General features: G+C 40.9%; 1 protein-coding gene and 1 long non-coding RNA gene across 3 annotated transcripts; one reads left to right on the top strand and one right to left on the bottom strand.

Moving 5' to 3' along the window:
- The first annotated feature begins 77,601 nt into the window (after positions 1-77,601).
- On the top strand, positions 77,602-272,291 carry LOC132378439 (aryl hydrocarbon receptor-like). 2 transcript variants are annotated; one of them, XM_059945359.1, is made up of 11 exons: positions 77,602-77,788; positions 78,221-78,293; positions 110,259-110,440; positions 201,128-201,246; positions 238,105-238,194; positions 255,346-255,481; positions 257,555-257,682; positions 259,958-260,160; positions 265,453-265,559; positions 265,863-266,004; positions 267,066-272,291. In XM_059945359.1, the coding sequence occupies exons 2-11, from the start codon at positions 78,232-78,234 to the stop codon at positions 268,294-268,296; spliced, it is 2,400 nt and encodes a 799-aa protein (XP_059801342.1). In that variant the 5' UTR covers positions 77,602-77,788; positions 78,221-78,231; the 3' UTR covers positions 268,297-272,291. The 2 variants fall into 2 exon arrangements, with proteins under 2 accessions (XP_059801342.1, XP_059801343.1); XM_059945360.1 differs by lacking the exon at positions 110,259-110,440.
- Positions 116,581-152,726, bottom strand: LOC132378440 (uncharacterized). The gene is made up of 5 exons (XR_009507036.1): positions 152,519-152,726; positions 139,895-139,955; positions 119,475-119,555; positions 117,536-117,631; positions 116,581-116,922 (listed from the first exon to the last, which is right to left on the bottom strand). It is a non-coding gene; the product is annotated as an uncharacterized LOC132378440 (long non-coding RNA).
- Positions 272,292-275,822: the final 3,531 nt, after the last annotated feature.

Here is a 275,822-nt window from a genome sequence, read left to right as displayed (position 1 = left end):
GACATTTCCACCCTGAGAAGACTCTGACTTTCTACCATGTTAATTCCTTTCTACTTTTTACGTACTTCTCTCAGTTCGCCTCTCAGCCTCCAACACACCGGAATAAAAGCAAGCCAAGTAGTCCAATCTTTCCCTATAGTTAGTATTCTCCAACCAGCTAGCATTCTGCTGGACTTTTTCTTCACATTCTCCAAAGCCTCCATCTCCTTCCTGTAATGTTGCAAGCAGAACTGCACACAATACTCCAAATGTGGCCAACACAATATTTCATATAGCTGCAACATGACTCCTACACTTAAGGACTAAAAATTACATCAAAGAAGTTAAGTATGTCTTCTTTACTATCCTAGTCTACTCATTTTGCCCCTTTCAGGGAGCAACAGACTAAGAGTAAGTCAATTTTCCTGTCATTTAAAAAATATTTATACTTTTATTCAGCCTTTGAACCATACAGCCCACCAATCCCCCAATTTAATGCTAGCCAAATCCGATAACCAACTAACCTACCAACTGGTATGTCTTTGGACTGTGGGAGGAAATGAGAGCACTCGGAGAAAACCCACTGGAAGAAAATATGTACTTTTTACAGTCAGTGGCAGGAATTGAACCCGTGTCGCCTGTAATGTAAAGCGTTGTGCTAATCAGGTTTATTATCATCAGCATGTGTCATGAAATTTGTTAACCACTACACTACTATGCCGCCCGTGTAGACTTCCCTCTTGTATTTGACCACCAGAAGTGCAACAGCTCACACTTGTCTGGATTCATCTCGATCTGCAATTTCTCTGCCCACATTTCCAAATAGTCTATATCCTGCTGAATGGTTTGACGACCTTCCTCATTCTGTGCAACTGTGAATTTTTGTAATCAGCCCACCTACATTTTTGACCACACAAGGGAAGTCTAAGACAGCATAAGAGCAAAAGCACAATGTACCAAAAATTGCTGGGAAGCTGGAGGAGTAGGAAGCTTTTAAAACTCAACAGAACGCAACTGAAAAAAAGGAGATAAAAGGTGAAATATGAAAGTAAAGTAGTCAGTAATATAGAAGAGAGATACCAAAAGTTTTTCAGATACACACATAAATAATAAGAGAGGCACAAGTGGACAATGGGCCATTGGAGAGGTAGTAATGGGAAACAAAGAAACAGCAGATGAATAGAATAAGCATTTTGCATCATCCTTCATGGTCGAAATCACCAGCAGCATGCCAGAAATTCAAGAGCATCGGGAGTCCAGAATGAGTGTAGTCCCTATTACCAAGGAGAAAGTGCTTGGGAAGCTGGAAGGACTGAAAGTAGATAGATCACTTGGACCAGATAGACTACATCCAGGGTTCTGAAAGAGGGAGCTGAAAAGACTGAGGAGGAATTACTAGTGATCTTCCAAGAATCAGTAGATTTTGGAATGGTTACACGGCACTGGAAAATCAAAAATGTAACTCCAATCTTTAAGAAGGGAGGGGGATAAAAGCAGGAAATTATAGGCCTGTTAGTCTGACTTCAGTGGTTGACAAGACATTAACGTGATTATTGAGGATGAGGTTTTGGGGTACTTGGAAGCAAGCAATAAAAAAAGACCAAAAATCAGCATGGTTTCCTTAATGACAAATCTGTTGGAATTCTTTGAGGAAATAACAGGCTGGATAGACAAAGGAGAGTAGTGGATGTTATTTACTTAGATTTTTAAAAGGCTTTTGATAAAGTCTTGCACCTGAGGCCTCTAAACAACATAAAAGCCCATGGTAGCATGTATAGAAGATTGGCTGACTGGCAGAAGGCGAAGTGTAGGAATAAAGGAGACCTTTTCTGGTTGGCTGCCAGTCTCTAGTGCTGTTCCACAGGAGTTGCTGCTGGGCCCACTATTTTTCACATTATGACAGAATTGATGGTTTTGTGGCCAGGTTTGCTGATAATACAAAGATATATGGAGAGACTGTTAGTATTAAGAAAGCTTGGATGCTGCAAAAGGAATTGGACAGATTAGGAAAACGGACAAAGAAGTTGTAGATGGGAAATAGCGCAGGGAACTGTATGATCATGCATTTTGGTAGAAAGAACTTATTTTCTAACTGATGGGGAAAACTCAGAAATCAGAGATACAAAAGGACTTGGGAGCCCTGGTGCTGAATTCCCTAAAGGTTAACTTGTCAGTAATAAGGAAGGCAAACACAATGTTAGCATTAATTTTAAGAGGACTAGAATATAAAAGCAAAGATGTAATAAGAACATAAGAAATAGGAGCAGGAGTAGGCCATCCGGCCCATCAAGCCTGCTCTGCCATTCAATAACATCATGGCCGATCTGTCCATAAACTCAGCTCCATCTACCTGCCTTTTCCCCCATAACCCTTAATTCCCCTGCTATGTAAATATCTATCTAACTGTATCTTAAATATATTTAATAAAGAAGCCTCAGCTGCTTCCCTGGGCAGAGAATTCCACAGATTCACCTCTCTCTGGGAAAAACAGTTTCTCTTCATCTCCGTCCTAAATCTTCTCCCCTGGATCTTGAGGCAATGTCCCCTAGTTCTAGTCTCACCTACCAGTGGAAACTACTTTCCTACTTCTATCTTATCTATCCCTTTCAAAATTTTGTATGTTTGTATAAGATCCCCTCTCATTCTTCTGAATTCCAGAGAGTATAGTCCCAGACAACTCAATCTCCCCTCATAGGTTAACCCCTTCATCTCTGGAATCAACCTGGTGAACCTTCTCTGCACTGCCTCCAAAGCCAGTGTATCCTTCCTCAAATATGGAGACCAGAACTGCACACAGTAGTCTAGTTGTGGCCTCACCAGCACCCTGTATAGTTCCAGCAAGACATTCCTGCTCTTGAATTCAATCCCTCTAGCAATGAACGCCAACATTCCATTTGCCTTCTTAATAATCTGTTGTACCTGCAAGCCAACTTTTTGCAATTCATGAACAAGCACGCCCAAGTCCCTCTGCACAACAGCAAGCTGCAATCTTTCACCATTTAAATAATAATCTGTTCTTCTATTATTCCTTCCAACGTGGATGATCTCACATTTACCAACATTGTATTCCATCTGCCAGACCTTGGCCCACTCACTTAACCTATCTATTTCCCTCTGCAGACTCTCCACATCCTCTGTACAATTTGCTTTTCCACTCAGTTTAGTGTCATCAGCAAATTTTGCTACGCTACACTCAGTCCCCCTCCCAAATTATCAATATAAATGGTAAACAGCTGCGGGCCCAGCACCAACCCCTGCGGCATCGACTGCCAACTGAAGAAACACCCATTTATACCAACTCTCTGCCCTCTATCAGTTAACCAATCCACTATCCATGCCAATACACTTCCTCTGACTCCATGCATCTGTATCTGATTTATAAGTCTCTTGAGCAGCACCTTATCGAACGCCTTCTGGAAATCCAAGTATAGGACATTCACCTGTTCCCCTCTATCCACTGCACTCATTATGTCCTCAAAGAACTCCAGTAAGTTTGTCAAACAGGACCTGCCCTTTCTGAATCCATGCTGTGTCTGTCTAATGGAACCACTCCTTTCTAAATGTTTCGCTATTTCTTCCTTAATGACAGCTTCAAGCATTTTCCTGACTACAGATGTTAAGCTAACTAGCCTATAGTTGCCTGTCTTTTGCCGACATCCTTTTTTAAAAAGTGGCGTGACATTTGCTGTCTTCCAATCTGCCGGGACCTGCCCAGAGTCTAGAGAATTTTGGTAAATAATTACCAATGTGTCTACTATAGCCTCCACCAATTCCCTCAGTACCCTGGGATGCATCCCATCAGGACCAGGGGACTTATCCACCTTCAGGCCCTCTAGTTTGCTCATCACTATCTCCTTAGTGACAGTGATTTTATCGAGGTTCTAACCTCCTATTTCGTCCATAACATCATTCTTTGGCATATTGGATGTGTCCTCCACCGCCTTTATGAGGCAGTGGTCAGTGGCTATTTGCCATTCACCAGCAAGAATGCCGACTGTGCTTTTCTACACCCTTACTTCAGGAAGTCTGATCACCTGCCTATACTTCCACTCCCTGAGCATAAGCAAAGACTGAAGACTGCAGCACCAGTAGTGAGGACCAAGAAGATATGAGTAAGGGGAGCACAGGAGTGCTTACAGAACTGATTTGAATTGGTGGTCTGGACTGTCTTCAGGGATTCATCTTCGAATCTGGATGAATATGCTGCAGCTGTTACCGACTTCATTAAAACCTGTGTTGATGAGTGTGTGCCTACAAAGACTAAACCAAAAGCCGTGGATGAACCAGGAGGTCCGTCATCTGCTGAAGGGTAGATCTGTGGCATTCAAGGCTGGCAACCCAGGTCTTCACCAGAAAACCAGGTATGACCTGCAGAGGACTATTTCAAGGGTGAAGAGCCAATTTCAAATGAGGTTAGAGGCAACATTGGAATTCAACAACTCCGGCAGAGTTTGCAAGACATTATTTCCTACAAAGCGAAGCCCAATAGCATGAATGGCAGCAATGCTTCACTACCAGATGAACACAATGCCTTCTATGTCCACTTTGAAAGGGAGAATATAACTAAAGCTGCAAAGATCCCTGCTGCACTCGGTGACCCTGTGATCTCTGTCTCAGAGGCCGATGTTAGGCTGTCTTTAAAGAATGTGAACCCTCACAAGGCAGAAGGACCTGACGGAGTAGCTGGAAAGGTTCTGAAGACTTGTGCCAATCAACTGATGGGAGTATTCAAGGGCATTTTCAACCTCTCACCGCTACAGGCGGAAGTTTCCACTTGCTTCAAAAAGTCAACAATTATACCAGTGCCTAAGAAGAATAATGTGATCTGCCGTCATGACTATCGCCCAGTAGCACTCACATCAACAGTGATGAAATGCTTTGAGAGGTTGGTCATGACTAGACTGAACTCCTGCCTCAGCAAGGACCTGGGCCCACTGCAATTTGTCTATTGTCACAATAAGGCCAATGGCAGATGCACTCTCAATGGGTCTCCACATGGTCTTAGTCCAAATGGACAATGCAATCACCTATGTCAGGATGCTTTTCATCAACTATAGCTCAACATTTAACACCATCATACCCACAATCCTGATTGATAAGTTACAGAACCTGGGCCTCTATACTTTCCTCCGCAACTGGATCCCCAACTTCCTAACTGGAAGACCACAATCTGTGCGGATTGCTGATAATATCTCCTCCTTGCTGATGATCAACTCTGGCGCACCTCAGGGGTGTGTGCTTAGCCCACTGCTCTACTCTCTCTATACCCATGACCGTGTGGCTAGGCATAGCTCAAATACCACCTTTAAATTTGCTGATGAAACAACCATCGTAGGTAGAATCTCAAGTAGTGACATGAGGGCGTACAGGAGCGAGATATGCCAACTAATGAGATGGTGTCACAGCAACAACCTTGCACTCAATGTCAGTAAGATGAAAGAGCTGATTGTGGACTTAAGGAAGGGTGAGATGAAGGAAGACATGCCAAACCTCATAGAGGGATCAGAAGTTCAGAGAGTGAGCAGTTTCAAGTTTCTGGATGTCAAGGTCTCTGAGGACCTAAACTAGTCCCAACAAATCAATCCAGCTATAAAGAAGGCAAGACAGTAACTATACCTCATTATGAGTTTGAAGAAATTTGGTATGACAACAAAAGTACTCAAAAACGTCTATAGATGTACTGTGGAGAGCATTCTGACAGGCTGTATCAATGTCTGGTATGGGGGGTGGAGGCTACTGCACAGGACCGAAAGAAGCTGCAGAGGGCTGTAATTTTAGTCAACATCTTGTGAATTAGCCAAAAGAGTACTCAGGACACATTCAAGGAGCAGAGTCTCAGAAAGGTAGCATTCATTATTAAGGACCCCAGCACCCAGGGCATGCCCTTTTCTCACTGTTACCATCGGGTAGGGAAGTACAGAAGCCTAAAGGCACACACTCAGTGACTCAGGAACAGCTTCTTGCCCTCTGCCATCTGATTCCTAAATGGACATTGAATCCGTGAACACTACTTCACTTTTAAAATATATGTTATTCCTGTTTTTGCACAAATTTTAATATACGTATACTATAATTGATTGATTTATTATTAATTTTTTTCTTCTACATATTCCAAAGGATCTGTCTCCTTGGAAAGTAGGGGCAACTCTGGCCCTTGTGCGCAGCCTCTGTGTTGGTGCTCCACTCAAGTCTGTCATCCAGGTGCTCCCTAAATTTTGAGGTTGCAATAAGACAAGTTGATATTATTGAGTTATGAATCCCACTGCGACTTTGGAATTTCTACAAGGTTTGATACAGAAGTCAAAATACATTGACATTGATTAAGTGCTCCTCGACAGGTTTCTGCACCTTTCTCCACAGCTACCAAGTAAAATCGTATCAAATACCCAACCATAATATGTTGTGCAGTGCATGTGATTTTATTTTATATATGGTATACTAATTATCGCTTGACAAACTCTGGTCCTAAACAAAAATTATGCATGAGGATTATAACTACAGGCAGTCCCCAGGTTACATACAAGCTCCGTTCCTGAGTCCGTCTTTAAGTTGGATTTGTACATAAGTTGGAACAAGTACATCCGGTATTATTTAGTGTCAGTTAGTCAAACGTTTGTCTTAATATATAGTATATATTTTACCTTTCTATGCATATAAAACACTTAAGAAACGCATGTATTCCAATAATTAAACCACTGCGTCGCTTAGTAATAATTGTAGCTTTCATCGGGGCAGGGCCTTTCACATGCTCCATTATTCTCATTTTATCTGTTATCCTTTAAAATTGTTCATATCATTGACCGACTGTAGCCTAACGCTTTTCTAATGACCGATGGCGTTTCACCTCTTTCCAAACGCTTTATTATTTCCACTTTATTTTCAATCATGATCGCTTCCCGTTAATGGAACAGAAACACTGCGGGCAGCGGGTCCTGAGCTCCGCTGGCTCCCGAGGTCCGCTGGGTCCGAAGGACCACCGCTCTGAGACAGGCTAAATGGGACAAGTGGGGGCAGCGCTGGGTTTGTGTATTTGATCATCCACAATATTCTGCATGGGAATTTAAACTGGAGGTGGCAGTTTTTTTTTACGAGGTCAAGTTTCAAGCTCGACGTCAACCCAGCACGGGAGCAGTCTGTCACTGGATCAAACTCGGAAACCTCCGTTCTCCAGCCCGGTGCTGATCTCACTGCACCACCAGCCAACTGGAACGGAGGTGGGGGGGGGGGGGGCGGAGTCAGGGTGAATCTTACTAAGAAAAATTTAAGCCAAATACAAAGTTAAACACTCAACACAGCGTCAATGGCAACGTCTCAAAATGGCGGACGGCGTCGTGATCTGACTTAAAATGGCGGATGGCGTTCTCCTTCCTCGGTTCGTAAGTACAAGTTGTCCGTAAGTCGGACGTTCGTAACTCGGGGACTACCTGTACATTGAATAAAGGATTGAAAATGTGGCTTCTAAGCTGGGTTTCAGCTTATAAAACCATGAATATATGCCACAATATTTTCTCATTTGCAAAGTGAATAACTGTTAACTGGAAATTGCCCTTCTCCATTCTGGGTTTACTGAGAACTCTACATTGAGATTAGCTGGCCAGTCATCTGAAAGGCATCACAGTTTGCTCCTGCTCAGGGATCCCACTGAATTAGCAACCGACCCCAAATCAGTTTTAGAAGTCAGAGAGAAAGCATCATTGTGATCATTAAATCATGGAAGCACCTTTCAGAGAAAAGAGGCACAGGTTTGCAACAGCACATGTTTTTGAATTAAAATCTCAGAAAAAAGCAGAGCACACCAGCCTCTGGTGCTAAGATTGGGTGTAGTTCCATTCAGCCATCACATAACCAAAGATTTTGAGCCTTGCCTTTAAGGTCCACCATGAGATACACTAATTTGATAATGGGACTTCAAGGGGCTCACTACAGTTTCATTGCCTGTTGCCAAAGAAGATACACTGAAAGTGTTCACATTTGAGAATCCATGGATGATAGAGCATCATCTACAAGCTCCTACCCAGGCACTCAATTTCAATGACTGTATTGATGAAGAAAGGGGGTTATGTTTAAGAATCATTACTGGAGTGATTCAGAATTACCTCAAATACATCAAGACATCTCCCATTATTCTCCCACTAGGTAGGGCCCCCACCAAATTTTAGTCAGACTCTTCACTTTTTCTGGGACGTGTTCCCGCAGGTGATGAGAGAATTGTAGTATGCAAAGGTCAGTGTGATTGTTTATTAAACTTGCGCTGGGAGAAGAAAACCAACTCTACTAGTTAAAGATAGCACAGCTAGAGGACTACATAGACAAGAGGTTTGAAGAGGCCAATTTTTCCTCTTCCCTGAAACAGAATTTTATGCCATAGAATTTACTTTCAGTACTTAAAACAAAAACTATAGCAATATATGAGATGGTAAGGGAAAAAAGGATAGGGAGATAGGTAACTCGGACTATTGTTTAGAAGATACATTCAAAGGTAAAAGTACAAAATACATCTATGTATAAACATGAGGTTCATTTTCTTGCAGGCATTCACAGTAAATATAAGAAACACAACAGAATCAGTGAAAGATCACACCTAACAGGACAGGCAAACAATCAACGTGCAAAAGACAACAAAATGTACAAATATAAAAGGAAAGAAAAAAAATAATAACAATAATAAATAATTAAGCAATAAGCAATGAGACATGAGAGGAGGAGTCCTTGAAAGTGAATCCATGGTTTGAAGGAACAGTTCAGTGATGGGGTGAGTGGCGTTATCCTCTCTAGTTCAAGAGCTTGATGGTTATGGGGTAATAACTGTTCCTGGACCTGGTGCAATGTGTTCAGAGACTCTTGTACCTTCTTCCTGATGGCAGCAGTGAGAAGAGAGTATGGCCTGGATGGTGGTGGTCCTCAATGAGGGATGCTGCTTTTCCTGCGACAGCATTCCATGTAGATGTGCTCAATGGTGGGAAGAGCTTTACCTGTGATGGACTGGGTCATATCCACTAAAGTTTGTAGGCTTTTCCATTTAAGAGCATTGGTGTTTCCATACCAGGCTGTGTTGCAACTAGTTAATAAACTACACGACACATCTATAGAAGTTTGTCAAAGTTTTAGATGACATGTCAAATCTTCACAAACTTCTAAGAAAGTAGAGGTGCTGCCGTGCTTTCTTTGCAATGGCACTTACGTGCTAGACCCAGGACAGATCCTCTGAAATGGTAACACTGAGGAATTTAAAGATGCTGAACCTCTCCACCTCTGATCACCTGATCAAGACTGGCTCATGGACCTTCGGATTCCTCCTCCCAAAGCTAATAATTGTCTCCTTGGTCTTGCTGACATTGAATGAGAGGTTGTTGTTGTGGCACCACTCAGCCAGATTGTCATCCTTCCTCCTATGTACTGATTTGCCACCACCTTTGATTCGACCAATGACCGTGGTGTGGTCAGCAAATTTGAAGATGGCATTGGAGACGTGCTTAGCTTCACAGTCACAAGTACAAAACGAGTAGGGAAGGGGGTTAAGTACTTAGCCTTGTGGTGCACCTTGCTGATGGAGGTTGTGGAGGAGATGTTGTTGCCAAACCAAACTGAGAGGGATCTGCAAGTGAGGAAATCAAGGATCCATTTGCACAAGGAGCCATAGCCAATGAAGAGTATCCTGATGTATGCATCTTTACTGTCACAGTGTTCTAGCATTGAGTGAAGAGCTAGTGAAATGGCATCTGTTGTAACAGTGGGCAAATTGGATTGGATCCAGTTTGCTTCTCCAGCAGGAGTTGGTATGTTTCATCACTGAACCCTCAAAGCACTTCATCACAGTGAATGTAACTGTAAGTGCTTCTGGATGAAAGTCATTGAGGCACTTTTTCTTAGGCACCGGTATAAATGAAACCTGCTTGAAGCAGCTGGGTACCTCAGATGGCTGAAGTGAGATGTTATAGATATTGGTGAACCCTCCAGCCAGTAGATCATCACAGGTCTTTAGGACTTGGCCAGGTACCCCATCTGGGACAGATGTTTTCAATGGGCTCACCCTCCTGAAAGATTCTCTCATGTCGGCCTCAAAGACTTAAATCACAGGGTCATCAGGGGCTGTGGGATTTCATGAAAGTCCCTCAATGTTTTGATGGTCAAAGTGAACATAAAAGGCATTGAGCTCATCTGGGAGTGAAGCCTTGTTGTCACCTATGTCACTTGGTTTCACTTTGTAAGAGATGATAGCACTCAGGCCCTGCCACAGCTGTTGGGCATCCTTCAGTAATTCAGGATTGGTCTGGAATTGCCACTTTGGATGTGAGAAGGCCTTGCAGGGATCATACTTGGACCACTTATATTTTACCTGAATGCCACTGATCTGGCCCTCAGCAGATTGCAGATCTCATGGTTCATCCACAACTTCTGATTGGAGAAGACTCTGAAATGATTTTGTGGGAACAGCTATTCTTATAAAGTCCATGACAACCATGGTGTATTTGTTCCGATCCTCTGATGAGTCCAAAGACAGGGCCCAGCCCACCCAGCTGAAGCAATCCCATCGCTATTCCTTTGCCTCCTGTGACCATCTCTTTGTTATCCTCATCTCTGGAGACTTCCTCTTTACTAAAAGTCTTGTTCTTTACATTGCAATGTAAATCATTTGGAATACCTGTCCTGATGATGTAGTACAGTGGATTCCAGTTAATTGGACCATCAGTTAATAGGGCAGCTACTTAATTGGGCAAACCCTTAAAAAACAAAGACGAATTGAGAAAATATCCAGGATTCCCTTCACTTATTTGGGACACCCTGCCACTAAATTGGGAGAGGAGACTGTTGCCGAACAATTTCTAACTAGTGTTAGTTGCATGCACATTGGACACTACATCATGCTTAGAAAGAACAGTCTTTAAATAGCACCAGGCACATGTATTTGTGTTAAAAAACCAGCAATTTTTGTCACTGATACTTGGTGACAAATAAGCAGTAAGACAATTCAAAACAGTTTTGCTCACTGTGTTTTCAAAGATTCAAGCTTGGAGATGTCAGAAACGGCTGGGATTGAAAATTAAACAATTTCACTACTTCAACAAGTTAGGAATTAAAACAGAGTTTTATAGTCCTGTGGTATTATTGGTAGTGTTCTAATTTGTTCTGTATTTCATTTAAACACACAGTTTGTTCCTCAGTTAAACCATAGTTTATCCTTTTAATAGCTTTTTAACTATTTCCATGAAACTTTGACTAATTGGGTCAGTTGCTTAATTGGACCAAAATGTACTGGTCCTGATGTGGCCCAATTTACCAGAATCCACTGTAAATGTTTTTTACCAGTCTACGAAGTAAGTTAAATTGTAAAGATGCAAGGTTAGTTGAATATTCCAGATCCTTAAGGATTCAAAGAGATTTATTTAGGATTTTTTTTGTTTAAAGTTCTAATGTAGAACTCAAGATAATGTAGTCTGAACATGTTTGCACTCAATTAGCAAAAACAGAGGCATTATTTTTCTGTGCTACCCTACAGTTTTAGCAACATCTTCATTTCATAAGCTAAATATTTAGGCTAGGACAGGCAAAATAATCCAAGCAAATGAAGGAAATTCCATGATACAAAATCATGAAGCAGTCTGAAGCATCATTAGACTGGTTTAGACCCAGATGTGTGTGCTGAGACAGAAGCTTTGCAGTTCCCAAAGGGTCAAGGCTTAATTTAATGGGTCTTTTGACAATTTGCATGCACTAGTGACTGAAGAGTATTAACCTTTAAGGTGCCACCTCAGGGAAGCCAGACATCAGAAATACAGCATGGCTGTCATGGAGGAGAGGAAGGGAACAAGCAGAAATATTTACTCAAAGGGACATGGATGCTTGAGGAATTGGAGGCCAAGATGGAAGTCCTGAGTGCTGGTGGTGGAAGGGAGGGAAGTTGAGGGTTCAGGGCTCTTGCATGGGATGGTACAGTGTTACCAGGAACAATGTTTCACAATCTATGGGACAGTGTTGTGCAGGGAATTCCATGACCTTCCTGCTTATGTCAAGGTGTACTCTCGGCAACAGAAGTACTACTATTTTTTGTTGTGTTCTTCGTCACAGGTATATATATACACGTCTGTGTGTGTGTATATATATATTGTCACTGATATATGTGTGAGTGTGTGTGTCTATATATATATATATATGGACACACATAAAATTGAATAGTTAATTAGTTATTAGTTGTTTAATCTTTCAACAAAATAGTTGTAATTTCACAAAAAACTTAGTGATGGTCCCCTAGTCTTTCAGTATCAGACCTTTTTCCCCTGTGAGATCAGCCATTCTCCAACTGTGCCAATTCAAATCGAGCATTAATAATGTCTTATGGCTAATTTTGAATTTTATTGAAGTTTTTATTTTGAATGCTTTGGCATGATTCCAATAAAATAAGATTTCCCTAGCCCATACTGATATAGAGAGTAAATATTGAAAACTTAACTGTTGCAGAGAGAAATTGACTATAGATTATAGATTAATGCCACTGCAGATAGTTTAGGAAACCAATATGAACACCAATTGACCAAGTTATATTGGAATAAATTCAATAACTCCTACCATTCCTGAGAGAAGCTAAACCATTTTGGAGTTGCAACATTTCAGCTTCCTGGTTTGTACTTCACAGGTTTTAAATTGAAATTGGACTATTGAACATCATTCCCAATGTTTTTTTTAACAATCTCCAGTAGTCACTGATTAAATTGACCCATTTTAGATATATGATAAATTGCCAAGTTTAAGCAAAAAAACAATCCCCTTATGTCTGTTGGGAATAAGACAAACATCTGCAGGAATTGCTCCCCCACGTCCAAATTAGCCTTCATCATATTATAAGAAAAATCAAAATTGGACTTCTTTTATATTAGAGTGAAACATCACTCATGAAAGATCTGCCGAATGCAGAGATTGATAAAGTACACCAATGGAGTTTTACCCAAAATTAAGACAGAAACCTGCTTTTGACCAACGAAAACCTAAAATATGATTTTAAAATGAAGGTGGTGATTGGTCTGAAGGACAAGACAGGGAAGCTAATCAGAGTCCTTATAGTGGAAAACACATTTTTGTACGAAGGCAATTCTCCCTCGTTGCCAACGCTCCAGCTCACTTAGGCGAGGGCCAAATGAAAACAAAACTCTCTTTCACTATCTCTTCAGTTCATACTAAATGCTCCAAAAAGCATTTGTAATTACGAAAGAAAAATTCTGTCACGATTCTTCTAAGACCTTGAGGGATTTGTTTGAGATCTAGGAGAACCTTGGGAGAGAAACAAAAGAACAATGTGATTAGAGTTGTGTAGCCTACAACACCGAAGCAATTCCACAACAGCATGCCTGCTTCTTTTCAATGAACCACTTAGATAAACAGAACAGCATGTGACAAACACTTCATGCCCATCAATCACCATTAAAATAACCTCGAAATCTGGAGGATTTCTGAACAGAGTTACCAGTAGGAAGAGAAGTTGCTGTGGAGGTACCGAGGCACAAGTCGAAACAAAGCAAAATCAATGCATTCACCTGATAAAAGTGTAATGATCTTCAGACAAGCAGACCCAGGTGTGGAGTAAACTTAACAATGAGAAGCATAAGGAAACTGTATTCACATAACAATCATAATGATAAAAACAGTGAGAGCTTAATGATAAAAGCAGTCATTAAACAACTCTAATAAATGGCGTTCAGGTATGTCGAGACCTGCTGCTACCTGTCACCTTTTTCTGGTCTGAAGAGTTCAGATAGGAGTCCCCACCTCATGGCTAGCACCTGACGACTTAGGGTGATCAGGACACCTGTTAAGAAAGTCCATGATTAATTGAAGTCCATGAAGTCCTGAGAGGAAACCTAGTATCCTTCTGTCGCACCATAACCTTCACAGTCTACAAGGTATTGTATCTTGCCACAAACACAAGAGTCGAGTAGTTGCCTAACTCTGTCAAAAAAGAAAGAGGGGAAGGAGCCTTGAGAGCAGGGGCCAAGGGTCTTAGAAGTACAGGCTTGAAGTGAGAGACATGAAACGTGGGTGGATGCGCAAGATTCTGGGTAATTGTAGGTGATATGTCACTGGATTGATTTTTCGGTGAAACTTCAGAGGGCCAACTTGTGAGCCAATTTCCAGATCCCACCCCTTGAAAAGGTCCAGGCTGGATAGCTAAACCCACTGGCTCGGTCAGGATGTAGTACATGGTCATTTTCAATGGTTAGCCAGTTGCTGCTGTTTTTGAGAGTTGGGCATTAAAGTTGATCATGTCTGCTTGAATTTGTTAACCAATTTATCAGTGGCAAGGTCATCCACCTTGGACTCCCACTCTGGAAATGATATTTTGCATCACCAGCTTGCTTTGGGAAAGAAGAAAAAAGTTACAAACCTTTGAGAACTGGTCCACCATAACCATAATGACAATATTCCCTTAGGAAGGAGGAAGGCCAGTGATAAAATCCATTGAAATATGTAACCATGGACGAGTGGCAATATGTAGAGTCTGGAAAAGCCCCTGGGGCTGCGCTCTGTTTCTTTATTCCAGGCACATACTTTGGTCATGCCTGTCCTCCAGAACCACCTCTTTATAAGCTCTAAATATGTAAAACTCCCTGGCGACCAACCATGTTGGGGGCATGTCCCCAATTCTGTACCTTAGTGCAGCACATCAGGGATGAAGTTATGACCAAATGGCCCATAGCTTGGATCGACCTCATGTTGCTACTAGACCATGCACCATGGAATTGATCCCCCATCTAATGGGAGCCACCAGCCTTGAAATAGGGAGAATATTCTCTGGGACTTCATCTTTATCTGGTGTTTCAAACTGCCTAGAAAGAGTATCGGGTTTCTGATTTTTGGAACCAGGTCTGTATGTCATGATAAAATTGAACCTATTGAAGGACAATGACCAGTGTGCCTGCTGAGAGTTCACTCTCTTGGCATCCTAGATATAAGCTAGATTCTTAAGATCAATCCAAACCAAAAAGGGGTGTTTGGCTCCATCTGGCCAATGCGTCCATTCTTCAAGTGCCAAATTAATGCCAAGCTACTCCCTGTTGCTGATATCATTGCTCATCTCAATGGAAGAGGGATGTCTGGAGAAGAAGGCACAAAGGTGTAGCTTCTGGTCTGAGATGGTTCATTGAGATAGGACAGCTCCAACTCCGATATTTGAGGGGTCAACCTCCACTACAAAAGGTAGTCCTGATTCAGGAGAAAACAAGTACCAGTGCCGTGGTAAGTCTGTTCTTAAGATTGCAGAAATGGCCTCCACTTCTGGAGCCCAATAAAAATTCCCAGTAGATCTTTTTAGTGAGGTTAGTAGCTGGAACTGTGATTGTACTGAAATTATAAATGAAACACCAATAAAAATTGATGAACCCTAAAATACATTGGAGCTGTTTGTAGGTTGTGGCCAACTTCATACAGTGTGGATTGTCTCAGGGTCCATCTGTAAATTCCTACTGGAAATGACAAAACCCAGAAAAGAAACTTGGAGATGTGAAATTTGCTCTTTTCAAGTTTAACGAAAGTTAACTACCCGGCGCCCATTGCTGGCCTAAAGCATTCATAACAAAAAAAAGGAGGAATAATGTGAAGTGTGAACACCAGAAAGCCTAGTGGAATAGCATACTATATCCAAAAAGTTATATGGAAAGTTGTTTGTCACTTTGAAACTATTTAAAAAATAAATAATGTCTAGAAAGGAGTGTTTTGGAGAGCTGCAGGAAAGAGTGTGTCAATTTGGAAGATAACACATTCAAAGACTGAACAAAGGAAGAATTAGAACTGGAGCAGTAAATGCCAGAGGTTTATGCATTTCTTACTTCAGGGAAGTTAGCTTTGATAGGAAAAAGGTCACGTGCAGGGACAAGTAATGACTTACTTAGTGGGCTTTTACTTGCCTGCCAACAATGGCTAAGACAAGTAACAATAAGTAGAAAATATAGGCCCAATTAAGTGAAAAAGATGCATGAATCAGACAGTACACCATACCACAGGAATCAAAAAGCAATTCCTCATACTACAGTGAACAAACAACATATTAGGGAGAGAGTCATATGTTCCAAGATTCAGTTCTATTTTTATACTTGCCTCTCATCCTCATTAAGGTTGGTGAAATTCCCATGGGAATGCCTCCGGCCAAAGGCATCCCCATTGAGCATTCAGTTGGAAGTCTCACGCCAGTAGGTGGTGATCCTTTGAAGCCTACATCATGAAGATTGATTCGTAATGAATAAGATGTTTGTTTTATTTTGCCTTCACATGATATAACTCTTATTCTACAAAAATATTCCCAAAATGACCAAAACGTGTGCTATCAAGAGCAAATATGTACCATGGTGCTTACAACCCATTTAATTCAGCACGGCTTAGCTGCCCACTATGGAGAGAGCAGCTGAATTGTTTCAATACAGAAGTAAAAGCTGGTGTGATGGCCATCGCCTGGGACTTCTGTTGTGATGAGGCCAAGGTTGAATCAGCCTGATTTTATGGAATGAGGAAGCAAGCTTGAGGCTCCAGCTATTGGTGCTTCTTTCCTTTATTTTCTTATGTTTCTGGTGCAATTACCAAGGCATGCCTGAATGCTGCCTTAGTCTCGCTGCATGTCGACATGGACTGTTTATTTTGTTGCCAAGTTGTGAATGAAGTTGAACTCTACGCTCCCAGTGGACAATCCATTTGTGATTTCTCAATGAAACAAAAGTCATTGATGAAGCAGCTGAGGATGATTTGAAATTAGAACAAACCGATGCTGACAATTACAATGAAAACAGAAAATGCTGTCAACACCAACAGGTCAGACAGCATCCGTGGAAAGAGAAACGATGAAAGTTTCACATTGAAGACCCTTTGTCAGAACAGGGGAAGTGATAAACTTGGTGTAAAGTTACAGAGCAGGTGGGATAAGCTGTTGCTGGGTTAATGAAAGAAAATGAGAGTGAGAGAGGATGATGGCAGATAGCCAATGCTGAGGAAATGAGTCCTGATGAATATCTTATCAAAGATGGGTGCAGAAACAAAAAATAGCTAGAGAAAACAGCAAATGCTACAAATGGAAACACCTGGACTCAAAAACTTCCCTTTGACTTGAAATATGAATACTTCTCTTTCTGTGGATGCTGCCTAACATGCTGATATTTCAAGCACCTTTTGATTTTATTTCAGCTTTCCACATCTGCTGTTTTGTTTTTGATTTCCATTTTTGGTTGAAGATATTTTCCATTTCTTTCTCAAGTCACTGGGACCAGACAAAATGTAACCCAGGCTACAGTGGGAGGCAAGGGAGAATATTGCTGAGCCTCTGGCGATGATCTTTGCATCATCAATGGGGACAGGAGAGGTTCCAGAGGATATGAGCATTGCAGATGTTGTTCCCTTATTCAAGAATGGGAATAGAGATAGCCCAGGAAATTATAGACCAGTGAGTCTTACTTCAGTGGCTGGTAAGCTGATGGAGAAGATCCTGAGAGGCAAGATTTATGAACATTTGGAGAGGCATAATATGATTAGGAATAGTCAGCATGGCTTTGTCAAAGGCAGATCGTGCCTTACGAGACTGATAGAATTTTTTGAGGATGTGACTAAACACATTGATGAAGGTAGAGCAGTAGATGTAGTGTATATGGATTTCAGCAAGGCATTTGATAAGGTATCCCATGTGAGGCTTATTGAGAAAGTAAAGAGGCATGGGATCCAAGAAGACATTGCTTTGTGGATCCAGAACTGGCTTGCCGACAGAAGGCTAAGAGTGGCTATAGACGTGTCATATTCTGCATGGAGGTTGGTGACCAGTGGTGTGCCACAGGGACCCCTGGGACCCGCTACTCTTAGTGATTTTTATAAATGACCTGGATGAGGAAGTGGAGGGATGGGTTAGTAAATTTGCTGATGACACAAAGGTTGTGGGTGTTGTGGATAGCGTGGAGGGCTGTCAGAAGTTACAGTGGGACATTGATAGGTTGAAAATTTGGGCTGAGAAGTGGCAGTTGGAGTTCAACACAGATAAGTGTGAGGTGGTTTATTTTGGTAGGTCAAATATGATGGCAGAATATAGTATTAATGGTAAGACTCTTAGCAGTGTGGAGGATCAGAGGGATCTTGGGGTCCGAGTCCATAGGACACTCAAGGCTGCTGCGCAGGTTGACTCTGTGGTTAAGAAGGCATACGGTGTATTGGCCTTCATCAATCAAGGGATTGAGTTTAAGAGCTGAGAGATAATGTTAAAGCTCCATAGGACCCTGGTCAGACACCACTTGGAGTACTGTGCTCAGTTCTGGTTGCCTCACTACAGGAAGGATGTGGAAGCCACAGAAAGGGTGCAGAGAAGATTTACAAGGATGTTGCCTGAATTGGGGAGCATGCCTTATGAGAATAGGTTGAGTGAGCTCCGCCTTTTCTCCTTGGAGCAACAGAGGATGAGAGGTGACCTGATAGAGGTGTATAAGATGATGAGAGGCATTGATTGTGTGGATAGTCAGAGGCTTTTTCCCAGGGCTGAAATGACTAGCACGAGAGGGCACAGTTTTAAGGAGCTTGGAAGTAGCACAGAGGAGGTGCCAGGGTTAAGTTTTTTACACAGCGAGTGGTGAGTGCATGGAATGAGCTGTCGGCGACAGTGGTGGAGGTGGATATGATAGGGTCTTTTAAGGGACTCCTGGATAGGTACATGGAGCTCAGAAAAATAGAGGGCTATGGGTAACCCTAGGTAATTTCTAAGGTAAGGACATGTTCAGCACAGATTTGTGGGCCGAAGGGCCTGTATTGTGCTGTAGGTTTTCTATGTTTCTTTGTTAAGAACACAGATCATGAATTTCTGCTACTATTACCATGGGATTTCAGCCTTAATGGTTTCTTTCTTGTTTTTGATAAGGTGTTGACTAAACTTCTAGCGCCTCATCTCATTCTGTAGCCAATATCTCTAGTTCCAATTAATCTCACATGGATTCTCATCTCTCTATAACATTTTCATTCCGCAGCTTATTTATTCCTTTATTTGCATTTTCTATTTTTGACCATTCTTTAACCAGCCAACCAGATAGCTTCTTTGACAGCTTACTCCCAAGGCTCCCCTGACCTTATCCTATCAGAGATCTTCCTTTCTTCTGTATTCACCCCCCCCCCCCCATCATCCCTGCCATCAGTTTTTTTCTTTTTCTCAGTTCTAATTCATTCTCTTTGACCTGAATACTAGCTCTTCTACTTTCCACGGATGCTGCCAGAAGTGACAAGTCTTTCCAGCATTTACTACTTATATTTCATTACTGAAGAGAGTTGGGACTAGGACACAGCTTGCTATGATGGGATGACTGATGATCAACAACTGCTACCTTTATGAAAGGTACATTTCCAGCCACAGTAGTGACTTCCTCTCAGTGCTCATCAACTTCATTTCTATCAGGACACGTTGATACCACATTGGTTCATATACGACTTTGATGGTAAGTTGTTTGTTTTTTCAACTTCTGGAATTCTTGCTCTTTGGACCCTATCTGGATAAGGCTGGTGACAAGCTCTGAAGCCAACTAGTATTGGAGGTACCCAAACTGGGCAATGTTGGGCAAGTTATTGTGACTAAGTGCCACTTGATAACACTGTTCTGAACTTGTTACTGACATCTCCCATAACTTTGACGATTAACAGTAGGCATCAAGTACAGTAGGGGAAAAATATTACTAATACTGTAAATTCTGGTTGAGATATTAACTTAAAGTTCCTAACAAATTAATTCATTTGTAGAAGATAGCAGTCTCTGATAGTTCATTACAATTTTGCTGCTCAATAGAGACATGGTTGGTTCTGGAGCAAGCAAGTGACATGTTCCACTATTGTGAAGTGACCTTTTTAAATCGGCAATTAAAATGAGTTGGAACAAAACAGATATTTATCACACTGTGCCTGAAGAATCAGGACTGAAACTGATCTCAGTGCCTCGTGTATCTCCAGTCTCACCTGGCCTTGCTTTCCCAAGATTCACAAGAGGTAGAACACTCCTTATTAGTATGGTTGAGAGGCATTAGAAAAGCCGGGAGCAGGTGCATCTCCAGATTCCCTAGCACAAGGCATAATCACCTAAAGCAATAAACTCAAGCTAACAAAGAACATACTGTCTCAGGAACAACTAATTATTGACAAAATGTTGAGCCAATTCAACATTTGAAAATATTAAATTAATTGAAGGAGACAGATTTATAGACAGAGACAATACAGCATCATTCACAATTTTAAATGGACAAAGAATTCAGCCAATGGGTTGCTTTCATTGTTGCAACTCTGCGATCCACACTCAAGAATGTGCAAGCATCACTGAGGAGTGAACAACAGCCAGGATATCAGGGAGAATTACCCCATTCTTCAAAATAAAAACAAATTCTTAAAAGCTACAGAGGTGCCAAATGGAGGCTTCAATTTAACAGATCACCTGGAAACATTTTATTCTCAACAAACCTCCAAATTCACTCTTGGGTTTCTACAACATGCTCTAACAGACCTGACTCTGATGAAAAGGCTACAGGCTAAAATGGTCACCTGTGATGAAATATTGACTATACATTTATCATTTGATCACCAATGTGATATATAGGACATTCATGGTAAATGGTATGATGTTGAGGAATGCAGAAGAACAGAGTGATCTAGGAATAATGGTGCATATTTCCCTGAAGGTGGAATCTCATGTGGATAGGGTGGTGAAGAAAGCTTTTGGTATGCTGGCCTTTATAAATCAGAGCATTGAGTATAGGAGTTGGGATGTAATGTTAAAATTGTACAGGGCATTGGTAAGGCTGAATTTGGAGTATTGTGTACTGGTCACCGAATTAAAGGAAAGACATCAACAAAATAGAGAGAATACAGAGAAGATTTACTAGAATGTTACCTGGGTTTCAGCACCTAAGTTACAGGGAAAGGTTGAACAAGTTAGCTCTTTATTCTTTGGAATGTAGAAAGTTGAGGGGGGACGATAGAGGTATTTAAAATTATGAGGGGGATAGATCGAGTTGACGTGGATAGGCCTTTTCCATTGAGAGTAGGGGAGATTCAAACAAGAGGACATGAGTTAAGAGTTAGGGGACAAAAGTTTAAGGGTAACACGAGGGGAAATTTCTTTACTCCAAGAGTGGTAGCTGTGTGGAACGAGCTTCCAGTAGAAGTGGTAGAGGCAGGTTCGGTATTGTCATTTAAAGTAAAATTGGATAGGTATATGGACAGGAAAGGTATGGAGGGTTATGGGCTGAGTGCAGGTCAGTGGGATTAGGTGAGATTAAGCGTCGGCACGGACTAGAAGGGCCAAGATGGCCTGTTTCCGTGCTGTAATTGTTATATGGTTATAATGTCTCAAACAACATTTTTAAAGCAGGCCTGTTCCCTAATCTTACAATGACACTACTCACCCTGATACATTAGTTGCGGGAAATAAAATTATCTTAGGCTATGTGCTTAAATGCTCAAACAGCTAGTACAAGCTTGGCCTAGTGTTAAGTGGATTGAATAATTAATCCTTGCAGTTTGTTTTGCAAGTCATGGTTGTATTATCCACTCCCACTTCATTATTGAAAGTTTTCCCTGCTGCTACAAAGCCTTACATGCCAATTCATTCTCTACATATACAAATAGATATTCAATTCTGTTAGTGCATCTTTTTGAAAATCTCTCTTTTCCAAGCCATACATTTGTAAATGAGTAGAGTCAATGCTGGATAGTTATTGAATGATATTGGACAGAATTGCCAAGGTGCAAATTAGATAGTGAGCACTGAACTAATGAAGATAATATGGTGAAATTCAATTTCTATATGTGCAAGAAAATTTGACACCAGTAGAAGCAGAAAGAATAGGTGTATAATTGATACCTGAATCCGAATCAGGTTCAATCATATTTAATATCATTGGCATATTAGTGAGATATGTTGTTTTGCTGCAGCAGTACGTTGCAATACATAATGATAATAAAACTATAAATTCCAATAGAAATATATTAAATACCTATGGCTGTGACAGGATTTCAGCTGTACTCCTAAAAGGAAATATTGATGATTCCTATCAGAACTAGAAACAAAGAGTCGCCACTTAACGGCACAGTCTTAATTATTACTGTTCCTTTTGGGGATCTGATAAGATTAAATTTCACCCATACTCCGTGCTATTTTGGAAATACCTTCCTCGTCTGACAAGTTCCAAGTATAGCAAAATGACACTATAGTGTCAGAGTACATTTATTATAAAAGAATGTATAAATTATACAATCTTGAGATTTGTCTGCTCACAGGCAGCCACAAAGCAAGAAACCCGAAAGAACCCAATTAAACTAAAATAAAGGCCAACACCTGTTGTGGAGAGAAAGAAGAGAAAAAAAAACATAAATCATGCAAACAATAGAAGCGAGCAATAACATTCCGAACCAAAATGAGTCCTTAGATCTGAATTCGGAGCATGCTGTAGTAGGCCCAAAGCCTACTACAGCATCAGTTCATCATATTGGCGGGTATGATGCATAGCTGCTGGGGCAATCTTCATAGCCATGGAGAGGAGAGTGAACATCGTGGAAGAACAAGCAAAATTGGCTTTCACCACTGATCCCAACACCCTGTCTTTCCAATCTATCTCGCCAGTGTTTAAATTGGCCAAAAAGTGTTTTGTATCTCGCACCAGGACCCAGGCACCGCTGCAGCGAAAGGCTCTGGGTCCAGACCATATTGCCCAGCAACTCGCTCCAGACTCAGATTTCACTGCAGCCTGAAAGTTCTCTTTATTTCTTGAAATCAGCTCGGCACCCAGAACAATCTAACCTTGCACCCAGGCCAGCAGTATGGGCATTGAAACTCCTCTGCCTCAACTTCTCCTCTCCGAATGGCTCACTCCATCTGCACCTATTCTGCAATGTACCAGCACATGTCTTGAATTTACTTCACCTTCACTCACCTTTTCATTGTTTAAAGGGATAATTTATCACAATTTACTTCAGAAAAGGTGTTACTAGTAACATTTTAGTTGAGTCTGGAGCAAGTTGCTGGGCAGTGTGGTTTAGACCAGAGCCTTTCACTGCAGCAGTTCAAATTTTGATTTTCTGTCTCAACTTTGTGTTTATGGAAATGGGGAGAGGGTTTAATTGGAAACAGAGGGAATAGGAAAATGAAAATAAAGAGGAAAACAAAGGTGAAAATGTTACTTCAGAAAAAAAGTGAGGTATTACACTGGACAACAAAGATTTTGCTTCCTGAATAAATTTGGGTGTAGTTTATGGATTTTGGGTTGCTGATCATGAAGATCACCATGAAATTACCCTATCACACACTATTTTTTTTTAAAAAATTGCCTATATATGTTATTTCAATTCATAATTCAAAGTCAATTAAAATGTTGCTCATAATGGAAGCTGAAAAGTTCTCTATCTTGTCCAGGTATGGCTGGGCATGCTTAGGCAGGGCAGATGCTGCATGGCAGGACAGGTTTTAGAAAGGCTATAAATTTCTGTGAAGTATTTTTCTATTTGAGACAGCTGTTTGCCAGAATAACTGATGCCAAGATAAAGGAAGGTGTACTTGTTGGTCCACAAATTAAACAGGTCATCAACGACAGGCAATTCAAATAACTTCTAGTGGGACTGGAGAAAATCACATGGAAGGCATTCAAGGATGTTGTTGAAATTTTCCTTGGCAACTACGGAGCACCAAACCACATGCAGCTGGTTGACAACATGCTTCAAGCATAGGAAACCATGAAGTACAACATGTCACTAAAGATTCATTTTCTGCATTCCCATTTAGACTTCTTCCCTGCAAACCTTGGTGCTGTCAGTGGTGACCACGGTGAAGCGTTTCACCAAGACATTGTGGTCACGGAGACCTGGTATTAGGGCAAATGGAATCCATCAATGCTGGCTAATTATTGTTGGACACTCAAACGAGAAGCCTCAGACACTGAGTGCAAATGAAAGTCATCAACAAAATATTTTTAGCTTAGCAAAGCTTCAGCACCATTATGCTATTTAATGCAATTTATTCAATCAAACTTAACTTCTTGTTTCTCTAAGTTCCTACATGATACAAGTAGTCCGAAATTATATTTGTGCTCAAGCAGTCTACCATAAACAAAAGAATTCTGAGGAAGCAACACTTTTGAAAAAAATTTGTTCTCCAGTGTTATTGAAGCAGGAAGACAAAGTAGATGAATAGGCACATACTTGGTGGATGAACAAGTCATAACACAAAAGCAGAGTCTTTGATGACTCGTGTTCCATGGACTGCAAAAGTAGGATGGCCTGTTGTCACTGCATGGAAGTAGTCAAGTCAATGGATAACAAAAAAGTAATGAGGTTTCAGCAGTTTGCAGCTTGAGGCAGAGGAGAAGGAATCATGTGGACCAGGAGTTCCCAACCTGGGGTCCACAAACCCCTTCTTTAATGGTATTGGTGCATGGTATAAAAAAGGTTGCAAGTTCCTCATATGATAACCCTTTCATTCCCAGAATCATCCTTGTGAATCACCTCTGGACCCTCTCCGATGTAGACAGAAATTGAAGGTATACTGGTTATCATATGAAACCAATGTTATTAACATACTGGTATGGCTTCAGATAAATGTTAAAAGACTGGAATGAACTAAGTGGACAAAAACTAGACTTCATGTTGGAGGCTGAAGATGATGGTTTGAGTCTTCCAAACATTAACTGCGCTGAAGGTCTCAACCAAGATTTGAGTTACAGCAGAAACTGACTGACACCAATTTCTTCATACATTTTGTCATTCAGAATACTCCATGAAGCTGCTATGTTTATCCTTGTCATGCATTAAATTGAAGTGAATAGAAAATACAAACCTTCTCTTACCTCTCTCACCCTGTGATAGATATTCACTTCTATCTCATGTTTGCTAAGCTTGCTTTCTAAATAACAGCAGCCATTTGAAAGGTCACAAACAGTTATAAGTAAACTTTCAACTATATTGCTTTATTTAACTTCTGGTCATAATGGAAGTTGATCTTTAGTTCTTAAAATGTAAATGGATAGCACTCTTTATAGACCACATAACAGAGGAGCAGAATTAGGCCATTCGGCCCATTGAGTCTGTTCTGCCATTCAATCATGGTGGATCATTTTCTCCCTTCCTTAATCCAATTCCCTGTAACCTTTGATGCCATGTCCAATCAAGAACCTATCGATCTCTGCCTTAAATTCACCAAGTAACCTAGCCTTCACAGCTGCATGTGGTAACAAGTTCCACAAATTCACCACTCTCTGGCTAAAGAAATTTCATCATATCTTTGTTTTAAATGGATGCCACTCTATCTTGAGGCTGTGCCCTCGTGTCCTAGACTCCCCCAACTTGGGAAACATCCTTTCCACATCTACTCTGTCTAGGCTTTTCAACATTTGAAAGGTTTCGATGAGATCCTCTTTCATCCTTCTAAATTCCAGCAAGTACAGACTCAAAGCCATCAAAAGTTCCTCATATGATAACCCTTTCATTCCCAGAATCATCCTTGTGAATCACCTCTGGACCCTCTCCAATGCCAGCACATCTTTTCTTAGATGAGGAGCCCAAAATTGTTCACAATACTCAAGGTGAGGCATCACCAGTGCCTTATAAAGCCTCAGCATCACATCCTTGCTCTTGTATTCTAGACTTCTTGAAATGAATGCTAACATTGCATTTGCCTTCCTCACCACTGACTCTACCTGCAAGTTAATCTTGAGGATATTCTGCGCAAGGACTCCTAAGTCCCTTTGCATCTCAGTTTTTGGATTTTTCTCCCTTTTTAGAAAATAGTCTGCACCTTTATTTCTACTACCAAAATGCATGACCATGTATTTTCCAACATTTTATTTCATTGACCATTTTCTTGCCCATTCTCCTAATCTGTCTAAGTCCTTCTGTAGCCTACCTGTTTTCTCAACACAACCTGCCCTCCATCAATTTTCATATTGTCCGCAAACTTGCCAACAAAGTCATCTATTCCATCACCTAAATCATTGATATACAGCATAAAAAGAAGTGGTCCCAACACAGACCCCTGCAGAACACCACTAGTCACTGGCTGCCAACCAGAAAAGGATCCTTTTATTCTCACTCTCTGCCTCCTACCATCAGCCAATGCTCTAACTATGCCAGTACCTTTCATGTAATACCATGGGCTCTTAAGTTGGTCAGCAGCCTCATGTGTGGGACCTTGACAAAAGCCTTCTGAAAGTCCAAATATACAACATCCACTGCATCCCCTTTATCTATCCTATTTGTAATCTCCTCAAAGAATTCCAACAGGTTCATCAGACATGCTTTTTCCTTAATGAAACCATATTGACTTTGCCCTGTCTTGTCCTGTGGCACCAAGTACTCCATAACCTCATCCTTAACAATTGACCCACATCTTCCCAACCACTGAGGTCAGACTAACTGGTCTATAATTTACTTTCTGCTGCCTTCCTCCCTTCTTAAAGAGTGGAGAGACATTTGCAATTTTCCAGTCCTCTGGCTATGCCAGAGTCCAATGATTTTTTTGGAAGATCATTGCTAATGCCTCCACAATCTCCAACTCTACCTCTTTCAGAACCATAGGGTTCTGTTCATCTGGTCCTGGTGACCAATGTGCCCTTGTCTTTCAACTCACTTCTCTTCCTTCACACAGCACATCTGGCACACTGCTATTGTCTTCCACAGTGAAGACATCCAAAATAGTCATTTAGTTCATCTGCCATCTCCTTGTCCCCCGTTATTATTTCTCTGCCCACATTTTCTAGCAGTCTCAACTCTCAACTATCTTTTGTTCTTGAAAAAACTTTTACTATCCACTTTGGTAGTTTGCTATCATATTTAATCTTTTCCCTTCTAATTATTCTTTCAGTTGCTTTCTGTAGGTTTTTAAAAGCTTTCCAATCCTCTATCTTCCCACTAATTCTTGCTTTGTTGCATACCCTCTCTTTTGTTTTTACATTAGCTTTGACTTCAAAGCTACAGAACATCTTTGCAAATAGGTGCTGTATTTTGAAGAAGCTCTGTCTATGAAGAGTCACTGCACCTGCTTTATTGTTGCTTCAGAGTAGAATATAAGTCATTGGATTGTTACAAACAGACGAGTTGACTCTTAAGTTGCTTGGTTCAAAGTACCTTGCAGAACCAGGTGGATAATATCATTTAACATATCAAAAACAGATGAGTTTGTAGTTGGAAGAGTTTTATGTGCTCATAAGCTCACTTCACAGAATTAATAGTAGCTACCTAAGATTCATGGTTCTGAAAATGCCTTTAGACTATTTGTATTAAAAGGAGATCTGAGGAAGTATCACATGCTTGCGACGTCAATCAAGTGGGACAAAAGGGATATAAATATAGAGAGCAGTTCAGGCTTATTGGGAATGGGGTAAGGAACATCAAGAAAACCGGAAGAACTAGAATCCGTTCCTCCAGCTTTGATTTCAGTGATGGATGAAATATCTGTCTGCATCATTGGTATATCTTATTTTAGTTTATAGGAATGTATCTGTGTTTTGGAAATCCTTAACCCCTTTTGCCTGAGAAAAACTTTGTACTCTGTGCTTTGAAAATGTTATGTGTTTTGGAAATGGTTTGTAAATGGGAAATGTTTAATATTAGAGTGTTTTGGGGGGTTAGCACATATAGTAAATTACTTCAGCTGCCAGTTTTCAGATGGGTATTGGAACTATGGATTAAAGTGTACCTCTGAACAATGAGTTCCTCAGGACCGTGAAACAAGTTAATCGGAAAACACCACTGATATAAATTTGTTATTTGTGTGTATTTGGGTGTCTGTAGTACGGATGAGAAGAGGGAGGTGTGAAGGCGGTGTGTAGTTCAAAGGAAGAATTGTCTTGAACTTCCCTTTGATCTTTAGCATATAAAATGTCATGTAGTGTTGGATCAAGCAGACCTTTTGCTCCAAAAGGGTCTCGGTATGATACCTGTAGTATCTCCTTTCGTCCAATAAAGAGATTACTTCATGTCTCTGGTGTTTTTATTCGCATGACTACATTTGGGGGTTCACCTGGGATGCCTCTGTAACCCATTGTATTGTCAGTGGTTTCAGCAGTGTAAGAGAGTGAGTATTTTAAAAATTAGCTCTCACATTTGGACTTGTTCGGATCGGTGGCTACAGGATCATTAGGTATCACGAACACAGTGGAGAGCTGAACTGGTAGATACAGTGTGTGTATGTTTATGTAAGAGACTATAATTTGTGTGTTAATTTGGTGAGATGGAGCCACCAGTTGTGAAGGGTAGTTATTGAAGGTTCAGGATGCCAGTGGGGGCATGTATACTCATGGAGAGTATTTTAGCTTACACATTTGTGAGCATGTGTGTGTGTCTTGGTGTAACAGTTAGGCTCAAAGTAATACAGTCCGCTCCATGTGTTTAGATGCACATAAGTGGCAAATTCCGGAGTGCATACTCTGTGGTTTTAAGTGTGTACTGTTTCACTTTTATTCCTCATTTATATTTTGCATAGAGTGGGAATTAGTGTGGAGATATTTCAGGGAGAGGGTTGATCCATATAGACAGTATCTGTCAGGATGGCACTGATTGAGGTCAAGCAATGTCAGGTCAAGAACCCTGATGACCCAAGCGAGCCCTTGACCTTGAATACGACCACCCATACCCTTTCACCTCTGGGGAAAAGCAGAGGGTTCTGCAGAGCTGCCCTCACTTAAGGTCGCCTGCAGGAATGAAGGATCGTGACGCAGGCTTGAGAAAATGGTTGAAATTCACCAGATGCACCCCAAGGAAATACATGCGTTGGTAAAAGCAAAGTGCCCGAGGGATATGTGGGATAGTATGGCCCAGGGAGTGCAGGTTGGTACAGGGAACACCAGCAATGAATAAAGAGTTTGCTTTTTTAGAGGGGAAGTGAAGCAGCTACTGGGGGGCAGTAAGATTAACAGGGGAACAATAATAGCAGTGATTCAAAGAGCTGATGAGACAAACATGGACTGTGCAGAACATAAATATCAAGTGTATGAGGAGTATTCCAGGTTGGATAATCCAGGGAGGGATGTCTCAGTCTTCCTAAAAGTGCTGAAGGAAGGCCTGAGCTCAGCCCGCCAGGAAGTTCTAGATTTGGGGAGAGCAGTGGGATCAGTCTTCTCCGCTGTAGTTTCATGGGCCAGTGACATAGACCAGAGGAAGGCTAGAGAAGTTGGGAAGTTGCTGTAGTGCGTGTAGCTGCTGCGCCGTCACAGAGAACTTGCTTTGTGTACCAACAGCTGGGGGAACGTAGCAAGAAACAGCTGGAATGGAGGTGGGAGGGTAAAGGAGATGATTTGTTACTGCTGTGGCTTCTCTGGCCATAAATGGAAGCAGAAAAATAAGGAAAGGGTAATAATCACTCGCAAAAGCAGGCAGAGTCCACAGCATCGTCCTCTTTTTCTGATATGGCTGCTGACCTGATTATAGAGCCGGTAAGGTTGGACAAACTGCTGACAGGAGCCTCTATAGCCAGTGGTGGTGATCCACAGATGTACACAAGAGGCTTATTAGAGGGCCAGCAATGCAAAATGTTAGTGGACACAGGGTTGTCACTATCAATAATGGATCTACCCTTGCCCATGACTGGAGAGGCAATTTTTCCTCCCCCACTCCCCCAACCCCTCTCCTTCTCCCTCCTCCCCTCCCCCTGGCGGTTGGCAGTCCATTTTAAAGTGCATTACCACCACCAACGGTACTGGAGTGTGGTGTAGAGAGTTGGGAAGTAAAACCCCTACTAGTTCTTTATCAACTGGAACCTAAATTACCCCAAAAACCCCTATAGATTTTAGATATTAAAAGACAATATTGTGAATTAAACTAAAGTCACTTCCATAACTTAGTAAAGTTTTAAAATGAAAAATGTCAACCCCCAAAGCTAGTACTGCAGCCTGCATTTGCTTTCTTTCAGCCTTCTGCCCAACTGTTTCTTTCTCAATCTTTTTGTTATTATTAATAATATGTAAAAAATACAAATGATATATTAATAAAGGGATTACAAACATACAAATTCCCATTACACATGAAAAAATACATAAGAAATGGTTACAGTATAAATGAGTTTACCAAAACATGAACCATACAGTATATGTATGAACATGGTAAATCTAGATATTTCGTAATATATGATATAAAAAAAACAGAAAAAAGAAAAAAAAATGTTATGCAAAATTAACTAACCTACTAATCTAATAGCTAATAAAGAAGAAAAAAGAAGCAAAAAAAGAAGAAAAAAAAGAAAAACTAGAAAAAGAGAAAAAAAGGGCTGTTTATAATATCTCACAGGAATACATAATCATCAGTGTCGTCAACTCCGATCCTCTAAACATAAATAAGATTAAAGCTGGAAAATCAAATGAGCTTGGAACAGGGTCATATTACATCATATGAAAATATTGAATAAATGGTCTCCATATCTTTTCAAATTTAATATAAGTATCGAATACACCACTTCTAATTTTTTCTAAATTTAAACATAACATAGTTTGAGAGAACCAATTAAATACAGTGGGAGGATTAATTTCCTTCCAATTCAACAATATAGATCTTCTAGCCATCAGAGTTAGAAATGCAATCATTCGGCAGGCGGAAGAAGATAAATGCAGTGAGTCCATCATTGGTAAACCAAAAATTGCGGTAATAGGATGAGGTTGTAAATCAATATTCAATACCGCAGAGATAATATCAAAAATATCTTTCCAATATTTTTTCAAAAGCGGACATGACCAAAACATATGAGTTAAAGATGCGGTTTCAAATTGACATCTATCACAAATAGGATTTATATAAGAATAAAAATGAGCTAATTTATCCTTGGACATATGGGCCCTATGTACGACCTTAAATTGTATTAATGAATGTTTGGCACATATCGAAGATGTATTAGCTAATTGAAGAATTCTATCCCAATTCTCAATAGGAATAATAAGATTAAGCTCTCTTTCCCAATCATTTTTGGTCTTAGAAAGGGGCTCTGAACGTATCTTCATAATTATATTATAAAGTTTTGATATAAGCCCTTTTTGAAAAGGGTTTAATTCAAACAAACTCTCCAAAACATCTGAAGGCACAAAATTTGGAAATGTAGGAAGTACAGTACTTAAAAAATGCCTAATCTGTAAATATCTAAAAAAATGAAATCTAGGCAAATTATATTTATTAGATAATTGCTCAAAAGACATAAAACAATTGTCCAAAAATAAATCAGAAAATCTTAGTAATCCCTTAGTTTTCCAAGCCGAATAAGCTTGATCTATAATGGAAGGGTCGAAAAAGCAATTAGATACAATAGGACTATTTAAAACGAATTGAGTCAACCCAAAAAATTTCCGAAATTGAAACCATATACATAAAGTATGTTTAACTATCGGGTTGTCAATTCGTTTCAGCAATTTAGAAAGATCAAAAGGGAGAGAAGTCCCTAAAATAGAACCCAGAGCATAACCTGGTACCGATTTAATTTCTAAACTCACCCAATGAGGGCCAAAAGATCCACCCCAGTCTTTCAACCAACATAACAAATATCTAATATTATCTGCCCAATAACAAAATCTGAAATTAGGTAATGCTAACCCACCTTCCTTCTTTGTCTCCTGTGTATATATTTTTTACCTAACCTGGGATTTTTATTCTGCCATATATATGAGGAAATTTTTGAATCAACATTAGTAAAAAAAGATTTCAGAATAAAAATTGGTACCGCTTGAAAAATATATAAAAACTTAGGTAAAATAACCATCTTAATAGCATTAATCCTGCCAATTAGAGATAAAGATAATGGTGACCACTTAGTAAACAAGCCTTTAATCTGATCAATTAAGGGTAAAAAATTAAACCTAAATAAATCTTTATGGTTTTTTGTGATTTTAATCCCTAAATAAATAAGAGTCATTAACTAATTTAAAAGTTAAATTTCGATATATTGGGACCTGTCTATTCAAAGGAAACAATTCACTCTTATTAAGATTTAACTTATACCCAGAAAACTCACTAAATTGAGCCAACAATGATAGAACTGCTGGAATAGATTTCTCAGGATTAGAAATGAATAATAATAAATCATCTGCATACAAAGATAACTTATGAATATCTGTCCCATGATTAATACCCAAAATATCCTGGGATTCTCTGATGGCAATTGCCAAAGGTTCTAAAGCAATGTTAAGTAGTAATGGGCTAAGAGGACATCCATGTCTAGTGCCCCGAAATAAATGAAAAAAGGGAGATCTTTGATTATTAGTAAACACTGAGGCTACTGGAGTGTGATAAATCAGTTTAATGCAGGAAATGAATGTCTGACTAAGATTAAACTTCTCCAACACATTAAATAAGTAAGGCCATTCAACTCTATCAAACGCTTTCTCCGCATCTAATGAAATCACGCATTCTGAAGTGCAATGCGAAGAAGTATAAACAATATTCAGTAATCTCCTAACGTTGAAAAAAGAATAACGATTTTTAATAAAACTGGTTTGATCTTCTGAAATAATTTGGGGTAATACCTTCTCCAACCTGGATGCCAATAACTTGGAAAAAAATCTTGGAGTCTACATTGAATAAAGATATTGGTCAATAGGATGCACAGTCAGTAGGGTCTTTATCTTTCTTCAGTATTAAAGAAATGGAAGCTCTATAAAAAGATTGTGGCAAATTCCCCAATCTAATTGCTTCCTCAAAAACCCTACATAACCAAGGAGAAAGAGTAGCGGAAAAACATTTAAAAAATTCTACTGTATACCCATCTGGACCTGGTGCTTTCCCAGAATTCATTGAGGAAATAACCCCTTTGATTTCTGCGTCCGTAATAGGAGTATCTAATATTGAAAGATCATCGGATGATAATCTTGGGAAATTTAATTCCCAAGATGGTATTACGATCCTGAGGGAATTCAGATTGATACAGGGAGGTATAAAAGTCTTGAAATGACTTATTTATCTCATCATGGTTAATGGTTAATCTCATCATGGTTGATGGTTATCTCATCATAATCCCCATTCTGCTGACGAATCTTAGTGATTTGACGTTTAACCAAAGCATTCTTCAACTGACTAGCTAACAGTTTACCTGATTTATCACTATGTATATAAAAATCAGATCTGGTTTTCATTAATTGATTTTCAATCGGAGATGTAAGTAATAAACTATGTTCCATTTGAAGTTCAACCCTTTGTTTGTAAAGCTCCTTACTAGGAGTGATCGAATATTTCTTGTCAATCTCTTTAATTTTATGGACCAATAAAAGAGTTTCCTTCTTAATGCGTTTTCTCAAACCAATGGAGTAAGAGATAATCTGTCCACGTATATACGCTTTAAAAGTGTCCCAAAGTGTTCCGCAAGAAATATCATCCGTGGAATTAGTTGAAAAGAAGAAATCGATCTGTTCCTTCATAAATTTAATAAAGTCCAGATCTTGCAGTAAGGTAGAGTCAAATCGCCATTGTCTGGCATTAGAAACTGTATCCGTAAATTTAATAGAAAGTTTTAATGGAGCATGGTCAGAGATGGCTATAATATCATAATTACAACCGGTTACCGATGGAATAAAACAAGAGTCAATAAAAACATAATCAATTCTCGAATAAGAGTGATAAACATGTGAGAAAAAAGAAAACACTTTATCGTTAGGATGCCGAAATCTCCAAATATCAAAAACTCCATTATCAGTCAAAAAGGAGTTAATACAAGTGGCCGACTTATTGGGTGAAGTCTGAATAGATAAAGATTTATCCATCAAAGGATTTAAACAACAATTAAAGTCACCACTCATTATTAACTTATATTCATTTAGATTGGGTAAAGAAGTAAATAAGGACTTAAAAAATCTGGACAATCCACATTTGGAGCATAAACATTAACCAAAGCAATCTTTTTATTACAAAGTAAACCCATAATTAACAAAAATCTACCATTTGGATCCGAAAAGATATCGTGTTGAACAAATGCAATAGAGGAGTCAATAAAAATTGAAACTCCTTTTACTTTGGCATTCGAATTCGAATGATACTGTTGACCCCGCCAAGACCTAAAAAAGCGATATTTGTCCTCCTTCCTCACATGAGTTTCTTGTACAAAAATGATATGAGCATTAAGTCTTTGGAATACTTTGAAAATCTTCTTTCGTTTAATCGGATGGTTTAAACCATTAGTATTCCAAGACACAAAATTAATGGTCTGAGCCATAATTCTAAAATCAACCCTTTGGTATAAAAAGGGTTAACCAAATTATAAACTCATGCACCCTGAAGAGGAACAAAATTAAAGAGCGGACCCGGAAGTGACGACAACGCAGACATATTTGAAGTTCAAAAACAGCCCAAATGAAAAAGCTAAAACAAACTGGTGAAGGAAAAATAAAATTAGAAAACAAACTAACCCCCACCCCTACAAGAAAAAGATAAGAAAATGCCAACATATAGCGAGAAAAAGGAAAAAATGAGATTAACTCTACCCCCATGTCAGTGGAAGACCACTCCGTATATAAAGGATATATATAAAAAAACCACCCCAACTTTAAAAATTAAAGTCACTATACTTAAAACCATACTTCTAAATATAGTTAGTTGTAAAAAAATATATAGTCACTAAAAGCTTTTAAATCGGGCTATAGCCCAGACAAAACAAAAAATATTTAAGCTATGATAAGCGATGCATAGTAGGAAGAAGACAAGAGAGAAAAAAAATAACGCCATCTTAAACAAAACCAAAAATATTTTTCAAGAAATAATAAAATAATTCAAAATAATAATAAAAAAGAATTCACCTTCGAAGGGTTAAAAATACACCTTCGAAGGAACAAAAATAAAAGTCAAGAATGTAGTATAATGGTTAAAGTGTGTAAAACAGAGCAATTAATATGACGAAAACACACTTTAACTTAAATATAAAGTATAGGATAAACCTACACCAATAACCAGAGGCTAAATCTGGTTTAAGAAATCGAGAACCATCTTACACGATCAGAATCACTCAATTATTAGAGATTAGTGTCTGTAGCAGTAGGGAAGTTCTCCTCCAGATAACTTCTCGCTTCGGATGTTGAAAGGAAAACCTGGCGTGGAGCATTTGGCGGAGAAATTCTAAGCTTCACAGGGTATAAGAGCGCAGATTTTAGATTTTTCTCATAACATTCAGACATCAGTGGTTTAAAAAGAAGCCTTTTTTTTCATAACTTCAGGACTAAAATCTTCAACCAAACGGAAATAGTGATCTTGAAATTTAACCATTCCTGCCCGCCGAGCCACACGAATAAGTTGTTCTTTGTTGTGTACATAATGAAACCGGACAATTACAACCGAAGGTTTAGCTGTAGCACTCGATGATCAACGCTGAATTCTATGTGCGTGATCCAATAACGGAGGATTATTTAGGAAAATCAACGGAAACGCTTCTTTTAATAATTGAGCAAAATATTTTGAAGGGTCATCTTTTTCTATGCCGTCTGGGAGACCAAGTATACGTAGGGTCTGTCTTCTGGACCGATTCTCAAAGTTGACACTCTTGGCTTTAAGTGTTTCCACCAGTTTAGTGGTCGAAATTAAATCCTGTTGCAGTTTTTCAATAGTCAAATCTCGTTTCCGAGCGTGTTCTTGCAGAGATGCGATAAGAACTTGCTGCTGGTTAATTACTGAATCCGTCTTAACCATATAATCTTGAAAAGCCTTTATATCTTGTTTAAAAATTTGTTGTAGTTCATCAAATTTTTTTATCCAAAACCTCCATAAACAATTCATAAGTTAATTGAGTGTGTTGCGGATGAGCTTGCTTCTTTCCATTACCGTTCGGATTGTGCACAGGTTCTCGTCCTTTAGATCTAAGAGACATTTCTGTTTACATATCTTCAAAAACTCACAATAAACTCTTAACAATAAGTTCAAAAAAATAGCAAAAAACTTTTGGTGTAGGTAAAAATAAGTTGTATAAGGGTGATCAAAGGTTAAAAAAAATAAAGGTTATGCAGCGAACCTAAAACAGTACTCACTCCATGAGCGTCTCCCGCCGACTCCAACTGTTTCATAAAGATGACAACAACTATACTCCCCAGAGTTATGTTTTCCAACAAGATATAAGGATTAATTAAGCATAGTATACCCAATTCTAAGTCAAGTCAATATAATTCCTTCTCTTCTAGTCTTACCCACTTCCCCATCAACCCAACAGTTTTATGTATTCTGGAAAGGTTCTCCCCTTATGCCTATTATCCCACAAGTCCTTCCATAATCCCTTAATTCTTAGCCCCACCAATCCTTTAGCTTCTGATTTGCTCAGTGAAGTTTTAACAGCTTTTTTAGCCAATAATCAACCTGCTCATTTCCCTCAATACCTCTATGTGCAAGATCCCATAAGAAGAAGACAAGTAGACCAATACTTTGAATATGAAATAAAGTTTGAAAAGATTCCAGTAAATTAAACCTACTGGGAGAATGACCTGTTTTAAGACTGGTCAAAGCCGAAAAAGAATCTGAACAAATTATAACTTTGCAAGGACAGATTTCCTTCACCCACTGTAAGCCCAAAATACAGGCAACCAGTTCTGCATATATACTGATAAATAGTTGGTAAGAAGTTTTGTTATTGTTACCTGGAATTCAGGCACAAAAACAGCCACTCCAACATTCCCCATTAAATTATCTTTTGATCGATCAGTAAAAGCAGATAACATATCAGAGTAATTTTCCTTAACATACTGATGAACCAGTAGACTCTCAGGCATATCAGGATCTTTGGATTTCATTAAATCATGCAAACTAATATCAACTAAAGCCATTGGAAAAAACCATGGTGGGTGGGGTTACCGAAAAAGTTACAGTGGGACAAATTGCATCATCCAGCAAATCCATTTCCCTAGTGTGATGAGAACCCAGCCATCCATAAGTAAAGACAATTTTCTTGTGATGTTCCTAACAGTCTTCCAACACATTTTTAACAGGGTGTTCATTCCTCCATAACTGTAAGGGTAACCTCAACCAGTAAAGCTGAAACAGGAGATTACATTACTGCACCACAATACAGTCTTAAAGACTGTGCTTGCATCATATCCAAGCATTTTAAATTTGAAGATGAAGCTGATCCATAAATGACACAGCCATAATCAAGTACCAATCTAATTAAACAAATATATATATAGTCAACAGAGATTTTCATGTAGCACCCCAAGAATGCCCACATAGACACCTAAGGATATTTAATGCCCCTTTGCGCTTGTCAATTATCTTACTGATATGGTGTTTCCAGTCAGCTTATTATCCATCCCCATGCAAAGAAATCTTACCACTGACACTTCTTCAAGAGTTTGTCTATGTAATTTCAAATGAAGTGCAGATCTATCGATCCTCTTTGTAAAACATGTAACTTGTGTTTTCGCTAGTGAAAGCTTAAAACCCCATCTATTTGCCCACTGTTCAACCTTGTTAATTGCTAATTGCATCCTATATATAGTTAAATTGAAATTTTTTTCCTCTGTTCCCTAAAGCTCCATCATCTGCAAAAGAGGGAATTACCCACCCCGGTACCCATCTCAGAGAAAATATCATAATATTAAACAATAAAGGGCTGCAAATACTGCCTTGTGGAGTCACAGTCACTATCTCATAGAAACCCAAATATATCTTTCCTACCCATACTTGCATAGACCATCCAAATAAGACGCTCAGAAAAAAATTATATAGCATTCCTCCCACTCCTAATTTCCATAACTTAATCCCTCGATAACAGATCATATGTTTTTTCAATATCAAAAAATATTGCTATTGCAACTTCTTTATTTGCCCGTGCTTTCTTAATATCATGTTCTAAGCATAAAACTGAATGCAATGTCATTCTACACTTCCAAAATTGGCACTGATAAAATGCTATATCACCTCTTTTTCCCAAAGTATAATTCAACCGCTGTATTACCATACAGTCCATAAATTTACACAAACAGGACATTAATGATTTTGATCTATAACTAAAAGGATTCGATGGGGGTTTTCCAAGTTTTACAATATGCACTACTATTGCCATTTTCCATGAGGGAAGATGGCCTAAATTCCAAGTATTCAAAAATTTTAGTATTATCATATGTTGGTCATATGATTAAACCATATAACCATATAACAATCACAGCACAGAAACAGGCCATCTCGGCCCTTCTAGTCCGTGCCGAACTCTTAATCTCACCTAGTCCCACCTACCTGCACTCAGCCCATAACCCTCCACTCCTTTCCTGTCCATATACCTATCCAATTTTACCTTAAATGACACAACTGAACTGGCCTCTACTACTTCTACAGGAAGCTCATTCCACACAGCTATCACTCTCTGAGTAAAGAAATACCCCCTCGTGTTTCCCTTAAGCTTCTCCCTAACTCTCAAATCATGTCCTCTCGTTTGAATCTCCCCTACTCTCAATGGAAATCTCCCCTACTCTCAATGGTACAATAACGTAGAATAACAGTAATTATCCTTTCTGGGAGCTGTCTGACTGGTACTATTAATAGCTTTCACAACTTCACACAAAAAAACTGTACATCGCTAATACTATCAGTGCTACAGCTAGCTTCTAGCACATCAGAGCCTTAGAGCCTTGTCCCTACATCGTTTAGCCTCTTCACTTAAACTACCTTGATTACGGATTGCAGCAAATGACCGGACCAGTAATGCAACCTTTTCTGTTTCAGTAACAATCATATTATTTTCTATAATCAATATTGGAATGTTATTAGCGGAACGGGAACAAGTGGGCAGACGTCAGTGTGAGGAGGGGAGCAGAAGAACAAGAGCTGATGTCTCTCTGTGGGCCATGTTAGCTGCTTTGCAGATCACGCATGTTCGAGGTCCATGTTATTTCTCCTTTTCTGCTTGTTGCCCCCACAGGCAGAGCGGGAGGTCAAGTGTACCCAGTTACCGTGTAGTTACAGAGAACCCAAGAGATGAACACCAGACCCGGCCACAGCTGATGGAAGCAGACCCACGGCCAATACAAAGGCAGAGAATACCAAGAGAGCATGACAGAAAGCTGAGAATAGCATGTGAAAGTGTAATGGTGATGCTACCCTGGTTCCCGAAGGTACATGATTAGTTCTATAGCATAGAATAGAAAAGATAATGGGGAAAATAGATGGGGAGGGATTTAATTTGGAGCAGAGACATCAGGTTCCAGAACTTCACTAGTATAGCAGACTGAGAAAGAGAAGAAATTGCACACAGCATCTGAAAGCAGTTTCCCCCCACCCCCCACCAAGCCAGAATGGGGAATAAATACAATTGAGCTGGGCCCTTCCAGTGGTTGTGCAAGCAGCGATCGATTTGACAGTTCAGAAGGGAGTGCCTACAGGGAGAAGTCCTTGCAGTCATTGAAGTGGAAACCAAGCCCAACCCCTCCTGTGCGTTGTTGTGTGCCTGTACATTTACCTTGCTAGTGCCCCTGGAAAGAGAGGCTTTTAGTTATCAGAGGATGAAAGGGTGAAGATGGAGAATATGATCAAAATTGCAATCGGCCAGCAGCAAAGTTCGCACCATGCATACAAATGCAGATTGTTGTTCAAATTTCTAGAACAATCTCTCTGCTAGTGTACTGTGGGTAGCCAGTAGGAGTGATAGGGTAGATGTAGATGCACATAGAGTAAGTGGGGGAATTCCAAGGCAGGGCATTTTTCCTGCCTTATTTCAGTAGGTTCTCCATAAGCTTGGTCTTTTCTGGTACAAATTTAGATAGTTAGAACATTTGTTGGGGTTAGCACATAGAGCAAATAAGTTGATCAACTGACTTCAGTCACCAGTCTTCAGATTTGAATATGAATCGTGGATTAAATCTAAACTGCCATGAGCCAAGTTAATCAGAAGATGTCACAGTTAATTGGAAGATCAGAAAATGCTGATATAAATTCCTTATTTGTGTGCAATTTGGTGTCTGTAGTATGGGTGCAAAGAGAGAGGTGTGAATGTGGTGGATTGTACATATGGAATTGTCCTGAATTTTTCTTTGATCTTTAGCATATAAAATGTCACGGAGTGTTGGGTCAAGCAGTCCTTTTGCTCTGAAAGGGTCTCAGTGTGATACTGCTGTATTTCATTTTGTTGAATAAAGAGACTACTTCATATCTACCAGATAAAATGCTGGAGGAACTCAGTAGGTCAGGCAGCATCTATGGAAAAGAGTAAACAGTCAACTTTTCAGGCTGAGACCCATACAGTCCTGCTGAAGGCTCTTGGTCCAAAACGTCGACAGTACTCATTGTCATAGATGCTGCCCAACCTGCTGAGTTTCTCTAGCATTTTGTGTGTGTTGCTTGGATTTCCAACACCTGCAAAATTTCTCTTGTTCATATCTACCAGTACTTCCCTCCAGTGACTTTGTTCATTTAAGATAGAAATCCTCTGTGAGGTTTAAATATGTTTTAAGAGCGCAGTGCAGAATTAAACATGTATCACTGTAATTAAATGAACTATGGTTTAAGCTACTTTGATAGCTGGTAGTATCTTCTCCTTGGGGATGTATCACACAAATAGTGGGTATTGGCAGCTGAACTCACTATGGAGAATAAACATGGAAGTAAACTAATCTTTGAAGATTGGTAGTTACAGTATAATCTTCCTTTAGAAAGAGCACTTGTGGCTATTTATATTGATAGGGCTTAAAATCTTTGTTCGAGTTCAAAACTTAGCAGTCAGGAAACCCAATACCATCACAACAAGAGGTCCTTCTACAGTCATTGTTACAAGCATTTCCCCTCGAAGCAGTACAAGTACTTTCTTTTCTTCCCTTTCACTGTGCTTGGAGTTCCTTGATCTTCACCAATTCAGTCAACAGATAGAAAGAAAAATCAAATACGAAGGGTGATTGATAAGTTCATGGCCTAAATAGAAGGAGTAAATTTTAGAAAACCTAGCACCTTTATTTTTCAACATGGACCCCTCCTACATTTACACACACAGTCCAGCGGTTGTGGAGCATACGGATCTTGAATCTCCAGAAAGTGTCCACAGATGGGTGATTGATAAGTTTGTGGCCTAAGGTAGAAGGAGATGAGTTATACAGCTCTCGTTACAGGCAAATGCAGGTCAACTCTTTGAGTGATCATGCAGAAAGTTTGAAGTTAATAACTCATCTCCTTCTACCTTAGGCCTCAAACTTATCAATCAGCCCTAATGAGCTTATTAACTTCAAACTTTCTGCATAATCACTCAAAGTGTTGAACTGCACGTGCATGTAACGAGAGCTGTATGTATAACTCATCTCCTTCTACCTTAGGCCACAAACTTATCAATCACCCCTCATAACCTGCATTTAATTAGCAACTTTTAAATTCTATTATCTGAGCACACAAAATATAAAAACTTAGAATCTTGGTGCCTAAAGAAGAACTAAACAGCACTTAAAATTTCACCCTTCCTTATTTTTAACTCCATCTATCCCTGTAACATAACATCCAGTGATCTTCCCACTTCCCTGTTTCTGTGCATCATTTCATTTTAGCCAGTTGGTTTTCAGCTTGCATGGGGGGTATCTATTTATTGAGATATAGCACAGAACAGGCTTGTTTGGCCCTCAAGCCACATCTCCCAGCAATACTCTGATTTAATCCTAGCCGAATCACAGGATAATTTACAACAGCCAATTATCCTACCAACCGGAATGTCTTGGGATTGTGGGAGGAAACCAGAGCACCCAGAGGAAACCAACACAGTCACGGGAAGAACGTACAAATTCCTTACAGGCAGTGGCGGGGATTGAACCCAGGCTATCTGTATTGTAAAGCGTTGTGCTAACCATTATGCTACCGTGCGCCGTGCATATGTAAATGAGATGATGCAAGTCAGGATACAAACTGCAGGAACTCAGATCATAACATGTCCTACTGTTTTTTTAAAATAGCGAATCGGCACAATTACGAGTAAACACACTTCAATCTACAGAATTTGTCACAGTCACAGAGAATTAAGTTCATATGTCAATCAAAGGCTTTTAAATTTCCAATGAAGACACAGGTGTCCTGAAGAACACGTTGTATCCTGTAATCCACACATCACACCATTTTGGTAGTACTCCCAATAGGTTGAAAAAAAAGGAAACTATTAAGTATAAATTAAGTCCAAGTCCTTTAGGAATGACTCATATTCGTCAAAGACACTATAATTCTGGCAAGTGGGACCTGTTAAAGACACAATAGAACCGAGACATGTCTTTTTGTGCTGTATACCACAATGCTTGCAATTGATAAAAGATACTAATTAGAGCCAGCAGTGATGTCCTCCAGCATTCACTGTCAATACATTTAGTGTATTATCTACTAGCAGTCCTTCATTAATACCTGTTAGTATTTGTTGTCCTCCGCATATCACTCAACATCATAATCAGCAGAAGTGAAATTTACGAGATAGGCTGGATGTGGATATTCACAAACGAGAAAGTCTGCAGATGCTGGAAATCCAAGTACCACACACAACAGGCTGGAGGAAGTCAGCAGGCCAGGCAGTATCTGTGGAAAAGAGTAAACAGTTGCCGTATCGGTGGGTCTCAGCACAATACATTGACTATTTATTCTTTTCCATAGATGTTGCCTGTCCTGCTGAGTTCCTCCAGCATGTTGTGTGTGCTGGGTGTGGATATTGCCTTTTACAACTTGACTGGCTTTCTCTGTTAAAATAGGAGACATTTGTCATGCTCTCTTCAGCTCCTTCTGTACTTTTCTCACTCGGCTATTAAGTGCACCCAGCTAGCAAGGCATTATTTATTTGTCTACTTCATCCTGAACTAATAAAGTAGTTATTAGCCCTAAGGTATTGAATGAAAACGAACTGACACAAATTTTGTAAAAGAGCAAAGTTAATGCATTGCCATGCATTTCAGCATTTTCCCTTTGTTTACTGTACCTCTCTTTGTGCCACGGGTTATTACTGGCGGGGTCACCGTGTGCGTATTTATTTATATTGGCTTTCAACTCCAGAAGTAATCAATGCAAGGTCTGCTTCCTCTGCACTGGATGTTTCAATTCAATAAAATGATTCCCCTACACCATTTGCAAACAATCAGTCCATGCAACTTGCAGATCAGAAAGTACAGAAGTTAGTCAAGTCTTCATTGCTTTTCAAAGAGGGCCCCCCTTCCTGCGCTCTTTACAATTAATAATCGAAAATGTTAAACTCTTTCACTCTCTTGCTCTCCGTCTCTCTTTATACATATATAAATAACTTGGAAACACAATGAAGATGTTGACCTATCAGTTACAGCCATCATAGACAAAGTCTTTGCTGCACAAAAGGAATGCAGTTCCTGTATGGTGTCCTAGCTCTAGTCCAGTTCAATTTCTCCGCTGTCCCACTGCAGTCTCTGAGAATTAACTAGACATAGCTTTCACTCAGCGATATCCAGAGACCCAACTTGAACTTCCTGCCTCAGGTACACCAACCACAACCAATCAAGCAGGTGTCTTTCATCTTCCATGAATGCATCTGAATGAATGCTTGAAGGGAACCTCTCAACATGGCGAACCGGATGGAGGTAATAAAGAGCCAAAGCAACTCCCCTGCCCTGTGCACGGCCGACCAGAAAGCAATAAGCAGGTAGTGGCCATTGGGTTTGGCAAGTGCTTATCACAGAAACTGACAACCCAACACTGCTCTGCTGTGATCAGGGCTGCCCCTCAAATCCAGCCATTATGATTTTTAAATGTAACCATCAACTGCCAAATTTTGTCAGTCATAATGTTTTCTATTGTATTGTTTTTTATTTCAAGACACTTGTGCCAAATTGATTAAAGATGAGCATAAATGGGAATAATTGCTGCATCTGTATGCCTCAAGCAGTAACTCAGTCTGAGACATTTACAGTTCTGATAGGCATCATCATTCTGGTATGTCTCCTATCTGTATGTGTTTGTTCTTTCTATGGCCTCTAATAAGATTTGTTTACCAGTACCAGAGCAGTACAGAGCAGGAACAGGCACGTCAGCCCATGACGTCCACCCCAGTTATGATGTCAGCTGAAACTTATTCTATCCCAGTTCGTGTGTCTGTCTAAATGATTTTTAAACACTTTCTCCACCACTTCCCCTGGGAGCACATCCCAGCCAGTCCCATCATGGGTACAAGCCTCCCCACCATTAGAATCAGAATCAGGTTTAATATCTTTGTCATGTATCATGAAATTCGTGGTATTGTGACACGAGAGAATTGTGATACGTAAAAGTGCCATGTTACAATAAGAAATGTAAGTAGTGCAATAAGAGAGCAAAAATAGTGAGGTTAGTTTCTGGGTTGGTTCATTGTCCACTCAGAAATCTGTTGGTGAAGGGGAAGAAGCTATTCCTAAGTCATTGAGAGTGTGTCCACAAGTTCCTGTGGGTCTCCTCCTCTCTGATGGGGGTAATAAGATGACAGCATGTCCTAGCTAAGGGGGCTCCTTGATGATGGATGCCGACCTTTTGAGGCTGCCTTCTGAAGATGTCCTCTGTGCTGGGAAGGCTAGTGCCCGTGATGAAGTGGCTGAGCTTGCAACCCGCCGCAGCTCCGGTGCAGTGGCCCCTCTATGCCAGACATGATGCTACCAGTTAGAATAATCTCCACGGTGTATCTGTAGAAATTTGCTCAACATACAGGACCAAATCTCCTCAAGCTCCAAAGGAAATTTAGCCGCTGGCATGCCTTGTTTGTAATTGCATCAGTATTTGTTTCAAGGATATCTTTAACAAGTGATGCCTCAACAAGACAGCCCCTGTCATGAAGGGCTTTCACCATTCAGGGACGTGCTTCTCATTACTACCATCAGGGATGAGGTACAGGAGCCTGAAGATGCAGGCTCATCCTTTCAGAAAAAGCCTCTTGCCCTCCACCCTCAGATTTCTGAATGATCCATGAACACCACCTCACTATTTCACTCACTTTCTACACTATATATATTTAATGTAACTTAAAGTCATTTTCATGTATCGGACTGTACTGCTGCTGCAAAGCAACAAATTGTATAATGTATATCAGAGATAATAAACCTGATACTGATTCTGATTCATCTCAAGATCCCTCAGTGCAACAGTCCAAAGGGTCCTGCCATTTATTGTATGTTCTTGCCTTTGATCTTCCAAGGTCCAACACTTCAAACTTTAAATTCCATCTACCTTTTCTCTACCCACATTCACAACTCATCTACAGTATATCCTGCTGAAACCTTTGACAACCTTCCTCAATGTCCACAGCTCAGCCAATGTTTGTGTCATTTTTGATGTCGGGTGTAAAGGATGTGCTCAAATGTTTTAGTGCCATCTCTGCACAGTCTTGATGATAGCCAATTATGGATGTTAGACAGTGTAGACATAGGTAGACAGAGGTTAGTAATCCAAAGTGAGGGGCATTGTTTACTTAATCAGTCCCTCCTAAAAGTTTGGCCTTCCTGGGACAGATTTCTGTCCAAGGGCCAAGAGGAAGGTATGTCAAGGAGTATTCTGTGAATAATGCAGATATTCATTCAAATAAGAACCAGGCTTCAGTTCCTATTGTAAAGGTAAATAAGTTCAGGAAGCTTGCAATTAACATTCAATTCTTTGTAAATTGCAAGCAGTAAATTGAAGTTAAAAACTTGGGGTGCTCCACAGACTAAGAGATTGCAAATGCAATAGCCAATCATTAAAATAATAGGATTGTGTTAATTTGTTTACGTCAAATAAGATAACATGGATAAGTTATTTGCACCATTGTGACTTGAGTGCAAGATTGCAGACCAGACGGATGTTGTCACTTAGCGTTTCAAACATAATCACAGGTATAGGAAATCAATAGTTTTTGTATACTCAAGGATAGCCCTAACGGCATTCATTTCATGTGTCTGGCTTGCTGTTAAAAGGTTTTAGAATATTTGGTTTAATTAGTTTGTCCGAAAGGCATTTGGATCTCAGAGATGTCTTATTGACTACAATGTGCTTCCACTCAAAGGAACCACTTGTCAGCAAAAGTATTGAAGTAAACAATGTCATTGGAACTATTGAAAATGTATTGAATCAGCTGCTGTCACCTTTGATCTTCAGTGTATTCAAATGTGATGTACCGTTGGGTTTGTGAACCTTTACCAAGAGTGTCAGCAGAATGATGCCTGCTTGAAGTGCTGAATAAAGATTTCTGTATCGCCAACTTCAGTGTCTCTCCAGTGACTCGGTTCATGGACCATTCAGAAATAAAGTAATAGAAAATTACTGCACAAAAGCAGACTCTTTGGCCCATCTAGTCCATGCCAAACCACTTCAACTGCCTACTCCCATCGACCTGTACCGGGACCATAGCCCTCCAGACCCTTACCATCCATGTACTTAAACAATGAAATCCAGCTTGCATGCACCATTTGCACTGGTAGCTCATTCCACATTCTCACAACCCTTTGATTGAAGAATTTTCCCCTCATGTACCCCTTTAATGTTTCTCTTTTCACCCTTAACACGTGACCTGTGGTTGAGGACCCACCCAACCTCAATAGAAAAAGCCTGCTTGCATTTACCCCTCATAATTTTGTATACCTCTATCAAATTTCCCCTCAATCTTCTACAACCCGAGGGATAAAGTCCTAATCTATTCAATCTTTCCTTATAACTCAGGTCCTCCAGTCCTGGCTACATCCTTGTAAATTTTCTTTGCACTCTTTCAAACTTACATCTTTCTTATAGGTTGGTGACCAAACTGCACATAATACTGCAATTTAGGCCTCACCATGTCTTATACAACTTCAACATAACATTTCCTGTACTCATTACTTGATTTATGAAGGCCAATGAGCCAAATGTTTTTCTTAAGACTCCAGATACCAGTGATGACTCCTTAAATGAATTATGGACCTGTATTCCTAGATTCATTTGTTCTACTGGACTCCTCAGTGCCCTGCTTTTCACTGTATAAGACTTACCCTAGTTGCAACACCTCTCACTTCTCTGTATTAACTTCCATGTGCCATTGTTCAGCCTATTTTTCCAGCTGGCCTAGCCTCAAGTGAGGTGCTAGAAGCTCTGATAGTCTTCCTGACTGTCCACTACACCCCCAATCTTTGTGTTATCTGCAAATTTGCTGATCCTGGTAACCATATTACCATCCAATATCATTGATATAGATGACAAACAACAACGGACCCAGCACTGATCCCTGTGGCATTCCACTAGTCACAAGCCTCAAGTCAGAGAGGCAACCATCTACAAACACTCTCTGACTCTCCCACAAAGCCAATGCCCAATCCAATTTATTACCTCATTTGAATGCCGAGCAGCTGAACTTTGTTGACCAACCCCGAATGTGAGATCTTGTCAAGTGCCTTGTTGAAGTCCATGTAGACAACATCCAATGCCTTGTTTTCATCCACTTTCCTGGTAACCTCCTCAAAAAACTCGATAGGATTGATTAGACACAACCTATCATGCACGGAGCAATGCTGACTATTCCTAATCAGCCCATGTCTACCCAAGTACACGTTTAGCTGGTCCCCTAGAATACCATGCAATAACTTTCCCACTGCTGATGTCAGGCTCAGCAGTCCATCATTTCCTGGTTTATTTTTAGAACCTTTCTTTAACAGCAGGATGTCATTAGTTATCCACCATGTCCTCTGGCACCTCACTTGACGCTAAGGCTGATTTAAATATCTCTGATAGGGCCCCAGCATTCAGCACTTGCCTCCCACAGGGTCTGAGGGAACACCTTGCCAGGCCCTGGGGAAATATCCACCCTAATTTGTCTCAAGTCAGCAAACACCTCCTCCTCTGTAATCTGTATACGGTCCCTGAAGTCAAAGCCACTTTGCCTAACATCCATAGGCTCTGTATCCATCTTCTCAGTAAAAGCAGATACAAAAAAATTAATTTAAGATCACCCCCATCTCTTCTGACTCCCAACATGGATTACCATTCTAATCTTCCAGAAGACCAATTCTGTCCCTTGTAATCCTTTTTGCTCTTAACATATCTGTAGAATCTCTTAGGATTCTCCTTCACCTTGTCTGCTAGGGCAATCTCATGCCTTCATTTAGCCTTCCTGATTTCTTTCTTAAGTGCTCTCCTGATATTTATACACACCTTATTTGTTCCTACCTGCCTATACCTGCTATGCACCTCCTTTTTTTCCTTAACCAGGTCCTCAATATCTCTTGAAAACCTAGGTTATAGAACATAGAACATAGAATAGTACAGCACATTACAGGCCCTTCGGCCCACAATGTTGTGGCGACCCTCAAACCCTGCCTCCCATATAACCCCCCACCTTAAATTCTTCCATATACCTGTCTAGTAGTCTCTTAAACCACTAGTGTATCTACCTCCAACACTGACTCAGGCAGTGCATTCTACACAGCAACCACTCTCGGAGTGGAAAAACCTTCCTCTAATATCCTCCTTGAACTTCCTTCCCCTTACCTTAAAGCCATGTCCTCTTGTACCGAGCAGTGGTGCCCTGGGGAAGAGGTACTGGCTGTCCACTCTGTCTATTCCTTTTAATATCTTGTACACCTCTATCATGTCTCCTCTCATCCTCCTTCTCTCCAAAGAGTAAAGCCCTAGCTCCCTTAATCTCTGATCATAATCCATACTCTCTAAACCAGGCAGTATCCTGGTAAATCTCCTCTGTACCCTTTCCAATGTTTCCACATCCTTCCTATAGTGAGGCGACCAGAACTGGACACAGTACTCCAAGTGTGGCCTAACTAGAGTTTTATAGAGCTGCATCATTACATCGTGTCTCTTAAACTCTATCCCTCGACTTATGAAAGCTAACACCCCATAAGCTTTCTTAACTACCCTATCTACCTGTGAGGCAACTTTCAGGGATCTGTGGACATGTACTCCCAGATCCCTCTGCTCCTCCACACTACCAAGTATCCTGCTGTTTACTTTGTACTCTGCCTTGGAGTTTGTCCTTCCAAAGTGTACCACCTCACACTTCTCCGGATTGAACTCCATCTACCACTTCTCAGCCCACTTCTGCATCCTATTAATGTCTCTCTGCAAACTTCAACAATCCTCTACACTATATACAACACCACCAACCTTTGTGTCATCTGCAAACTTGCCAACCCACCCTTCCACTCCCACATCCAGGTCGTTAATAAAAATCACAAAAAGTAGAGGTCCCAGATCAGATCCTTGTGGGACACCATTAGTCACAACCCTTCAATCTGAATGTACTCCCTCCACTACAACCCTCTGCCTTCTGCAGGCAAGCCAATTCTGAATCCACCTGGCCAAACTTCCCTGTATCCCATGTCTTCTGACTTTCTGAATAAGCCTACCGTGTGGAATCTTGTCAAATGCCTTACTAAAATCCATGTAGATCACATCCATTGCACTACCTTCATCTATATCCCTGGTCACCTCCTCAAAGAACTCTATCAGGCTTGTTAGGCATGATCTGCGCTTCACAAAGCCATGCTGACTGTCCCTGATCAGACCATGATTCTCTAAATGCCCATAGATCTTATCTCTAAGAATCTTTTCCAACAGCTTTCCCACCACAGACGTAAGGCTCACTGGTCTGTAATTACCTGGACTATCCCTACTTCCTTTTTTGAACAAGGGGACAACATTCGCCTCCCTCCAACCCTCCAGTACCATTCCCGTGGACAATGAGGACATAAAGATCCTAGCCAGAAGTTCAGCAATCTCTTCCCTCGCCTCATGGAGCAGCCTGGGGAATATTCCGTCAGGCCCCGGAGTCTTATCCGTCCTAATGTATTTTAACAACTCCAACATCTCCTCTCCCTTAATATTAACATGCTCCAGAACATCAACCTCACTCATATTGTCCTCACCGTCATCAAGTTCCCTCTCAGTGGTGAATACCGAAGAGAAGTATTCATTGAGGACCTCGCTCACTTCCACAGCCTCCAGGCACATCTTCCCACTTTTATCTCTAATTGGTCCTACTTTCACTCCTGTCATCCTTTTGTTCTTCACATAATTGAAGAATGCCTCGGGGTTTTCCTTTACCCTACTCTCCAAGGCCTTCTCATGCCCCCTTCTTGCTCTTCTCAGCCCCTTCTTAAGCTCCTTTCTTGCTTCCTCAATATATTCCTCAATAGACCCATCTGATCCTTGCTTCCTAAACCTCATGTATGCTGCCTTCTTCCACCTGACTGGATTTTCCACTTCACTTGTCACCCATGGTTCCTTCACCCTACCATTCTTTATCTTCCTCACCGGAATATAATTTATCCCTAACATCCTGCAAGAGATCCTTAAACATCGACCACATGTCCATAGTACATTTCCCTGCAAAAACATCATCCCAATTCATACCTGCAGGTTCTAGCCTTATAGCCTCATAATTTGCCCTTCCCCAATTAAAAATTTTCCTGTCCTCTCTGATTCTATCCTTTTCCATGATAATGCTAAAGGCCAGGGAGCGGTGATCACTGTCCCCCAGATGCTCACCCACTGAGAGATCTGTGACCTGACCCAGTTCGTTACCTAATACTAGATCTAGTATGGCATTCCCCTAGTTGGCCTGCCAACATACTGTGACAGGAATCCATCCTGGACACACTTAACAAACTCTGCCGCATCTAAACCCTTGGAAGTAATCGAGTGCCAATCAATATTAGGGAAGTTAAAGTCACCCATGATAACAACCCTGTTATTTTTGCACCTTTCCAAAATCTGCCTCCCAATCTGCTCCTCGGTATCTCTGCTGCTACTAGGGGGCCTATAGAATACCCCCAGTAGAGTAACTGCACCTTTCCTGTTCCTGACTTCCACCCATACTGACTCAAAAGAGGATCCTGCTACATTACCCACCCTTTCTGCAGCTGTAATAGTATCCCTGACCAGTAATGCCACCCCTCCTCCCCTTCCCCCCCCCCATCCCTTTTAAAGCACTGAAATCCAGGAATGTCGAGAATCCATTCCTGTCCTGGTGCCAGCCAAGTCTCTGTAATGGCCACTACATCATAATTCCATGTATGTATCCAAGCTCTCAGTTCATCTCCTTTGTTCCTGATGCTTCTTGCATTGAAGTACACGCACTTTAGCCCTTCTACCTTACTACCTTTACACCCTTTATTCTGCTTCTCTTCCTCAAAGTCTCTCTATATGTTAGATCTGGCTTTACTCCATGCAGTTCTTTCACTGCTCTATCACTCCGGGTCCCATCCCCCTTTAAGTTCCCTAAACTTTTTACGTTTATCTTTTATTCTGACAGACACATACAAGCTTTGTACTCTCAGAATTTCACTTTGAAGGCCTCCCACTTACCAAGTACACCTTTGCCAGGAAACAGCCTGTCCCTATCCACACTTGCCAGATCTGATACCATCAAAGTTGGCCTCTCATCAAATTTCAGAATCTCAGTCTGAGGACTAGACCTTTTTTCCCCTCTGTATTTACTTTGAAACTAATAGCATTATGATCACTAGATACGATATGTCCTCTACTCTGTCTCAATCTCTAATAGCAGATCAAGTATCGCACACTCTTTTGATGCGACTGATTAAGGAAAGTTTCCTGAACATATTTGACAAACTTTATCTCACCTGGTCCTTTTATAGTTTGGGTGTCCCAGTTTAAGTTGGGAAAGTTAAAATCACCTATTATACCAACCTTAAGTTTCTTGCAACAGTCTGCAATCACTCTACAAATTTGTTCCTGTAAATCCCTCGGACTGTTGGATAGTCTCTAATATAGCCCCATTAATGTGGTTATTCCTTTATTACTCATCATTTCCTCCCATTATGCCTCACTAGAAGAGTTCTCCAGTCTGTCCTGACTGATAGTGCCATGACATTTTCCCTGACACCCTGCTTCCTTTAATCCCTCCCACCCTGTTGCATCTAAAACAATGGAACCACAGAATATTGAGCTGCTAAGTCTCACCAATAGCTACAAAATCATAATTCCATGTGTTGACCCATGCCCTGAGCTCATCTGGCTTTCCTACGATACTTCTTGCATTGAAATATATGCAGCTCAGGACATTATTCACATCATGCTCAACAATTTAATTCCTGACTTTATCTGATGTCTTAACAACATGTCTCCACAACCTCTCAACTACCTATTCTGGCACTTTGGTTCCCTTCCCCTACAACTCTAGTTTAAGCCCCACTGTGCGGCACTAGCAAACCTTCCCGCTATGATATCAGTCCCCCTCCAATTCAGGTGCAAACTGTCTCATCTGTACAGGTCCCAGCTTCCCTGGAAGTGCCCAATGATCCAGTAATCTGACGCCCTCCCTCCTACATCAGCTCCTTAGCCACATGTTAAACTGTATAATCTTCCTATTTTTGGTCTCACTAACATGTGACACAAGTAGCAATCCTGAGATCACAACCTTGGAGGTCCAGCTCTTTAAATTAGCACCTAATTTCCTGAACTCCCAATGCAGAACCTCGTCACACATCCTGTCCATGTCAATGGTACCTACATGAACCATGACTTCTGGCTGTTTATTCTCCCACTTAAGAATGCTGAGGACTCGAACCGAGATGTCCCGGACCCTGGCACCTGGGAAGCAACATACCATCTGGGAATCTTGTTCTTGTCCACAGAACCTCCTTTCTGTTCCGCTAACCAATAAATCCTCTATCACCTCAGCTCGCCTCTTTTTTTCCCTTTCCCCCTGAGTCACAGAACCAGACTCAGTTCCAGAGACCCGACCGCTGTCACTTTCCTCTGCTAGGTCATGCCCCCTTCCCCAACAATAAGCAGAGTGGTATACCCATTGGTGAGGGGGATGGCCACAGAGGTACTCTGTACAGGCTGTTTAACCCCTTTTCCGCTTCTTGACTGTCACCCAGTTTCCTGTGTCCTGCAACTTGGTGTAACTACCTCTCTATTAGTCCTGTCTATCACCCCCTCAGGCTTCCAAATGATCCGGATTCATCCAGTTCCAAATCCAACTCCTTAACATGGAGTGTTAGAACCTGCAGCTGGATCTACTTCCTGCAGGTGCAGTTGTCAGGGACTCTGGAGGTCTCTGACGATTAGGTCGGATGGCGGAGGGGAAGCAGCTACTCCTAAAAACATGGAGTGCAGGTCTTCATGCTTCTATATTTCCTTCCTGATGGTAGCAATGAGAAGAGAGCATGACCCAGATGGTGAGGGTATTTAATGATGGATGCTGCATTTGCACCACCACTTGAAGATGCCCTTGATGATGGCATGAATGATGGAGCTGCCTGAGTCTAGAACCCTCTGCAGCCTCATTCAATCCTGCACATTGGAGTGCCCATAGAAGATGGTAATGTAACCCATCAGAATGCTCTCCACAGCACATTTGTAGAAATTTGGAAGAATCTTTGATGGCACACCAAATCCCCTCAAACTCCTAATGAAGTAGAGCTGCTACATGCCTTCTCATGGCCCGGAGTGGGTTCTCCTGAATTCCCTTTCCTGAAGTCCACAATCAACTCCTTGGTGATGCCAACATTGAGCACAAAGTTGTTATTGTGACACCGCTCAACCAGCCAATCTGTCTCACTCCGTTATGCCTCCTCATCACATCGAGTGTGCTTTAGTAAGATGATTCTAATTCTTCTAAACTCCTGGTGGTTATGTACCCAATTTACTTACTCTCTCCTCCTAGCATAACGCCTCACCAAGCCAAGAGTCAACCTGTTGAACTTTGGCTGCTCTCTTTCATGAGTATATTCTTCCCCGATTGGAATTATACGCAATTTTAAATTCATATCAGTTGGCCTTCTACAATTGTCTTTTGAACTCAGATAAAGACTGAAATACTCTTAATCGCTTGCTGTATTTCACAGTAGCTTGCAAAGATTCATGAATGATACCCAGCTCCTTCCTAACACCGGCATCTTTTAATCTTCACCATTTAATAAAAGAACCTCTATTTGTCAAGTTTTTTTTGCTCATGCACGTGACACAGCAGCTTTTCATATTATATTCCATCTACCATGCTTTTCCCCCGTTCAAACTAATTTGCCAATAACTCCTTGAAGCCTCCCCATATCCTTGCCATAAGTGTCGCAGCTTTACATCAGTAGTAACGTTGAATAGATGGCACACAGTCCCTCTTCCATTAGCATAGATCGTGAACAGCAGAGATCCAGAAGTAATCCCTGTGGCATTGTATTTGGCACAGTCTCACAACTCAAACATGACCCGTTTATTCCTTTTCTATTTTCTGCCCAATAATCAATCCAAATCACACCAGTACTTTACCCTCAGTCTAACGTGCTGCAATTTTGTTTAATAACCTCTTATATTGCATCCTATTGAAGGCCTTCAGGAAGTCCATTTTGTTTTCCCTTGTCCATTCTGCTAGTTCCTGACTCAGAAAAAAACAAATTTATCAATCATGCATTTTTCTTCCATAAATCCATGTTGACCCTAATCAATCCTATCAACCCTTCTTCCTTTCCCAGGGTGAGGTTGCTGTTTCTTTAATATTTAATATTTCTTTAATATAATTTGGTATTTTCCATAGCACTGATGTCAGGCTAACAACTCTAATGCTTTTTTTTTATCATGAGGTCGTAGGGTGATGAAATGTGTGGAAACATGGGCACACCCATCATCAACATTAAATTGGGATTCACTTTATGAGGGTAATGTAATTACATGAAGTTTTTACTGTGCTTTATGCTTTGTGTTCAGTGTTTGGTTGGCAATAAAGGAATTGTTATGGTTTTGCCTAATCGTAAAATACCTCCGCTATTTTATTTACAAAAACCTACAGGATAACATCTAGCTTCCAGTCCGTGGGAACCAAACTAGAACCAACAGAATTTTGGGAATTGACATATAGTATATCAGCTAACTCCATAGCCACCTCTTTCAAAACCTGGGCATGTAGATTGTCCTGAGGATTTACTCCCTTCACTCCTCCCAATCTATTTTTTTTAACTGAAGTTAATTGTTTCCATTGGCAAGTCACCAGCAGGGTTAACCTTCGTTATCTGGGTAATGGTGTGGAACCACCCTTCTCAACTACCGCATTGTCTTGTTATAGATTGTGTTCTGAAAAGACTGTTGTCACTGTATCTCGCTGTAAGTTGTGGATCTGGTTTAGAAGATTAGTTAGATACTAGAACTGAGGCTGTGGAGAATGGTTATGTGCTCTAGTTGAGAGGAAGTGATCGCAATCTGCTTTGGGAGGAGGCCTCATTTATTCACTATATTGAGTAATTATTTAAATAATACACCCTGTGGCCACTTTATTAGGTACACCTGCTCGTTAATGCAAATATCTAATCAGTCTATCATGTGGCAGCGATTCAGTGCAGAAAAGCAAGCTGACATGGCCAAGATATTCAGTTATTGTTCAGACTAAACATCAGAATGGGGGAAGAAATACGAGTTAAACGACTTTAGCTGTGGTATGATTGTTGGTGCCAGATGGGGTAATTTGAATATCTGTGAAACTGCTGATCTCCTGGGATTTTCACACACACGAGTCTCTGGGGTTTACAGAGAATGGTAGGAAAAACAAAAGAAAAACATCCAGTGAGCAGCGGTATTGAGGGTGAAAATGCTTTGTTAATGAAAGAGGTAAGACTAGTTCAAGCTGACAGGAAGGTCACAGTTACAACAGTGATGTGCATTTCTGAATGCACTACACGTTGTACCTTGAGGTGGATGGGCTACAGCAGCGGATGACCACAATAGGCTGCACGCCTGTACCAAGTAAAGAGGACCCTGAGTGTATATGAGCTATCAAAATATTCAGTGTATTTGAGACAACTTGATTACATGAATGGGCAAAATTGAGGCAGAAACTTCTCAACATTCAAAGTGTGAGGTAATCAATCTTAGCAAATAAAGAAGTCAGATGCAAGTATAAAACAGATGGTGAGTAAACAGATGGACATCGGTTCAAAGTGCTCCAGGATACAAAATCAATCCAAATACTGAAAGAATGATTTCATTTGTAACTTGAATGCTAATTTTTTTCCAGACAGCTGTGGGAAATCCTGGGTAGACTACACATGAAGCACAGTCTACATTTAATTGGTAATTAGTTTATTATTGTCAGATGTTCTGAGATACAGTGAAAAAACATTGTTTTGCGTGCTTTCTGTACAGATAATTTCAAAACATCATTACATTGAGGGTATACAAGGGAATCTTGTAATTTATAAGAACAAGGGTGAAAAGGCCATCTGTGGCAATAGTAGGGGCATATCACTCCTTTCTGTTGCTGGAAAGGTCCTGGCTAAGGTGATGCTTCAGAGGCTCATCAGCAACATCACCGAGTCAATGCTGCATGAATCGCAGTGTGGGTTTAGGAAGAACAGGAGCACGATTGACATGATCTTCACAGCCCGGCAGCTTCAGGAAAAGTGCCGGGAGCAACATCAAGACCTGTTTATGGCCTTTGTTGACCTCTCCAAAGTATTCAACACTGTGCAAAGAGAGCTCTTATGGGATGTCCTCCTCAGGTTTGGCTGTCCCAGTAAATCTGTTAACATCTCTGCCAGTTCCATGATCGGATGACTGCTCTGGTGACCATAGGAGCACAAGAGTCCGAGCCCTTCCTTGTATGCACAGGGGTGAGGCAGGGGTGTGTGCTAGTGCCAGTGCTCTTTAACGTCTTCCTCTTGTGTGTTACCAAGCTCCTCCACAACGAGATTGAGGATAGCAGCGGTGTGGCAGTGGACGCCAGATTAGATGGCAACCTCTTTAACATCAGGAGGCTCCACGCAATCACCAAACTCCATAGAGAATGGGTCCAGGAGCTGCAGCATGCAGATAACTTTGCTCTTGTGGCCCATACTCCAGAGGATCTTCAGATTGTCCTTGCTGTGGCAGTGAGAGCATACAGCAGAATGGAGCTGACTGTCAATACCACCAAGACAGAAGTGGTTTGCCAGTGAAGTACTAGCGTTCCACCCACCCTACCTGCCTTCACTGTTGGTGATGAAAAGCTGTCAGTAGCGCCATCTTTCAAATATCTGGGGAGTATTCTCTCTGAGAATAGCAGCATTGACAACGACATCCAGAACTGCATTAAACAGGCATCAGCTGCCTTTGGGAGACTTCAGCATAGAGTCTTTCAGAACAGGAGCCTTCATCCCTCCACAAAGGTTGCCATATACCAAGCAGTCTGTGTCACCATCCTCTTTTATAGCTGTGAAGCTTGGGTAACCTACAGCCATCACATCAGGTCCTTGGAGCGCTTCCACATAAGCTGCCTTCAGGGCATCCTGGGAATTACTTGGCATGAGTGGGTGCCTCACACTGAAATACTTGTAAAGACCAACTGCGGAAGTATTGAAGCCATAACCACCCAACGTCAGTTGCAGTGGCTGGGGCACGTGATAAGGATGCCCCCATGTCGGCTACCCCTCAGAGTGTTATACGGCCAGCTACACCATGGTCGATGCTCAGCTGGAGGGTCGAAGAAATGCTATAAGGATCAGATGAAGAATGCTTTAAGGAAGTGCAAGATCAGACCTGAGGACCTGGAGGATGTTGCTGCTGACCGTAACACTTGGCGACAGCTGTGTAGGGACGGGGTTCGTATTCTGGAGTTGGAAAGAACAACCGGAAGACAGCAGAAGAGAGCCAGGAGAAATGCAACCATGGTTGCCATCACTACCACCACTACCACATATACATGTCCCACCTGCAGTAGAGCTTGTGGGTCCAGGACAGGACTGTATGGTCATCAAAGATCTCACCGTTAAAGGATTCCAATGGACAACCGAAGAAGAAGTTGAGGGAAAAACAAAAAATAGAATGCAGAATATGATGTTACATTTCAGAGAAAATGCTTTGCAGGTAGAAAGTAAAGTGCAAGGGCCATGTAGATTGTGAGCCGAGCAGTTCACCTTTATCACAGACCAGCTCCTTTCAAGAGTCTTGCAACAGTGGGATAGAAGTTGCTCTTCAGCTTGAGGGTATGTGTTTTCGAACTCTTGTGTCTTCTGCTTGTTGGAAGGGGAGAGAAGAGAGAACATGGCATGCATCTTGGGTATGTTGTATTGGAAATGGAAAGTGTATCAGTTAGTGCAAGACTTTACAGTGCCAGTGATTGGGGTTCAATTTGGGGTTCAATTCCCACTGCTGCCTGTAAGGTGTTTGTACGTTCTCCCTGTAATCATGTAGAATTCCTCCAGGTGCTCCGATTTCCTTCCGTATTCCGAAGGTGTATGGTTAGGGTTCATGAGTTGTGGGGATGCCGGCACAAGAAGCATAGCATTCCCCATAATTCTCGCTGATTTGATTTGACACAGAATGATGCATTTCACTGTATGTTTCAATGTAAAACTATAAGGTATAGGAGCAGAAGCAGGCCATTTGGCCCATTGAGACTGCTCTCTTATTCAGTCATGGGCTGATCCAATTCTTCCAGTCATCCGCACTCCCCTGCCTTCTCCCTATACCCTTTGATGCCCTGGCTAATCATAACCTATCTATCTCTGCCTTAAATATACCCAATGACTTGGCCTCCACAGCTGCTCATGACAACCAATTCCACAGATTTATTACCCTCTGACTGAAGTAATTTCTCTGTATCTCTGTTCTAAATGGACATCCTTCAATCCTGACCTGATGTCCTCTTGTCCTAGAATCCCCTACCATCGAAAATAACTTTGCCATATCTAATCTGTTCAGGCCTTTTAACATTCAGAATGTTTTTATGAGATCCCCCTTCATTGTCCTGAACATGGGAATACAGCCCAAGAGCTGCCAGACGTTCCTCATACGGTAACCCTTTCAGTCCTGGAATCATTCTCATGAATCTTCTCTGAACCCTTTCCAATGTCAGTATATCCTTTCTAAAATATGGAGCCCAAAGCTGTGCACAATGCTTCAAGTGTGGTCTTACGAGTGCCTTATAGAGCCTCAGCATCACATCCCTGCTCTTATATTCTATTCACAACTGACTCAACCTGGAGGATAACCTTTAGGGTATTGTGCACAAGGTCTCCCATGTCCCTTTGCATCTCTGCATTTTGAATTTTCTCCCCATCTAAATAATAGTCTGCCCATTTATTTCTTCCACCAAAGTGCATGACCATACACTTTACAACATTGTATATCATTTGCCACTTCTTTGCCCATTCCCCTAAACTATCTAAGTCTCTCTGCAGGTTCTCTGTTTCCTCAACACTATCCACTCCTCCACCTATCTTTGTATCATTGGCAAATTTAGCCACAAATCCATTAATACTGTAGTCCAAATCATTGGCATACATTGTAAAAAGCAGTGTCCCAACATCAACCCCTGTGGAACTCCACAGGTAACCGGCAGCCAGCTAGAATAGGATCCCTTTATTCCCACTGTTTTCTGCTGATCAGCCAATGCTTCACCCATGCCAGTAATTCCCCTGTAATTTCATGGGCTCTTACTAAGCAGCCTCATGTGCGGCACCTTGTCAAAGACCTTCTGAAATTCCGAATACACCACATCCACTGCATCTCTTTTGACTACCCTGCTTGTAATTTCCTCAAAAAATTGCAGTAGGTTTGTCAGGCAGGATTTTCCTTTCAGGAAACCATGCTGACTTTGGCCTATCTTGTCATGTGCTTCCAGGTACTCCGTAATTTCACCCCTAACAATTGATTCCAACAACTTCCCAATCACTGATGTCAGGCTAACAGGTCAATTGTTTCCTTTCTGCTGCCTCCCACCCTTCTTAAATAGCGGAGGAACCTTTGCAATTTTCTGGTATCTGGTACAATGCCAGAATCTATCGATTCTTGAAGGATCATTGTTAATGCCTTTGCAATTTCTCCAGCTACTTCCTTCAGAACACAAGGGTGCATTTCATCAGGTCCAGGAGATCTATCCACCCTCAGATCATTAAGTTTCCTGAGCACCTTCTCAGTCGTAATTTTCACTGCACATGCTTCACTTCCCCGATACTCTTGAATGTCCAGTGCACTGCAGATGTCTTCCACTGTGGACTGATGCAAAATACCCATTCAGTTCCTCTGCCATCTCTGTGGTCTCTCATTAGAATATCTCCAGCATCATTTTCTATTGGTCATACAGTATACCTATTCTTGACTCTCTTTTACCCTTTATATACTTTAAAAAGCTTTTAGTATCTTCTTTGATAATAGTCACCATCTTCCTCTCATAATTCATCTTTCCTTCCTAATGACCTTCTCAGTTTTCTTCTGCAAGATTTTAAAAGCTTCCCAATCTTCTATCTTCCACTAGCTTTGGCTTCCTTGTATGCCCTCTCTTTTGCTTTTACTTTGGCTCTGACTTCACTTGCCAACCATGGTAGTGTCATTCTTCCATTTGAAAATTTCTTTTTATTTGGAATATATCTGTCTTGTGTTACCCTCATTTTTCACAGAAACTCCAGCCATTGCTGCTCTGCTGTCCTTCCTGCTAGTGTCCTTTCCAGTTAACTTTGGCTGGTTTCCCTCTCATGCCATTGTAATTTCCTTTATTCCACTGAAATACCAACACATTGGAATTTAGTTTCTCCTTCTCAAATTTCAAAGTGAACTCGATCATACTGTGATCATTGTTTCCTAAGGGTTCCTTAACCTTAAGCTCTCTTATCACCTCTGGATCATTGCACAACACCCAATCCAGCACAGCCGATCCCCTAGTGGGCTCAACAACAAGCCATCCCTTAGACATTCTACAAATTCTCTCTCCTAAGGTCCAGTACTGCCCTGGTTTTCTTAATCCACTTTCATGTTAAAATCTCCAATGATTATCATGACATTGCCTTTCTGACACACCTTTTCTATCTCCTGCTACAATTTGTAATCCACATCCCGGCTGCTGTATACAACTGCCATTAGGGTCCTTTTACACTTGCCATTTCTTAACTCAACCCATAGAGATTCTACACATTCCAATCCTAGGTCATCCCTTTCTAATGACTTAATATTATTTCTTATTCACAGGGCCACACACCCACTCTGCCTCCTAACCTATCTTTCCGATACACTGTATATCCTTGGATGTTCAGCTCCCAATGGCAGCCATCCTTTAGCCAAGTTTCAGAAATGGCCATAACTTCATACTTGCCAATCTGTAGCTGAATTTCAAGATCGTCCATTTTATTCCTTATGCTGTGTGCATTCAAATACCACACTTTCAGTACAGTATTTGTTGATTTCTGTTTTAACTGCACCATGTCTCTATTGCCCTGTAATTCAACCCACTGGCTGTGATTATGCCTCATCTCCTGACTGTCCTTTCTATCATCTCTGTTGCATGCTATCTTTAATTTATTTCTGTTTTCCCCTTCCTCAGCCCTATCACTGCGGTTCCCATCCCCCTGCCGAAATAGTTTAAACCCTCCCTAACAGCTCTATTAAACCTGCCTGTTAGGATGTTGGACCCCTTTGGGTTCAGGTGTAACCCATCCTTTTTGCACAGGTTGTACCACCCCCAGAAGAGGCCCCAGTGATCCAGGGATATGAACCCCGTCCCCTACACCAGTCTCTCGGCCACACATTAATATGCCTGATCATACTATTCTTGCAGTCGTTAGCATGTGGCACAGGCAACAATCCTGAGATTACTGCCCTGGAGATCCTGCTTTTCAACTTCCTACCTAACTCACTGAATTCTCTCTTCAGGACCTCCTCCCTTTTTCTACCTATGTCATTGGTTCCAACATGTACCAAGACTCTCCCTTCACAAAACTCTGCACTTAATCCAAGACATCCCGTACCCTGGCACCTGGGAGGCAACACACCATGCGGGTGTCTCTATCAGGCTGACAGAACGTCCTGTCTGTTTCCCTCACTGTGGAATCCCCTATGACTACCGCATTCCTCATCGTCCTCTTTCCCTTCTACACCAGCGAACCAGGCTCAGTGCCAGAGACCCGATCACCGTGTCGTCCTCTGTCAGGTCACCCCCCTCAACAGCATCCAAAACGAGATAACAATTACTGAGGGGGATGGCCACAGGGGTGTTCTCATGCAAATGGACAAAGACAGCTCATCTTTACAATGTCTTTAAAGTGCTACACAGAACCACTAGATTACTGTCAAAACTTCATGGATTAGATTAGATGCTAAGATTATGTAAAACAAATTCATATACTCTGAAGTATTGTTGGAAACCATTGTTCTTAAATAATACTTTTTATAAGATTTATACTTTTTAAACACAGTATGTGGTAGTCCATCCCCACTCACTGGCAGAAAGTGGTATAGCAGCTAAATTAACGGTTTATCACCTTCCTCATTTTTCCAAGTATTAGCTCATTACCCACGTGATGTAATTGTTTTAATTATGTAGCCTATTAACTTGTTTATTCCTATCCAAGGAATTTCTGAGCTTCTCTATAAAAGTGATGGATTTTTCAGAGGTGCAATCTTTGTTTCTTTTTTGTTGTCTTTGCGTTTTTTGCATTGTTTCTTTATTTAGTTTGTTTAGTATTTGTATGTTGTTTGTACTTTAGAATGAACTGAAATGTTAGAATTAAGACTGCTCATCATTCCTGACTCCTGGAAGAACCAAAAGAATCAGAAAGTAAACAGAAATTCAACAGTAAAGGGGCAAAGGTTTATCTTAATGGTGCTTCTGAGGAATGCTGATGGAATTTAAGGTGTTATATACAGGGTGATGCAATTCAAGTAGGGTTAGAAAACACCTTTCACAGAGTATCCAAAAAATAACAGATGATCTCTCAATTATTCAAATTATTTAGTATCTACTCAGCCACAAATATTAAATAATTCCTTTGTCGTCAGACTTGGACTCTCTGCTTAAACATCGCCAAACAAAGAGTTCTGAACTTACTCATCCAAAGTCAGCACCATATCTGAAAGAAGCTGCAGAGGGTTGTAAACTTAGTTGGCTCCATCTTGGGTACTAGCCTACAAAGTACCCAGGACATCTTCAAGGAGCAATGTATCAGAAAGGCAACGTCCATTATTAAGGACCCCCGTCACCCAGGGCATGCCCTTTTCTCACTGTTACCATCAGGTAGGAGATACAGAAGCCTGAAGGCACACACTCAGTGATTCAGGAACAGCTTCTTCCCCTCTGCCATCCGATTCCAAAATGGACATTGAATCTGTGAATGCTACCTCACTTTTTAAATATATATTATTTCTATTTTTGCACTATTTTTAATCTATTCAATATATGTATACTATAATTGATTGATTGATTTACTATTAATTTTTTTCTTCTACATTATGTATTGCATTGAACTGCTGCTGCTAAGTTAACCAATTTCATGACATATGCCAGTGATAATAAACCTGAGTCTGATTTTGATATCTTTCCTCCTGGGAACAGTCCTTGTGAGATCTGACGACAGAGCAGGATCTTGTTGAAATCCTCATTGTTTCTGTTGAGGAATCCATTCTTGAACTGTATTTCACATTAGACTTGACACAGGATTCATAAACCCATTGATTTCAATGGAAGTTTTCTAGCTGTGGCAAAGAAAAACACAGGGAAAGTAAACGCAACACACACACAATGTTGAAGGAACTCAGCAGATCAGGCAACATCCAATATTTTGGGCTGAGACCCGTCTTCAGGACTGAGAAGGAAGGGGGCAGATGCTAGAATAAAAAGGTTGGCCAGGGAAGGAGACTGGCTAGAAGGTGGTAGGTAAAGGCAGGTGGGTGGCAAAGATTCTGGAGAGGAAGAATTCTGATAGGAGAGGAGAGTGGACCATAGGAGAAAAGGAAGAAGGTGGAGACCCAGAGAGAAGTGATAGGCAGGTGAGAAGAGGTAAAATGCCAGAATTTTACCTCTTGGCCATGGCAGGCAGGATTAAGGAAAACCCCAAGGCATTCTACAAGTATGTGAAGAGCAGCTGGATAAGACGTGAAAGAAGAGGACCTATCAAATGTGACAGTGGGAAAGTGTGTATGGAACCGGAGGAAATAGCAGAGGTACTTAATGAATACTTCAGTATTCACTACGGAAAAGGATCTTGGTGATAATAGTGACGACTGGCAGCAGATTGAAAAGCTTGAGCATGTAGATATTAAGAAAGAGGATGTGCTGGAGCTTTTGGAAAGCATCAAGTTGGATAAGTTGCCAGGCCTGGATGAGATGTACCCCAGGCTACTGTGGGAGGCTAGGGAGGAGATTGCTGAGCCTTTGGCAATGATCTTTGCATCATCAATAGGGACGGGACAGGTTCCAGAGGATTGGAGGGTTGCAGATATTGTTCCTTTATTTAAGAAAGAGAGTAGATAGACCAGGAAATTATAGACCAATGAGTCTTACCTCAATGGTTGGTAAGTTGATGGAGAAGATCCTGAGAGGCAGGATTTATGAACATTTGGAGAGGTATAATATGATTAGGAATAGTCAGCATGGCTTTAACAAGGGCAGGTCATGCCTTACGAGTCTATTGAATTTTTTGAGGATGTGACTAAACACATTGATGAAAGAAGAGCAGTCGGTGTAGTGTATATGGATTTCAGCAAAGCATTTGATAAGGTTCCCCGTGCAAGGCTTATTGAGAAAGTAAGGAGGCATGGGATCCAAGGGGACGTTGCTTTGTGGATCCAGAACTGGCTTGCCCACAGAAGGCAAAGAGTGGTTGTACACTGGTCATATTCTGTATGGAGGTCAGTCACCAGTGGAGTGCCTCAGGGATCTGTTCCGGGACCCTTACTCTTCGTGACTTTTATAAATGACCTGGATGAGGAAGTGGAGAGATGAGTTAGTAAGTTTGCTGATGACACCAAGGTTGGAGGTGTTATGGATAGTCAGAGGTTACAGTGGGACATTGATAGTTGCAAAACTGGGCTGAGAAGTAGCAGATGGAGTTCAACCCAGATAAGTGTGAAGTGGTTCATTTTGGTAGGTCAAATATAATGGCAGAATATAGTATTAATGGTAAGACTCTTGGCAGTGTGGAGGATCAGAGGGATCTTGGGGGCCTGAGTCCATAGGACTCTCAAGGCTGCTGCGCATGTTGAGTCTGTGGTTAAGAAGGCATATGGTGTATTGGCCTTCATCAATCAAGGGATTCGGTTTAAGAGCTGAGAGGTAATGATGAAGCTCCATAGGACCCTGGTCAGACACCACTTGGAGTACTGTGCTCAGTTCTGGTTGCCTCACTACAGGAAGGATGTGGAGACCATAGAAAGGGTGCAGAGGAGATTTACAAGGATGTTGCCTGGATTGAGGAGCATGTCTTATAAGAATAGGTTGAGTGAACTCGACCTTTTCTCCCTTGGAGCAATGGAGGATGAGAGGTGACCTAACAGAGGCGTATAAGATGTTGAGAGGCGTCGATTGTGAGGATAGTCAAAAGCTTTTTCCCAGGGATGAAATGGTTGCCACAAGAGGACACAGGTTTAAGTTGCTGGGGAGTAGGTACAGAGGAGATGTCAGGGATAAGTTTTTTACTCAGGGAGTGGTGAGTGTGTGGAATGGGCTGCCGGCTGCAGCCTCCAGTGGTGGAGGCGGATACGGTAAGGTCTTTTAATCTCATTACTCAATGTTAATACTAAAATCCTTTCTTAAGTTCTGGCTTGTAGGATTGAGAATATTCTATCTTCTATTATTTCTCATGATCAGACTGGATTTGCTAAAAACCGATATTCCCATTTTAATATATTAAAATATATTAATGTATTAAATGTTATTTACTCTCCCTCCCAGGGGATATTGGAATGTGTGATATCCTTAGCTGCTGAGAAGGCCATCGATCGGGTTGAATGGAATTATTTATTTAAAACCTTAGAAAAATCTAATTTTGGACCAGATTTTATTCAATGAATTAAATTACTTTATTTATCTCCTTCTGCTCAGGTTGTTACTAATTTTCAACATTCCAAACCATTTAAACTTCATTGCGGAACTAGACAAGGCTGTCCGTTGAGCTTTTTGCTCTTTGATCTAGCTTTAGAACCTCTTGCCATTGCTTTTCGAGGATCTAATGATATCTGTGGTGTTTTAAGGAGAGGTATTACTCACAAAATTTCGCTTTACGCTGATGATATATTGCTGTTTATCTCTGCTGTTGAGACCTCGTTACCTTGTGTACTTTCTTTACTCTCCCGTTTTAGCCACTTTTCAGGATATAAATTGAACCTACATAAGAGTGAATTTTTTAAAAGTAATTTGGTATCAATTAAAACTAATCCCCCTCTTAAAGTTGTAAGGAATCAATTTACTTATTCGGGTGTAACGGTCACTAAGAATTACAACCACCTGTTTAAAGAAAACTTTCTTACTTTATTGAATCATGAAAAAAGGATATCATTAAATTGGTCAGCTCTTCCAGTATCGTTGATTGGACGAATTAATTCTATTAACATGCATATTCTACCTAAATTTATATATCTTTTTCAGGCTTTACCTGTTTTTATTCCTAAATCCTTTTTTTGGCTCTCTTGATTCTATTTTATCCTCTTATATATGGAAAAATAAATGTTTTTATTTAAATAAAGTTCACCTTCAAAAATCTAAAAAGTCTGGAGGTTTAGCCTTACCTAATTTAGGTTTTATTACTGGGCAGTTAACATACGATATCATACGTTTTGGTTATATTATATTAATCGTGTAGACTGTCCGGTATGGACTTCTTTAGAAGCCAACTCTGTTAATAAATTTTCTGTTATTTCTCTTCTTGGATCCTCACTTCCTTTATCTGTAAGTAAACTAACTGATAATTTAATTGTTAAACATACTCTGAGGATCTGGATACAATTTAGAAAACACTTTGGTTTATTGAGATTTTCCCTTTCAAGTCCCATTTATTCTAATTTTTTTAAACCCTCAATGACTGATTTAGTTTTTAAAGAATGGGACAGGTTGGGTATTAAATGTTTTGGGGATCTGTTTGTTGGAGGAAACCCATTTTCATTTGAGCAATTGTCAGCTAAATATAGCTTACCCAAAACTCACTTTTTTAGATATTTACAAATCAGGGACTTTTTAAGATCTCATTTATGTACATTTCCTATAAGCTCAGATAAGAACTTACTAGATGTAATTTTTAGTTTGACAGCTTTTCATAATGGTTCAATATCTAATATTTATGGTATGTTACTGGAGAAGAGGAATGTTCCTTTAGACAAAATTAAGAATTTCTGGGAACCAGATTTACAGACATCAATATATGAGGAAACTTGGAATGAAATTTGTACACTGGTTAATACTTCATCGCTATATGCTCGTCATTCCCTCATACAATTTAAGGTGGTACATGGAGCTCATATGACTAAGGATAAGCTATCTCATTTTTTTTCAGATATATCACCCTACTGTAACAGATGTAATACTGGAGAAGCTTCATTAATTCATATGTTTTGGACTTGTCTGAATCTTGAGAAATATTGGAAGGAAGTTTTTCAAACTTTTCCCTTACTTTTTAAAGTCAATTTTAAGCCTAACCCTTTGATGGCCCTATTCGGTATTGTTGCAGGGCAAGATATTAAGCTGAAGGCATCTGATTTACATATTTTGGCCTTTAGCTCTCTTACAGCTAAGAGGAAGCTTTTGTTTAAATGGAAAGATGTTTTTCCTCCTACTCATGCTGAATGGTTAAGCGACGTTGTGTCATGTTTAGATTTAGGGAAGATTCGTTGTTCAATTTCTGAATCTCGTCAAGAGTTTCAAACATTGTAAGGACCTTTTCTGAATTATTTTCAAAACCTTCAATATGTTGTTTAAACTCAGATGTTGGCTATTATTAATTTTTGTTATATGAGAAGGTATTTACCTCCTTTTCTCTTAATGAACAGCTTCAGTCTTGGTAGGGGTTAGATTCTTTTATTTTGTAATCAATTAGTATAGTTCAATATAAGTATTGATTAACTTGTATGAATACGGGGTAATGAGATTGTTATTATGAACAGAAATAATGTAATTGGTAGTTTTTAAAAATCTTTTTTGACCTGTGATATACACCTTCTTCTACTCTGTATTCTTCTATGTAGAAACTAATAAAATTATTAGAAAGAGACTTCTGGATCGGTACATGGAGCTTAGAAAAATAGAGGACTATAGGTAATCCTAGTAATTTCTAGGGTAGGGACATGTTCGGCACAACCTTGTGGGCCAAAGTATTGTGCTGTAGGTTGTGCTGTAGGTTTTCTATGATTCTATGAATGGTTATGCGACGTTATGTCATGTTTAGATTTAGAGAAGATTCGTTGTTCAATTTCTGAATCTCGTCAAGAGTTTCAAACATTGTAAGGACCTTTTCTGAATTATTTTCAAAACCTTCAATATATTGTTTAAACTCAGATGTTGGCTATTATTAATTTTTGTTATATGAAAGGAAGTGGGATGGCTGAGGGATTTTTTTTTACTGAAAGGAGAAATCGATATTTGTGCCATCAGGTTGAAGGATACCAAGACAGAATATGAGGAGTTGCTCCTCCACTCTGAGGGTGGTCTCATCTTGGCACAAGAGGAGGCCATAGCCTGACATGTTGGAACAGGAATGGGAATCTGAATTAAAATGCTTGGCCACTGGGAGGTTCTGCTTTGGACAGAAGTGCTCGACGAAGCGGTCCCAATTTACAACAGGTCTCACCAAGGTAGAGGAGGTTGTATCAGAGCACCAGACACAATGGCGAAAGTAACTTACTTACCTTTTAACCACTTGTGGTTCATTTTACGGTTTAATTTTGTAAGTTCTTTAAGATTGTAATTTTAAAATTTGTTAAATTATTTTCAAATCTCAAAACAATGCAATCAATATTTCATAAACGTTACTGTACACAACAATTTTACCCCCAGCAAATCTGGGGATGAAGTGTTGCCAGAAGTTAAAACTATCTGGGGAGTTTCTAGGATAAAGGCTTTCCGAAATATCCTTCCATGCCTTGATGTCATTCAAGGCGTTTTTCCAACACTGTGGAGTGCTTTGGGCCAGCAAAGTAGGATCTCTACATCCAGATTAGACAAGAATGGGAGAAGGCAAATGTTACTGTAATTAGGCCATGGAGTTTGATATTGACTCCAGGACAGATTACAGAGTAGGAGGTGTTTGCTGTCTTGATGCCCGTTAGGTACACAAACAGACCCTTTGACCCATCTAGTTCATGCCAAACCACTTAAACTGCCTAGTCCCATCAACCTGAATCTGGACCGTAGCCCACATACCTCTCCCTTCCTTCTCTTAAACGTTGAAAACAAAATTGAAATCACATCGCTAGCAGCTTGTTCCACACTCTCACAACCCTCTGAGTGAAGAAATTTCACCTATCACCCTTAACCATGACCTCTAGTTGTAGTCTCACTCAATCTCAGTGGAAAATGCTTGCATTTACCCCCTCTATACCCCTCATCATTTTGTATGCCTCTATCAAATCTCCCTTTAATCTTCTACTTTCTGGGGAATAACATTCTAAATCTTACACAACTTCAACATAACACCCCAAATCCTGTACTCAATACTTTGATCTATAAAGCCCAGTGCAAAAGTTTTCTTTATGACCATATCTACTTGTGCCGCCACTTTCAATGAATTGTGGACCTGTATGCCCAGATCCTTTTGTTCTACCGTGCTCCTCTGCACCCTACTCTTCACTGTTTAAGACATTCCCTAGTTGGTCCTCCCAAAGTGAAAAACCTCACACTTGCCTGTATTAATTTCCATCTCCCATTTTCCAGCTTTCCAGCTTTCCAGATCCTGCTGCCAACTTTGATAGACACTACACCCCTAATCTTGGTGTCATCTGCAAATTTGTTAACCAAATTATCATCCAGATTGTAGATATAGATGCCAAACAACAACGGACCCAGCACTGATCCCTGTGGCGCTCCACTAGTCACAGGCCTCCAGCCAGAGGAGCAGCCTACCACTACCACTCTCTGGCTTCTCCCACAAAGCCAACGTCCAATCCAATTTACAATCTCATCTTGAATGCTGAGCGACTGAACTTTCTTCCCCAACCTTGGGAAGTTGTCAAATGCCTTGCTAAAGTCCATATAGACAACATTCACTTCTTTGCCTTCATCAGCTTTCCTGGTAAATTCCTTGGAAAAACTCGGTTAGTCATCACCTAACATGCACAAAGCCATGCTGACTCAATCTAATCAGTTCCTGTCTGTGCAAATATTCATATATCTGGTCCCTTAGAATATCTTCCAATAATTTTTCCACCACTGATGTCAGGCTCACCTGCCTATGATTTCCTGGTGTACTCTTAAAGGTTTTCTTTAACGGCAGATCACCATTAGATATCCTCTAATCCTCTGGTAACTCATCTGTTACTAAAGATGATTTAAGTATCTCTGCTAGGGCATCTGCAATTTCTTCACTTGCCGACCAGAGGTCTTGAGGGAACAGCTTACAGACCCTGGGGATTTGGCCACCCTAATTTGCCTCAAGACAGCAATCACCTCCTCCTCTGGAATCTGTACAGGGTCCGTGACCTCGCTGCTGCTTTGCCTCACTTCTATAGACCCTGTGTGTTATGGTCCAGTCTGGAGCCCGCATTCCGGGTCTTGATCCGGTCCGCGGACTCCAGGTCTTGTAGCCGTCCCTTCTTTCGCCCTTGGGCCCAATTAGTCACACCTGTGGATCATCGTGGCTTGTTGGGGCTCAAGGAGGCACACCTGATGCCCAACGGCTGGCGGTGTATATAGGGGGCTCTGGGACTGAGTGGAGTTGAGGGTTGTCCTGCTTATCCTGTTCCTCTGGTTGCCGTGGCTTGGATTTCCCCTCGTTAAAGATGAGTCCTTCGAGTAAGTCTGGCAGTCACCCTGGACCTAGTTCTCTTCCTATCCCTTGCCTCTGTTGGGCAAGCCTGGCTGGACTGCTGTTGCCCAGCAGGGGACTCTGCCCCTTTCCATCCCTTGCTGCTGATGGGTTCTGCCTCACAACCTACCCAAGTGCCCTGTGACCTGCTCAGGCCCCTGTGCTCCTGCCTGGGAGGTCTGGGCCCTGCCTAGGAGTTATGCGGCCTGCCCAGAGGTCTCTGCCCATACCTATCCCTTGTTGTCAATGGGTTGTGCCCTGCAACCTACCCAGGTGCCCTGTGACCTGCCCAGACCCCATGTTCCTGCCTGGGAGGTCTGGGCCCTGCCTAGGAGTTATGAGGCCTGCCCAGAGGTCTCTCCCCCTACCTATCCCTTGCTGTTGATAGGTTGTGCCCTGCAACCTGCCCTGTGACCTGCTCAGGGACTGTGCTCCTGCCCAGGAGGTCTGGGCCCTGCCTAGGAGTTATGAGGCCTGCCCAGAGGTCTCTCCCCCTACCTATCCCTTGCTGTTGATAGGTTGTGCCCTGCAACCTGCCCTGTGACCTGCTCAGGGACTGTGCTCCTGCCTGGGAGGTCTGGGCCCTGCCTAGGAGTTATGAGGCCTGCCCAGAGGTCTCTCCCCCTACCTATCCCTTGCTGTTGATAGGTTGTGCCCTGCAACCTGCCCTGTGACCTGCTCAGGGACTGTGCTCCTGCCTGGGAGGTCTGGGCCCTGCCTAGGAGTTATGCGACCTGCCCAGTGAACTCTGGGATCCTGCCTTGCCTGAACTCTAAGACTCTCCTGGAACCCCAGAATCACCTTGAACGTCACGTCCCTCACGTACAACATGTTCACCGCATCTTGTTTATCGTTTAGTTGTACCTGTCCTGTCCCTAGTTCTTCAGTGTCCTGCACTTGGGTCCAGCTTCCTGTCCCCTTATGACAGAATGACCCCCCCCCCCCACCCCAGCATGGACCCAGCAACACAGGCACTGTAGTCACGTCCTGTCACGCAGGGGTCCCCTATTGTCTGAACATTCCGCCACCCACCCGTATCTTCTCTAGCTCTAGAGACCCTCCTCAGTCGCCTGGAGGCTCCCTTTGATGGGTGGGGGGGGGGGGAGTGGGAGGTTACTGTTATGGTCCGGTCTCCGGTCCGTGGACTCTGGGTCTTGTTGCCGTCCCTCCTTTCACCCTTGAGCTGTCGTGATTTCTTGAAATAACCAGGAGATGTAGAAGATTCTTTGAGAAATTTAAGCCTTTATTTGCAAACAAAAGCTGAGACAATCAAAGAGGGTGCCACTAATTGCCTGCCAAGCCCTAGTTCACAGTATTTTTTATAGTAATTTCTTATCTTAGTTTCATTGGCATATACTTGTTATAGTGCCTTGACTGGTTCTCATCCCATCACACCATCGCACGATCCTGTCTAGTCTACTCCTTGGAACACGTGTTCCCCTTCCCGGCCATGACTGGTCCCCATACCATCACACCACTCCATAGCCCATACTTACTCTAGTCTACTCTCTGGAACATGTGTCCCCCTTCCCGGCCTTGACTGGTTTTCATACCATCACACCACTCCATAGCCCGTCTACCACCATTACCTCTACATGCTTATCTTCACTGTTAGCTACATTCTTAAGGCACTGATGTGTTCAATAGTACAGAGACAATACAGAGATTTCATTCTGGCTAATAAATTGGATACATAGCAAATAGCAAACACAAGGCTGGTTACATAGTTTTGATTACAGAGCAAACAATGCAACTTTATTCTCCAATATAATCCAATTAGTCACACCTGCGGATCATCGTGGCTTGTTGGGACTCAAAGAGGCGCACGTGATGCCCATCGGCTGACGGTGTATACAGGGGGCTCTGGGACTGAGTGGAGTTGGGGGGTTGTCCTGCCTATCCTGTTCCTCTGGCTTGGAGTTCCCCTTGTTAAAGATGAGTTCTTCGAGTAAGTCTGGCAGTCACCCTGGACCTAGTTCCCTTCCTATCCCTTGCCTCTGTTGGGCAAGCCTGGTCGAACTGCTGTTGCCTGGTGGGGGGACTCTGCCCCTTTCCATCCATTGCTGCCAACCAGTTGTGCCCTGCAACCTACCCAGGTGTCCCGTGACCTGCCCAGGCCCCTGTGTTCCTGCTTGGGAGGTCTGGGCCCTGTCCAGCAGTTATGCGGTCAGCCCAGTGAACTCCGGGATCCTGTCTTGCCTGAACTTTAAGTCTCTCCCGGAACCCCAGAATCACCTTGAACGTCACATCCCTCACACACACCACAGTCACCACATCTTGTCAATCATTTAGTTGTTCCCATCCTGCCCCTAGTACTTCAGTGCCTGGGTCCTGCAGTTGGGTCCAGCCTCCTGTCCCCTTATGACACTGTGTCCATATCCTGCATAAAGATACATGCAAAAAATCCATTTAAAATCTCCCTCTTCTCTTTTGGTTCCATGAATATATTACCATTCTGATCTTTCAAGGACCAATTTTGTCCCTTGCTATTCTTTTGCTTTTAGTATAACTGTAAAAGCCCTTAGAATTCTCCTGCATCTTGTCTGCTAGAGCAACCTCATGCCTTCTTTTAGCCCTCCTGATTTTTCTTAAATGTTCTCTTGCATTCCTTATACTCGTGAAGTACCTCACTTGTTCCTATCTGCCAATACCTGCTATGCACCTCCTGTTTTTTTTAAACCAGGGCCTCAATATCTTTTAAAAACCAAGGTTTCCTTAACCTGTAATCTTTACCTTTTATTCCTACAGGGACATACAAACTTTATACTCTCAAAATTTTACTGTTGCAAGGCCTTCCACTTTACCAAGAAATAGCCTGTCCCAATCCACACTTGTCAGATCCTTTCTGATACCATCAAACTTTCTATTTCCTTCTATTTCTGGCAGTTTAGATGCAACTAGGTGTATTACTGCCCTCTGCAGAATGTACAATTAATTACAGAATTTCAAGAAACTCAAATTCTCAAATATAAACTAGTCACATGTAGAAACAGAATAATAAACTTTTCAACCAGATGGTGGCTCTCTTGGTGGCCAAACAAAGATTTAATAGAAAAACAAAATACATATAAGTCAGACAGCTTCTTGAACAATATTCTTCTTTCAATTTTATATCGATCACAACTCAGCAAAACATGTTGAACTGTCTCTGGACTACCACAGTCACGTAATCCAGCTGGATGTTTTTCTATTATCTTTAAGTAATACTTTAGCCCACAATGCCCCAACCTAAGTCTTGTTAATTTCACCATATCTCTATGATTTAATGAGTAACAGTCTGAGACCTTTTTAACTAGAAGGTGACTAGAAAAGAAATGCCTTCCCTTTAATTCACTTTATCAAACCTTCCTTTTCTTCACTTTAGATTTTCTAGCTGAGGACTAGACAATTACAAATAAATTACAATTACCTTTACAGTTAAAGGCAATGAAGGACTTTTTCCTTAATTACCTCAAAACTAATGGCATTGTGATCACTAGATGCAAAGTGTTCCCCTCCACAAACTTTTGTAACCTGCCCTAACTCATTCCCTAAGTCTCATTGGGACTTCTATGTGTTGATTAAGGAAACTTCCCTGACCACATTTGGCAAACTTTATCTCATCAATGCCTTTTACGGTTTGAGAGTCCTAGTCAACACGTGTAAGTATTTCCTTCAGAGCAATAAATGCCAATTGTTTTCATCCTGCCTTGTATTGTTTCACTTACCATTTTAAAATATAAAGCAGCAAAGTCATAACCTCAGCTAAATTAGATTAAACCTAAAGCATCTTGGAAATTAACACATTTTAAATGTTTAATTGAATGAAGAGAAATCCATGGCTTTAATCGTGTGAGTGAGTTTTGTGTTTACAGAATGTGCACAAAACTAAGGAATCTTCTCTAGAATCTAAAGGCTGGTCATCAAGCTAATCATTTGTCTTTTCCCATTGTTATTTAATTGTTTAACCCCAAGATGCAGGGTCATTAAATAATTTAAAACAAAATGGTTTAATAACAGAATATTTTTAAAGCCAGCTGCCAGATGGCAATGCAGCAGAGTAGTACTAACCAGTTCCTTACCATAAAATAAAGCTCACGCATTAACCTGTTTCTCAAACCTGTCGTGTGAATCAAAATATCACAACTTATCTGCATCTTAACTCCAAGTATCTGTTTTCTTGCCATGTTAATGTAAGGTTAAACTACAATTGTAAAACAATGTGACCTGGTCACAAACTTGTAGATCAAGTTTCCTGTCATCTGGCAGTAGATACAGTATATAAAGCACACAAAGCAGCATTCCTTTGGACCACGGTGTTCCCACGAAACATGTATCATACTCAACACATCACATAAACCAAAATATTACCAGAGAGTAGTTACTTGAATATAAGTCAGCATGAATGTAGTGCCCAACACACGTAAGCAGGGAAGTGTAAACAGTACAGTGACGAGACCATGCTGGTGGCAGGGTATTCATTGGTCCAATAACCTGAGGGAAAAAGCTGTAAATCCAGTCTGGCAGTCCTAGTTCTGATACATCAGTACCTCCTTCCTGATGATAGTGAGTCAAAAAAATTGTGGGATGGGTGGTGGAGATGCTCCACAATGCGTTGGACCTTCCATCTGCAACACTCCCGATAAAGTCACAAATAAGGAGGAGGAAGACCCAAGGATCCTCTTGGCAGTTACTGGCTTCTCATCTGAAGATAAAGAAAATTTAGCTTTACGCAAGGATTAAACACCTGAAGTAACTTTCAGATAGAGAGAAAGAAACAAAAGCTCTGGAGTAACTGAGAACAAGTCTACTGCTCTATAAATGTTGAGATATTTTCTTTCTGAATGAATGGAAAAGAGATGCTGAAAGACAAGCCCTCACTGAGGTAGAACACTGTGATAACCACAAATTAGATGGATGATGATGCAACTAACCTCAGTGAGCAGATGCAACAGGGGAGGAAACACATATTCTCCAAGGCATTGCAATCTAAGAAAATTGCAATAATTATTAATTACTAACTGAAATTTGAATAAAACCGGTTGCACTAAGACAATTATCCAGCAGAGGGTGCTGTTCTCCAGAACCTTGGATAAAAATGAGGCTACCAAATTAAATGCATCAAGAAGCTAACTAACTGTATGTCTGTAAATGTTGGTTAAAAGTAAAAGCCATTTTGCTATTGCTTTTGTATATCATCAGTGGTTTTAACTTGTCAGAATATGTCCTTTAATATAAAGTGTCCTTCAAATTGTTTGCCATTCTTCAGGGTTGAGATGATTGATGACTCCTTCTAATGAGACTTCAGAAATAACTAAAGCAACGTACACAAATTGTTGGAGGAAGTCAGCAGGAGAGACAGCATCTATGGAAATGAATAAACAGTCGATGCTTTGGGTCGAGACACTTCCTCGGGACTGACTTGCAAAAATAGTGTACTTATTGTAGCGCCCTGAACATTATGAAGAAGTCCCAAGGTACTTCATGGGAGAGGGAGAATGATTGGACAACACCTGATACCAAGCATTGTATAAAGCCTTAAGACTAGATAACTGCATCTTGCAGAGAGGGGATGTCCAAGCTCGGGGACAAGGCAGCTGAAGGGACAAAGTTGCAACCCCACAACATGCTCAAGTTCAGAATTGGACGATTGTGGACAATTGAAAACAAAAAAAACTATGTATGATGAAAATCTAAAATGTAAGTCAAAATGCTAGAAATACTCCACAGATCAGGCAGCATCTGAAGGGATCAGAAAAAAAAGTTAATGTTTTAGATTAAATGATCCTTCACCATAACTGGATTGTAGAACTGAAGGAGATCATAAGACAAGATGGTAGGATAATTGAATAAAAATTAACATTTTCAAAATTGAAATCTGTTCAAAACTAGATTTGGTAACACAGAAGATATGGAGTAGGAAAACTGGCTCATATTAAACGGGAGCAGCCTGATTGGCCTCAGACAGTGACAGAGATGGTGGATGCAGTCTGTATCCAGCATTTAGCCAGAAGGAAGCTCGCAACATGATTGAAAGACATTTGTTCTTCCCAGTATTTAAATGAAAAACGTCCTATCTTTCATTACTGGAGTCAAATTGTGATAAATCAAATGGAAAGGTCAAGAGGTAGGATTTGACAAATAATATCCTGGGAACATCTAAAATCACATTGCTAAAATAATTGAAAACTACTAATTCAACTTCCATACTCATATCAGTGTATGATTCAGGAATAGTAACCCACATACAGAGGGATGGGCAGCGTCTATGGAGGGTAATGAACCGTCGATGTTTCAGACCAAGGCCCTTCATCAGAACTGGGAAAAAAAGAGTGCAGAAAGCCAGAATAAAATAAGGGGAGGGGAGGGACAACAAGCTGGCGGATGACTGACGGGTCTCTTATTTTCCCTCTTCTCACTTCGTTCATTCCAGTTCTCATGAAGGGTCTCTGTCAATCCTTCATTTCTCGGCGAGTTCCTCCGGTTTTTAGTCCATGGTGTTACTCCAGATTTCCCGCATCTGCAGTATTTCTTGTGTCTCAGTAATAGTAATTTCTTTGTGTTGATTGGAGATTGGAAATAAAATTGAGGATCTATATGCTGGGGGTGCGGGGGTTGGTATTTTGCTCAATACATCGCAAGTAGGTCGACCTTTACACACGGAATGATAAACACCCTGTCTTATTCTGCATGTCCAGCACTTACTTGCTGGAGAATACGCATCAGATAAAACGTTTGAAAATGCTGTTTTTTACCCACTCCCGATGCATTGTCACGAATTTTACTTGGATTTTTCTCTTTAATTGGGCAGATATCTGGGAAGTTGGCATCGATTCAAGCTCGGAGTCCTGCAGTAAAATTAAAATACAATCATGTATATATTTTTTTAAATTTGCCGTTCAGGGAAGTTAGAGATAAGCCGGCTGCTGCTGCTGCTGCAGCCCGTTTCTCTCAGTGCGTGGTGAGTTCAGTTTAATGCCATGTGTACGCGCGGATGAGCGAGTTGGGAGTTTTGAGGACCGTGTCTCTCCGCTCACCACCCCGTGCTACTGTTGTGGATGACATTGCGTGCAAAGACTCTGATGACATTGAATAGGATCCGGTACCTGAAATATAAGGAAGTGAGCCCTTGCTTAGTTGGGTTATTTAAAGCGGCAAAACCACTACTTGGGGCTACATGTTCAGACCTAATGACGACCAGCACCAATTTCTAGACCCATGTTGTCGGATTATATTGAGTAGATGCGCGCGCGCGTGTTTAGTGTAATCTGGAGGCGAGAGGTGCACACTGATACCAACTGGAACTCTTGTTGTATTTCCTCATCTCGAAGCTTGCCCGGGACCAGGTAAGTCTGCTACCCTCTGGAGATGGCTAATTACAGAGGCGAGGACAACAGATCAAGCAGTGAACCCACGGGTAGGCTCGGGGAGTTCAAGTGTTAATGTAACAGGAGCGTTATCTTTGCAGAATTTGTATACGCTTTATGCCCAATCCATTGCCACAGACGTAACTACTGATATGCGGCGGATTTAACGGAGACTGGTCGCATCCCTACATAAGCTCAGAGACCTGGTTAGAAGTTGACGTAACTTTGAAAGTTTGAAGAGGTAGCTGTTACTCTTGACGTGATGGTAACCTGTTTCAGATGATCAATAGCGAGAGAGCCGATGGGATGTGACTGTGCGGAGTCACCGAAAATACACGAGTCAAGGGAGGGAACGGGCAATGGAGCGGAGCGAGCTCAGGCGACTAAAGTAGCACCTGTGACTGTTGGCAGGAGCGAGCACCATGATCCCACTCGGAGAGTGCATGTACGCGGGGAGGAAACGGAGGAAGCCCATTCAGAAACAGTGAGTACTGCAACAGCGCAGAGTCCGTACTTTTATTTTGCCTTAAGTAATTGGTGCCAGTCACTTGCGCGGGGATCGATCAAATTCGCCTTCATTTTGCAACGGAATTCGTTGTAAAACACTCATCGAAAAACTAGTCCTAAATCTTGGAACCGTGTGGAATAAAACGTTTACTGCAAAAGATATGAGACTTTCTTTAAGTAGTTAGCCTTGACATCATTAGTAAAGACAGATAAAACTTAGAGATTTTAAATTGTCAGATGATTTCATATATGTATAAACGGCACCAGTGCTGGGCGTTTATAATCCATTTTTGAAATATATCCACCTATCGAACTCTAAGTGTGTAAATATATCAAATTCTAAAATAGATTGCTTCAGTATTGAACGTGCGGATGCACAGTCCGTTAGTAATTACACTATAAGGAGGTATTATAATTTTATTAATGCATATATTAAAATTGATTGCTTATTCATTAAACCGACAATTGTAAAGTTTAGATGAGCTAAATTGTCACATAAGTGTTTTTAGTCATCCATAAAGAGTTAGTGAAATGGCAAATAATGTTCACGTTTCAGATTATTTGACACATTATCATCCCCCACCCACTTTGCTATAATTAATATCACACAGTTGAATGATAAAATGCATTTTCATCTGTAAATCTTACAAATGGTTTAGAAACTCCTCTGGAATGTGTTTTTAACTTCAGGCTTGCTTCTCGCCCAAGCTGATGCATTTATTTATTAGCTGATGTTACTTTGTTCAATGTTTGACACCTTTTCTGAGTATAAATCACCGTTTAAATGCTAAAGGCAAAGATGATGAAAACTATGAGTTAAATTTGGATTGATCAACTGTTTTCGTTTGCCACATGAGTGTCTTTTCAAAGACTTCTGCGAAGATCCCATGATTTGAATTTGAGTCAAGAAGCAAAGATTCCAAAAGACAAACTGATCCAGCTGCAATTCAGATATAAGTGTAAGGCCAGGCACAAACCCCAGTGCTGCAAGAGAAGTCCATTTTATTGATTAATGAGGCTTCATTCAAACCAAACCCAGAGCACAGTTAGTCCATTTCCGATGTCCTTTTCACACGCTGCCTGATCTTACTCCAACCAGTCAAGCAGGGGTGAAATGTCAACAACATCGCCTCACTTGTTAGCACCCACACACCAGGAGGATGCCCCTACTGCCCCGCACCACCCTGTTGCAACATTGGCAGAAGTGGGGGATAATCTGAAAGGGAGTCGGTGATGTTTCCGCACACATCTGTGCCAGGAGGTGGCTACACAATGAGCAAATTTCCCGCGTGGAGATTCCCGTTGTAGTCAAGAGCCTGTGTTGTGCTCAATCTCCGCAGGAACGTGCCATTCCCTTCCCCCGCCAAACCTTACCCGTCATCTGCTCACTGACCTCCCTTCACTAGCTCCCTGTCCATTTTTCAAGTTCTCGTTCTTGGCTCTGGAAGTCTCCATGGTCTAGGACTCTGGAGCCTCTTCTAAGTCTATCACCTTCTGAGATTTCAATACTTCTCCAATTCTCAGAGCTCTAATATTAGTCACTAGTCAGGATGTCTCATTGTGAGATGGGAACTAAACTTTATTTGAGAACGCTGTGAAAAGATCCTTGAGGCCTTTGTGCCAACTTAAAAACAATGTACAAATTTACACTCAGTGGACACATTGTTAGGTACATACTGGGTGTACGTTGTCGCCCACACTCTTCAAGGTCTACAAACAAGAGAAAATCTGTCCTGCTGAAGAGTTTCGGTCCGAAACGTTGATTATACACTTTTCCAAGATGCTCCCTCCCCTGCTGAGTTCCTCTAGCATTTTGTGTGTGTGTCACTTCAAAGTTTGTCATCTTGTGTGTTTGGAGATGCTCTTCTGCCAACGCAGTTGTGATTGTTTGGGTTTATTTGAGTTACTGTTGCCTTCCTGTCAGCTTGAACCAGTCTAGCCATTCTCCTCAGACCTCTCTCATTAACAAGATGTTTTTACCCACAGAACTGCCACTCACTGGATTTTTTTTTGTTTTTCACATCATTCTCGGTGAACTCTAGATACTGTTGCGCATGAAAATCCCGGGAAGTCAGCAGTGTCCGAGATACTCAGACCACCCCGTCTGGCACCAACAATCACTCTAAGGCCAAGGTCACTTCCCTAATCTGATATTAGGTGTAAATAACATCTGAACCTCTGACCATGTCTGCATGCTTTTGTGCATTGAGTTGCTACCACGTGATTGGCTGATTAGATATTTGTATTAATGATCAGGTGTTGTATATAATACAGTGGCCACTGAGTGCAAGTTATTATTGATGACAAGAGTTTTATGAGACAATGAAGCCCATCTTAAACATGTCATTTTGGGTAATCTTGTAATTGTATCCATTTAATATAAATGTTCAAAATATTGAAAAGGCCTAATTTTATACATAGGCTCTAAGGTGGAGGAGAGGGGAGACTTTTAATCCCTTCCATTTTTCTATTTGTCTAGGTCTGTCAGACAGCCAACTTCTAAAGTTAGCACCATCCCGGTTCTTTAGCACCATTATTTCACAGGACCTCATGTGAGAGAACCAGAGCTCCTTCATTAACAAAAAACCTTGGCAGAGGATGTACTTTTTGTGGCAGTTGGTAAATCCCATCTTCCCCAGAACACACCAGTGCAGTTCTACATTGTCATCATAGAGAGAGCACATTCAAGTCAGCCATTACTGTGTGGTTTGTTGCACCACCCTCTCACAACATACAGTGAACTGTGAGGTCAGCAGCAGAGGTCATTGGCTGCAGTCAACCAGCGCTTCAGGTCTTGTATGTGTCAAGCGAAGGAAGATCCAATGTAGACACTACCCATCCTGCTAACAGCCTTTTCCAAAAGTTCCCTTCTGGAAAGCACTACAATACCGGGCTATTAAAATAAAAACTTCATGCCATTATAAAAGTTTTTTCCTCCCGGCAGTTAATCTGATCAATCACTTTAGTTAGTTCCTGCCCTCCTCTATTTATTACCCCCATGACTTCACTGTACTGTAGACACTTAAACCAGTTTTTACAATGTTGCTATGTTGTAAATACATGCTGGTATTTATTTTTTATTCACATTTTATTCCATAACCAGCCTTTCACATCTAACTATATTAGCTTTTTAATTTATAATTATTTATTTTTATGTAATTATTTACTCTTTATAATTGTTGACTGTAATTCCTTTTTGTTGCATGTCGTGCACTTGCCAACACTCCAGAGCAGATTGCTAATACGTGTAAATGCACATTGAGAATGAAGTTTATCCTTGATCCTAGCGTAATTTAGAGTATTATTCACTTTCATTTTATTATTCCTGTCAAAAGAGATGTCACTATGCATTTTGCAATGAGCATAGTCAAACTATCTCCTGCAAAAACCAGGAAGAATTACAAAGCTGAACTGAAATTCATGAGGTTGATTCTTCAGGTGAAGAGTTTACTGTGTGACAGAAACCAATGCCGATGCTCAGTGAAGTTTAGAAGAAATTGAAAAGAACTAGTTGACATACACAAAATTCTAAAAAATGAACAGGATGAATGTCAAGAGGCTGTGTTGTTAATCTGGATTGACTTGAGCAAGGAGGCAGAATCTCAGGACAAGTGGTTATTTGGGACTATCTTTGAGTTCAGGATGAACTTCTTTGCAAATGGAATTGCAAATCTTCAGAAAAATATCATTTCCTCAAAGGTTGTTGATGGTCAGTGTATTTAGAGACTGAAATTTATTGTTATTATTTTTGATTCATCTTGCCAGTGTTTCTAGTTATTATTGTTATGTAGCGATGTACTACACACAGAGCTAGAGACAACGACACGCAGTCGGTAAGTCATTTCGAGACTAGTTTATTCAAACTTCACGGCGCTGGCTTTTAATCCCAAGTTCCTGCCCTCTCTGGGCGGAAATGACGTCAGAGGTGCATTACCAAAGTCTCTCCCCGTGCGCGGGCTATTTGTGAGCCGGTTCGCCTGCGCAGAAAGTGGGTCGCCACAGTTCGACAAAGTTGATTACTCTTGATTACTAAGAAATATTGGCAAATACATCAACATGTTGTTTCTGTAATCAATTGCAGTTAAATTAGTAATGACAATGACTTTACACGTACACTCAAAGTCACCCCATTGCTCCACTTGCATTTTTACTGTTCTGGGGATTTTCCCTCATGAGTTGCTTAGTCATGTCACTGAATAGTATATTCTATTATGTATCCACTTACAAACACATTTGGATATTAGGCTTTGTGAGCACATCCTTAGAGAAAAAACGCATAGTTGATATGTAAATTCTAGCATATAACATTTCATTTTATTTCTATGCACAAAATACAAATCAAATTTTTCTGTAGGTCTAGAGGGCGGCATTCGTTTTGTTGAAACCAAATGAAACTCACACTCACTGAAGAGTAAGAATCAGATCAATTATGACTTCACTGAACGGTGCAGCATAATCAAAAGGACATATGGCCCTCACCTGGGTCTGTTTCCTTTCTTCTGATATTTTCTGAAACCCATTTACACTCAGTGGCCACATTATGAAGCACAGATGTGGAACACAGTGAGGTCCTCTGTTGCTGTAGCCCATCCACTTCAAGTTTCACTGTTTGTACGTGCAGGGGAGCTCTTCCGCACACCACCTTTGCAATGTGTGGTTATCTGAGGTACTGTTGCCTTCCTGTCGGCTTGAACCAGTCTGACCTCTCCCATTAACAAAGCATTTTTGCCCACAGAAGAGATGTTCACTGGATATTATTTTTGTTTATCGCACCACTCTCTGTAAACTCTAGAGACTACTATCTGTGAAAATCCCAGGAGATCAGCAGTTTATGAGATACTCAAGCCTCCCCATCTGGCAGCAACAATCGTTCCACGGTTAATGTCACTTAGATCAGAATTCAGAAGAATTAGGTTTAATATCACTGGGATATGTCATAAAATTTGTTGATTTTTCTTCCCCATTCCGATATTTGTGAAAACAACAACTGAACCTCTTGACCATGGCTGCATGCTTTTCTGCACTGAGTTGCTGCCATATGATTGGCAGATTAAATATTTACATTAATGAACAGATGTACAGGTGTATCTAATAAAGTGGCCACTGAGTGTAAGTAACCAGATTATAATATTTCTTCTGCCAACCCAGCAATTTATTAAAAAATTAAACACCAGGAAATCTGCAGATGCTGGAAATTCAAACAACACACACAAAATGCTGGTGGAACACAGCAGGCCAGGCAGCATCTATAGGGAGAAGCGCTGCCGACGTTTCAGGCCGAGACCCTTCGTCAGGACTATCCTGACAAAGGGTCTCGGCCCGAAACGTCGACAGCGCTTCTCCCTATTAAAAAATTACTTTTGATTCATAGATTTTCCCAATGGACCTGCTGCGTCTAGACTTTCTGTCACTAGGAGAAAGCTTAGATGAACAGAAAATATTCATCTATGAATGTTTGCACAAGTATCTGAGTATCTGTTTCTCAAGTGAAGGCCGTTGTGCTGGAGGCACACCATCGAGAAACCAGTTTCATAGTCAGTTATATATCCTATGCACAAACTTGCAAAATATGGTTGGCATTATATTGGTTGTGCTTTACACCTTCACAATTGTTTGAAAATTTTTATTTCCTGCCCAGAGTGAAAGGTGCCAAACTTTGCTAAGTGGACAGTGTTCTAACTTCTAAGTGAGTAGGTCCGGGGTTTGGTATAGTAGCTTAGTAGTTAATTTAGGAGCTTGGACTAATGATTAAGAGTTCAAATCTCACTTCAGTAGCCATGTAATTTAAACTCATTTAATTGAAATGATCTGGAAGAAAAAAATCAGTAACGTTGTTCATGAAATCAGCAGATTATCAGAAAAGAACGGAATGGTTCACAAGAATTTTCTGGAGATGTAAGTCTGCCATTCCTGCCTGTTCTGCTCCACATGTGTCTCCAGACTCACATGACTGTGAATGACCCAGGGTGCTTTGTGAAATAACTAGTTAGAGAAGGGCAATAAATGACATCCTTGCCATCAACCATAATATCCTGTGAATGAGTAAATGGATTCAAGATCTACCCCAGCAATTCAGGCAATAGGATGACACCAGTTTTAGAGTCACCAGGAAGTGTAACAGATTCATTTAGTATTTTTGAAGACAATCGCTAGCCAATTTATTCACCAACCAACATAGTTTGAATTAAAAACAGAAAATGTTGGAAAGCAGCGGGTCAAGAACCATCCATAGGACGAGAAACAGGGTTAATGTTTAGACTGGCATTCGTTCATCACCACCCTGATGAAACATCATTGATCAGAAGCATTAATTCTCTTCCTCTCTCTACAGATTCTGCCTGACCTGCTGAGCATATCCAACATTTTGACATTTATTTCAGATTTTAGCTATTACAGTTTAATGGAAGAGGTTTGATAGTTAAAAGTAAAATGAAGAGCTGCTGTCTAAAAGAATAACTTTTTTTTTGATTTAGCACCTAGTAATAAATCATGGGCATTAGTTTTTTCCCCAGAAATTTCATGAGTGATGTGAACTAGCTTTTCCACTAGGGGTTTGCTTGGGTGCGTTCCTCTCTATATCCAAGGAGATCTCTTGATAAGGATAATAAAGAAATTTTCAATGTAGGATTCCAATAATAGGGCTGTTCAGGACAATATTCCTGCTTCCCATGTTTCAATGTCAGGGACACTGTTCTAGTCATGGGCATGAAACAGATGCCCATGAAACAGATTCTTTGTCCCACCTTGGACATACTAGCTATCAAGTACTGACACATCTATACAAAGCCCTTCTGCCAGCATTTGGTCTGCTGAAGTCTATACCTTGGAACGCACTATTGATAAACACTAAATGGCTTATTGGTAAATGGCAGAGATCCAATATCATTTAAAATACTATGTGAGTAAATAGGAGAGATCATGTATTATTGTAGCAGGACATGGATGGGGCAATGCAGCTGCTTCACAGCACCAGAAACTCGGTTCACTCCTGACCAGGGGTGCTGTCTGTGTACAGTTTGCATACACTCCCCATGACCGTGTAAAGTTTCCTCCATGTGCTCTGGTTCACTATATTTTGGGGATAATAATAATAATAATAAATGAGATTAATGTAGGACGAGCACAAATTGATGTCTGATGATCAGTGTGGAGCCTGTGGACCTTTCTCTGTGCTATATCTTTCTTTCACTTTATCACATCCTCCACTAGCCAGCCGTTTCGAATAATCCATTTCTAATCTATTATAGGAGTGCACTCTGAGAAATGGGAAGAAAGAATTCAAATCACAAGGGAAGTGGAAATCAGGAATTTACTTCTCCAAAAAGACCTTGATGCTGAGGAACATGATACTTTGATGCATTGATTTGTTTTGGAGTACTGTAAACCTGGCAAGGGAACATGCAGCAAGAACTGTTTAATGCACTCGAAACTGACCTCACAAGCAGAGATAAAGAACTAGTGGTTTTCTCCTAATCCTCCACATCACCTTTACTTCCTGACTCCTCCTGAGTTGTTGTATGGGGTACTGAGTATTTTTAATGTGAGGTTTTATCTTCTCATCCAGGTGGAGGGTAAAGATGTTGTGCCTCTTTATTGAAACAGAGGATTTCAAATCCTAAGCATCGCCATAAGTTGATGATCTGACCATTATCTCCGTGACACACACAAAATGCTGGTGGAACGCAGCAGGCCAGGCAGCATCTATAGGAAGAAGCACTGTCGACGTTTCGGGCCGAGACCCTGCGTCAGGACCAACTGAAAGAAAAGATAGTAAGAGATTTGAAAGTGGGAGGGGGAAATCCAAAATGATAGAAGACAGGAGGGGGAGGGGTGAAGCTAAGAGTTGGAAAGGTGATTGGCAAAAGGGATACAGAGCATGACCTTTCCAGCTCTTAGCTTCACCCCTCGCCCTCCTGTCTTCTATCATTTTGGATTTCCCCCTCCCTCTCCCACTTTCAAATCTCTTACTATCTGTTCTTGCAGTTAGTCCTGACGAAGGGTCTCGGCCCGAAACGTCGACAGTGCGTCTCCCTATAGATGCTGCCTGGCCTGCTGTGTTCCACCAGCATTTTGTGTGTGTTGCTTGAATTTCCAGCATCTGCAGATTTCCTCGTGTTTGCATTATCTCTGTGAATCCACTTTATGTACTGTATTGTCCTATTTTACTGCAGTGGCTACCCATCAAAAATATTGGATTGGTAGTGAAGTGTTTTGGCAATCCGGATCTTTGAAAGGTGCTCCATGAGAGAAAGTCTGTTTTCTGATGTGTTGGGGGCCAATTTCACTTTATAGTTAACCAGCTAACAAAAGTTTTGAAATCAACGTCACACTTTCCCCAGTTTCATCAGTCATTCTTTGGTTTTGAAGGAGAGCAGGTATTCTCCCTCTGGAAAAGTGCTGATCTTACAGTTGACCAAGTGTAGAGCTGTGAATATTGCCTAAGCAATATTAGTTGTGACAGTGAAAAACTTGCTGAAAATATTCCTCATTACCACGGTCCTTTAATTGAAGACACTTCCGTAATTAAGTGGCAATAACGAACTGGTGATGTGTTCCTAAATCAGGATGATATGCAACATGAAAGGGAACACATAGGTGTTGGAATTCCTGTGCTCCCAATGCCCTTGACTCAATTTGTGGCAGATATTACAAGTTTGGGAAGAGCCATCAGAGTAGCTGAAATAAATAACTGCAATGCATTTTGCAGCCAGCACACACTGAAGTCACTGGGCATGTCTTAGCCCTTGCCTGAACGTTGTCTAGGCCTTACTGCATTCACTAATGGACACGCTTCATTAGCTGAGAAGCTGTGAATGAAATTCAATATGGTGCATTCATTGGTGAACATTCTCACTTCTAATTTTCTGAAGGAAGGAAGGTCAGCGGTGAAGCAGTTGAATATGGCTGAGTCACCAGGTCCTGTGTCCAATATTGTTCTGCATTTCCACTAATTTCATAGTAACATTCGATGCAATTTGAAGGAGACTCTGTAATATGACTTTGAATGGTACATTGTGAGCAGTTTCCCATCTCAACTAAAATGAAAATGCCTCTCATTAAATCTAGTACCTCTTTTCTTTTCTAGCTCTGATTATCTGAACAGTTAAAGTCAGGAGAGAGCATCTATGCTGTGAAGCCTATATTTTGCACCATTTCACAAACTTTGAAAAAGCCCTCAGTTGAAAAGCAAATAGACAGTGTCTCAGATCTTTGGGGGAATTGGATGATGCACTTACATTTAATGGGGAATTAGCTGCTTACATGATTATGCCACTGGAAAAATGGCATTGTTAGGATCTGGTTTCTCCCTTCTGAACTTTTTCTCAGTTATACAGAAGGAACAAAATGACTTGAACTCTTAGTTTCAAGAAGCTTCCTGCTCTCGAGCACAGAGAGTCGTGATTTCCATTACTTTTTGTGTGCAATCTATAAGGATTGCATTTATTTGACTGATATTCCTTTGCACTTTGAAAACTGAGATTGATCAAATTAAGATGTTTAAAGATAAATTAAGGCTTTGATAGGGAGGAAATTTGCACAAACAGTGGATTTTTTTCAGTATAATTCTTGAGAAAATTGGTCACTTTTGGAGTGCAATGCAATTGTGGTGATTTCTAGGTCAAATTACATCATAACTTAAGTTTAAAGAAGTCTCCACTGGATGCCTTTTGCACACATGCAAACGACACAATTTTCAGGCAGGATTTTAGAGCATGAGCTGTGAAATTAGGTCAAAGTCTGTTTTTGGGGCACTCTTAGAATAACCACATTTTGTCCTTGAGCCAGGGATAAAACTCACAGAACTTCTCTTACCTACCTTCTCTCCATCATTCCAGTGCCCAAAGGTCTTCCCACCTTCACTGATGAAACATTCTCATCAATCCCTCTGGGTGTGATCCATGTCTCTCTAACTGATATCTTACTCTGACCCTGATCTCTCAGACGCTTCTGAATCTTTCCTCATTTCCTGTAAATCTTTGATAGAACTTCAGACCCAGTCTGCCCTGTTGCTCCTTGACAATGACGTCAATTTTTCATTCTGACCCAAGACTGGCTGTCTCCTAACCAAGCTTCCAGTTGTGCCTCCCAACCTGCAGCTGAAGCCAGGAATTGACCTCCCTCACTCTTGTCCCAGGACTGCAGTTACCCGGTACCCTCCCCTGCATGCTCCACAATGGTGAAACACACAAAGAAAAATTGTAAGAACTTTAGGTACAACTTTGCTGAGGCATGCCCACAACCCAAAAAAAATATTGTGGATACACGTCTCTTTGAGCCTTGAATCCAATTTCCCAAGGCTAGGGGAACAAATTCCTCTGTGGGAGAATCCTGAAGAGTGAGGCACTTCTGTGCAAAAAAAAGGTGAAGATCTGATGTTGGATTCCTCAAAAAGGGTGTTTCATGACTGAAGAGAAATGATAACTGGGATAATAGAGAAAAAATATCTGAACAGGATTGAGGTACAGAGCAACCACAACCTGATTTAATGCTGGAACAGGCTCTGAGCACTGATTAACACACACTAGTTCTAGTGTTCAGTTTTATTGTCATTTTGGTTGAATATGATCCTAACTACTCAGAAATGTGAGCATTGATAAGAAAAGACGTAATATTTGATCTTGCACACTGCAGTTGCCAAAATGACTAATGGGCATAATTAAAGAAAATCAGACAATAGGCCATAGGCTTAATGTGTCAATATGATATTTAGCATACAATATCTAATAGAACCGCAAACATGTTTTCAGTATCAATATTTTGAGCAACGCAATAAAATGTAATATTCTTTTCGGAGTTCAGCTCTAGGTGCAGTCACAACCCTACAGTGGGTTGTGACCTCTTGGGTCTTGGAGAATGTATAGAGCACTGTAAAGGCTCGAAGAAAATGGAGGAAAGTTGGTTTGGCCAGAGTGGGCAAGATTTTAGATCTCTCAGACAAACAGAACTCCAGTAACTCACAGAAACATTCACACGCTCTGCGGGGCTCAGTTGAAAGTCCTTTGTATAACATTTACTCAGAGGATGTTGAAATATAAGGCAATGATGGGATTAGATGGTAGGGGTTGGTCAAATGTACAAAATGTGTTTTTGTAGGGTATGAGGAAATTACGTGTTGGCGTATGAGTGTAATTATTGCCATGTTGTTTTGAATTTGGGTGCTGATGGTGGACTACAGTGATCCAATATATTTTGTTCCCTTCTGATAATTTAGAACACTTAAAATTTGCAGGCACTTACAGACCCCCACCTATTCGACAAATCTGACTTCCTTTGCCCCAGCATTACACCCTGTGACTTTGGTTGTCCCAGATCCAGAACTTTATTCTAAATTCCTCTACTTCTCTGGAACTTCTTTAGTTTTCAAAACAATCCTCAGAAGCTTCTCATTACCTTTGCAAAATATCTTTTTAAGATTTGGCTTGAAGTTTTATGTGTTCTCATCGTTCTTTACAACTCAGAGGGAAGCCATTTGGCCCATTGAGCCAATGCTGGATCTCAGGGCAACCCCATTAATCCTATTCTCCCAGAAATCTATTATCTCCCACATGTCCAACAACTTTCTTTTCACTATGACCAATGAACTAATTTAGGTACCAACTAACCTACCAACAAGAATTACACTTTTGCAATGTATCCCTGAAATACACATCAGCAGAAAGAGTTAATTTAACATTTGTCAAATCTGAGAAAAAGACAGTGTAAATTGCCCATGACGATTAAATCCCCAATGACCATTGTAACATTGCCTTTTGACATGCATTTTTTATCTCCTGTTGTAATTTGTAGACCACATCTTTGCTACTGTTCAGAGGCCCTCCCATCATGGTCCTTTCACCCTTGCAGTTTCTTCGCTCTGCCCACATCTAATCTACACCTTCCAGTCCTATGTCATCTCTTTCTATTTTTTACCAACATAGCAGCGCCACCCTCCGCCTACCCGCCTGTCCCTTTGATACAATGCGTATCCTTGTACGTTAAGCTCCCAGCTATAATCTTCTTTCAGCCATGGCTCAGTGATGCCCACATCACACATGCCAATCTGTAACTGTGCTACCGGTTTATCCACCTCATTTTTTATTCTGCATGCATTCAAATCTAACACCTTCAGTCTTGTATTCATTACCTTTTTCGATCTTGTCCCCCCTTTACACTGCAACTCACCCTGTTGACTGTAATTTTGCCCAATCTGGTTTCCCTGGTCTGTAAAAACTGTCTATTTCATCTGAATTAACTTCTAAGACAGGTTCTTTCTGGTCTAAATATTCATAAAATTGCAGTATACTCATCCGTATTATAGTGACCACAAGCCCACTGACTTTGAATTTGTAAGATGTCTGTGTGTGTTATTTTCTCCTTGCCTATTACACACATTGCTTTAAATATCAAGCCATTCTTGATAAAGAGTACTGCAAACAAGAGATCGAAATGGGCAGTAGCATTCAAGTGAACACTGTAACACTATACACCGGTAACACTACTTGTATGTTTGAGAAATTTTGAATAAATTTTCAGATAAATGACCAAAAATAGGGTGATTACATATGCATGCATGCCAGCATTGCATTCTGTTCCATTACATTTAATGGAACTAATTTAAAGAGTATAAACCAGAATCCACAACCTCATTACATAGAACTTACACACAAGCAAGTCTTTCAGCCCAACCGGTGTATGCCAGCATTATATTTTCCACATGTTTCTCCTCCAAATCTTTACATCACAAAATATTTCTGCTATTTTCTTCCTCAAGCAGTTTCCCTTTAAGTGAGTAAAGGCTATTCACCTCAATCACTCCACCTGGAAGCACGCTCCACATTCTAACTATTTCTTTGTAGAAAGAAACTTCTCCTTAATTTCTTATTTTCTGAGTTTGTATGTTCAGCAATTACAATCTCATTGTCAATTATTTCTGTTCTTACATACACCCCAACATAGAAGACAATTTGGTGTCAATTTTGTATTGTAAGATCTCAGCTCCTGGTCTCCTGATCTCAGCTCCTGTAAGATCTCAGATCTCAGCTTATGAAGGTAAATATATTTACATTTCTCAGACAAGGTGAGAAAACTTTAGCCAGTTTTATGCTTCTAAGTAGCCTGGACCCCAGGTGAAGAAGACAACTTCCTTTTTTGCCAACGACACACACAAAATGCTGGTGGAACTCAGCAGGCCAGGCAGCATCTATAGGGAGAAGCGCTGTCGACGTTTCGGGCCGAGTCCCTTCGTCAGGACTAACCGAAAGGAAAGATAGTAAGAGATTTGAAAGCAGTGGGGGGAGGGGGAAATGCGAAATGATAGGAGAAGACCGGAGGGGGTGGGATGAAGCTAAGAGCTGGAAAGGTGATTGGCGAAAGTGATACAGAGCTGGAGGAGGGAAAGGATCATGGGACGGGAGGCCTCAGGAGAAAGAAAGGATGGGGGGAAGCACCAGAGGGAGATGGAAAACAGGCAAACAACTAAATATGTCAGGGATGGGGTAAGAAGGGGAGGAGGGGCATTAACGGAAGTTAGCGAAGTCAATGTTCATGCCATCAGGTTGGAGGCTACTCAGCCGGTATATAAGGTGTTGTTCCTCCAACCTGAGTTTGGATTCATTTTAACAATAGAGGAGGCCATTGATAGACATATCAGAATGGGAATGGGACGTGGAATTAAAATGTGTGGCCACTGGGAGATCCTGCTTTTTCTGGTGGACCGAGCGTAGTTCAGCGAAATGGTCTCCCAGTCTGCGTTGGGTCTCACCAATATATAAAAGGCCACACCGGGAGCACCGGACGCAGTCTACCACACCAGCCAACTCACAGGTGAAGTGTCGCCTCACCTGGAAGGACTGTCTGGGGCCCTGAATGGTGGTGAGGGAGGAAGTGTAAGGGCAGGTGTAGCACTTGTTCCGTTTACAAGGATAAGTGCCAGGAGGGAGATTAGTGGAAAGGGATGGGGGGGAACGAGTGGACAAGGGTGTCACGTAGGGAGCGATCCCTGTGAAAAGCAGAAAGAGGGGGGGAGGGAAAAATGTGTTTGGAAGTGGGATCCCGTTGGATCCCCCTCTTTCCTTTCGCTACATCGATGACTGCATTGGCGCTGCCTCCTGCACGCATGCTGAGCTCGTCGACTTCATTAACTTTGACTCCAACTTTCACCCTGTCGTCAAATTTACCTGGTCCATTTCCGACACCTCCCTCCCCTTTCTTGATCTTTCTGTCTCCATGTCTGGAGATGGCTTATCCACTGATATCTACTATAAGCCTACAGACTCTCACAGCTACCTGGACTATTCCTCTTCCCACCCTGTATCTTGCAAAAATGCTATCCCCTTCTCACAATTCCTCCATCTCCGCCGCATCTGCTCTCAGGATGAGGCTTTTCATTACAGGACGAAGGAGATGTCTTCCTTTTTTAAACAAAGGGGCTTCCCTTCTTCCACCATCAACTCTGCTCTCAAACGCATCTCTCCCATTTCCCGCACATCTGCCCTCACCCCATCCACACGCCACCCCACTCGGGATAGGGTTCCTCTTGTCCTCACCTACCACTCACCAGCCTCCAGGTCCAACATATAATTCTCTGTAACTTCCGCCACTTCCAATGGGATGCCACTACCAAGCACATCTTTCCCTCCCCGCCCCCCCCACTTTCCGCAGGGATCACTCCCTACGCGACACCCTTGTCCACTCGTCCCCCTCATCCCTTCCCACCGATCTCCCTCCTGGCACTTATCCTTGTAAGTGGAACAAGTGCTACACCTGCCCTTACACTTCCTCCCTCACCACCATTCAGGGCCCCAGACAGTCCTTCCAGGTGAGGCGACACTTCACCTGTGAGTTGGCTGGTGTGGTATACCGCGTCCGGTGCTCCTGGTGTGGCCTTTTATATATTGGTGAGACCCGATGCAGACTGGGAGACCGTTTCGCTGAACACCTACGCTCGGTCTGCCAGAGAAAGCAGGATCTCCCAGTGGCCACACATTTTAATTCCACGTCCCATTCCCATTCTGATATGTCTATCCATGGCCTCCTCTATTCTCAAAATGAATCCAAACTCAGGTTGGAGGAACAACACCTTATATACCGGCTGGGTAGCCTCCAACCTGATAGCATGAGCATTCCGTTAATGCCCCTCCTCCCCTTCTTACCCCATCCCTGACATATTTAGTTGTTTGCCTGTTCTCCATCTCCCTCTGGTACTTCCCCCCCTCCTTTCTTTCTCCCGGGGCCTCCTGTCCCATGATCCTTTCCCTTCTCCAGCTCTGTATCACTTTCGCCAATCACCTTTCCAGCTCTTAGCTTCATCCCACCCCCTCCAGTCTTCTCCTATCATTTTGCATTTCCCCCTCCCCCCACTACTTTCAAATCTCTTACTATCTTTTCTTTCGGTTAGTCCTGACGAAGGGTCTCAGCCCGAAACGTCGACAGCGCTTCTCCCTATAGATGCTGCCTGGTCTGCTGTGTTCCACCAGCATTTTGTGTGTGTTGTTTGAATTTCCAGCATCTGCAGATTTCCTCGTGTTTCCTTTTTCGCCAAATCTCTTATCATGTTGGCTCTAGTAAGGCATACACCTATTCTTAGTATGTTCACCAAAATCATGACATCTAGAAACTCACCCACCAGATTCCAAGAAATTACAGGAAAATGTTTATTCCAATGCTTGAGGGAACTTGCATTTTATTGCTGAATTATGGAGAGTGGCAAATTAGAGTAGGTCCAGCTTTATGCATCTGCAGATAATAGAAAGTGAGAATATATTCTTCCTATTTTTTACCACGGTTTAGCAGTAGATGGTCATTATAGAACTCATTGTTGTACTTCATATTCCAGGAACCATAAGTAAAAAATTTTTCATATTTATGTCTACCAAGCTCCAACACAATAAATGTTTCCTTTGTATGCAAGCTATTTCTTTACATGTTGTAGCCTTAATTTCAGAATGTCTTGGTGCAGATTTGATACCTTGGCCTAGATTTAAAAGTTTAAAAAAAATCCTTTGCAAATTCTAGATTATTGAAAAGTATCTAATTTATAAAGATTGTTATCGCCTTGTGTTGAGTAATTCATAGATAATCTGATACCTTTGTAAATAGTGTCAATATACAAAGTCAGTGCATGGCTGCAATCTTCTACTTCGAAACTCAACCGACGTTCAAAGGACAAATCTCCACTGCAGGTTCAGCAGTTATTGTGGAGTTCAACCACTTGGTGGAATGGGATGGATACCTGATACTTTGGATCAATTCCTAATACCACTTTTAATATTATATTCCCACACCCCATGGTAACGGATACGGAGATTTCATTGGCAGGACAATTTTCTTGGTTCCAGGTAACATTCCTTAGCTGAACTTAGTTGACTCATAAACTCTGAGTCATTCCCACATCGTTAAGAGATTATAAAACAAGTACCTTGTTTTTGAATAATTAAACATGATAGACAAAAGCATTTGTCATCTAATCTTTGTTTCCTTATTTTCAAATATCAGCTTGAATTACTTCCAAATGTTTATATAAAGGTTCATAAAATATATATATTCATAATACTTTTCGCCCTCCTCAACTCTGACAATGGTTTGGACTTGAGTATACATTGACAATAGAGTGGGTTGTTTCCCCAAGTGATAATAATTAGCCATTTAAGTTTTCATATGTCTAGCAGCTTCCTTTCTTACATCTCCCACTCTATACCCCAAGTAAAATTTAATGACTTTTTACTTAGAGCGTTACCTTACCTTTGAAACATGTTATTTTGGGACTTGGGATTTTGAAATCAGGAGAGTAAGAAAACTTTCTTCGGATATCTCTGATTTGAACCCTTACAATACAGTTAAAACTGCTCGGGCTAACTTTACTGAAACAATCAGGTAAAACAATAGCAATTAAAATGAAAGTCTCTTCCACAAAGCCTTTTCTGAACTGTTCCCTCCCAATGTGTTCTCAAACTGGCATCTGTGAGGCATTTTCTTTCCTAGCAAGTAATGTAGGATTAACAGATTTATGTTAGATGTGGATATTGAGAATAACTGAACCAGGATGGGTAAATTAGTCCAAGAGGCAGATCAGGTAGGATCTAACAGAATGTGGGTTCAGGATCAACAAGCTGAGTGCATTTTTCCTGCTCCTTTTTTTCTTATTCTATTTATCCTGCCTAAAGTACTTCAAAAACTTTCCAACTCATTCCACTATCTCTTTTGATGGCACCATGGTTCAGGAGCCATTCGAGATGCTGGAGGGAAGTCGGGGAGTAGACTCAATTCTCTGTCTCAAGGACCAACAGCCCTGAAGGCTGTGTTGCCTGTCCGATGCTCAGGTTTGGGACATCTTCTCTGACCTACAGAGGAATTTGAAGGATGAGGGGAAAGATCCATTTGTTGTGGTCCATGCGAGTACCAATAGATAGGAAAATGAAAAGGATTCTGCTAAGGGAATTAAGCAGCTAGCGACAAAATTTAAAAAACAGAACCAAATAAATAGTAATTTCTGAATTGTGCAAATTGTCACAGCAGCAACAGGCTCAGAAAGCAAAATGTATAGCTCAAAGATTGATGTGGGAGAAGACTGTTTAGATTCTTGGGATATTGGGACCAATATTGGGGAAGCAGGGAGTTGCCTGATGGGATGATCTTGACCTGAGCAATGCTGGGACCAACACATTGGGTATTTGCCTTCCAGTGCCTACTACGGCAGTGTGACCTTTACAAAGGGTTGGAGCTGCGTGTTACAAAATTAAACTTCTAAAAAACATTCCTTGCTCAACTTCTGGTTGTAAACAAGAACCAGTCTTCAGTCTTTAATATAAATTGCAGAAGTAATAGGTCTGAAGTGACAAGGGTACCTGGGCTGGCTGCTATGAAATGTGGTTTGCTAAGTGAAGTGACCATCAGGGTTCCTGTCTGCATTAGCCAAACACAACACAATGGGGCTACGGTAAAACAGGCAACTACAGCTGTTATTTGTACCATTGTCTTCAGAAACTTTTAGACCAGGAGTTCCAACCTTTTTTATGCCATGGAGCCCTACCATTAAACGAGGAGTCCCTGGGCACCGGGTTGGGAACCGCTATTTTAGACTATCTGAGGAAATTACTTTGTCCTAGTAAAAGGTATCTGGAAAACATGACATGCAGATGATATCATCCAGCAGCAAGCAATACAAATATTGGGAAGCACTGGGGATTGTTGGGAATGACAAGAATGACAGAAAAATGAGGTGACAGAAAGAAGAATTAGAATTCATTCCTCAGTCTTTGGTTTGTGAGATGGATGACTCCATCTGCAACTCGTTCTTTTAGTTCATAAGAGTTTGGAAATTCTTCCTGTGTTTGGAAACACTTCGTAGCTTATAACTTTTTTGTAACTTAAAAACCTATTATAAATTATGAATCCTCTGTGAGTGTTGAATGTGTGTTAAGAGCTACTATATTTGTCTAAATTTAAATATGTATCATTAAAAATATAATAATTCATATTTGCATTAGTTCTTTAGCTGGAAGTACCTCCTCCTTGGTAAGGAAGTGGCATTGGCTTTGGGTATTGGCAGGTATGCCTCGCCGCAGAGACTAGACAGGGAAGTGAGTCCTGAAAAGCAGATGCCTACAGGTACCCTCTATAGTAATGGTACCTGTAGACGTGTATATCAGATAGGGTGTTAAATCTTCTTTTGGGTTTAGGGCTTTGTGGACAAGGAACCCAATACAATCACACCAGGGTCTTAGTGAATCGCCTAAGCAGAGCTGTGGATAGAACAGAAAACAGAAAGGGGCAGGGTTCGAATGAATGGGAAATAAGCATTTAAAGGGAAAGAGTTTGTAGGTGGGGTCACTGAAGTCTCCTCTGGAAAAGGATAAGAATTTAACTTCAGAGAACACAGAGACAAATTTGATAAGGGGGTGGTAAATAGAGGATTAAACATGTTATATGTGAATGCACACAGCACATGAAACAAGGTACAGGAGCTTATAGTACGTTTAATAATCAGAGTTGCGACATTGTTCACAGCACAGAGCTGTGGCTGAAAGAAGATCAGAGCTAGGGAGCTGTTAAATTAGGGTGTAGAATGGTACTTTTACTGTATTTTTCTTGTAGTTTAACTCATATATTTGCTTCACCAATATTTGTGTAGATGTTCATTGAATTTTTCAGTAATTGTAGTATAGCTGCTTCTGACATTTTCAAGAAGTTCCTTAATTTTCTGCAGTAGGTGTCTCACAAGTTGAATCTGGCTTTTTGTAGGTTAATTCCATCAGTGAAACACTGTTGCCTTTTCAGTGGGAGCTAGTTATTTGTGCATATGATGACCACTACTTGTTTGTTCTCTGCTTTTCTTTGTATTCATTCTTTTTGTAATAAGCAACAAGTTTTATTCCTCATTCTTGACTTCCCAACCTCTGGATCACACAAATGTCAGGATCCAACAGAGCTGAACATCCGAGGACATATATCCTATTGAAAAGACAGGCGGGTGCGTAGAAGGGGTGGGATGGCTCTGGTGGTAAAAAATTAAATCAAATCCTTAGCAAGATACGAATGGGATCAGAAGATGTAGAGTCCTTGTGGGTAGAGTTAAGAGGGTAAAAGGACCCTGATGGGAGATTATATACAAGCCTCTGAACAGCAGCCAGGATGTGGTATACAAATTACAACAGGAGATTTTAAAAAAAGGCACATAAAAAAGGAAATGGTACAGTGGTCGGAGAGACTTAAATATACAGATAGACTGAGAAAATCAGGATGGCACTAGATCAGAAGAGAAGTATAATCAAGCCTACCAGGCATAAGGCAATTCTGGATTGTGTGTTCTTTAACGAACCATATTTGATTAGAGAACTTACGGTAAAGAAACACAGAGGAGGCAGAGGCCTCAAGATGATAGAATTCACTGTGTGGTTTAAGAGGGAAAAGGTAAAATTAGATGAATTGATACTATAATTGAATAAAGATAACTCCAGAAGCATGAGAGAGAAGCTGGCCAAAGTTGATTAGAAGCAGACTCAAGCAGGGCTGATGATAGAGTAGCAATGGCAGGATTTTCTGGGGGTAACCACTGAGCACATCAACATGAAATGCTGTCGCAGGTGAGTAGCATACATCATCAGGGACCTCACCACCCAGAATATGCTCTCTTCTTGCTGCTGCCATCAGGAAGAAGGTACAAGAGCCTCAGGGCTTACACCACCAGGTTCAGGAACAAATACTACCCCTCGGGCATCAGGCTCTTGAACTAAAGGGGAAAATTTCACTCCACTTCACTTGCCCCATCCTTGAAATGTTCCCACAATCAATGGATTCACTTTCAAGGAATCGTCTTCTCATGTCTCAATATTCATTGCTTATTTATTTATTATAATAATTTCTTTCTTTTTGTATTTGCACAGTTTGTTGTCTTCTGCACTTTGGTTTAATGCCCAAAGTGGGCAGTCTTTCACTGATGGTTATTACTCTATAAATTTATTGAGTATGCCCACAAGAAAATGAATCTCAGGTTGTATATGGCGTCATATACATACTTTGATAAAACAATTTACTTTGAACTTTGAGTAATTTGGAAAGCACTGGATCAATTCATCCCAAAGCAGAAGAAGCGTTCTAAAGGGAGTATAAGGAATCTGAAGCTGACAGGAGAAGTCAAAGACAGTGTAGAAGCAAAAGAATGGCATTCAGTACTGCAAAACCTACATGGAAGATGGAGTATTGGGAAACTTTAAAAAACTAAAGAAGGTAAAAAGAAGCAATAAGGGGAGAAGAAAATGACACATGATCATACTGAACTGTGAGACAGACTCGAGGTGACTCCTGCTACTTGTGCTCTTATGGGGAAGCTGTGTTGACCTGCTTCCACACGAGTGGTCCACACAGCCCACCAGTGCACACAAAAGCTTAAGTTGCTTCCAGCATTTATGGCAATGAGGAACCAAGAGGAAAATCACACACTAATTTGCAACATCTCCAAAGTCCACAGCGTTACACAAGTACAATTGGAAGTAGGGTGGCCGAAGTTGATTGGATCAGCAGATTTTTAGATGGCTGACCTACCTGGGATGGCTGGGCTGGGAGGACCAGAGGAGGAGGGTGCTCTTAGGGTGGGGGAGGGTCATCTTCTAGGGCTTTGTGGTGTGGGCTGGGCTGTGCTTGAAGAAGATTTAATTGAGCTGGGTTTTTCTGAAGATGACACCACAGCTGGAGATCGGCTTGCTTCCAGTGGCCGAGGCTTCACTAGCATCATGAGGGTTTGCTTTAGCAAGTGTCAGGTACGTATCCACAGGAAGAAAAATCCCAGAGTCAGAACTCAGCCTGCATTCCACTGCTCCTGTGTGATGCCAGAGTTCAGAGGGAAATCACAGGTCTTGTGCAACTTGTAGAAAGTCCCGAATTGTAATTTTTTGCTTTCCATTCAGATTGAATTGCAACACTTAAACATAGTAGACTAGTGCTGGTTGAAGGGCGTATATTGCTGAAATAGTCAACCCCTTCATACTGCACTGAGTGTCAGCAGGAATATATGGTCAGGTCTCTGGAATTAGGATCAAACTCTACACCCTTAGACACATCTGAAGTGTGCTACCATCTCACCATATCAAACAGCTCAATGCACGATGCCTAGCTGTTTTCCTTTATCATCCATATAGTCGGTAGGCAGACTGTTACAGTGTGTGCTGATTATAATGATACTTTATATGTTCTGGAAAAGATTTGAAAATTTCTTTTGATCTATGTGGTTTACTGATATAAAGAAGCTCTCTAAAGTCTGATCACAGAAACCAAGAAGAAATGAAGCAGTCCAGGGGTTTACAACTTTCCTGTATTGCAGGAACTGCGAAGTGAATTAGTGCTTTTTTATACTGTGTTAAGATGAGCTACCAGAGTGAACTATTGCTAACTTGTTCATCTATTCTTGTAACAGTGCACATAGAGAAAATATAATAATCCTGCCAATCTCATTTACGGGTTTATGTCTTACAAACACGACCCAGAAAAGAATGATCCTGGGCAGCAATGTCAGGAAAGCTGGATGCTAGCCTTCACTCTGCCACAGAGCAACTATCAAGGTAGTGATAGAGCTAGGCAGCTAAATCTTAAACCAGTACTGTCAACATGGTGACGTTTGAAAAGTACTTTTTGGTCTGTAGCATCCTTTGACAGCCCCTGCACTAGTTTGAGATTCTACTGTATGTTAATACAAGTTACAAACACAAGAGATGCTGCAGATATTGGAAATCTGGAATAACGCAAAATGCTGGTAGAACTCCACGGCTCAGGCAGCGTCAATGGAAAGGAATACGCAGTTGATGTTTTAAGCCAATGCCCTTCATCAGGACGGGAAAGGAAGGAGGAAGAATCCAGAGTAAGAAGGTGGGAAGACGAATAGCAGTACAAGCTCGCGGGTGATAGGTGAAGCCTGGAAGGTGGGTTGGTGGGGCATGAGGGGGGGGGGATGAAGTAAGAAGCTGAGAGCTGATAGGTGGAAAAGTTGAAGAGCTGAAGAAAAAGGAATCTGATAGGAGAGGAGAGTAGACCTTGGGAGAACGGGAAGGAGAAGGGTCACCAGAGGGAGGCGATATACTGGAGAGGAGAAAAGGAGTAAGTGGGGAACCAGAATAAAGTCCTTTTCATCTGAAGTTGGTTCTTTCATCCCATGATGGTAAGATAACTTTATCTACTATATGTTGCCAACTCGGCTGTTTAACTTTATGCATGTGGACTGGTTCAGCCCACAGAGTGACTTGAGTACATTGTGTAGCACTCCAAAGGTTGCAGCTGGTGGAGTCTACTATCAACAGGTGTAGTGCTGTTGAAGTCTACTTTGTCTGTTAACACTTACCTTGCTCTTTTGTGTGGTATCATCCAGAGATGGAATCTACAGATTATGAAGACCTGCTTAAGTACCTTTTAAATACTAGACTATGTAGTGAGGTACCTGTTCTCTTGTTCATTCCCTGCAATCTGAGGCAATAGTTTTTTGAGTGCTCTCACTATCCTATTTTTGAGATACATGTCAAGTTTTTTTTTGTGACACAGCTATTGAAGTTGATTTTGATCTTCACTATGTTGTTGAGGTTAATGAGATACAGACAAATGACATTTTTCTTTGTAGAGATATTTAGATAGTCTCTTGAATAGGCAAGGCACCATGGGAGACAGATCTAATGTGAGCAAATAAGATTAATGAAGATAGCCAAAATGTTCAGTATGTACATAGTAGGTTGAAGGTCTTTGTCTGTGCTGGACAGATCTATGGCTCTATGCAATACACACAAAATGCTGCAAGAAATCAGGTCAGGTCGCATCTATTGAGAGGAATCGTCGATGTTTTGGGCTCAGACCCTTCATCAGGACTGGAAGGAAAGGGAACAGAATCCAGCTGAGAAGGTGAGGTGTATAAACTGGTAGGTGAGAGGTGAGACCAGTTGAGGGTGAAGGTGGTAGATGGGGGAGAGGATGATGTAACAAGCTGGAAGGTGATGGGTGGAAGAAGTAAAGGGCTGAAGAAGTGGGAACCTAACAGCAGAGGACAGTGGCTCATGGAAAAAAGAGAATGAGGAGGTGATGGGGCAGGTCATGAGGGCAGGGGCAGAGTAAAAAAAGGGTGAGGGGACAACCAGATGGGAAATAGAAAAAGAGAGGATGGGGAAGGGAATAAAGAGGGGTTTGGGGAGGGAGCAGTAAATGCCAGAAGTTAGAAAAATCGTCATTCATGCCATCAGGTTGGAGGCTAACCAGTTGGAATTGGAGTTGTTGTACCTCCAATCTAAGTTTAGCTTCAATGTGGCAGTAGAGGAGGCTGGTAATTACTCTGCAACTACCCCTGCCCCCCACCAACCTTTCTCATTCCCCTGTATTTGATACACTAATATAGAGAAGAACCTGGACATATGCAGAGGCATTTAAAGTCATGCATCAAACAGTCGGAATCCACTTGTTTAAAATTTAATTCTGTATATCTTCAAAATATGTGCAAAATTAAACTTTCACAATGTTTGTAAAGCTTCATAAGAATGATCTAAGTACAAGCAGCAGTGGGTCATTTGGCTCTTCAGATTTATTCCACCATTCTGTAAAATTATGGCAGATCTTTTACCTCAATACCACTAACTCATTGATTCCTTTAATATGCAAAAAGCCTTCTATCCCTTGTCTTGAATATATTCTGGAACTGAGCCCCCCACAACCCTCTTTCGTTCCAAAGAATTGCTTTTTTCTAGAGAAGACATTTCACACCATCCTGAACTTGAAAGCTGTACCCTGCTCCGCCCAGCAGTAATCTCAGCTACTATGTCAAGTCCTATAGAAATTTTGTATGCTGACTTTCAATAGCTCATGCATAAAGGCAGCTCAAGTCCTGTGAAAACCGAAGTTTTTCAATCCCTCACCATTTATAAAATATTCCAAAATTTAATCCTTTTCTGTGGAAATTGATGGCCTTGTGGCGACCCATTTCCTGGCACATCCGAACCGGCTCACAATTAGATAGCCTACGGGGGTTTGCGAGCACAGAGCTTTGAAGCCTCTGCACCACGGGGGGCAGGTTGAGGGAGGCTTAAAAGTGAGGCTGAGGATTTCGAATAAAGTTTTTTCCTTCGACTGCTGTTACCGACTCCGTGTCGTAATTTTAGCGCTGCGTGTAGCACACCGCTACAATTGGTGACCCCGACGGTCCAAACGATTTTTGGACCAGAAATGACCAACGCCGCCTCTGTTCATGCGGTTTCGTTGAATCTGCCGGGTTTCTGGACACAGCGACCGAACCTATGGTTCCAGCAAGCCGAAGCCCAATTCCACGTTCACCAGATCACCTCAGAAGACACCCGCTACTACTACGTGGTGAGCTCCCTCGACCAGGACACAGCGGCCCAGGTCGCGGAGTTCGTACAGTCGCCCCCGGCAGACGGCAAGTACACGGAATTCAAAGCCCTGCTCCTCAGGACTTTCGGACTCTCACGGCGCGAGCGGGCTGCCCGTTTACTGCACCTGGATGGCTTGGGCGACAGACCTCCATCGGCTTTAATGAATGAGATGTTGTCTTTGGCCGACGGACACACACCCTGCCTCATGTTTGAGCAGGCATTCCTGGAGCAGCTGCCCGAGGACATACGCCTGCTGCTGTCCGACGCGGATTTCAGTGACCCCCGGAAGGTGGCAGCCCGGGTGGACTTGCTGTGGAACGCCAAAAAGGTGAGCAGGGCGTCCATCGCACGGATCTCCCAGCCACGCTCCCAGCAGCAAACCAGTCCAGGCCCGGCCGCAGAGCCCGCCAACCCCCGGCCCAATGAACACTGGTGCTTCTACCACCAGCGGTGGGGCGCAGAAGCCCGCTGTTGTCGCCCGCCCTGCAAGTTCCCGGGAAACGCCAGGGCCAGCCGCCGCTGATGGCTACGGCGGCTGGCCATCGGGATAGCCTCCTGAATGTGTGGAACAGAAGATCGGGACGCCAGTTTTTGGTCGACACTGGTGCCGAGATCAGCGTTTTACCTCAGACGAGTTACGACACCCGCAGCAGGGCACCGGGGGCCCCCCTGAGGGCCGTGAACGGCAGCACAGTAAGGACCCATGGCACCCGTCAGGTGCAGCTACAGTTCGGCTCCAGCCAGTTCACGTGGGACTTTACACTGGCCGCCGTAGCCCAACCACTTCTGGGTGCGGATTTTTTGCGGGCTCACAGCCTACTGGTCGACCTGCCCAGGAAGAGACTGGTACACGCCGAGACCTTTCAGACGTTCTCCCTGGGTGCAGCCCAGTTGCCAGCCCCTCACCTCGGCTCCATCACGCTGTCCGACAACGACTTCACCAGGGTCCTGACGGATTTCCCATCGGTTCTGGCACCGCAGTTCACAGCGGCCATGCCCCAACACGGCGTACAGCACCACATCCCGACCCAGGGACCGCCCCTCCACGCCCGCGCTCGGCGGCTTCCCCCGGACAAGCTCCGACTGGCGAAGGAGGAGTTCCAGAGGATGGAGGAATTGGGGATCATCCGGCGGTCCGACAGCCCATGGGCCTCCCCCCTGCACATGGTGCCCAAAGCGACGGGAGGCTGGAGACCTTGCGGCGACTACCACAGGCTGAACGAGGCTACCACACCGGACCGCTACCCTGTGCCGCACATTCAGGACTTTGCAGCAAACCTGCACGGCGCACGGATCTTCTCCAAGGTAGACCTCGTCCGAGGGTACCATCAAATCCCGATGCATCCTGACGACGTCCCCAAAACGGCTCTCATCACCCCGTTTGGCCTTTTTGAGTTCCTCCGCATGCTGTTCAGCCTGAAGAATGCCGCACAGACGTTCCAGCGGTTAATAGACGCGGTGGGACGGGACCTGGATTTCACGTTCATCTATTTGGACGACATCCTCATAGCCAGCAGCAGTCGTCAGGAGCATCTGTCCCACCTCCGTCAACTCTGCGCACGACTGAGTGAGTACGGTCTTACAATCAACCCCGCCAAATGCCAGTTTGGACTCGATACCATTGACTTCCTGGGCCACAGGATTACTAAAGACGGGGCAACCCCTCTGCCCGCTAAGGTAGATGTGGTCCGCCACTTCCCCCGACCCACCACGATCAAAGGCCTTCAGGAATTCGTAGCTATGGTCAATTTCTACCACCGCTTCCTCCCTTCAGCTGCCCGGATCATGCGCCCCCTGTTTTCCCTGATGTCGGGTCCGAGCAAGGACATTACCTGGGACGAGGAGTCCGCCGCCACTTTCGTTCAAACGAAGGAAGCTTTGGCAAACGCCGCAATGCTAGTACATCCCAGAATGGACGCCCCTACCGCCCTCACAGTGGACGCATCTAACACGGCAGTCGGTGGGGTGCTGGAGCAACTCATCACGGGTCGCTGGCAACCCCTGGCGTTTTTCAGCAAACACCTGCGGCCACCCAAGCTCAAATACAGTGCTTTCGACCGGGAACTGTTGCGCTCTACCTGGTAATCCGGCATTTCAGGTACTTCCTGGAAGGTCGGCCCTTCACCACGTTCACGGACCACAAACCGCTTACCTTTGCTTTTACGAAAGCGTCCGACCCCTGGTCGTCCCGCCAGCAACGCCACCTGTCCTACATCTCTGAATACACGACGGATGTCCGGCACGTCTCGGGTAAGGACAATGTCGTGGCGGATGCGCTCTCTCGCCCTACCGTTCATGCCCTTTCCCAAGGGGTAGACTTTGAGGCACTGGCAGAGGCGCAGCAGGCGGATGAGGAGATTCCGAGTTACAGAACCGCAGTCTCCGGTTTGCAGCTCCAGGACCTCCCCGTAGGCCTGGGTGAGAGGACCCTACTCTGTGACGTCACCACCGGCCAGCCCCGTCCCGTCGTCCCGACAGCCTGGCGGCGCCGTGTTTTTGACTCCATTCATAACTTGGCGCATCCCTCCATCCGGACAACTGTCCGGATGGTTTCCAGCAGGTTCGTTTGGCACGGACTCCGCAAACAGGTCAGTGAATGGGTCAAAACGTGCATGCACTGCCAGACGGCCAAGGTGCAGCGGCACACGAAAGCCCCACCGCAGCAGTTCCATCCCGCCCACCGGCGTTTCGACCACATTCATGTGGATATCGTGGGCCCCCTGCCAGTGTCGCGTGGAGCGCGGCACCTCCTGACTATCGTGGACCGGTTCACAAGATGGCCAGAGGCGGTCCCGCTCACCAACACCACCTCCGAATCTTGCGCCCATGCCCTGATCACTTCCTGGATATCTCGCTTTGATGTACCGGCCCACATTACCTCCGACAGAGGCGCCCAGTTCACCTCCAGTCTGTGGTCAGCTATGGCCAGCCTTTTGGGGACTCAGCTGCACCACACAACTGCCTACCACCCACAGTCGAACGGGCTAGTGGAGCGTTTCCACCGTCACCTGAAGTCGGCCATCATGGCCCGCCTGCGAGGAGCCAACTGGGCGGACGAGCTTCCCTGGGTCCTACTCGGCATCCGCACAGCGCCCAAGGACGACCTGCACGCCTCGTCCCCGGGGAGTTCCTACCAGCCCCAAGGGGGCAAGAGGAAGAACCCGCAGCAGTCCTGGGCAGACTACGCGAGAAGCTCGGTAACCTGGCCCCCAAACCCACTTCACAGCACGGGCGGAACCCGACCTGCGTACCCAAAGACCTGCAGAACTGTAAGTTTGTGTTTGTACGAAGGGGCGGGCATCGGCCACCCCTGCAGCGGCCATACGAGGGGCCGTTTATGGTGCTCCGGAACAACGGGTCCACGTTTGTGCTGGACGTTGGGGGGAAAGAGGAGGTTTTCACGGTGGACCGCCTCAAACCGGCCCATGTGGACCTGGCGCAACCGGCCGAGTTTCCGGCACCTCGGCGCAGAGGCCGACCTCCCAAGCAGGTTCCGGCCCAGACTGTGGACATTGGGGGGTGTATCGCCGGTTCTGGGGGGGGGGGGGTTATGTGGCGACTCATTTCCTGGCACATCCGAACCAGCTCACAATTAGCCAGCGTTCCGGCTAAGGGAGATAGCCTACGGGGGTTTGCGAGCACAGAGCTTTGGAGCCTCTGCACCACGGGGGGCAGGTTGAGGGAGGCTTAAAAGTGAGGCTGAGGATTTCGAATAAAGTTTTTTCCTTCGACTGCAGTTACCGACTCCGTGTCGTAATTTTAGCGCTGCGTGTAGCACACCGCTACAGCCTCACATTTTCTACATTACATTCTAATTGCTATTTTTTTCAGTTATTCTTTTAACCTCCCTATATCCCCTTGAAAGCTCTCTAATCCTGTTCACAGTCACAAAGCAATCCAACTTTTTATCTTCAGCATACCATATCTTATCAAAAATAAAGGAATTTTAAAAGGAATTTTGAATAGGCTGGGCCACAGCATAAATTTCTGCAACATCTCACAACTCACTTTTGAGGACTCTTCAGCTCATGTTCTCAATATTTGTTGCATATTTACTTATTATTATTATTAGTTTCTTTTTGTGTTTTCTATTTGTTGACCTTTGCACACTGGTTGGCCACCATGTTGGTGCGGTCTTTCATTTATTCTATTATGGTTATTGGATTTATTGAGTATGCCAACAAGAAATTGAATCTCAGGGTTGTATATGGTGACATATATGTACAGTACCTATAAAAAGTATTCTCCACCCCCCCCCCCCCCAGAAGTTTACATGTTCAATTGTCTTACAACATTGAATCACAATGGATTTAATTTGGCTTTTTTGATGCAGATCAACAGGAAAAGACTCTTCACGTAAAAGTGAAAGCAGATCTCTATAAGGTGACCTAAATTAGTTACAAATATAAAACACAACATAATTGATTTCATAGGCATCCACCCCCTTTAGTATGACACCAAATCATCACTGGTGCAGCTAGTTGGTTTTAGAAGTCACACAATTAGTTAAATGGAGATCATCGTGTGCAGTCAAGGTGTTTCAATAGATTGTAGTAAAAATACCCCTCTATCTGGAAGGTCCAACTGCTGGTGAGTCAGTATCTTGACAAAAACTATGCCATGAAGACAAAAGTGCACTCCAAGCAACTCTGCAAAAAGGTTATTGAAAAGCACAAGTCAGGAGATGGATACAAGAAAATTTCCAAGTCACTGAATATCCCTTGGAGTTCAATTAAGTCAGTCATCAAAACTGGAGAGAGTGTGACACAGCTCTAAATCTGCCTAGAGCAGGCCATCCTCAAAAATTGAGTGACTGTGCAAGAAGGACCTAGTGAGGGAGGCCAGCAAGAAATCTATGACACCTCTGGAGGAGTTACAAGCTTCAGTGCTGAGATGGGAGAGACTGTGCATACAACAACTGTTGCCCGGGTGCCTCACCAGTCGCAGCTTTATGGGACAGTGGCAAAGAGAAAGCTGAAAAAAAACTCACAGGAAATCTCAGCTAGAGTTTACCAGAAGGCTTGTGGGAGACTCTGAAGTCAGCTGGAAAAAGGTTCCATGTATGGTCTGATGAAACAACATTTGGCCATCAGACTAAAGACTACATTTGATGTAAGCCAAACACCTCACATCATCAAAAACACACCATCCCTTCCATGAAGTATGGTGATGGCCGCATCAAGCACTGGAGATGCTTCACTGCAGCAGGTCCTGGAAGGCTTGTGAAGGTAGAAGGTAAAATGAATGCAGCAAAATACAGAGAAATCCTGGAGGAATATCGCTTGCAGTCTGCAAGAGAACTGCGACTTGGGAGATCTGTTTTCCAGCAAGTCAATGACCTCAAGCATGAAGCCAAAACTACATAGGAATGGCTTAACAACAAAGTTAATGTCCTGAAGTGGCCAAGTCTGTGTCCAGATCTCAACCCAATTGAGAATTTGAGGCTGGACTTGAAAAGGACTGTTCAGTCACGATCCCCATGCAACCTGACAGATTGAGCCATTTTGTAAAGATGAATGCAGGCAACATTGCAGTGTCCAGATGTGCAAAACTGATGGAGATCTACCCACACAGACTTCAGGCTGGAATTGCTGCCAAAGGTGCATCTACTAAATACTGACTTGAAGGAGGTGAATACTTATGCAATCAATTATTTTGTCCTTTATATTTGTACTTAATTTAGATCACCTTGTAGATATCTGTTTTCACTTTAACACAAGAGTCTTTTTCTGTTGGTCAATGTCAAAAAAGGCAAATCAAATCTACTATGATTCAATGTTGTAAAACAATAAAACCTGAAAACTTCCGGGGGGGTGAATACTTTTTATAGGCACTATACTTAGCTAATAAATTTACTTTGAACTTTGAGCTTTGAATGTACTCAAGTTAAATGAGTCATTTACTGCCCAATAACCAATTCTCAGTACACGCCTGTACAATACTGTCCATGTGTTTTGGTTTTGGTTATTCAAGTAATAAGATTGAAAGCCTTAAGACACCTTATCAAAGTTCTTCTATAAATCTATATATAGCTGGTTTTATAGTTAGATATGTCTATTTGCCTGGATACAATCTCAATTCAGTTTGGATTTAGGTGGACCTTCCTCATCTGATACAGAATGCCTCCAAAGAACCTACTCAGTTGGATCCCCATTAACGAAGGTGCTGGGAAGACTCCACTCACTCCCACTCTTGACCAATCCTATGCCCTTGCCTAACAGTCTGCTGACATTACACGATTCCCATCCCAGCCACTTGTTCTGCACTCCCAAGATTACAGGGTTGCAGCCATTGATGGCCACTCCATACAAAGCCAACCTAACTGCCTGTCTACCAGTTTTAGCCCTTGACTAGTCCCCTTCCCTTCACAGTCTATCCATCTTTCAGTCAGTTTTCATTTCTACCAAACAATTGGACCGTTCTCTTTCTAATCCTCAATGCTCTGTGTACTCCCTACGACTCTTCTTCTGAGCACAACTCAGACACAAACCTAGCTGATTCCTTTGAAAGTGAAGGAAAGGCTTTAAGTGAACAAAGCCAGTTTAGTAGTATATAGTACCTTACACCTGGAATGCTACTAAATTTCACGGCAACAGTCTAGCAGTCAAAATGCCTGCTGCCTTGCTGTTAGTGACTCTATAGTGGAACTCTGCTGAGACTAACCATTTTCTTAAATAAATGCAGAGCTGGAGATCAGCAAGGGTTGAGCAGAAAGTCTGGGATTGTTTAAAGGAAAGGAGAAATTAAGTGAGAGATAAATTTAAAGGCTAAAAGGGGTTTAGAACTGAACAAGAGTAGAAATGAATTATCTGACAAGATGAGGTGTTTTTGTCTTAGCAAACTAACAGGAGAATTTGGAGATGTGATGCAAGTTTATGTCATCTAGGAACCTCTACCAATCGTTTTTTACTTAGTAACCCCTCTAAAATTTAACCTTAATTTTCCCTAATCCCAGTACTTTCAATGTAGTCATAATGCAGAAACACTGATGGCACTATGTTCAGCAAGCAAGCACCTTGCTTATGACAATCAACAAGCTTTTTAGCCTTCACTCGCTTTATAAGGCAGTTGCATTCTCCAAGTAACCATTGCTCTTTCCGTCATGTTTTAAACAGCAAGTCAACACCGACCAGTGTGAAGTCTAATCCATCCAAGAGACATCGAGATCGTCTGAACGCTGAGTTAGACCACCTGGCCAGTCTCCTGCCATTTCCACCTGATATTATTTCTAAATTGGATAAACTTTCAGTTCTTCGCCTGAGTGTTAGCTACCTTCGAGTAAAGAGCTTTTTCCAAGGTAGGTGCATTTAACAAACTATGAGTATAATACTCACTTAATACAGAGTTGTTCCAGATCCAGCCTGCCTTGTTTCTGCTGCTGGGTTCTAATATTTCAATTTCAGTTTAGGTTTTCATCTGATTTTGATCTTTGAAGTTGTGGCTTTGCAATATTTATCTAGTAAAATGCATCTTTTTGTTTCATTGAATACATATTTTTCCTATCATCTTTGAGGCAAAGGTTTCAGTCTTTCCTTTGCACTTGATTTTCCTTTAGAATTTGGCTTGAGCTTCAACGTCAAAATTCTCAGCTTTACTTTTGATTCCTTCCATATTCCTGCTGCACCTTATCTGTACAACCTCCTCAATTCCTACAGCCCTCCGCGTTCCTGCAAATGTGGCCTCTTGTGTATCAAATTTTTATGAATGTTGCCTTTAGTTTCCCAATGTAAACTGACTCTTGTACTCTGTCTACACAATAAATCGCCTCTCTCTTTTTAACTCAAATCACATATCCTCATGTCTCCTTATATGAATTAGTATTAAGTTGTGTTGATTGTGTTCCTGTCAAGCAACCTGGGTTGTTTTACATTAATGGTGCTCTGTAAATGCAAGTTTTTTTTTAAACCAAACCTTTGAAACAATTTCTTATTCTAACAGTCATTCTGGTTTTCTGTGTGTTTCTGTCGAAAGCCCTATAATGCGGTCCTGTCATCTCCTTGCTGGTCAGTTGCTCTTTTGGTACTGTGTGAACTTGAATCTCAATGAATTGTCTGGATTTGATTATTGAGTAAATTATGTTGTGAGGGCTGAGAGAATCAAAGTCTAGATTAGTGGATTCCAGTAGAAATGCCGAAGCTAGTAGCTGTCTGGCATGTAGCAAACCTTTTTTATCTGGTTGTTTGGGATGTAAGAGCAACGCACAAGAACTGAAGCAGGTTAGGATCCAACAACAGAAGAGATGCAACAGAGATGCACCTCTGGAAGAGAGTAATCGAAACCCTTCATCAGTCCTGAAGAAGGGTCTCGGCCCGAAACGTCGACTGTTCCCTCTTTTCCACAGATGCTGCCTGGCCTGCTGAGTTCCTCCAGCATTTTGTGTGAGTTGCTTCGGATTTCCAGCATCTGCAGATTTTGTCATGTTTGAAACAGAAGAGGTGTCTCTCTGTCATATCCATCTCCAGGTTTAATGAGCTGTGATAGACTGGGTGTCACTGTGGTATTGAGTGGAAGTATTATTAAGGCAGCTAAACTGCTGATCAATTTATTGTTTAGCATCGCAGTTACATGGGAATGAAAAGATTTTCATTTGATTTGTAGATTATGTCGAATTTGACAACCCCATACCTGAGATTGCGAAGATAGTAAGATTAAGGAGCACTTGATATTGTCTTTTTAATTCAAATTGCCTAATCTCAATAAAGGTTCAATGTTTACAGCAGCAGTCCAGTTTAGCATGATGCAGAGAGCACCACAGGTTCAAATGGAAGAGGAAAAGCACTTCAAGTGCTGAATGGGCCCAGGTGCACTCTCTCATACTTGCTGACATCAGAGTGCAGAATTGTAAAGCCTGGTTTCACTGAGCATGTGATGGACAGTTGAAAGACTTGCAGGTGAGAGAAAACTACATTGCCTATTGGGTATCTTCAGATATCACCAAATGATTCAACTGGTTATTCTGGTTTGAGCAAATAATGGGCGAATGCTCCCGGCATCGCTAGTTGCTGTCCTACACTTTGCATAAAGAGTTCACTAAACTGCACATCCAGCCCCTGTGTATTCACCCAGTAGGTATGATGATGCTTTGATATTTACCGTGAAACAGGTTAGCAGCCAGAATGAAACTAAGCTCAGAATGTGGGAGTAGATAAATAAGTATTCTGAATCATAGATAAATAACAGAATTAACTACTTACCTTCCTATGATGAATCACCATTTGCCTTAATCTGGATTCTTTGCTGCTTTCTTTTACAATTATTGGAAGGCAGAGACAGATTGTTTAGTCCTGTGCCTTGACTGCTGAGATGTGCAAGGTCCATCATCTCAGTGCTTTGGAAGTCAAGGGTCCAGACAACGTCTGTAGCACCTACACTGGTGTCTGAGCTATAGGAAGATGAAGGAGAATAGAGAGTATTATATAGAAGGTGGTATTAACACTGGGGATGCCTTCTTTTAGCTTTAATCTTTTCCTCAGTCCGGCCAGCCTGCTTACAGTCACGAGACCATGGAAAAACTAACAAGTAGCATATTTAAAGAGACGACACAATAATACTCAGAGTTTGCACCGTTGTGAGCATGGACTATAACCCATATGACAAGCGTTGTTAAAGCTCCAAGTAACAGGCCTTTCGCATTCCCTTCCATCTGTTCACATGTTTGGAGTCAGGCTGCTCCATGAACTCTGCCTTAATGGAGGTTTTGGTTCATGCAAGTCCTACAGTACTTCAGCAAGTTGCTGATAAGCCTCTGCATTTGCTGCTCTGGTAATGTTCCCCTGGGGCTCGGAGTCCATATTTGCAAGATGAGTGTGGCTCAGAGAAGATTGTGCCCAACAGTTAACTTTGTCACCTGCCTCAGGGCGGTGATTTGTGAATGATCAAGTGAAAACTCAGCTGCTTATCAGTTTTGCTGAAATATGAGCACTTGTGTTGCTGCATAGTTGCACAGCCTATGATGGTTCATCCGCTGAAAGAATTCGATGCTGGTGAAGTGCTTCTTTGCATCTCCAGCAAATCTTCCTCCATGCATGAAGACCTTAGAAAATCAAGTCAAGTCAAGTCAAATTTATTGTCATTTCGACCATAACTGCTGGTACAGTGCATAGTAAAAATGAGACAATGTTTTTCGGGACCATGGTGTTACATGGCACAATACAAAAAACTAGACTAAACTACATAATTAAAAAAAACACAGAGAAAGTTACACTAGACTACAGACCTACACTGGACTGCATAAAGTGCACAAAAACAGTGCAGGCATTACAATAAATAATAAACAATAAAATAAAATACACAAAGCATGGATATAAATCACCATACTCAATTTTCTCTTTGTTCTATTCCTTGGAAATGCTGTCAATGAGTTCCCTGTCTCCTCATGTTCAGTTAAAGGGGAGACAGATGGGCATCTGTTCAATGGTATTCTTAACGTCACTTAACTGAGATAGTCCTATGACAATGCACCAAACTTAAAGCAGTGTTAAGAAAATGCTTGGTCATCAGCAACGAACATACGCATTTAAGCTGAGAGGTAAACACAAGAAAGGACAAGCCAGTTCATAGACACCCTGTCAATAGTCTGTTTTTTTAGTGTGGGGTATGTGGGCTCTAAATAATTACAAACTTAATCCTACCAGAACTTTACACTTAGCTTAGAATTCCAGCAGACCAAATTGCATCTCTTCAATGCAAACACAAGGAAATCTGCAGATGCTGGAAATTCAAGCAACACAGACAAAATGCTGCCTGGCCTGCTGCGTTCCACCAGCATTTTGTGTGTGTTGCATCTCTTCAACACCACTCTATATTACTCTTGAATATATGTGACTGTATTCTTAGAAATAAACATTTTACCATCGTTCCTGTTGTAGTTCTTCAGGACATTTTGTTTTAGTTTATCGCAAGGGTGTGTGTGTGTGTGTGTGTGTGTGTGTGTGTGTGTGTGTGTGTGTGTGTGTGTGTGTGTGTGTGTGTGTGTGTGTGTGTGTGTGTGTGTGTGTGTGTGTGTGTGTGTGTGTGTGTGTGTGTGTGTGTGTGTGTGCGCGCGCGCTTGCACTAACAGTCATTCAAAGGCCAATTGATTGAATGTTTTCGATTTTAATAAACTGAAAATTTAGCTGCATTGGTGTTTCTTTGATGAGTTGGGCATTCATTTATTACAATTACACTGAATATCATGACAGAAGTAATCATTAAAAATGTTCATTAAATCATGGAGCATTGATTTTTTTCAAAAGTTCATTTATTTAATAATAAACTACACCTTGGCATGTTATTTCAGTTAAATACTTTAAAACTTCTCTAAATCATTCAATAAATCGAACAACTCAATGTTGTTCACTTTTCAATCTGTCTCCAATCTTCTACCTGTTCATGACCTAGTTTCCAAACTGTCATTGGAATGGTGTTCAGCATTCCTAAGTGACAGTAATTCCTGTCCTTGTTAGTCAGGAACTGGGTATACAACTGATATAATACCTAGCATATATCTATTAATATATATCACTAGAAAGTTTTCTGGCAGACCAGGGGTTTCTGTTTGACTTATTAAGAGTCTGGACCAGCTGGATGTTGTGATTAGAGTACACTTATACAACACAGGTATTTGTGGGTGTATTCCAAATACTATCCATCAGGTCCCACTCATCTAACACCCACTATATACTTTGTCTCCCAGTACAGTAACACCTCAGATTTAAATTTCCCATCACTGTTTATCAATTACACCATAGCCCAGTTCTCAATTCTGACACCCCATTCTGTCCTAAAAGTTTCCAAGATCCCTGCAGTTCTGGCCTCTTAGACATACCCAATTTACATTAATTCCACAAATGGCTAACCAAACCTATATTTGATTGGACTCTTGCTGGAATTCCTTCTATATTCTCTTTCTTGTCATCTCTGCTCCTTTTAAGCATGCTTTAAAAGCTACTTCTTTTGCTAACAATTTGTTTACTTGTTCTAGTAGCTCCTTGTAACCTCAGGATGTTTTATGCATTTAGCGTGCAATGACGGCTGTTTATTCTGAAGTAACATAAAGCATATTTTTGGAATGGGATATGAATACACCAGGATAGTTCATCAGAGTGATTTTAACCTGTATTGACTTACCATGATTTTTTGACACTATACCCAAAATGCTTACATTCAATCAGTACCAGTATCCTCTAACTTAATGATTACAAGAAGACTCAGCCAAAAAATAGCAATGATCTCAGCCTCCTTTTGTGTCCATTGCTGTTTTTAATCTTTAACAAATTTCATCATCAAAATTCCTCCAACTTTTCACAATCCAACATTGCATTTTTTAAATAGTAGTTCGTGATTATGAGTTGCATATAAACATGTTTTGGATAAGGAATAGAAACCACTGATCATTTTGGGAGATTTCACTTTTCACTTAATCCATTGGGAATGAAGTAAAGAAACTGAAGAAGTTTTAAGTATAAAACAAAACCACAAATCATTAGTTGCTGTGATACCAAAGCCGGAGAAGAAATTTGGTGCATGGGGACACTGCTTGCCTTATTCAGGAACCTTAGTCCAATCAGGGTCAGATTTGAGTGTTTGTTAAGTCAATGTTAATAAATCTGAAACAAGATAATCATGGTTCTGAACTCAATTACACACAACAATGTACTTGCCAGGTTATTCTTCCAAAAGGGAAGTTAATATTATTCACTTGTTGGCTGAATTGTAACAGAGGCACCATAAAATATTTATAAGATGATCTAGGGAATGATTTATTCTTCATATTTTTTCAAGGTTATTATATAATAATGTAGATAAAGAAAACTTGGCAGAAGCTCTTTCTTCTGCTGGCATAATCCAAAAAAAGTATAAACTTATTGGAATTAAGTGCACCCCCATTAACCTTTCTAACCAATAATTTGATTTGGAAACCAAGAGTACCAGTGACCAAGATGGGATTTGAAATTGGTCTTTGCTGGAGACACAAAATGGGAACCGGCTGGTCAGATTTGGTCATGTTCAGCTGCCCTTTGCTTCTGTTGATTGAAATGTAGAAAGAAAGAATATGTTCACCTGTTGCCTATCTCTGATCTACACTTTTGCAAACAATTTCAACCCCTTGAATTGAACTTTTTTTTGTGGTTCAGAGCTCAAGGTTATCTTTGAGATTCAAATTCTGAATTAACACAGAAAGCGGTCATTTGTTCCAGCAGGTGGGTAGGATGCTGCTGCTAATATTCCTCTTGAAATTCTTTCCAATGCTTTTCATCAAACTCCAATAGCATATCCACCTCCTTTATTTCTCAGATTAACCAGCTGCCTTGTCTTGATTTGTTTATGCTGGTGAGTTCCACTTTTAACTGCTTTCAATATTAGATGATCCTAACAGTGGCGTAACGCTAAAATAAATACTATGACAATAAAAAAGTCAAAATTAATGATTTATTTTACAAAGTCCGTAAATGCTGAAGTACTCTACAATAAAGAAGTATTTTCTGAAATTTAGTTTCTTTTTTAATGTGGAAAATGGGTTGTTAAGAGTAGCCTCATAGAAACAGTGATAGGAATGACTGGATCAGCCATTTCAGATGTTCGCTAAGAGTTCATTCTTGACCAGGACATGGGTAGAACCCATCAAATGTTCTTCAAGTTACAGTCCATTACATCCACTTGGAAGGGCAGATGTGGCCTTGGTTCCACGTCTATCTGAAAGACAGTAGCACAATGGCAGAGTGCTTCCTGTCTTCTGCAATGGAGTTTCAGCTCGAGTAATAGACTCCTTTCTCCAGAGGAAGGTTGGAGGTCACAACCCTGGGAAAATAATAAAAATAAGTTTTTTTTTATTAATCTACTCTAAAATTATATAATTTTCACTTTCAGTCAATCCCAAATTAATATATTCTATTTTGTACATTTTAAAAATGAAAATAACCTTTACAAATGGTTATCCCCTGATCCTCTGTGGTTTCTCAGTCAAGTGTTAATGTAAATAATTTGCTTCAGCTATTCTTGGCTGAATTTCCTGCTTTATCAGTGAAAACACAGCATATATAGGATAGTATCCAATACCTTCAGTGGGTATAGGAGATGATCTCCAAAAAGTTAATTGGGATTTCCAGATTCAACTATACAGCCAGGCTAAAGAGAATGGCTTGTTCTCATCAGACAAGGGATAGTTGATTGGAAATGGGTAGAGAAACCACTTAACAAAGATTAAAGATTTAATATAATTGTCAAAGGAACCAGGGTGAAGAGAAGGAGAATATTTTCTTGCATTACAAACCTTAATGATCTAGAATGTTGTACCTGAAAGTGGCAAGAGATGTGTCATTCAAAAGGAAATATTTGCACAAGCAAGAGGTACCAGATGAGATTTGGAACTAATTAAAGATTTTCATGCTCCAAGGAATAACAACTACTCAACTTTTCTTTTATCGAATACCCACATCCTGAAATAGTTTAAGAAACTGGTTGTGGTCTGTCCTCTTTATTCTTTCTTCAAGTAATGCCATCTAAGAGCCTTCAATGCAATGGAGAACATTAGTCATATGCCAACCATACAGAGTAAGTTACTGGTTTTCCTGAACTGACAACCACAATCGTTAAACTTATCGCTCTATTCTTAATGCTATAGAATCAATCCTTCATTATGGAGATTGGTAAAAACATATTCAATTCACAGACCCAATCTTTTTAAAATAAAACAGTAGCAGTACTTCTTGAAGCAAACACGAGAAAATCTGCAGATGCTGGAAATTCAAGCAACACACACAAAATGCTGGTGGAACACAGCAGGCCAGGCAGCATCTCTAGGATGAAGTACAGCTGACGTTTGAGGTGGAGACCCTTCGTCAGGACTAACTGAAAGAAGAGATAGTAAGAGATTTGAAAGTGGAAGGGGGTGGGAGATCCGAAATGATAGAAGAAGGCAGGAGGGGGCGGGATGAAGCTAAGAGCTGGAAAGTTGATTGGCAAAAGGGATACAGAGCTGGAGAAGGGGGAGGATCATGGGATGGGAGGCCTAGGGAGAAAGAAAGGGGGAGGGGAGAACCAGAGGGAGTTGGAGAGCAGGCAAGGAGTGATTGTGAGAGGGACAGAGAGAGGAAAGGGGGGGGGGGGGGAATAAATAAATAAATAAGGGATAGGGTAAGAAGGGGAGGAGGGGCCTTAATGGAAGTTAGAGAAATCAATGTTCATGCCATCAGGTTGGAGGCTACCCTGACGGAATATAAGGTGTTGTTCCACCAACCTGAGTGTGGCTTCATCTTGACAGTAGAGGAGGCCATGGATAGACATATCAGAATGGGACGTGAAATTAAAATCTGTGGCCACTGGGAAATCCTGCTTTCTCTGGCGGACTGAGCGTAGGTGTTCAGCGAAACGACATTCGCCAGAGAAAGCAACGTTCCACCAGCATTTTGTGTGTGTAGCAGTATTTGTTGAATCATTCTGCAAAGGGAAAGTACACATGATATTGAACATGCGTAAAGGACATTATTTCTTGAGGAAGCACATTGTTTTGGCGAAGTAAGAGCCTTCCATTCTGTCCTGGAAATCTATTCCAGGACAGAAAATTAAATTATCTTCTTAGGCCATTTTAGTTCAATGATTGAAGCTAAATTAAAACAGTTCCTCAGGTTTGTAGATAAAACAAAATCTTTAAGATAGCACTCATCCATTTAGCAGAGTGAATTGCTGGAGTGAATTTTCATTCAGAGAAACTCAATTGAGTAAGATAGCATTAATAAATCCATTGCATGTGGTGAGAAGGTTAAGAACAGGATGCAGTAGTGGACACAATAATAATTGTGGAATTTTTGTTAAAGCTAACAGGAATGTATTTGGGCTGCCTCAATGTCACCATCAGAAAGGCAGCAGCATAATTGCCTCTCAAAACTGAGGAGTCATTAAATGTCACATGTGATTAAATATCATTTAAATCACATTCCAGATTCAAGAAGATATGTCACTCTTGTATCATTACTCTGAGTTGATGTTCAATGCATAATTTTATAGAAAAAAACATGATTTTTGCAGTTGCACAAAGAATGGAATGAAATATTACAAGTACGTTGTGATGTTTACAATTGAAGTCCTCATCAGCTGAATTTAGCTAGCCTTTTTTTTTTAAATTCACATTTAGTCCATTTTGATTTCAGTTTTAAAGCAGAGAACTATTTCAAGAGTATCACATTGTGTTTATTTTAGGTTTCCAGTATCAGCGGTTGTTTTATTTAATTTCATTTACTGTAACATTCTGACTGGTTGCATATTCCAGTCATCCGCGTGTCGCCTTTGGATAAAGATCATTAGGAAAGACTGGCTGAGGGCAGGAGAATGTCTCTTACTAGTAGTTTCATTACCTGGGTTGCTGATTGCAGTCACTGTTAGTTTTCTTGATTCTTGTTAAGATGTCTCAGTTACATTGAAAACTTCTTGAACTGCTGTAATAGTGAAATGTAATCTTATAATATCACAAGTAGAAGGAAAATTAACATCCATGTCAATAGAAAAAAATAATCAGGGAAGCTGAGTTTAGAGATTAGAGCAGGCAGTAAAAATTCAAGTCTAAAGTGTGTGCTATTGTTTTATCCTCCTCACAGATCATCAGGTAGACCACACTAACATTCGCACAAATTCTAAGATTTCACCAAGGATCTAACCTTGCTTCCACCAACCACTTTTGCCTCTGCATGGTGCTCCCATGCAGCATGTTCAAGGAGAACGTTACATACCATTTTTCCATTGATGATTCCAAGCACCATTATCTCAGCACCATCTCCTTGACCGTCTGTTTATAACTTGTTCAATATCCAGTATTAGGATGAGCAGAGGTTTAAACTTCAATAATCTGCTATCTGATTATTCAGAACTTCTGATGACTCAGCATCTGGCTCACCAAGAGGTAGGTACCAAGAGTGCTGCCAAAAGGCTTCGGCCTGAAATGTTGGCTGTATTCTTTTCTTAGATGCTGCTTGGCCTACTGAGTTACTCCAGCATTTTGTGTGTGTTGCCAAGAGATATTTACCATGTTCTCTGGACCCTGCCTCCTGCATTTTCTTCCATTTCACTGGACTCCTGGTCTATTCATCATGAGTAGGCTGTCGCTGCTCCCTTCTAACTTTCCACGACCCTGTTTACCACTATCCCTTTCAACACACAAGGATTCTGTTTCTATCGTCTCTTGAAAAACGTCTTGGATTCCAAACCTTGCGTCCCTGTTTAACTTACCAAGATAAATTGAAGATTCTTTTAGATTCTGTGAAACATGTAAAACATGTAAAAAAGTTGAATTAAATGTGTTTTGCAGCATTAATAAAATTACTCCCTGTAGTCCAGGAGATCTGCCAGTCCAACACCACTAAAATCCCAAAAGTACTGGATTATTGGAATTCCACTGCAAAATATTCAGGACTCAAACTGTTCACTGTCATAAATTCCATTCCATATCTACCAAATCCCTAAATTTCCTGGCTGAAATTGAATTAAACTAGATAAAGTTTCAGTATAACTTCTGTCTACATCAACAGTGTTGAGAGGTTTGAGAACTTTCTGTTCTTAGAAGTGAGTAGCGTCAATAGCTTGTCCTCATCCAACTGCAGCCACCATGATCATGAAAGCTCAGCTGTGCCTCTTCTTCCTCAGGCAGCAGAACACACCTCAAACTATTTTCACTGACACACCACAGAAAGCATCCAATCTGGCAACTGTTCTGCATGTGACTGCAAGATATTGCAGGGAGTTATGAACACAGCTTGGCTCATTGTAGAAACAGCACCCCCTCCATAGATTCTGTCTCCTTACCCTGGACATTCTCTCTTCTGCTCTCTCCCATCAGGCAGAAGGGACAAAAGCATGTTCCACCAGGTTCAAGGACAGCTTCTACCTCACTATTATAAGACTATTGAAAGGTTCCCTAGAATTTTTTGATTTTATCTATATGAACTTTTCATCGTATCTTGATACATGTGACAATAATAAAACAATTTAAATTTTTATCATTTCCAACACCAAGATCATCATTTTTCACCTTTGTATCATTGCCCAACAACAGAGCTCCTGAAATCCTCAATCATGCCTTGTTATCTCTAGCCTTAATTAATCCAGTGCATTCCTACCAAGCATGTCTGATTCTAGGTCGACCCTGCTGAGTGTGCAAACTCACACAGTTCCATTCACCCATCACCTTTGTGTTAATAACATATTCTACCCTACTGAAGAAGTCTTCTATTTTAATATCCACAAATCGTTCAATGGTCTACCCTCTCAGTATCTTTGAATGGATCGCTATGAGATGTTAACACTCCTCCAATTATGGCCGCTTGAGCATCCTTGAACTTAGTCACCCTGCTATTAAGAACTGAATCATCTCTACCTTTCTTGTCAGCTTTCAGGCACAGTTTAAACTTTGGTCAACAGTCAAACCTTCCCGTAGTTTGATTTTAAGGTTTTGTTTGAAACACCCTTGTGAAGTGCCTCAGGAGGTTCTATGTAAATGGATGCTACTGTTGTTGACAATGGGTGTGCTGGGGCAAACTTTCACTTTAAGCAAGCTATGAGACTGATTGAGTAAGATCAGCTCCCTGTTGCATGTCCTGTCCAACTTGCCTAACAGGGTACTAGACAGGGTATATATAATGGGATCTCAATCCAATGCTGCTAGAATTGCAATGTTCCTCAAATTCAAAGTTACCTCAATTAAATAGTATTAAATATACAATGCTTATATTGTCTTTACAGAGCCCCAATACATCCTAAACTTTACTCCACTTGCATATGTATTTTCACTTGAAATGTCCTTTATTTTCCTATTATCCCTAAAAGACACCTTCCAATGCCCAACCTTGGCATCATGCCACCTCCTTTACATTCTTCATTCACTTTCTCTTCCTTCAGTCAACAGGCCAAGCAATCTGTGATATATGTCTTGCATGTACCAGTATTCATTTATAGCCCCTCTGTACCTGCATATGACCGCAAAGGCATTTATAAATGTACATGCAAGGATATATATTTGCTGATGGCTGGTTCCAGTTTCTGTAGTGACCTGGATAATGTAATACACAAACTGGATTCTAAGCTGTATAGACTTTTATGGGAAATTGTGCAAGATTAACAGCTCCAAGAATAGAAACATGCTGTTCAACTTAAATGAACAGCCATTTCACTGAGAAACAGGAAGACTTCCATATGGACGATTCATTAGCAGGCAAGAGTGAGGCCAATCCTATAAACATAGTAAGTGAAAAATTAGGGAATCACTCACTATATTTCACTTGCTTTGTTTCTTGGAAAGAGATCCAAGGTTTTGTTTATTATTTTAGGAATACCAGCCAACATTTTTTCTGAATTTGTTTTTAATTACTGATTTCTAAAATTGTATCATTGCTGTAGAGAAATGTCTACAGATGAATAAATCAGGTTTATTCTGAAACTGGAAGAAGAAAGAAATGCTTACTCATAGCATTTGTAGTGCTGAAAGGAACTGATGTAAATGGACTTCCTTTAAAGAAGAAAAATAAAATGGCTTCCCCTTGGATTTAAGGAACAAATTTTCTGATACTAATGTCTGCTTATATGAACACTGCCAAAGATTAACTACACTATTACAGTAATAATAACTTCATCTGGTTCGGTAATAGGGTTTCCCCTATTTGGCCTCTTTGTGACTCTGTATACATCAATAGGTTTGTTTCTTAACCACTGTCTAAAATGGCCTCACAAACCAGTCTACCCAGTAACCAATTAGAGTTAGACAATAAATGGTAACTTGACAGCAGCAGACACTTCCCAGGATTGAATGAAAAATAACATTTACTTTATCTGGAAAGATGCATAAACTGTGTGCAGTATATTTGAATCTAGTTATGTAAATAAGTCATGAGGCTGCAGGGTATATTGAAATCAGTGTATACCTATGATGCACATAGCTTATGCAGAAAGTTGCTGTTAGCATGAACATGTGTTTAGACATCCTAAGTCCACTAAATATTATTGTAATTAGAACTTAACAGTACTCCAGCAACATCCAAGGCTCATTTGAAGATACAACATAAAATAGGATGAGCTAAAAAAGAATAAAACAGCAATTTTGCATTTGATAGCATTGAGCAAAAGTTCCATGGTCATGAAGACAAACAGCACAGTATAAGCCATGGAGGTTCAATCTCCCAATTGTTGGCTGAGTAGGACGATTTTGAGTAGTTCATACTACTCAGGTCAAGGCAGGGCAGATGAGCTCAAGACAAGATTCTTTTCACTGTAAAACAACAGCAAATAATCTTAAAGTTGCCATCTTTTAAGGCAAAATTAGGGCAAGAAAGATAGAAGAAATGCAAAGAAAAAGATTGTGAGTGAAATATGAATATACAAAGCTTTAAGTATTATTACTTAAAATTAATCTATGGAATAAGAAAATAACATCTCCAGCACATGGATAGCCTGTGATTGTATAGCGGTCCTGAAGTGTAGAAGCATTTGGGTGTCCTATGGGATAATTTGCAAAAAACTAGTATGCAGGTGCTGGAAGTAATTATGAAAGTTAACAGAATGTTCTCACTTACAGCAGTGGGAACTGAACAGCAAAGTAGAGAGTTTATGTTTCAGTAGTTCAGGGCTTTTGTGAGACCACTTGCAGAGTAGCATCCACAGTATTGAACCCCTTAATCCGAGAAGAACTTTAGTGCATTGGAAACATTTCAGAGACCGCTTTCTGTATCAATGGATGAGTTGTCAGATGAAGAACTGTGGGACAAATTAGACCTTGTCTGCTGGGGTTTTAAAGAGTGAGAGGCAAGTGGATTGAAAGATAAAGTATCAATAGGGGTATGGACATGGTGAACATGGGAGGATGGAGGTGAAGCAACTCTTTCCCTGTCAGGAACTCATCCTCAAAATGTGTTGAAAGCAAGAGTTTCGGGATTTTTTTGAAGGGGGTGGGTATGTAATAAACAGGAGGTAGGGAGTTTGTGAAAGTGATGGTAAATGATCACGACAGGTGGGTGGGAGTGCAGAGTTGATCTTGCAGGCAGATCTGTCATGATCTTATTTAATGGCAGAAGAGTCGTGAGGGGCTAAAATGCTCCTAATTTGTGACTTATGTGCCACAAGGAAAGAATGGAGATGCTATTCATGCCTAGTAATATTCTTGAACTTGAAGACTGCCTGAAACCTCACAATTAATACAACATGTGAATCCAATAATGATAACAGAGGGGATACCAAAAAAATCCTGCACTCAGTAACTTAATAGCTCATCAATAACTCATTTGTGATGGTAGTTCAGAACTTGAAAGAATATTTCACATCACAGCAGTTTCAGACAGCAGAAAAATATACATTTGGTGCATGGGATCACAGCATTCGAAAACCTGTCAACCGGTTAATGTTTGGTTAAAGGTTCAGCATTATTTAATCAAAGCACAATAAGCCTTGTGACTGACGGTGTAGAAGATTGTGAGTGAAAGGACGTCCCTTTAGAACTGAGGTGAGGAGGTATTTCTTGAGCCAGAGGATGGTGAATCTATGGAATTCATTCCCATGCAAGCCAAGTCATTAGGCATATTTAAGGCAGATGTTGATAAGTTATTGATTTGTAAGTGGGTTAAGGGTTATGGACAGAAGGTGGGGGAACGGGGTTTGTTAAGTTTTTTTAACTCCAAAACATAAAACTTATGAAAAAGAAAACAAGGGAGCTAAGAGAGGTGAATCTTAGTTCATTTTTTCTTTAAGCAAGGTGCACATGCTTCATGTGTTGGTGTAATGACATATGCCATTTAAGTACTTCTACATTTAACCCACAATGCTTTATTAAACAACAACAAATGCTTAACCAAACATATGTTTATAATATTTCTCAAGCTATTACTGAAATATTAAAAACACAATAGGGTTGAAAAATAAATCAGTCGTGTTTGGATGGGGGAGCAGATATTTTGGGCTGAACAGCCTAATTCTGCTTAAATATCTTATGGATTTCTATGGAGAAGCCAGTCAAGGATTTCGCCCTGTGCGATCCACAAATGCAACCATCAAAAGACAAAACTCAAAGCTTTGTTCAGGAAGCAACAAAAGTCAAACGTGACCACAAAATGGTGAGATTTGCTTTTCTGGATCCAGAAAAGAACAACTGTTCTTTTAAAAAGTCAGTGCAGTTTGCAAGAGAACAGCACGACACAGAATTTTATTAAATGCAATGAAAGTCAACTGGTAGGAGTGCAGTCCCTAATATTTGCGGCATGGCTTGGAAGGTGACTCCTCTGAGCTGTGGCCATGTGGATGAATGATCCCAGACCGCTGGTGCTGACCGAAGCATCATAGGAGAAGGAACATCAGGATTTCACTGCAGCAGATGTTTGGACACAGATCTAAGTAGTCAAGCAGTCACAATCTCGCTCTATTTCTCTTGACTGGGGGAGAGTTTGCTGCCAATTCTCAAGTCGGAGAATCTCAGAATAAAAAGACGGTAATACCGTAACAGTGTCAGTCAGTCTCCCCTTTCGCTGTGAAATGGGTGATACCTCCCTGTCCCTTATGAGTGAGAGAGAGAGCCTGTGGCGTGTCGAAGTGTCGGTTGAACAATAGTTTTTGCTGACTGCAGATCATGGTCTTACTTTGCCGCTTTGCTATTGCTTGGGGGGAGGGGGAGGTTGATATATTACTGCTTGCATTGGGGAGGGGGAGAGGGGGCTTTGGGGTTCTAACAATTTTCTGTCATTCATCCTTTTGGGGTTCTGTTTATCGTGGATGCCTGTGAAGACCAGTATTTCAGGTTGTATACTGGATACATTCTCTAACAATAAAGGGAACCATTTAAACACAACACCAGCACAGTTTCTATGAGTCACTAAAAGGAAATATGCACATAATGACAATTGCTGCACTTGATACAGATTTTACTTCTGAAAGCAATTTTGCTACTTGCAACTATGTGATGAGTCACTGGGACTCTGAAGATGAAGTTACTGATTAGCGCAAAGTCATTAGTGACACATCAACAGTACTGTAGACTGTCCCATTAAGGGAAGAATACATTCGACATATGGCCCATTATCTGAGGAAAGCAAAAGGTCAATTCAGGAAAAAACGTAGAAGCCTTGCACAATATCCAAATACGGTCAGGGTCTCAAATTAACTTGGAGATCAACAATGTTAGGAAAAGATTGGTTAATAGGTCTAGAATCTGACCAGGCATATTATTTGCTGCTGAAGATGATCTTTAGTTCAGAATATTGCATGAATCATCTGATATCAGTAGCATATTTGTTTTTTGCCCTCCAATTTATGGACATAGATTTTTTGACAATAATCATTGAGGTCACTCAGGACTCAACAAACTATGTTACTTATACAGTCCATGAATACACTTTGAGAGGATGGACTAGCCTGGACACGCTTCAGTTGATAATTTAGCTATATGATCTTAGGCAATAAAATACTCTATAATCACAAGGATGTCTAACATAGAAATATTGAATGTTCTCTGTAGAAGTGCCACAAATGGAATTCACTAGAATCATACATGTGAAGGCCTCTGGAAAACAGTGTTAAAGATCTGGGGGAACTTGTACCCACATGACTATTTGCTAAAGAAGCAGTTATACCACCTAATACACCACTACGGACATAGAAATAGCTAACTTGACCACTCCCCATAAGTCAGGAAAGAATGACACAAGAGGTTATTTGAAGTCAGGAATCTACCTCTGTGTGTGGAAAATATCATTGAAGAGTTAAGTTGGATCATTACTAACTACCAACAACCAACAGAATACGTGCTGTATCATCCAATGATTCTTCCGGAACATCCTGTTTCTAGTGGGGCAACAAAGTGTTACTTCATCTAAGTCAACAGGTTTCTAGATCTGTAGGTTCTCCTGCTCAATGAACTAATGAGCAGGAGAACTAATGATTGTCCCTCTCATTATCACTTTAATCCAAGATGGCTGGGCACCAAGATGGCTCCAATAAGTGGTGACTCCTTGTGTGCAGCTCAAATGGAAATGATCAAATATTCCCATTTTGGACTGCTAAAGCTGAGAACCACAGTCACAGCCATGGGTACTTCAGTAAGCAACATAATTTAAAGATCATTTAGAAACCTACTGATGTTCAAAATAATCAGCCCCAGATGCAAGACTCAGGACGTGAGTACAGTTCCACTTTAAGGAAAGGAAGTGGGGAAGGCGTGTTGGGTTTCAGAATCAGAATCAGGATTATTATCAACGGCATGTGTCATGAAATTTGTTTACTTAGCAACAGCAGTTCAATGCAATACATAATATAGGAGGGAAAATAAATAAATTAATCAATTACAGTGTATGTATATTGAATAGATTAAAAATCGTGCAAAAGCAGAAATGATATATATTTAAAAAGTGAAGTAGTGTTCACAGGTTCAATTAGGAATTAGATGGCAGAGGGGAAGAAGCTGTTCCAGAATCACTGAGTGTGTACCTCCTACCTGATGGTAACAGTGAGAAAAGGCCATACCCTGGGTGCTGGGATTCCTTAATAATGGATGCTGCCTTTCTGAGACACCACTCCTTGAAGATATCCCAGGTACTTTGTAGGCTAGTCCTCAAGATGAAACCAACTAAATTTATGACCCTTTGCAGCTTCTTCTGGTCCTGTGCAGGCAGGAGTTCAGTCTAGTCATGACCAACCTCTCAAAGCATTTCATCACTGTTGATGTGAGGCTACTGGGCGATAGTCATTAAAGCAGCTCACATTATTCTTTTTGAAGCAAATGGGAATTTCTGCCTGCAGCAGTGAGAGGTTGAATATGTCCTTGAATACTCCTGCCAGTTGGTTGGCACAAGTTTTCAGAGTCTTACTAAGTACTCCATTGGGGTCTTCCGCCCTGTGAGGGTTCACTCTTTTTAAAGACAGCCTAACATCGGCCTCTGAGACAGAGGTCACAGGGTCACCAGGCGCTTCAGGGATCTTCACAGCTGCAGTTATATTCTCCCTTTAAAAGTGGACATAGAAGGCATTGAGTCCATCTGGTAGTGAAGCATCGCTGCCATTCATGCTATTGGGTTTCTCTATTAGGTATCCAGGGATTCACCTTCAAATCTGAATACATATGCCACAGTTGTCACCAACTGCATCGAGACCTGTGTAGATGAGTGTGTGCCCTCAAGAACATACTGGACATACACAAATTCACAAGCCATAGATGAACTAGGAGGTTCATAGTCTGCTGAGGGCTAGATCTGTGGCACTTAAGACCAGAATTATACCAGGTACAACCTACAGAAGGCCATCAGATTTCTAAATGAAAATGAACCCATGTTCCTCACTTTTCCTTGCTCTCTTTTTGCACTCGGTATTTAATTTATATATATATATTATGTATTGTAATGCACTGCAGCCATAAAACAACAAATTTCATGACATATGCCAGTGATGTTAAACCTGATTCTGATCCCTCGTTCAGAGATTAAAAGTGAGGCAAAGTTCAGAGCATGTGAAGGATGCTCTAATATTATTGAGGCCAATAACATTTCCCATTCAGTCTAAGTGTCATTCAGCTACATGCGCTGAAGTCAGAAACCACAGAATCCTTCTTCCAATCCAAGGTTCATCTCTCAGGCCAAGGCTGAAAGAGATTGGCAGGGTGGATTCCCAAGAATAATTACATTTTCTTCCGCAGAAGGAAATGACTTAACAGTAGCCAACTAACCTACCTGGACAACTTTGGGATGCATGAGGAAACTGGACATCGATTTGGTCAAAAGGATATCACGTGCAAAGTTCACACAGAGAGCAGCTGATGTCCTTGGACCTGTACTGCAGTATTGTATTGCCCTCCATTGTGTGAGCATCCTGGGTTCTTGGAAATAATGGTGGAGAAAATTCTTCTCAGATTCAATTACATCTTGAGAATTGAGTGAGTAGCACTTGCCTTTTATGGGAAGCTCAAAGTTCTGAAAGGGATCTCAAATCATCTGAAGAAAGCAGTCTATCATGAGCTGAACTTTGGGAAATTCCATACTGCTGGCATATCCCTCTGACTGCCAAGTGCACTCCTGAAGGAAAATTCAAAGAATTCCCCTGTCACGTGCCATACAGTTTGCCATTGAGTTTCTAGGGTTTTTGAGTTTCTGTAGTTAGTAATCAATATCTTAAGCCCTTGTGTCTTCAGTTTAATCTGGTCAAGTTAATTGTGGCTGGTACACGTTTTCAACACTCTATGATTATTTGGGGAGGACTCATTCAGTACTGGGGAGGGGTCATTCTGTCACGATGTGCTCACAAAGGACTGCACCAAGGTGCGGAGGAATGGCAGGATCCCCAGGAAGAGATGGAAGCAAGAGGTTAATTGTTGGAATCAGAGCCTCAGAGGAGCGATTGAGTGATGCCACGAGGTAATTCATCCTCTCCGACACAATGACCCCCACTACGGCACTGAATGACAAAACATCTATGACACAGAGAAGCCAATTGGGCTAACAAGCTTATTTTCCACATAGAGCTTCTCCCATACTGCCTCATCCAAACTTACAATTTTTATTTTACTTTGTCAATGCAGTTCCCTATTTATTCTATCTACACTTATCACAAGTAGTACCTAATTTTGGACAAATGGTGGCTTTGTGGGCATTAATATTGAGAATGCTGCACTAATTAAAGCAGTTCTGCAAACTCTTTGTCAGTCTCCATATTTACTGCTTTTTGTTTTTAGGTACTTTGCTGGCTCTGGTAAAGCCTAAAAATCAGGCAGTTTCATGCACCTGATGGAATGCTTGTAATTGTCTTAGTAATCATCTAATTATCTGGCTGAAGACCTAAAATTGATGGTGATGCAGGTGCAACTGTTCACAATTACTAGAGGTGCCTTGGTGAGTGGAAACTTCATGAGTCAATTCAATTTAGATCTGGCGCATTGCCCGGATTCAAACTGGATTCCAGGAGTGAGCTGTCTTTCCACCCCCAGGAGGTGGAGTGAGGCTCGGTAGAGAGAGAGCTTCAGATGTCACACTATTCAACCTCCACCCTAGAATGTCCTGAAGGTCCTTTTTTGCTGCTTAGGTAAAATCTTTGATATTTGCAGACATTTAAAATATGAAAATGTTTGCAAATATTTTTAAAAATCCTAAAATATTAAAGTATTTTATGAAACAATTAAACTAAACTTAGAAATAATACAAGGAGGAACTGAGCAGGTCAGGAGAGGAACAAACAATTGATGCTTTGGGCCAAGACCCTTCATCAGGACTGCAAAGGAATGGGGAAGTTGGCAGAGTTCAAACTGGTAGGTGATAGGTGAGTCCAAGTGACGGTGAAGGTGGGTGCTGTGGGATGAAGTAAGAAGCTGGTAGGTGATAGGTGGAAGGGGTGAAGGGCTAAAGAAGAAGAAGCTGATAGGAGAGGACAGTAGAAAGTACTGGAAGCTAGAGAAACCAATGTTCATGCCATCAGGTTGGAGGTTACTCAGGCAGAATATAAGGAATTGCTTTTCCAACCTGACTATGTCCTCATTTCTCAGGATGAGGCTTTTCAGTCCAGAACAGTTTATCCACTGACCTCCTTTATAACCCCACTGATTCTCACAGCTACCTGGACTATATCTCTTCCCACCCAGTCACAGTGGGGTGATGTTATAACCCCACTGGACTATACCTTTTCCCACCCAGTCACTTGTAAAAACATCACACCCTTCTCTCAATTCCTCCGTCTCCACCACAGTTTCTCTCAGAATGAGGCTTTTCATTTCAGCAATAATAAGATGTCCTCCTTCTTCATAGAAAGGGGCCTTCCTTCCTCCACCATTAATGCTGCCCTCACCTGCATCTCTTATATTTCATGTACATCTGCCCTCACCACATCTTCCCACCACCCCACCAGGGACAAGGTTCTTTTTGTGCTCACCTACCACCCCACCAGCCTCCACATCCAGCATGTAGTTCTCCATAACTTCTGCCATCTCCAACAGGATCCCACCACCAGTTATATCTCTCCCTTCCCTCCCTTCCCCTGACGTTCTATAGGGATCGCTTCCTACAATGGTCGTTGCCCATTCATCCCTTCCTAGTGATCTTCCTCCCAGCACTTATCCTTGCAAGTGGATCAAATGGATCACCTCCTCCCTCACTAACGTCCAGGGCCCCAAACAGTCCTTTCAGGTGAGGCGACACTACACCTGTGAGTTTGTTGGGATCATCTACTGAATCTGGTGTGACCTCCTGTATATCGGTGAGACATGATGTAGATTCGGAGACCGCTTTGCTGAGCACCTACGCTCCATCTGCCAGAAAAAATGGGATCTCCCAGTGGCCACCCGTTATAATTCCACTTCCCATTTCCATTCCGATGTGTCAGTTCATGGCGTCCTCTACTGCCACGATGAAGCCACACTCAGGTTGGAGGAACAACACCTTGTATTCCGCCTGGGTAGCCTCCAACCTGATGGCATGAACATCGATTTCTCAATCTTCTGTAACTGCCCCTCCTTCTCGTTCACCATTCCCCATTCCCATTTCCCTCTCTTACCTTATCTCCTTACCTGCCCATCACCACCCTCTGGTGCTCCTTCCCCTTTCCTTTCTTCCATGGCTTTCTGTCCTCTCCTATTAGATTCTCCCTTCTCCAGCCATTTATCTCTTTCACCAATTGACCTCCCAGCTCTTTACTTCACACCTCCCCCTCTCCCAGTTTCACCTATCACCTATATGCTTGTACTTCTTTCCCTCCTTCCCCCACCTTCTAACTCTGACTTCTAATCTCTTTTTTTTCAGTCCCAATGAAGGGTCTTGGCCCGAAACATTGACTGTTTACTCTTTTCCATCGATGCTGCCTGGCCTGCTGAGCTCCTCCAGCATTTTGTGTGTATGACCCCCTTGTGACAGCCATGGACAGACATGTCGAAATTGGAATGGGAAGTTGAAATTATATGGTTGGCCACTGGGAAAGCCCACTGTTTGTAGCAGACAGAGCAAAGGTCAACAGCATTTGTCATTCAGTATGTCCCAGACCCAAATCGTTTCCACATTAAGTCTGGGGATTGTTGGTATCGGAAACTCTGGCTAACGCCAGCATAATTCTTCCTTGTGGTTTCTACATCAAGCTTGGGCTTTGCACAAATCTGTTAGATTTTCCAGTTTAAGGGAAACAAGGTACAGACTGGAAACACCGAGCATGCCAGTGTATTTTTCTACAGCCGGTAGATGGTGCAACTTCAGTCTAGACCAGGAGCTCCCAAACCTTTTTTATGTCATGGACCAATGCCAATAAGAAAGGGGTCTGTGGCCCCCAGGGTGGGAATCTGTGGTCTAGACTTTCAAATGGAGCGCAAGTTAAAAGACTGATTAGCAGGATTTGAGGAAGAGGAAAGGAAGGAGATGAACCACATATAGTCAAGTGCAGAAAGGAAGAATTGATGGATTGGTTGTTTGAGAATGCTATAGATCATGCAGTAGAAACACAGAGGAAATAATGTAGGGTCACTGAAAAGTACAGCACTGGAACAGACCCTTTGGCCCATCTAGTCTATACTGAATCTTTTAAACTGTCTTTTCCCATCGACCTGCATCTGGATAACAGCCTTCCTTACTTCTACCACCCAAGTACTTATCCAAACTTCTCTTAAATGTTGAAATAGACTTTGCATGCACCACTAGTGCTGGCAGCCTGTTCCACACTCTTACGATCCTCTGAGTGAAGAAGTTTTCCCTCGTGCTCCCCTTAAATTTTTCACCTTTCACCCTTAACTCATGACCTCTGGTTGTAGTCCCACCCAACCCCAATGGAAAAAGCCTGCTTGTATTTACCTATCTATACCCCTTATAATTTTGTATACCTCTATCAAAATCTCCCATCAATCTTCTAACTTCCAGGGAGTAAAGTCCTAACTTATTCAATCTTATCTTATAACTCAGATCCTCTAGACCTGCCAACATCCTTGTAAATTTTCTCTATACTCTTTCATCCTTGTTTACACTTTTCCTGTAGGTAGGTGGCCAAAACTGCACAATACTCCAAATTAGGCCTCACCAATGTCTTGTACAATTTCAGCATAACTTCCCGTCTCCTGTACTCAGTATTCTGATTTTTGAAGGCCAATGTGCTAAAAGTTCTCTTTGCAATCCTATTTACCAGTGATGCCACTTTCAATGAATGATGGAGCTGTATTGCCAGCACTCTTTATTCTTCCGCACTTCACAGTACCCTACCATTGATGGTGTAAAACTTACCCTGGTTGTTCCTATCAAAGTGCAACATCTCTCAACTGTCTGCATTAAATTCCATCTGCCATGACTGCGTAAAGCATTGTAACAGTTTCAGATTTCCAGCAGAGTATTTTCTTGTTTAACACACACAAAGTACTGGAGTAACTCAGCAGGTCAGACCAAAATATCAGCTGTTTATTTCCCTCCATAGATGCCGCCTGACCTGTTGAGTCCTCCAGCATTTTGTGGGTGTTGCTCAAGATTTCCAGCATCTGCAAGAACCTCTTGCATCTCTGTTTTCTTGTTTGCTCGGCTTTGCTTACATGTTATAACATTTAGTAAATATTATGCACGGGCAAAAGTGATGCCAATAGCAGAGTAGTACAGTGTATGAAAGGTCACTTTTTAAATACTTGATTGTTAATGTTGGTCTTGCTGTAGGAGACCATATGGAGGTTTGCAACTCAGTATTCTGTTGACACAATTGGCTGAAGAGGTGGTGATTTGAGTTAGATGTGCAAATCCAATGTTAGTGCACCATGTATTCATGGATTTTCAATTTTATGGGGATATTTGGGCTGCTACTTAACTCTCCAGGTTGGGAAAATAATTTATTTTAAATGATATATATTTTTATATCATTTTTTCTTTGCAGCTCTTGGAATGCAATTGTTAGCGCATTTTGGAATTAATAGTTTCTTGGTACTTCAGGCAATATAAGTAGTAGGGAGGGACCACGAGGTGTATGCGTTGCTTGCTTTTATAGATTGAACTATACATTAAAGATTTTCATTCACATCAATGGATGAATGAATTCATTTGAAACTGTTGAGCATACTAAAACCAGTATTCCGTGTTTGAGGTACAATTGTTTATCAGTGGAATCAGATTAGATACAAAGCTTTCACAAAGTACACTGCAGACGCTGTGGTCAAATCAAGATGTACAAAAAAGCTAGATGAACTCAGCAGGTCAGGCAGCATCCATTGAAAGGAGCTGTCAACGTTGACTGTTCCTTTCAATGGATGCTGCCTAACCTGCTGAGTTCATCCAGCTTTTTTGTAGATACAAAGCTTATCTTTTGCTGGTCCAAAGCAGAACTATAAGCAATAGAGAATCTAATTGAAAAGGAGCTGGATAGTGTAGAGTAAATTAGTCCGTTTGTTGTCACCAAAGAGGATAATGGACCAGTAAAGCTTTTGCCCAAATCTGGAAAAGAATAGTAAGTCTATGTGGAAGCTACTGAGATACACCAACTCCAGCTGTAGACAGTGGATAGTATCTGCTATTTCCTTTACAAGATCTCAAAGTTAGCAGGATCAAAGGTATTCACAAAATTGGATCTACACGTAATAGGTCAGGAGCACCTGACCATCAAAGAGCATAAAATGTTCTGCTCCCATGCAACGGTTATCCTAAGGAGTCTAGTTTGTTCTATAATATGCTTCCCAGGCTTTGATGGATTGAACACTGCAAGGAGTAAATTATTGCTTGTGCATGAAGGTGACCTGTTTATTAAGAGCACAGAAGAGAAACATCTTCTGATTTTGTGGAATGGTTCAGAAGTTAAGGAGCACAATGCAAGAAAGAAACAAAGCAAAGCATGCCTTGGTTTGAAGATGAACCAACTACCTAGCCAGTGACAAAGAAAGTAGAGTATAGGAACTCTGTACCTAAGCTTGATAAAATAGCATTGCTAGGAATGCTTCAGTTGTATGCGAGCTCTTTCTCCAACCTTTGCAACAGTACTGCATCATTTTTATTAAAAGGATATGAAGTAGATGTGGAAAGAGGAGGAACTTGGTGCAGAGGGAATATACAAGAAAAAACTGGCAAGTGAAACTGCCTTTGCTCATTGTGACACCAGCTGTGAGTTGAGGTTGGCATGTGATACTTAAGTTATGAATAGGTGCAGTTATGCCACCTGATGGATGGTAGGAAAAAGAGATATTTATCCTGGATAGAACAGTGGCAGACAGGTTAGCAACACTGTCTCAAGGCTCCAGGAACCATGCACAATCCTGAAGTCAAAAGCTGCCTGTGTGGAATTTGCACATTCTCCCCATTACTGTATGGATTTTCAGTTTTCCTCCAACACCTCAGAGATAAGTTGGTCGGATATCTCACCTTAAGTATAGGCAAATAGCAGAAACAACCAAAGTGGACCAGATGGTCATCTGGGATTGATGGCCTTACCGCTGGGATCTGAAGAACTGAATGGTATCTTTGTTCATCATAGTAATTCATTAAATATTCACTTGGACTTCTCATTATTAGAAGTTGTTAGTATAATTATATATAGTTCAAGAAAGAAGCACTTGGAATTGTGCTTGGAACCAGGAAATCCTTGGCAGATTGTTTGCCCTAGTGACAGATCATTGTCCATTTTGTTACTCTAGATCTCAAAGGCAGCAGCCTCAGTGATGCAAAAATGAGTAATCCTCCTGTTTTAGTATGTTTGTGTAATTGAGTATAGAAGTTCCAGACAGAACACTATTGAGAACACTCTGTTGCAGTCACCAGACGAGAACTCTGCTATGGGAAGTGAAAATGGGAATCACACCTTAAATAAGGTTGATGAGGATTTTCCGGTAACTGGAGCCAAAACCGCAAACAGGACATAGATAAGCAATAATGTTGAAGAGGATCTATGAGTAATTACTGAAAGGTATAGACACAAGAAATTCTGCAGATCTGGAAATCTTGAGCAATGCACACAAAGTGCTGGTAACATCTGGCATCTACAAAAGGTTCTCTGTAACTTCAGCCATCTATAACAAGACCCTACCACTAGGCACATCTTTCCCTCTACCCCGCCATTGCTCTCCACTTTCCATAGGGATCGTTTTCTATGTAGCTCTCTTGTCCTTTGATCCCTACCCACTGATCTCGCTCCTGGCACTTATCCATACAGTTGGGACAAATGCCACATCTGCCCCTACACCACCTCGTTCAATGCCATTCAGAGTCCCAAAAAGTACTTCCAAGTGAGGAAGCTCTTCATCAGAAACTCTCTTGGGTTCATCTATTGTACCTGGTGCTCCCAGTGCAGCCGCCTACGTCAGTGAGACCTGACTTAGATTGGGGGACCACTTTGTCTGCCATAGAAGGGAAGATTTCCTGGTAGCCACCCATTTCAATATATCTTCCCAGTCTCATTCTGACATGTCGGTCCACGGCCTCCACAACTGGCATGATGAGGCCATACTCAGCTTGGGAGTGCTCTGTCTAGGCAGTCTCCAAACTGATAGCATGAACATCGATTTCTCTAACTTTCGGTAATTTCTCCCTGCTCCCTCTTCTCTTTTTTTTCATCCCCCATTCTGGTCCCCTTCTGACACCCCTTCTCATCCTCAACTGCTCGTCACCTCCCTTTGTTTCTCTTCCTCATTCCCTTTCTTCCCTGGTCCACTATCAGATTTCTCCTTCATCACCCTCCGCCACCTACCCACCTTCCTCCTCATTTTGTTCCACCTATTATCTGCCTAAACTGTCAGCTGCTTGTTTCCCTGCGTAGGTACTACCCGACTTGCTGAGTCCCTCCTGCACTTTGTGTGTGTGTTGCCCTATTTTCCAAAAGGATAGCCTGATTTTGAAGGTGGTCAAATCTAGGAACTGATTTCGCCTTTCCACAATCAGTGCAGTGAACAGCGGTTCATCAAGTGCGATGCTACTTTGTTACTTTGAGGGGGGGAATTGCATTGAATTTCATATCTTTATTGAACATATACTGTATGAAAAAACTGCCATAGTTTTGTTGATTGCTCCATTTGGACGAAGGTCTCAGATCATTTGTAAGCAAGCACAGAATTAGTCAAAGTTATAGGAACAAGCCACCAAAAATAATTTTGCAGTCATGGGCATGACCTCCTTGAACATTTCAGGGAGTGCATGTAGACTTCTGTGAAGAGTGTTTCCTGCTACTGAGCAATCCTCATTCGAAATGGGTGGAGTTCTGAATGCAGAGACATGGGACTGCAAATGCTGGGAGCCTGGAGTGACGCACGAAGCACTGAAGGAACTCAGCAGGTCATGCAGGGTCTGGCAAGCAAGACCCTTCATCAGGACTGGAAGGAAAGAGGGAGGTAGGGTTTGAAAGGAGCAGAGCAATAGCTGGTGGGTGATAGGTGGATCGAGGTGAGGGAAGTTATTGGTGGATGTGGGGAGGTTAGGAATAACGTAAGAAGCTAGGAGATGATTGGTTGAGGTGCAAAGGGCTGAAGAGGATAGTATCTTGCTAAGCCATGTGTTGTAAGTGAGGAAACAGATTCGGTAGGTCTCAGAGGCAAGGACTCTGGATACTCAGTCGTGGTAGTAAAGGATTTTATTTACAGAAGGCAAACGTGGGAAAATGGCAACAGAAGCAACACACACTCGCGCACAATTTAGAGTGGTCGTGGGAAAGTCGGATCGGCAATAAAACACATCGGGAATAAAGTACACACACACAGACACACACAGTCAATACAATACCAGCTACCCCTTGACTCTGTGCAGGCCTGGCTCTATACTATTAGGGACAATAATCGACGCTCCCAACCCTATTCAATACACAGCTCACCAACAATTTCTCCAGCGCCACTCCACGGTTCTGAACCTGGAGTGAAACAGGGTGGTCCCTCGGAGATGGCAAAGAGAGAGTGCCCAGCACACGTGGCACCCTTTTAGCGCAGGAGGGCTGGAGGGTCCAGCCCAGGTAATTGACAGGGGGCCTGATGCACCATCAATAACTCACTCTGAGACATAAAGGCAAGATATCGGCTTTTATTGACTGGAAGAAGGAACCAGCAGTGAGTGACCACCATACTACATCCTGGAGACTGAGAGGCCGGGCTCAGGCCTCAATCGCCTTTATACAGGGGTCTGTGGGAGGAGCCACAGGAGCAGTCAGCAGGGGGCGTGTCCAGACAGGTATATGTAGTTCACCACAGGGCTGATGGCTCGGTGCCAGCAGAGTTAAGCTGATTACAATGGCCAATTGCCCGAGGCCAAGTACAAGGCTAATTAAAGGGGCCTGATGCACCAGCAATAACTGTCGGAGATGGGAGGCAAAAAGATAGGCTTTTATTAGCTGCAAGAAACGACCATACTACATCCTGGAGACTGAGGGGGGGAGCAGTGCCTCCAACCGCCTTTATACAGGGGTCTGTGGGAGGAGCCACAGGAGCAGTCAGCAGAGGGGCGTGTCCAGACAGATATATGTAGTTCACCTCAGGGCCGATGGGTGAGGAGGGGTCAAACCTTGATTGCAGGTGGCATGCCTTGCAACCAGGTGGTGGGCAGTGCTGTCACGTGACAGTCACAATCCCTCCAATACACCATGGGTCCACTATAATTCTCCTATCGGATTCCATCTTCTTCAGCCTTTTGTCTCTTCAACGTATTACCTCCAAGCTTCTTGTCATTCCTACTGTGGTGAACTATATGCCTGTCTGGACACGCCCCCTGCTGAATGCTCCTGTGGCTCCTCCCACAGGCCCCTGTATAAAGGCGATCTGAGGCCTGACGCTCGGCCTCAGTCTCCAGGACATAGTATGATGGACACTCACTCCTGGTTCCTTCTTCCAGTCAATAAAAGCCGATATCTCGCCTTACGTCTCAGTGTGAGTTATTGATGGTGCATCACCTACACTTTCTCCCCCCCCCCCCCCCATCTGCCTATCAACCCTCTCCCACTTCACCTGGATCCACCTAGAACCCATCAGCTCTCACTCCACCCCTGTGCATTGTCCTTCATAGATGCTGCCTGACTCTTTGAATTCCTCCTGTTTTGTGTGTTGTTTCTAACTTCTGAATAAGCCTTAAAGCTGAACATCTCTGCTTTACTTACAGAGCTGATTTCTGTCTGTCACAGTCTGTCATATTAAAGTGTCAACATATAAAACTTTGTAGCCTGCTGCCTTACAAAATAAACCACTGACTATTTGGATATATGATATGATAAGTCATACGGAATTTTCACAGGAAAAAGCAAACGGTCCTAATTTGATATCAAATTCAGCAATGAGATTGTCACCAAGTTCCTGCAATGGTTCATGTAAAATACTACCTGCGTTGTCTCGGTACTGCTTGGGAAGGATAATTAGTACAGCTTTGTCAACATCTGAATCACAGAAAACCACTACAGCTGATATTAGCTCTAGAGAGAAAAAGTGTCTTGGGATTCCAGTGAATGTCCTATTATAAAATATGCTCCCTGGGGGCAAGAAAAAGTAGATTCCCTTCAGAAGAAAAATTCTATTGTGCATGGATAATTGAAGATCTCATGCATTAACTCGAGATGAATAGATGAAGCTGGCTTACGGTTCCCAAAGTTCTCCATTTTCTGGGTTTTCCTTGAGTCATTCTTAGGTCTGTTGAAGAGATGTGCAGAGATTGTTTGATACGATGTCAGCAATTCATTATTTCTAGGGCTGCCGGGGGAGTGAAAGGCAACATAGATGGGCCGTGATTCTTTTTTGTACAGTAGTAACTGTGCCTGTTGCGTGACTGGTATTTATAGCCACGATATTTACAAGTTCTGCCAAGTTATCTTGCCAGAGGGAACACATTGGTGTTTGTTTGTAAGTCTTGGTGTTTGTCAGGAGTTGACATTTGTTTAAAGTTAGTACCTGAAAACAGCAAACTCCTGCTTTTCCTTTCTCTTTTGAATGCCGAAAGATTGCTGCAAAACTGTAAAATAAGAAAGATCTGGTGTAATTATAATTAGAAACACAGTGTGTGATAGGTTTTTAAAACGCGACTGGTAATGTGTATATTGAAGATAAACCATGAGTAACCAAAGGATGCAAGGAATATCCTGCTACTGACTACGTTAAAGGCAATAGTAAACCAGTTTGTACAACAGAACTTAAATATTTACGGTGCCTTGAGTCATTCCAGATACTTCACAGTCAATAACAAGCTTTTAAAGTGTAGGACATACAGCAGTAAATGTTCATGTACTGCTGTTTCATTGTATCGCAGTGACTGCTAGATGTTCAGTTTGTGATATTGGATAGTTGCCCAGGATCCTGGGAGAACCTTCCCTCAAACACATTCAGAGGCATTACCAATGCTGAGTCAGGCACAGTATCAGCGGCATAGAGCATATCATGAAATAAGTTGTTTTGCAGCAGCAGTACTTTGTAATACATAATAAAAACATAAAAATACAGTAAGAAATATATATTAATAGACAAATTAAGTTAAACAAGTAATGCAAAAAAGGAAATAGCGAGGTACTATACATGCTGAAATTCGATGGTGGTGGGGAAGAAGCTGTTCCTAAAATGTTGAGTGTGTCTTCCTTGATGGTAGTACCGGGGGCATGTCCTGTGTGATGTGGGTCCTGATTGATGGATGTTTTGAAGATGTCCTTGATGCGCAAGAGGGTAGTGCCTATGATGGAGCTTGATGAGTCTGCAAATTTCTGCAGCATTTTCTTTTTCCCCATAGTGGTCCCTCCTTACAAGATGGTGAATCAACCATTTAGAATGCTCTCCCTGGTACTGCAGAAATTTGCAAGAGTCTACGGTGACATACCAAGTCTCCCAACACTCCTAATGAAATACAGCTACTGTTGAGCCTTTATTGTAATTGCATCAATATGGTTGGGCTTAAGCTCGATCTGCAGAGATGTTGATACCCACAAATTTGAAACTGCTCACTCTTTCCACTGCTGATCCCTCAATGAAGACTGGTGTGTGCTCCCTTGACTTCTCCTTCCTGAAGTCCACAATCATTTCCTTGGTCTTACTGATGTTGAGTGCAAGGTTGTTGTTGCGACAGCATCCACATAGCTGATCTATTTATCTCAATTTTGTATGCTTCATCACAACTGAAATCCTGCTAACAATAGTTGTGCTATTGGCAAATGCATAGATGGCATTTGAACTGTGCCTAGCTACAGGGTCATGGGTGTAGAGAGAGTAGAGCAGTGGGCTAAGCACACATCCTTGAGGTGCACCAGTGTGGATTGTCAGCAATAAGGAGATGTTATTTCCAATCTACACTGACTGGGGTCTCTTTATGAGAAAGTCAAGGATCTACTTGCAGAGGGAGATACAGAGAGCCAAGGTTTGGAACTTGTCAATTAGTACTGAGCGTATGATGGTGTTGAATGCTAAACTTTTATCAATAAATGGTAGCCTGACATAGGTATTGCTATTGTCCAAATGAATGAATGAAGAGCCAGTAAGACCACTGAGATCTGCAATAAGCAAATTCCGATTGGCCCAGGACCTTGCTTAGACAGAAGTTTATTCTGGCCGTGACCAATCTCTCAAAGCACCTCATTGTAGTAGATGTGAGTGCAACTGGATGATTGTTGTTGAGGCAGCTTCGCCTGCTCTTCTTGGGTACTGAAATGATTTTCACCCATTTGAAGCAGGTGGAATCCACAACTGCAACAGTGAGAGACTGAAGATGTCCTTGAACATTTCTGTCACTTGGTTGGTACAGATTTTTAGAGCTCTACCAGGGCCTGAAGCCTTGTGAGCCTTTACCCTCATAAAAGATATTCTGACCTTGGTCTCTGAGACAAGATCACAGGTCATCAGTTGCTGCATTGATTTGCACAGATGTAGGTTTTTTCTCCCTTTCAAACATGCATAATAGACATCTAGCTAATCCGGGATTGAGGAATCACAGCCATTCATGATGTTAGGTATTGCCTTGTAGGAAATAATAGCCTGTAAACTCTGCCAGAGCTGACATGCATCCACTTCCGTCTTTAACATCAATTGTTGTTGTTATTTTGCTCTTAAAATAGCAATACTTTCGAGAACATTCTGCAAGCTGTACATGGATTTCTTGTACAAGTCTGGATCACTGGTTTTGATTACCACAAATGTAGCCCTCAGCAGACTATGAATCTGCTGATTCATCCACGGCATTTGGTTTGGGTATGTCTGGTATGTTCTCAAAAGCGTTCACTTATCCACACGTCTTGATGAAGTTGGTGAAGTTCGAAAATGAATCCCTGAATATTCTCCAGTCCACTGACTCAAAGCACCCCTGCAGAGCTCCTCCGCCTTCTTTGATCGTACCTTCTTGGCCCTCATCACTGAGGCTGCCATCTTTATTGTCTGCCTTGCTACCAGGAGTAGAAGTACAACCAGCTGAGTGGACTTTCTGAAGTGCAGGAGTGGGATGGCACAGTAAGCTTTCTTGATGGTGGTGCAACAGCAGTTAAGTATGTTGGCTCCTCGAGTTCCACAGGTGATATGTTAGCGGTAGTTCTTCAAGCTGGCCTAGTTGAAATCTCCTGCAACGATAGTGAAGACATCAGGGTGTGCTGTTTCATGACTACTGATCATGATGCTCAGCTCCTCCAGCGCCTGCCAAATCTTGGCCTGAGGTGAAATGTACACAGCTACCAGGATGACGGCAGAAAACGCCCTCGGAAGATAAAATGGATAATATTTGATCACTGGATGTTCTAGGTCAGGTAAACAGGACTGAAACAGAACTATCACATCTGTGCAGCTCAATGAGTTAATCATGATCATACTCCCCCTCCTCTACCTTTAAAAGAGTCAATTGCTCTGTCTTTAAAGTGAATGCTGAAGCCATTGGACTGCATCGCTGTATCCAAAATGGCAGGAGTTAGCCATGTTTCTGAGAAACAAAGTACACAGCAGTCCCTGAAGTCCCTCTGGTACTGTAATCTTGCTCTGAGGTCTTCAATTCCATTTTCCAGAGACTGTATGTTCGTCAGCAAAATAGTCAGGAATTGGGGGGGGGGGGAGGGTTCTATGGCCTCTGGGTTTCATTCATATCTGTAGCCCAGCATATCTTCCCTGCTTCTGTTTTTTCAAAGGGGAACTGCACTCATGATCTGAGTTTGCCGTACAGGGTACATCAATTCTGAGGATCAATAGATTTTTTTTTAACTTCTTAAAACAACGTTGCTTACTGAATTACTGTGGATTTCAGCTGTAGCAGTCCTAGATGGGAATATTTGATGATTCCCAACAGAGCTGCATGCAAAGATTCACCATTTATCAGCACCACTTGGTATCTTGTAGGTCACCACTGTCTAGAACCCAACTGCACCGGTCACAGAAACACTATGACCATGTCAGAGGATTGGTACTCTGCCATGAGGGACTTTGATTAGCACTCTTTCTTCAACCACAGGCAGGTTCTTCATAAAGACACACACAGTATCTCAACTTGCAAATACGCCACTAGCCTTTCATTGTTGTGAAACGCCCTTCACAACAGAATTGTGGTCATACCTTCATCAGAGGGACTGCAGACCTTCGAGGAAGTGGCTCTTCACCACTTTCTCAGAAGTGTTAGGGAGTCATGTCAGTCAAAGCTTTTTTTTGATTATTTTTAAAGATATTAAACTACTTATTAAATACTGGCTTTGAACTTAAATAGGCAGCAAAATCGATGTTCCGACATGTAGTTTTAGTGAACTCAGTGACCTGTGATCAGATACCTGCAGTGATCACAATCAGGTTCCAAAATCATATATGTAAATTTTCAATCAAATAATGCAACAAAGAAGTATTACATTTATAATGGCAGACGGAACAATGAAGTTTCTTCCTCAGTTGAGCGTGTAGATTTTTTAAGGTTATGAGCATCTATCTCTCTTGAAGCTTGAATATTGTTTACATCACAAACACAACTGATGACCCTCTGCCACTCTACTGTTTTTTTTTGTTTCCTTGTCTGAATACTTGTTAAGGGTAGAAAAGCCTTCTTTTGATTGTGATTTCTAACTGAGGGTAACGATTGGGTGATTGTGAATGTGCAGGTTGATCAGATTTAATTGGAATTACAGTATAGAGATACTCAGCTCTGACATGTTTTACTTCCTGCATTTGACCATCTACATGCATACATTATTGTATAATTATTCAATAATTAACATATACTTAAAACTCAAATGAACTTTAAGGAACTTCATCCTTCAATTGTCTTTACATGTTATTCTCCCATTGTAAACAAGACTTCTTCCATGGTATTTTGAAAGAGCTTCATTCAAGCTTTGTACTTTTGCTACTCTAATAAGCAAAGTTTTAACTTATTAATGTTTTTTGGGTCAGAATCCTTCCATGCCAGCCATTCTCTCAGTCCCAATTAAAAAACATGATACATACCCAGATGCTTTTCTTCACCTAATTAACAGTTTCTCCTGCATTGTGAACTAATTAATGCCTTTGAAACTTATGAACAAGATTGCAATAGAGTGTCTTTAACAGGATGTTTTGAAGTAATTAGGTTGACCATTGGTTGAATTTCTATTGTTCAATAGTTATGTAGCCCTCGGTTCGGCTAGCAGCTTAATCGAGGGGAACACTTTAAGAAATTTAAGAAATCTTGTTGGGCGGATGCTGCTGGAAGTGTTCCCCGTTACAAATCAGTACCATGAAATATCAAACAGTACACAATATGTGATTAAACGATTGAGCTTTATAATTCTTAATTTGACTGTATGATTAGTAAAGAAACAAAAAAGGAAAAGGGCCCGTTCTCATGAAACAGTCTAATGCACAACACTGGAGCTCACGGTTCTGTCTGTTTGTTCCCTGTCGACCTCCTATGAGCATTGCCAGCCCTTGGACCCTCACTCCAAGTCCACTCCGTCCAGCTGTCTACCAACTCTCTCCATTCATGTCTTCTCTCTTCATCTCTCCCCGACAAAAGATGGCAAAGTCCCTGCTCCCAGACTCAAGAAAGAACAACATGCCTGTAATTGGATAGCTCACATTCCAAAGCCCCGTTATCTTTAGTCATAGCTCAAACACTGCTGACTCAGAGAAACCATTACCCTAGCTGTGAAACATTACATTAGCAGTGAAACCTTAAAGTGCATTATAGTTAAATTAACACTGCATCTTAACTGTCTGAGAGATCACAGTGGAACATACACGGACTTAAAATATATAGTACAGCAATATGAAGAGAAATCAATACTTTCGTATTAGCAATGAGCTTCTGGACAGTCTGATTAACTGGTCATATGCACCTCCAATGCAAATTTAAAATTTGCGGAAGAATTCTATAAAATAATGCAATTCTATGAGTAAATGTGAGTTCAGGTTGTGGTCAACCTGCTCAGTCCATTGGTTCTAAATTTTCCATAAGCAGAAAAGTTATCTAAGCTGCAGAATTAACTTTCTTAGTTATAAAGTAATAGAGAAGTACAGCACAGGAACAGGACCTTCAGTCCTTCTAGTTCATGCCAAAATCATTGAAACTGCCTACTCCTGATGACCTGCATCGGGACCATAGCCATCATATTCCTACTATCCATGTACCTATCCAAACTTCACTCAAACGTTGAAATCGAGATCACATGGACCACTTGTGCTGGCAGCTCATTGCGCATTTTCATGGCCCTCTGAGTGAAGAAGTTTCCTCTCGTGTTCCCCTTAAGCTTCTTACCTTTCTCACCATCAAGCCATGATCTCTGATTGCATTTACCCTGACTTTACCCCTTATAATTTTGTATATCTCTATCAAGTCTCTTCTCAATTTTCTGTGTGCTAAACCTGTTTAATCTTTCCTTATAACTCAAGACCTCCAGACCTGGTAACATTCTTGTAAATTTTCTCTATACTCTTTCAAATTAGTTTACATTTGTCCTGTAGGCAGGTGACTAACACTGCACACAATACTCCGAATTAGGTCTCTCCAATGTCCTATACAACTTCAAAATAATATCCCATCTTCTGTACTCAATAAATTGTTTTATGAAGGCCAATGTGCCAAATGATTTCCTTATGGCCCTATCTACCTGTGACACCACTTTCAATGATCCCTTTGTTCTACCACACTCCTCAGTGGCCTACCGTTCATTGTGTGAGGCCTAACCTGGTTGGTCCTACCGAAGTGCAAAACCTTGCACTTGTCTGCATTAAATTCCATCTGCCATTTTTGAGCCCATTTTTCCAGCTGATGCAATTCCCTCTGCAAGCCATGATAGCCTTCCTCACTTTCCACTATACCGTCATCCCCAAATCTGCTGATCCAGTTAACGATCCAGATCATTGATATAGATGACAACCAACAACAGACTCAGCATCTGCAGCACACCTCTAGTCACAGGCCTCCAGTCAGAGAGGCAACCACCTTCTACCACTCTCTGCCAATGACTAATCCAATTTACTATCTCATTCTGAATGCCAAGCAACTGAACCTTCTTGACCAGCCTCCCATGCGGGACCTAGTCAAGTGCCTTACTAACATCCATGTGGACAACCTCCACTGCCTTGCCTTCATCCACTTTCCTGGTAACTTCCTCGAAAAGCTCTACAAGATTGGTTAGACATGATCTACCACATATGAAGCCACGCTGACTATCCTTAATCAGTCCATGTCCATCCAAATCTGGTCCCTTAGAATACCTTCCAACAACTTTCCTACTACGAATGTTAGACTCATTGGGCTATAATAGCTTGGTTTATTCTTAGACCCTTTTTTAAACAGTGGGACAACATTGGCTATCCTCTAACCCTAAATAAAAATCATTAACAATATAACATCTTGGTAACAATAGCAATTATTAATAACATAGAATTTCCATAACAGAGAAAACCCTTTGACCCAAATAGTTGTTTTCAAATGATTCATCATGTGTATTTCCCATCATTAATTACTTCTTAATATTCATGACCTATTATTTTAATGTTTGCTTCTTTTCACCTTGCATGTGTTAACCTTGTCTGTCTCAATTACGTCCCTTATTTTTAATCAGTAATTTTTTTTTTAAATAATGATTTTGCGGTTTTGTAGCCAATCACTGGCTTTGTTTCTCTGTCAGCTGTGGTCTATCTGGTAACACATTTGTTTCTGAGTCAGTAGTTTATGGATTCAATTCCCTTCAAGAGACGTGAGCAGATAACCAAGTGACAAACAGTGCAGAGCTGAAGAAGGTGCACCTTTTTCTGAATAAAACATTAATTCCTCATAAAGATGTAAAGTAAAACAGCTCAGCATGTAGAGTTTCACATCTAGACAAAAAAAAGCTATGAATGTATGGAGAGTTGGCTATGGTAGACTGGTGAGTTTCATTTGAAAGATATGATAATGGGAAGGCAATGGCTAACCTTTAGAGAATAAATGTAGCAGCCGCAATAAAAAAAGGGACCCAAGCATGGCTAGCAAAATAAATCAAGGCTAGTATTAGATGCAGTAATATAAAGTTGCTATAAAAAGTGACAGCTCTGAAGATTAGTAACAGTTCAGATTCCAACAAAAGAGGGCCAAGAGTTTGATAAAGACAAAACACAGTAAGCTCACAAGGAATTGAAAAAGTAGGCCATAAAAGTTTCTGAATGCAGAAAAGATTTAGTGAAGGCATATGTAGGTCTCCTATGGCCAGAAACAGGATACAGGAAGAGGAATAAAGATATGGGAGAACAATAAAATAAAAGTAGGCATGAGAGATTGCAGATGCTGGAAATCCAGAGGTAATGAAGGACCTCAACCTGAAATGTCAACTGTCCATTTCCCTCTATAGATGCCATCTGACCCACTGAGGATCTCCAGCTCCTGTGGCAAGTAAATAATTTAGTTCTGTTTTCAGAAAAAGGAACACAAATGACTTCCCAGAGATGCTAGGAAAGAAAGAGGCTAATAAAGAGGAGGAAATGAAGGAGCTTGCTATTGGTTAAATAAAAATGTCTACTGCAGTTATTGGGGCTGAAAGCAAAAAAAGTCCACAGGTCTTGGTAATTTGTACCCCAAAATAATAGTTTTGTGGAAATAGCGAATATATGGTTTGTAGTCCAAAAATTCCATGGATTTAGTTTACCAGATCAAAGAGAAGTAAATGTAAATCCACTATTTAATAAAAAGGAGGCGTGGGAGAAAACAGGGAACAACAGTCTTGTTAGATCCTATTACAAAAGATGCTTAGAAAATATCATGGGATTAGACCAAGTCAACGTGGATTTATAAAAAGTGAACCACATTTTAACAAGTCTACTGAATTTTTTTAAGTATATAATTGGTAGGACAGAAAAAGGTGCCACTTATTTAGATCTCCAGAAGCCACACATAGGAGGATTCTCACTTCACATCATCTTTAAGCTTGTACACCATCAGCTCCACCACCACCTTATTCTAGCTTCTTCTACCTTCTTTTCCAGTCCTGATGAAGGGTCTCAGCCCAATGTATTGACTCGTTATTCCTCTCCATAGATGCTGCCTGACCTCCTGATTTCCTCCAACATTTTGATTGTGTTACCCCATATAGGAAGTTAATGTGCAAAAGTGCATAAAACTGGGGTAATATACTGGACTGGACTGATGGGTAGAAAATAGTGAATAGGAATAATTAGGATTTTTATTTTGCAAATGGCATATTGTTAGTTAATTTCAATGAAAATTTGTTGAGAGACATTCTTCTTCCAGTTGTGGCTTTCCCTTAAGAAGTCTTGAGAGACAGAAACCAGTCACCTGGGTGAGCCAGAACAAGGCCCACCCACAAACCTGCTGAAGAAGCCTTTTTCAGTTATCTCATTGCTATCTGTAGGAAGAAGCTTAATGCAAAATGGCATTGGTTCCATCTATATTGCAACAGTAATCAGCAGAACTACCTCAGTGGTTTCACATCTTAATGTTGTACAAATATCTTGATGGAGAAGTTTGGTGGGGGGAGGTGGATAATAGCATTCTCGTGTCAATTGATTAGGGCCTGGTAACCAGGCCATGCTTTTTCTGGTTGCAATGCTGAGATCCACATTTTCCTGCAACAAAATTTTAATTTACTACTTTGTACTTGCTGCTAGATAGAAAGAGAAGATGCTGCTGCCTAATTTTTCATCCATTTTGTCAAGTTGTTCACATATTTGTGGGTTTTTGCTACACTGCCTCTTCCATCCTACTTCACTGAATCAAAATATTGTAAATTCATGGCCTAAAATCACCAACATATTCATTTGTTTTTAGTGAAATCTAATGGCCATTTTGACTAAACAGGAGATTCTGGGAATCCAGAGCAACATACACAAAATGCTGTCAGGCAGCATCTATGGGTATGAATAAATAGTCGACATTTCATGCCAAGTCCTTTCATCAGAGCAGGAAAGGAAGGGAAAAGAAGCCAGAATAGGAAGGTGGTTGGAGGGGAAGGAGTACAAGCTGGAAGCTTTAGGTGAAGTCAAGTAGGTGGGGGGGGGGGGGGCGGCGGGGGTGAATGAAATAAGAAGGTGGAAGGTGATAGGTGGAAAAGGTAGCGGACTGGAGAAGAAGGAATCTGATCAGAGAGGAGAGTGGACCATGGGAGACTACGCTATGCTGTTCCAAAGGTCAAGTTAAGGCACTGTGAAGGAAGGAGCCAACATGGTTTGAGATAAGCTATATGCAACACAGGTCTGGATGAGCAAATTTCTTGAAGGGAATGGATGGATGAAGGCTGAAACAAGACTGGATATTTTCCAAGGAAGCCTCACATCATTCACTAACACAGTCCTGTTTGAAGAAAGTAAAAGTCTTTGTTACAGAAATATAAGTTTTCTAAATGTCATTTTGCAAAATCGAATCCTAGAAAGCATAAGGCAAATGCATATGAAAGATCTCCCTTGCTGAATGTCCGGCTGCATTGGGTCACCTGGGTGAGGCAGAAATTGGAAAATCAAGCAGCTCTTTTGTATTCAAAGCAGCTGATATTTGTACCCTCAAGGTGTTCTGGATAACATTCTGTCATTTTTACAGGGACTTCCCATACTGACATATTCTTTGCCAGAAATAAAATACTGGCAACCTGCAGGTGATCTGGACAGTTCACCTAGAGATTCATCCAGAAAACTATGAACGGCGTGTCAAATTTAATCAAATAATTTTCAATTAACTTTAACGTTAATTTTCAGCCGTTGATTTTGTTGCAGGGGCAAGGGACACCTAAATCTTTTCAATTCTTACAAATGAGAACATTGGTTAACAGAATGAGTAATGTTAGCTGTGAGATCAAGGGAGGTTAATTCGAGGCCTTCCTGGAGTGAGGAGGTTTTGGTGCGTTCTCCAGCTGCCTGTTTGCAGTTCATACTTGCATATCAAATGAGAGCTGCTGCCAATGTGGTTTAATGACAGGAGACTTGGGAATAATATGTATGAATTATTATAAGGCTAGTAACTGTAACCCGGCAATTTATAAGAATGCTCAATATTGTTAAATGTAGGCAGTTCTGATCATTATGCTGAAGCAACTTAAATGCACAAGTCCTTGGAGAGGCAAGTGAATGTGCAAAGGAAGAATAAATATGGACATTGTGTAGACAGAAGGGATTCGTTTAGTTAACTGTTTTATTACTGGTTTAATCAGTTTGGCCACGACCTAGATCAACATATTGATGCCATGTGGAGGCTTGCATGCTTCAAGGACCCCATCAGGCGACGGCAGTTCAAGGTCACACATGACGAAACGGCTGTGGACGAGATACCGGGTGAAGATTGATCCAACCCCAGCTCCCGACCAGAGACTCTTCCCCTCTCAGGCCACACTTCATCATGAATCAAGCACAACCAATTAGAAATGTGAAGAAAAAAGCACCTGCCAAATGAAACAGCAATCAATTTGGCATAGCATTGTGGGCTGAAGGGCCTCTTCCTGTGCTTATTGTTCTATGTTGTATAACTATTAGTTTAATCACTGATCAAATGCCTTCACTATGATAACAATGGTGTTGTGCAGATTGAAAAGAAGTCGAGAGTAAGTTTATTTGGGGGCAATGTCAGGTGGATAATTTGGACCAGTAATGCTGTATATAAAGAATTATGTGGACAATTACAGGCATTATATGGTTGTCATTGCCCCTTACGTATTGGGGAAGCTAATGAAGATTTGGCTCCACCAGAACCCTTGGTGTATCTGCTTCAAATTCAATTACCAAAGACTGAAATTCTTTGGAATTCTTTGGAATCTCACGGGACCCCATGGCTTGTGGGCCTGGTTGTTTATCGTTTCTGCTCCTTAATTACAAATGCTTTATTTATGTAAGCAGGTAACTGATTCGGGTTGCAGTCAAAACACCTGGATCCAGTTCACCTGCGTTGTAGTGACCCATGAGGAGGAATGCCAAAGGGGTGGAATGCAGGGCAGAAGGAATGTGGGAAGGTAGGGAGCTTGGGGCAGCATGTTCCAGATACTCCGTGCTGCCACTGTATAAAGATATTGACTTATCAGGGAGGACCTTCCTCTCTGTTAAAATTCCATAGAGTCATATCACATGGAATCAGGGCCTTCAGCTCAATTGATCCATGCCAACCTAGATGCCCATCTAAACTAATCTCATTTGGTACATTTGGCCCATATCTCTCTATCTTTCTTATCCATGTGCCTGTCCAAGTGCCTTTTAAACTTCGTTAATGTTCCTGTCTCAACTACGTTCTCATGTAGCTCATTTCATATATGACCACCCTCTGGATGGAAACAGCTGCTTCTCAGGGGTTACTGTTAAATCTCACCCCTCTTATTTTAAACTAAGACCTCTAGTTATTGATTCCCTCACCCTGGAAAAAAGACTGTGTGCATTCACCCTATTTATGTCCCTCATGATTTTATACACTCCTCATTCTCTGATAGGGTCATAGGTTCCATCATGTGGATTTGTCCATCGTGTGGATAGTCAGAGGCTTTTCCCCAGGGCAGAAATGGCTCGCACAAGAGGGCACAGTTTTAAGGTGCTTGGAAGTAGGTACAAGGGAGATGTCAGAAGTTTTTTACATAGAGTGGTGAGTGCGTGGAATGGGCCGCCGGCAATGATTGTGGACGTGGATACAATAGGGTCTTTTAAGAGACTCTTGGATAGATACATGGAGCTTAGAAAAATAGAAGGGTATGGGTAACACTAGATAATTTCTAAGTAAGTACATGTTTGGCACAGCATTGTATTGTGCTGTAGGTTTTTTATGTTTCTATGTTCCTGTCTGCAAACTGATGTATCAGTTCCAAAAAGCAATGGGTTAAAATGATAGTAGAAGGAATCAAAATAGAACAATAATTAATTCCATCAATGACTCACAACCACAGTCAGAAGGTTGTGAATTCAATCACCATTCCAAAGACGTCAAAGTTCAAAGTCAATTTATTATCAAAGTACATTATATCCCCATATTCAGCCCTGAGATTCATTTTCTTGTGGGCTCACTAGGTAAATCCATAAAAGAATATTAACCATTACAGAATCAAAGAAAGACTGCACCAACTTGAACATTCAACCAGCGTGCAAAAGACAACAAATTGTTCAAATACAAAAAGAAAGAAATAATAAGAAATAAATATTAAGAACCTGAGATGAAGAGTCCTTCAAGGTGACTCCATGGATCATGGGAACATTTCAATGATGAGGCAAGTGAAGTTGAATAAAGTTACCCCCTTTGGTTCAAGAGCCTAATGCTGGTATGAGTCCTGAAGCTCCTGTACTACCTACCTGAGGGCAGCAGTGAGAAGAGAGCATGACCTGTGTGGTAGAGGAACCTGCTAATTTCCTGTCCTAACATTCGTGTAGAGGTACTCAGTGGTGGGGGGGAGGGAGGGCTTTACCTGTGATGGACTGAGCTGTAACCACTACTCTTTGTAGGATTCTCTGTTCGAGGGCATTGGTGCATATAACTGGGGCTGCTCATTACCCTCACTGTCAGGCGTGGCAGCTTAATGAGTAAGCATTAAACTGAGACCATCCATGTATTTTAGATTCATTAGGAAATCACAAGATTATTTGGAAAAATGCTGGGGAGTTTATTCCTGAATTCTGGTTATCATCAGTCTACCACATCACTTTCTGGGACTTTGTGTACAAATTTGCTGCTGCATTCTAATAATCACTATGGCATGACCATAAGACGTAGGAGTAGAATTAGGCCATTCAGCCCATCAAGTCTATTCTGCCATTCCGTCGTGGCTGATTATGGATCCCACTCAACCTTTGTTGGCTTGGTTGGCTTCAGAGTGCTTTAAAGTGTAATTTCTGTTTACTCACGTGCAAAGTTGTCCTCTTCTCAAATCCTACACCTATCAAAAGATGTCCAAAAAAAAGTTAGTTCTTCAGTACTGTGGTAATGGAGGAGGTTCACAAAAGTAATTTTTTAAATCGTATACCAGGAGCAGGCTGCAGCTACACTACAATACTGCATTAATCCTTTATGGGGTTAGCTGTTGAATTGCAAAGCTCACTGGGTGCCCTTTGCAGATGAACATCAGATTTGGTGACATTAGAAGAAAGAAGTAGTATCTACAGAAAATGAGAGTGACATTCAACTAACTTCTGCAGTAGAGTCTTTCAAGCCAGTGAGAAAACAAACAACAGAGTTTTCACACTGCTATGACTCACTTTGTTTTAAGATATCACAGCTATCACTAATTCATGGTATTAGTATCAAAATTTGGAAATGAATCTTCTGCTGGGGCTTACTTTACTGTTCTGTGAATCTTGCTCCCCTACTCCAACTCCAACTGCAAACTCAAGGCTGGTAATCGCACAGTAGTTTTGCAAAGCCTGCAAATAAAACAAATAGTTTTATGGTCCATTTAAAATCTTCTATTTGCCATCTTTCGCACAACTGCAACGTGTTACGAATGGCTGACGATTATAAAGTGTTTCTCCCAATGTGTAACACTCCAGTGCCTCTGATAGTAACGGCTGCTATCTGTGGGAGATTTGCCAATGCTGTCCATAGATATATTGTGTGAGATTAATTGCTTACTTGCAACAGAGAATTCTGTTGCCACTCTCATTTTGTACTTCTCATTTCCCTCACTCCAGCCTTCAGAGTTAGTTTAAGCCTGTGTGACCAATTTTTAGATAGGAACAATTGGAATTCTTGATCACCAACTATAAAGTCTTTGGGTTTCTTTATGTTGTTGCAAGCTTTGGCATTGAGGTATATAGTTAGCGTTGTAAACCAAAAATACAGCAAATCTGTACTTTGCACATGCAACAATCTGTGTATTTCTTTTTAATTCTTTCCATCTTTATATTCACTCTGTCTTACCACTTGATTTGTGCTTTGACATCAATGCACTATCAATAACTCCAAAAGACTGGAAGTAGAGTAAATACTGAAAGGCTTTTATTATCAGTAAAACGGTGCACGTCTATGCTGGACGACCGTGGGAGGAACAGATCACAATCACCTTTATCCAAGGGTCTATGGGAGGAGCCACAGGAGCACTCAGCAGAGGGGCGCGTCCAGACAGATATACATAGTTTACCACAGACATGCACGTTTCATATTTTTTGAGTGACAAAGCCATTTACCTGACTTTCCTTTCTTGACTGTCAACAATAGTTTCATCTGTGCCTGACTGTTTTCAAATCTGCTTCATAACACTCTGGATATGTTGTGTTGGGCTGACGTTAAGACAATGCCTACTGTAGCATTCTTCAGAGAATCTTGAGTCCTTTGGAACGACATCCACATTGCAATGCCCTCCTTCCTCAAAGCAACCAGCTCAATCTGCACCTAATGTGTGTCTGTTCAGTAACTCTGTAATAGCATGATGTCTTGTGGACATAGATGTTCCTCAGAATAACACACAACAAATGCTGGAGGAAACAAGCAGGTCAGACAGCATCTATGGCAAGATGTAAACAGTCGACGTTTCAGGCTGAGACCCTTCATCAGGACCTGTGCTGTTTCAGGGTCTCAGTCTGTGATGACTTTGCTAAGCCCAGATGATATTACCTCAATGCATCATCTAATGAAGTTTTATGATTCTCTCCTTGTTTGTGGAAATTGAATGAATGCATTTATTTTTCCTAAAACTCCAATTAATTGTGTCCCTTGTGCTTTTCCAGCATATTAAACTTCCCTTCAGAACTGCATGGCTTGTAGATAGTTTCTTATTAAAATGTCAGACCACTGTTGACTTTACGCTTTTGACTTGTAATGGCCTTATACTCAAAAGAAGCTTTTCTCTTGGACACTTCATCCTGCCTCAGTTCTCTGACAAACTTATTTCTTTGGTCTCTAAATTTTTTTTTAATCTCGTGGCTGCCTTCATAGACCCGCCATGTTGAGGTAATATCTGCTTTATGTATTACTTGTGTGTCAAATAAGCATACCCAGTGTTTACTGGCTGTCATCCAAGCAGTCAGTACAGCAGATCCATAACTCAATCTTCCCATGCTCTTTGTCTCTGAAGGAAGACCATATGTTAATGTTGTCTGTCTCTATGTGCGTTCATGTCGGGAGATATCATATTTCCATTTACTGCAGTAAAATGGGTCTTCAGTGTATAATACGCACTAATCTCTGCCAAAATAATGGATTATCTCCTCTTAGAAAGATCTCAAAATTCTGTTGTTTTCTCACTTTCTTGAACCCAAATGTCAACATCCCTATTGAATTGACTCATCATATTCCGCACACTGATTCTGGTGCCTTACAGCTTTCACCTCAATCACCACACTAGCCTTGTGGAGAGGACAGCCTGTACTTTCTGCTCCTCTATCCCAGGTTAAGCATTTTACCGCTGCCCTAGGAATTGTATCATGTCCAACGCTGACTTTAGTTTTCTGAGTTGAACTACATTCTATCATCCTGGTCTGACAGTATATTCTGACTGGGGAGTCATTGACAATCAGACATCCAGCTAATTCAATGGTACCATTGCCATCATTGTGGCCTTGTTACCTGCTTGCACCTCAGAATCACGCATCTCTTTTTGAATGCTACCGACATACCGGTGGTTATTCTACACACTTCCTTGCTCTGCTATTTACATAGTTTTGCCTGAAATCTCCCTTCCTCTTGTCAGCACACAAAGCAATACCACCGTACTTTGTTCTATATCTGACTGTGTATACACCAACGATTTCCTTTGGTCTTTCCATAGCCTCAGTATGTATCTCATTTATTGTTCATGGAGGTAGGAAGCTCACTGCATTGCACATCTCTCCATCCCTCCCACCAACAGCAGCATTACCTTTTGCTTCCCCATATTACCACATTTCCCCATACTGAGTCCTTTGTCAGGACCAAAAGGATATTGTGTCTAACTGGGGAACGTTTGCTTTCATTCCAAGTACAGGAGCAAATAGCTGAGGAATGCCTTTCACTCGAATCCACCAACATATTTGTTACGTTGCCACTGCTCTACTGAGAGAATCACATTTACTTTTTCACAGCTTAAATCACTGCTAGTCCCTCAAGCAACAACATCTCATCAAGGTGCTAGTGAGGTATCAGTTGATGTCTTTGTGTTGTCACTTGCAAAGAAAATAAACAATGTTAGAATTATAACAGGATATCCTTTGATGAAGGTCTTAACTCTCAACTGAACCACAGTGCCAAAAATATCAAAAGTTACTGTGTGCCTGATATGAACCTTTCTTTAAAGGTACTGGACATATACACTACCTAATCCAAATAACTTGTGAAGGGTTACAATGCTGATAAGGACAATAACTTACAAGCACCTTTAACAGATCAAGGCTGTCTAGTAAAAATAAGAATTTGTATTTATACAGAATCTTCTCATCTCCAGGTGTTTGAAAGTATTTATAGCAATGGAAAATGACTGAAGTAAAATAGATAACATAATAAGTACACCCAGCAGGTCTTTAGAACGTGAAACAGGGTTAAGGTTTCATCACAAAAGACCCTTCTTCAAACTAAAATTAACCCTTGTCCACTTTCCACAGATGCTGCCTGGCCTGCTGAGTGTTTCCGGTGTTACTTTATTTGTTTCAGATTGCCAGCATCTGCAATTTTATGGTTTCTATTTGAAGTGTAGTCACATTCAAAATGTAGAAAATGGATCTGACAAATTGTCAGCAACAATTGAAAGTGAAATGTTGTAAATAACTTGAAATGAAAGCAAAATAGAAAATGCTGCAAAACTCATGTCAGGTCAAATCATTCTTGATTTATCACTCTGTGTAGTGCCTGTTTTCAAAACCAAAAGATCCAGTATCATACCAGTATTTCTAGGAATGGGGAGAGACCTCAGGACAGGGTCCTAAAGTGTTCCAAGTTGACTTGTTTCATCTTCCATCAGATTCCTGAGATACTGCACTCTCTGCATCTTCCTGACTTTCATTCCCCTGCTTAAATGCTTCATTTACTCTCAGGTTTCTAATATGTTGTTTATTTATTTAAACCAGTGCTTCAGGATTTCACTGAATTGTCTAAGCTCATGTGTCAACTCAATGCTTAGAAAAAGCATCAACATGTTTTAGACAGAGCTCCACCCGCAAGTTCAGATGGATATATAAAAAAAAACTTTTAAGGGCATGATTCAAGAAAGAGCAGGGGATCTCCAATGTTTACAGATTAACATTGGTTTAATGCTTGGGTTCAAAAGGGAAATTATCACTGTTATTCGGAGGACCATACTGTGTATTATTTTTACTGTGTAAAAAATAACAAAGAGTCACTGAAATACCATGTATATGAGAAATACAATCTAAGAATAAACTGTCATATAATGTTACCATAGCAACTACTATGTCATGGGTTAAACTTCACTGGATGCCAGAAAGAAATGTTTATATTATGCATTCATTCACTCATGAGGCTTCTAAAGTGTGCTAAAGTTTCTGATTAAGCTAGGCAGTGAATAGGTTAAAAATGTAAAAGATCCTGTTTAAAATCCAAGTTATATATTTGTGTGTTGGATTTGGAATTTGATCTATTGGGAATGGATCAAAATCTGAGATGAGTTTTGGTGCTTTGAAATTTTCTACTGCATAAAGTTATCTTTCGATTGAATGTGTGTTTATGTGGAACTGATAGAAATGGTTGTTAATTTATTAATCTTGCATGGCAGACCCCATGTGCAAAATTTCAAGCCTTCAAAGCCCTTACAGCATCAAAAACATATGTAGTTCTTGGCATTTATGGAAAAAATTGTGCCAAGTATTTATAGATTGCCCTAAATTAGATGTACCCTCTTAAAAATTACTTTGAGTACATTTTCAAATCTCTGTTAGCAGGATTGACTTTGCACAAAGAAGGCTGATAAGTGAAGTTATGGGTAAGAAAGACTATTCAATCAATCTTATCTCACAATCCCAGAACAGACAGTGAGTCTCCCATCTTCTCCCTAAAGATCTCATGGCTTTTATCTTTTCTGCTATATTTAGAAGTTTATTGCACTCATTGTTCATACTTCGGCACATAAACAATATGCTGGAGGAACTCAGTGTATTATGCGAGAGGAAAGAAATTGTCAACATTGCAAGTTGAAATCCTGCATCAGGTCTGAGAATAGAGAGGTGAGTCGGCCAGGATAAAGAGAAGGTGCGTGGCGAGAAAGGATTCTGAGGTGACTGGTGGGCTGAGGAGGAGTGTAGGATGGCAGGCAGGTGGTGCCTGGTAGCGGAGGTGAGTGGGATTTCAGTTGGAAGACCATGGCAGGTGAATAATGGTTGGATGTAGACACAGAGAGAGAGAGATACAGTACATGACAAACAAAAAGAGATGGAGTGAGGAGAGAGGAAGAGGGAGTGTGAAGATAGGAGATGTTCTAAATCTGGTTGATCTTAAATTTAGTTTCACAATAGCCCAATCTTGGAGTCAAACATGGGAAAAAATCCACTATTAAGTTTAAAAATAGACTTAACAGCTGAGTGACATAAGAAGAGAGATACATGAGCTGATCGTCCATTTTACTTTCCCTGGACTTCACTAAGGCCATGGAAGATTGAATTCCAATGAGACAAGAACTGTGAATCATACCCCTTGATGGGGTACTGGGTATGTGGGAGGAACAGAGGATTGCAAGAGGCAACTTCATTGCAGAGTTCCTTATCCAATAGAACTGGAGCTGAAGAACGAGATGAAATCAAACACTAATATTCAGTTTTCACCTTCTGAAGCCATCCTGTCTAATTATCATACCAGTAATTTTAAAAACTAGTCCTGATGAAGGCTCTTGGCCTGAAACACCCACCCTTTATTCCTTTCCATAGACGCTGCCTGACCTGATTAATTCCTCCAGCATTCTGAATGTGTTACCCTGGATTTCCAGCATTTGCAGAATCTCGTTTATTACAAGTTTTTATTAAGTAAGTTTTACACATGGTACAAAAGGAACATTGACTGAGCTTATTCAGTGAGAGAAAGGAAGTGAAGTTAGTCTTGGGCATGTAGAAAACTGTGTACATGTAGAGAATCTGGCTCCCATCTAGAACTAACCACATTAAGCTTCCAAATCCAGTAACACTCAGATCTTGACTGAAGCTTTAGTAATCTGCACGGCCTTGAAGATTTACTAATCTGGCATTTTGGTAATGCAATAAAATAATTTATAAAGCAAGGCATTGAAGTGGCCATCTGTCTTTTTCTTTAAAATGATGGATGGTAAATTCACTTTAATAAATATGAAAATGCCATTGAGATTGTTCTTATCTTTCTCTGGAAAGACTCCAATTCAGAATTATATTTTTTCTCACCTCTAGGAATCTCCTATGTCTTTTTCTTCAGTAGCCTTACATCTTTTTTTTTGTAGAGTGTCTGATTTCTTGATTGAATTAAATTATCTTTGACAAACAAACAGTTGAACAAGGGGATGGGGAGAAGCTGTGGTGATAGGGGATTTGTTAGTTAAGGGAACAGAAAGGAGGTTCTGTGGACAAGAGAGAGATTCCTGGATGGTATGTAGCCTCCTGGGTGCCAGGGTCCAGGAAATCTCAGATTGGGTCCTTAGCATTCTTACGTGGGAGGATGAATAGCTGGAAGTCATAATTCATGTAGGTGCCACTAACATAGGTAGGAAGAGTGATAACGTTCCACAAAGGGAGTTCAGGAAGTTGGGTGATAAGTTAAAGGGCAAGACCTCCAGGATGGTGCTGGCCATGCCATGTGCTAGGGAGGCCAGAAATAGGAAGTTTATACAGTTTAACAAGTGGCTCAGGGGCTGGTGTAGAAGGAAGGGCTTCAGATTTTTGGATTATTGGGCCTTTTTCCTGGGAAGATGGGACCTGTAGTGAAGAGATGGTTTGTATCTCAACTGGAAGTGAACTAATATCCTAGCAGGAAGGTTTGCTCGTGTTGCATGGTGGGGTTTAATCTAGAGTTGCAGGGGATGGGAACCAGAGTGCCCAGAAAGTTAGTGGAGAGATTGTGGAGACAGACGTTGATAAGACCTCCGCCAAAGTCAGGAATCAAAAGGTTAAGCATGGTGTGACTAGTGTCCTGAGTGGCATATATTTCAATGCAAGAAGTATTGTAGGAAAGGTAGATGAGCTCAGGGCATGGATCAATACATGGAATTCTGATATTGTAGTCATTGGTGAGACTTGCATGCAGGAGGGGCAAGACTGGCAGCTCAATATTCTAGGGTTCTGTTGTTTTAGATGCGACAGAGCAGGAGGGTTTAAAGGAGAAGGGGTGGTGATACTAGTCAGGGAAAATGTCATGGGAAGTGCTCAATCATGACAGACTGGAGAACTTGTCTAGTGAGGCAATATGGGAGCAACTGAGAAATAAAAAAAGGTATGACCACGTTAATGGGAAATATTACAGACCACCTAACTGTCCGAGGGATTTAGAGGAATAAACTTGAAGGGCCACTTTAGACTGTTGCAAGCAATATAAGGTTTTTACAGTAGGTGATTTTAACTTTCCACATATTGACTGGAACTTTCATATTGCAAAAGAACTAGATGTGATAGAGTTTGTCACATGTGTTCAGGAAAATTTCCTTAATCAGTACACAGAAGTCCCAATGAGAGAGTGTGCGATACTTGATTTGTTATTAGGGACTGAAAAAGGGCAGGTGACAGTATTACGTTTTGGGAAACATTTTGCATCTAGACTTCACAATGCCATTAGCTTCAAAGTAAATATGCAAAAAGATAGGACTGGTCCAAGGGTTGAGATTCTAAATTGGAGAAAGGCCAAATTTGATGGCATCAGAAAGGATCTGGCAAGTGTAGACTGGGACAGGCTGTTTTCTGGCAAAGGTGTAATTTGTAAGTGGGGGGCCTTTTGAAAGTACAAAACTTGTATGTGCCTGTCAGAACAAAAAATGAAGGTGACAGGTGTAGGGAACATTGGTTTCCAAGAGATACTGATGCACTGGTGAAGGAAAAAGGAAGGTGCACAGCAGGTATAGGTGGGTAGGAACAAATGAGGTGCTTATGGAGTATAAGAAATGCAAGACAATACTTAAGAAAGAAATCGGAGAGCTAAAAGAAGGCATGAAGTTCCCTAGCAGACAGAGTGAAAAAGATCCCAAGGGTTTTTACAGATATGATAAGAGCAAAAGGATTGCAAGGGACAAGATTGGTCCTCTGGTAGATCAGAGTGATAATCCAAGTGTGGAGGTAAAAGAGATGGGGGAAATCTTGAATGATCTTTTTTTTGCATCTGTATTTACTCAAGAGATGGACATAGAGTCCATAGAAGTGAGACTTGAGAAGAAAGCAGCATCATCTTCATAGAACCCATACAGATTACAGAGGTGGACATGTTTACTCTCTTGAGGCAAATTAGACTGGGTAATTCCCCAGGGCCTGACAAGGTGTTCCCTCAGACCTTGCAGGAGACAAGAGCAGAAAATGCTGGGGCACTAGCAGAGATACTTAAAACATCCTTAGCAACAGGTGAGGTACCAGAGGATTGGAGGATAGGTAATGTTGTTCCACTGTTCAAGAAAGGATCTAAAAATAGACCAGGAAATTATAAGCCGGTGAGTCTAACGTCAGTAGTGGGAAAATTTTGGAAGTTATTCTAAGGGACCAGCTGGATAGACATGGACTGATTAAGGATGGTCAGTATGGCTTTGTGTGTGGTAGATCCTATTTAACCAGTTTCTTTGAAGAAGATACCAGGGAAGTGGATAACGGCAAGGCAGTAGATGTTGTCTAATGGACTTTAGCAAGGCATTTGTCGAAATTCTGCATGGGAGGTTGGCCAAGAAGTTTCAGTCACTCAGCATTCAAGATGAGGTTGTAAATCGGATTAGACATTGGCTTTGTGGGAGAAGCCAATGCGCGGTAGTAGATGGTTGCCTCTCTGACTGGAGGTCTGTGACCAGAGGAGTGCCGTAGGGATCATTACTGGGTCCATTGATGCCTGTCATCTATATCAACAATCTGGATGATTCAGCAAATCTGCAGATTACACCAAGACCGAGAGTGTAATGGACAGCAAGGAAGGCTATCATGGCTTGCAGCAGGACCTGGACCTGCACAAAAAATGGGCTGAAAAATGGCAGATAGGATTGAATGCAGACAAGTGCAAGATGTTGCACTTTGATAGGTCTTTCACAGTGAATGGTAGGGTATTAAAGAGTAGGGGAAAACAACAAGATCTGGGAATACAGGTCCATAATTCATTGAAGGCGGTGTCACAGGTAGATGGGGTCGTAAAGAAACCTTTAGGCAGATTGGGCTTCATAAATCAAAGTACTGAGTACAGGAGATGGAATGTTATGTTAAAGTTGTATAAGATGTTGGTGAGGCCTAATTTGGAGTATTGTGTGTAGTTTTGGTCACCTACCTAAAGGTGTTACGTATTCAAGCAACAATAATTATATGAGTTAGGCAAGGGTTTATATAACAAATAACACATTTATTAAACACTGAAAACCCCCCAAAAGTAAACAAACACTAACGTAACCGGAAATCAGCTGCTGTGCGGCAGCTCAAACAGTTCTCAAAGCGATGTTGCAAAAACAGTTCTTTAAAGTAGTATTGCCAAAAGTTCAAAAATGCTCACAGTCCATTTAAAAGGAGAGAGTTTATAAGACGATGTAAATTCTCTTTCACGTCGTTTTGCTTCGATCCCCTACATCGAACTTCTCCCATGAAGAATTTACGAAACGAAACGAAACGGCTTAAAGGCACTGACCTTTCCTTTATCACACTGTCCTCAATCTTTTCTGCTATCCCGCAGAGATTAACACAAGAACAGTCAACGAATTCCTTCCGAATAAGGATTAAACAAGGTCGAACCCGTTTCACTGTCGAAATAGATTCTCCTCGATCTTTAACTCCCGAACTCTGATCTTCACTCTCCACTGATTCTCAATTAGCAGTATTGTAAAGAAACTGCTGGCAATGACCTTTTAAAATTTAGGCATTAGATAAAACTTCATCTTTCAACTAAACTGCGTCATCACATTAAATCACGCAGTGGCATGAAGTCAACATGGCAAATCCAGCCCCTCACAGGGTGGGGTCTTCCTTTTATACCCTGTAAAAAAAAACCTGTCACATGATCTCTACTGGCGGGAAAATGACATCACTCCACCCTCACAAGACCATTACCTCAAGTCCAGTATAGCTTCAACCCCAGTCACGTGACGAAGGTACCACTGTCATGTGTCACGAGTACGTAACACAGGAAAGATGTAAAGAAGGTTGAAGGAGTACAGAAAAAATTTACACAGATGTTGCTGGGTCTGGAGGACCTGATTGTGAGATAATTTGATAGGAGGTTTTATGAGGAGTATAGATAGAGTAAGTGTAAGCAGGCTTTTCCCTCTAAGGTCATGACAACAACCAGAGGTCATGTGTTAAGGGTGAAAGGTGAAAATTTTGAGGGAAACATGGGCGGGGGGGGGGGGGATATTTGTTCACTCAAGGTTCTGAGAGTGTGGAATGAGTTACCAGTGCAAGTGGTACATGTGAGCTCAATTTCAAATTTGGATAGGTACATGGATGGTAGGGGTATGAAGTGCAGTGCGATGGAAGTGGGCAGTTTAAATGGTTCAGCATGGACTGGATGGGCTGAAGGGCCTGTTTCTGTGCTGCACTTTTCTATGACTCTATGACTGTAACTATCTCTGGGACTACGCCACGGGTTCTTTGATACTGGAATTATATGTGTAGCTAGCCACTTAAGTTGCTGTAGAGAAAGAGCAGTGAAACAGAACTAACTGCTCCTGTTTGTCAAGGAAAAATAAAGACAAGATGGGCTGAATGGACTCCTGTGCACTCTTTTTGTGTGAATGGCTCAGGATGGCTCTTATATTATCTTTGCCTCTCTGCAACATGACAAAGATATGCCTGCTATTGCTTCACTACTGCTCTCCATATGTGCTAAAGGTTACTGCCCATTTTTTGTTGATCCTTCAGCTGTGGTGTGCTTGGATGTTTCAAATTCCACTCCAAATATCTGATCCCCTACTTGAAGCTTCAGCTTCCTTTCAGTCTAACTTGAGTGCTGCATGTTCCATTTCAGAACAAGATTTTGTCAACCTTCCCTGATGAATGCAAACGATTCCAAGGCTTTTATTTTAAAGAAAAGTAAGGGACAAATTCTGTGTATCAATATTTATTCATCAAGGGATAAGGAATAGATGACTCTCATTTAATCATGTTGTTCATTGTGGAAGAATGGTGTGCACAATTCTGAATTGCTATTAATGATGCTAAAAATCTCCACTTTAAGAAGCTCCACTTTAAAGTTACCTTATTGTTTGAAGAATGCTTTAGTACTCCCTGTGTTTGTGGTCAGCTGCACATATAAAATAAATGCAAATAATTGGTTATGAGGAAATGCTCATTCAACTCGATGACTCATCACATCTTAGAATGTTTCACATGCCCCTTGTTAGGCAGAAGAGGGAACTGTTGGATTTTTTTCAGCCATCTGGACAGTTTCTTTCTGCATTTCTTATTCTAATGGAGGCTTCTGCAACTGATCTGGTGGAGACAAGCTCTCAACATGCAAGGCCAACACTTAATGCACACCTTTGTTGGCCTGATGAGGTACTGAAAGGCTTTACTTCCCATTAGTCAATTACAAAATCTCCCCCCTCTCACCACCCCCACCTGACTCATCCTCACACTAATTTCTCATTCACAACAGCTAGCAGGCTACTAGGTTTACCGAGAAATTGTTATGGGAGTCCTTTGATGTTATTGGAGAAAAAAATGAAATGAAAACTATCAAGTCATGCTCATGATTTGCTGGTTATCCTGATCATGAATTTAAGAAGAATTAACATTACTGATCAAGTCTAGAGTTGCATTTGATGAATAATGATACTGTGTTTTTATCATCAAACTGGACATCTATTCCCCTCCCTGAATTTCATCTTTTCATTTTTTGCTGATGTCATGAGGAAGAATGATTCTGGAAATTGGTGGGATAAGTCAGTCATTAGGAATACGTAATGGAAGCATTGGGAGGTGTTTCCATTAAGTAAAGCCTTTACAATACAAGACACTAGTGCAAACAAGAGAAAATCTGCAGATGCTGGAAATCCAAGCAACACACACAAAATGCTGGAGGAGCTCAGCAGGCCACGCAGCATCTATGGAAAAAAGTACAGTTGACATTTTGGGCCAAAACCCTTTGGCAGGACTGGAGAAAAAAAGCCAAGGAGTCGATTTAAAAGGTGGGAGGAGGGCAGAGGGAAACACCAGGTGATAGGTGAAACTTGGAGGAGGAGGGATGAAGTAAAGAGCTGGGAAGTTGATTGATGAAAGAGGCACAAGGCCATGGAAGAAAGAAAAAAGGGGGAGAGGCACCATAGGGTGGCAATGGGCGGGCAAGTGGATAAGGTGAGAGAGGGAAGAGGAGATGGGAAATGGTGAAAGAGGGAGGAGGTGAGAGGCATTACTGGAAGTTTGAGAAATTGATGTTCATGCCATCAGGCTGGAAGGTACCCAAACAGAATATAAGGTGTTGTTCCTACAATCTAAATGTGGCTTCATCACGTCAGTGGTGGAGGCCATGGATGGACATATGGAACGGGAATGGGAAGTGGGATTAAATTGGACAGCCCTGGGTGATCCCGTTTTCTCTGGTGGTCAGAGCAAGGATGCTCGGTGAAGCGGTCTCCCGATAAACGTCGGATCTCACCAATATACAGGAGGCCAAACCGGGAGCACCGAACACAGTAAATGATCCAAACAGACTGAGGTGAAGTGTCGCCTCACCTGGGAGGACTGCTTAGTGACTTTTAATTCCACTTCCCATTCCCATTCCGATGTGTCCACCCCTGGCTTCCTCCGCTGTCATGATGAGGCCACACTTAGGTTGGAGGAGCAACACCTCATATTCCATTTGGGTAGCCTCCAACCTGATGCATTAACATCAATTTCTCAAATTTCTGGTAATGCCCCCCACACTACCTTCACTATTTTCCATCCTCTCTCATCTTATCTTCTTACCCAGTCATCACCTCCTTCTGGTGCTTCCCCCCCCCCCATTTTTCTTTCTTCCATGGCCTTCTGTCTCTTGCACCAATCAACTTCACAGCTCTTTACTGCATCCCTCCCCCTCCAGGTTTCACCTATCACCTGGTGTTTCTCACTCCCCTCCCCCACCTTTTAAATCTACTTTTAAATGGGCTTTTTTTTCTGAAGGGTTTCACCCCAAAACGTTGACGGTACTATTTTCCATAGATGCTGCCTGGCCTGTAAAGACACTAACGCAAATAGGTTCACCCTGCTGACAGGGTCAGTGGGAGACTCGAGTAGAAGAGGGCACAACGCAGATTCATATTATCAGAGCATGCTGGTGTCAGCAAGCAACCCTTCTCAACCTAGACAAATGAAAATATATTCATAAAGTCAACTTGAAACAGAGAATGTATTGGACCCATGATAGTGATCACCTTCACCTAGCCCTAAGCAGCAGCAGGACTTTCCACAGCACAACCCCATCACATCACCTGCCTGCAGAATGTCCAAAGAAACCTTTGACAGCTATGTCCTGTGCTTTGCTAGCTGTCAAGAAGTTGAATGCTACTTGAATAACCATGACAAAAGCTAATAAGAAAAAGTTATTAACTCTTAAAAATGGTAATTAAAACATTTAAAACCCAAAGCACAAATAATTTAAGATGTAAATTACCCATCTTGTTTGCAACCATTCTTCACTTAAAAGAGCAGGCTCACTAATTATAGTCTGACCTGCCATAGATTCAATGGGTACGCTCTCCGGAGTAAATTCCACAGATTAGGCTCTGTTTTTGGACTCCAAGTAGGGAAAAAAAAAGGCAATGTTAAGAAAAAAACATGGAACATGGTCTGTAAATGCAGAGCTTTTGTTTTCTCGTGGAAGTCTAAAATGTGATGTTGCTTTCAGCAAGTCAACATCAGTAGTTCAATGTCTAGCAACATATAACATTGCACCCCGTTGGGTTCCTGCCTGCTGTGTGGAAACGTGTGTATGAAGAATAATAACATTTATGTTTGTAGATCAATGGAGTTTAGGGAATAATCTGATAGATTAAAATCATAAAAGGGTAGAAGGAAGCAGACTGATTCCAGTGGAAGAGGACAAAAGAATCAGGTACCATAGTGTGGTGAAGTATATATACCTGTCTGGTCATGCCCCTCAGCTGACTGCTCCTGTGGCTTCTCCCACTGACCCCTGTATAAAGGCGATTGGAGGCACTGCTCCTCCCTCAGTCTCCAGGATGTTGTGTGGTGGTCGCTTGCTGCTGACGGTCCTTTCTTCCAGCCAATAAATGCCTACCTTAACTCACGTCTCTGAGAGTTATTGATGGTGCATCACATAGGAAGAAGATAGAACCAGAATATTTAGAGTAGCTGAGGGGAGAAACTTCCTCACACAAAGGGTTGCATGTCTGTAAAATTCATCTGCAAAGGTATCCTTGAGAAAGAACAGGTGGACATAGAGAGGGTGAAAAGGGAGGATTAAGGGATATAAGAGAAGAAAAGGTTGATGTATACTTCCCAATGTATTGAACCAACATTTGTCCTCCAACTAACGTGAGTGAAGCTGGTTCACGCTCCTTGTGGGATTTTGGTGTGAGCAAATTGGCTATGCATTTCCTCCATTATAATACTTCAATGATGGTCAATTGGCTGTGAAGTGCATTGGGACACTTGCATATCATAATTGCAAGAAATTTTACTCATGAAATATTATTTCTTGCTTACCTTTTTTAAACTTTGCTCAAGCAATATTACTTCCTTTTCCCGTGAAAGGAGATTAGCAAGCATGAACCCACAGGCTGGAAAATAGAATGAAAACTTCTATTTTGTCAAGTAACTTCCATAATATATAAATAAAACCTCTCTAATGAGAAAGGAAGTTTATGCTGAGAAGAAAGGGTTAACAGCGCTGCACAGAAAACGAGCACTTTTTGAATGGGAGCACCGGCGAGTCACTGCAACAACATCCTCTGTAATGTAATAGTAAACCCCAATAGGCTGGGGATTGCGTGACTGGAGCAGGCTCAGCTGTGACCTCAGAAAAGTGGTTATGAAAAAGATATGTCGATCAGAGGAACAGGGCTGCGCTGCAGAAGTGACCGGCAATGCAGAAGTGAGCCTCATCTCCACTATTCAGGGAAACACTGCCATTCAGCAGTCTGTAGATTTTGTGATTCTTTCATCTCCTGTTTCGACCTTTGGCTCAGTTTTCAATTGTGTTGCGGCCAGTTTAATGCCTTAAATTTTTGTACCCAGTTCAAGGGTCTCTGGATGTGGAATCTTCCTGATGGAGACAGCAGTGACTGCTCTGTTTAGGTCACATCAATGATTTAGGCATTTCATTTTCTTGTAATATTTTGGAGTCATCATGAGTTTAACTCCCATTGACACCAATGTATTAAGTGTGTAAAATAAAAGGGAAAGAATATAAGCAAACCTATTTTTATTATGCATTGAACTGCACAGATTTTAGACCCTGCATACTGTAGTTGAATATAAAACCTCAATTTCCTGCCTGATACACTGCACTGCACCTCACCAAACCCTAACATGGTGCTGGTATCTCACCAACAAGCTGAGAACTGGAGCCTTGGTAAGGTTGTGCTAAAGGTTATGCTTGCTTCATTCAGGTGTGCATAAATCTTTAATAAGATGTCAAGTTTTCATTATTGAGGTTATGATGTGGTGATTGATTTACATATAACTTTCATTTAATTGTCATATGAATACAAATTTCTTTTGAAACTGATCTGCTTTGATAGGTTTTTTTTAAATCCAGTAGCCAAATTTAATTCCATCCTCAGTCAATGCCTCTGTGTATAGATTGTTCATGTAAAACTTTCCAATCATAATTTCTACCTTCTTTTAAAATACTGATCATTTTTCTTCTTTTTGTTACCTTCTACTTGCCTTGCATTCTAAGTCTGGGGGCTTTGGGTCAGACTCCAAAGCTGATCCTACAATGTACGCATGCCTTGACATCTTTATAATATAAGTCACATTCAGTTCATTCCAGTTTTGTCTCTATTTCCTTGTTATTTTTGTCAGAGGTAAAGAACACAGGAACAGGCCCTTTGACCCATCATGTCCGTGCTGTCTGTTGTACCTATCCATTCCAACCCCGTTTACCTGCATTAAGTCTGTTACCTCCTATGCCTTGGCAATTCAGCTGCTTGTCCAGAAGCTTGCTGGATGTTGTGAGAGCATCTGCCTTCTCTATTCTTCAGCTAGTGCACCCTAGACTCTAACAATTCACTATGAAAAAAATCCCCCTCAGTGCCCCTCTAGACCTCACACCCTAAAACCTCTCTTGTTTCTTTCACCAACACCACAGAAAAAAAAATTATTTTCCTTATTTATGTTCCTTTTAATTCTATGCACCTCTCAGTTACCCTCTCAGTCCCGTCTTCTCCAAGGAAAACCATCTAGCCTATTCGGTCTCCCACCCCACCCCACGCCCACTTCGTAAGAGTAATATTCTAATCCAGTAACATCCTGATGAATCTCCTCTGCAGCACAAACTCATCTTTCCTCTAGTGTGGTGACCAAAACAGGACACAGTACACCATCTGTAGTGTAACAGTTTGAGATTCATCAGCATGAAAAGATATGTTATTATCAAAAGCAATTCAAAGCATAGCTCACTTTCCTCTAAGGCAGATAGCTATAAATTCAAGTCTCACAAGTAATTTAAACAGATATTCCTGACTGGGACGTCAGTGTAATGCTAAGAAAATAGTGCATTATTAGGGATTCCAGCTTTATGAAGAGACCTTTCGCCCATTTGCTCTCTCAAAGAACATAAAGATCCTATGATAATAATAAAAGGGTAGGGGTCCCTATTGGCTTTGATCTAAATTTATTTCTTAATTCTCATTTACCTCATTGCTGTTTATGGGACCTTGATATCTCTAATTTCCTTTTGCTCTTCTTCCCTGACAACTTACAGGTGGCATGATAGCGTAGCAGTTAGTGGAAAGCTATTGCAGTCCCAGCAAACCTGGGCTCAATCCCCGCCACTGCCTGTAAGGCGTTTGTATGTTCTTCCCATGACTGTGTGGGCTTCCTCTGTGTGCTCCAGTTTCTTCCCACAATCCAAAGTTGTACAGGTTAATTGGTTAATTGGTCACATGGGCATAATTGGGTAGCATAGGTTTGTTGGGCTGGAAGGGCTGTTACCATAAGGTACAGTATCTCTAAATACTGTAAAATAAATAACTGACTGTAGTTCAAAAATTCTGAGACATTTTGTGATTGTGAAGGGTACCATATAAAAATAAATCTTTCTTTTATTCTTATCTCCAGCTACACTTGTTATTGACTTCTGAAGTAGAATATCTTGCTCTATTTTGCTCAATGCAACCTGGGATATGTGCAGACAGTGGAAACACTGAATTATAACTTGTTACTCATAAGCTTAGACACTCTTCCACTTGAGAATAAGGAATGAGTCTGAGAATGATTCACCTTGAGGCATTAGAACATGAGTGAGTTATTCTCAAATTGTTAGGTAATTATTTCTGTTCTCTGTTTATCCAATGGACCAGCACTGAGAAATCATGGAATGAAATTATCACCCATTAAACATTCCCTTAGCCATAATTTTCTGAAAACCCTGATGAGTTATCTTAACTGATCACATTGTTGTGATTGTAATTCATTTGTAAAAGCTATATCAGCTACATCCTAAAATGATACCATGCTTCCAACATAGCAAGACATCCTTACAATCTTTACCAAGACACTACTGGACAAAGTCCGATGCTGGTCGAAGGATTTGAAAGGATGGGCAATGTTTAGTCTTATTAATCAAGATGGTTATAATACTGGTGTCAGACCTCATTGAATTTACATGTTAAACCCTCATTAACGCAGTGGTATAATTACATCTTTCATGAGTCTTTAAAAAAGGATTTGGGATTACCTTTCAATGGATTGGAATGCAACTCAACAATTAGGGAAATCAATCCTGTTTTAGACAATTGTTGAAATTGTATGCCTTCCTTAGTTCCCAGCTGAACTGCAGCTGTTGTTTTAATTCGAGATCAGCAATAAAAAGATATTTTGCATGTAGTTCAAGTTGATTCAGTGAGATGGTGCGTAGGAAAGTTATCAATTGAGGAGTTACTGTAAAGTGGGGTAGCTAAATGGTTTGAGAAAATGAACACTTAGAATGTCTATTGTTTTACTCAAAAGTTTTTCATCTGAATTCTACTTTGTTTTGAATATATTTGGCAGACATATAGATGATAGCTGGGACTGACCAGGTTGTTTCAGAGTTGGGCACAAAGGCATTATCCCATCCTTGTGATTGAACATTAGCACTAGACACAACAGTGCTATCCTAAGTGTGACATTAACCTCCATTTGATATTATGTCCCCACTGACTACTGTCAACTGGTTGATGACATTAATACATGCATGCATGATTGGGCATCTGATAGAAACAAAATTGAATGTTGGAAACAGAGGGCAACCTTGGAGAGAGAAACTGAGGCCTGCCAACCTTTCATCAGAAATGGGCACAAACTGAAAAAGCTGGCTGTCTGAAATTGTGTAATGTGCCTGGTCAGAAAATTAAATGTTAATCCTACTCCATGTATTGGGCATCACTGGGATAGTGCAAGATGGAAGAGACAGGGTGATCAGAGCTGGAACGTGAAAGAGTATTAAAGTGATAGGAACTAGAAGCTTAGGGTTATCTTTCTGGACCAAGACAACCATAAAATCTTTGTTTCTCTGTGTAGAGGAATTATGTCATGATCACTATATGTGATATAACAGATTAGAAAAAATGCAGGTGAGTTGTTTTTCCTGCTCCACTTTTGTTTCCTGGGTTGTATTGGAGGGGCTTGGTGATGGTGCGGGTTGAAAAAGTGGGGGTGAGTGGTTAGTCAATTGGCCATGAGTCACCTCTCTTGTGGTCGCATTGGAAAATACAATGACAAAGGAAGTGAGTGTTGGTAGACGTAGAAAAATCAGTCAGTGGGTGGGGAACAGTCGGTGCAGTGTGCTGAGAGGCGAGCTAAGATGCATCGGGTGCACGTGCTTCTGTACAGGTGATGATCTATTCCACCTGGAGTCTGGTGGAGTGGAAGATGGGGACAAGCGGAACCCTCTTTCTGTATACGAGAAGGGCTGAGAACAGAAGAGCGGGGAAAGAAACAGATGTGGCCGAGAACCCTGACAACAATGCTGGAATCACACTCATGGCTCGAGGGAAAAGGACAACTCTGAAGTGCTCTTGTGGAGAGTGTTGTCATCAAACAAATAGGTTGGAACTCGAGAAACTGGAAGAAAGAAAGGGATTTCTTTTAGGGAAAAGGGTGAAAGAAAGTGTAACTAGAACACCTGTGAGACTTTATAAACTTAAAAAAAATATTGATTGCTGATCTTGAAATGTGGATAGAGGTGGAGAAAAGGAAAGATACATTAGAGATCACCCATGTGAAAATGAGAGCAGTGTGGAAATTGGTGATGATGAAGCTATTAAGTTTGAGATCCCGAAGAGGTGCCAATACAGTCATCAGTGTGTTTGAAAAAGAGAAGGGTGGGGATCAGAGTAGAACTGAAGCTAAGGTCATTCCCTTTAACCTGCAAAGAGACATACCCCCCCCCACCCCCCCAAGCCATGCAAGTTTTCTTGGCAGCACCTTGGAATTAAAGTGGAAGATCTTCAATGTGAGAACAAGTTCAGCCATGTGAAAATGTGATGGTGGTGGAGCAGTAATGATTTTGGGCCTCTGTTCAAGGAAGAAATAAATGATCTTAGACAATCCTGTTGTGGTATAGAGGTGTAAGGGATTTAACAATCATAGTGAGCCATTTAGGATCATGGAAATGGAAACTGTCAAAATGTCAGAGGTATTATGGATGTAGCTCACAAGATTGGTCAAAAGGTGATGGAACAGATTTAAGACAGGAATAAATAGAGCTCTGTGGGATAAAGAAAGGTCAAACCAACAGGTCCACGAGTACTGTCCTAGGCTTGTGGATATGGGAGAGGAAGCAGAGGTGGGCCATCCAGGAAGAACTATAAAACTGTAGAGGAAAAATTAGTTTTTTTGACCTAATAAACCAGCCTAGTGTTCACTCAGGTGAGTTTTTGCCAAGTATTTACCACCACTTGGAAATCCCCCTCCAAGTCACTCACCATCCTGACTTGGAAACATGTCACTGTTCCTTCATTGTCACTGGGTCAAAATCATGGAATTCCCTCCCTAACATCACTGTGGGTGTACCTACACCTCAGGGACTGCAGCGGTTCAAGAAGGCAGTTCTTCACCACCTTCTCAAGGGCAACAAGGGTAATAAATGCTGGCTTAACCGGTGACGTCCACCTCCCATAAATGAATAAATAAAAAAAAGTATACAGGCAGCTTATTTGCAAGTTGCTGAAATTTGCCCTAAGCACTTCTTATTTCTTAATACAAAACAAACACCAGAGAGCATGACTGATTTTGCTACCTTTAACTCATTTGTGTCTATTTCCTGTAACTTATGTGATATGGTGCCTCCTCTAAATATCATGAATCAATTTTAATCAATTTAACATATATTAAAAAATTGTGGTGATGTGCTGACATGACATGTAACAAAAATAATAACATTCAACAATGATAAAGGATAAGGAATTCAATGAAAATAATGTCAGAGGTTAAAGTCTGGTTATGGAGTAACATGCATAAATACCAGCATGTATTTACAATGTAAACAGCATTATAAACAGTGGTTTAAGTCTTTAACGTACAGTGCAGTAACTGAGATATAGGGAGGTCTGGGACGCCTAACTAGTAATGGATAATAATATTCTTACTTCCTTATCAGTAAATTAATCTATTATCCTTGAAAAAAAAGGTTATATTTTGACCATTATCGTGCCAAGGAGGTTTATCAGTATTTTGAGAAGCTGACAAGTGAATTTCATTCCAGCGGTGATGTGAGAATTAACATCTCCAATTGCCTGAGTGACGATGGAGCTTTTTGATGCCTCTCTGTGGGGTTGTGAGTGTGGTGGACAACCAGCATACAGAGAAAGCATTAGTTCACTTTCTTTAGCCGGCAGCCTGTTTAAAAGTAAAATTAAAAACTATTATTGTCATACTATTTGTTGTGGGACTTTGTTTGCACTGGGATCACATGACCACTCTACTGTATGAGTACATTTCTGTGCAGCCTGACTTGGACAGAAAGTGTTTCCTCTGGGTATGGGTATCACTGTAACAAAACTTGCCTGTGTCTAAACCTCAATCCTTTTGCAAGCAATGTTAATATGCCATTTGTCCTCTTGATGAACCTGACTGCTAATTGTTTGTGATTGATGCTCAATAACTCCTAGATCACTTTGAAATTAATTCATTTGCTGCCTCTTTCCATTTTGACTTTGGATTCTTTTCAGCAAGCTGTATGACCTCACACCCTCCCGCATTATCCTTCCTTTGCCAAATGTTTGCCCACTCACTCAGTCTGCATTGTCACAATATCCCTGTCGCAGCATGCCCTTCCACCTATTTTTGTGCAATTGGCAAATGTGGTTATTTTACATTCTGCCCCCTACTCCAGCCCTTTAACAAAATAAAGGTCCTTTGGATACTCCACAAATAATATCATTCCAATCTGAAAAAGACCCATTTATTCTGACATTCTGGCTTTGATGTGATAACCAATTTTCAATACATGTTCCTAAAAAAGCCTTTACATCTTTAATCCTGCCTTGGATACTCACACTGTCATTCATTTCTATCAAAAACACTGTGCTTTTAGTAATGAGCAAAGGGAGCACCGTCACATACCTTCTACCAATGTAATTTGCAGCCATTCTCCAGAGCACTGTTTTTATTATGTATTGAATTTTGTATCCATGTTGCCAGCATGGATTTATTCCATCATCTAGTTTTGTCCATAAATATGATGTGCTGTCATTAAACGCCTCTTAGCTGTCCGATTAAGCACCAGCAATCATGCTGATCCTCATTAATCCTTTACATTATCCTGTCAAAAAATGCAATCAAGTTAGTCAAACATGCTATAACTTGGCTCTTCTGATTGTTCAGCTATCCATTAATTTTCTTTCTGATTATGGATTCTATGATAGATTTTGTGCCGTGATGATAAAAGTGACTGATTTCATTTCTTGTGTGTATCTTCCTCCTCTTTTTAACAATGATGTATCATTTGCAAGCTTTCGTTTCTTTCGGCCTGCCTGCCTTTCAGCAGCATGAGAAGTTTGCGGTCAGTACAGCAGTGATTTTATCCTTGCTTTTCACTGCCATTTGCAATGATTCACTTGCTGATTGGTTTCTTTGTGCCTCACTGTGAAATCCACTGTATTGGTGTGTAATGTAGTGCCCCAGCAACTTCAGCTTCAGAGGAGTTCATATCCTTTGTAAATCCTCAATAATTTCTCAGTTTTATCTTCCCTTGTCCTATAATTTCAGGTCTGACCCCTACTCAATGGTACATGTGCCACTACAAAAAAATTACTGATAAAATGCCTATTGAACTCCCTTTTTTTATATAACCTTTAATGTTGTAAACTGCCTCAAAATGGTTACACAGGAATGTAATAAGATAAACATTTTTCATTGATCTCCTTAAGAATGTATCAGGATAGTGGCTATGAGCCCAGTCAAAGAGGTAGGTTTTTATTATTTTTTAAAGAAGATAGAGAGCCAGAAGAAGTTACATTTATTGACCTGGAAGTGCCTTCAAAAGTAAGGAGAAGGACAAGCCTTTTTGTTCTCATTAGTTCTTTTCAATTAATTCTTTCTAGCTTATACATAGAATTGATATGCCCTACCCAATGGCTGTTTTGTAGTAATCTTGGTACACACCTTGCATTTTCCTCACATGGGATGTCCCCGAAAGTGCTTATCTTTTGTAGCCATACAACTCCCAGCCTCCCGCTCGCCTTATCATTGCAGCCATCCTGTGAGGCAGAGTGGGCCACAAGCAGTGGCTCTGTTGCAACCATGGTCCTGATGTTTTTCCAACAACGTTTGCTCTCAGAAGGACACTGCTTCCAAATGGGCACCTGGCAATGGTTGAAAAATAATTAAAACATTAAAAATATCAATTATTAATAAAATTTCTTAACGTTAACATTAAAATAGTATCCAACTTCTGTAAATTATTAAAACACTAATATTAACTAAAATAAATAAAGATGAAACAAACTACTTAACCACATTCAACTTCTTGGTGACAGCCAGTAACCTCAATTAAATGAACTGAGTTCTACAAGAAGATTCAATTGTGGACAATGTAGAGATGAAGCACAGATCTGAAATACTGTATATTCAATTCTGCTGCTCAGCTGAGTTCTATGGTGCAGTAAGAGACTGAGCAATGAGATCTCCAGATCCAGCCATCTACTTTGTAATCCCATTCATCCATGAGCTAATAGTAATGTTTTATAATCAATATCATTTTCTTCCAAGCATCCTGGATTCCTGAGAGTTATCAATCCTCATCATACTGTGATGATTCCACAAAGTGAGTCCTTATAAATTTTGGTATCTCATTGATGCATCTTGCCATGGTAGCCCAATCAGCCCTACTTCCTTGATTGTGCTATTTTTCTATTAGAGTCAAATTCAATGACCACACAAGTTTTCTATAAATCTGAAATTCTAATTTGAGCCACAGTGGATGTGAACAACAATCAGATACTTTCTAAATTCATCAAATGACAATACATCAAAAGGGATTATGGATGGGTAATAAATATTGTCCTCGCTAGCATATCTAAATCCATAAGAAAAGAAACAAAATCATATAGCTATCACACATCAAATGGGGTGTGTCCAAAGCATAACTAAACCATTTCTATGGCACGAACTCTCTTTACCAGGGCCATCTTGGCTATAAATTCACTTCCTTCATCCCCTTACCATCTTTTGAACATAGTCTAATATCCTTTTCACTACACTTGCAGAGCTAATTTCCCGAGGTATGATCCTTAAATTTGAAGCAAAATTTATGTACTTTTACTATATTAGATACCTTTGTAGATTTTTGAAATCATTCCAGAAAAATTCCCATCAGCTCATCGTTTTCCTCTAGTGCCCTTCTGATCATATGAAAGAATCTTGTTTCCCAGCGAGCCCTGTTTTATCCATGTTCATATTAGCTTCCTTCCAGCTGCTAGCACAGAATTGTTAAGGATCAATTTCAGTGCAGGACTTGTGAAAATCATTTGCATTATGAACTGGCTTCTACTTTGGTATAAGTTTAAATTCATCTGAAGTTTTGTCATTCATTGCTTCACTCTTACCCAGTTCCTTTAAGCCACCATTGGCTGCTATGTCTTCAATACTTAAATGTCAAATTTTGCAGTTCAGTAATTGGCTTTTCCACACCACCAAACAACCAACTACCATTGATGAAGATTGACCAGCAGTATTTCTTAAATTCAAGATTTTCATCTAAAATGGACAGAATAGTGGTCGTGAAGATCAATCTGAGGTAAAACCTTACAATGCCATGAAAATACGGTGGTTATGAATATACATACAGTGGATTCCAGTTAATTGGACCATCATTTAATCGGGGCAGCCACTTATTTGAGACAACTCTCAAAGAACAAAAACTATTGGAACACTATCCCATTTAATTGGGCAGGAGACTGTTGCCGAACAGGTTCCAACCAGAGTCCGTCATGTGCTCCAGATTGGTCATTAGATGCTACAACCTGCTTCAAGCTAAGTTTTTGAATAGCATCACTTGTGTGTGATTTTTGTCACTGATAGTTGATGAGAAATAAGCAATAAAATAAATCGGAGCTACTTTGCTCACTGTTGTTTCAGGCATTCAGGCTAGAAGATACCAGAAATGACCAGGAGTGAAAATGATACTATTTTAGTGTACCAACAAGTTAGGAACTCCAAAGAACTTGAAGATATCAATCTTGAGTGTTGAACGTGACAATGAAAATGGAGATGAGGAGGATGCAATTGTTGATAGCATTGTATGGAGGCATTCCACTATCTGTATTAGGTGTGTGTGCTGATCGTGTTCATTGCATACACTGGATCAATTCCTCTGTCGAAAGCTATTGAGAACTAATACAGTTTTATAATACTGTAGTGTTATTGGTACAGTCCTAATTTATTCTGTGTTTCACTTAATTATATAACTTTTTACTCAGTTAACTGGTAGTGTCTTTTTTTATACCTTTTTAACTATTTTCATGAAGCTTTGGCTAATTGAGGCAGCAGCTTCAATCGCCTAAAATGTCCTGATCCCAATGGTCTCAATTAGCGTGAACTCATTGGGGGACATGGATCAGCATGAAAAAATGGCAGAACAGACATGATGGGCCAAATGGCCTAATTCTACTCCTATATCTGATGGCCTTATTAGAAAGTGGGATTGTTTCAATGATATTTGTGGCCATGCAAGTGATGGCATTCAGTTCAGGTGACTAACCTTGGCAATGAGAATTTGACAGATATTAACTCCTGTGCACACGGAAGTCAAAATTGAGATGGGTCCCAGGCTCATGATTATACTGAGGGCAGAATCAGATAGGCGAGATGATTCACCAGACCGACACAGCCAGAGCCAGAGATCCGTTCACTAGACCCACACTGGGTGGGGTGGGAATAGGTACACTGGGGGAATACTGGTGGGGTGGAGAAATCTGTTTGTCGGACCAATACTGGGTGAAGGGGGGCATCTGTTTCCTGGCCCCACACTCAGTGTGGTAAAGGTCCATCCACTGGACCCAAGCTGTGTGGTATCAAGGGTCTGTCCACTGGACCCACACTGTAAGCTAAGTATCTGTTCACTAGACCTTGGCCGGGTGAGGTGGGGATCTGTTTGTAGTAACCACGCTGGCTTTGCCATTTCCCTCATCAAACGGCTGTGATTGCATTAATCAGGGATAACGGGGTCCTTTAGCTCACACACTGAAATCATTTAGGATGGAAATTCCTGTGGCTTCATCATAGAAAAGCTCGCTTTGTAGCAAAAGCAAACAAAAATGACTGGATAGGAGCAACATATCTTTTGCACGTTGGTTATTTATCAGTCTTTGTCTATGTATAGATTTTCATGCGTTCTATTGTATTTATTTTCATGTAAATGCCTACAAACAAATGAACATCAGGGTTGTATATGGTGACGTGTACATACTTTGATAAAAAACTTAATTTGAATTTGACTTGTCTATTCCAGGATGCTATGAAATCAAGATGACAGATATTGGTGATAGGATTCCTGTGAAGTTATTTAACCCACAGGTTACTTTAGGTTTGTTACAGCACCTAAAAACTTCCTGCACTTGCCCTGTGCATGAGCCAACAGGCAGATATTGAGAACTATTATAGCACAGAATACAGTAGGTTGTTAAACTCATGCGCTGCTTTCCTATTTTTATGCTCTATTTGAGTCTTCTGTGCTACCTCACCTCATCCTTTCTGCATGTCTGACTCTTTTCTCTCTCGTGTATCTTCAGCAAAAAGTGTAGCAATGCTATCTGCCTTGCCTATTCTACGCGATGGCATATTCCATATTCTAATCTCTCTGGGGAAGGACTTCTTTAGTTTCAAGTTTCTAGCGATGAGAGGTGGGCTGGTGTTTCTGCTGGTGAGTGGGTTGAATTCACAGGAAAATGAATGGCCTGATTCACATGACTGTGTCATGGCTTAGACCTCAAATTTCTAAAGCGAATCTGCGACCTTATCTTGAAATATTCTTCATGGGTGCAAACTATAAAATTAGATCTGAAAAATATTAAAATATTCATAAATTAAAATGAGCAAGAGAGAAGGAATTTTCCTTTATATAGAGCACCAGCTACATCCTTAGGATATTTTAAAGAGTTTTTCAGGGAGCAAATTATTTCTGGAATGTAATTGTTGTCATTAACACAACAGGAGTCTGCTCACAGCAGGACCCATCATCATCAGGATAAAAACAACCAGACCATCTGTTTTTTGTTGGTGTTGTACGAGGGGTAAAGGACATAGGGGACCACCCCAACCTTTTCCTCCTCTTCACCTGTCTACTCCAACATCTGTTACAATGGCCAAACACCAAGGAACCAGTAGTGACCAAAGTATCACCTATGTGGGAGGGGGTGGGAGGAGGAGGGGTATTGCAAAGGGAGAAGGTAGAAGCAATTGGAAAATGGCAAAAGAAATATTTTCCTTGAATCTGACAATACTTAACATATGCAACCTTGGAAGATCAATTGCTCTAAAGTTGCAAAAAAACTAATCCTAGAATCACAGAACTGACATTGCAGTTGATGAAACATGTCGTCTTTTTTCTTTTAGAACACAAATTTAAAATGTCAGGATTCTGTTTCATGTTTATTTATCACTGTAAATGCTTAAGTTCATCGTCTTCCTGTTTAATGGAATGAAACAGAAAAGGGCATAACCAGCAAACTTATGTTGTGTTATTAAGCTCCTAGGTTAGTCTTTGTATATCTTGAAACTAGAGAATTTAATTTGATTTATTGAGTTGCTTCATCTTTGGTAGCATGCACTTAATGTAGTTTTTCTTTTCCCATGGCATTATTATCGCCAAGTATCCCTGACACAAATATATACAAATGGGAACTGGCAAGAGTCACCAAATAATTTCTCTTTTAATGTTAGGGGCATCTGAAAAGAATTAAGAAAATCTCAGCCCAATTATTTCCATTCATTTCATCAACGAAGGGGAGTGCTTTTTTTTTTGGAATTTTGTTATGTAGCAGACCTGAGTTTTTTAGCAAATTTAAAATAAACTTTTAATTTGCTTTAAAAACTTTTCATCATAAACCCCAAGCCAGAAATGCTTTCAACATCATTCACCAATGTCATTTGAGCATATATAGTTGAGTTTCGCTTACTCAAAATGCTGGGACATCATACCTAATAGATTTCCATCACACAAAGAACTTTAATTCAAGAAAGGATCTGCCATTCCATTCTCAAAAGGGATTCCAGCCATACAGCTTGTTAACAGTTGGGATGAGCACTGGTTGTGCCCTAGGTTTGCTCTGTAGAAATATGATGAGGATGGATAAGGTATGGGGTATTAACATCATGATCCTGAGCCAAATCAAGCCCTGTCATTGAAATTCCACCAACTTAGTACCTGAGGTGCACCGAAAAGCCTGCTTTTTTCAAGATCCTGAACTTTATACATGGTTTATCACAAGAAATAATTAATTTGTCCAAAGCAGTGAACTTAAGCCAATTGGATCTTAGTGTCTTCATTTATAGAAAACATGATCCAAACCAGAACGGTTCTTGGAAAACTAATTTTTTTTTATATCTAGACACTATACTGTTGGCAAAACCTTGCCTTTTTGCAAGACAGAATCCACGTTGTTTTGTCTGTTAATAGATGATGGCCAACAAAGTTAAAATGTGATTACAAGTTATTCAATGCCAATATACTAAAAAGTAGTGAACAGAGAACTTAAGAAGCAGTGAATGGGTGAAGCTATTTGGCTATCCTACCCACTCCCGCCATTCAACCAAATTATGTGTGACCTTTCTAAAACATTCTTTTCTTGCAGTATCCCCATATCCCTCTTTCTCCTTTTTGAATGAACTCAGTCCTGAGCCTTTGTAATCTTTCAGAGAAATCAAATGATCACTTGTTGCTGAGCTAGGAGAAGTATCTTATAAGGATTTGGTACATATCAATGGGATCAGACTTCCTCCTAAACTCTAGAGCAGGGGTTCCCAACCTGGGATCCTGGGATCCATGGACCCCTTGCTTAATGGTATTGGTCCAAGGCATTTAAAAAAAGGTTAAGAACCCCTGCTCTATAGAATGGGTAGGCTAAGCCCTCTAATGAATCTAGTATTACCCTGCCAACCCTCTCTGCTCCAGTACTTCATTTCACTTCCGACCAATTTCCTGTTGAAGTGGAGAGCGAGTTACTGAGTATGCAGCCAATATTTGCCATAAACACAGACATGGAACTCCTAACCATCATTGATTTTGTTATCAAGGAATACACAAGAATTGATCTTGCACTGTACATCTGAAAGGTGCTTCTCCATTCTGCCCTGCCGCACAGTTCTGTCCCATGACAATCATGATCCATGGTGAGACTCTGGTCAACCTGGACCACTTCTCATATCATGGACAGGTATGAATGAAGAAGTCCAGCACTGAGGTCAGTGCACCAGCACAGCCTTCAGCCTCCTGAATTAAAAAATGTTTGAATTCAAGAACTCAAGGCCAATACCAAGCATATGAATTGCTGAGTTGTAGTGGTCCTTGCCTTATCTGGCATATGCTGACAATGCTGATTGGATCAGATAAAGAGCATTTAGACAGGTACCTGAATATGCAAGGCATAGAGAGATTATGAACAAATGCAGGCAAATGGAATAGCATAGCGGGCATAAAGGTCGGTATAAATATGGTGGGTCAGAGAGTTCATTTCTGTGATCCTGTGATCCTAAAAGTGGAGTGGGATTACAGCATATTACAAGTATGAACAGCGGTTGTACATAAAGAATAATGACTAAAAATAGAAACATCTGTGGGCGCTTGTGATGTATTCCAGAGTACTAACAGAGTCTGAGAGGAGCAACTGGAGGATTTGCTGGGAAAAAATTGATTGTTTGCATGTTGGGACATTTTGAAATCTGCTTAAGCAAAAAGAGCCAAGCCAATAAATTGGAAGTCAATAGACTTGCCTCATTGAATAGCTTTTAAAATTCTTAACCTATGGCAAATAGACCACATAACACATAAACCATGTCAGCTAATGAAATTGAAGGCAGATTTTTAACTGCAAGAAGATGCGTCAACTAATTTATTCAGACTTTTGAGGAAACCTCAGGTGTGTGGAATCCAGGAACACCATCGACATTTTTCATAGGATATTCAATAAATTACACTTGCTGTGTAGAATGAAAGTGAGTAGATAGAGTTATTGTGGGATGAGCATAAGGGATAAGTGGGTGTTTTCTCTGTTCTGGATATGTATAATAATATGTTTCTGAGTCATATCTGGAACTTTTGCTTCTTGGCTATATTGATGGATCATGACAAAAGGAGAAAGGAACTCACACATTTATTTCGAACTATTCACAACTTCAAAATGTTGCAAAGTATTCTACAGCCAATAAAGCATTCTCAAATTAGGCTGCAGAAAATGCAGTAGTCAATTTGTACCTGATAATATCCCACAGGCCATCATAATGAGCAAAGGTGATGAGGGTTGAAAGATAAATATTAACTAGAATACTTACCTGCTTTCTGCTTACTTATTGAGAGAGCCAAGGATGTCATTCCACCTAATGAGTTGTCCCGGCACATTGCAGAGCAATCCCACTGGTCCCATTCCTCTTCATATTTCCCAGTAATTTTACTCTCTCCTAAATGCCCATCAAATGCTCCTTTGAATCTTACCCTGCACTAAGGGTAATTTGCAGCGGGCCTGATAGTATGTAGGAGAGAATTTGAACTCCACAAGAGAACCCACAAAGTCACCAGGAGAAAGAGAAAACTCCACATGGGTAACAGTAAGGGTCAGGATGGAACATGGGTACTAGGAAGAGTGAGACAGCATTACTACCTACTTCAAAATGTGCCACAGAATCTTTTACTTCTGCCGGGAAGAGCAGATGGGACTTTTATTTAGCGTCTTGTTCACAATACAGCTCCTCTGATGGTCCAGCAATCCCGCAATGGGAAAGATCAGTCCATAGTAAACACGGGAGATTCTTCAGATGCTAGAAATCCAGAGCAACACCCACACAATGATACGGGAACTGAGCGGGTCAGGCAGCATCTATGGAGAGGAATAAACAGTTGATATTCAGGCCAAGACCCTTCAACAGGACCTGACCTGAGTTCCTTTAACATTTATGTGTATTACTCAGTCCATATTGTCTTCTCAACCTTCCATGGATGAAAATGGGGAAAGGAGTTCTGAAACAATGCATTAATGTCAAGCCAATGTCAAGTTGATTGTCTGTGAATGTGGAGGCAGAGTGACATTGATGTGATGACCACGTTGCTTCATGTTACTATTCTGATTTTGTGCAGCTAGTGTACTTGAAGAACAACAACTCGAATGAAACTTTTCAATAAATGAACCTGATTATCAGGGTCAGCCAATTGTATCACTTGGATGTTTCCTTCATGTTTGTGGATTGGATAATGACTCATTATATTCAGAGTAAATTTATTTTCGAAGTATCTATATGTCACCATATACAGTACAGTACTATCCTGAGATTCATTTTCTTACAGACATTTACAATATAACAGCTAAATACAATAGAGTCATTGAAAAACTACACGCAAAGACTGATAAGCAATCATATGATAGTTTGTCATGTGTCACTTAGTCTGTTCATATTTGAGAGATTATTTTAACCGCTGTTGCATATTAAAGAGATTATTTTATCAGTTCAAGTGTCTTACCTTAAAATACATATCCAGTTACTAGTGTTAAACACACTATATACTTCTGTGAAAGTTTGGCATGCTTTGCTTCTGAAATTCTCTTGCTTATATTTCCAATTAAACTGATTTGCATATTTCAAACAAAAATCTGTCACAATGGAACAGAGCAAAGTAGTATTTAAGCAGGTATTTTTTAAAATGCTTAGAAACTACTTGATATATTTAGGAGTAATAACTTGCTGCAGTTTGATAAACATAAGTGAAAATAAGTTGAAACCAAAAATAAGTATTTTAGCTCATAGCATTAGCTCACCAAAGCAAAGTAGGCAGAAGGAGACCAGATGAATGTGTGCAGCTTCAGGACAAATAAATAGAAGGGAACCATTCCCAGTAATGGATGGTTCAAAGAGGAGTATATTGACTGGCTGCATCACATCCTGGAATGGAAACACCAACGCCCTTGAATGGCAAATCCTACGAAAAGTAGTAGATATGGCTCAGACCATCATGGGTAAAGCCCTCCCCACCATTGGGCACATCTACACAAAGCACTGAAGCAAGAAAGCAGCATCCATCATCAGAGACCCCTGCTTGTCAGATCATGCTCTCGTCTCACTGCTGCCATCAGGAAGAAGGTACAGGAGCAACAGGATTCACACCACCTGGTTCAGGAACTGTTGTTGTGCTTCAATCATCAGTTCACTCAACTTCCCTTGCCCCATCACTGAAATGTTCCTACAACCTACGGACTGACTCTCTTTCAAGGACCCTTCATCTGAGGTTCTCTATTTATTCCTTTTTTATTTATTATTAACATTTCTTTATTTTTATATTTGCACAGTTTGTTGTATCATCTGAGATTGGGGGGGCACTACTCGGGATTGGAAAAATCTGCAGAAAATTGTAAACTCAGCCAGTTCCATCATGGGCATTAGTCTTCCCAGCATTCAGGACACCTTCAAAAGGCAATGCCTCAAAAAGGTGGCATCTGTTATCAAGGATACCCTTCACCCAGGGCATACCCTCTTCTCATTGGTACCATCGAGGAGGAGGTACGGGAGCCTGAAAACACACACTCAACATTTCAGGAATAGCTACTTCCCTTCTGCTGTCAGATTTCTGAACAGACAATGAACCCATGGACACAACCTCAGTAATTTTTTTTTCCATCTATCATTTTCATCTATCCATTTCTATCATTTTCATTTCCTGTCTGCCTCTGCTTCTTTTTCCTTCCAGCTTTCCAGTTGTAACTAAATGTTGTAATGTCTCTCCTCGCACGATGAGTCCAAAGAATTTTGATTGCTGTTTTCTGATTTGTTTAAGTAATGTATGTTTTGTTTTTGTTCTCTGAACAACTCCATTGGTTATCCTGTCCATATATGATATGCATAACATTCTTCTGAGAAACAACATCTCTGCTGCATTGATTCTTTTTTCCATTGCATTTGTGATGGTCCATGACTCACAGCCATATATCAATATAGGAAGAATGTAGCAGCTGAGAGTTCTAAGGCGGATGTCAATTGCTATTTTCTTGTTCGTTAGGATGTTTCTCATTTCTGTAAATGCTGTTCTTGCCATTGCTATTCTTGCTTTTATGTCTGTTTCGCATTTGCCATCAGATGTTATCCATGATCCAAGGTACTTGAAGTTGTGAGCTTGTTTCAGGATTTCATTTCCCAATATGATCCTACAGTTTGGGATATCAGGTTTCTTTGATAATACCATTACTTCAGCTTTCTTTTTGTTTAAGGTTAGGCCAAGTCTTTCGCTCTCTGTGTTGATGGTAGATACTAGTTTGCAATTTACTATACTTACTGTAATTGTAATTTTCAGAATTTATTTATATGTATTGCAATGAACAGCTACTACGAAGCAACAAATTTCATGGCCAATGTTCCCTTTAAGGTGCACATGCACACACATCTTTTGCTGCTAGCACACAAAGGAATTTAAACTGCACACGAAAGATTGTCTGTCTCTGCCTCATTGGCATGTTAAGTATATTTCATGATCGTACACAATCTCAATTCCTTTTCCGGTTTCTGGCGCATGTAGTGTTGAAAACATGGAGTTTGTGATGATTTGCCTGCAGATTTTAGAACTGTCTTATTTATACTGGTTTTATTGAAGAAATTATTGATTCACTATGTCGAATTCCATAGAAGCAAAGGGCACAGTGTGCAAAAGAACTGCTAATTCATTTAAAGCAGAATGACTTAATGTGAGAGTAGAAACTGCTACACCAAAAGCTTATGAGGTCAGGAACGTGCAGCGACAAGAAATATTTATGTACAGTATAGAAACTGGTGTTACCTGCATGTATTGTCACAATGCAGAAGTTGCTGGAGAATTTGCAAGCAGGAAGAAGCAGAGTGATAATTGAAAACATGACTTTTTAAAGCATTATTTAGCAAGTAAATCACTTATGGATGGTATGCAAAAGCTCCAGCCAGAAAATCCTTCATTACCCTCTATAGCCCTGTTTCGTATGTTTTCTGTGAGGGCAAATGAACAAAAGCGAAAACGATCAAACCCGGAGGAGAACAAAGTTCTTATTGTCTGTGTTTTGCTAGTTGGTATAATGAATATCTCTAGATAAAATTCAATGCACACATGTTGTTGTCACTGGGGAAAAAATTGCATGGCATAAGATTTTTGCAGACACTGGTCATTACAAATTAGAGAGAATATTGGTTCACCAAATATGCTGGTGATATCAAACCTGGTTTTGATTCTGAAACTTAGAATAAGAGCTCAGCCATTTGGGACAACAATAAGACTAAATTTCTTCAGTTGAAAGATTGTACATCTTTGAGTTTTGTGTATCCCAAGGCTTTTGGTACTCAATTACTCCATGTTCTGTTTCATTAAGCCATTCCGCCTTAAATGCACTACCAGTTCTTTTGTGTTTCGCGCCATTTGCTACTTTGGAATTTGACATAATGAATAAATTATTTCTTCAATAAAAATAACATAAGTAAGCCAGTTCTAAAATCTGTAGACAAATCTTCACAAGTGATAGGTTTTTGGATATTAAAGACTACAAAGTTCAAAGAGATCATAAAATTGTCATCACTAGCATGTTACAGCTCACTATTGCATTGATGCTTACAAGAATTTGCTAACCTCTGTCATGGACTACACTTCCAAAATGCTTTTGTGGCTAGAAAAAATTTTTGGACTTCCTATGAAATGGAAAGTGCTCTGTAAATGCAAATTTTGGCTATTTTTAAATCTATTCTGGAACTCATTTTGTAAATTTCCAGAAAACATTATTTACAAACTCAGTCAACATCTATTTAATTGTAATCACAAAGTAAGACCATTTTCCATATTATATTTTGAAGCCCAAAGCAAGCTGATTTTCTTGGTTAATTTTCCATTGCTAATAATTTAATCTCTTGAATAAAGGAAGGAAAACTTCCAATCATGTAAAATTACTGCATGCAACTACTACCAGTGTCAGAGCAGCTATATCCTCCAAACTACTGATTTGATCACTTAGATATACAGTGGATTTGGTTAATTCAGCTACTTGTTAATCGTGGCTGCTGCCTACAGAAGAAAAGCTAATTGAGAAGATAGCTGGGATTTGCTTTGTTTATTTGGGCCACTATGCTGCTTAATTGGAACAGAAGGCTGTTGCTGAAGTTTATAACTAGTGTCATTTGTGCGCACGTGCAGGGCCATTGGAGACTACAATGTGCTTCAAGCAAACAGTTTTTAAATAGTGTCAGCTGCGTGTCAAAAAGCGGCGATTTTTGTCACTGATAATTGGTGAGAAATCAACAGTAAGACAATTCAAAACCGCGTTTTCAAGCTTTCAGCTTGGAGATGCCTGGAACAGCCAGGAGTAAAATGAAATAATTACACTACCTCAACAAATTAGGAACTATGAAGAACTTGAAGGTACCGATAATCATCTTGAATGTTACAATGAAAATGGATTCACACAAAGTTAGTCCTGATGAAGGGTCTCAGCCCGAAACGTCGACAGCGCTTCTCCCTATAGATGCTGCCTGGCCTGCTGTGTTCCACCAGCACTTTGTGTGTGTTGCTTGAATTTCCAGCATCTGCAGATTTCCTCATGTTTGCATTTAGAGGATACAATCATCAACAGAATTGGATGAAGGCAGTCTATTATCTGCACTAGATGTCCTTGCTGATTCTGTTCATCTACAGTCAAAAGAGCATAACATGGATGAATTCCTCCATCGAAAGTATTAGGAGCTAATACACAGTTTTATAGTACTGTAGTAGTATTGATAGTGTTCTAATATGTTCTATATTTCCTTTAACTACATAGTTTGTTATTTGGTTTGACCTTTTTATACCTTTTAAATCCTTCCATGAAACTTGTGTCAGCCACTTAAATGGGTCAAAACATATTGGACCCAATGTGTCCTAATCCACTGTACTTTGCAGAATTGCAGAAAATCCAATGTCAGCAAAGAGGCATCTGATTTGAGTAATGCCATGGTTACTTTATGCAAAATGTCTATCACCACGTAAACCACAAGAGAATGCAACTATGCGATGATTGAATTTAAAATCTGCAGGTGTTAACTATAGTGAACTGAATTATGTATCTGCAATCCTACAACAGGAAATTATGACATTTTCCCATTGATACTTCTATCTCTGTGAATTCATTTCACTTGCCTTCACAGCAATGTAGCATCCTACAACATTAGCAAGTTTGTTGGTAGTTCTACTTTTCTAGTTAGCAGCAGGCTTACAAAGCTCACTAGATCTGTTTTTTTTTCCAAAAAAAGCCTTTATCTTATCTTGCTGAAAGATATAAAAATTAAAGTGGATTTTTTTGAAATACGTCGCAACTGTGTAATGTGGATTTGCCTGGATAATTCAGCTGAGAAAGAACTTCAGCCTAATTCTGTCCTAAAATAAAATCACCAGATTTTAAAAATGTCAAAACCAGATACCGCTATTTAATTTGTCCATAAAAAGAAACAAACAAGTATATGTAATCTTGAGGACGAATGGTAGTAGGGTAAACTCAAACATAAGATGCCAAAAACCAGGGTTGAGTTCTGCTGGCTACTGTGGATTTTTCTACTCTTGGGGATCATTTTTTAAAGATGAGAGTCTGGGTACAGTCGAATTTCAGAAGCTTGTTGGTGTGTTTGTACAGAAGTTACTGAAAGGTAAAAGGTTAGCTTTGTTTTGATGGACAAACAGTAAAACGTACAATGAAGTGCATCGCTGGCGTCGGGAATGTGCTGAAGGCAGCTTGCAATGTCAACATCTTCCGAGGCTAACGTACCTTGCCAACAATTTATTTATTCTAACTCGTAGGAGGAAACTGCAGCACCTGGAGGAAACCCTTGCGGTCACGGGAAGAATGTGGAATCTCCTTACAGGCAATGGTGGGAATTGAACCCTGATCTTACAGCTGGTGCTATAAAGCATTATACCCACTGCTGTAGTTCAATGCTCTTCCAAAGGTGCAGGAGGCAATCAGGAAGGTAACTGTTGTATTGTCCTGAATTACATAAGAATTTGAGTACAGGAGGAAAATTACAGAGGACAGACATCTTGTCCTGAAACTTCGATTGTTTATTCATTTCCATGATGCTCCCTGACCTGCTGAGTTCCTCCAGCATTTTGTGAGTGTTACAGTTCTGGTTTCCAGGCCTGAATTAGGTTTGTAAACTGCAAGCTAATCTGATGTGGGATAGTGTTCACAGCTGGAGTTAAATTATTAACTTCCTTTATTGCTATTATCTGTGACTTTCAGTGTTTCAGTGATTAGGTTAGTCTGCTCTCTATTCTATTTGTCCAAAAAGAGGAGAGTATTCCCCTCGTTATTTAAAAAATTCAGACAAGATTGAAAAATTCTGATATTTACCAAGTGAAAATTTGATTTGATTGCTTACCATTTGAATCTAGTTCACCTCAGCTTCTTAATTATTTTTCTCTCAGGATGTGTGTATTGCTTAGTCACAAAAGGACGGTTACAACATACAAATCTTCACAAAATACTCCTCCAAACTATGCTCAAAACCTACGCAATGTCTCAGACCTTTCCTGTGGTTTGACTTTTTACCTTCAAAACATTCAACTATTGAAAGCTGTTTTAACCTAGTTCTTGAAATGGGGAAGCAGTTTTCATATCTCTTTTCGCTCCTGTCAATGGTTTGATCTAAATTTGTAATAGAATAATTTCATCCTGGGAAATATTAGCATATTAAAACAACCCAATGTTAAACTCCCCCCTCCCCCCCGATATTCTCTTCCATGATTCCAGAATCCCAAATGCGACTGATTCACTCTTGCCAAGTGATTTAATGGCATGCATCTTTTGGTCATGTAATATTCTGGTTTTGTAAGATTCCCTCAATATTATTCCTTAAATCAAGGTACTGACAGCACCAAGTCAATTGTTAACAATACGTTGACCTGCAGTCACCAGCTATTCGAGAAATTAATTTTAGAAGCTTCGTACGAACCCATGATAGTATTCCTTTTTCAATGTCTTTACTTAACTGAGAAAAATACATAGCCTTTCTTTTAAATCAGATAGCAGGAGCTTTGAGAATTTAATGTCCAGATTACAAGACAATAGGAAAAGATTAAGGAACCAAAACATTGGAGGATGAAATTTCTGAAGAGGATTCAAATTCTTCAGCAACATCTCTCATTGACTTTGTGAATTTGCATCATTATCTCGCTGTGCCTTTTCTGTCCTTGCTAGGACCCATGGCAACAAGCTGGAAACGCATTCTGACACGATGACCTTAATGGGAGCCAGGAGGGAAAAAACGGTGTTGAGTTGAAATGTTTCATCACCCACATACAATGCAGGAAAAATGTGCAATATGTGAAATGCCAGATGATTCCTGCAACTGCCCCATGTTTTTCTATTTGAGTGCTTGAACAGGCGGTCTAGCAGTGAGTAGGCAACATTGGCCGATGCCAGGAAGAAGTTCAATGAATGTGGCACATACTGAGGAGAGAATGGCCCCTACAGTTCTTTTTGCCCTTCCTATTTTAATCTGGAACTCTGTGCATGTTGACCTCCTTGGATCAAATAGGAGTATACAGAGTAATTTAAATTACATGTTTGTTAAACACATTATGCATATTTGCGCATAGTTTGCACAAACAGGCCATGCATTCACTTGTGAATGGAGAATGAATGGTAATCTGAAGAGGTATTTAAAATAGCAGAGATTCAAAAGGTTAGAAATAGTTCTTAAATCTGGAGCTGGCTCACTTAAGGGTGAAATGAGATGGCATTTTATAATACATGTGTTATGGAAATCTGGAGTTCCAAGCCTAGAGTCTTTGAATGCTGGAATACTTGGATATTTAAAGTCTCAGATCTATACATCTATAATGAGTAAAAGTGTCAAGCTGTATGTAGCAAAAACACCGAAATGAAATAGAATTACAAATCAGCTGTAAATATACGGAATAGGCTCAAGGGACTGAATGAGTTGTATCAGTTTCTAAGGGTAACTCTTTGTACTATCAAACGCATTTTATTTTGGTACATGAATACTGTATCTATTCTAAGAGGGATAAAAGACTTCCTATTCAAATGGAAGGAAGTGGTGTCAAGGTAAAGATTCCAGAAAATGGAAAATTGGTGAATAACATTACATCTAAGGACAGATGTGTGCAGTGCATTTTTTACCATGGACAATTCCAGAGGGATAGAGAAGAAGGGGGACTTAAGAGGACAGAATTAATTACTCACTCTCAATTTTAAAAAGTTTAACATTTATCACGGAAATAACCTATAAGTAAATGTATATCATCTGAAAAACAGTCTTGTTAAAAAAAATCTTCAGCAAAAGAATCATATGCTTTGAAATGATCAGACAGTGAGTCCCTTCCTATTCCCTTTTCACTCTCAACAAATAACTTTCAAGACTAGTTCTAATTCCTTGCTAAATCTACACCTCAGAAATGCCATGTCAGCAGATGTGAATGCTGAGAATTCCAAATAGGAATCTGGACCAACAAAATCCTAGACAGAAGTAAACCTGAAATTATCCGCTCCTTGTCTTTCTACTCTTAATTCCTCTTTCACTCTTTTTTCTCTCTCTCTTTCTAGCTTTTTGATTCTTTCTATCATTTTTTTCCTGTCATTTCCCTTTTTTCCCGCCTCGATCATCTTCTTTTCATTTCTACTCTTTTCCTTTGCATTTTCTCTTTAGCTTTATCTTTTAATTGTATTTTCCTACACGTCTGTGCCCTTTTTAACACGTTTTATCTGTGCTTATTGTTCTTTCTCCCCACTATAAATGTTATGTGCGTGCGTGTGCTTTTGTAATTAATTAGCATACTTTGTTTCTCTACCGTGGCTAAAAGTCATGGTTGCCGTAAATAAAGAGAAAATTCTGGGTATCTGATAGAGCAAACAGCAATGAATTAGGTTCCATTACATTCCGGTTTAACCTTTAAGAACAGCACTGAATGCTTGGCAGCAGTCATCAATATTTAACAGCTGTTGTTATTATGAAATTCTTTATAGAGTTATGTGGCTTGCCCGTTTGCACGCAATGGCTTTGAACGCGAGCCAACGGCTTGTCAGACACAGAGGGAAGATTGACACTCGGCTGTGTTGCGTGACAGCAGGGCTGTGCTCAGTTGGCAGAGTGTGCTCAGCGTTTCAGTTGGATGGAATTCCGCTGTTTTTCTAAAGGATGGGTTGGGGGTGGTTGGCGAGGGGGGAGGGGTGGCGGCTGAGACGAGAGGAGGGGAGGGTGGAGCTATACTGATGAGATGGCTCCGTGCCCAACCCCCGCCCATCTGTCTCCAGTGTGGATAGCTTCTTCTGTCGACTGCACGCAAAGCTGTCAGGGATGAATGTATTCAGACACGCCTGAGCGGTTACTAAACCTGAGACTTGGCAACAGTGATCCAGATTACAGACAGAGAGGAACAAATATAATCTGCTGCTTTGGCATCTAACGCAACAATACGGATCAAAATAACACCATTTTTAACTGCATATTTGGATGCAGGGGGAAGTTGTCCTCAGAAATAGCAGCTAAAAGATTGCTGAGGTGACATGATACAATTGAAAAAGTGGAATTGAATTGAAAAATAGAATAGCATTTCAGGAAATCACTAACTCTATGCTTAATGAATTGCAGTACCCTTTTGCGGACTTTGTCCCCTATCGTCCCCAGACTGTTAATCAAGAGGCAATTGATCCTTCGCTCAAAGCAAGTGAGAGAGCTGTTGATAAAAAACACAAAATGCTGGCAGAACTCAGCAGGCCAGACAGCATCTATGGGAGGAGGTAGTGACGATGTTTCGGGCCGAAACCCTTCATCAGGAGTGAAGTAACATAGGATGGTCGAGGGGGGATAAGAAGTGGGGGGAGGGATGAAGTAGAGAGCTGGGAAGTGATAGGCTGAAGGGAAATGGGCTAGGGGAAAGTGGAGAATTATGGGAAATAAAAGAAAGAAAGGTAGGGCTGGGGGGAGAGATTATAGTGAGGGGGGAAAAGAGAGAGAAAGAGAACCAGAGAGTTGTTGACTGGGTAGCAGGTGTAAAAGGACAATCAGCTTTCACCAATATGTTGAAATTTTACTTAAATGTGTTTTAATACAAATGTGGGAAAGTTCATGAACACTTTTCTGGAGAAAACTCTTATCCAATGAACATGTGTGAAGCTTAGACACCAAATGTCAGTGGGCTTGGAGGTAGTGCTGCTAAAGATTCATCCTATCCTCCTTGCTATTGAATTATTGCTTATGCATCTTCAACTCCTCACTTGTAATATTACCAGCTCTGTCCCAGCTTCCTCTGCTAATGAGACCCTTGTCCATTTCTCTAGTGAAGACGAGAAGTCAAATGTTTTCTGGGAAGTTAATCCACCCTGCCCTCTATGAAAAACCAATCTTCCAAAACTCCAAAGTCTCGGCTTGCACTATTAAATTATCACCACCCACCATCCCCTGAAGCTCACATTGACGCTCATTCAGTGATCTTAAGGTAGTCTTTATTTCAAATATCCATGTGATCTCATTATCTCTGCAGACAACCTTACAAGATCTCTGTAATCCTCAATTTCTGGGCTCTGTGCTTCCTCCGCCACCCCACTTCCCACATCCTTTTAAAGTTATTTATTATCAAAGTATGTATACTATATACAACCTTGAGATTTGTCTGCTTACAGACAGCCACAAAACAAAGAAATCCAATAGAACCCATTAAAAACAAAAGACTGTCTGTCACCCAGTGTGCTGAGAGAGGGGAAAATGTGCAAGCAAAGAAAGCAAGCAAACAGCATTCAGAAAAGAAGTTCAGAAAGCCAGGCAACACTGCAGATGATCCAGAGGTCCACAAGTTGCATCAGTCCAGCACAGAAATGAGCAAACCCCACAGAGCAACGAGTCAAACTGGACCATCCCTCGCTTCTGACCCTGATACACTGACCATTTCAATCTGGCCTGGCAGCTAATTCATCCAAACCTTGGGTTGTTCACTTTTGGACTTGAGTTTGCCAATTCGTTATGCCCTCAGACTCAGGCTCTGCTGCCTCAACCCGACCTTTCCAATTCAGCTTGGCTCTTAAATCGATCAAACTTTGCATCTTTCCTCGTCTTCACCTCGCCTCAGCTCCGCTGCATCGAATTGCTTCCAAGTCCACTCCAACAACCACCCTTTCCCTCCGAGACCCCAGCCCACACTGCAAAAATGTCAGGTCCTACAGACAATTCAGCACAACTGCTAATCTGACTTGCACCAAACACAATTGTCTTAAATTTTTGAGTTCCCTCCATTTTACAAATTATTGTTTTCCTACTTCTTCTTTCCCTAAAGATGGTCTGAAAGTCCAACTTAGTGGCCAAGCATTTGGTCATCAGTACCAACACTTCTTTTTATTTCATTGTCAGATTTTCTAACACTGATGTGCTGTGTGCCTTGAATTGATTTTCTGCATAAAAGGAATGCATGTATATATGTCATCCTTGTTTGGATCCACATATTCAGCCCAAATTTAGTGCTGGGATTCTACCTCATCAAAACCTTCAAAAGATTTTGAAATCCATTTAATTATTTTAGAAACCTAGCTGCTGAGGCTATCTATAATTTCTCATCCATCTTTCTGCATATATCCCCTTAGGGAAATTTTAATGTCACACAGAAGAGGACCTATTCTTAATCTTTTTCTCAGCTGCTCAGGCAAGATAATGCCCCTTCAAAGCCATTAAAATTCCTGAAACTCTTGGGGAAGAAAATATGACAGATTTTGTAGACAATGCATTGCTTAGCCAGTAAAGGAGTTGGTCTTCTATTATTACAATAATGCATTGCCACTTGGGCTGAGACCTGTAGTGCTCACTTATCCATCACTAGGTGTCAGTGTTTGGCATGGATGAGAATAAAGAACAGATGTGTCTGCAGGCTATGCTGTGGATATCTAGTTGTTGTGTTTTAGCCTCAGTTCCAACAGGCTTAGGAAAAGGGAGGAACAATGCTCAATGAATTCCCAATTTCTAGTAAATCCTTTCAGCTAAGAGCCATAGTCAGCATTAATATGATGTTAAATAGGCTGTCAATTTTAATTTGTGGAGCTGAATCAGAAAAAAAATATCTCTAGGTGTAGTACGCCCTTTCCATAACCCCAACCCTTCATTTTTACATCTTATCCCAGTAATATTTCAACAAGGAAAATGATTATTCAGAACAGTAAACTGTCAGTTAAATTTAAGTTTATAAAATTTATTGAACACAAATGAAATGTGTAATATCTATTCAGGAGTAAGGAAAAAATAAACAGCAAATGCTAGAAGTACTCAACAGGACAAGCAGCATCTATGGAGAGAGAAATGGAGTTATTGCTTCAAGTCATTAAAATTCTGATGAATGATCATGAACCTGGAATATTAACTCTGTTTCCGTCTCTACAGATGCTGACTGATTTGTTGAGCATCACTAGTGTTTCCTACTCTGTGTGCAAATATTGATTCAAATAAACACTGGTAATATTGATTCAATCTGTTAATTATGATAACATTATTAAACCTGATCACAATTAGTCCTGACCACACTGGCAAATCTATTCATCCTATTTGTTGGAGTCACCTTATCAAACACATCTACACTGCTAGTTCTAAGCACACTTGTAAACTCATGGAAGCTTAGAGTTTTAGTTTTACTGATAAACCCACCCACATCACGAGTCCCAGTCACACTGATAAATCCATTCACATCACTAGAAGTGGTCACTTTGCTAAACTGGCTTACTTTGCTGGTTCTGGTTACGTTGTCAAACTCCCTCATGCTGTTCATACCAAACATGCTTCAAATCTCAGTCAAACTGCAAATCCAGCTAGCTGGAGCTTCTTTCACACTGCTAATGCTGTTCACGCTGAATGGAATTTAACAAAATCCAGGGAAAAATTCTCTTCGAAAATAAATACCAGATGGAGGAAAGGTTTGAAATCATATAATCTCACGGCAGAGGAGACCAACTCGTCTATCCAGCTTGTTTCATTTCAATGTAAGAGCTATAAAAGTACTCCCACTTCCCCATTCATTCCCACAGCCTATAAATTCTTTGCTTCTGATGTACTTCAACAATTCCCTTTTCAAATTTATTCTTCAGTCTGTTTCCAACTTGGTTGGTTCCCAACTCTTGGTTCTTTGGCTAACTATTTTGCCAGTGAAACCATTTCTTCCTATCCTATCAAGCCCTTTGGAATGAAAAACAGATCAATTGAATCTGCCCTTAAACTTCCCTTTCTCTAAGGAGAACAATCCCAGCTTCTCTGGCCTCCCCATGTTGCCGAACTTCATTGTCCCTAAGATAAAAATAAATCTAAATTCATGTTTTTTTTAAAAAGCCATTTTGAAGTGAGTTGCTTGTTGTACCAGCTACAGAGATATGTTTTAACAGCTGTAGATGCTAATGCAGCACGGAATTTGGAATTACTATTGGATTGGTTTATTATTGTCATATGTTCCGAAGTACAGCGCTAAGCTTGTCTTGCATGCTGTTCATACACGTCAATTTATCACAGTGCATTGAGGTAGTACAATGTGAAACAATAACAGAATGCAGAATAAAGTGCAACAACTACAGAGAAAGTGCAGTACAGGCTGACAATAAGGTGCCAGATATCAAGGTAGGTTGTAAGGTCAAGAATCAATCTTTTCATATGAAGGGACCATTTAGTAGTCCTATAACAGTGGGGTAGAATCTGTCCTTGAAATTGGCAACACTTGCTTTCAGGCTTTTGTATCTTCTGCCTATTGGGAGAAGGGAGATGAGAGAACATCTGGTGTGGGTACAGTCTTTGATTATGCTAGCAGCTTTACTGAGGCAGCAAGATGTATAGACAGAAGACTTGACGGGGAAGCTGGTTACCATGATGTGCTGAGCTGTGTCTACAGTTCTTTGCAGTTTTTTTAGATGGTTTTATTGTCCATATAAACCAGAGATGATTGTAGGGTCAGGGAGATGGTGTCTACTATAACCTGTTTCAGCGATAGGCAAATTGCAAAGGGTCAAGGTTGCCTGGAGTTAATGTGTGCCATGACCAGCCTCCCAATGCTTTTCATGATAGTAGATGTCAGAACCACTGACCAGTAGTTGTTAAGGCGCATCAACTTGTTTTTCTTAGGTAATGGGTTGATAACAGTCTTAAAGCAGGTAGGAACAACAGACTGAAGCAGGGAGACATTAAAATTTTCTGTAAATACACCCACCTGCTAATCTGCACAATGTCGAAGGACATGGGCAAGGAGACTATCCGGGTCCAATGCCTTCAGTAGGTTCACTCTGTGGAAGACAGATCTTAGGTCCACAATGGTGACTGAGAGTTCAGGTGTACTAAAGACGGTCAGGGTTAGGTGTAACATATTCATTCCCTTTTGTTCAAAACATCCATAAAGTGCAGTAAGCTCATTGAGAAGGGATGTGTTATCATCGAAGATGCTGCCCAAATTTGTCTTGTAGCCCATTATAGTATGTAAGCCTGGTCACAAATGCCAGCTGGTCTGAGACTCAATTTTGAACTAGTACTGTCATTTGGCATCCCTGATAGCTTTCTGGAGCTCATATCTCGATTTCTCATAAAAGACAGGGTCACATGATTTGAATGCTGCAATCCTAGATTTCAGTAGGGAATAATCTCCCAGTTCATCAATGGTTTTGGGTTTGGAAACACCTGGATTTTCCTCTTTGTTACAGAGTCTTCATCACACTTGCTGATAAAGTTCCAGTGTGATGGTGACATACATTATCATGGAATCAGAGTTGAACAGTACAAAAATGGGTCCTTTGGCTCAGTATCCATACCAACTGTTTTCCCATCATCCTTATTCCAATTTGCCTGCATTAGGACTGTATTCTTCTATGCTTACTTAACTGCCTGGAGACACAAGAGGCTGGAAATGCATTCCTGATTAAGTGTTTCGACCCGAAACACCAGCATTTCCCTTTCCCCCACAGATGCTGCTCAATCTGCTGAGTTCCTCCAACAAACTGTTTGTTGCTATTTGTGACAGTCCCAATAGTTCTTAAACACAGTAAATGTGTCTGATTCTGGCAGCTCCTCTGAGAGTTTGTTCCAAATATCAGCCAATCTCTGCGTAGGAATCTTTCCCCTCAAATCCCATTTTAATACTCCTTCAACACACACAAAATGCTGGTGGAACACAGCAGGCCAGGCAGCATCTATAGGGAGAAGCACTGTCAACGTTTCGGGTCGAGACCCTTCATCAGGACTAACTGAAAGGAAAGATAGTAAGAGATTTGAAAGTAGTGGGGGGAGGGGGAAATGATAGGAGAAGACCGGAGGGGGTGGGATGAAGCTGAGCTGGAAAGGTGATTGGTGACAGTGATACTGAGCTGGAGAAGGGAAAGGATCATGGGACGGGAGGCCTCAGGAGAAAGAAAGGGGGAGAGGGGAACCACCAGAGGGAGATGGAGAACAGGCAAACAACTAAATATGTCAGGGATGAGGTAAGAAGGGGAGGAGGGGCATTAACGGAAGTTAGGGAAGTCAATGTTCATGCCATCAGGTTGGAGGCTACCCAGCCGGTATATAAGGTGTTGTTCCTCCAACCTGAGTTTGGATTCATTTTGACAGTAGAGGAGGCCATGGATAGACATATCAGAATGGGAATGGGACGTGGAATTAAAATGTATGGCCACTGGGAGATCCTGCTTTCTCTGGCGGACCAAGCCTTCATTTTGCTTTTGATCTATGTGTTTTTGATACCCTACCACTGGAATAAGGTTTTGACCATCTACCTTCTTAATGCTTCTCTTAACATTACCCAATATTCGTGCGAAGCATAGATCAAGCAGATAGTCAAAATCCTTTATCCCATGATAGTGGTATCAAAAAGAATCACTGAAGTCTGCAAGATCCTCACTGTTAGAGGGAGGATGTTTATCCAGGCATAGGTGTCTGAAACCAGGGATCTAAGTCTTAAAATATGGGGTAGACCATTCAGGAATAACATGAGGTAAAATTTAAAATTTGTAACATGGTAAATGCTTGGAATTCTCTGTGGAGGTCTGTCATTGATGATAGGTTGATGAATTTTTGGATTTTAAAGGAATGAAGACACACAACAAAAGGGCAAAAAAATGTTGTTTGAGGTAGAAGCTCAGCCATGACCGACTTGAATGATAAAACTGCCTCAAGGGGCTAAATGGCCTCTTCCTGTTTCATATGATTCAAAAGTACTTTGGAGATCATCTCATTTCAACCGTGCATGTCATGTTTACTTACAGAACCTATGAAGAATCTCACACAATTAAAACTTTTCCGGGAGTTTGCCTCTACTAGTAGAGCCACTGCTTCACTGTGCCCAAGCCTTGGGTTAAGTCCTGTCCTCTGGTGCTGTCTGTGTGGTGTTTGCAGTTTCCCTCTCTCCATAAGTATAATCACCTTCCAAATGACCCTGGTGTAAAGCGCCCTCAAGGGAGCCTCAGTGGCATTTGACCTTTGCCATAGATACCTACTAATCCTTCATCTTCTCTGCCACACACTTATGACCTTGTAAAAATATACAGTCTCACAGCAAAGATTTCCAGTCAGCAAACCCATGCCAGGACCAAAACATCAAGCCTGTGACTCTCATTCCATCCCTCTCCCCTCTTCTCATATTTTTGTATCGACATTTTAATCAGAATCCCTGAAAATTTCACGCTATAGGAGCCGAAAATAGGACAGAGTATCTTTTCTCACTGCGTTTTTTTCTAACTGACCGCTATGCAGTGGGTTATCTGGCGTCTCCAGCACCATCTCCTCTCTTATGAAATTTCCTATCTTCCCCTCTGCTGGGCCATCCAATAAGGGAGGTGGGAGGAACAGTATGATTTATAGTACGATTTTCTTTATATGATTGCTATCTTAGAGCACACATTGTGTTACATTAAGCTAACTTTAATCATTTGATATTTGTTTGTGATGCAGCCTTGGAAGACACAGAGCTGAAAAAGGAGTCTCACCATCTTCTCACCCACAACACGAGGGACAATCAGACCACGGCTCTGATTAGGAATTTATCACCAGAAGGAGAGCTTCTGCTGGACGTGAGTAGCATCTGTGTCAAATAAGAGCTGGAATTAAACCTAAAATTCCTTCTTAGGTTTGCCTACCTCTAGATGCCCAGAGCTGGAGAGTTGTTTCTTTTGGATACAATTTCGATTGTTTGCTACACCACTGCAGAAGGCAGACAGGAGTGGAGTTAGATGTCTGTCAGGCTGGCTAAGGATGTCATATTTCCTTCCCCACGGGTCAAGAAAACATTCATGACCCCTTTCTTTATCTGCTGATTATTTTAAGGCTTTATATGCAGATTCTTAAAAAGCTGATCTCATATTCTGAATGTGCCCTATAATCCACAAGAATCTTTCAGGGGATGACTTATCGGGGGGGTGATCCATCAGGCTACAACAGCAGCAGCAAGGCCAGTATCACTGTGACCAGCTCAAAGGACCAGCAGCGAAGGGTAAAGTCAGGAGGACAGAACAAGGAGATGCCAGGATGTTGTGTTGCCTCACAGGTGCGAGGGTTAAGGGTGCCTCAGAAGGGCTGCAGAATATTCTCAGGAGGGAAGGTGAGTGGATAGAGGTCCAATGACATAGGTAAAATTAGGGAAGAGGTCATGTGCAGTGAGTATCGAGAGTTAGGGAAAAGGCTGAAGAACAAGAGCTCCAAATTAGTCATCTTTAGATTACTCCCAGTGCCAAGTGCAAGTCAGAGAAGGAATAGGACGATGGTACAGATGAATGAGTTGCTGAGGAAGTGGTGCAGGGGACATGTTTTCAAATTTCCAAATCATTGGGATCTTATCTGGAGAAGATATGACGTGTACAAATAGGATACCTGAACGTGAGGGGGACCAACATCCATGTGGGCAGGTTTGCTAGAGCTGTTGGGGAGGGTGCTGGCAGGGGGATGAGAACCGGGGGTGACAGGGTTGAGGGTGGGGCAGCTGGTATGCAAGTTTGTAGTGAGATTGCGAGGATGCGTAGTTAGAGACTGGCAGGCACAACGTCATGGGCATCACTGAGATGTTGCTGAATGAAGATCATAGTTGGGAGCTTAGAAAGGACATACATTGTATTGAATAAACAGACAGGTAGGCGGAGGGGGTGCGGTAGCTTTGTTGGTAGAAAGTGAAATCAAAATCTTAGGAAGAGGTGATATGGGATTGAATTATGTAGAACCCTGTGGGTAAAGTTAAAAAAGTGCAAGTGTTAAAAGACCTGATAGGAGCTATATGCAGGCAACTTACAATGAGAGATAGAAAAACGATGTGAAAAGGACAATGTTATGATTGTCATGGGGAATTTCAATATGCAGAGAGATTGGGAAGATCAGGTTGGTTCCAGGTTTCAAGAGAGGGGATTTGTAGAATGCCTACAAGATGGCTTTTTAGAACAGCTGTGGATGAGCCCACGGGGAATTGTATCGTCATGCACTTTGGTAGAAGGGATAAAAGCATAGAGTATTTTCTAAATAGGGAGAAACTTCAAAAATCAGAGGTGCAAAGGGTCTTGGGAGTCCTTGTGCAGGATTCCCTAAAGGGTAATTTGCAGGTTGAGTTGGTGGTGAGGAAGGCAAAAATAACGTTAGCATTCATTTCAAAAGGACTAGAATAAAAGAGTATGGCTGTGATGCTGACACTTTGGTCAGACTGCATTTGGAGTTTTCTGGGAAGTTTTGGGCCCCTTATCATATCTAAGAAAAGATGAACTGGCATTGGAGAGGGTCCCGAGGAGGTTTACAAGAATAATTCCAGGAATGAAAGCGTTAATGTTTGAAGAATGGTTGATAGCTCTGGGTCTGTACTCGCTGGAGTTTAGAAGAATGGGGGGGAGGATCTCATTGAAACCTATTGAATGTTGAAAGGCCCAGACAGAGTAGATGTGGAGAGGCGGTTTCTCTGTCCACAGGGCAGTGACTCTGTAGAATTCATTGCCATGGATTGTCGTGGAGGCCAAGTTATTGAGTATATTTAAAGCAGAGGTTGATCGATTCTTGATTAGAGTGTCAAAGATTACAGGGAGAAGGCAGAAGAATGGGCCTGAGAGGCTAAAAAAAATCAGCCATGTGGAATGGCAGAGCAGAAGCAGTAAGCTGAACGGCCAAATTCTGCTCCCATGTCTCATGTCTTATGGTCTGGAATCGTTCCACAGTTCCAGTTTACACGACCAAAAGATATTGACCTCAATCCCTTACTGTACTTGGTGATATAAATATCAACAGCTGCTACTAATGAAAAAATGGTCAGACAATTAACACTGAGGTATACAGAGAACTAGTTATTTTCACATTGAAAACAAATAAAACTGCAGCTGCAAGAATCAGGAACAAAAACAGAAACGCTGGAAGAGCCCAGCCAGTCAGGAGGCATCTATGGAAAGAAAAAGTAGTCAACATTTGAAGTCAATAATCCTTCCTAAGAATACATTGTATTTCACAGCCATTAGCTTCACAGACAATGATGCTTTAGTGAAGGAGGCATAGCAATGGCATGAGCGTATACAGATAGTATCAATAAAATTAATTCATTAAACAGATGGTCAACTACAGATTAGTACTAAATCTTAAGGAATATTAGAGTTGATATTGGACTCAGCTTTATTTAAACCTGTATTTGATCTGCCCAGATACATTACAAGTTTCCTTCCATTACAAATATTCTTAAACCAACATCAGGAATTTACAAATTTAAATAGTGTGCAGAACTTATAGCAATAAAAATGGCAAAGATGTTATACTTTAGTTGACTTCTTTAATGCATGTATATTGGGACAATATTTCCATTACAGTATAGATTTATTGGCAGTGAAGTTATTAAGTATATTTGAGATGATGTAATTCCTGGAGAAACTGAAACTTTATCTTCTCTTGATTCTTTGTACATGTGTGTGGTCCTTGGGTCTTTTGTGTATACTTGTTATAAATTGCTCAAAGCCATTTTTGAACCAAAGCAAATAATGGGCATCTCTCTCAATGCTTGCTTTTATTACAGCAGTCATTTGTAGACCATAAGACATAGGAGCAGAATTAGGCAATTTGGCCCATTGAGTCTGTTCTGCCATTCCAACATGGCTGATTTATTATCCCTCTCAACTCCATTCACCTGCTTTCTCCCTGTAAACTTCAATGCCCCGGCTAACCAAGAGCCTATTAACCTCCGCTTTAAATATACTTAATGACTTGGACTTCATAACCTTCTGTGGCAATGAATTCCACAGATTCGCCCTGTCTGGTTAAAGAAATTCCTTCTCATTTTTGTTCTAAAGGGACATCCCTCTATTCTGAGGCTGTGTCCTCTGATCCTTGATTCACTCACGAGAGGAAACATCCTCTCCACATCCACTCCTTAAATATTCAATAAGATGCCCCCTCATTCTTCTAAACTCCAGCTAGTACAGGCCTAGAGCCACCAAACGCTCCTCATACACTATATCTTTTATTCCTGGAATCATTCTCATGAATCTCCTCTGGGCCATTTCCAATGCCAGCACACTCTTTCTTAAATAAGGGCCCAAAACTACTCCCAATTCTCCAAGTGTGGTCTGACCAATGCCTTATAAAGCCTTAGCATCGCATCCTTGCTCTTATATTCTAATCCTCTCAAAATGAATGCTAGCATTGCATTTACCTTCCTTACCACTGACTCAACCTGTATTAACATTTAGAGCAGAGATTACCAACTTTTTTTTTTATGCCATGGGGCACTACCATTAACGGAGGGGTCCATGGACCCCCACAATGGGAACGCCTGCTTTAGAGAATCCTGCACAAGGACTCCCAAGTCCCTTTGACCTCTGATTTTTGATTTTTCTCCACATTTAGAAGATAGTCTTTGTCTTTATTCCTTCTGCAAAGTGCATGACCATACATTTCCCTACATTATATTCCATCTGCCACTTCTTTACCCATTTTCTCAATCTGTCTAAGTCCTTCTGCAGATTTCCTGCTTCCTCAACGTTACCTGCCCTTTCACCTATCTTCATATCATCCACAAACGTGGCCACAAAGCCATCAATTCCATCATCCAAATCATTGACATATAACATAAAAAGAAGCAGTCTCAACACTGACCCCTGTAGAACTCCAACAGCTCCCTGCTACAACCAGAAAAGGCTTCCTTTATTACCACTGTTTGCCTCCTGTCATTTCTCCAGTAATATCCAAAGGGGTATACTTGTTGCTGAGGGGAATTGCCACAGGAGAATCCGATACTGATTGCTTACTCCCCTTACTTCTTTTGCTGATCGCCAATCTACCATCTGAACCCTACACTCTGGGTGTGATCACCTCAATAAAAGACCCACCTATGAAGTTGTCAGCCTCCTGGATTTCCCGGAGTACATCCAGCTGCAGCTTAATTTCCTTTATCTTGTCAGTCAGGAGCTGAAGTTCAGTGCACTTCTTGCAGGAGTTTGTCATCAGAAAGACCATTAGCTACCCTGAAACCTCACATCTCACAGGAGGAGCATTCCACTGCCTGGACTACCATCCCGCCTACAATTCTTCTAACTTCTCAAACTTAAGTTCTAGCCTGCTTCTGTTCTCGTCCAAGCCTGCTGAGCCAAAGCCTGACCACTCTAACACTGTTCACTAACACAATGTTTGCTCTACTCAAACACCACTTCCTTTTATTGGTCCTAACTATTAACCTAAGCAATCTTCCCCTCAGCAAACAAGTCCCAACAGGCCCTGCTCACTTTTTAAAACTGGCACATAAAGTTTCGCAAGGAGCAGTGTCCAACTCGCTCTGCACTCTGCTGCTCCACAGAACCTATCAGTAACAAGCTGAACCTGATGAATTTTTGAATTTGAGAAGTCATACAATATACCTTGTCAAAGAACAATGTTGACATTCTAGAACGTTCTTGCTGATGAGCAATTTGTGTAAAAGCAAGCTAAGGAAGGACTAATGATTTGAAATTCATAAAATATGATGTAGAGTGAGTTGGCAATGTGTAAAACATGGCAATAAAAAGCCAATACTAAGCAGGTTCTCTGCATTACTGAGAAAAGTAATGGAAATAACTTATGAATGCTTCGTGTGTTCCAACAACACTTTTCTGGCTTACCTTAGAACTTTTGCCTAAAACCTGCAAAGGTTTGAAAAACTACGTGTTAAGTGCAGTAGTCCTTAAGCTCTGAACACAGATGGTCTGCAAACTCTTTGACCAAACTATTGAGTTGGAACAGAGTAAAAGCAGATACAGAACATAAGTGTAATCTTTCAGCCTTCTCTCAGCTTTCCGCTGTTTATTTTCTACCCTGAGGTCCAACTGCTCACTGAACTCATCCAAACAGTCGTTCAAATTGTAACTTTTGGCAAGTTATTCATCTGTTGAAACAATGATGGATAGATGCGTTCACGTATATATAGAAACACAGGAACAAACAGTTGCACAGAAAGATACTAGTGGACATACCATTTACAAACGCTGACACACACGCACAAGCTTTCAGAACTGTGGCTTTTATATTCTGTGCTTTACATCACCCTTTTGTTTTCCAATTTGTTGTGCGACAGGAGAGTTTTTGGGGGATTGACGTTCTGTTGTGTTCTGTTAGTTTTTTGTGTGGGGGAGGGTTTTTTTTAGCAATTGATGTCCCTATTCTGTTTTGAGTAGGTGAAGGAGGGGTTTTGGGTGTTGATGATCAGGATGCCATTCTTTTTTGTGTCGGGAGGGTGAGTTTGATGTTTCTCTCTAGGCGACTTTCATGTTCATGTTCTCATGGCTACCTGGAGAAGACAAATTTCAGAGTTGTATATGGATGCATGCTTTCATAATAAATGGACTTTTGAACCATTTTTTGAACCTTTGAAGTAAGTATACATCACACATAGATAGACATGCACACCCTGACACAAGCACACAGATAGTAGACAGGCTCGCACAAATAGACAGTCATAGAGCACTGCAGCACAGAAAGAGGCACCTATGCCCATCTAGTCCAATCCAGCCCGTTCTTCTTCCTAGTCCCATCTGTCTGCACCTGGACCATCGCCCTCCATACCTCTCCCATCCATGTACCTATCCAAACTTCTCTTAAAAGTTACAGTTGAACTCCCATCCCCCACTCCCACTGGCAGTTTGTTCAATACTTACATCGCTCTATGAATGAAGAAGATTCCCCCTCAGATTACCCTTAAATACTTTGTCTCCTTTTTTATGTTTCACCCAATCTGAGGGGAAAAAGCTTGCATGCATTCACTCTATCCATGCCCTTCATCATTTTGTACACCTCTATAAGATCTCCTCTCATTCTCCTGTGCTCTGGTGAATAAAGTCCTAATCTATTCAACTTTTCCCTATAGTTCAGGTCCTTGTTCCCTTCACATCCTGCACTCTGCACTCTTTCAAGCTTATTGATATCTTTACTTTAGGTAGGTGACCAGAACTACGCACAGAATTCCAAATTCAACCTCTCTGACATCCTACGCTATTGGCCTAATCTATGAAGGCCAGTGAGCCAAAAGTTCTCTGTGATGCCACTTTCACAGGATTATGGATCTGGATTCCTAGATCCTTTTGTTCTATCGCACCCCTCAGTGCCCTACCATTCACTCTGGTTTGTCCTCCCAAACTGAACACATAACACTTGTCTGCATTAAATTTCATCTGCCGTTCTCCCAACATGACAGAATCAGGCTTATTATCATTAACATGTCATGAAAATTGTTGTTTTGTAGCAGCGGTGCAGAGCAAAACATAAAAATTACATGAACTCACAAAACGAGTAGCACAAAAGACAAATAGCAAGGTAGTGTTTATGGATTTTTCAGAATTCTGATTTCAGAAGGGAAAAGCTGAGTTTAAGACATTGAGTGTGTGTCCTCAAGCTGCTGTACCTCCTCCCCAATAGTAGTAACACCAAACAAGCAAGTTCTGGATGGTGAGGGTCTTTAGTAATGGATCACACACTAAATGCTGGTGGAACGCAGCAGGTCAGGCAGCATCTATAGGGAGGAGCACTGTCGACATTTCAGGCTGAGACCCATCGTCAGGACTTTAATAATGGATGCTGGCTTCTTGAGGTTCCACTTAGTGAATAAGTCCTCAATGGTGGGGACATGTGCCTATGACAGAACTGGCAAGATCTAACAACCCTCTGCAACAGCTTGCAATCCTGTGCACTGAAGTTTCCATACCAGGCTGTATACATGCATGTGTATACATGTGTACTAGTGTATTTGTGTATATATAGACACAAATGCACAAGCTTGTATTTAACAAGCAGAAGTATGCGCGCGCGCACATACACACACACACACACACTCACTCATACGGTCACGTGCCCAAATGAGTACAGACTTACACATGACAAACATTGGCAGGTACTTCCCTTGGAATGTAGGGCAAACTGGGAGAATGATCAGAGGGTACAGTATGTAGAAACACAGAAACATAGAAAACCTAAAGCACATTACAGGCCTTTCAGCCCACAATGCTGTGCCGAGCATGTACTTACTTTAGAAATTACCTATGGTTACCCATAGCCCTCTATTTTTCTGAGCTCCATGTACCTATCCAGGAGTATCTGAAAAGACCCAGTTGTATCCACCACCACCACCATTGCTGGCAGCCCATTCCACGCACTCACCACTCTGCATAAAAACTTACCCCTGACATCTCCTCTGTACCTACTCCTCAGCACCTTAAAACTGTGCCCTCTCGTGATAGCCATTTCAGCCCTGGGGGAGAAAAGTCTCTGACTATCCACATGATCAACGCCTCTCATCATCTTATACACCTCTATCAGGTCACCTCTCATCCTCCATCGCTCCAAGGAGAAAAGGCCAGGTAATGTACAAAAGCAGGATAGGTAATTTGAAGAGGGAGGACAGGGCAAAGTTCTCCCAACAGGAGACCATATTCACGCAAGATATTCAGAAAATATGGCACAGTAGCATTATAGTAGTGCATCGCTTTACAACACCAGCAACCCAGGTTCTATTCCTGCTGCTGTCTGTAAAGAGTTTGTATGTTCTCTCCGTGGCAGTGTGACATTCCCCAGGTACACTGGCTTCTCCCACATTCCAACGATCAAAGACTAGCCAGAACAACCATGGAAAACTGCACACAACTCCAAACCCAAAATATATGGTGTGTTGTTGAAAATTAGGATAAACTGCAGCCAAGAAACTTTGTTCTGGATATCTTAGCCACTTGTCAGTGGGAAATTTGTCTCCTCACTAATGATGGGATTTTTATTCTCTTCCGCAATAATGTCTGATGAACTTTTCAAATTTACTGGTCTAAAAATGATAGTTCTTATTTACTCAAGGAACAATGAGTATTAAGTAATATATTTACCCTGAAACCATACTATTTGAAGGACCAACGCTCAAACTGCATTCATTGAGAACTGTGGTCTCCTACAAACCTACAAGCTACTTTGCATGTGTATTAGTGCCATTGATTACAAAGTCAAAGTCCAGGTCAGTGTCAGCATCCTTGCCTCAGGTTCATTCCAGAATGCTGCCTTTGATCTCTGTAACATCTCAGCTTGCTGCTCGCTGCCATATTAAAGAGATCGCCTAAATTTCAAGATGAGGAGAACTTACTCACTTTTTCTACGGCCCATATGAGCAGGCAAAGTGAGCATGGCCATTTGTCTGCATTGCAGGATTTCCAAAAATGTAGGCATTTATTGGTTGCCTTCCTTCCTTACAGAGAGCTTCTCCTGTGTGGAGTGCCTGCTTGTAACCCTGTAGGGACTCAATGGTCCACTTGCATGAAAACCATTTCCTTAGGCACTACCCCTCTTCCAAATGCTAGTGTATTTAAAAAATGTGCACCAATTCCTTCCATTATTATTGTATCCATTCAACTAATGGCAACACCTACTTGTAACTAGAAGATTGCTCTTTGTATGTCCCTTTAAGACATTGCTGGTATTTGCAAGAGCTTGTGTTACTTCAATGGGGATTACCATACTGAAACCAACAGTGTAAGTTTTGATTTGGCTTTACAAAGGGAACCCCAGCATACTATTCTGTGAATTTTCAGCCAAGGTTCTCACATTTTGTGCAATTTTCACAAACAAGTTAACCCACCAAAACTGATTTAACACCAAATAAAACCAGAATGGAGCAATTGTAAAATCATGCCACGGAATCTTTAACCTCACCAGAGAGAAAATGTGGGACCTTGGTTTAATACCTCACGCAAAAGCATCACCCCTAATTGTCCCACACTCACTTGCAAATTTCAGGCTGCATTTTTAGTCTGGGATAAAAGAATTTTGAATGTGGAATGTATTACATATTTCTTTTTCTGGAACATATGTTTTCAGTAAATATTTTCTTGTAAAATTTTCTTCTGATAAGTTTATGAAGATTAATGACCTTTTGATTAATCATTGTATATTTAGCCAGATCTAAGGAGCTCTTTGATTTGTTTCTCTTTTTGAAAGAGAAGTCCCTAACTCTAATCAGATCCAGCAGTTCATTTGTAATCCAGGGTTTAAACATAGAGCCACATCTAGCAGTTTTAAGATTGAATATAGTTTGTCATTTTTGGTATGGAATCATCTAAGAGCCAATTGTAGACACTGACGGTGGTAAAGGAGCTGAAGAAACTTCAGGGGGAATCAGGATAGGTTTTCGACAACTTCATTTGACTAGCCTACATTTCCAGAGAGAACAGAAAAGGGGGAGGCAAGTTTGGGAGAAAAGAAGTAAACATGGAACTTGTGAAAGGAGGCTAAAAGTATCAGGAGAGCTTGAATAAAAGAATTATGTCTAATAAATGTGATGGATTTATTAAACTCTTCATGGTGTGAATCACTTGAATCGAGACGTATAGGAAGCAGTCCAACACCAGCAGTCATCAGCATAAAGCCCTTCAAAATTACATTACAATTTGCTGTCAATTTTTCTTTAATGACTCTTGGACACAGGAAATAAAAACAAGTTATGATATAACTATAGAAATATCAGGCAGCTGTAGAGAGAAGAAACCAGAGTTAACATTTCAACACAATGGTTTCCAACATTTGCAGTTTCTTTTGTGGTTGTAGAAAGATTAATTGTCTAATAATCAAACTTTTCCATGATACTTCATAAAGCGCAAAGATACTTTCTTGTCATAATGAAACTAAAAGCAATACATTTGACGAAGAGAAGCATTTAATTATTCAGGATCCACTTGACACAGTTCTTTTGACAAATGAATCAAAACCACAAAGAATTTTGAATGAAATCTTGAAACCAGGTCAAACAGGCCAATTTGAAGTGATATGAATCAGAAAGTACCAGGTACATCTATAGACAAAAGACTGTTCAATGTGTTCAGTGCTGTTGACTCCTGGATGGAAACTACAATGGATTCTAAGGCTTTTCAATAAATCTCTGTTTTATAAAGCTCTTTGAAGTTAGGAAGAGATTTGCCATGTAGTTGGGGAAAATCTATTTCCTGTGGCAGAGAACCAGTGTCAAGGGTTAACCAAGAACGTGGGGAGAAAAACTTGTAGAAACTTCTGTGTTGAGTTATGGTGTGGAATGCTTTCCCACAAAGTGGGTTCGGCTAGTGATCATTGCTTAATTTAAGCAAGCCTGGATTAGTGTTTGAAACAGAAGGAAGCAGGGGTCTGTTAAAAGAGGGTCCAGTGGGGAGTATTAGTCCTTGCTTCAGCATTGCATAATATTGGTACTAATTAGGCAGACTTGTTTTGTGCTGGAAACACCTCAGGTTGCAAAGTTGGCTCCCCTCAAATAACTATAATCTATCTCTGATCTTTCTCCAATGACTCAGTCACTGCATTTTACCAAACACTTGCCTGCCTCAAAGCCTCTTATTTCAGAGGAAATAACTTCTCTCAGCTTGTGTATTCAACTTTTTTAATCAGCCCTTAAAAAATTTGCATTCATTGATTTCTCTGGCAGTCTCTGACCCTTAAGTTACAGACTTATCAAGCTCTATACTGTGAACTGGTATCTAAACGTCTGCTTTATAAAAGGTCAACATCAGATTTGCTTCTGCATCTTGTAATGTGAGGTGTTCGGTGTTAATGTTGGTAAAGCCTTCAATAACTCCTGCCAACAGTATAGCGAACATTACAGTGCCATCTTTTTCATTGCACCTTGCCAAGTTCAAGGTTAATGCAAAGCAACAAATGCCAACCTTGTTCACCAGCTAGGTAGCCTAGGGATTATATTCATCCCATAATTCTTTGTTTTTTTGAAAAAAACTTTCTTCTGACAATTTAGTTCTCTGAGATTATGAAAGCATAGAAAGCCAAACTCAGACTCTGTCAATCTTGCAGTTAAACTGGAGGCTAGAAAAGTAACCAGGGTGTTTTACCATGATTTCCTCTCCATCCCTTTAAAGAAACATCTGAGCCACACCTAATACATTGTGAACTTGATGGGACATTGAGAATATATATTCACTATGTTATCAATATCAGAAATATTGTGCCATTCTGTTGCATCTGCTGTATTTAGAATGCCTATGCTAGTTCAATGTTCTCTACTTGGAAGGCATTCATAAAATTCCTGTATGGTTTATTGTCATCTAATACAATGGCATTTGACAGAAAACACTGGTCTTGAAAACTTGTGTAAAGTAAGGTATTTCATACAAAGGCTGCTTTGTTACCAAATAACTTTGAAATGTAGGCAGATCTTTTAACATCTGAGTGCTTTGTGTACTAGTTTCTTGGATTTAGTTTGCCGATGTGTGTTAGGTTGTAATGCAAAACATCTATGAAGAAATTTCAGCACTGGTGACAATAAACTATTCCTTTGTGTTATATGCTGTAGCTTCAAAATATTAAACTAATTCAAAGGAAGACACAGGAGTGCAAAACTTGGGTCTAATTTCGAGTTTACTTCAAACAAGGTGCACACATATCTCATGGTAGCACGATGACATATGCAGTTCATGTATTTATCCATATAATCTGCAATGAATTATTTTAAATGAACAAAAATGCCTAATCAACCTATATATATAAACACACATGCGATCACTCAAATATAACTGAAATATTAAATGCACAACACTTTCAATAGTAATTTTCAACATTTCCCTTGTAGAATAGTCCTTCAGAGTCAATCATCCACTATGTTTAAGACAAGATGGCATAGCTCTAAGATGAGAGGTAGGAAGGGATCTGAGGGGGAGTTTGTTTGCCCACACATAGGGTGGTTGGAGTCTAGATTGTGTTTCCTGAGATGGTGCTGAAGGCATATATTGTCAAAACATCTAATCTGGATCTGAAGCACCTAGGTCTACTGCAGAGAAATGAGATTACCACAGGAAGATTGAACGTGGTGATCTGACGGACGAAGTGTGTGCTGTATGACTGACGTTATGACTTACCTGTTTTCTTTTGTCACATTACTAACTAGAATACACCCCATCCCCGAGGCAACAACTTTTGTATAATTAAATATTGCAAGGCACTTCACTGAACCTTAGGCAATTTTGATTGACAGCAGTCTTTAAGAAATTTTGTATGCTAAGTGTATCATATAAACTCAGGTTGTTTTATTATCAAAGTTTGATTCAAATCCAAATGAAACACTGAGATGAGGTAACAAATTTGGGCTTGATAGCCTCTGCAGCCAGATTCCTGTTCAGCACGTACAACTCACAAAACTCAGATTTATATTAATCCACTGCCAAGAAGTACTGCACTTCACAATGTTTTATTGGACACTGTAAATAATGAGAAAAGGGCAAATGTTTGGCTTGCTTCACCATGCACAAAGCATTGCTCAGTATCCAAAACGTGACCTGCTGTGTCTGTGTACAGCTACCTATCAATTAACTAAAAGCACGCATGCGGGAGATGGCTTTAACTGGTGTATTCACATTACAGTGAGAGAGAGAGAGAGAGAGAACAATGTGCATGTGTAGACAACAGCACATGTGCAGATAACTGATCAATACATAGTGCTGGGGGGTGTCATTGCTCTAAAAGAAATAGATCCATACGTTACACTTCCTCCCCCTTTAGATTAATGCAACAGGAAATGGTATAAGTACAAAATATTCAATTTCTCTTTCATAAACCCATATTCCAAATAAACATGCTTTCATAATAACAGCCCATAACTAACTTCATTGTTCTAAAGGTTCAGGCTTTTGGGTGGCATTCTGTTTCTTTCAAGGCAGTGCCTCTGGACCTGTGGAGTGGCATCAGGTTTGGTAGGTGTCTTGTCTAAGAAAATGTTCTCAGCTTCTGGTGTTGCGTTGCTGTCAGCGACACAATCATCACTGAGAGGCAAGCCTGGTGGCTGGAATGTGTCCGTCTTGTTGGAAGCAATCGACTCAGGTGTGTTCTTCGGTTGACCATCCGGTATCTGGTCCACATGGTGTCTTTGAGTTGATCTCCAACATCCACTGTGTATATCAATGGTCCAGTTCTTGTAGCTATCCTACCAGAGGATGATTTATCAAGTCAAGTCAAGTCAACTTTTATTGTCATTTTGAGACATCTTTTTTCAGGACCATGGTGTTACATGACACAATACAAAAAACTAGACTGAACTACATAATAAAAAAAACACAGAGAAAGCTACACTAGACTACAGACCTACACTGGACTGCATAAAGTGCGCAAAAACAGTGCAGGCATTACAATAAATAATAAACAGGACAGTAGGGCAAGCTCCTTGCTGCTTCACTTGGGAACCAGCTGAAAAGTTTATTCTGCACGTTCCTCTGTAGATCTGGTTTCAGGAGGTCTGTGTGAGATCTCAGATTCCTGCTCATGAACAGCATGCAGGGTCTTGATTTGTCATCGCATGAACAGAGTTCTCAAACACAAAAAGGAAGATGTCCACTTTGTGCTGTAGAGAGATATCCTCCTTGTCCATTACTTCAATGGAGTTCATGAAGGTTCAGCTAACTCATTCGTTGCTGGGTGGTGAGCTGACTTGAAATACCTGATGCCATTATTTTTCATGAACAGTCGGAATTCTTCTGACATGTATTGTGGTCCATTGTCACACAATTTGTTCTGATAAGCCATTTCTGGTGAAGATAGTCCTCAGAGTAGAGACAGTCTTTGCTGAGGTGGCCGACTTCATTTGTATAACCTCCGGCCACTTCGAATGAGCAATCATGAACATGGAGTCTATGAATGGCCCAGCAAAGTCAATATGTACTCTTTGCCATGGTGGTGATGGCCACTTCTATGGGTGTAATGGTGCCCGTGGGGATGCATTTTGAACCTTTTGGCATCCCAAACAGCTTTTGGCCAAGTCTTCGATCTGTTTATCTGTTCCCTTATCAAACACCTTCTGATTAACATTAAGCAGCCGTGACAGCCTCTGGTTGGTGCTACCATTTGGGCTGCTGTTGCCAGTTGATGCCACACTGAGAGCCTTGATTGGGTGCCAGCCTCGTTGGATTTTCCTCAATCATTCATGTCTAAAAAGTACAGGCCCTTTACTTTCCCATACGTAAAGCTCTAACTGTTGTGTTTGGCCTCCATACATCACATTTACTTTCAGTTTGCCTTGGGGAGACACTTTTTCACCTGTGTAAGTCTTGGGTATCAATGAGGTCTTCTCTAATGGTACCTTAGAAAACAGTCTGTTGTGGTCAGCCTCTGGAATTATGGACAAAGCTGACCTTGTATCCAGCTTCATTTTTGGTTTTATGCCAAATGCATCTGTTGTGATCCAGATGATTTTGTGATCTGCTTCAGTTACATGATGCAATTCTAGACATGACAATTTACCGTTGTCAGGCTCTGTGCTGTCTGATTCTGTTCTTCATTCAGTACCTTTATGCATTTGCTTAGTTTTGTGTCTGAGGCTTTTCACCCGGTTGTGCTTTATGACTGCCTTGCTCACTCTCTCTGTGTGACCTTCTCTGTGATACTTTCTGCATCATTGGAGGATTTGTCACATCGATACCAAGTTTGGCTTTTTGCACCATTCACGGACTTTTTGTGCATTTCACATTCCAACCACCTTTTCTGCAGTTCTGCAGCATCCTTTGCTGCAGTCTGTAACAACATTGCAATGGTCAATGCCCGTTCTAAGTTCAGGTCTCTTTTGGAGAGTAACCTCTTTTGAGTGCTTTGACTATGCAACCACTTCCGAGCATGTCCCTTAATGCATCAGAAAGTCTGCACTAAAGTCACAGTACAGGGAAAGTTTGCGCAGTTCTGTAATATATTCATCCTTTGACTGGTTCCCCTTGTAAAATCTGAAACTCTCAGTTATTACCAATGGTTTAGGGCTCAAGTAATTTTGTAAAATTGTAACAATTTTGTCGAATGTCTTGCTTGCGGGCTTTTCAGGGGTTACTAAGTTGCAAAAGAGGCTATGTTCTTGGGCCATTCAGCTAAGAAGCATAGGGGCTTTCTTCTATTTCTCCACATTGTTCACGTTAAAAAACAGTTCCACCTTCTCAATATACAACTCCCAGCCTTCATTACTGCCATCAAATTTGTCTTCTTTCCCAACTGCAGCCATCAGCATGTTACTTTCACTTTAAATTCAGCGCGTCTTTCACTGTTACTCATGTGTCCTTTGGCTTTCTCGTGCTGTTTAAGTTTTGCTGTTCTGTCCCGTAACTATTGGTGCAGCTCGTGATATTTTCTGACATTCAAGTTTGTACTTGTCACCGATAAAAGCACACACGTGGGAGATGGCTTTAGCTGGTGTATTCACGTCATTGCGAGAGACAGAGAGAGAGAACGATGCACATACCTAGGCAACAGTGCATGCGCAGACATCAGATCAATATGTAGTGCTAACGGGAAGGGAGTCATGAATGCATGCAGAGCTACTGGAATGATGTTCATCCATCAGCACATTTAGCTGAAATTCTACCAGTAGTAGGAAAAAACAGAAAAGGTCATACACTCAGCAGTCACTTTATTAGGTCCACATGCTCATTCATGCAAATATCTGATCAGCCAATCATGTGGCAGCAACTCAGAGCACTAAAGCATGCAGACATGGTCAAGAGGTCCAGTTGTTGTTCAGACCAAGTATCAGAATGGAGAGGAAATGCGATCTAAGTGACTTTGACTGTGAAATGCTTGTTGGTCCCAGATTGGGTGGTTTGAGTATCTCAGAAACTGCTAATCTCTTGCGATGTTCATGCACAACAATCTCTAGAGTTTACAATGAACGTTGCAAAAAAGTATCACTGAGCAGCAGTTCTATGGGCAGAAGTGCTTTGTAATTGACAGAGGTCAGAGGAGAATAGGCAGACTGTTTCAGTTGACAGGAAGGCAACAGTAACTGAAATAGAGCACACAGTACAAAAGTGGTGTGCTGAAGAACAACTCTAAAGGCACGTCATGTTGAACCTTGAAGTGGATAGGCTACAGCAGCAGAAGACCACACCAAGCTCCACTCCTGTACCTAATAAAGTGGCCGCTGAATGTATAGTTACTGGAAGTAGGAAAATTGGAGCATAAAAAGCAGGAAGGGTAGGTCATGTGCATCATTAAATGTTCACGGCTGATTTTAAGGCTTACTCACGTTCCTACTTATTCCCATATCCCTCGGTGTTCTAGCCGATTAGTTACAGCCTTTGACTGGTGGAATTGAAAGGCTCACAACTCTCTGTGAGATGAAATTTCTGCTCATTATAGACTCTAATGTCTGACACCTTACCCTACATCAATGTCTTAATTTTCAGTTTCCCATGCAGAAGATGCAATCTCTTTCCATTTCCCTTGTCAGTTCCTCTCAGAATCTTGAATGTTTTGCTGTCACCTCTTATTCACCTAAACTCCAGCGAGTTCACACCAATCTTCCTCGATCTCTCTACATAGTTCAAACTCTTTCTTCCAGGAATCAAGCTGGAGAATCTATGCAGTCTCAGCTCCAAGACAAATATATAGTTCCTGAACTACAAAACTGCACACAGTGCTCCTGGTTTCTCCAAAGCCCCTGAACAATCTCAGCAAGACCTCCTTCCTCTACTGCTCCAGCCCTTTTGCAATAAAAGCCAAAATTCCATTTGTTTTCCAAACTCCAAACTGTACCTCCATGAATATTTGCTGACTCTTGTGCATAAGCACACCAAAATCTCTCCTGTGCACCAAAATTTATTAGTTTTGCATTGTTTAAAAATATTTTCCCACAAATGTATTAGAAAACATTGTTTCTTTCTTAGTACTAAACAATTGAAAAGTGCTTTTATATCCAGCATAAAAGGTGATATGAGTTATTTCTGGGCCATTGCACATCACTCCAGAGATTTGACAGGATACTTCTGGTTGTGATTAATCCTTGCAAACCAAGCTTGATTTCCATTGTCAGGGGCACATGGAATAATCTTATTCCCTATGTAATACTCCTTTTACATCAGGTATTGCTGGAAAACTTGGACCAAGTTGTACTGGGAAAGTTATTATTACGTACATCCAGGAATAAACTAATTATTTCATGACAAGGGCAGGCTGGTAAATCGGCAAATTGCAATCATTGTTCGAACTCCACTGACCTGGGCACACTCATTATCTCAGTTCTGCTGTCTATTGACTCTGGGATTCAGCATCATCCATGTCTCTGGCCCCCTTCCTCTTTAGCTCCCATTAGAAATCAGTCGTTTCCAGTCTTGCTCCTTCCCGAACAAACATCCAACAACATTATCTTTCCCTTCCCACTCCACTCCACTTCAAACATCCAAAACAGTGCCGGTACCCTACACTCCACCATACCGCAGCCCATACCATCCATCTTTCAGAAGGTATCTTAATTCCACTCACCACAATTGCCAGTATCCTTATCAACACTCTTCCCATGCAGAGCCCCCAACCATCCTTCAGCACAATTACAGCCCCAACCTACCCAGCCTTTGCCACTCTACCTATACGTCAATCATCACCTATATGTCAACAATCACCTATACGTCAATCATCATCTATACGTCAACAATCACCTATACGTCAATCATCATCTGTACCTTCACCCAGTCTTAGCTTTAACCATGATTGAAGATTGCAGAAAATGCACAATTTAACATTATTAACAGACATTATCATACTAATATGTTTTTCATGTTCAGTTTTGGTCTCCAAATTTGAAGGGCATTCTTGCTATTGAGGGAGTGCAGCTTAGGTTCATAAGTTTAATTCCTGGGATGGTGGGACTGTCATATGGTGAAAGATTGGAGTGACTGGGCTTGTATACACTGAAATTTAGAAGGATGAGAGGGGATCTGGTTGAAACATATAAGATTATTAAGGGATTGGACATGCTAGAGGCAGGAAACATGTTCCCGATGTTGGGGGAGTCCAGGACCAGAGGCCATTGTTTAAGAATAAGGGGTAGGCCATTTAGAACGGAGTTGAGGAAAACCTTTTCACCCAGATGATCTGTGGAATGCTCTGCCTCAGAAGGAGGCCAATTCTCTGGATGCTTTCAAGAAATAGTTAGATAGAGCTCTTAAAGATAGCGGAGTCAAGGGATATGGGGAGAAGGCAGGAACAGGGTACTGATTGTGGATGATCAGTCATGATCACAGTGAATGGCGGTGCTGACTCGAAGGGCCGATTAGCCTACTCCTGCACCTATTGCCTATTGTCTATTATAATATTGATCTACTGCTGAAATATTGAGCTACTGTGTCTCCTACATTCAGGATATTCTGATGTCATGGAAGACTCTCTGAACACTAGCTTTGCTTATCTTCTATAGAGTATACAGTGCCTATAAAATGTATTCACCCTCCTGGGAAGTTTTCATGTTTTATTGTTTTACAACATTGAATCACAATAGATTTAATTTGGCTTTTTGACACTGTTTAACATTAAAGACTCCTTCATGTCAAAGTGAAAAAAAATTTCTACAAATAGGTCTAAATTTATTATAATTATTAAACACAAAATAATTGGTTTCATTATTTCTCACCTCTTCTAGTCAGCATTTAGTAGATGCACCTTTGGCAGCAATTACAGCCTTGAGTCTGTTTGGAAAGGTCTCCATCAGCTTTACACATCTGGACACTGCAATTTTTCCCCATTCCTTTTCACAAAACTGCTCAAGCTCTGTCAGATTGCAGAGGGATCATGAGTAAATAGACCTTTTCAAGTCCAGCCACAAATTCTCAATTGAATTGAGGTCTAGACTCTGACGGCCACTCCAGGACATTAATTTTGTTGTTTTTAAGCTATTCCTGTGTAGCTTTGATTTTATCCTTGAGTTCATTGTCTTGCTGGAAAAAAACCTTCTCCCAAGTCACAATACCCTTGGCAGACCGCATCAGGTTTTCCTCCAGGATTTCCCTGTACTTTGCTGCATTCAATTTACCCTCCAGCTTAACAAATCTTCCAGGGCCTGCTGCAGTGAAGCATCCCCACAGCACGATGCAGCCACCACCGTGCTTCACGGTGAGGATGGTGTGCTTTTGACAATGTGCAGTGATGGAGTAAGGTGGGTGACGAAAGAAAGAGAGTGCTAAAGTTGGAGACAGCTGCCAAGAGAGAGATAAGCTGGAACACAAAGTGCTGGGATCTGATAAATAAAGAAGTTGAGAATGGGAATCACTAGGAGGGAGGTGAGAAGCATAATCAAATTGAAAGCAATGGGTCTTTGGTGAGAGGGCAAAGCCTGCAGGTGAACTGTGTGTATAGTTAGATGATGGAACCAGGAGGGAGAGGGGGTGAAAATAGGTGATAGGGGTTTGGGGTGTGCTAGGGTAATTGGGACAAAAATAGCAGGACTGGAGGAGTTTCAGGACAGTGGTGTTAACTCTGTGGTCATTTCTTTCCCCCTATCCCCCCCCCCACTTCTCTCCCTCCTTTTGATTCTCCTCTGGTCTTCCCATGCTTTGGGTTTCAACCAGAATCAGCAACAATTCCCCACAAATGCTGCTTGACCAGCCAAGTCCCTCCAACAGATTGTTTATTGCACAGTATTTTCATTGGTTGGGGTTGGTATGTTTCTTCTAGAACAAGAGGGCACAGTCTTAGGATATGGAGTAAGACATTTGGGAGTGAGTGACACTTAATGAGGTTTTTTCACTAAGGGTTGATCATCCTGTGGAGTTCTCTAGCGCAGAAATCACTGCCAAGTCACTGAATATATTTAGATGCAAAAAGCATCAAGAAGTATGGAGAGGTAGAGCAGGAATATGGGGCAGAACTGAGGGCCAGCCTACTCATATGAACGGTAATGTAGACTTGACGGGATGAATGGCCCCTGCTCTTTTTTTATGTCCATGAATTCTTCCATCATATCAAATGATTTCTGGGTATCTTCCCTATCAAATCTGTTTTAACTGTAATTTTCCCTGTATCTGTTGACTAACTTAGAATTAGCCTATTCACCCAAAATCTAAATGTTTCTAAATGGGGCTGGCCTTGCTGGACCATGAAATAAATTTGATTAATCTTTATTCTAAACCTGCAAGGAGTAATGTTCTTTCTTGAAGATCTTTGTGCACCCAATCAGAACTCAGAGGGATAAGCAAGACAGTAACAAAATTTGTTGTGTTGAATCTCTTCCTGTCAGTCACCAATGGCAGATACCAAAGTGTCACTAGCAAAATGAGGAAACGTCTGGCTGGTGTGGACTCCACATCGCTAAGAACAGTAAAGCTGAAGATCTCATCCTTTATTTACATCCACAAACCATTTCAAAGAGATAGGTAGTTCAAAACATTTTACAAATAGCGAATTCTTTGCTCAATTTAAATGGGAATTTTCTTTAATTTATCTCCTGCTGCCCTAAATAGAGGCTTAAGGTTGGTGGAATGTATTAAACCCAATGTTTCCCGTTCTTCTTCGTAAGTGAGTCATTGTGGATCAATGGCATTTCTGAAAAAAATAATCGTGCGAAAGGAAATAAGAATGTAATAAAGACTTGTATTTATAGAGCATGTTGCATGACTTCAGAACATGCCAAAGTATTTTCCAGCCAGGCTTTTGCAATGTTGTCATTACTTTACTAGAAGTAAATTCTTTTGTCTATTCAATGACAGTGAGAATTGCACAGTTCAGCTTTTTTTAAGAAATGCTTAGTGAGGGTTAGTTATTGACTAAAATACATAACAAGCAACAATGCTGTTTAAAATAGTTCACCTAAAGTTTAACAGGTTATACAAAAGGTGTCAGCTAAAGTTATGGACTGAGAAGTGACATGTCAGAGATCAAAGTCTGATATTGTGCATGTAGTTAAGTTCATTAAAATTGGAACTGACCTTGGTTATTGCTCAGCTAGGAAATTTTCAAAAACAATTAATATTAACTTCTGCAAAAGAAAACAGCTAGTTTTTAATCAATACTTAGGTCAAATAAATAAACAAAAGTTTAGCACACAGATTAAAACAGTACCTTATACAGAACACCTGAACACTAAGCATTGGTTGTGCTCCACGTTATAACAATTACAGCACAGAAACAGGCCATCTTGGCCCTTCTAGTCCGTGCCGAACACTTACTCTCACCTAGTCCCACTGACCCGCACTCAGCTCATAACCCTCCATTCCTTTCCTGTTCATATACCTATCCAATTTTACTTTAAATGACAATACCGAACCTGCCTCTACCACTTCTACTGGAAGCTCGTTCCACACAGCTACCAGTCTCTGAGTAAAGAAATTCCCCCTCGTGTTACCCTTAAACTTTTGCCCCCTAACTCTCAACTCATACTGTTATAATCTACAGCCACTGAGGCATTGCTGACACAATAATGTTGCAGAGTACTCAAGAGGCCGGATACAGAGGAAAACAGACATCTCAGAAGATGATACGAGGGGCGATTGATAAATTTATGGCCTAATGTAGAAGGAGTCAATTTTAGAAAACCTAGCACATTTATTTTTCAACATAGTCCCCTCCTACATTTACACATTTAGTCCAGCGGTCATGGAGCATATGGATTTTGGACATCCAGAAAGTGTCCACCATTGGGTGATTGATAAGTTTGTGGCCTAAGGTAGAAGGAGATGAGTTATACAGCTCTCGTTACATGCACATTCCGGTCAACTCTTTGAGTGATTATGCAGAAAGTTTGAAGTTAATAACTCATCTCCTTCTACCTTGGGCCACGAACTTATCAATCATCCCTCGTAAGGGTGGAAGATGTTACAGTGTTTGAAGGTGTGAGACCCTGGAAGGAAGTGAAAATGATGCACCTTATCTTTAAGAGGAGTTGAATTCTAATGTTTTATCCTAGGTTCTTTCAGAAATCATGAAAAAGGCTCAAAACTTGGCACTGCTAAAAGCCTGATCTATGCTTTCTAACCTCTGGATTTGACTAAATAGAAGTATTTGTTATATTAACATTCCATACTCTTAAGGCCATTGAAAAATGTCGTCCGGTCGTAAAGAACCGAAAGTCCAGTTCTACGTCAACTCTGTGTCTGCAGATTTACATTGCATTTCAGCTGAATAAAGTCTCAGGTTTTAAGCTTCCAATTATGGATTTTGCCCACTTTATTATAATCCTCTCCCACACTAACATTCACCATAGTAGTTGTTCTCCTTCAATTTTGCCATCCCAAATTCTGATTTTAACTTAAAGTTCAAAAGTTCAAAGTAAATTTATTATCAAAGCACGTATAAGCCACCATATACATTCTATCCTGAGATTCATTCAGAACTGCTGCACCATTTAAAGCCAGCTCTTAAACAGCTTGGCTCTGGAATTCTCATCTTAAGCTTCTACTTCTCCAACTCCCTATCCTCTCTTCAGCTTTACCTTAACCCTTTTATGACCTAAACAAGGAAGTCTGCAGGTGCTAGGAATTCAAAGCAACACATGCAAAATGCTGGAGGAATTTCCCAGGCCAGGCAACATCTACGGAAAGACTAAACAGTTGGTGTTTCAGGATGAGACCCTTCATCAGGACAGTGCTGATGCTCCTCCAGTATTTTGTGTGTGTCCCTTTTATAACCTTATATTTCATTATATGTCCAAATATTTCATTATATGGCTCAGTGGAAATATTGCTTGGCATTGCCCCACTTTAGGCATACAGTAGCTCACCGGCAAGTTATGAGATAACATCAACTTGAGCAATGAGCTGAAGGATGGCAGTACTGGTATCAAAGCAGGTTTTCACACATGTTCCTGTCAAGATCTGCCTTCTTGGAACACTGGTACAATCAAGAAGTTGGTGGTAATTGGGATTGTGTTGTCTATATAGAAATTATTTGTTTCCACACATCCTACAAACCTGAAGCCTTGTCATGTGCTACTGCCTGCTGATCACAGGCCACCCCTACTCGTCAACCTCTATCATTCCTACTCCACTGCATTGACTCTGGGCCTGCTGTAATAACCCAAGGACTGTTGACAAATAAGAGCAGTGCAAAAATTGGCAATTATGACATATACAATGCTGGTTAGTGGATAACTTTCTGTGTAAATACAGCTTGAAATAACTACTTGCTTTCCACTGGATATTTCAGGAGAACTCACAACACCATTGATCTGGTGGTATAGACTTAGAAGGTGCTGGATGAACTCAACAGGTCGAACAGCATCTGCGGAAAGAGACACAGACCCTTTATCAGAACTAGATTTTCACTGACATTTTCTGGGTTTTTTTTTCATTCCCAGTATCTGCAGTTAGTTCGATCTTCATTTATTGATCTGGTTTGCTAGAAAGTGTGTATGAATAGACTATCGCCCATTGGGGAGAAAGAGAGAGGAAATTAGGGATGTTGGTGGAAACAGCAATAAAAGCCTGAATACTGTCAGCTAATACCTGACTGCTGAGAGAACATTGATTTCCAGTTTCTCATGCTCCTTCATGCTTCACTATTAGTTAAGTTATTGAATGCGTCATTTCATGGATAATCATATAACTGATTCCATGTTCTCTGGGTGTTAGTTGTCCAAAGCCTATCAGTAAGTCTTTATTTACAGCTCCACTGTTCAAGTTATTCAATCAATGAGTAAGCTGGAACAACAGTCCAGTATCTTAAGTGAAACAGTTCCAAGCAAATCAGAAGTCAATTGACCCTGGGAATGTGATGCCCAACTTGCGTGACTTAAAAGCAGTTCACAGCAGGGAAAGACTGGAGGCTTTGATAATTGGGCTGGAGTTACCATGGAAATCAATACTCCAGAGGCCACCAAGCCAGTGATATTTTTCCTCTACTTTTATTCAAAGGAAAGCCTAATATGAGAAATGTTCTTTGGAACAGTTCTTCTTTAATATGTCCTGACCTCGGAGCAGAATAGCTTTGAAGTCCCGACTAGCTGGCTCAACTCCTGCTAAAACAGAGAGAAAAAATATTATCAGCAAGCCATTTCAGGAAATCCCATCTACATCCCTGTCAAATGGATTTTTTTTTATTTTGTTTTAATCAGATGATTCTAGTATTTCTTGACACATCGGAACTCCTGCAGATACCTGCTCTTTTAATCTTAAAGGTATATTGATTAAGAAATTTCACATTGCCCACCATTATTTTCCTGGAGAACACCTCAATAAAGAAAATGCACATTTCTGTCAAACCTTATGCCATTTCAGGAAGATCAAAATTGATCTTCAGCCAATGAGACATTTTTGAAATATAATCACTGTTGCAATGTAATCATTATATGCAGCAGGATCCCAGTTTACACAGTGAGAAAAAAGCAACGTCAAACAAGAAAATTTCAGGCCTGTATCATGAAGAAGATGCACCCTAGAACATTTAACATTTTTTAATGGGCCTGAAAGGTAGGTGGGATCTCAGTTCAACATCTCATTTGACAGGGGGCATCTCCAACAGTGCAGAATTTTCTCTGAATTGACATTGAAGTCTCAGAAATTTCTACAGTTGAACGTTACCCTTCTGATGAAACTGTCAGCTCTGACCCACAACTAACTCTTAAGAAAGAACATGTGAAAGAGTGAGACAGAAAATATAAAGTCTGGTTGAAATTAAGGTGGAAGATGCTGGCAAAATGCCAAGTTAGAGAACTGGGAAACAGGTCAGTAAATAGATTAAAGGTAAGTGGGATTGGAAGAAGTACTGAATTCGAGCATAATAGAATCATACAGCATAGCAACAGGCCATTCAGCCCAACATGTTCAATCACCATTCCACAATAATCCCATGTATCAGTACTTGGCCAAAAGCTTTATATACCTTGGCAATTCACCTACTTCTTAAATGTTGTGAGTGTATCTGCCTCCACCACATATTTAGGCAGTGTGTTCCAGCTTCCAAGCCACTTTCTAGATGAAAAAAATTCTTCCACAGGTCTTATCTTAACCTATGTCTTTTTGGTTTTGACACCACTGTCACAGGGAGAAAATAAATCCTGCTGTCTACCCTACCTATGCTATCAAAGTTTCATTCAGGAACTCTCTCAGCTTGCTGTACTCTGAAAAAATCCTACGTAAATACAGTCAATTCTGATTAATTGGGACACATCTGGACCAGTACATTTTGGCCCAATTAACCAGCTTCCCCAATTAGCTGAAATTTCATGCAGATAGTTATAAAAATATGAAAAAGATAAGCTACTGTTCAACCGAGCAAAAAATTATGTATAGTATTTAACTAAGTACAGAACAAATTAGAACACTACAAGTACTACTACAATACTATAAAACTGTATATTAATTCCTAATAATTATGGACAGAAGAATTAATCCAGTGTGCGCTATAAATAAACAAAATCAGTACTGACACTAAATATTGATAATGGATTTCCTTCATACAATGCTTTTGATGATTGTATCCTCAAAATCTTTATTTTCATTTTAACATTCAAGATGATTGTCGATACTTTCAAATTCTTCACAGTTCTCTAACTAGTTGAAGTAGTGAAAGCATTTTATTTTTGCTCCCAGCCATTTCTGGCATTTCCAAGCCTGAGTGCTTGAAATCGCAGGTATAAAACTGTTCTGAATTATCTTACTGCTTATGTCTTGCCAAATATCAGTGACAGAAATCACTGTTTTTTGAACACAAATATGCACAAGTGACGCTATTTAAAAACTGCTTGTTTTAAGCATAGTGTAGTATCTAATGGCCACTCAAGTACATACAACGGACACTATTAAAAACTGTTCAGCAACTGTCTCCTACCCATTCAGTGGCATGGTGTCCAAAATAAGCGAGGGAATTTTCTCAGTTAGTTTTTGTTCTTTAAGAGTTATGCCAAACACATGGCTGCCCTGATTAATTGATGATCCAATTAACCGGAATCCACTGTGTATCTGGACTCAAATATTAAGTGAAGTACTCCATTCCAGGCAGCATCTTGATCAATCTCCTCTGCATCTTCTGCAGAGAGTGGTGTGGACAACCCAGCACATCTGTAGTTGTAAACTTCCCATGATTCAGGATATTTATCATGAAGGATCATGGGGACCCAAGTCATCCCAACCTCATTCTATTCCAGCTGCTACCATCCAGGAAATGGTACTTCAGCATAAAAGCCAGGACCAACAGGTTCCAGGACAGCTTCTTCCACCAGGCCATCAGACTGCTGAACTCACGCTGATTTGAGTGTACGTCTATGTTACATTGACTGTTCTGTTTATTATAAATTACTATAAATTACCATGAATGCACATTGCACATTTAGACAGAGACATAACATAAAGATTTTTACTCCTCATGTATGTGAAGGATGTAAGATATAAAGCTTCTCTCGGGCTTGTATACCAAGGCCTGTCTGTTCCTCATTACCTACTAGAGCCCTACCTTTCATTGTGTAAATGTTTCCTCCACTATCACCCAAGAGGCTCTGTGAATTCTGAAAATGCTGGAAGTACTCAGCAGGCAAACTGCATTTGCAGAGTGAGAAAGTTAATGCTTAATCAAAAACGTAGTTGATTGGAAATATGACCTCTGTTTCTTCATGGGTGCCACCTGATATGTTGACTATTTTCAGCTTCTATTAAGTTTTCTAATAACTACATGTTGTCTTGGTTTTCTCAGCCACCGACAATCTAATCTATAGCGCAAGTACTATCACCAATCTCCTTGATTATTCCTGAGACTGATTCCATAAACAATACTTCGAACAGCTTCAGGGTGAAATCCTAGGGGTATTAGAATGGATAATTTTATTTGGACATTTTCAATTAATAATTATAAAAATATTCAAAATGAATGTTTGTTTCAAATGTAAAGTTAGGAGACAGAATGTTATCTAGTGGAATGCCTCCTTAACCCATTTGTGGCGCTGGACTTTGAATTTTAACCAGTTTGAATTGAGCTTGAATACTACTTAATTTGAAGATATAAAAAGAACAGGATTGTCAAAAACACCAACTTTCTGTGAATTAAGTATCAAAAAAAACCATAACTTTTAAATCTGCTCAACTAAAATAGCCTTGAGGTAGGAAATAGGACAGTGAGGCCAAGACGAATTTAGGATTAGCATTTGTGGCCAGAACTCTAGCATTTGGCAAGGTAATCACTTTATCTGCATTGGCCTTTTTGGCATGGAGAAGAAAAGAACTTTGAGGAGCAAATTCTCTGTTACTGGAGCATGCAGTGACCACAGCTCAACAGGAGATAAGTGTACGGCTTTTATATTAAAAAATAGCAGAGCCCACAGGCAGACTTCATCAATAAGAAAGTATCCCAGGGTCTATTCGAATGGTTACAAAGTATTGAATTATTGGCATCACCATTTTCCCACCACTTCCAACCCCACCACCTCAGCTCCTGTTTTACTAAGGACATGAGTTTCCCACACGACTAGTTAAATCGGTTGGTGAAGTTGTTACAAGAATCCATCCATGTTTACATATATATGTGGAGAACTTGCTTTAATCTCCTACATACACATAGTATGGGTACATGGCTGGAACCTAATAAAATTGTTTTTATCACTAGAAGGAACCTAGACTTTTAACAAAAATCCACCCATTATTTCCATAGCACCATGATGAGATTGAATAGTGACATGTCCTAATTTGAATTCTTTTAAGTTTCTCCATCTTGATGACATTACTTTGCACTCTATCCTGCACTTTGACCTCCAGTTTATCTTCCCTTGAAAAACAGGCCTTTTCTCTTCTCTGCTCTCCTTTTTACAAATAGAAAGTCCCTTCCCTTCCTAGCTTATTATCAATGCATGCTCTTTGACCATTATTTTTCTCAGACAATTTTGGCAGTCTTTGCCTTTACTGCTATCTGTAATCTGGAGTAGCATCACCCATGGGATCATTAGGACCTGGGAATCATTTCCACATTGCAACCTTTACTTTTTTGAAATGTCCAATTCAGTCTAAGCTTGGTTCAGTACCTTGATCGTTGGAAGTCAGGTAGACATCACATTCTTTACCAAGATCTGAGCAGCATCATTAAACCTGATAGAAATGGTTTAATTACAGTACTCCACATGAGTATTTCACTTTCTACCCTTTTAGTGGACCCTTCCAATGGTGCATCCATCATCCTAACAATCTGATGAAATGGCTGTCTCATGTTGCTCAAATAGATCATAGACTCCAGAACTGCTTGTAGCGAATAAAACCCCCTTTTACTGTGCATCTCTGGAAATGTGGCTCGTTAACCCCTCGCTAACAGCCGCTGGACTCCGCAGCAAGAAACACTCCTTTCTCAGGCTCCGTACCTCTGGAATGTATACGACTTTGGTCCTGCCAAACCCGAGAGGCTGGGGTGTCGTGCTCATTCAAACCCCGGGTTGTGTGATTTACAGCCCCCTGTAATTGCCCATCAGCAAGAAATAACTGATCATACCCTTCAAGCAATTATAAAGAAAGTATATTTATGAATGTTAACTTAACCAAAAGAAAAGAAAAACACAAAAAGGGCCCATTATAATTAAGCAGTCAAATGTACACATAAGTTGGATCTCATCTTGAAGTTGTCTGTAACTCACGTGCTGGACCCTCGGTCTGCGTAAAAGTACACACCACCTTCCAAATGTCACTCGAAATCCATCTCGAACAATCAGGCTCCCCTACAGGAGCACAGGTCCTTCCTCCTTGAAGCCATTCATCTGCACAAAGCACCATGTGCAACAGGGACAACATCCTGAGTCATCTTCCCTCCTGTCTTCTCCCAGCTCCCACCAAAAAGGACCTTGACCCACACCAATGTCCCTCACAAAACCTCTCTGCCCAACATTCTCTAGAATCTTCTCCCAATTCCACCACCCTGATTGGCTGACACCACATTCCTAAGTTGAACAACAAAACCCTTTATCTCTGCTCAAACCCAAACAGGTTGAAAACAGAACAGACCAGTCTTGGTCTGCTAAAATGAAATATCTACAGCATAGCAGTGGAAGTCTTAACCACGGTGTTACACAAAGGACTATGAATATGCAGATTGTTCAGAATAAAACAAGACTGTAGCTTCCACCACACTCCAGAATCAAAGTGTTGATCAAAATTGTTCGTCACTTCAGGAGTTCTTACCCTGATGTGCACTTCTTTGTGTTATGCTTTATAATTTTACCTTTCCAATTTATGGGGCCTCCACAGCAAGCTCTGTAAAGGTAACATCTGCCCAGGAACATCAGTGCCAAATCCGATCTGTTTTACAACTTTCAGCATGATTTCCATACCTATCGTTCTTCTGCATGCTCTTTTCAATGAGAGGAGTGGATTAAACATTTTTTTACGTGAATCCTCCTTTTTGTCATCTGACATTGCATAAAGGATAAATATATAGAAGGAATACAGGTAATGTTGGAGGAAACTTACATTCCCTGTTTTTGAGCTGTGCATTCCATGTAATTCTATTTAATTAAAACCAGTGTATCATTTTACAAACATGCACACAATGTTTAGCCAAGTCCCTTACTAAATTTCCAACTACGCATTTTAATGAGATAGAATGTTGTTCCTTACCTTGTTAATAATAATCCCTGTTCATTTGTCTTTTAAAAATGTGTCTGCGGGGAACAGGTTTGAATTTGCACTTAAATGTGTGCAAAACAAGCACTATATTTAGATCTCAATAAACAGAAAATCTGCAGACACTGGAAATCCAAGCGACGCATACAAAATGCTGGAGCAGGCATGGGCAAACTACGGCCCGCGGGCCATATGCGGCCCTTTAAGCTTTTTAATCCGGCCCGCAGAACTTGATGAAATTATATTAATAAACCTTGTTAACGTTTTTTCCCCGCAATTCTGGCGTTTTCCCAATAGATGACGCACTCTATATACATTGACCTTTGTTGAGGTGCAGCGTATTACTCCACATTTGCGCTTTACTTTGTAACCTTGTGGCGACCCATTTCCTGGCACATCCGAACCGGCTCACAATTAGCCAGAGTTCCGGCTAAGGGAGATAGCCTGCGGGGATTTGTAAGCACAGAGCTTTGGAGCCTCTGTGCCACGGGGGGCAGGTTGAGGGATGCTTAAAAGTGAGGCTGGGGATTTGGAATAAAGTTTTTTCCTTCGACTGCAGTTACCGACTCCGTGTCATAATTTTAGCGCTGCGTGTAGCACACCGCTACAACCTCTCATCCCTTCTGTAAAGATGAGTGGAGCTAAGAAAAGAAAAGTGGATAGAGAATGTCGGGTGTTTAATAAGGAGTGGACAACTAGATATCTTTTTACCGAATACAGATCAACTGCTGTATGCCTGAAATGCCAAGAGACTGTGGCGGTTTTTAAAGAATATAATATCAGCTGTCACTTTGCCACAAAACATGCCAACTATGCTAGCGACCAGTCAACGAAAGAACGAGAAGCTAATGCTCAGAGGTTGGCAGCTAATTTACAGGCTCAACAAAATTTTTTTCACCGTCAAACTGCCATTCATGACTCAAGTACCAAGGCAAGTTTTATGCTGTCATTCAAATTAGCAAAGGCCAGCAAGCCTCTGTCTGAAGGCAAGTTTTTAAAAGAATGTATGGTGGAGAGAGCAGGAGTATTGTGTCCGGAGAGCAAAGACAAATTTGAAAAAAATCAGTTTATCACGCAGGACAGTGACTCGCCGTGTGGAACTGATAGATGAAGATATAACCAGCAACTTAAATAAAAAGGCAGAGTCGTTCACGTTATATTCATTAGCACTGGATGAAAGCAACGATGTAAAAGACACTGCTCAGCTCCTCATTTTTATCCGAGGAATTAACAATACTTTTGAAATAACGGAGGAGTTTTTGACAATGGAGTCTCTGAAAGGAAAAACACGGGGAGAGGACTTGTATGACCGGGTGTCTGCTGTCATCGAAAATATGAAGCTCCCTTGGAGTAAACTTATCAACGTCACCACAGATGGATCTCCTAATTTGACGGGGAAAAATGTCGGCCTGCTGAGGAGAATACAGAATAAAGTGAAAGATGAAAATCCTGACCAGGATGTTATTTTCCTTCACTGCATCATCCACCAGGAATCTCTATGTAAATCGGTATTACAGCTGAATCATGTTGTGAATCCTGTCGTAAAACTTGTCAACTTTATACGTGCAGGGGGACTTCAGCACCGTCAGTTCATCACGTACCTGGAGGAAACTGATGCGGATCACCAGGACCTACTTTATCACTCCCGGGTCCGCTGGTTAAGTTTGGGCAAAGTGTTTCAACAAGTATGGGAGCTCAAAGAGGAGATCGGTGCATTTTTGGAGTTACAGAGGAAGGCCGGCGAATTTCCTGAGCTGAGCAACAAGAGCTGGCTTTGTGACTTTGCGTTTGCTGTGGATATATTTTCACACATGAATGAACTGAACGTGAAGCTACAGGGGAAGGATCAGTTTGTGCATGACATGTACACAAACGTGAAAGCCTTTAAATCCAAGCTGGCTTTTTTCTCCAGGCAAATTTCGAATAAGTTATTCACTCATTTTCCCACACTAGCCACGCTGGAAGAGGCCGGCGCAAATGTGAAAAAATACAGCGAGTCACTGGATGCGCTGCACAGAGAATTCTGCCGTCGCTTTTCTGATTTTGAAAAAATTGACAAGTCACTTCAGTTGGTGGCCTGTCCCCTGTCACAAGATCCTGAAACAGCACCAGAGGTGCTACAGCTGGAACAGATCGACCTTCAGTCTGACCCCGTCTTAAAAGAGAAGTTCAACTCTCTTAAACTGAATGACTTTTATGCTTCACTTGGTAAAGAGGTGTTTCCAAACCTCCGGAGGACGGCACAGAAGATGCTGGCGTTGTTCGGCTCGACCTATTTGTGTGAACAGGCGTTCAGCGTCATGAACATCAACAAAGCCAGCCACAGATCCAAGTTAACTGACCAACACCTCAGATCCATCCTGAGAATCACCACAACAAAACTAAATCCAGACTTTGATGCGCTGGCTAAAAAGGGAGACCAACAACACTGTTCCCACTGAAATTAAAAATAAGTTTCTTTGTTGTGGTATGTAAAAAATGCATTTGAAAATATTTTTTTCAATAAGCCTTACATGTTACATGTCATTTCTGTTAAGTGATGGACATGAGTAGTGCGCAGGTGCATGTACGTTCTCAAAATAAAAAACGCGCTCCGCATACTGGCGCGCTCTCAATGTTCTGTCATTGTGCGGGTCGTTGTTGAGTTTTGGCACAGGGGACAATTGAATAAGAAGGAGCAGGACAAGTAGACCTGCATCTCCTACTGTTTTTGAAATAAAGACAGTCAGGAGGAGAGTGATGATGATAATATCTTGAAGGATAACAGAATTTTCAGTGCTTTAAAATAATAACTGTTACTATTTTAAAAAGCTGCATTTTATTCATTTAATTTTCAGTGTTTTAAAAGTCATTTCAATAAATAGCTAAATACCATGGGACTTCAAAGACAGATATTTTGTTGTAATGCATTTGTTCATTTTCAATTGAAATTAAAGCACATGGTTTCTACATATCCCATGATATTTTATTTTCTCTTATGAGGTGTATTACCAAAACACTCCGTCCATCTGCTCCTGGTCCGGCCCCCCTGTCAAATTTTAGAACCCTTTGTGGCCCTCAAGTCAAAAAGTTTGCCCACCCCTGTGCTGGAGGAACTCAGCAGCCTGGGCAGCATCTATGGAAAAGAGCAAACAGTCAACGTTCCGGGCTGAGAAGGGTCTCGGCCCAAAACGTCGACTGTTTACTCTTTACCATAGATGTTGCCTGGCTTGCAGAGTTCCTCCAGCATTTTTTATATCTATATTTGTATGTCCTGTTGTTAAGAATATGGCTTACAGATTATTTACTTTATTACTGAATTACATCAAACATGTATTACTTGTGTGGGAGTGGGATGTTAGTTTCACAGTTGGGTTAATAAATAGCTCCTCCCGATATTAAGGATGTATCACATTGCTACTCAACTATTTTTATGTTGACCTAATGCAACAGTTCTAACTGAATTTAAAAAGTTGTCAGAATTAAGGGGGAAACATTTAAAAATTTCTGCAGTTCCAAAAAAATTTTAACTGTGCTTTTGATGGAAATATCGTGGCTTCTATGAATGATATTTTATATGTGTGTGTTAAATCATGTTTGACATATTTTATACATAGAATATAGAATTTATTGGAAAGGAATTATATTAGCATTATTGGATGTGATGAATGATCCATAGTAAATTAAATTCTAAGATTTCCATAATCTGGTTGCTGGAAATATGACAAAACTGACTCAGGATAGATGTTAACACGAGGAAATCTGCAGATGCTGGAAATTCAAGCAACACACACAAAATGCTGGTGGAATGCAGCAGGCCAGGCAGCATCTATAGGGAGAAGCACTATTGACTTTTCGGGCCGAGACCCTTTGTCCTGACAAGAAAGAATGTTTTTATATACCGCCTTCCTTGACTTCCCAAAATGATTTATATCCAATAAAGGTAGTTTTAAGTGTGGTGACGACTAGAATTGAAGAGAATGGAGCTACTAGTTTGTATGAAGTTAGGATTAGGGTTGGTAGTGCAATCAACATCTTGGTTGACAGTGTAAGGATCAGACCTCAGGATCTCTGATAGCTGCATGTTCATGAGTGGAACCCAGCATTCATAATCAAGACTGGAGATATATTTTGAGAATCTGTGAGAGTGGGGCAGGTGCTTGTGATCCAAGGTTTGTGTTCAAGAGTTTGAGGTAGTGATCAAAAAATTTGGGGGGATGAATGAAAGTCAGGTGGTGTTAAGAATTGGATTAGGATGTTGATCAATTGCGGTCATTGGAAGTTGTGTGCAAGGTTGTCCCAGTACAGAAACCTTTCCAGCATGACACTTATAAAACATGGTTGCTCCAGGAATGATCATCGATTATCCATTAACATTTGCTTTCGAATATATATTTTCTGCACAAATTTCCTAGATGAATATTACACATGAAATGACATGATCAAAGCAAGGGTGATGCATGGCTAGAAGTATATGGATGAATTTCCAGTGTAGTATCAAACATACCAAATAATGTCACAGACATTGTGAGTTACAGATCACGCTCTGCTGATAGAAACATTGGGATGGGATCCAATTTCCAAGTCTATAGAATTCCTGTTTGGTTACTAACATCAAATCAAAAATGAAAATGTTAATTAGTATCTAATTCCAGTGCATATTCGAGGAAAAGGGGGAAAAATGAAAATAGTTAATTATTTCTTCTATTGTTTTCATAGCTATCCACATATTACAGCATTATGTCCAATTAGCAGACACTGTAGCCACTGTCCATTTCACTTACACAACATTCTGAGTTTTGCATTAGATGTCAGTTCAGAAAAGTGCTTTACAGTCAATGACTGATATTACAAATACAGCCACTATTTCAAATAAATCCTCATAGAGGGATGAGAAGTGGAGAGAGAGAGAGAGCAGTTTCCTGGGTGTCAAGATCTCCGAGGCTCTAACCTGGTCCCAACATATCATTGTAGTTATAAAGAAGGCAAGACAGTGGCTATACTTTAATAGGAGTTTAAAGTTTCAACAAATACACTCAAAAACTTCTTTAGATGTACCATGAGAGCATTCTGACAGACTGCATCATTGTCTGGTATTGGGGAGCTACTGCACAGGACCAAAAGAAGCTGCAGAGGGTTGTAAATTTAGTTGGCTCTGTTTCGAACCCCGTAACTGGGTCACTTACCAGCAAAGATCGAGAGGTCCGTTGAAGTCTGATGGTACTATTTTTAAAAGTCTTTATTTATAAAGGGGCACAAAAATAAGATTAATACAGACATCAGATAACATACGTCGTCAATACTCAATCTAAAAACGCGGGTATAATAATAATCATCAATTAAGCAATAGCTCTATCGTTTGTCTAGGCCTCTAGGGGATATTGTATTGTCCGATGGAAAGATAAAAGTCACTGTCCTTTCAAGCTGCAGCTCTTTGGGTTTAAGAGAGACGGTTTTAAACTTGCCCGGGTCTTTTATGAGGCCAATCCGTTGAGTCGGGGGAGTTGGTTCCCCGTTGTTAGTTCCAAGTCGTTTTCCATGGTACCAGCCACCAGCCCCCAGGCAAGGGAACCGAACGCACGTGGCTTCCTTCAAATGGCTTCCCGCTATTATGGGATCGCTAGCATTTCTTCTGGTGCGTCTGAGGGGCTGTCCCTACAGCCCCTCTTCTATCTTAACTCACAGGGTAGTAGATGTCAATCAGGTTGGGGTGATGCAATCTCTCTCTCAACCAGCCCACTTTGCCTGAGGGCTTGCACATAGCATAGTCCCCAATCCACAAACGTGGTCTCCAGGAGACAATGGCCAGGTCTCTCTCATTTCCTGGGTCCTCTGACCCAACCCAATAATGCTCTTGCGATTCTCACAAAGGAGGGGACTACCCCGCACCCTTCGGCCCTTCAGAGCTGTGGTACATTCATAACAGCTCCATCTTGTGTACTAGCCTACAAGTACCCAGGACATCTTCAAGGAGTGGTATCTCGGAAAGGCAGTGTCCATTATTAAGGACCCTGCAACCAGGGCATGCCCTTTTCTCATTGTTAAAATCAGGTAGGAGGTACAGAAGCCTGAAGGCACACACTTAGCGATGGACATTGAATCTTTGGACACTTTTTTATATACTGTATATTATTTCTGTTTTTTGTGCGATTTTTAATCTATTCAATATATGTAGACTGTAATTGATTTACTTATTTATTTGTAATTATTATTTAATTTTGTTTTTTTTTCCTTCAATATTATGTATTGCATTGAACTGCTGCTGCTAATTAACAAATTTCATGTCACGTGCGATGATAATAAACCTGATTCTGGTGAGGCCAAGCTCTCATAGGTAGCAATGCGAGTTAAATATTTTTATTCGTATGCTGGAAAATGCTCCCCTTCTCTTCACCAAACGGCCTTGCAGGATTGCTTACTGCCACCCAGAGTTGAGGAGCATCTCCTCTCAAAGTGCAGAGTTCCTCCAGGAGCACACTGCAGGTTTCCCTAGTTGAGAAATGAGAAGGCTCCAGTGGGTGAAACAAAACAATACTCACTCCTTAGATCACTGGATGGATACAATGGTAGACCATTTGTATAAATCATAAATAGTTTATTCTTGAACTTCGGTGGTCTTAAAAGGGAAATACTTCAGTGTTATAGTTTTCCTGTTTTCACCATTTCGTCTTTCCTGGCTCTCAGAACAATCCCACCGAATGCATTCCCCAACTTGTGTTCCTGTGAGCCACCTCTCTCACATGCCTATCAACTCCACTTTGATCCTCTGCCTAGCCACTGACACTCGGGTAATTTACAGTGACCAAATAACCTCCCAGCCAGCTCATCTTTGGAAGAAAACCAGAGCATCCTGAGGAAACCCATGCAGCCGCAGGAAGAGCATGCAAACTCCAAAAAAACAGACGAGAAATCAGGATCGAATCTGGGGGCCCAATGGCCAAGTAAAGATTTAGTGCCTCAACAAATTATGTTTTGTGCTGCCTTCCATTGTCAATCAGTTGTCTTCTTCTCCAGCTGAGGTCTATGAGCTGATCTCATTGACTTCTATCATCTCCAGCTGTTAAACGATCCCCCTTCAGATTCTATTTCCAATTTTTTAAAGGTATTGGTGCATCCTTTTACTGAGTTTAGTTTTCCTGCAGCTGAAGGCGCAACTATTTCAACATTCTATTGAACTAGCTTCATCTTCCTGTTCCTCAGGCTCTGGATGGATTTGTGCTGGTGGCGAGTGCCGACGGGATGGTCTTTTACGTGTCTCCCACAGTTATCGACTACCTGGGATTTCATCAGGTAAGGAGCCCAGATATTATTCTGCACCTTAAACAGCACATCAGTGTCACCTGAGGGACCCATGTTTTCTCTTTGCATATATGCAGCCTGCAACAATAGTCCATTGTCCAAAAGTCCACCAATGCACTTTAGCGCAGGAATTCCACAATTTCATAAAGGCCTCACCTCTACTGTTGCCACCAACTTTGGAGAGGTCAGGTATGTTGGGCAAAGTGGTTTTTGAAAGTGATTGGTGGGGAGCTGGGTGGTATAAGAAGGTTCAGAGCTTCATTAGTGGGCCACAAAAATCAAGTTGGAACATTGGGCCAGATTATGGATCAGGCTGCATTCTAGTGGTGGAGGATCAGCAAGATAACCTTGTGCGATGGAACAGAATGTGGTGAAGAACAGGAGAGAGATGTGGTGTAATCTTAAAGGAGTAGGATGAGCTATGCAGTTGAACACTTGGCTGTGGATCAAATAAGGTGATTCCCTACAAGTCACAATAAATGGCTCGCCTATCCTGTGACATTGAGTGGTGTGTTGCACACACTTTGACAGGACTGTCTATGTTTGGATAACTCTATGTATGCTTTACACAAAGAAGGCCCACAGAAAATTTGGTTCTCAACGTAAACTGTATTTTTCAGACAAGATATTGCACCAAGTTAAAGAATATCTCAGCGTGTAACTTTAATGTAGCTGACACCATACTTCTTGCTTTGAGTTTCTAACCTTCCATTCCTTGAATACGAGGTTCATCAGCTGAGACAAGCAATCTCTGAAAAGAACACTGAGGAAGTTTTAGAGAGAATAATCCTTAGCCCTTCCTTCTGAATTGGTCCTATGTCTGTTATACAAAGTTCATTTGCGAATGCGGGAGGGTGAATTTCATGGGCTATTCAGATGTTAACAACCCTTCACAAGAGATCTGAAACCTACACTATTGTTACATGCTAGGGATCATCTAGACCTGTCCATAGTTGCCTTGACCTGTCTGAATGAGTAATGTCAGGGTTAAATAATACTGGGAAGTCATTCACAATTAGATGTAACTGATTTTTCTTTTAACTGAAAATGGTAAGATGCCAATGACTGAAAGAGCTGGTCCATCTACTGACAATTCTTTGTTCAACTCACCGTACATGGTACCCCTTCAAATAATGGGCCAACTGGTACTATGTTTAAGAGCAGATTTAGGAGATGTGATTGTGGGCGACCACAAAACTATGTTGTGCCTGCTGGGGGAATAAACATAGCCTCTGCCCTGAATTGAATATGACCAGAATGTGGTTGAGGGTGCAGTGAGCCTGGTACTAGAGGATGTTTGGTGTGGGTTGGGGTGTTGTGGCAATCAGAGAAAGTCTCACTGTGAGGAGCAGACGATGATGAGAGAGAATGTGTTTGGGAATGTGGGACGGAATTGGATTTAGCTAGTCATGGGGTAATTGACTTAGATGGCAGGTATGCCATTTGGAGGCTGGGGCAGAAGACCATATTATTCCAGGCAATGTGGTCCAAGTTCCACAATGCTCCAGAAGAGGCACTGCCAAAGGAATAACAGCATCCCATGAGCCCAGTAACTGGTCAAACTTCCAGAGGGACACCGCACAATCTAGAAATGAAAGTTATCATGTTTTGCTCCAGGGAATTGAAGTAATTTTCCATTACAATAGGCTTTAAGATGAATACTTAGAATGAGATATCTGCAGAGCTTGGAACTAAGAAACTAAAGTAGACATGTTTTCTTTTAAAAGTTGCTCATATTTGGGAATTACCTCATAAAGCAGACATTAGTAAATTTGACCCTGTGACATTGCAAAATGGTTGTAATTGTACAAAACTGGTTTAAGAGTGAGAAATTTGCCTTCTAGAAGAACATAGAGCTGCCGTCACAATGAGCCAAATGACATGATTTTGTGTGTTACATTCTTGATGTTTAAGATGGCAGAGATATGTAGGAGATGTAGAAAAGTGGACTGAAAGATGGCTTTAAGCTTGGGGTTCTACTGAATGTAACGAGTAGTTTATTTTTATTTTCCTTTCATTTCCCAATTCAGCCAGCAGCTGGATTGACAATGTAACAGGCTGCATGCTGGAAGCTAGCGGCAGGACCCTGCAGATGCAGCTGGAGGATCATCTGTGAAAGGTGGGAGGAGGGAATGATGACCTGAAGACTGGATGATTGTGGTGGATGGATGGGAAGGTATAAATAATGATCATGGAGCAAGCTGCAGCTTTGTGGGAAGGTCCGAAACTGCTAAAGGGCCCACAATCACTGGAAGGAAGGCTGAAGGATTCTTCAGAGGGTCACTGAGACAGGCACAGGTTATGAAAGTCCTCATATGCCTTCTGACCTGAAGCACTGCTGAATCTAAAAAAAAGTCTCTAGGCTGGCAGCTTTGGTGTTCTTTTTCCTGAGGCCTGGGAAACCAGCAGGTAAATATAAAATCAGGCCCTCAGTTGCACTGTGCTTATGAAGTACCCTGGCTCTAATACACAATGGCAGACATACATACATACGTCAGGTTGCTGTTGATTTCTGGTTTCAATTCACTACCTGAATTTCCCAATGTCTTCCCAGCTAAATTCAAGGTAGCTAACAAATGTCTCAAGGAATTTGGTTGAAATTAGATATGAGTGATATTTTTCAATAGTATTTCTAAGTTGCATTTTAGGAATTTAATATTTTTGATTATTTCTGGAATGTGAGCAATATTGATCTTTGGTATCCTGAAGGCATGAGGACCAGCCAGCTACTGCAGAAATGCTGTGAGATATAAGCTGAGGGAGGGAGGGCAAGGGGGAAACACATGCAATTTTCTGGCACTCATTGAGACAGTTCCTCTCAAATTACCAGAATTTGTCATCTAATTTTCAGAAATGACCATCAGAGGTTTATGATTTACCACCTCTGATATTGTTCTGCTATTATAACCACTGAGTTAGTCACTATAAAATGTAAAAGCTGTACTTAGCTGCAGAGAATGCATTCAAATGTGCACAATTGGCTTTAGTACTTCGTAGAGCTATGAAAGATTCTTTATAAATTCAATTTATTTCTTCATTCCACCATGGCCTTCTCAGAGCAAATCGTCCTAATCAATAAAAGATGCTTCTTGACAAAGAAGGTCCCAGAACCTATCTTGTCAGAGAGTATGCTCCCCCAAAAAATGCTTTCCTTCAATTTTTCCCCGCCACCACCTATCCAACTACCCATTCCCTCCAATGCCAAAATGTTCTTGAGCACTTATAACAAAAATAAGACAGATCTAAAGTTTACTTGGTCCAATATCAAATGAAAGAAATATGTCTGGCAGGTTGCATATGCACCAAATCCCACTTATTACTTATTCAATCATAAGAGCCATCCAATAATTGGAAATTATTCACACAAATGTGAAATAATGCCAGTAAATGGCCATTGTATTTACCTATTTGTCAATAAAAGCTAATGTGCAGTAGATATTTTAAAGGGAGTTTTAAATATACAATCACAAACTTGCTGAGCCAGTCTACTGATTGCCCTTTCTATTGGCGTTAACCAAAGATCTGGAACAACACAGATGTTTCACACAGCTGCAGACCTTACAAGACCTTATATTGAGTGTACAGTATTATATGAAGAAATGTGGGGAACTTCTTCAAGATGCCATCTCAATATTTGTCCTTCAATTTCTCTAATGGTATATTGTTGTTTTTGAGGAAGTTTTCTATTGAAAATCGACTACCATGCATTAACATGATAAATGCACCTTAGAAATTTTATCCATGGGTGTAATATACTTAGGACATCCCAAAGTTGTGAGGGGCTGTATGTAAATTTTGTAGACTCTGGGACCTCAAAGCAATTTTAGAAAACTATGTGATTCAACAGAATTAATTAGTATTGCAACATCACTAAAACAAGTTACAGTTAGTGGAAAGAGTGCAATAAAATTTTACAAAGATGTTGCACAGAACTAAGGGCCAGAGTTACAGGAAGGGACTGGCCAAGCTACGTCTTTATTCTTTTGAACATTTGAGAATGAGGAGTTGACCTTATAGAGATGTTTAAAATGATGAGAGACATCAAAAATGTTGATGGTAACTATCTTTTCTCAGGGTAGGGGAGTCCAAAACTAATGGGTGTAGGTTTATGGCGAGTTGGAAAAATACTTAACAGGGACCTGAGAGACAACATTTTTCATGCAGTGGTGAGAAATTGGAATGAGCTTCCAGAGGAAGTGGTTGAGTCAGGTACAATATTATAATTTAAGGAGGTTTTGGACGGGTATATGGAAGGACAGAGCTTGGAGGGATACAGGCCAAACATGGGAATTTGGGCCAGTTGTGTGAGCAACACGGTTGGCATGGACTGATTGGCCTGAAGGTCCTGTATCATGCTGTGTTGCTCCGTGACTCTATAAAAGCCCTGGTTAAACCCTGCCTGCACAGCCCAGCCTGTAGGAACACTGGGGTTTCATTTGGAAGCTGTACTGATCCCATTGCTGTCCTCTTGTTCTTCCCTTGTGATTTTCACTCTCTAGGTTTCTGGAAGGGCAATCACCAATTTCATAGCAGGAAGAGAACTGATATATCGGAATGTTGCAGTTCAATGAAAAAGTTAGGACCCTAGCTTAATTCTAACATTACTGTTCAACCTACAGTTCACACAACCTTCTCCTTCCTAATTTATGTCCTGATACATGGTGATGCTTGAATCTCTGAGGCCCCTATGGTTATCCACCATTGTCAAAGCTATACTCATTGTACTTACAAACACAAGAAAATCTGCAGATTGTGGAAATTCAATGCTATGTACACAAAATGCAGGAGGAACTCAGCAGGACAGGCAGCATCTATGGAAAAGAGTAAACAGTCAACACTTCAGGCCAAGATCCTTCTCCAGGACTGAGAAGGAAGGGGGTAAATGCCTGAATAAGGTGGGGGGAGGGAAAGGAGACTAGCTGGAAGGTGATAGGTGAAGCCAGGTGGTAGGAAAGATCAAAGGCTGGAGAAGAAAGAATCTGATAGGAGAGGAGAGTGGACCATAGGGGAAAGGGAAGGAAGTGGGCACCCGAGGGAATTGATAGGTAAGTGAGAAGAAGTGAAAGGTCAAAGTGGGGAATAGAGGAAGGTGAAGGGAGGAAATCTGTTCACCGGAAGAAGAAAATGGTATTCATGCCATAAGGTTGGAGGGTACCCTGATGGAATATAAGGCATTGCTCCCCCATCTTGAAGGTGGTGTCATCTTGGCACAAGAGGAGGCCATGGATCGACATGTCAGAGCAGGAACGGGAATCAGAAAGATTCAGGAAGTCCCACCTGTGGCGGACGGAGCGGAGATACTCGACAAAGCAGTCCCCCAAGTTATGACAGGTCTCACCATTGCAGAGGAGGATTGGGAGCACTGGACACAGTAGATGACCCCAGCAGTTGCGCAGGTGAAGTGCTGCCACACTTGGAAGGACTATTTGGGGCACTTGGAGAAACATTAAAGAGGAGGGACAAATGGACAAGGGAATCACACAGAGAGCAATTCCTACAGAAAGCGAAGGTGGGAGAGATAAAAATATGTTTAGTGGTTGGATCCCCTTGGAGATAGCGGAAGCTGCAGATGATAGTGTATTGGATGTGGAAACTGATGAGATGGTAGGTGATTACAGGAGGGACTATCACTAAATGGAATGAGCACTCATTGTATTTGGATGCCTATCACAGTGGGAATATCTAAGGCCATTAATGATGTACCAAGAAGGTGTGAAATTCATTCAGGCACCAGTGAGATGACAGGTTAAAGTCTCCAACAGCAGACAGAGGAGTCATTTACAATCACCAATAGCCAGTCACAGGAAGTTGTAGGATATTTGAGTTCTTAATATAGTTATTTGCAGTGTGTGCAGGATAATATATTGGAAACATGAAGACCTCTAGAATGTGTGCCAGGTTTATGTGAGGTTCTGTTTAGATTTGGATTATGCGTATATGTATAGTGACACACATGATCAGTTGTGCATTTGGTATCACACACATTTACACACCATGTATGTATACTGTTCTTCTTTTAGCCAAAAGAAATTTAACTAATTTAACAACTTTACCAATTTTATAAATTTAATTATTTCAATTCCTTGAAATTCTCTTTGATCTTTTAAAGTTCAAAGGTGTTAGTTGTTTTGATCGGGGACACAGAGTATCTACGGATTTTCGTGATGTGGCTTCTGTCTCTGCATTCATTGAGGGAGTCACTTAGCTGTGTTTTGCATTGACTCTTTGACAACTGTAGTTTTCCTATTTTTTAACCTTGTTCAGTATTCTTGCGACGTTGGCACACAACCTTTATCATTATTCTCTTGAATATTTCTGCTGTGCTCCTCAAGATCTTTGCTGACCCTCTCACTAACTCTTACAAGATAACTGCTGCGATATCTCATTTTCCTACTTCTGACTTGCTGGAAGTGTCAGCAGCCAAATCTCATCACATAATGCCAATCCCTTCCTTCACTGCATGTGGTGTGATATTTTAGCTGCCTTTCCTTCCAGATTGAAATGAGTTTTTACTCAGATGCGTGCTGAGTCTTCTGTGCATCAGCACTTCTCCGGGTGTGTGCCTTGTAGTCGAGTATGGCTTCAAGCTATTGCTCAGAAGAAAAGTTGTGAGTTAACATTTCATCGTAATATTTACTTCTCTTCCCTAGATTTGCTATATCAGTAACTCCTCCACTCTCTATACTGACCTATCTGCTTCCCTATTTCATGTTAATTTGTGAGGCAATGTTTCAGTCTATTTTGTGTTACAGTTTCCTCAAACTAAAACAAACTTAAACTGTGGACCTTTATCCATTACCCATCTTTGTGAAGACCACGCATTGCAAGCATGGATCTAAATTATTCTCTTGTACATATGATGACCTACATGCTTTATCACAATTTACTTTGAATGAGTGTCCACCATCATCATTGTCTCTCCAGGAGTCCATGTGGGCTTACTGCGATGGCCTTGAGGCCATTTCTACACATGGACTGGTGCACCTGAATCAGTATTTAGTCCTTGTGCCCCTTAATATCAATAGGGGGGGTCTTTCAGCGCCTCTTCATATGGTTCCAGAAGCTTGTTTAGACAAGGCTACATAGTGCCCATTCTGAAGATGTTCTTCAAATCATTCTTCAAATTCTCTTGGTATTTTGTATTTTGCTCAACACTTATTTGCATGGTCCAATATCAGGCCAGATCTCTAGTGGGCCATAACATGTACTAACTCCATTCTATCAGCTATTGATAAAGGATGGGGAATGGAAATAAAGTAAGAATAGGGATGACCTCTGTATAGTGATAGACATACTTCTACTCATGATAGAGCAGTCATCAGCTGTGTAAAAGTTTACACTAATAGAGTAGACATTACATTTTTAATTTCACTTTAAAAATGCTACCTTTCCTATTGATTCCACAGTGGGATTGCTACCACTTCAGATTTGCTCTTCCTGTGGTTTACTAGCCTCAGTACTATAAAGAGTTCTTCTCTGAAGTTTGATCTTGTCAGTATTATCCTTTCTTGGGGAACCCACTTGGCTGACATGATTCTTCCTTGCAATCTGTGTCCTTTATTGGACATTGACGCTCTGTACCCTTCCTTCTACAATTGTTAGTTAGTTCATGTTGTTAGTGTGTCTGTGAGGTGATCTCCGATATACCAGCAGCGGCATTTGCTGCCCACCATGACTTTTATACTACTTTTATTTAAGTGAGTCAGGCGCAACAACAAAGCTCCTACACTTGCTACTGCCATCTGCCCATCTGTTATATACTAGCCAAACATCCTGGCATTTTCAGAAGCCATCTCTATTGATATGCTATTTTATACACACTTTCAAATCTGTTTATCTCTTCAGCTACACATGGCTTTGCCTCACTGCACTCGTTCAGAACAGTGCCAGAGTTACAATCTTGTGACAGATTCGTCAAGGCCACTGTTTAACCACTATGGATCTTGCTTGGCCTTGGTTTTCTCATTGCAAATTAGTGCTGGGTTGAAGTGATTCAGCCATCTCCATTAACTCACCAAGTTAAATATTTTTTGGGTGTCTGCATAGGATCTATGTCGTTCACCATCTGTGATAATTTCTATCAGTGAGGTTCTCTCTTTGACTTCATTTGGGTCGACAGAATTGGGCCCATGCATTCAACTTTCACTGTACTGTTTCCCCTGAGGAACACTTCCATTAGTTCTATTGATGAATGGAAAGAGCCCTGCACTTTATCATAGATGCTGCAAAAAAGATGTGAAGCTAGGAAGGACCCACGATTTGAACAATTTAAGAGCCGAGCAAATTGAAAAGGCTGGCTACTGACGGTATCAGAGCCTGAGCCAGTGGGCAGGGAACGACCGGAGGTCTGGACGATTTCCGCACTGAGCCGCATTGAAACGGTCAGAGGCGAGAGATGGTCCTGCTCGGCTCACTGCTCTGCGAGATTGTTGGATTCTAAACTGGATTGAGGGTGTGCCCTGCAACTAGTAGTCTTCTGAATCAGCTGCAGTGATGCCTAGTATTGTGAACTCCATTTCTTAATGCTGTTTTATTGTTTCCACAGTTTTTTTTTTCTTTCTGCACGTTGAGTATTTGACTGTCTTCTTTCATTCTTAATGGGGTCTACTGGGGTCCTTTGTTTCATGGCTGCCTGTAAGGAGGTGAATCTCTAAGTTGTATAGAGTATACATACTTTGATAATAAAATGCACTTTGAACTTTGACTCTAAGAGTCCTGATGTAACTGGACTGGAGTTGTGCCTGCAGTTTCCATTGTTCCTTTCTTCAAATTGCAAGTGTTAACCCAATGATTCCATGCACTGGCATATAATCGTCAAATGCCCAAGTTCAACTTTGTGTTCCATTGTTCTTGATCTGCACCTTGCGTTGCTGTAGTGCATTTTACATTCACAAGTACTGAGTTGATCAACTGCCTTGACAATTACGCAACCTCAGGCAACTTATTAGCCCATTCCTCATTACTAGTGTAAGTTATATGCAATGGTGAGTTCCTAATGTGGTAACTTTCTGGGTGAGGCACAGAAAAATAGAGAGATCTAAAACTGCATCAGGTTTATTTGATGGCAGAGGTATACAAGGATGCCCAAGTGATTAAATACATCACATATTAATGCAGGCATATTTTACAACACCTGCATCCAGTAAGAGGATGTATTTAAACTCATGGGGACATCATAAGGTTAGTGATTTAAAATTAAATAGACCCCACAGATGAGGTACTTTTACATCACCTGGCCCTACTAAGAGAAGATATCCAAAATCACCCAGATGCACTGAGGGCATAAGCCATAGCCATCTGTGCCTCTGTGAGAAATAGGTAAGAGATTTTTTAAATTGACCAAACCATAGTGATGATGTATTTTACATTTTCCAGGGTGTGATTAATAGGAGAGGGAATGGGTAGAAAGCCCAGGTGGATGCCAACACTTCCATTGTTAATGTTGGAGTTAAACAAAGTAATGTCAGTATATGGTATGAACTTCCCTCTTGAAGGATTGCTGGTAATCCTGGGACCAGTTAAGTACAAGTGGAATGCAGCATTTACAGGAATCTGGTGTCCTTCTGAAAATTATATGTTTCTTTCTATCGTGTATTTAGTTTTGGAAAAAACCCAAGGGCCTCACAAGAGGGTTATCGAAAAGAATTTGACAGCGGCAAAATAAAATAAAAAAGACGAAATAAAAACAGAAAATGCTAGAAATACCGTAAATTCCGGACTACAGAGCGCACCTGATTAAAAGCCGCACGCTCTAATTTTAGAAAGAAAATCAATTTTGTACTTGTACAGGCCGCACCGGATTTTAAGCCGCAGGTGTCCCACGTTGTAATATGAGATATTTACACAGAAAGATATTACACGTGAGGATTTTTTAACTTTTAATTAAATCCGTATGGTAACATAAACAAATACATATTGCAAATGCTTTTTTTCGAACAGTGCCTGTAACTCAGCTACTTTTAAATATACATACGTATCGGTAACACACAAATTACGTTGCGTATACTTTTTTACTGAACAGTGCACGAACAACATTCCAATATCTCCTAACGACTGGTAAAAAATATATATATACTGCAGCCTACCAGGAAAAGTTATTGATCGCCTTCTTCATCTTCCTCCTGTGCACTAAAACCATCAAAGTCCTCTTCTTCAGTGTCCGAATTGAACAACCTCAGGATCTCGTCACTCACTTCAGTCTCTTCGTTGGCGCTCTCACTTGAGCGCACGCGGTCCTCTTCATCACACAGCAGTCCAGCCTTTCAAAACCCGTTGGTGATGGTGGATGTTGGACACGGCTCCACGCATTTAGGATCCACTGGCAGACTTGAGTTAAAGATGCTCTTCGCATGCGTCCTGTTTTGGTAAAGAATTGCTCGCCGCTCATCATCCAAGCCTCCCACTCAACGCGCAGCGCCACTTTAAATGCCCGGTTCACGCTGATGTCCAGTGGCTGCAAATACTTCGTGGTGCCCCCAGGAATCACAGCTGGAATTGAGTTTGTACTCTTGATGGCAGCTTTCACTGAATCTGTTATATGGGCCCTCATGCTGTCCATAACGAGCAATGCTTTTTTTCTGTGAAAAAATCCCCCTGGTCGCTTGGCGTAGCACTCTCTCAGCCAATCCTTCATTAGACTCTCCGTCATCCAACCTTTCTTATTGACTTTCACCATGATTTCTTTTGGGAATTTTTCCTTTGGCATTGTCAGCCGCTTAAAAATCACCATCGGTGGAAGCTTTAGTCCAGATGTTTTGCAGCTCAGAACACAAGTAAAATGCATTCTCTCATGGCCACTTGTTTTCAGTGTGATGGACGAGTCACCTTTTTTATTAACAGTCCGAGTGAGAGGCAGGTCAAACGTCAAAGGTACTTCATCCATATTTATGATATCATCTGGCCCGCTGGAATTCTCTGCTATCTTTGTTTGAGTGAATGTGCAGAAGTTAGCAAGTTTTTCCTCATGGGTGGTCGGGAGGGAGCTGCTGACACAGAGTCGTGCGTACCCTGACGGACAGGCCTTTTCGTCTCATAAATCTAAAACACCACGATGGCCCACCTCTAAAATCTTCGATTTTCATTTTGGTGGCGATTGCTTTAGCCTTCAGCCTGATCTGCACGGTGGAAACACCGCGGCCACCTACTCTCTGTGTGTTAAATTTTCAAGTTCGGGCCATCTGCTATGATTGCCTCTGAAAGCTTTTGTCGTCTTTTTGCATTGACTCAGTTCTTCTCGCTGGCGTCTCCACCAACTCACCATCGATTCATTTATGCCAAGATTATGTGCAGCAGCTCAATTTCCTTCTTCAACCGCCAGATTGATCGCCTTTAACTTAAAAGCTGCATCATATGCTTTTCTTCGAGTGTTTTCCATGTTGATGAGGGTGAGTACAAATGACTGATTTACAATAATTTAATTGTGAAAGTGCGCTTGATTTATCGCACAATTTCATTGGACCTCTGTGAACTACTCATCAATTTTATTGGTCTACTGTTACGAGGCAAAATGTTTTTGGCGGCATGAAAAAAAAACATGCATTAGCCGCACCGTAGTATAGGCCGCAGTGTTCAAAGCGTGGGAAAAAAGTAGCGGCTTATAGTCCGGAATTTACGGTACTCAGAAGGTCAAGCGGCATTCAAAGAAATGGTAATAAAGTTAGTGTTTCAGGGCAAAGACCCGATGTCAGAACTGAAATGTTAACTCTGTTTCATACTCTGCAGAGGCTGACCTACCTATTGAGTGTTATTCAAAATTTGTCACTAAAGCACCAAAGAGAATAGGATTGTAGAGGGTCAAAATCTTTTAAAAGTTAGGGTTTAAGAAGCATGTTAAAGGAGGAAAGGGAGACAGCAAGCTACAGAGTGCAAGAGACCAGCTTCCTGAGTTTGGGAATCTGGAAGCTCCAAGGGTTGGAGGTCTAAAGGAACTTGCAGTGTTGAGGTCATGGAGGGATTTGAAAACAATGATGAGAATCTTCTTAAAACATGGAGTCAATACCGTATCCTGTCAATGAGCACCAGGATAATGGGTGAACGGGATTTGGCAAGTGTTTTGGGTTTAATCAGCAGAACACTGGATGATTTCCTGTTTGCAGAAGGAAGATAAATACAGACTGACCAGTGTGCATTGGAGAAGTCGGGTGTGGATATATTCAATGACAAAGATGCACTTTTGCTACTGGATTTATCTTGGGATAGTAAAACACAAGACGTCTCAGAGCTGAAGCAGGAAAGACAAATGCAGTTCTTTTGGATAAAGGCTGGAATTTGAAAGGTTCAGCACTGGCTGTGACCACAGTGCAGTAACTATTAATCTAGCGTAAAAGGGCTAATTTTTGGTTCACCTCAACAAAATACATATAAGATGAAGGCAAGGTTATATTAGGGAATTGCAGGAGGTTACTTATAATTACATCCTTTGCTTAAAATCATGCTTGTGCCAGGAGAAACAGTGCAGACTCCTTTTCAACAGGCTGGTCTCATGCAATGGACATTTGATATGCCAGCTGCAATGCTCTGTGATGTATATCAAGTGTTGGCTACTTGTGACATTCATGTACAAATGTTCAGTCGTTGTTTTCTGTTATGCAGCCCATAGCGTGCCTCTGCTCTGGAAAATATGGAAATGATAACTATTTCAGACAGCCATGTCACCCAAAGCATTCCTGTCAGAGAGGAGGGGGGTGTGGAAATCCAAATTTTATGAAGTTTTAGTCTATTGCAAAGTACAGTTAATCAGAAGAGGGAGCTGCAGCTGCGCTAACACAAAGCCTGGAGACAGCTCATGCTGCTATTTTTTTTACATGTGATAGTCTGGTATATTTCACCACTATTTTCGATGACCTAGTTGATTATTGATTTCATCTTTTTCTGGGAAGAAGAACTCATAAGTCTAGGTGCCTTAGGTGGATGTAAATGATAATCTAGTGTTCTTCAACAAACTTCTCTGTCAAATATTTATTGGAAATTTCTTGTCATCTCCATTATTTTTCTGAACAAGTTGAGTGCAGTGCTTCCCACCTTACAATATGACAATCTTCCCAATGACATGTAATGCAATTTGCATCATTTTGAAATGGATTGAAGTTGTAAAATCTGCCATACAAATGCAAGCTTTTTATTTCACCCAACAGATGAGATATGTTTAATGAACATAATAAACAGAGAGGATCTTACAATAAAGGCAACAATTACTCATAGTTTTGCTTCCTCAAATACATCAAGTTCTTTAACCAGAATGGAATTTGTTAATACAGTAATGCTAATTTTTAATCTTTTCTTGTTTTCCTACATTCCAGTCCTTTATTCAATCAGATCATAAGTAAGGCAATCTAAACTCAACCCTCTGCTACTAGGCTCAGTAATCAGTTACCAAGATATAACTGGCCTGGCAGATTGATCTTACAGTCTTTATATTTCCTGCTGAAGATACAATGCTCATCCCAGTGACCAACACCGGCTGCAAACTGAAGATGAGTATGAGCCAGGTGTGAAACTTTACATTGGATTCCAGTAGTAAATCATTGTCACTTTGTGAATACCAGATACACAAGTATACGAACCACATCATATAATTTGATCACTATTCCCCTTCCAGTCAACACACTGTCATCTAGTATTCACAAGTAGCTGCATTCCTAGCAATTAGCACACGTGTATGTAAGTCACCACTATTAAGCATAACACACTATTGAAGGACACTATTGAACACACTATGAAGAACATTATTAAACACGCTATGAAGAACACTATTACACACACTATGAAGAAAGCTAGATATGAATCACAAGCAACAAACAAGACACCAGAGGAACTTAAGTTTTATAACTCCAAAACACAAAAACTAATCGAAAGGAAAACAAGAGAGCCAGGGGTGCGAGTCTAACTTCATATTTACATTAAGTCGGGTGCACAGATAAGATGTGTGGTGGAATGGCATGTGCAGTAAACTTGCTTTTACGTATAACCCATAATGAATTATTTAAATGAACAAGAATGCTTAATCAAAAAATATATTTACAAATCACTCAAATATTACTGAAGTATTAAGTACACAACAGGACTCAATGGGTCAGGCAACATATATGGAAGGAAATGGAGGGACGTTTTGGGTTCATTGATCCAGATGAAGAGCTCCAACCCAAAATGTCATCTGTTCATTTCCCTCCACACATGCTGCCTGACCATCTGAGTTCCTCAAGCATTTTGTTTGTTTTGTCATATTCCAGCATCAACAGTCTCTTGCGTCTCCATAACTGGTCATCATCCAGTGTACACCATATGGTGTGTACCAATATATAATCACCAGCACCCAGAGTAAACCAGGAAGTGCACACCAGAACATGAATCACCAACCCCTAAAATACACAATATAATGGGCATCAATATATCACAATTAGCCAATGTTCAGAAGTGAACATTGCACACCAGAATATAATTCTCCAACATTCAGTCCACACCATTCGGACCATGTAACGTTAGCACACAAAGTGTGGCAAAGAGGAACATGAGTAGGTGATGCACCATCAATAACTCACACTGAGACGTAAGGCGAGATATCGGCTTTTATTGACTGGAAGAAGGAACCAGGAGTGAGTGTCTATCATACAATGTCCTGGAGACTGAGGCCAAGCGTCAGGCCTCAGATCTCCTTTATACAGGGGCCTGTGGGAGGAGCCACAGGAGCAGTCAGCAGGGGGCGTGTCCAGACAGGCACATAGTTCACCACATTCACCCCCCCTTCATTTGAAAGAGTCCTCATGTGGCGAAGTTTCTTACAAGTCAAGTCTATCAGGTGGTCGAATCTGTCGCTGCGATCTACGTAGCACCGGTTGTGATCGCATAGATGCTGGCAACATTGGTGATTGCACAGGGGACGGAGGTTGCGCTTGTTCTTGCCCACTAGGCGCCGGTGATCCCTCATGCATGTGCGAGGCGCCTGGTATAAATGCGTACGAAACGCCCGGTATACAAGTGTCGTGAGGAGTCTGTGTAGGGCCTGGTGAGCACGGTGTCACCTCTGGTGCAGGGTTCATAGTTACCGGAGAGCCTTCAGGGTAGTGGTCTGCTGCACCTGCGGGTGCCAGGTCGCGGATGGAGACCGTGTCCTCCCGCCCATCAGGTAAGACCACGTAAGCATACTGGGGGTTCGCATGTAGAAGGTGAACCTTCTCTACCAGCGGGGAGTATTTATTGCTCCTCACGTGTTTCCGGTGCAGCACTGGCCCCGGGGATGTCAGCCAAACTGGTAGGGTGGTCCCAGTGACAGACTTCCTGGGAAAAGAGAATAGGCGTTCGTGAGGGGTGGCATTGGTGGACGTACATAACAGAGAGCGGATAGAGTGCAGTGCCTCAGGGAGGACCTCCTGCGATCGAGAGACCGGCAACCCTTTTGACTTAAGGGCTAAAAGTGTGGCCTCCACACTGTGGCATTCTCCCGCTCCACCTGGCCATTACCCCGGGGATTATAACTCGTGGTCCGACTGGTAGCAATGCCCCTAGCCAGCAGGTACCGGCGCAGCTCGTCACTCATAAAGGAGGACCCTCTATCACTGTGGATATAGCAGGGATACCCGAACAGAGTGAAGAGCTGGCTATTGATGGTGCATCAATTTTATTGACTGAAAGAAGGGACCAGGAGTGAGTGTCTATCATACAATGTCCTGGAGACTGAGGCCGAGCGTCAGGCCTCAGATCTCCTTTATACAGGGGCCTGTGGGAGGAGCCACAGGAGCAGTCAGCAGGGGGTGTGTCCAGACAGGCACATAGTTCACCACAGTAGGTTAGTGGCATTCCTACAAAGGGATGTGTTTATTCATCTTGTTCATAGCATGAGCTGTGGTGTACTGTCAGGGTCATATCCAACACTGAGACTGTCTTACTCTCCCCACACTTGCATTAAAAACCACACAGCGCATCCTAACATACGCTTACATCATGCACTAAGTAAGGAAAGCATTGTGCTGTTTTTATATTATCCTTGAAACAAGCCAAACCAGACCTGCATATGCACTCCCTCTACCATCACTGCATGCTAACCACGTGTGTATTATCTTCAGGAAGTGCTGCAGCACATTGCCAACACTTTTTTGGCAGCACTTCCCTAATTAACAGTGTCCATGTTCAAGAACAAAATGGGAAACAGGTACGCAGGAATACTGCCATCACCAATTTACATTTGTACGTATGTATTAGGAGCAGAAATAGACCAACAACATCCAAACCCACTGCAATATTCAATAAGCCCAGGGTTGATCTGACTGGAACTATAGTATATTCAATATTTCAGTAATATTTGAGTAAAATTGTCTGATTAAGCATTCTTTGATTGTTTACATAATTCTTTATAGGTTATATGTACAACGTACATGAGTGGCATACGCCATCTCATCACCATGTCATATATGCATGCCTCACTAAAGTAAAATGAAGAAGACACATTTATCCTAGGCTCTATGTTTTTCTTTCAATTAGTTTCTAGATTTACGAAACAGAACAGCAACTTCAATTTTACTCTTTTGTTTAACTCAGGAATCTATCCACTTCTGCCTTAAAAAATATTCAGAGACTCTGCTTTGGCTGCCTGTGTTCTTTCTACAATGTTTTCCTGTAGTGAGTTCCAGACTCCCACACAATCACAATTTTTCCTTCATCTCTCATTTAATCCTTCCACCACTTTAAGTCTGCCCCTAGCTGTTGACTCTTCTGCTGAGAGAAAACTTTTATTTCTCATTGGCTAAATAAACAGTGAAGGCTCTTGCAGAAAACTATGAACAATGCTGATATTGTTCAAACACGAGGAAATCTGCAGATGCTGGAAATTCAAACAACACACACAAAATGTTGGTGGAACACAGCAGGCCAGGCAGCATCTATAAGGAGAAGACTCTCGGCCCGAAACGTTGACAGTGCTTCTCCTTATAGATGCTGCCTGGCCTGCTGTGTTCCACCAGCATTTTGTGTGTGCTGTCTGATATTGTTCAGCTTTACTTTGAATACAGTACCTGGTATATCTTCTCCACCCTGTCGTATCTTTACCGTCACAAGAGGAATTTCATCTACTATACACCACCATTAACCCAAAACCCGCTTTCTGTTAATTAATGCTAGCTCCTTGTACCTTTCCTATCTTTGTTTCTGTAGACTGACATGATGCACCAGAGCATGTACGACTTCATCCATGTTGATGATCGACAGGAGTTCCAGAGGCAGCTACACTGGGCTATGAATCCGCCACAGCAGATATCTGGGCACGATCCTTCAGGCCAGGGAACTAATAGTGAGTATATCCAAACTATTTCCTTCTCGTAGTGTACAGTTGAGTACAATGGGCATCCCTTAAAATTTACAGTCACACTAAAATAGTAGTTTGTGATTGTGTGACTGCATGATGCATTTGTTTTTCATAGCACATTTTGACAAGCATATAGATTATTTCAGCTGACGTTAAGAGTCCACAGAAAGAATGGAATGGAACCAAGTGTAGTTCAATGGTATCTCAGGCTTGAAGTTCTTCAACAGGAGGCCCACTGGATGTGATGAGTTACTATGACATATATTTTCTTCCTGATATTCATTTGCTTTGGTTTTGCATGGAAAGAGGATGTCCAATGGTCGGTTGATTCCCTATTGCTCATTTGCTACCTCACTCAGTCAAATTAGCATGCAGTGTTAGGGTTATGTTTTAATTTGTTTATTTTGAAGGCTGGTACAAAGACTTTGCCTACAAACTACAGACAGGTTAAATGCAGTATTGATTACTATGATTAGTGTTTGGGGATGGGAGGAGATGAGGTGTGGTAGATAATGAAGGTAAAAACCTGCAATTTCTTTGGGACTTAAAATATATTTGTTACAGAGCATTTTGGATATTGTAGAGTATTCAGGTATTAATTCAAACAAGAACCATGTTTCATTTCATATTGTAAATGTAAATAAGTTCAGGAAGCTTGCAATTAGCCTTCAGTTTTTAGTAAATTCCAAGCCGTAAATTGAAGTTAAAAGCACAAGCTCCTCCACAGACTAAGAGATTCCATATGCAATAGCCAAGTGTTCAGACAATGGGGTTATGTTAATTGGCTTGCTTCAAACCAGGCAACATTGCTAAGTTATTTGCACCATTGTGACAGTTGGAGCTGGCAGACCAGATGGATGTTGTCACTTAACATATCAGACATGGTCACCGGTGTAGGCAATCAATAGTTTTTGTATATTTATGAGACAGCCCTGACAACTTTAATTTCGGGTGTCTGGGACTTCTGTTCCCAGAAGCTTTTAGACTATTTGTGTGAACTATTTTGTGACAAAGGTGATTGAGCATTCAGAGGCATCTGTTACTGTAGATACATAATGCAAAGGAAGCATTCTCAACCCAAAATATTGAAGGAAATGATGTCATTATAACTATTGAAATTGTATTGCATCACCAACTTTATCTTTGATCTTAAGAGTATAAAATTATGATATACCTTTGGGTTTGTGAGCCTTTACCAAGACTGTCTCCAGAATGATGCTTGCTTGATATAATGACTAAAGACTTCTATTTCACCAGCTTCAGTGTTTCTTTAGTGAATTTGATCACAGTCTCAACAATATTGAGGGTCATTTTGGCTCAATTGATTTTATATCTAGGTCAGGAGATCTTGAGATCAAACGCCACTTCAGGACATGTGACCTAAATCTAAACAGACACCTCATTATAGCATTTTATGAATACTGCTTAGTGGAGACCCTAGGCTTCTGATGGGTTATTAAATTGGAATGGTACCTGAGGATAAAGCTGGGTGGTAAAGATCCTGCAGGTCTAATTGAAATGGACTGGAGGGAATTGTTACTCCAACTTTCTTCCCTCAAGCTACACAACTAAAATTAATCGCATTTCCTGCGTGCAAAATAGTTGCTGTTCAGTCACTAGTCAAAAGTGATTGTGACTCATTTGACATAAGGCATTTTGAGGCGTTCTGAAAGGCTGACAATGCACTACATAACATTAAAATAGGGAAATGAGCTGATAGTTCCTGTTGTTGAGCTTATTGTTTTATTGCTTGAAATATCAGAAGCATTAAAAACACAAAAAGATTGGGTTTAAGGTAAGAAAGACCAAGGTATTTTAAAGCGCACCTGAAGGAATACTGAGATAATGGTTGAATGCTGGCAGAGGAAGCGGTGGAATCAAATACAATTACTACATTGAGGAGGCATTTAGACAGATTTAGACAAGGCACAGAAAGACACAATCTCAATAAGGAAGTGGATAAAGAGGTAAAAAGGCCAAAATTAATGTGAAGGGCCAAAGAGCCTGATTCTGTGCTTTTGGTGCGAGTTGTGTAATAGTGCTTTCGTCCAATTTTAGGTGAAGAGAATCTGAGTTCTTTCAAAGTTTACGACCCAAAACTTCTGCCGCCGGAATTTTCTCCATTCCTAAACCGTTATTTTGTCATCCGAGTCCGTTGCCTACTGGACAGCACTTCAGGATTCCTGGTAGGTAAAGGCTGAGGACGAATTGCAAGAGAAGGAAAGTCCACCAACAAATGATTTCAGATAGAAACGGTGAAATTAATATTGAGAGCCTGCAATAGATGCTGTGATGGAGAGTTTTCAGTTGCATGTGTCAGATCCATCTGAAGTCTCACAAACCAAATATAATTGCACAAAGGAGCCCTTTTCCCTACATTAAATGATCGCTTGAAAAAATACAATAAATCCAAAATTGGAATTCTTCAAACCAACAGATCATCTTGTGTTTATTTAATAACAATTAGATTTTGTAGGTTTTATAAAACAGTTCCCTCCCACTGCCACCACAGCTCCCACAGAGTTAGTATTTTTCACTATTTCAGCATTTTCACTAGCACTGCAGGCTGGTCTGTCTGTGATAGTGACGTTGCTTAAGGTTAGCTGATTAATGGTTGGGGAAGGCGTGTATCACACAATATGCATGTGGCTGAATAGATTTTGCAGAGTACCTCCAACTTATATCAACAAGTAATGACCACTGAGGTGACACGGCAGTGTAGCAGTTAGCGCAATGCCTTACAGCAGCCAGCTGACAATTGGGGTTTGTAAGGAGTTTGTACCTTCTCCTCATGACTATGTGGGTTTGCACTGTGTGCTCCACATTCCTCCTTTATTCCAAAGACACACGAGTTCGCACAGAGAGTTGAGGGCATGCTTTGTCAGAAGCGTGCTGACAATTTTGGACGGCCCAGCATAGTCCTCACTGATTTGATTTGATGCAAACTATGCATTTCATTGTTTGCTTTGGCATGTGTGTGACAAATAATACTAATTCTTCTGATCTTTGAAATCTTTATTGCTGGCTCAGAAGCCCAGCAGTGGCAATGAAACGTTGGTGAAGGATATTGGTTAGACATTAAAGCAAACTGTACTGCACAGACATAAGCTATTCAGTTCAGCTCATACACACACGTATATGCTCCGCATGGGCCTCATGTTAGGCCTTCTTAATCTTACCATCATGATGATGTTTCATTCCAATCCAGCAATTACCTTCTCTGTAAGTACAGTAATGATCTTTGCCTCAGGTAACAACATGGATTACTTGAGGCAAGGTTCATTAATTAACTTATGGAGAGGCTCCACATTATAACCAGGTGGTGGAAACTCTTGTGGAGATAGTATTAAACATATAACACTTTCTCTATCCACTTACGTTAAATGTCCTAGTTTAATAGAGCAGTGATTTTCTATCTAATCACTTTAGGACTTTTGATACTTGCTAGCAAATTTTTCCAGTTTTTCTTCAACATAATTCGCTCTCCTACACTTGGATTTCGCCATCTTCACTCTGTCTGGTTCTTCCTCCAGCCTCAACTTCACTTCTTTCTTTTCTCTCTGCAGAATGCTCCTTGTAGGTCACCTATTGTTTGATTATATCATAGATGGTCTGTATATTATTTTTCCCTTCCTGCTGTACTTCCGCAATCCCTAATGTTTTCATTCAATAAAATCTGTTGATCTCTATTTTGAAAGACACACCTTTATGGAGTTCAAGAGGGCCACTAACTTTTGCATGAAGAAGCCCTTCTTCACATCATTACTCACCAACCCAACTATAATTTTCAAATTTGCCCTCACCCTTTGCTTTTCATTATCAGAGATAGTTCCTTCATTCTCTGACAATCCACGGGCACAATGCTCTCCACCATCACAGACATCTCCAAGAAGTGGTTCCTCAAGAAGGTAGCATCCATAAGATTGAATGTTCACCATCTGCAAGGTGCTCTCTTCCAAATACTGCTATCAAGGTGAAGGTACAGACCCCTGAAGACACAAACTCGATGAATTAGGAACAATTTTTTCCTCTCTGCCGTCAGGTTTCTGAATGGTCCAATAACTGATGAACACTACCACATCGTTCCTTTTTTTTTGTAACTTACAGTGATTTTGTATCTTTGCACTGTTCTGCTGCCACAAAATAAATGGTTCGCATCATATGACGGTGATAGTAAATCTGATTCAGATTCTTTTTTCTATCTACCGATCAAGTTTTTTTTCAAACATTTCTTTTCAATCATCCTTAATTTTCTTCTTTCAAGGGACTACATACCTAGTTTCCCCTTAAATTTTATTTGTTATTAGATTTCACGTTTTGTATAAGACCATACGCTATAGCAGGAAAATTAGGCCATTTGGTCCATTGAGTTTGTTCCAGCATTTCATCATGGTTCATTAACATTTTTTGATTTTTCCTTCCTTCACCACTCCATCTGCCCATCACCCCTCCTCACAACAGACGATGCAGTTCCAAGGCAGACTGAAGTACCTGCAGGGACAGAGGAAGAAAGATAAGTCTGGTGCTGCCCTTCCACCGCAGTTGGGCTTGTTTTGTATTGCCATGCCTCTGCTGCTCCCATCCATTGGTGAAATGAAGCTGAAAAGCTTGCTCCTGAAGACCAAACACAGGCTTGACCTCAGCCCCATGACACTTGGTGCAAAGTAAGTAGCAAAGCCCCAGCCATCTGGAAATGGCTACCTGAAAGAGTGGTGGAACCAGATTCACAGGTCATTTTCAAAAGGCCGTTCGACACACATAAGAAAAGGAAAAGGTTTCAGGCTTTTGCGAGAAATCCACATAAGTGGGGCTCATTGAATAGCTATTTCAAAGAACTAGTACAAACCTGGTTAACCAAATGGCCTGCTTCTGTACTTAATAAATCAATAATTCTATGAAACAGATTTTAGATAATAAAGTAAGCATCTCAGATCAGAAATTGTTTTCAATGTTTGTGATCATTTAGACGGGTCTAATAGAAATAGACACGCACACAATGCAGGTAACTCGGCTGCATGTGTAAATATACTTGATATCTGCCACTACTCATTTAATAAAGAAATAAAACAGCACCGTGGGCACCACCATAGCATAGTTGTTAGGGGAACGCTATTACAGCTTGAGGTGTCAGAGTTTAGAGTTCAATTCCAATATTGTATGTCCACGCTGCAGAGTACATGAGTTTTCTCCCACAGCCCCAAGACGGACTGGGTAGGTCAATTGGTCATTGTGATTGGGTTAGGGTTAATCAGGGTTATCGCGGGTCTCTGGGGTTTCAGGTCTCGAAAGGTCAGAAGAGTCTACTCTGTGCTATAATTCTAATCTGAAAAATGCTTTAGTTTTACTTTAGCATTTTACAAGAAGATCCACAAAAAGGCTTAGGTTCACATGAATCTCGTGAGCAATTAGCAGAGTTAACTAGGGTACAGTTACGTAGTGATTACATAACTGAACTAGTAATCTGAGAATATGCAGGCACAACAGTTGGATTCATATGGGAAGTGCTGTCCCTCGTGGAAGGATTGTTTAGGCCCCTGACTAGTGGTGAGGGAGAAGAAGTGGAGGCAAGCGTAACACTTAGTTGTAGTACTTAATTTTACACAGTTGTAATACTTAGTATGGTTGAGGGAGGAACAGCACCTCATATTCTGTCATGGTGGTTTCCAACCTGACAACGTCAACACCAATTTCTCTAATTTCCAGTAACCCCTCCCTTCTAACACCCCCCCTTTTGTTTTTCATTATTCATCTGGCCCCTTTACCCCTTCTCTTTCCTCTCCCCTGCTTTTACAATCTGCCCATCACCCACACTTTCTTCCTTTTTGTTTTCTACTTCTTTCTCTTTATTCCACAGTCTACTGTCATCTCCTATCAGATTCCATGTTGTTCAGCCCTTTCCATCTTCTACCTATCACCTCCTAGCTTCTGACATCATTCCCAATTGCCCCCACCTACCTACTTTCCCCCTTCACCTGGATACACCTATCTCCAACCAGTTTGTGCTCCTCCCCTCCCCAAATCCTATTATTCTGTCTTCTGCCCCCTTTCTTTCCAGTCCTGAAGGTTCCTGTCCTAAAATGTCAACTCTTCATTTCCCTCCATAGATGCCGTCTGACCTGCTGAGTTCCTCCAGCATTTTGTGTGTGTTGATCTGGAGGACATTAATTCACATTGCATGAGAACCATTTGAGTTTAGTTTGATAAAAATCTGAAGCTAAGGGCTGAAGGCAATAAAAAGTTTTGTCTCAAAATCTGTTCGAGCACGGGCATTCTATGAAAGGTTCTAAGGTTCTCTTCATCAGGATGCCCAGGTGTTGGGATTTGGAGGCCCTTTTTAGATGGAACCAGAAGCCCAATGACACCTTTGCTGATTTCAGCATTTTTTTTTATTTTCTGATTTTTTTTTAAAGTAAATTTGAATTCTCAGAATAGTGTGTTTGAATTTAAATGACTGCTGTCTGGATTATTGACCCAAGCCTCAGAACCTCATGCTCAGTAGTATGAACAGAACATATTTGTAACAAAATTCTTTGGATGTAGCAATCAGAAATAGAATGAACACAATAGTTATAATAATTCTTGCATCAGAATACTTGAAAGTATGTATGCTGAGAGACTGGTGATCACTCTCAGTGTGTATAGTACGATCACCCACTTGAATGTCTTGAAAGGATTGGGCAATATTGCATTAAAATTTGCAAACTAATTTATAGGCTCACAACCATCATATTACTGCTGCAGTAATCTCCAAGGAGGTGGTCTGACTTTAAAGAGCCTCTCTCCATGGCAGCCTCAGAACCGTGAAGAAAAATGCTGCCAGAGAGGTGAGGGGAAACAGACAGGTGGAGACAGAAAGCAAGCAGTCCAGTCCACTGGTTCAGTCCTGTGCAATGGGTGGCCCCACATCTCTGTGGGGTTACCGGCCAGTCTGCACTGGAGATGTATGGGACTGCTGCGATTATCACATGGACACAGTGATGCTGCTACATTTGAGCTCTGAAAAGGGAGTCTGTGAATTAACTAGGAATCCTTCCACTCTAGTCTCTTTGCATGTCTCCATCATTTTGTTCCCTTTAGTGTAATTAATTTTCTTAAAAAAGCTGTAGGTAGTATTCTTCTGCACTAATTCAGCTTACAAAGCTCAGCATGGCTGCTGTACAATACTATGCCCCGAAGCTTCACGACAGCCACAGAACAAGATTTGCGCCTGAGATGGAATCGTGCAAGGCAGTACCCGGGCCGATTTCCCAATGAGAGGCAATTGACCTGGAAGTGATTGTTGGTGGGAACTAATGAGAACAAAAGGGCACTTATGCACACAACTTACAGATAAAAACATAGACAAATTGGTCCAATTTCTAGACTGAGAAGAGTTGCTGCTACTGGAATAACGTTTTCCCCACTCCTTCTCCTCCTAACATCCCACTCCAACCCTCTCCCCTACCATCACCCACCTCAGATACTAGCAAACATGGTAGTTAATACTGAAAGTTGTTTTTCAAGGATTGAAACACCGGCTGGCTCCCCGACCAATTAAGATACCACTTTCACCTCATTTTTTTCTTGAATCCCTACCCATGAACTATCTTCACACTTCTTCCTCACTCTCACTTATCACCATGAGAATTATTGGAGACTGATTCATGGCCTGTTCAGGCTTATCTCACAGGTTATGGCAAGCTGTGTGCCTAGGTTGTGGGGAGTGGGAAGGGCAGACAATACGATACTGAATAAGGGTATCTAAGTATTTGCTGCCTGATGAACAACTTAGTGGCTGCTTTCTAAAGAATCCCTGCATCTTCCTGGCTTTTCCTGCTCAAGTATGATTTATGGTCCTGTGGGCAAAAGAATCACAGAAGAAATTTTTCTTGTTAAAATCGTGACAGGCAAAAGCATAGTCGGCATTTTCTTTTGGCAGAGGGTCCAAACACATAACATGACCTTGTCTCTTCACAGATGATGCCAAGGTCAATGTTTCAAGCCTAATCTGCTATTCTTCAGCCCCTTGTTTCTGATTCCAAATTCCCTACTTCCTTGCCATGTCAAACTATTTCAAAGGAACATTTTTCACAAGCAAATGTACAAAGATCAACATCACCATCTGCTGTTGACAACCGGAACTCGACAAATAAAAAACTTACGTTACAGCAAAAATGAAATACTACACAAGCCAACAATTACTCTGCTCAGAGATATTTTGTACACTTTCCTTATAGGCAACATAAGCTTAAGTAAAGCGGTGCCACCTGGATTTTGCCCTCGTTTCTTGTCATTTCCTGCTAAACCTTACTCATGCCAAACCAAAGCAGTTGGGAATCTAAAATGAAAAGAGGAAATACTGAGCAGGCCAGCAACATCTGTAAAGGGAGGACAATGAAAGGTCCTTGCTTCTAACACATCAGTGATTTTCATTGCACTGCAGTTGCTAGGGGTCCTAAACGCTAGTTTCAGACACAGCTCTTTGCTGCTTTAAGGTGCTCTCTGAAAAAGTCTTTCACAAAATTTATGCTCATCTCCCATAATGTCTCCTTCTTCTGACTAGTGTCAAAATTTGTTTGTAGATTATTCTTTTTTCATCTGGCTTTCACCAGAATTCTTCTTTCACCCGTAGAGTAAGCACTTTACGGCCACTCAGAAAATGCTGGAGAATCTCTGCAGATCAGGCAGCATCAATGGAGAGGAATAAAGAGTCAATGTTTTGGACCAAGACTCTTCTTCAGGACTGGAAGGGAAGAGGGATGAAGTTAGAGTACTGAGGTGGGGGTAGGGGGAAGTGTACAAACTGACAGGTGATAGGCGAATCCGGGTGAGGGGAAAAGTGGGTGAGTGGGTGAGGGGGATAAAGTGAGAAGCTGGGAGAAGATGTGAAAGAGGTAAAGGGCTGAATAAGTGAGAATCTGATAGGAGAGGAGTGTGGGCCATTGAGAAAGGGAAGGAGGAGGGGCACCAGAGGGAGATGATGTGCAGAAGAGGAGCAAGAAGGGATGAGTGAATGATACATTGAAAAAGAGGTAAGGGGGAAGGGTGGATAAATTGGTGGGTTAGAGAAATCAGAGTCCAAACTGAATATGAGGTGTTGCTTCACCAAAAGAGAGTGACCTTATTGTGGCCATGGACCGACATGTTGGAATGGGAATGGGAGGTAGAATTAAAATGGGTGGTCACCAGGAAGTCCTGCTTGTTGAGGCAGACAGAGCGAAAGTGCATGATGAAGTGGTCCCCCAATCTACGATGCATCTTAACGATGTAGAGGAGTCCTCACTGGGAGCACCGGATATATTAAATGATCCTGATAGACTCGCAGATGTCTTTCCGAGCCTATCAAAATGACATCTACTTTATGTTTATGACTGATGTTTTTTTAATTGACTTAAGTGTGCTGTGTAAATGCAGGTTGTTTAAGTCTGAAAGAGTTTAATGTTTTGCAGCATTCACACTACATCCAGTGAACTTTTAGCAGATGTTCATTGTTCATTTGTGAGCCTGACTTTACAGAGTACCTTCTACAAAAGCTAGGGGGCTACAGAACCTGTACACAAGGGAATATGAAATGCCTGATATGAAATTGGGATGCCTGAATCTCATGGAGTGTTAAGGGAATTGATTCCTCATAGTCACGAACTAAAGATCTTGAACTTCATGTCCCTTGGAGACAGTGCTTTATTTAGTTGAAAGGGTTAGTGCCCATCTTGGAAGATCTGTATCCATGATTGGAGAGATTCAGGACCCCAACTCACCTACTTCACCCATGAAAATAAAACCGATTTTTGAAATACAGACTATTTTCAACGACGTTTTCATTTGGCTATAATCTGTGAAAAATAAAAATAAAATATTTCAAGCACCGCTTCAGCTATTGAAGAGCGGTGCTCAGAACTGAACACGCAGTCAAATGCAGTCTAAGCAGGGAAATGCATAACTCCAAACTAACTTGTATCCCTTTGTGATGTGCCCAGGGGCAAAGCAATTGCAGGATGGTCAGACGCAGAGCACCGAACAAGATCTGGCTGCCATTATTTCCACTTTACGGATGTCTTGTGCCGTGCAGAGAATCAAATCCGAAGTAAGTTTGCCCCTAAACCTCCATGAGTCCCTCCCTCTAAAAGGCATGCCCTAGAACCTGCCTCTTTGACCAAGCTCTTGGACATTAGCTCCTCGAGCACTTCCTAAATATTTCTATGATGATCCCTTCAGCAAATCACCTCAAATAATGTACTACTTTAAAAATGCTGTATCAGCTGTCATTGTCAAGGTAAATTTCTGCTTCACCCTCTACCAAACAAACATTTTCCAAGTTGTTACGTACAAGAATGCGGAACAGAATGACAGAGATCGTGTTTGTTTCAAAATGTTCATGTTCCCACAGTGATGAACACTGGAGAAAATGGCCTCACGGTCTTCAGAGTGCTCACAAAAGAAGGTCATTGGGTCTGGTTCCAAGCTAATGGCCATCTGCCCTATAGGAACAAGTCTGCAGAATACGCCACAGTGCCACAAGAGGAATTCAAGTAAGCTAGCAACTTAATAATAGTGTTTCTGTTGGAATTGTTCCCAAGTCATAATACCTCTTTAACTCTGTTCAGTGTTTGAACAAGCAAGAAAAACATCAAAAGAAGTTAAAAAGGGCACAGATGTTCTTCATATCTGATTATTTATTCCCTTGATCACGTGGTCTAAGGATTTATTTTTAATTCTTGGACTTGCCCAATTGTTTCTGGATGTAATCTAATCTGCAGTTAGTTGTACATGCAATTTCTCAAATCTGTCTGTATTTCACCTTGATCTCCACTTTTTAATCCCTCTAATTAAATGTATGTCATCCCAACACTAGAGAAAAGCTCTACTCAAGGAAAATATTGATTGTAATTGTGATTGTCAATCAGTCTGAGTCCTTTGACATGATTGACCACACCATTTGCTATGTCAGCACCAATTTACACCCTGATAGGACTACCTTCTAACCTATCTAGTCAAAGTCACTGAATCACCAATGGCTTCTTCTCACACACCATACAGGTGGGCCAAAGAGGTGATTTCTGCTGTATTTCTGCTGTATCCCTGAAGGCTTCATGCTTCCTAAAACCTAACTTTATGGTCAATCTTCTAACCATGTGCTTTCCTTGTGTGGATCAACAGCAGTTTTTGTTTTCATATTGCCTCTGTGATCACCCTGGGACATATTTATTCTACTAAAGATGTTGTCATCAGTTTTGTAACACTACACTACCTAGAGAGATTTAGCTGGTTTAAATATTCATGTAATTCAACATTAATGAGGTGCTGCTGACTTATTTATTTACTTGTGTGTTCATGCATTGACAAGGTGTTAAACAGTAAGCCCAACAACTTCTAGCCCAGAAATGTTATCACTTTTAAGACACTAGAACAAGCAACTCTAAAGCTGACATTAATGAAAGTGGTTAATAGTTGTGGCTACCTTGGCCAATGCTAGTGAATGCTGGTTTTAATATCAAATATTTAAAACATTTGGGAACTGTACTTGAAAACTTGTTTATAGCACAGTAGCATGTTGCGTGCATACTATATTTATGATTCTGATTTCCCGCAGGGACACAGATAGATCCAAGGAAGAGCATCTAAGGAACCAATCAAGCATTGACCAATCAGGCAGCACAAATGGGTTTCTGTACAGCAACTGCAATGATATACCTTTGCAATTAAAGCCACTATATGACCAGGCACCAGTGAAAGAAGGGAGAGAAGAGAAATATGAGCCCATTAGAAGTGATGGTGGTGTCAGCCAGAATGAACCCCTTAACTTTTGCACATCATTTCCCAGATCTGCAAAGGGTTCTGTTGCAGATGACTTATGGGTATCGGAATACAGCAGAGGCCTATCAAATCTGCAGCCTCTGAAACTCATGGGGAGAACAAACAATGATCCTGGTCGACTGGCTAAAAGCTTCTGTGGCAGAAGCAGACTGCTTTCTGAGCCTCAGCTCAGGGATAAAACACAGACCTCAAGCTTCCAAAACATAGTCCAGAACTTCCGGGCTGTTGGAGAGAAGGTGCAGCAGCGGCAGTTGTTCGACCTGCACTCTGCTAACATGGAGAGCTACCGAGCTGAAAGCTGCAAATCGGAAGATGTTACACCAATGTGCAGTCCCATTAGTCAAAAGTCAAGGGATTTTCCCATGGAGTACTGTAATAGTGCAGATTTGTTCCATGGGGTGCAGGTCAAAAGTGAGTACAATGTGGAACTGCACAATGGGCTAGGGGGGGCTATCGACTCTCCAAGTCATCTCTGGGTCGACAATGAAATGGGAAAGAAGATGGTGGCGAACCTTCCAGGACAGCAGCAGTTAAAGAGCGATTCCAACACACTAGAGCAGTTGTCACCCTGTGAGAAACTGAAGACTCTCCTGCCAAGTCCATTGTGTGGAGCCAGCACAGCTAAAGGCAGTTGCGTGTGGATGGTGGGCAGTGCTTGCAACCACAGTAGGCCTTCAAAGCAAGGAATGGACATGGTTCATTTCAACCCACAAAGAGCCACGCACCCCTGTTGCTCTCACAGTGATCAGCCCACAGACTGTTTGCAAGCACACAACTATCCTCGCCATACTATCCAGGATAAGGGCCCAGGGCAGGATGAATATAAAGTGCCACTGCAGTTCAAAAGTCATGATCTAATTCACACAGTCATCAAACAAGAACCCTCACCTTCTCCTCCTTGGTCTTGTGATAATCTGCATAACATACAGGCAGGCTTGCAAAAAAATATGCCCAGTTGTTTGATCAATTCGTTGAGTCATAAGATTACACAAAATGCATACTTGTAATTTTTTAAACAGAAGAAATCATTGTGCATATTTTAAAAGTGCTTGGTTTAAAGATTGTGGTCCTAAAGTCAGATCTGTCATTCCATTGTTTATTTTTCAAATTTGTCAAAGAATTTTATTATAAATATTGCTTAAGATAATATTGCATGTGAAAGTTCAGTCTTAGAACACAGGAATCATTGTAAAGTTCAGCTTTTTTAAGTTTGGGTTTGTTTAAGAAAGATGCAGTCAAAATAACGAGAACTCGCCTTAAATTGAAATCAATCACAGAAATATTATCAGACAGAATTTGACGTTGAGCCACATATTACAGCAGCATGACCAATGCTTGAAAAGTGTCTTAAAAAAGGAGAGTGGGGCAGAAAAAAAACAGGTAATTCAAGAGGTTTGGACCAAACTTCTGAAGATACAGCCACTAGTGAAAATACAATGGAATCCAGTCAGGTTAAAAAATACTTCAGTTCCAGCTCTTATCCTTGAGACAGAAAATCAGTGCTCTGCTGATAATATCTTGTCCCAAAATCCATACATCAAGGTTTATGTCCATCAGTGTTAGATTTTTACAATCTTAACTGATTTAGTTTAATTATGAGCATGGATTTCCAGCATATGATAACAAAATTGCAGTCAGAATAGAATAGCTGGACTTCACTCCAGAATGACAAAACTGTAATTATCTCGGTATTGCTCCACAAATCCAGCACCAATCAGGAATTGCACTGAAAGCCTACTTGTCTCTATTTAGCGTTTAGTTGTTACAATGTAAAAATGGCTCAGTGTACACGACCCGCAGAAAGCTTTCCATTCTATCAAATTGAACAAAAGAGATTAGTTATCTCGCCTGGGGATAATTTCCTCCATTAAAAGTTACTAACCATATACAAGTTCTTGCTAAAATCAGTGCATTGGACGACAGAGTTTGGGGGTGAGTTGCAGCAGTCTATTGGATTTCTGAAGGCAAAAGATTGGGGCTGAGAGCGAAAATGGATCAGCCATAGTGAAATGGCAAGGAAGACTTGATGGGCCAAATGGCCTATTTCTGCTCCTGTATCTTACGGCCTTATGGATTACATCGAGCTGGTGTGCAGGATCACAGTGTCCATCTATACATTAATGTTATTACTGGAGTGGTAATTCAAATGCACAAGTTCAAATTACCAGAAATAGTGATCATGAAATGATCAAGTTATCATAAAATCTCATCTGGTTCTCTAACGAACTTAAGGGCAAACTCCTACTGAACTTCCCTGTTCTGGTCCATGTGTTACTCTTAATCCTGCTCTGAGAGTGGCTTTGTTTAGCACACAGGATGATCCAAAATTGGCATCCAATGCCATCCAAATGCCACGTGTTCCTGCAACGTCACTCTTTTTCTATGTAGAATTTCAGCAACAATTTGCATTTAAATAGCACTTTAAATTCCCCGGTAAGACAAGTAAAATTTATCATGAGGAAGTAATCCTTTCCAATTATTTGACTTCAGCATAAAATAGAAGGACCATATTCTATCAATTGATTAATATCTTAATGCAATTTTCATATATATATATACCACACAGATATGAATGTCAGTATTATTTTTAACAATAAATATTGAGGCAATAATGAAGTTAGGGTTTTGTTTTTAAGTAATATTTTGTCCATTGAAATGCAGCAAGATTGATTACATTTCATAAAAAGTAAAAGGGTACACTTTTTATTCATTATGGAGATCTCACTGTGGTATTTCAATCCAACTTCCTCACAAAGATTAATCTAGGCCCTGGTTTTACATAATAATTGTAAAACTTATTGGTGCTTGTTTCAGTTATACCTTGAAATTAATATGACAGGTTTCCACACATGTGTAACTTAACGTGGGAATCCTGAAGCAGACATCCATAATTCAGCCTTTATTCACTGGCTGGAGCTTTGAGCAGCTTTGGAATGGAATCCAAAGGAAATAGATTGAATTGGTAAGAAATTCAGATTCTTATAAACTAGTTTCAGTAAGAATACTAAGGCTTATGTAACAGGGAAGAGGTTGACAATCAGCCATGCTTTTATAGAATGAAGATACAGATTTAATATCTGACTCTAGCTTCTATCGCTAACATTCTTATATTATTAAATATTACACTTTTTTGCATGATACCTAAATGAGTGTTTAAATAGCATTCTAAACAATATTTACTACTCACTGAGTTTTTTGGCCAAAACACAAAACACATTTTATGGATGTGGATTGTAATTTCCTCAGGGAAAAAAAATATCAAAATATAGTGACATTTGGTTAAATTAGTTTTGACTATTTAATTTATTATATTTTAGCTTTTACTTTAACATAAGTGTATATTTTAATCTTTATTTTGCACACTGCTGAATGTTTAAAATATTAGCTTAAAATAGGTTCTTTTCTACCTAGTTAGGTGTTTCTGAGAATTCAGTTTGACTTTCTGTCTGATAGGAACAAAAGTTTGTTGAGAGTACTTCCATGCCTTTGAGATCATTAAATATATACAGAGGTCATTACATTACTTCTTTGCTAACTGCGGAATTTGGGCCATAATTTTCCTCATTTATTTTCAGTACCTTCCCATTGTTTCCTGGACATTGACTTTTGCATAAATTTTCCATCACAATGCAAAATGAATTCACTTTTCTAACATCAACTACATCTAGTATTAAAATAAAATGTTGAGGATAATCTTTGATTCAATGTTTACTCACTGCTGAAGTTTGCTATCAATGTTGCTGCTCATTTCTCATAACTAAGTGCAAACGCAGCAATAATGTATAGAAAGCACTTATTTATTTACAACATCATTTAGGTTCTACAGATATGTATTATCCTTAATACTATGTTTTTGTTTGCTTTCTATAGAAACAAAAAGTGATGTTGGGTTGATTTGATTGAAATGAGCAAGTACAGGCTGCTTCAAATATGCGCCTGAAGGGAAACTTCATAAAAATACTTACTGCTGCGGGATAGAGATGTTTGGCAGTTCATCGGCTATGATTGAGCTTCTATTCCATGCCAGTTCCCTTCTTCTCTTTTATAGAGTGCAGTATTTTTGCACTAAAATGTACCAGTTGCTATTACTTTAGAGATTATTGCAGTGGATGTATAAGATCCTTTGCAAATTTTCAATCATGTTTTACGCTCAGCTACTGTTTGAAGTAGAGTTCTATATACTAAGCTGAGATGAAGGTTAGTTTCCAGGTTTATCAGGGACAATAAAAGGAAGTTATATCATGCATGCCTTCTGCTGTTATGATATTTTGATTATGGATTTTTATATCTATATCATTTAATGGAAGTTGTGTTAAATCAAGGCCTTCTCTGTGCACTGAGATGAAGACTGTTAAATAGTTGCACAGAATATCAGAGAACTTTGTCCCTTAAGCTCATTGAAGGAACAGCTGATCTCATTATTTTCACATTGTAGGCTGCGAAAGCTTGCCATGCTGAGATTACTACACATCTTATGGTAGAACAGTGACAACAGGTCACAAATAAATCTTCAAACTTCCTAAGACAATGAAAAAGAACTGAAAGTTTGTTTCAGCTTTTATCAATGTAAGCTTATGATGTTCTATATTGTCCCAATCTTTGTGACTCTTCAATTCCACTTATAAATGTGGATTTATAGAATTTATTGAGAGTATAAGATAACCCATGCAAATAAAATACTTTTAATTTTGAGTTTTAAAGATATATGCAACTGTTATTTTACAGATGTTCATGGAAATTATTGTCCACTGAAAATATTTTGGAGCATCTGTGTAAAAGAGTTTACAATATTAATCTCATTATCTCGTTACTTGGAATTAAGAAAAGAATATTTGCCTTAATTTTTTTACTGATAATGTGGATTTACCAAGAAAAACATATGGAACATTTCAGTTTTTTAATAATCAAATATACTCTAGAGTGAAGGATTGTTATGTTTTTGCCATATTGGAGTAATTAATTATTACTTTATAGCTACAAAACATTGAAAATTGTATTATAAAAATACCTGGAATAAAAAATGTACATATTTTATCAAAACCTTGGCAATTGCTTCTATCAATGCAATTAACACATGCCGGCACATAGCAATAAAATAGTGAAAGTACACAAAAGATGAGAATGTTATGTGTCCACACTCTTCTAAACCATCCTGCAGTATTGAACGTTGCAGTCATGGTAAAGATGTACTCGAAAAGAATGCAATTTGTATATTTTAAATGAGAAACAAGTAATGGAAATGTGCAATTTTCTTCACTATATTAATTCACTCCATTAATCAGACCCAATAATTCGAGTGTCCAGGAGATTTGGTAATAAGCATACAAGCAGAACAAAATAACTTAAGCTGAATTTACTATCATAAAACAAGCAACACCAATAAACCACACGACATACTACATAGCAAGTCACTAAGAATGCTGGCCTCATGATTCTTAGTCACCACTTGATTGTTGCTGCTGGCAGGGAACTCTGATTTCTGACTTCTTTGGGAAACTACCCCTGGGTTCTAGGCATCGACCACAATTTCTGGCCCCGAATGAAGTAAAAAATAAATCTCGAAAAGCAGGTCAATGTATACACAAGGTTCACAAGCACAGTCATCAAGAGACAAACAAACTCTTTGGTCTATTGTTCTTATTCCTTTACGTCTGGACTCAACATTGTTTGGGCTTAACGTTTACATTTAATAATAAACCTGAATCCAGACAGACATTTGCATTTTAATGCTCACTTGTTTTAATTTCGTTCACTCATGTCCCGACACATTATATTCCTTGGGCTTTCAAAGTTCATTAAATTTTACAGATAAACAATAACCACAAGTTAAGAAAGAATCTGGCTAAAAACAAACATTCTACAGACATTAATAGGCTTCACATGCTGCGAGTTTCAGAAAGAGTTCAGTTGTCATTGACCTGATAGACACTCATTCAATGCTTTACAAAATCTAATATGCATACTATGTTCGCCCAAAAGAGAGGAGGATACAGGGAAGAAAAGTCAATATATTCTGTTTAGAAAAGGATGTCAAAGGATCTGAAACAAAGGCAGATAAATGGAAATAATTGTGGATCAGCAATGATGTAATTGAATGGCAGCTGAAGTGATTTTCCCAGATTATCTGGAGCTCAAATTACTGTATAGCTCTGTCAAAAGAGAATTAGTTAAGATCCCATCCAGAGATCTGAATACAGCATCTATTAAGAGAAAATCCAAACTTACTGTTTAGGATGGGAAGAATCCCATATCATAATCTGTTCCTGCAATACAAACATTTGGTAATAGTGCAAACACGAGGAAATCTGCAGATGCTGGAAATTCAAGCAACACACACAAAATGCTGGTGGGACGCAGCGGGCATTTGGTACTAGTGTTTTTAGAATGCTGGTGAGACTGTTCATAACATTAAGTTGGCAGTGTGCCCACTCTCCAGGAAATGGGGGTCAGATTCACATGGTCATAGCAAAGTGCTTTCTGCAACTCAGCATCTATTTAAATATTTCCTTTATTCTGTAGCCCACTCAAGAGATTTAAGGCCATAAGATATAGCAGCAGAACAAGACCATTAGGTCAATTGAATCTGCTCCACTATTTCATCATGGCTGATCCATTGTCCCTCTCAGGTCCAATATCCTGTTTTCTCTCTGTATCCTTTCATGCTCCAACTACTCAATAATCTACCAACCTCTGCCTTAAGGAAAACCAATGACAGGGCTTCCACAGCTGCTTGCGGCAACAAATTCCACAGATTCTCCACTCTCTGGCTAAAGAAATTCCTCCTCATCTCTGTCCTAAATGGACATCCCTCTATTCTGAGGCTATGTCCTCTAGTCTTAGACTCCTCCACCATAGGAAGCATCCTCTCCACATCCACTCTATCAAGGCCTTTCAACAGGTTTCGATAAGATCCCCCTTATTCTTCTGAATTCCAGTGAGTAGAGGCCAGAGCTATTGAACACTCCTCACATGACAAGACTTTCAATCCTAGAAACATATTCATGAACCTTCTTTGAACCCCCCCCCCCCAATGTCAGCACATCCTTTCTTAGATAGGGGGCCTGAAACTGCTCACAATACTCTAAATGAGGCCTCACTAGTGCTTTATAAAGCCTCAACATTACATACTTGCTTTTATATTTTAGTCCTTTCAAAATAAATGCTAACATTGCAATTGCCTTCCTCACCACCAACTCAACCTGCAAATTAACCTTTAGGGAAACCTGCATGAGGACTCCCAACTCTCTTTGCAACTCAGAGTTTTGAATTTTCTCTCCACTTAGAAAATAATCTATGCATTTATTTTTTCTACCAAAGTGCATGACTATTCACTTCCAGACACTGTATTCCATCTGCCACTTCTTTGCCCATTCTCCAGATCTATCTAAGTCCTCCTGTAGCCTCTCTGCTTCATCAAAACTACCTGCCCCTTCACCTATCTTCGTTTCACCCACATACTTGGGCAAAAGGCAATTAATTCCATCATTAAAATCATTGACATGCAACATAAAAAGAAACAGTCCCAACACAGACCCCTGTGGGATCCCACTAGTCACTGGCAACCAATCAAAATTTATTCCCACTCTTTGTCTCCTGCCAATCAGCCAATGTTCTATCCATGTTGGAATCTTCCCTGTAATACCAAGGGCTCTTAGCTTGTTAAGCAGCTTCATGTGTGGCACCTTGCCAAAGCTCTTCTGAAAATCCAAACACACAACATCCTTTTGTCTATCTGGCTTGTTATTTATTCAAAGAATTCCCAAAGATTTGCCATGCAAGATTTTCCCTTAAGGAAACCATGCTGACTATGTTATCATGTGCCTTCAAGTATCTCAAAACCACATCCTTAAGAATCAACTCCAATATTTTCCCAACAACTGAGGTCAGACAAACTGGCCTATAATTTCCTTTGTTCTGCCTCTCTCCCTTCTTGAAGAGTGGAATGACATTTGCAGTTTTCCATTCCTCCAGAACCTTGCCAGGATCAATTGATTCTTGAAAGATAATTACTAATGCCTCCACAATCTCTTCAGCCACTTCTTGCAGAACCCTGTAGCATAGACCATCTGGTCCAGGTGACTTTTCTAGCTTAAAACCTTTCAAGTTCCCAAGAATCTTCTCCCTAGTCCCTGACACTCTCAAACTTCTGGCATACTGCTGTTTTCTACAGTGAAGAGTGATGCAAAATACTTATTCAGTTCTTCCGCCATTTCTTTGTCCCCCATTATTACCTCTCCAACATCATTTTCCAGTGGTCTGATATCTACTCTCACCTCTTACTTACACTTTATATATCTGAAGAAACTTTTTGTATCCTTTTCAATATTACTAGCTAGCTTACTTTCATATTTCATCTTTTGCTTCTTTATGGCTTTTTTAGTTGCCTTCCGTTTGGTTTTTAAAAGCTTCCCAATTTGCTAGCTTTCCAATAAATTTTTGCTCTGTTATATACTGTATTTTTGCTTTCTATGCTGGCTTTGATTTCTTTTGTCAGCCACAGTTGTGTCATCCTGCCTTTAGAATACTTCTTCTT

The sequence above is a fragment of the Hypanus sabinus genome, chromosome 20 (assembly GCF_030144855.1).
Source record: "Hypanus sabinus isolate sHypSab1 chromosome 20, sHypSab1.hap1, whole genome shotgun sequence".
NCBI classification, from domain to species: Eukaryota; Metazoa; Chordata; class Chondrichthyes; order Myliobatiformes; family Dasyatidae; genus Hypanus; species Hypanus sabinus.
The sequence above is the reverse complement of the archived record's forward strand: the minus strand, read 5'-3'. Positions and strand labels throughout refer to the sequence as shown.

What these genes read in the sequence shown, in the direction of transcription:
- LOC132378439 (XM_059945359.1), top strand. Translation starts at nt 78,232, where the DNA reads ATGATCCCACTCGGAGAGTGCATGTACGCGGGGAGGAAACGGAGGAAG. An exon ending in AGGAAGCCCATTCAGAAACA is followed by an intron (nt 78,294 to 110,258) that starts GTGAGTACTGCA and finishes TGTTTTAAACAG; the next exon opens with CAAGTCAACACCGACCAGTG. An exon ending in CCCATGACACTTGGTGCAAA is followed by an intron (nt 260,161 to 265,452) that starts GTAAGTAGCAAA and finishes TGATGTGCCCAG; the next exon opens with GGGCAAAGCAATTGCAGGAT.